The sequence below is a fragment of the Anser anser genome, assembly GCF_964211835.1.
Source record: "Anser anser genome assembly, chromosome: 5".
Taxonomy (NCBI): domain Eukaryota; kingdom Metazoa; phylum Chordata; class Aves; order Anseriformes; family Anatidae; genus Anser; species Anser anser.
This window is the reverse complement of record NC_139725.1, coordinates 55880930-56169287: the sequence shown is the minus strand read 5'-3', so window position 1 is coordinate 56169287 and position 288358 is coordinate 55880930. Positions and strand designations below refer to the sequence as shown.

The following is a 288358-nucleotide window of genomic DNA, read 5'->3' as shown; positions in this document are numbered from 1 at the left end:
AAAACCTGATGTAGGCTATAAATTTACTTAGAGGCTTGCCTTTAAAACTGAGCTTGTGACTTCTCGTGGGAAACAGAGGACGGGTAGGTATAAATCAACCTGCACTAAATGGAATGGCTAAGACTTCAGAAAGAAAAACCAGGTCCAGAGGACATGCACTTTGTTGTGGAGTTCAGCAGAGCTCAAACCAAGTGTTAAACCAAGCTCAAACTCTGCCATGAGTTTTGTGGCACTTTTTGCCAGGTGAGCTGGCACGAGTAAAGAGCAGAGCCAGCTCGCAACAAGGATGCAGGCTAAAAAATCCTGCTTGGGCCTTCCTATAGTTTACCACCTGTACCAAGAAAGAGGGAGATGTTCTCCTAGTACAGGCAAGAGGAAAGAGCAAGGTAAGTTGGTTTGGGGCAGCACAAGGAGCTGCAGGATGTGTCCTTCAAAGCCCTGGGGTACGGTGCATTGGTGATGCCCAGCATGGCCCCTTGGAGCAGCTCTGCTTGGCCATCCCACGGACTCACCCCCAGCCATGGCTGACCCCAAGTGCAGCCTGGTGGTCATCCAGCATAGCTGATGTGGCAGCAAATCCCAAACTGCTCTGCTGGGACAGAGAGCAAAAAAGTTAAGCTGCAACGGCAAACCAAACCCATGTTTAATCTTGATTAGTTTACATTGAACCATGGCTGCTGACAGGTTATTTCAGTTAAAAAAAAAGCAAGAGCTCATTATGTCCCTCGTTCTGCTGCCTACTCCCTATGGGTGGAGTTTCACTGAAATCAGCTGGAGCCCTTCCACATACAGCACACGGCAGGATTAGCAGTGATGTTTTGCAAATATCCCTCTTACTCAAATAACCTATTAACTAAAATGCTCCATTGAGCTGCAATCACAAGTAGGGTTGTTTCAGTTTGTAGTTTCTATGGTGAGTTGTGTGTTTCTGGAAGCAGGGCTAGGTATTTTTTTTCCTCCGCTTGGAAACATTGTGTTGAAGAAAGAGGAGGTTAAAGGATTTGAAACACGTTCTTCTGCAAAATGTGTCCCTTTTGAATGTTTGGTAATACAACTTCATTTGCATGATGCTACAAGCTGTGGGCTAAATCGCTTGGCTGGATGATTGTTTAGCAAGATGCAGAGATGCCACAAAATTAGATGCACGTTCAGTAAACAACCAAGCAATGCCCAAGTTCGCAGCTCCAGTGAAGCATCACAGATGGAGATGCTTGTGGCGTCACGCAGCGTGCCGGGCAGTGCTGGGGCAAATTCCACCATTACAGCACAGGATGCAGAGCTGGTTAGCCGTGCCAAAAAGTGTTTTTGTCTGTCCCTCCGCTCCGTAATCTGGGGAGGGCTCAGAGCAGCCCACGGCTCCTCAGCCCAGCTCCCTCTGGGCTGTTCGCATCCAGCAGAGGCAGCTGCATCCTGGAGAGGGGAGCTGGGTGTGTAGCAGCAATCGGGCAACTGCTGATAGGAATGTGGAATATTTGAACTATTCGTCTTGTCATGTAGAAAGCTCCGCATCAACACCAGAAATGCAACACAAAAGAAAATGTCAGAAAAGAGAAGAGGCAAGGACATAACAGCAACAGCTTTTGGTAACCACATTCACATTTCCACCCATTAATCTGAAGCTGTAATTCTTAATTCTTGCCAGTATGTTCTATGCAGACTGTTGCTGTCTCCAGGAGTTGCAAGTAAAAGCACGGGTGTTATACCCATGCTCTTATCTCGCGTATAATGACTCTTGTCCAATTTGCTAAGCAGCAGTGATCATTGTCACATTGTGTAGGCATTAGAAGCATTATTTGGTAGTCTTTTTAATTTTAAGTATTTCTGAAATGCTAGGCATATACATTGCTGCTTTAAGTTTGGGGTGGAAAGAGGGAAAATTGAGAAGAGTGTCACTGCTGTTAATCAGTACATCACCTCGATGCAGTGCCTCAGCAGCACCCCACCGGAGCTGCCCAGTTCTTTCAGAGCTGGCACAGCAGCTCGTGGCGTAGCACACATGCATGTCTTGCAGGTAAGTTTACATCTTGTGTGCAAGGCAGCCACATGCCTTCATTGCCAGCCATGGCCCATGGGGAATTCAGAAGCTGTCTACTCAACAAAGCCCCACTGACGAGAAAGTTCATGAATCCCACAGGATTCATATGTGGCTGTTGGATGTAAAAATGCAGAGCGGTTAACTGAGGGAAGGTAGTTGGTCTCAGAAGAGCAAAGATGGAGGGGGTGAAAATTTGGGGCTGAACATAAAAACCTCTGTGAGTGACTTCAGCTCGGATGGATATATTGGTTACATTGAAGTTTGTGGTGAAACCGGAACCAGAAAAGCAGTCTCGGGACACCTACAACCCAGCAAGCAACAAGCTTCCCCCCGGTTAATCTGTCTTCGTCTGAATCATTTATGGATGTCTGGGGACTGCTGATGAAGTTCAGAGGCATTAGGCTGGAGAAGAAAGCACGGAGAGGCGTTGTGTGTGCTGTCGGCCCCCGGCGGTGTGTCCATCTGCTCTCATGTGCTAACGAAGACCTGCTGCGCCGGGCCTTTCAGGGAGCCCCCATCTTTAAGGCCTTTTGCATTAATCTTTAATACGCTCTTTGTGTGCTTGTCATGTAAGAATGCAAAGACTGAAAATAATCTTCTCGGCCAATATGGTGAATATTAGCTGGCTTCTACTTCAGGCTGTGGGACAAATCCACCAGAAGAGACCAGGTTGGGCTGGTGTGCCATTTTGCGATTTTTTTCCAAACAGGAGAGGGAAACCTGTCAGCACCATGAGGGATCTCATCCCGTGTTTTTTAATCCTTCCTTTGTTTGATCTCTCAAGTAAGACACAGTTCATGAGGAAAGTTCACAGTGGAGGCCCAGCAAAGTTGCTGAGAAATGTGTGCCAGGTGAACAAGGCCACGATCACTCCATGGTTTCAAAAGTAGGCCCCGATAATGGTCCGAATGCCCCCATTCAGTGGGGGGCAATGCCCATCTTGAAGCAGGTCCACAGTCAAGGGAATTACCTCTATGCGTACCTGATCCCAGAGGAAAATGGAGCTGGAAGTTTGTGAGCATGGATGCACCAGGCCTGACCTAGCAGCACAGACACAGCTGGGGTTATTTTATGCCTTTGTGTTGAAAGATGAGTACCTGAATTAGCTGCTTTTATATAGCTTCATTAGCTGTTTTCATATAGTTTCATTAGCTGCCTTCATACATCAGAGATTCCTGCTCTTTCATGTATATTGTATCCAGAGCATCTTGCTCTGAGTTGGTAGTAATACATTACTCAGAGGGGAATGGTATCACCCTAGGAAAATAATAATAATAATAAGCCCACAAAGAGAAGATCTACCTTGATTACAGGATAATTCAGCACAGAGAGTAATATTTTTTCCTGGTAGGCCGTAGGAAGACTGGCACACACACATTTTCTGAGTTAGTGCTGACGTACGCAGTCCTGATAAAACTCAGCTTGTGAATTCTAGTCATGGTCTTAAACTTTATTAAAATGCACTGAAAAGAAAGGTGACATGGTAAAGCAAAATAAATAGTGGTGCCTTGTAAAACCTGAAATATCAACATGAGTATTTGAGTGCAGTGCTATTCCAAGTAAATTTGGAGCAGAAATCAGCTCTTACAGTTTCTTCTGAAATCTTTCTCTGGAGGAGAGCCGATGGTCACTCTAGGAATGTTTAATACTTGATGTTTGGCATCATATGCTCTGTGTCTTTACGTCTCATTCTTTTTCTGTGTGTTTAACTTGTGTAAACTACTCAGCGGTGCTACAGTACTCACAAACCTCCCCACTGCCGTGCATTGCCTGTAGCAGATGTTACAGAAACTCTGGTGTCTATGAACACCCCAGGTGGGATCGCATTATAGTGACAGCCGTATTCTGCTCTGGTGTAAAACACGAGTCTTATCCTGCTTCCTGCATCATGCGTCTACTGAAAACTTGCTAGGAACTTACATCCTGTTGTGTTCAATGCATAAAGAAGCACAGTGTGTGGAAATTATCTTGTAAGTAGGAGTAACTCCATGGGCAGAGAGGTTTTGCCAAAATGCATCAGCATCTGGTTCTCATTCTGGGAATCAGTCATTTATCCAGCTTTACGAGGCTGAGACACAAGAGGTCATATAACTTCACTTCAGGCACCAAGTTGGTGGACCAGGTTGAATTACACCTCAAGATGCTCTTCTCTTACTTGGACACTGGACTTTACAAAGTGATATGAAACACGGTTCCCAGAATTAATTAGGTATTGCTTGTTTCTTCTCCCATAACCTGTACACACCCGTATGTTAAGACTCTGTAAGATCACATCATGGTGTTTTCCCAAACCTTGTATGTTTTCTGATTAGATATGTGTGTTGGATTTAGCCAAATCCCCACTTAACTGGTGCACTCTGTGTATCTAGGTCATTTGCACACAACAGTTTTTATGTGGAATAACAAGCACAGCTCTTGGCAGAGTTCTGCATGGCAGAAACATTTTATATCTTCATAGAAATGCATGTGAACTTTTCTGGGAAAAAAAAATAAAGAAAAAGGACAAATAACGCAAGTAAGGTTTTCTTAGCAATGCAAGAATGTCTTCGATAGACAACTGCAGAGACTCTGGGCTGTTGCTTTTGCCTTGCTTTTGGGCAGCTCTTGGACCATTTCACCTGGATCCTCCGGCCTCAGCCTGGTCTCGGTTTGCAGTGGGGAAGGGAGCAAGAAAACACCTGGGTTTGTCTCTTGCCAGGGCCAGCTCACTGTGCCGGCAGCCCTGGAGCTTCTGCAGCTGGTGCTGTGTGGGTATTTTGGGTACAGGGCAACTAGAAGGCAGGCACTGCCCCAAGGGATATGTATGGAGTCGCTTGGAGGGAAAGACTTGGGTCAGTTACATCAGCAGTCATCACGACTGGAGATGATGCTAGGAGCTGGCCCTGCCTGGGACAGGGGCTGAGCATGGTAACAGCCATCACTTGCCGTGCTTGTTTCAATATGTTATGGAGCACATCTATAGAGCAGGGTTTTAAAACACTCTCATTTTGTTCTTTCTTCCCCTTGGTGTTCAAAGGCATCTCTCAGCTGCAGTAGACCCAAAGCCATGCCACCAAATTTATGGGATTTCTTATCAGTGGATCTGCAGACATGGTTTGAGACCATGCATCAATACCTTGTAGCATTTTAATGACTGCTTTTTTCTCATAATGTATATGAAAATTGTACAGATGATTTCAGCTGGACAGCAGCTTGTGCCAAGCCAGCAAATAATTCTCTAGTCTTGGAACAAGACTGAGCTCTGCCTGTACAAACTAGGCCAAAAAAAAAAAAAAAATGGAATGGGGGAAAAGACACTAGGCCCTTTGTCCTCCCTGGAATTTGTTCAAAACCTCAGGGATGAATAAGCCACTTTATTTAACCCAGCCCAGCTATAAATAGGCAGCAGCACCTTAGCCTCTGTGTGAACTGGGAACTCAGATGTGTCACCTCAGTTACAATCAGGCTTGAGAGGTACAGCCTGAATTTGAGATGTGCTCCTATGCTAAAGGGTCGCTGAATATAACCAGGGCACCAGATGTGGTCCAAAGAGAGACCCTGAGCTAAAATGGAGGTACTGGGGCTGGCAGGGGCCAGAGGGCCGGTTTGCTTTTGCTCTTCTTTTCTTCCTTGTGTTTGCCAATTGTGTCTTAAGCATCAAGTTTTCATCCCATGACCAGTTTATTTTGTGCTGCCCCCATGTTTTTGTCACAAGACCTGATCAGACTGAAGGGCTAACCCTGGAGGGCACACGAGGGCTGCCAGCTAGGCTGGGGGAAGGCTGGGTTGATGGGACACATCCCTCTGCTATTCCTTCCTGCTCGAATCGTCACCAGTGAACAGTTAGCAGGGGCAATAATTTATTCTCAGGCTTCCAGCAGTGTGGTACCTGGAGCTTTCCACAGCTCCCGGGTCTGGCTGTCTGTCCAGGCAACATCCCAGTCCCTGGGGTTTTCGTGGCTGCGTCACCCACTGAATAGCGATGCGGGGGAGTGCAGCTGTCAGGGGTACGGAGGACACCTGAGTATGTGACAATATCCAACCCACGTTTCATAAATTAAATGACTAATTCATAAAGAGAGTCTGTCACACTCCGGGATTCTTGCTGAAGCGGAACGCTGGCGTGATTGCAAACATCCATTTAACGGCTGGACTCACCGCAATCACGGGAGCTTTAAACAGATTTCCTACGGAGGGTGTGTGCACGAGCCGTCAGGCAGGACGAAAAGATCCTTGTCCTCTGTAGTGTAAAGTCTGGAGGCTGAGAGCGTGACCAGGATCGGAAGGTCTGTGTACCCACCTCCCCGGAGGCCCCCGCTCCCACATGGGCTACGCAGAGCGGAGGTCTGCTAAGGCTCGGCACGAAGATTTTGGGTGCTTCATGGCAGAAATGTTGGGGAAAATGGAGGAAAGTGCTTTATCAGCATTCTTAAGGGAAAATTGCAGCTTTTTCATGTTTCAAGTTTATTTTTTTCAATGAAAACTTTGAAAAGAAAAAAAAAAGAAACGTTAAAATCCTCATTTTAGAGAACTGCGTGAAATTAAACATTTAAACATTGGTTCACTGAAATAAAAGCCACAGTTTATTTTGAAAGATAAAATGAGGAAAGGTCTCCTGCTGTAATTTGTGGTGGAAGCAGTGCATGTGGGTAACAGCGTTTGTAACATGAACGTAAGGGATGTGCTGCCTGTTGTGGCAGACGCGGCTCCCTGTCACTGTCAGGGATCACCTCTCTCCAGAGAGGAATTCACACAAATACTAGATTAAAAACAAAAGCTGTCAAAAACACAGCTTAGGATGTGGTTTGATTTGGAAGTGAAACTTTTTAGTTTAACACCATAGAAGTCAGTTTCCAGCTCAGATGGTTTAAATACAGGCTAATTCCTCTGAAAAAGTTATTTGCTCCTTTAGACAGGAGCGTTAAGCAGGATACAGCTAAAAGAAAGAATTATTAAGCAGGCATCTGAATAAACTAAATTATCTGATAATATGTTAATGGGAAAACATTAAATGAACCTGAGAATGTCATTGATTGAAGTTTGAAATGTTAGGAGCAAGAGGACGGTGTTCCCATCAGCAGCCAGGGCTCGGCATGGATCTCTCAGCAACATAACATCAGCCCCGCTTGCAACTGTGTTCAGCCGCCAGGCAGCACCTGCTGCATGCTGCTGGGGCTGAACACCATGCAGGACGGCCCCAGAAGGAAGGGACGGCTCCTGCATGCCCCAGGTGTGGGCTCAGACACCCAGGAAGGTGCGAAGGAGGCAGGGTCAGTCTCCCTACCCCCCACCCCTGGGGAAATCTATGCCCGGACCGGAGATTTTCCATGCGTGGCACAAGTGTAACTCCAGTACGGAGTGACGCCAGGCATCAGGTTCGCAAGTGCCGCAGTGCCAAAGCTGGGCCCATCGCCTGCCCCTTGGGGTTCAGAGAATTTCCCTCCCCAGGCCAGTGCTGCCTGCAGGGCACCGCGGCTGGCAGGTCCCCAGCCTGGCTGCAGAGGGGCTGGCTGTGTCCCCAGGCAGCACCCTGTGCCGTGCTGGTGTACCCGTCCCAGCGAGCAGAGCTGCTTTTGCACTGAGCCTCTCGATAGTGGGAAGGGGCAGAGTCTCACCCCCACTTACCCGATCCCCAGCTTTTTGTTAAGTTGGCATTTCTGGGGAAAAAAAAAATAAAAAATTGTTTGTTCAGCGCAGGCTATCTCTGCCTCTCATCTTCGCTGCCACATGACCCCGCTCCCCTTGCGCGGGTATAGGTTTCTAGTAATGTGAGTTCCTGCTGGGCTCCACAAAAGCCTTTCCAGAAAATGCTAAAAATGCGCATCGCATTAGGGGGGCGAGGGAAGGCGGCCAGCTGGCTCGCGGCACACGGGGACCGGCTGCCACCCGGGGCGAGGGGCAGCCAGAAACACCCGAAAAGGAGAGGTGAGGTTCAAGCTGAGGGTCGAGGCAGGGCTCGACGGAAAGAAGTGGAAATGGCAAGTGGCGAGGGAGTGGATCTGAATTCAGCTGCGTGCCAGGGGCAAAGGCAGGCATGGGGCAGGCTGCCTTCCCTGCGCCAGCGGTGGGCCAGCAGCTGCCCCAGTGGATCTCTGTGCTTTTAAAGCAAGACGCTGCAGCTACACCACATCTTCCAATCGGTCCATTATAGGCATTTAATAGGCTAAACGGTGTAATACATCTACAGGACATACATTAGTCGAGTATTATGTACAGGTGGCATTTTACAAAATTAGAAAGAACTGAAATAGAGCAAAATCCAACAATGTCTTACTCCATAAAACTTCCTTTCTGCACTACATGAAATATTCTACAAGCTAGACTAGAAAAATATGACTGAATGTCTTTTTTTTTTCATTTTTAGTTTCTACAAAGCTTTTCATCCAGAAAAAAATACAAAACAACTATTGAGTTTATCAGAGAGACAACACTTGCACACAGACAAAGTAAGTGGACATTCATAGACCTGCAAGTTGAATAAATAGGGCTTGTTTGTATAAAACAAGTTTCTCTCTATCTTGCTCTCCTACTTTGGGGCCTCTGGTCCATGTTCAGAAAAATAAAAATGGGAGGAGGAGTTTGGCTTTGCGTGGTGGTTAAACTGGGGCCACACAGCTTTAGTGGAAAGCTGAAGTTTGAAGCATCCATTTGCTTCAGCTGAAATACTGAGGGGGAGCTGCGTGAAGAGGAAACAGGAAAGAGGGGAGTAATGAGGCTGGAAGGAGGAAATCTGGCATTTCTGCATGGGCTGCAGCGCTGTGTATTCCAACCCAAAAAAGTAGCGTCCTGAGGCGTATTTTCAGGGTGGATGTAGAATTTTGTTGTTTCTTTGGAAACTTATTTAGGGAAGTGCCATTGACCTCAGGTGGAAATGGGATAAGGGCCATCCAGAGCAGGAAGGGAGGGAGCGTCTGAAAGCAGATAGAGAGCGCATAAAATTGGGGGAAGTGTTCCAAACAACTGGTTTTCCTTTTATAAAGTGAAAAGCAAATCAAGCAACACGTCTAACGTCATTCCTCGCGGAGCTGGGCAGACGCAGGTTAAAGGAAATCACGCAGCCAAAAATACATCGTCATCCTTGCTGCTTCTCCCCAGAGCTTCGGAAAACTTCTCAGCAGCCGGTGCAGGGGCCGCGTTTAAAGAGCACCTCGCACCCGAGCTGCAGCCCCGTGTCACTTCTCAGTGCCTTACCCAGCTTGTTCTCGCTTCCTCGGCTTTGCAGGAAGGCTGCCACCAGCCGAGGGGGTGGCAGGGACAGCAGCCGGGTTTAGGAGGTCTGCTTGACACCCTCCATTGCTCTGTCAAGATCTGGTGCTCTGACCATTCATCCAACAGAATAGTTCTCTGACAGCGTGGGTAAGAATGTCTACACCAAAAAGGCAAAACAGGTTGTTATATAGATTGAGAGAGCAAAGTTTAACTTAAGTTTCACGTTATACTACACTACACTGCTTATAAAAAGGGTCCTAGATCCCAAACACCCCAAATAATGAGCTATAATTTTGTACATAAGTTAATGTTGCTTTGAAGTAAAATAGTCTCTTTCCTTCGTATTAAACATTCATTGCACAGAATTCTTTGTAAGTAAATATATTAAATTTGGTTGCTAAGAAGGTATAAACTTATCTTATCAATACATCTGGCCAGTAAATTTTATCCATCATCACACAATTAAAAGTTTCCTTTAGAGAAAATTATTACTGGATAGAAGAATGCACTTGAAAGTCAACTCGGGAGTTAACGCTGGAAGAAATCCTGTTATTTCTTTCCACCCACAGCGAGCGGCTTCTTCCGGATGCAACATTAATTGGAAGTACAGACCCCATCCAGCCCTGCCGAGATGGAGAAATCCGACTTCGTAGCTTACAGGGCACTTGTCACCAAAACAGTCGAACCCTTTTCAGAACATGCATTATCTCCACCGACACTGTCCAAGGGGAAATGTTTTGGGCCGAGATCTTTGCTTCTCCTGGGACGGTGCCTGGCTGGAGGGAGTCTCTGGAAGGTCCCCGTGGAGGAGCAGGCTCACCCCTGTGAAAATGGCCCCCGGATCCATCTCCAGGCAGGGAGAGAAGGAGAATCCAGCGGAGACCTGATGCATGCAGAGACAGCTTGTCCCACCACGAGCTGTGGCCTACCAGAGGTGGCTGTGCAACCGCAGCCAAGGGGGCTGTGCCACAGGTGAGGACCCCCAAGCCATACGCGCTCCCGTGGGCAGCACTGCCAGGGCAGGACAGAGGCCGGTGTGCATCCCACCACCTTAGCCCTTTTCCACCCCTTCCCACCACAGATGGCTCGGAGGGGACCTGGCATCATGTGGAAAGGCTCCGCGAATGTAGAGGAGGTTTGGGCTGTGCCACGGAGCTCCCCTCACCTGCCCCAACCGCTGCCTAGCTTGGGCTGAGGGAGGAAGAGCTGAGCCTCTGCACCTATTTTATACACAAAACATACCAAAAGAATAGTCACAACAACTTCTATTAACAAGGTGGGACAAATCCAGCCTTGGCAGAAGCAGGAGCCATTTCACTGGCTTCAGTAGCGAGCTGGACCTGGTCCCTGAAGTGCGCACAAACAGCACGAGCCACCCAACCAAATCTACAACAAACAGTCTCACTCCACGAACACCAGCGACTAGCTATTCCAGCTCGTCAATGTACAGCAAGAAAGCGTTTCTGAAGCTTCAGAGCCTTATCGAAAAGACGGTTAGTACAAGGCTGGTTCATCTCAATTTGCACAGGTTAGCCAAAGGGAGAGAACTGCTCTGATCCGCACCCGGGCGGCAGCCTGGAGATCCTGCGTAGCGATGGAGGCTAATCTTACACTTGCGTCTCTATACAAAAGTTACAAAATCAAATGGTGACATTATATTACATCTATTGTCCATAATATCACAGTGCTAGTTTTAAATGGCTAAAAACAAGAAAGGTTTTAGATTTAAGACATCCCTTCTGGAGAAATGTAACCCCTTGGTCCTGCTGTTGATACCTGAAAGCAGCCTTGCTTAAAAAAGGTAAATCCAATGAAATGTGCTAATTGAAATAAGGAGCATTTTTCCTTTGTAATCTCATGTCTGTGATGCATTTCCTAACATGTCCCTTTTTTTTTTTCCCTAAGGAAAAATTAAACAAATAATATGAATCCCAGCCTGAAAAGCAAAATGTTAAAAAGAACAGTTCTAAAGCCCATACACTTCTTACCAGGTACTAACTAAATAAAACCCTTGCAGATTTAAATACAGATTAGTTTGACATGTCTTCAGAGTGTGTTAGCTTGTCAACAACATTCACAATGAAGTTTCACTTCTGAGGCCACGGAGTTCCTACTCATCCTTTTCAGTTCTGCTTTCGAGAGTATCTGTACTGTCTTCCACTTCTTGAGCTGGATGCGCTAAAGTATCTGCAAAGAAATTGTTTGTCAGTATTTTTTCCCCCACGCTGTACATCACCCTTCATTTGACTCCCTGCTGCACGAGGCAGATGATCTGTCAGGGTGCTCAGCCTTGAAACTGGTAATTTACTGTACTTGCAGGCCAGCAGCTGAACCTGGAGTAGGGTACTCTGAGTGCATCACAGCCTGACTTCACAGGGACTTCAGACCTCAGGATGGGTATTAATGAGATGAGGTGATGACCCTTCTCATTAAAAGCAGGACAGCCGCCAGCGTGGGAGGGCTACCTGCTGTCTTAGTGAATCTGCTCAAATGTTCAGCTCTGAAGACATAACAAGTCCCAGTGTCACTGCACAAACACAACACAGAGGCCGTAACGCACAGGCTGGAGCTCAGGCCGTACGTTTGGCTCATACGTCTTCTTGAGTGATACAACCCTGTGGTTGCCACCACCTAGAAATGGCTGCTGGAACAGCAGAGGATTTGACACTTCAAGATGAGACCTTGTGTCATTGTCCCCTGGAAGGCAAGGGAAGGTGCACCTTGCACCCCACCCTCACTGCTGTCTCTGGGCTTTTGCATGGCAAATGTTGGTGCACTGAAATGGAAACCGTGTCACTCTCTAAGGAAGAGCACTGAGATGAAAAAAAAACAGAAACAGAGAACAAGCTACACTGACAAGCTCTTATCTCTAGCCATATTTACCCCACAGTGACACCATTAGTCATATCTACGTACTTGTGAGCTCCTGTTACATTAATGCACTCCTGGGACACCACGATGCTTTGAAAATGCAGAGCTATTAAATACTCTGCTTCTAGGCTAAGAGATGGGGAGGTAGATAGACACCATTGAACAGGGTTATTGTTTCCTAGAGTGAACTGCTGCTGTGCAGTGCGCTGCCTGATGGCCATACGAGTGGCCAGCGCTGAACCTGATGCGATTGTAAACTCTGTGTCCTCGAAAGCCACAAGGACATTTTCAGCCCACAGGACTCCCTTTCCATTGCAGGTGTTTCTGTACCCACTGCTACTTGGTACTCCGTTGACCTCAGTGCATGGCATAGCCTGAAACCGCTATTTTCCTAGGGGGAACAAGGATGAAAACTACTCATTCAGACCTTCCAGATCCATCTGCTGCTGCTGCTGCACGCAGACTCTTTGGTCACCATGAAGACCCTTGTCTTCTGCTGATTTCAGGTCATCGGGAGGCCAGCGCAGCTCCCCGCTCTCCACCTCCCCGGACTCAGTTGGCTCCACCACGATCGATGGCAGTCTTTTGGACAGCTTGGGGTATTTCTCACGTGCGTCTGGGAAGGCCTGGGGAGAGATTTGGGGACACGCCTGTCAAAGCCTTGCCCAGGGATCCATGTTCAGAGCAAGCGGGGTACATGCTCCATCTTAGCATCCTTTCTACACCTGACATGCACAAAAATGTCCATCAAAAACCCCCTTCGATCTGGTGCAGACTGACCTGTGTGATCCACTGTGCACAGAGAAAATAGAGACTTTGGCAACAAAATTCACTGTGTTGCCAGACCACCGTGTTTCACTTCTGGTGGGTTTGTAGGACACGAAGGTCGTTGCTGTAATGGTAAGCTAAGAGGCTGCTCCAGCCCTTCTGGCTGTCATCTTTTTGCTCTGATATGATTTATTCATATTTTCATGCAGTAACAGTTTATTAAGAAGCTGCCATGCTGCAGAGCTCTTTTATGTTACGTGAAACTATATTTTATGGTGCATTCAAGCAGGTAGCCCCAGAGATCATCTTTACACAGAGGATAGCGCCAGCTATTATTACATTTGTCACACTGAATCTGCAGGTCAAATATTATGTAGGGATTAGAGTTTGAAGCTGAACTAGGTACTTGTAGTGAATGATATTATAACACATAAAAGTGCTTTCTTGTTTTCAATATAGCTGGTTCATTACAGTCCCTCAGGGTACTTTGTTTTGTTTTGCTTTGTGGTTGGTTTTTGTTTGTTTTGTTTGTTTGGTTTTGTTTGATTTTGTTTTTGTTTTTCCTGGACGAAAACTCATTCCAGGTCCTCCAGGAAGGGGCAGACCAGGGGACTGAACATCAGGGGCTGAGAAAAGAACCATCCCAATTAAACTCCAGGTGCTTCCATGTGTTGGCTGTGTGCTGGTGGGAACCTGCCCACATACTTGCAATGTGTTCACCACTGTATCAGGTCTTCTGGTTAGACCGAGCACTGCTGTTATTTGAGCCAGTCTCAACACAGCTCCTGCTACAAGCACAGGCAGAAACATGCAGATATTCCCCAACCACCATAAAACTGGGCATGTCCCCCAGGACATTGCCAGGGACCTGGGGACTGTAGCGTCATAATGCACTAGAGGTGTTTGCTCTGTGACTTTTGCAATCTCCCTTCATCCCGTGAGCTGCTCCTTTCTAAGAGTTCAAGACTCAGCTGTCCCCCTTGGCACCAGTGCTGGCATGGGGATGCACGCCTGTGGGAAGGGACAGTTCCCTTCCTATGTGTCTGGAAAGCAGCAAGCACATTTCTGTCTATCCAGGATAGTATTGTGGGGATTGATTCATCCCTGCAAATGTACACGAAGATGAAAAATGTTTTATACTATTGTTAGTCTTGCAAATTGAGACACAGTTAAGGAGTCTTCTATAGGAGAACGTCCTTTAGTGCAGCTAGACCAAGGGAATCACTGGGGTTAAACCTTTTTAATGCTTCCCCGAGCTGCACTCACATGGGTGTAACTTGTCCTGATCAAGCAATGCTGCTCACGCTGCCTATCAGAAAAGTTCCCCCCAACTCCTCATTATACAGCCTCCTCCAGACCTGTTTATAATTTGAAAATAAATTGCCATGGCAGCTGTCTTGACTGGGAGGAATTCTTAAGAAGCTGCTAATATTTCCCAGCTATTTCCAAACATGCGCCACGGTGACAGCACCCTGGCCGGGGCAGGTCCAGAGACACCTCAGAGCAGCTGTGCACTCTTCTTCAGACCCATGGAGGAGCCTCCGCCTGTGATCCTCATGGCTCAGGTGACAGAAAATAGCCAGAAAATTGTGGTTAAATTGCCCTGTTGTCTCTCAGGGCTGCCCATACTGGGTACAGTGACCTGCTCAGTCTGCTTGGGTGGCAGAGGACTGTGAGAGTGCCACCTTGTCCCCAAGCTTGCCCATAATCCCTGGCAGGGGCGACCCAGTGCAAGAAAATTCCTCTTTTTTCCATCTTTCTGAAGACCTAAGAAATGAAACAAACCGGTCTAAAAATGTGCTGAAAGGTGATTGTTAAGGCTGTAACAAAATTTAGGAAAGGCACCTGTGCAGCTTCAGTTTGTCTGTTCTCATTTGTGCTGTTCTCCTGCGGCCTTTCCTCACACGAACCGCGTCATGTTTTTCCCCCGGTGCCCAGCATTTACCACGTCCCCCCAGGAATGAGTCAGGACCGGCAGGAAGCAGCGCGGTGTTTTTCTGCGGAAGCTGGAGTGTGCGACGAGTGGGCAGGAGACTGCAGGAAGAGAAGGACTGGTCTCCTGGCCAAAGGGCTTGGAAGTTGCTGGAAGAAAGCTAGCTTTCCTGCTGAGTCACTGGCTTTGCGTTACCTCTCGTTTCTTTTTGCTTTCTTGCGTCTGCTGGCCACCGCTAAAGTGGGGATTGGATCATCCTGCCCAGAGGTGGGGATAAGCCAGATGGAAAAAAACTCTGGAGTAGGTGAGCAGAGACACCTAGGAAAAAGACTTCATGGAGTTGTGGCTGGCACAGAGTCTGGACAGGGTACAGTGACACACTGATGAAAACCAGGGACTGGGCACTCAGTGAAAAAAGAAAATACTGAAAACATGCTCTGAGAGTGCGCAGTGTCTATCCTGTGAGGTTGGTGAAGCCAGGGAAGGTCTATGGTGAGCTCTAGCTGCACACGGCCTTTCATTATACGCCCCAGTGGTCTGAAAGGAATTTGCAAATTTTCAGTTCTGACTTCCCCGACTTCCAAATGTTTGACGCTAACCTATAGCAGTTTTCTCCTACAGCAGTTACTCAGGTGCAGCACCGACTCCGCTTGCAATAATACATCTCGTGTTGAGAAGCAACCTGAATCCACCTGGACACGTTGAGGAGGTCTGTCCCCCAGCAGCCACACGCCAAGCCACGAGCACAACCACAGGAACCGAGCTGGGCCGAGGGGGCTGCCACAGGGGTGCCTCGGGACACTGGGGTCCCTCCTGTGGGAAACAGCACCACAAGTGGGCAGCTGTGTGGGTGTGGGACTGCCTGGGGACAGAAAATGTCCTGCGCCCGGCCAGTGCAACTGGAGCCATAGCTATCTGGGTGAATTCTGCAGTCATTTCAGATCATCTCTTTGCTAAAAGAGGGATCTCCCTTCGAGCCTGGAGCTCATTGCACAGGTGGCTGTGTAAAAGCTGTGGGACAGTATTTGCGGGGTGTCTGCATCATATCTTCATATATACGTGCACAAAAGTTATTATTGCGTTACACTGCTTTTGAAAAGCAAATCAGGACATAGTTTTTCTAGCGGTACCTGGCTGGAAGGGCCTCCTTCTTCCTCAGGAGACTGGCTGAGCGTGAATTCCTCCATCACCGGTTCCCGTGTGTTCATCACCTCTGTCATGCTGCAAATATCAAAACAGAAATGGAAAACTCAGCTCTGTGCTTTGGCCCCACGGGTAGTTTAAAAACAGGCATGATGCAGACTATGCAGACTATGATGCAGACTGTCCTTTCTAAACAGCCCCCAAAATATTCCCTCGTCTCTTGGGCATGTGTTTGCTGCTGCACTGCTGTGGTCATCAGTGGAGTGACAGCTCCATTGTCCCGCTACCCCTTGTCTTAATCTGCTGCATCTTTTTCCCTAAAAAAGTGTAAATCACAGGTTCAAGCCAATGGCATCTAACGTGCTGCCATGCCGTGCAGGGAGCGTTGCTTGCATTTGGGGGCAAATCCAGGAGCAGCAGCAGTAGTGACGTCCCCCCTGAAATTGAATCTGTGGACAAAAAAAAAAAAGTTACTGTGCAAATATCAGCCTTGAATTAAATTCTCATTCTGGTTCTTCATAACGTCTTCAATATTTGCTCTTCCCAGATGTCTCTTCCATTTAGTCACGAGCCAGCACTTCTTTTTAAACTGTTAATTCCAGACACACCAGCTGTATCGGTGTCTAAGGGCCAGATTTTCAGTAGTCTTTATTTCCCTGAATGTTCAGAGAGGTGTTGAGTGGGATTTTCAAATGCATCAGGGAAGGTTTGGCACCTAAATCTCATTTAAATCAGGGACTTAAGAGCCTAAGCTGCTTATGTGCCCATTAACCATCCCCCTGTGCTGTTCGGCACCCGAGGCACTACAGCTCCGGCCCTTGCGCTCTCCTTGTCCCGCTGTCAGCATTTGGGCAGCCTGGAGCAGGGGGAGCTCTGGCATGGGCTGCTGGCACAGCCCAGCCCATGGTCGGGTAGCTGCATCTCTGTGGAGCAAGGATTTTCCCCACATTTGAGATTTAGAGATACAGCAATTACCCTTTCTATTGAAAAACTCAAGTAGGATGCCCACAAACTTGATTAGGCGTAGCAGCGAGCAGAGGCTGAAGCACTTGGCGCGACCTACAGACCGAAGGGGCCACGCTCCTTTCGGGTGGGAATACCTCGGCCCTGGGTGGGTTTGGCCCCACAAGTGCCACCATCAGGGACAGCAGGGGCTCGCTGCCAGGCTGCTGCAGCAGGCAGAACGTAGGCACCGGCAGCGAGCCCGCCCCGCAGCAAGCTCCCCTTTGGGCACGACTAAAGGCTGCCATTAATTCTGGTCCCGCTTCACACACAAAAGCCTCCTTTGTCAAGGCTGCTCCTACTGAGAAATGCAAACTAAAACATCTTAAGGATAGCTTGTTTCAGGCTTACATTACCAATTACCCCACAAAACTGAATTTTACAATATCTGCAATTACTACAAAACCCTTCACAATGACTTTAATTAGCCGTAGCACGGAGCAGCGTGATATCGCAGAGACTTTCACTCCCACTGCATCATATTTAAAAAGGAGCATGACAGACCCAGGAGACACTTGAGCTCGGCTCTGAGCTAGGACCCGACCCCATAGGCATCTGCCAGCTTAGAGAAAAGCCCTGAAAAGCCAGCCTCAGGCCCAGCCAGTGCCGATTTAAGCAGCGTGCTTCCTGGGACACACACAACAGGAGAGAAGAACTGGGCTACAAAACTCAGCAAGAGGCTGGACTGGTCCCTGATCTGGGCATCCCCCAACCTAAACCCTCCCAGATCCACTGCACAGTAGCAGAGGGACAAATTCTGCCTGCTGGGAGGAAGTTTTGTGCTCACTGTCACCTGCAGCCCCTGCAACAGGGAGCACCAGGACACCACAAACCACCCAAACCAGTAAAATGCAGACTTTTTTATGGACACCTGCTTTTATTCCTGCAGCTCCAGCGTGCTGTACCATTGGGCACCTGTGGATTACAGAGCCACAGGATGGGGATCTGGAAGTAGAAGACCCTTTCCCAAAGCCGTGCCCTTGGACCCTTCCCTGCCCCTTCCCTGCGCTGTCTCCTCCCTCTGATCACCCCCAGTGCTCCTGAGGCTCTTGCCTTCTTTTCCCATTCTGATCTCTGCCCTGGTACCAGAGGGACCCTTCTGTGTCCTTCCTGCTGCCCCTCCTGAGGCTATAGCTGAACTCTGCTCTCCCACCCCGACCCTCTGGTCATCACCCGCGGAGCTGGTCTGGGGGGGCTGACACACAGCCTGTTAGCCAGAGCCAGCCGTCAGCCTGGGGGAGCACTGGGACCACGGCTCTGACAGTGCCCAAGATGCAGGCCTCTCGTTTTGGCTCCTTTTCAGGGTTTGGTGCCCTATCCCCTCTCATCCTGGACAGAAGGGAAAGGGACTTGGATGAGAGAGCGTGTGTGTCTGCCTGGAAATAATCTCAGAGGCTTTGTGAGGGGCCGGGATTTATGAAGTCTTGGGCTTGGCCATCATGGAGAAGACACGTCCCACCGCTTGTGTCCTGGGGGTCAGTCCCTGCTAGCCAGGAGAAGATTGCTGCGGCTGCCCACAGCTTGCTGGTTTATTTTAGCAGGCTTTCAGTGCATACCGAGTGCGTAAATCACTTCTCTGTCCTTGTTCCATGGGACATCAGAGAGATACAGCCACACATGCACTTTCAAACGTGTCATACGAGCTCAAAGATGTTGTTAAGACCTCATGAAATTCTATTATTGAGCAATAACGGGCTCCGTGCTTCCCAAAGACCACATTACACCCCGCAGATTATTTCTAAATGACAAAGACAAATGGTTCTGGCTAGGAAAATGGTGACAGTCCTGCCAGTGTTCCAGCAGATGCCTCCGTGAATCAGCTCCCAAGCTGTTGAAGCCCAGGCCATTTGAAAAATCTGTGCAACTTAAGGGTTTGATTGAATAGGATGGCAGAAGCGATTGTACTTGATGCATTTCAGAAAAGAACAGGGGGGCATGCAATTGGCAGAAGAATTAGGCTTTAACGGGAACAGATTAATTGTTCTCGGTCTCCACTTAGAAACAGTAAAGGAAAGCAGAAGAAATCTATATGGGCTGGGAAAGCAGCGATGCCTTTAACAATCTTAACTAGGTGTTTAACACTAAAAATAACCAGAAATAAAACAGTTGTGAATGCCACTGCAAATCAGTTCATCTAAAACTTTGAAATCACTTGTAGGACATCATTGATTTTTTTTATAAAGCCACAGAATCTGAAAGGGGAGTTTAGTTGCTGCTTAGGGCTTTTTTTAACTGTGGTATGATTTATGTGCAGGAGAGATTTTACTTCTCAGCCAATTTTGATGGAAAAATATTGAGCCATTTTTACTGCAGCTTTTATGTGACAAGTTCTTACATACAACAGAAAAGTGGCTGATGCAAGCAAATTATTATAAGAACTGTATCTCTTTTAAACTGGGTTTTGCATTTATGTTATGTACGGTAGGTGCTGATATCACCAATGACATACAGTAGCCATAGTGATGCAAAACAAGGCAATAAATAGCATTTACAAACAAAGAATAAATTCTGTTCTGGTGGATGAGTCACCTACTCTGAACCTTAAAATTCTTCTAGCAGTGAATTAAGACATGCATTTACTTCCCCTAGGTTTAATTAAGCTTAAATATACCAATTAGGAAAAAAAGAGCAAAATCTATTCTTGCTTTTCTGTGAGAAAACTACATTCAGAGATGATTATTCTAAATGCAACCGCTACTGTTACAGGACCATGCTATTCTGATCTTTCTCCAGGAGCATGGAGCAAACGAACAGCCCACTTTCTGCTGTTTGTGATTGCACTAAGAAGGTCAGTTCCATACAGAGCAATATATAGGTTGACAAGTGCTAAACCACCAACTGTGAGAAACAATGCACGCACTTTTATTTCGGTTTCTGAACAGAGGGCAAAACTGACCTGTGAAATTCCTGGTCGCAAAACGGTACTTGAATGAAGACCAGTTTCAAGACTCAAAACCATGTAGCACTTACTTGGAGAAGGAAAACAGGTGGGTTGCATGATGCAAGCAAAGATTTCCTTAAGAGAAACTAAACCACCTCTTCTCCAAAGCGAGGATCAGAGAGTGGACAAGTGAGCTCCTCTCTGCTAAGATACCCTGAGCAGCCTATTCAAATAGTCCTTTGAATGGAGCATTTGCAGCCTAAATAGTACCATCTCAGGACCTCTGACAATTTGCATGCTGCTCAGACTTTTCAGGGATAGAAACGTGCTATATGCTTGTGCTGACAATAGGCAAGTGCCTTCTGGCAGCAGGACCACATGCTGCGTGTCACGGCACACCAGCAAGAAACCTATGGCCAACGGGTTCCAGCTTTGGCTGGCTGGTGGGCTCCGTGGCCGTGTGTTATGTGCCCCAGCCTGGAGGATGCTCATATGCACACCGAACTGAGCCTTGATCCTGTGCTCACCTCCCAGAGCAGGAAAGGCAACAAAGAGGACGTCTGGCCAGAGCACAAGACTCAGGGTGGGACAAATGACAAGTATGGGGCAATGACAGAAGAAAGCTCATTACCTTCAATCACATAAATGGGTGTCGTTTCCGGAAACTGCTGCAGATGTTCACTCCTGCTGATGAAATGTTCTGCAGACTCTGTCAAATCCTAAAAGTGTCTGAAAGAGACAATACGACAGAGTCAGAGCGTGCAACCACAATGGCAAAGCCAGCAGTGAGCAGGGGGAAAGAGTACTGCGGTGAGCTCGCTGCTTCAGAAAGAGGCAGCAGAAACTCCTGCTTCAGAGGTCTGTGTAATTTTCTGTAACTAATGGGAACTGATCTTGCTAAGGATGTAGCTTGTAGCATACCCAGTGAATAGCCCAGGCAATTAATGTTCCAAAACCACACAAAGCTGCAATACCTTGCAATCTGACTCTTTTTTGTGATGATAAACCTTATTCCTTAGTGTAAGCTACATAAAAACTGCTGAAACTGGGACACTCTGCTATTTTCCCATGCAGGAATTTTAATGATATTTTTGAAAGTCGGAAAGTAAAGATGTATCCCCTTGTTTGGCAGGATAAGTGTGCTTAGCGAGACGTGGTTCAAGACATATAAGAATGAGATTCTTGCTCTTGAAGTGGCTGGTCAACACACAAAGAAGACAAAATACACTGGAAGAAGGCTAACAGGATTACATTACTGCATGTTTCTCACAGATGTCACAGGAGAAATGATTTTTGCAAAGGTCTTCTCCAAACTGAAGGTACTATTTTGACCGGTATCAGGGCGGGGGAGCCTGGTGAGCAGAGGTGAGGATCCCAGCAGTTCAAAATGTGATTCACTAATTTCTTATGGCTTCCCTGGCGGAAAGTCTTAGCTGAAGATCTTGAGAAGGTACAGTGCTGAAATATAGTCAGTATCTGGGCCAAAGATGATTTTCTGAGAAATTTGTTTAGCCCTACAGCTTGCCAAATATATATTCATGCCAACCACAGCTATTTCCTTGGATGGGAAAAAGGTGTTTTCAGTGAAATGAATGGCACTAGTGTATATATTTTATATCCTCCAGTGGTTTGGATACCAGCCCAAGTGATTAAACAAATCTACCTGCTCTGGAGGCCTTCCTACCAAGATTTATAACTCTGGATTAGCTGCACACTGATTTTTTTCAAAAACAGAGGAAAATTGTCCATTGCATTCTGGAGTTTCTCCTCATGCCACAGGCTGCGCTTATTGCAAATTAGGGAAGCAGGAAATCGCATCTCCATCCCCAGAATCCAATTCAGGAGGGTTTAATTCTTGTCTGGCAATTTTCCTCCCCAGTGATCAAACCAGCTTCAGGGAGGCTAATGTTTGTCCCTTAAAAATTCATGACTACAGTCGGACTTGGTCTCTTGTATGGAAACCAGAGAGCATCTGATACCATGTTATCCAATACTCTGGGAAGAAGATTTTTATCCCACTACCCATTACAAAACAGCTGCTATTAAACCCATGAAAATTCAGCAAGTACTCATCTACCTTAAATCTCTCCTTTAGAAAAGATTAGATGTCATACGAACAGTTATTGCACTGAGTCATCTCTCAGCGAAAGACAAAATGGCATACGAGAGAACGAGCTGGGCACATCAAAGCCACCGGCTGGAAGCCACGCCAGGCCGGCTGCTATTTAGAGGTATCTGCGGATGCCTGGCTTTTGGTATTTGAGGATCCATGTGGGATTGAATGACCGAAAACAATGCCCATTGCTTTTCCACTCTCCGTAAAGAATTTCAGGGTTGAACTGACCCAGGACCAACCTCCCTTCCATGCGCTATGGGGCTTGCAATGTTTGAGAGGGGACGTCGGCCCCTGAGGCTCAGCTACTTGGAAGCTTTAATGGAAAGAAAGTCACTTGAGGACTCCCTTCTTCCACCCACACAGCCTTACTTCAAAACAGAGAAACTTCTGCCTAATCAATATTCTTGGAGAGTTCAGTGCTACCAGTGTATAAAGCCACCAGAATGCATTTATTCTCTGAAGAGTAAATACTCACTTTATCTACCTAATAGGTGTGATTATCGTCTTTGGCTGACACTAGAGGAAACATTATCTAATACCCTTCCTTCTACGATACTGCTTAATCTTTTAAAAACCAGGCACAGCTATTGAGGCCATGTGGTGAGCTGTTGGAAAACAACTCTGGAAAAGCCTTGCTCTGCTCCTCTTCTTGTCCCTTCCTACCTTCATACCCACACTTGCTGCTTTGCTGATCAGTCCAGCCCTGGCTACTTGGTGTACTCTGTCCCAACCACCCCTCTCCTGCCCCTCAAATTCACTTTAAAATCCTCGTCTCTCCTTGGCCCCATCTTGCAAACCAGCTTCTTCTCTGACCCCAGCTGTGCAGCCTTGGAGGGGACGAGGAGGGGACTTCTCTGAGGAAAGCCCCACGCTGGGGCTGGGCTGGGAACGAGGAGTGTTTGTGCGTGAGCCCAGCAGAAGTAATAACCTTTTTCACAAGGCCCTTGAGGCGTTGCTGAGCAGAGCTGTAGGACTGCCCGGCCATGCTATGCTGGGGACTGAAGAGCCCTGCTGCACTTCCCAGTAAAGAACAACTGAGTTAGGGACTGCTCCAATGAGCTTGTCACGTCCTGCCTCCTTAGTAGCCACAGCACCAAGGGAAGTGTGAGGAGACACAGCCTAGGGAATGACAGGAGAGCTGGTTCCACCTGTGTGACCAAGAAACACCTCCACAGCAGCCCCTTTACCCAGATGAAGGCCCCTCCTGCTTCCACCCCTCAGAACGGGATGGATTTCCACAAAATAACAAGCACTGAAAGGTGCTCTCCAGGCTTCTCTCTCACTTTGGAAAGCACCTAGGGCCCATTGCCTGTTTGGAGCTTCCACGCCACGAGGACACGGTCTGTCCCACAGTCTCATTACCCACAGGATGACAGCCAGGAGCAGAAGCAGGATTTTTCTCAGCTCTTCAGGGCAGCTGGGGTGTGTGGAAGGCCCAGCCCGGCTGTCGCTCCTGGGCCATGGGTGGTCTTGCAGTGGGGAGAGAGGAGACCACCCTGCACAGAAGTAGATGCCTTTCTGTGGGATAAATTCACCGTGAATCGCAAAGGAGACGTTTTTAAGGTGAACGTGCCTCGTCAGCAAAACAGAAGGAAGAACCAGACACCAGCTGCAATCCTAGTGGTGCGCAGCTAGGCCGCTTGATAACGGAGCCCTGCCTCTCCAAATGCTTCCTCGGGTGGGAGCAGCACCTCCAACATGGGGTCACTCGTGTTTGGAGGCGCACTCCACTCATGCCCCAGCTGCCCCATAGCTGGGGACAGCCGGGTGGCACAGGGACACGCCAGGGCAGGGCTGGTGCGAGATTAGCGGCCGCGGCGGGATGGCCTCCTCCCTCCTGCCCTCCCTGCTTCCCGAGTTAATCATTCCCCACGGAGCGTGAATGGAAATATTATGATAACAGCCTAACAATGTCGCATTGAAGGTTCACCTTGCAACAAATAAACGTAGATAGGCGGCAGAAATCGGCCCTGAACCACTGATCTGTATGCAAGCATATCACTTCTCCCCTTCTTATTTCAATGGGGACATCCCAGGGGCTTTGCCAGCCCCCTATTTAAATTGGGCTGGAGATACAGACCCCCACCCTGCCCCTCGGTGATGGAGGGCATGGCTCCTGGTACTTGGGGGGGCTGTGAGCACCAGGGCCTGGGAGCTTGCCCACGCCTCAAACAAATGGGGATCTCAGCCCTAGGCCTCCCCCCACACACGCACACCTCGCCCCCTTACAGGCTCTGGGTAAATGCAAACTTTTCTCCATTCAAGGAGTCTAGTCTTTGTGCTACAAAAAGAAAAGAAAAGAAAAAAAAATCCCCCCTATTGATTACAAGGAGAATTGCCACATGAGAATTATGTCAAACAAGAGAAGCTATGGCCTACTGCTTGATTCTTGCACACTGGAAAATTTTGACAAGTTACAATGAACCCTGCTCAGCAATTCTCAATAAACATGAGCATTTTCCACCCAGCAGAAGAAAGGGTGCTTTATTTGGGCCACTCTGCTGCAGCAGATCAGGCTGGCAGCTCAGCCAAAGTGGGTGTGTGGGTGATCTAGGACAGAGCTGCATTTGTGGACGATGGAGACACGAAGGGGCTGCTCTCACTGTGCCAGAAGGTGCACGCCCCTGCAAGGAAATGTCAGCATTTTCCAGGGCCAGGTGCTTCTGCAGATCCAACTCTTCTACGCCTTGGTCTTGTATCAGTATCCTACGAGGATGGAGTTATGGCTTAGTCCCTGCAATGCTTCAGGCCACATGGGTGGCCTGGACTATGCAGAGACAGGACCACGCGCAGTACATCTGCAGCGGGTGGGATGCTAGCTTCAGCATCTTGGCACAACCCAAACTATGCGCTTACCTCAGTGACACTCCACAGCCTCCAGTTTCCGCATGAGTGCCTACTGAGCTCAGCTCTTGGACCCCGCGGGTAGGAACTTGGACAGCATCTTTGTTTCCCCTGGTTGCACATTTGTAATGGATGTATTTTATGAAGTGTTGTGGGTTCCATGGGACTCGAGAAATGTAAATTACAGCATGGACCACTGAAGATAAATGTGCGTGTGTATGAACTCCTATTTAAACCTCCCACTTCTTTTTGGATGCAAATCTCTTTCCTAAGCAACTGAGAAAAGTGCGATATGTGTCAGAGTCTGGAGATTAGAGATCTGTTCTGTTCCCTCATTTCAGAAGCTCTTGTCTTTGGCCACCCACGCAGTACTTGAGTTCTGCTCTCCGCAGGCCAAAGCTGCCTTCCTCTCCTCGGCGGCGTGTGCTCTACAGAAGATGTCGATCTCTCTCAGGAAGCAGTGAGATGAAATGACTCTCGATGTGGAGGAGCAGGCATTTCAGCATGAGACACAGCACGTAGTTTGGGAGAGCGAAAAGGGGTAGGAGGCTGCTATTTCCAGACCGCGCTGCCTCCCTCCGCTAACTTCGCAGCAAGCTGCAGTTTTTGCTGTTCCTGCTCCAGAGAAGCTACTGGGGTAAATATCACCCTGGGGAATTTCTCAAACACTCGGCTGTGGACTACCAAATCTAGAAAACATGGGCTTGCAAAGGGCACCGTACTGGCAGATCACTCCAACTCAGCTTCCTCTTGTTGCGCAGCGAGGCTGAGGCTGCCTGTTGCTCTCCGTACACCCCCAGCTCCTGGCGCGCTGTGACTGCACACAAATCCCAACCTTCATGTTGTTGGAGCTGCTGAAGTTCCTACTGGCCCCGTTTACAAAGACGAGCTAGAAACTTGACTCATAAATGGCCAAAAAAAATAAAAAATAAAAAAAGAAGAAGGAAAAAGAACTAAAAGGTGCCCATTTTTAACTACCATATTTTTTCAAGTAATTGCATGATTCGAGGGTGAATTTACGGAAAGTTTTCAGCAAATGATGTTTGTAATGCTGCTAGCTACGGGTGCTTCCCTGGTGGGTTTTTCTTTTCCTTTTTCCTAGCTGCTCATTTGCTTCAGCTCTTTGATCTCAGCACTAAACTACCTGAGCTTCCCGGCGGAGGATGCCACCAGGGACAGGCAGAGCACAGGAGGGGAGCGGGGCTGCCAGCCAGGCTGCACGGGGCTGGGGACGAGGAGCAGCCAGCCAGGAAGCATGTGCGGAGCAGCGGAGGGAAGAAGAGGCAGAGCAGATGGGAAGAATGACTAAGCGAGCTCCTCTGAATGCTAGTAGACCTTGGTATCATGGAAATCTCCACAGAGTCCTCATGGAAGTGTATGCCAAGAGAAAGTTTGGATTTTTTTATATATATTTTTTTAACGTTGGATTCGGCAGCTGATTGATATGAGAGGACCTCATTAAGAAAACATCACCATCAAAATTAGAGCTAAGCCTCAACAAGCTACTAAGTGGTTTTAGAGGTATCTCTTCTGGTACTTGTGCAAATACTATCTCATCTGAGAACGTGCTTTTGGGATCCGAAAGTCTGTGCCAAACAGAGTGTTTCTGAGCTCTGCACAAGCAATGAACCTTGAATTGGCTTTAGCTCACGGAATTGGCTTCAGTCTCTCAAAACAACTTTATGAACCCTGCAGCTTAGGAATAAATATATCATTCCTTCTGATTCAGAGCAACCATTGCTAAAGGGTCTCAGAAAGAAGTATCATCACTTGTTTGTGTTTCTGGGATCTTCCCAGGAAGATGGTGATTCTTTGTCCCTGATACTTCATACCACAATTGTCCCTCACCTTACAGCACCTGTGAGAATTAGTGATTGCTGAAATCTGCCTGTGCTATTCCTAAGTATTTCTGGATGGTCCTGAATTCAGGCCATGGTCCCACTAGCAGAAGATGAGTGGGGAAAAAGGTATCTGAGGACATCGACACAGAGCAGGTGATTGTTGGATGGAAAACATCCTGGGAAATGGGTTGCGAAATGTCTGATGTCTTTCTGGCACTGTGGAAGAGTGCTCCGGCTAGTCTGTCATACTCTGGTTAGTCTATCACTTCTAGGTAACAGAATAGGATAAGAGGTTAGGTATATAAATGGTATTTACTTAAAAGATAAACTAGTTTTTTCCTTGTAACTTTAGGGAAATCAGAATATGGTGTTAATAGTGCTGTAATATGGTGCAACATTGAGCCATTCAGTACAGAACTGAATACAGCCAAAACACCAAAAGAGTTAGAGGTTAATTTAAAAAATAAATAAATAAACAAAACAAAATAAATTAAAAAACCCACCAGCACAACGAGAAAAAAGCAGACACTCCTAAGAGAACAAAGACAATGAAGAGACTTTTAATGTTCCTTATTGGTAATTAACAGCAAAACTGCAGGTGTCACAACACCACAGGCTAACACCAGAGGTGTTTTTCTCTAGGAATTAAAGCTCTCTAACCTTAATTGAATTTCCAAAGTATGGAAAGTTGCCCCAGCCTGAGATGGAAGATAGGAGAACAGTGTGTGTTATCGCAGTAGGGTTGGGCATGACAGAGGGCAAGGACAACGCATAGATAAAAATAAATGTATTATTTTAAAAATGCAGTATGGCTTTTTTGTTGTTGTTTTTTTTTGGAATGAGTCATTAACACTGAAAGAGTATGTGCATGGATAAGGCTACGTGTCTTTCTGCCAACCAATTAACATCCACCTGAAGCTAGAGGTCTCCTAAATATTTGCATACGGGTAGTTTATATGGGTGCATCTCAGAGAAGCAACTCAGCTGAAAAATCAGGTTGCGTGTTATAGAAGTTGCAAAGGAACTGGACTTGCACTATTCCATCATAGCCCTGTGAGGACATGGGCTCTACTGGGCAAAACGCTGTGGGATCGGCCAGCCCACCCTGACGGCAGCAGGGGCTTGTCCTGCCAGAGCCCAGTTTCCTCCAGCACTGGTGTCTGCTCTGCAGATGCCATTACTGATGGTGCTCTCTCCGAACAGCGAAGGACAGGTGATCGCAGCCCCTACGCACTTGCAATCAAAAAGGGACAAAGGCTGGAGCAAGGGGCTGAGAGAAGGTTTTAAGGACCTGTTTGTATTAACTGGTCTTTTTCATTCCACCTGAGTTGTTATTGGCTGGTAGTTTTCCTAGGGCTTGCAATAAAGTCTTCCTTTGAAGAAGGAACATGCAGGAAACTGATTCACTTACAGCTTTTTCCAGAGAACGCACACACACACGTCTCGGAGCAAAGGGAAGGGGCACCGCAGAGAGGCAGATGCTGGGCTCCTTCAAGTCCCAGCAGGGCTCCTCCTGCCTGCCATGAGGCAGGATCTGCCCTGGACCTAGGCTGCTCCGTCTGACCCCTCCAAAATAGACAGATATGTTTACAAAGGCTCAAACGCAGGGGCATAATTTCAGAAATGAGAGCGAAGTAGCAATTTCAGCCTGTGACACTGTGGGTTTGATACCTGATCTATGCAAAAGCCTGTTGCTTAACACAAAGAGATCATTGTGAGAAGGGAGGGAAAATAGCGACTATATTTGCACATTCATTTCTTCTGCTAAAGTAATGTACCAGAGAGGTTAGAGGAAATTCCACATGATTGACAAATTGTCAGGCCAGATCGGGAAAGCAGGGAAATCAGGTCAAGTCGCTCCCTGTTTGCTTGTTTTCTCTCTGCAATCATAATGTTGACTCTGAAAACATGTTCTTTAAATGGAATATTAATTATCAAAATCCTGAGCTGTGAGCTGGATTCTTTTCTGGGCACAAAATTTGTTGCTCATTAAATCTAAGAGATGGAAAACACTGGCTTGGGACTGGTGGTGTGTAGGCAGATTTCCCCGCTTCACCTTCATTTCCAGGCTTCCCTGGAATGTGCACGGAGCCAGGCTGCAGGAGCACAAACTTCGGGGTCCTTCAGTACGACACGAACCTACAGCCAGGAGGGCTTCCTTCACTGCACAGCTGACCATAGGACTGCGGTAAAGATCTCGGTCAGGAGAAGGCTAATGGAAACTAATTTCTCTGTTTATTGCTTCTCGTGGCTTGAGGGGTTAATGCTGTATCCAGCCTAGCCTCGCTCCCCTCCGTGACTGCAGCCGTGTTCAGACACCGACAAACACACCTCTGTCCCGGATGAAAAGGGAATTTTTGTGGTACGTTCATTTGGCAGTGGGAAAATATTCACATCCCTTGCTCGGAGTGAAACATAGTCCTCATTTACAGCGGAAAGTAGGCTCTTTCTTTCGCTACAAGTAACCGCATGTGTGGCGCTCACTACCTGTTGGGAAAGGCAGGGGTTTTGGGGTTCTTTCACCCTGCTCGGCAAGGCTGCGAGCAAAAGCATCATTGTCTTAAACTCACATTTTGTTACCCTCTTCCTCGCCTCAGAAAAAAAAAAAAAAAAGACAGACACACACCGAAATAAATGAACAGCTGAGGCGATCGCAGCCCAACAACTCCCTCAGTGCCACTCTCATTCATCAGGATTCCTTCACACAGCCTGCGCCTGCCAAGCAAGTTTTGCTTTAAAGGACAACCCATTCTTCGGCGAGTTCTCTCTAACATCCTTTACAAAACAAGCAAACATCTGGAGGGCTTGGAAATAAAGCCGAGCGGCAAGCAGAGGAGCAGCTCCTGCTCCTCCTGCCCCCGTCGCTCGCTCCGCACTCGCCCCCCCTGCACCGCACAAGCACCGGGCTGAGGCTGGGATCGGCTCCCCGGGGTGCCCCCGCCTGCTGAGGCTGGGATCGGCTCCCAGGGGGCTGCCCCAGCCCCTCTCAGCCCCGGGGCTTCTCGGGGTCCCCTCCCGCAGCCCTGCCCCGAGCATCCCGCTGCGGGCAGGGCACCGCCACCCGCCGCCCCCCTCCCTCTCCGCGGCCCGTCCCGGCTCACCGGCGAGGCGAGGCGAGGCGAGGGGAGGCCGGCAGCCTCCCGCCGGCCGTGCACGGAGCCGGCAGCTCCGTCAGGGTGTCCGCATCCTCCCGGGCCGGCCGCGGCACCTCCCCGCCCGCAGACCGGCCCCGCCGCTGCCGGCGAAGGGGAAACCACTCCCCCGGCAGCGCCGCGGGGCGGTGCGAGGCCCCGGCCCCCCCCCTCCTCGGCACCGGCACCGCGACGCCCCCCGACGGGGGTTCGCCCCCAGCACCTTCCGCGGAGCCGGCCCCACGCGTGGGGGGACGCCTCCCCGAGTGGGGACCCCAACCCCCGTGTGGGGACACACACCCCATGTGGGAACACGCACCCAGGTGTGGACACACACCCCCAAGTGTGGACACCCCCCCGCCGCACACACACTACTGAGGGGTGTGGGGCTGGCACAGGGCCCCCATCTCCCCAAGGAAAGGTTGACTTGATGAGGCGCAAAGTTTCTTTTCCGGGGTTTCCTTTTGCCGGGGGGGGGGATGTGTGCCCCCCCAGGACATGCTCTGCTCTCATCCAGAGGTGTGACAAGGGGCAGCTCCCCGCTGGGGGTGTCAGCCCAGACCCTCTGGAGAGAATCATCGAATCATTGAGGTTGGAGAAGACCTCCAAGATCCTCTGGTCCCACCGACCCCCTACCACCAGTATCACCCACTAAACCATGTCCCTAAGCACCAGCCCAAGAAAGAGGCTGTCAGGGGAGCGTGCACGGCCCTGCCTGTGTCTGTGGTGCCGTGGGGACAGGCCCAAAGCGCGGCAGCGAGGTGACAGTTGTGGCAGGAGGCTGGGGAGTAGCAGCAGGGGTGAGGACCCAGGAGATCTGTGAAACCACCGGGGCATGGTCCTCCCGCAGCTCAAGGACAGGTGCTGAGGGCGGCCAGGACCCGCCTCAGTCCCTCTGCACACCCAGCAAATGGAGCTGTGGAGACCTCGGGGTCCGCTCTTTGCTCGGCCCTGGGGGGGTCAGCAGCTCTGTTTCCAGCACGAGGAGAGGAGATCATGACGGAGCACTGAGCAGGGGATGGGTTCTGACCAGGGGAGGCCATCCCGGCGCTTGGCTCGTGCGAGGCCCTGCCAGCAGTGGACATTGAATTGTCGGGAAGCAAGGAGCTCGGCCTCCACTTCAGGGTGATCCATGCCTGGCCGATGGGGAGCAAAACGTCGGCTGCTGCTGGTTCAAGGAGGACACCCGCCTGCTGCTGTGGGCCGAGCTGAAAGGTAACTGAGTTAGGCTGGTAGGGCAGCGCTGGCACAGCTGCGCTCAGCTCTTCATGCACCGAGGATGGTGGATGGGAGGGACCTGTGGCCATGCCCTCAAATCCATTTGGGAATATCCCAATGGATATAGACATACGTACGATTTCTATACAGCGTATCAGTCAGGGTATTGCCCGGATCCAGGGCTATGGGCATTGGCCCTGGCACAAAAGGCACCCAAGAAGTGCTGGAGCCTGCTCTCCTCTGGAGCTGCTCCGGAACTGTGAGCTTTTACACCCCGCCGGCTTTTTACACACTCCTTTTACAGGCATGTGTAAAATAAAGATATCGGTTTAAACCTAAACGTGCAATATTTGGTTTCGGTGTATAGAGACACTGTGTGCTGAGAATGAACTCGGCAGTGGCACAGGGCTGGCTGTTTGCTTGCAGCAGTTTTGTTCCCAGGCTCATAATAATGAGTTATTCTTGTCTGAGGACGGAACAGCTCTAAGGTTACATTTATAGGGTGGATATTAAAACTGACCTCCCAGGAACATTGGGAATCGCAGAAAATCTTCAGGAAGGAGGTGTCGCTGTGACTACAACCCCAGAGAGATACTAGGCAACCTGTGTACCCCATCTGTGCACCCCAGGTACACTAGTGCAGTGCGGGTAGTGCCTGGGACGTGGCAGGATCCAGCCGTGGGGCTGTGCAAGCTCCCCCGCTGGATGAACCTGCTGCTGCTGCCCTCCATCCCTTATGGCACCAAATGGAAATCCTCGAGCGGGCTCCTGGAAGCCCATGCTGGTGGCTCCTGAAGCCCAGTGCATTTTCTGAAGTAGGCTGAAGGGGGAAGGCTCTCTAGCTGACAAACAGGGGAAGTGCCTGTCAGCCAGTGGTATTCCTGTGGAATTGAGCTGAACACCGCGTGGACTGAATTTAATTGCATGATTATGTCAGGAGACCCCCAGTCTTGGATAGGTGCCTTTATTAAATAAATATGGAAATAATTCTTGGCTTCAGGAGAAGGGTTTTGCATTCACAGAGCCAGAGCGAGCCTGGTGAGGGAAGGGCACTCATCCCACACACTATGTTGAGATGGAAAACCATGGTCCAGAGGCTCGGCAAGCCGTGTTGGTGCTGAGGTCCTGGGACATGTGCCACCTCCATCCTCCTGGAAGGAGACCACGTGTGGTCCCATGGTGCCAGCCCTGCTGCTTCAGAGACCCTCTGCCTTGGGTCTCTGCCAAAATCCGAAGTGTTATAATGGCCAAAGGCACACAGGTTAGACGGGCAATTTCCATGTTGTGGGTGTCCACAGCAGCACCCGCACATGCATGTGTTCATCCTTACTGCCCACAGAACTGTGGGACAAAGCAAGGTTTTTCCAGGGGTATCTGCCTCTTTTTGGTCTGACTTTATGGTGCTCCACTGCATGAGCCCCAAAGTAGGTCGTACAGATGTTATAAATGCTGCCCCAAGTCTTGGTAGACGTGGCCTCTCCTGCCATCTCTTTGTGTTTCTCATCTTGACCTGGAAGCAGCAGAGCTCAAGCTCATGTTGGACTTGGAGGCCAGAGTGTACAGTGGGGAAGCGGAGCCCAACCCAACTGTTTAAAAATGACTATATGCCTGTCTGCCTCCAGGTACAGCGGTGCTTCTCTAACCAGAATGGAGGAGCATCGTGGGGAGATGTGATGGGAAACTTGAGTCACAGTCTTGGAACAGAAATTACAGCTTTTAGCATCTGGGATCTGACTATAGGATTATTTTCTGTCTTTAATTGTTTACCTCCTATATCATCACAAGCTGCTTTTTCAGGCCAATTACTTTAATTGCCATGACAAAACAAGTCAAATCCAGGTTTGCGACAAAATTGGTCTTTCTTTCCCCAAATAAACCCTTGAATGATATTAATCTGCTGTTGGTCACCAAGCCCTACTACTTTAAGCTGCCTCCTCCCTTATTGCCAATACTAACAAATTAACACTAATAGTTACAAACATTAATTAGTAACAGCATTCAGATGCACACGAAGCCCAGACAAAACTCCCACCGTGGGCCATGTGCTGTGATGAACATGGCCTCGGATCCCCTGCATCTGCAGAGGGCTGAGCCGGGGCTGCATCAGGTGCTGGTCCAACACAGGACCACGGAGCTGCAGAGATGCTGAGCCGGTCTCCTTGCAGCCCATGAGGATGCCCCAGTGCAGATCTCCCATGCCTGGCATCCTGATGGTGTGAGAGCTCCTGTGGCTCAAGGAGTTTTCTGCACTGAAGTATCCGCCACAAAGTATTATGCAGCTATCATCTTGCTTCCACATGGTGTGCATGCCGCTTTTTTCTCATGCCTGAACTGGTCAGTGCACCAGCTGAGCTGTGGCATCTGCATCTGTCCACATGCACAATGATGTGTCTTATAAACCTCCTTGCTATGGATGAAAAAAAGATAAATTTCTTTTGCTTCTGTTGCACAGTAGTCAGAAATGGGGACAGCCATGCTGGCAGGTGAAGTGAAGGAATTGGATAAATACGCACAATGCACGGCCCTATTAACCTTGTGAATTTTCTGTTGTAAATTCGATCTTTCTTCTCCCATCCCACTCTTCTCTGTGGATTGCTGCTGTCCCTCCTGACGCACCTCTTGTTCTGAATCGTGAGATGTCATACCTTGTTGTTAGATGTGCAGGTCACCTTGTAAGCGCTCCGAGACAATTAATCATCCCAGCCCCAAGATTGACGGAAAGTTCTCAGTCCTTCAATTTTCCAGTTACATTTGGCTGAGTAATGTTTTGCAGAGACAGGGGAGAGAAGAATTTCTAATTCATTTGCAGATATTTGGTTATTTTAAAAGGCATTGTTGTGAAGGATCTTGCAATACATGAAGTCACATTGGCTAAATATCCTGAAGGAAAGCCCAGGCAGCACAGCTGCTCGGTCCAAGCAGCCATGGGCTGAGCTGGCTCAGCTCTCACGTAAACCAGGCACCAGCAAAAGGGATCAGTTCCTGCCTGGTACTGAAGCTGTTGCGTTGGAAAATCTGGTCATGCCATGGTGCTACTTGGAGCAGGGCATGTAAGGTGTATACCCCATACATGGCTGTGTGCTGCTGCAGGGGTCATTCGTGGCATCCCTTATACCTGCAGGCGCTACCACAATGGGGTCCGCCGTAAAACACAACAGGTTCACTTAAATTATTATTGCTTAATGTTGCCGTGATAACAGGATACTGTGCATTACAATACTGGCTTCATTTCCTTCTCCAAATTTGGTCCCTTCTGGTGTCTGAGCAAGGTTGTACCCGTCTGAATCACTGCATCGCCAGGTGTGGTGTACAGGCACAGGACTCCCCTCGAACACCCCGTCTCTCCTGGAGCCCGTGGCTGTCAGTATGGTTGCCATGGTGGTAGCGAGACAATTAAAATGGCTTTATAACCAGCTGAAGGTGCTGACTGTTTCCTGGATACCATACATCCCAATCAATCTCAGCCCTGACAGACCTTGGAGCAAAGCCAGGTCCAATGACAGCAATTGGTGGCGTTTAATACTTTTTTTCTTTTTTTTTCCCTTCTTCAGCCCTCTAAAGTTAGCTTTCCTGCATGGGTTTGAAGTTGCAGTTCAAGGTAAAAAACCCTCATCCTTTCCGGATTTGGTATTTTTCAGTACTCACCCTTCAATTCGGGCAACGCAGCACAAAAATTTATGAAGTTTTCCACTCGCTCCTGATCTTTTGACCATTCAGCGAGAAACTGAATGGCTTCATTGCATTGAGTGATGTGGGTGCTGCCCTTTAGCTCAGCACAGGGAGCGAGGGATTTCTTTGTTGGAGACTCCTCCTACCCGGCTGTGCTGCTCCCCCTGCCAGGCCATTCCCCGTGGGTGGTGGGGGCTGGAAGCAATATGTTGGAAGTCACACTGTATCCCAACAGCTTGGGATTCGGAGCTGTCAAGCAGTGGCTCATTGTTAGCACAACTTCTTCCAGAACGCCAGGAAAAGAAAAGACGTCTTAAGGCTTTTTATGACCTGCTGACACATGAGTCTGGTAGGAATCCGACTGTCTGTGAATCCGAGGGAATGGCTGAGGGCTTCAGAGGTCTGCTGCTGCTGCTGCTAGTTGCAGGGTTGTTGGTCCCTGTAGGGGCGATGTGAGCAGGAGGGCTTCTTCAGCTTGCAGCTGGTTCCTCCAGATGACTAACACGGGTCTACTTTGTATTTTAGGCGCTCTCCTGGGCTGGGTCATCACTTCAGTGTGCAAACAGATGTCTTGCATTTTCCGAGGGCTTCTTGTATCTTTGCCATGATTCGAGAACTGTTGAATTCCCTTTTTGGAGAGTTTCTGACTTATATGTGAGCCTTGAGGTGACTGTAGTCCCAGGTCAGCAGCTGGGCCAGCCACGTCCTTTAAGTCCAGCTGAGTTTGCAGTGAGGTTACAGCATCGCACAAAATGGAGCTCATGGTTGCTGTTATGCTTCCCCACATTTCTAGAGAACTTGGCTGAATGCAGGGCTCCTCTGTAGGGCACTGGACACTTCCCCAGTGCAGGTGGCACAGTGGGTTTCAATTTTAGAGCTCTTCTGCCTTTCGTGGTCATGCTGTACGTCACAACGGTCTCAACTTTTCTATTTCTTGAATCCTCACTTACAGACAGAATGCTTAAAACAACCCCAGATATCAGCATTACAATGAAATTAACCTGAACCTATTTGAAGCTTATGGCCCTGCTTGAGCCTCCTAGGGTCATGAAACTATTTTGGAAGCTGCTGGCCTATGTCTTTGCAAGTAGCGTACGCTCAATCACTGCACTTCACTTTAGATTATCAAACCTTACACAAGTCTCCCGATTTTCTGGCTTGCCCGTATATTTGCAGGCTCTTCACTCTCTCTTTGGGTTTAGCTGATCCATCTGCAGCCAGCCTCCACCTTGCTGGAGGGACAAAGCATGAAGGCAGATGCTCCTGCCAGCAGCTGCAACAGCAGATTTGGAGTGGGCTAAGCCTCCAGGTCACACAGTCATCAAAAGTCACAAGGTAAATCAAAAACCTTGTCTGCGGGCTTCTTCTCAATTAGAAACCAGCTACCTTCAAGAATTCCTCAGTGACCAAAGAAAAAGCAGCCTAAAAAAGCACCAATTTTCTAAAAATAAGCAATTTAGCAGTGTAGATGGAAAGTTATGGGTTTGCTTAAAGGCTCTACCTGAAGATACTTTTTCCACGACTCCCCCTTGACACCAGTAGGTCTTCCTGGCTGCTCATTTGGGATGATTTTGTTTCAAAATCTGTTTAGAAGCTTAGGTTCTGACGAAGGACAATAATTACCCAAGTAACAATGAACTCAACCAACCACCCGAGGAGTCAGAATGATTTATGGCTTTCAGAGGAGTTGATGCTAGCTTGCCTTTTGTCTTTCCACTTAATGCCCCTCTAATATTCTTCTCTGGACACAATGACTTTCTGAACTGTTTTTTTTTTTCCTCCCTTTTATATTATTTTATTTTTCTTAAATAGAATACGGAGCCCCTCCACCACTTAATTCTCTGCACACAAAGGAAGATTTAATATCCTCTAAATGACTATAAAGTACAAACCTACCAGATGGCAGACTTAGATGCTCAAGGGGGATACAGGCTGCTTTTCTTGGAGAAGCATTTGAATGTGGTTTTGAAAGAGAGAGTCAGTAGATATGTATTAATATTTTCCTTAGTGGGGTGCTGTGATACAACTCAGGAGAGGTGCAAGGAGGAAATACGGTTCATGACCCAGCAGAGGAAACAAATGGAGCTATGCGAAGAACTGTTTTACTAATTTACTGGGTATCTTTGAGAAACATGTTAACTATGACCTCGAGCACCTCTGCAGAAATTTTGAGGTGTTGCATTTGCATCCTAAGCATAACTTTTGAGACTCAAAGAAAGTAAAGATTTAAGAAAGTTGCTAACTTCCAAAGACTCCTCTACATGTAAACCAAGGATGTTGTTTACATATATTCAGTGCTCTTCAGCAAGAAACTGTTCTGCTTCATTTTCTTTCAGTTTTTCCTATGCCAGAAGCCAACTTCCTAACAAGATTAATTGATAAAAAGGAGGATTACTGTAAGAACAAATGTTTTGAATCGCAGTTATTTTCCAAGCCTTTGGTTGAATAATTCATCTGACACATAACTGAATAATTTTTCTTCGTAGATTATCTGAGAAGAGATCACAATATTTACATATGGACCTATTGTTCAGGCTTATTGGCTAAATAATTTATTGGAATAATCTGTGCTCTGTGTCTCATTTGTGGCCAGTTCCTTGGGAGATGTTGATATTCTGATGATGTGATATGTTTCTGTTCCCAAGTGGCTGAATGTAACTTTCTGGGATTATTTTGTGAAGTGGTTGTTATTATGAGTTTGAAATGTGTTTTCACGCTACATTCACACTTGTGAGTATTCCTACCAGAAAATGTGTTCCCTAGGATAACTGTAGAAAGCAAACACAAAAAAGGAAGGAATATAGTCAAAGCAAATCCATAAAAAGATTCAGATGAACACAAATGTGTTTGTAGGACACACTTATCTCCGTTGTGAAGCAACGCGATAAAGGAGAAGACCTCAGATTTATAAGGTAGAAATCTCTGTATGCCAACCAGCTCCATATGCCACATGAACAACTTGGAAGACCATCAGCTGCTAGACCTGTTACCAAACAAATATGACCCATAGCTGTTTGTGTGCTTTTGGGGATATAGGACACATAGCAACATGTCAAGCAAGGCAAAATGTCAAGTTACATATCAAATGAAGAGCAGTGAGAAAAGAAGAGAAGGGGGTGTGTCCATGGAATGGCAATGATCTCAGGATGAACAAAACAGAGTATTTTCTATGCCTCTGAACTAACACAACAGCCTGTAGTAGTGGTCACTACCTGACATTTTTAAAACAAGAGAATAATTTCCATCATGGTCTAGATATCAGCTTTCACCCTGAATTTGGAGATCAGATCCTCTTATCTTTGCAAGTGCTACTGGGAGACATGCTTGGAAACAAGGAAAGAACTTAACCTAACAACAGCCTATTCATCCTGGTGCTTCATCGGGCAAAAAGCAAGCATTTATCTGGAACATGAATTCTCTGCAGACCTTTACTTCAAGCCATGTTTGCCGTAAGTCAGTATGTATATTGAAATAGCCAGAGAGAGACTCTGCTCCCAGAAAGCCAACTGAACTCTGTGTTTCTCCCCACTATAAAAAAGTAGATTCAAGTGGAAAACCTGCCACAATATAGTCTTATAACTCAATGGTGAAAAACACCTCTTCCAGATTTAATCCCAGCTACTGATTGGGAAGACAGGTTGCAGTTTTCTCTCTCTCTCTCTAGTATTCACATCTTTCTCTGAATTTCAAAGCATGTCTTTGGACCAACTAGATCAAACACTGAATTTTTGAGTGCTTTGGCCATATCTTTACAGGTATATTTCTCTGTGTATACTTATATATCTATATATTGTCTGCGCTATATCAAACTTCTTTGTCCTCCCCCCTTGTAACACTATCATAATACTGTAAGGTGCTCCTCCTGCCATTCCTTGTGCACACACTGTTCAGTACTTTGGGAGTTGTCCTGAGGTCCAGTGGTCCCTTGCTCTGTTCCGTGCTCTACAGACTTACTGGCAGTACATCGTGGGGTGCCTATCAAACCACAGAAATACTGGTCTGGAGGGGTACGTGTATTAAATTGCCAAACTCCCGTGATTCACATCCTTTTCTGACATCCATTAATGTTCCTGGCACCATTTTCAAATTACTGTTGGGCAGCAGATGGAGGACATGCTGCTAAGTGCTATGATTATGAGATTCATTAATATGGATGGGATTAGGCACATGCATTTGTAGTTGGGCAAGCAGAAGAATTTGCATCTGGGGTTTCCTAAGGCATTTGATACTGAGGTAATACAGCTGCAGGAGATGATGCTACAGGATCGAATCTGGCAGAGCACATATTTAAAGAAGTTTTACTTGATAAAACTTTTTTTTCCAGACTCGGATAAGCAGCAATGACTGGTAAGACCCAGGTAATGGTGCAGAACTGGATGGCTGCTGCTAGTGGCAAAGCTTTTGGATGACAAAGCCCAACTGCAGATGTGAGCAGAGCCCAGGGCTACAAGAACACAGCCACAAGTGTGCCCAACCAAGTGAGCAACCACGCTGCCATTAACTCTGGCATTTTGCTGCTGATCAAGAGCTCACCAGCTGGGGTTGGGAGAAGAGTTAGAGAAAATGTTGTCATGGGGATTTGAAATGGGGAGGTTTCTCTTCTGTCACGTCACAAGCCTGGAAATGCGTAAGAGTTGGTGCTGGCTTTAAAGAGCTGTAAATGAGATAGGCACATAGGCCTAGTCTTTGCCAACACAAAAAAGGTATTTTCCACGGGTTAGCAGAGGCCAGCTGATCACTATGAAATACTCTCTGACATTAATGTGAAATGGAAACGTCTGTGATGCTTTGCTATTGCAAAAATCGGGACTGGTTGAAGGGATGGAGAAGGACTATTTGCTTCCAAAGAGGGTATGAGCGTTATGGTTCCTCTTCTTGTTCCGGGCATCTGGATTCAGTGTTTGCTGTTTGCCTGGCCAAGGAAGCTCTTTGTTGGTGGTTTCAGCAAGAAGGAAGAATTATTTGGCTTTGTGCAGAGTAGTTGCAGATGATCGCTGGCATGTACTTCAGGAAGATGGATAGGAGGGAGGTGGCACTTCATGAGAAGGGTAGGTGTTTCTCATCGTGATGTGCCTCATGTGATAAGTGCCTGCAGTTTTTTGCACATCCGTAAGAACAACAGAGACATCCTGAAGGAAATATTGGAGTGGGAACGTGGGTGGGAGCAGGAGGCAGAAATTTAATATTTTAGGCAGATGAGGAAAGTATCTCTGAGAAATGACCAGAATAGTCATGACCACAGCATAATGGATATTTGGTGTGCTGAGGACAGAGAGTGATTTTTGGCCTATGAATGCATTGTAACCAAGGAAATATCTTCCTCTCTGATGTATTGATGGTGTGTGGGCATGAGCTGTCATTTAGGGGTTGAGCTGGATCTACGTGACCTTTTCCAGTCAAATGCGCCAAACTGAATTTGAGTGGGGAAAGTGATACATGGCTTGTTGGGTAAAAAAACAGACCTCGGTGAGGAAACACACAAACACAACAGCTATGAAAGAGATGTCTGGTTGGAGTGAGGATGTGTAGGACCACTGGAAGGTCCAGAGAAGCTGTGGGTGCCCTGTCCCTGAGGGTGTTCAAGGCCAGGTTGGACGAGGCCCTAGGCAATGTGATCTGGTGGGAGGTGTCCCTGCCCATGGCAGGGGGTTGGAACTGGGTGATCTTTAAGATCCCTTCCAACCCGAGCTGTTCTATGTTTCTATGACTCTATGAAGGTGCCACAGCAGGGCTGGCAGTAACAAGAGCCCCAGGACAGTACATGCTCCAGGTTGCATGGGGCTCTCTGCTCAGCTCTTGTGCCAAACCCAGTGCCCCCCAGCTGTCTCCCTTTGCATTGCCCATACAATCCCCCTTTCCAGAGTCCCCATTCCTTCGCTTTAGGAGCCCCCCCGAAGTGCCATCTCCCCTGTGTCCGTGCAGCCCCTCTGCTGGGATGGATTCAACAGGCCCTGGCACAGATTCTCTCACGCATTTTTTCCCATTCAGGTATTTGTCAGTCTCCCTGCGTGTGATAACACTCCTCTTCACACAGGTTGTGTGTTACAAGTGCTAAGGGAAATGATAAAACCCCGGAGTACTTATTGTCCATTCCTAGTTTCCATGGCAACCTTGATTAAATGTTTCTTTTCCCACACTTCAGGCATGCCATTCACCTCCTCCCTTCCCACTCTCCAGCACCCTTCGGGAGGAGGCGATCTCACGGGGCACCTCCCCAGGCCGACCCCTACAGCAAATGCCCGGGCAGGAGAAGTTGGAGGGAATGAAGCAGCACTCAGTAGATGGGGGACATTACCTGGGTACGAACTCCAAATAGGTCTTGTCTGGAGAGGCTGTGGGCACACCAGAACTAGCTGGATGCTGGTACCTCTTCTCACGGCTGCAGGAGTGGGAGCAGGTTTGCCTTGCAAGGATGTGCTGTGCCCTATGGACTTCAATTTCCTTCACTCAGGGCCTGTAGATCTGCAAAAATAAGCTGCAAAGTCACTGGGTCCTCCAGCAATCTTCACAGTACCTCGAAATCCACGTGTGCTTTGGCTAGCCCCTGTAGCTTGGTCAGGAGCTCACTGCTGGTACCTCACCTTTTAACCAGCAGACCCCTCTGAGACCTGGGGCACTTCTAAGGTCAAAAGTAATACTGGGAAGGGATAATTTTGTCTTGCTACTCAAAGGCAACAGGGTGGTTCTGGAAAAATGGTCAATTCCACCACTGCTCTATCTAGCAGCCTTATCTATACAGCACATCTGTAATACCAGGAATGGTGTCTGCAAAAATATAGTCCAGTTATGCAGGGGCCCCAGTAAGGAGCAGTATCACTTAGACAGTGTTTGGAAACCTACCAGAAATGCAGCATTGCTACCAGAGTGAGATGAATAGCAGAAGTACTGGTTCACAAAAAGTAACATTTCTCTGTTTCTGCTTTTTTTTCTTCAGAATTTCAGCAAATTAGAGCTGAAGACCCATAAATTCAAGGCTTAACAGACTTCTTAACAGACTTTCCAAGTACACCTTTCTGACCCCACAGTTTGCAATAACATCCTGGGGATGTCAGAAATACATAGGAAGGACTAGGTCCAGAGCCTGGCCTCAGATTTGGTCTGCTGAACCTAACAATACTTCCATTAAATATTCAAGATTTGAAGAGTGTACCTGTTGGGCTGAAACTTTGCTAGAAAGTTTCTGGCCAGCCACAGTGTGAAATGAGCCTTCGTGATCCCTGGAGACCAAACAGCCTCACTGCAAAGCCACCCAGCACCCATCCACAGAGATTTCCTATGGGTCCATTGTGCCAGCAAATGAAAGGCCCCAGGTGCAGGCCACCATCCCTTGCTGTTTAATCATCTTGCTGCCTGGCCTGGCCCTGGCTGGTGGCAGCTAGTGCCCTGACATTCAGTGCCAGGGCACGGCCTGGAGGGCAGCGAGCCCCGAGGAACGGTCCCAAACTAGGCCTTGGCTCATCCTCCCGACACACTCCTCCACCCGTGCCATGCTTCTTCCACACTTCAGCGCATTCATACACGCCCTCATTTGCACTCTAAAAAATATCACCCTGATCAACTGCAATGCATTTGTAGCTCGTTTGAACAGGAAAAAAAATAAATAAATACTAAGAATATCACATTAGGACCACAGGAACTGCACATGGGGACCAGATGAGCCCCAGAATCAGATGTGTTGTAGATTGGAAGAAGCTAAGCTGTGCCAGTTGGCTTCAGGGCCAGACAAAGGTCCCTGGCCTGAATTTATTCATTATTTCAGACCTACACTGACTGGCCAGCAAATTTGGTATAAAAGTGAGCAGCATGAGGACACCAGATACTTTTAAAGCAAACTAATTAAGTTACTCCAGTGTAATGTCTCCTTAATGGAGGTTTTCTGGAAGCACCTGGAAGTACAAATGTGTCGTTTTGCCTACCTAATAGGTTCATAAGTGTGCTCAGGATGAAGCACGCTACACTAGAGGTTCTTCAAATTACCAGGGTGACCAAAATACTCGGAGCTGCCCAGCTCTTCTGTATATATTGATTGTGATTTCAGTGGTGCTGTTTATAGACTGCCCGTAGTTTGCCAAATTCTTCACAGACCCATTATGGGACGGTTTCTTCTTGGATTTGCCCCCTAGATGGTTGTTATACAGAATGGGAAATGGAGCTCATCCAAAGGTGGGGGGTATTAACTAACATTTCAGATTTTCCCTTCTCAGGTTTGTGAGTAGTTCTTTGTAAATAAACCTGGAATTCCTAGGTCTGTTGAAAGAAAGGTATAGGAAAGAAGGACTTGAGGAAGATGGCTAAAGAAGGGACTGGCTGCGCGTCTAGTTCTACGTCGTAGCCACGAGCATCTCATCCATCTCCCAGCCTTTCCCATTACATTTAAGTAGAGCTGTTATAATGAACCACTGAGAGGTGACAGAGGGGGTTAATGTACTACTCTGTTACTGCTGGAGATATCAATTCCAATTTGATGGAGGTCACATATGAAAATAAGTGTGGTTGTCTCCACTGATTCTTCATGGCACATCTGGTGGCTAATTTTCCTGAAATCTCTTGGTTTTGCATTAGTTAAGAATCTGCATGAGACTTTGAGAGAGGAGACTGTGTTCGTACCCTCTTGGTTTTATTTAATATTGTATTCCTTTTACCTAGAGTTTACTCCTCCGGTGTGATGCATTTTCCCCTTTTCAGTAAAGCAAAGTAATAGCTATCCAGAGACCTGTAAAGCATACAAATGGGGCTGAGGTAGAAAGGTCAGCCCTACAGATATGTTGGAACATACCAAAGAGCAAGGCGAACAGATTAAGCTGTATAAATATTTAAAGAGCTGTAATTAGGACTAACATGGCCTCACTCCCAAGGTTCATTATTATACATGCACATGGCAGAAAAGTAAGTAATCATGACCTTTTTCCACTTGCATTTTGCATACATTTTTGGGCATTTTTCACACCTTAAGATGTTTCTGGCTGGCACTGACGTCTAGGGAGCGGACAAGACAGTTGTCACAGCTTTCTGGGAGGCCAGGAGAAAGCCCAGAAAGGTTTCTGAAGCCAGTAAGGGGGAGATATTGGCTTTCACCCAGGCATCACTGAGCTTCTGGGGGCTGAAGCAAGGAGGCAGAGGTTTCCCAGCACGGTGGGGGCTCATATCCAAAGCCCAGTGGGACTTGAGGAGCCCTAAGCTGCTAAGGACACCGCAGTCCCATTGTCACACAGACAGAAACACCCTCCTCTTGGCTGGATGACTCCAGCTCATCCTTGGCCTCAAGACCATGTATTTGTTACTAGTAGACCAAGCTGTTACAACTTTCCTCAAGGCACGCAATCTCGCAAGCTAAAAAAGCCCTAGTTGGTACAAAGCACAATATCTTCTTTGCTTAGCAACACGTTTCCATGAACACCTCACGCCACGATGCTTGCTGCTGCCTCATCGCCCATCAGCTGTGCCTGATGGAAGGTCTCCAGCCTCGGACGGAGGTAACGTGTGGCACTGCCTCGCCCAGAGGGAGTACAAGGCTGCTCCCCCCTGCTACCACGGCCTGCAGCAGCAGCCACCTTCCTGTGACGCTGAAAGCAGTGGGACAGCCCAGGGGCACAGAGGCTGAGCCACCACGGCAGCTCTCGTGGGCTTTAGCTCCTTGAAGCACAATGGTGACTCCGCCCTGGTGCCACCACCTCCGGGCAGGGAGAGCACAGGGGACCAGTAGCTGAAGGGGAGTTGCTGGTTTGCAGAGCTCTGAGCTGTCTTCCTCGGAGAAGAGGGTGGGTGGAGGGTCAGAGGGGCTTTTTCTGAATTGCCCATGGACAGACCCTGGTGCTGGGTGGGGAACAGACTCATAAATGCTCTCTGCAGCATCACGCAGGGGATGGTCCCAGCTGGGGCCAGCAGGGCTGCTGGTGCGGGTCAGGGCTCAAGTCATTCACCCACACAACAGTTTTAGACCTCCTGCCTTCCTAAACACGGTGTTTCGAGTCTGTCCCTTCCCACCACGTCCATGGCTCAAGAGGAGAAGCCAGAACTACCAGCTCTCCAGCAAAACAAAAACAGGCTTACCTCTTTTAAAACCAAACCTGATTGTGCTGGACAACATCAGCTGGAGCAAAGGAAAACTTGTTATAGCTGTGGAGCAGTTTTGCAGACATTTCTGAAGGCTTGCTGGTCATTGCACCAAAATGAAAGTAAGAAAGAGAGGCAGGGCAAGGGAGGACTTGTCCCCAGGGAGCCTGGAAGTTTGCAAGCATACCTCTGCTGTGCAGGCCAGCAGCCCACACCCAGACGTACAGCTTTGCAAATGCCCAAGGAACAAGAAAATACACACACATGCACAGGAAAAATAAAAAAGGAAAGAAAAAATCGTGTTTGCTGCCCTACTCTTCCCTGCAGCAAAATTAATTGGGTCTTACTCCTGCCGTCTGTAAGCCGGCAGTACTCCCACAGCACTGACTTTAATAGGAGTGCAGATTGCAGGATCAGGCCCACGGTGTCTTGGAAAAGATGAATAATAATCACTATGTGGAGAAATACTGCAGTTTGCAACTCAAAGAACACTTTAAATCTGCTTAGCAATTTGTAACGCCCACAGAAGCACACTGTGTAAAGCTGCAGTTATGAGACAAATCACTTCTCCATTAAGTGTGGCTCCGGAATGTGCCTGGTGCCAGCCCGCACGCCGAGTGGGAGCGGTGGAGGGAAGGGGGAACAACACGCAGGGCAGTGCGAGAGGCAGAGAGGTTTGCCACGCACGGGTACAGTGGTGTAACCCAACAGCACCAGCTGCACCACCTGCAGACCCTACCCAAGCTGAACCGGGCTGGAAAAGCGTCGGGATACAGCAGGAGAGGAGCACCGGGAGTCCAGAGTGGGGAGTGAGGAGTATTTTTGGTAGTGAATCTATTGGAGTTACACCTTGCAGCTGTCGTGGGAGGGCTGATTCTGGGGAGTGCGTGCGTCTTGCAAGTGAGGAAAGTCGCAGCAAAGGGAGCCAAAATTAAAGACGTAGCACTGAGAAAAGCCAAGAGGAGACAAAGGGAGACTGACCCTGATGTTCATCCTCCAAAGCAGGTAGACAGGATACCATGGCAAAAAGTCCTGATCAGTGGGACTGAAGCCTGAACACATTTTCCCCAATGACCAGCTTGCATCTCAGAGGTCCTCTCAGATTTGGGGTGCAGCAGTAAGGGGAGATCTTCCTTTCTAACCTGTGGAAAGGGAGCAGAGCTGCTAATCCTGGGCCCAGCAAGCCCTGCAGCTGAGCACCCATCACGGCTTTAACCCACCCTCACCAGCTCTGCCACCCCTTCCCCAAGCTCCACCAGGCACAAGGAGCCTCCACCACCCTCCGGCTGTGATTCAGCAGGTACCAGGTGACGACCACAAGCACCAGCAGTGGTGCCAACTGCCTGCAGCACAGTCAGCGGTGGCAGGAGACCGTCTACCAACAAATTCCTCACCGAAGGAATTGGTCCACTTCACCTGGCTGTGAAGCACAGAGTGGGCAGCTGAGGCTGCTGTCCTACCAAGCACCTCAATCACACCGGAGATTAAAGTGTGGATGAAATACAGGGAGAGGGAGGATGGTGAGCTATCACGAAGCATCTGCCGGAACCGTGCAATGACATTTAAGCCTGACAAGGCCGGTGAGGAGAGGCAGGCAGGCTGGGGAATCAGACAAAAGGGCCAGGGTTTGAGTGTAAGCCTTTATCTCGCTCCTGGGGAAGGTGTTCGGAAACCTTGAATGAGAAGAAAGGGTAGGAAGATAAACAGAGCCGACAGCTGAATCCCTTCAAGATTTTGAAACGATGATCAAAGGAAAATGCAAAGGAGGAACATGCCCTCAGAAAGTCGGAGGGAAAAGATTCATAGCTCAGTGGTGGGGAGCAGGTCTTAGAGGAGGCATTTCACCCTGCCCAGGGAATCCAGCCTGTTGTGGCCCAGGAAAGCGCATGCTACTGCTGTGGGGAGAGCGTGGGCAAGACTGAGCAGAAATGCCACATTTCTGGGATTACAGGAGGTGCTACAGGCCCTGAAAGTTGGATCTGGGATGACATGGGAATAGGTCACCTGCAAAGGCTGAGCAATCTCCACCCTTAGAGATTTTCACAGCTCAGCTGGGAAAGGCCCTGGCTTAATTTTGGAGTTACTTATGCTCTGCATGGGGGGCTGGACCAGATGGCTTCCAGCAGTCCCTTCCAACCTAAATTGTTCCACAACTCTGATCTGAAGTGATCTCCAGGTAATATTTTAAAGTTTTAAAACGGTTGCCTGCTGTACTGGAAACCCAGAGGCTCTGCAATACTTGTGCCTGGGGAGCTGGAAGGGAGCTTAAAAGAAAACATAGGCCATCCACCAGCTCAGCAAAGTCTAAATGAGTCCTAAAGTGACAAGTGACTCTGACAACCAAAGTGGAACTTCTCCAGTTTTCTTTCAGACTGGGCTTGAATGCATGTCTGTGCTTTTGTTGTGAACATGAGGGATTTTATTAGCAACGTTTGCACTGGGTATTTGTGCATCTCCACTTGCAAAGGACTAAAAGAGCATCTCTACTTCCTGCAAGCAGTCAAATATTTCTGTTTCACATCCCATATCCTAAGACACATTTTGGTGCTGGGTTTGGGTGGTGCTGTGTTGATGGGAGCAGGAACATTTCGTACACTCAAGGTCTCTGTGCCCTCACCCTGCCAGCCTCAGGAGACACCGTGTAGCTGTAACATGTCTCGATTAGCCTGCTGGAAAAGTAAACCACAGTTCATGAACCCTGTAGCTCTGACTCAGGGCAGGAGACAGAGGCTTGAAAAAAACAGGGAAAAGAAAAAATCTATCCCAAGGCACAGGTCACTTTTCAGTGACTCCAATGGCAAAATATGCTTTCAAGATGTTCACGCCTGGCATGTCATGGCCAGGATGCCTTATCGTGCAGCTGTCACTCACCCAGGACCAAATACAGCAAACAGATCACATTTGATCATTATTTCCTCAGCAGCACTTCAAGACTTCACTACAGGATGCGCACCCTACAGAGCTGGGTATTATGCACACAAAGTACTCACCCCCTCCCTCACCATCATAGTGAAATTTCCAGTCCATTTTCTCCCTCGACCCACATTTTTGTAGCAGGTGCTTTTAAATGAAAGGAAGAAAATGAGAAGCAGCTGCTTGATGGCTGCTGAAGGGTCTGGGATAGTAGCAGCAGCCTGGGCTGAGGAGGATTAATAGGCAGTGTGCATGTGAGGAGGTCAGAGGTGGCGAATAAATGCAGTTTATCAGAGAGTTACCGAAATAAAGGAATGAATCACATTGCTCTCATCACCATAGATGAGGTATAAATAGAGTTAATCAGCACTGAATGAAAGCATATTAACTCAAGGAGAATTATTCATGCACTGCAGGTGTTTTCCCAATCCCTGTCCATGCAAGTAATGAGTGAGAGCAGTAATTGGTGTCCAGCCCATCTCTAGCCAGCAGCTATTGCCCCTTCTGGACTGAATTAATCTTCCAAATTGCTGTGCTGCTTTACAACACATATTTCAACATAATGATCTTTTACTTATTATTATTTTTGGTAGCTAGTGAGTTATCGAGATTGATAGCATCCTTTGCAAGAAAAAATAAAGCACCCTACGGGGAGCTGATAACTCATTGAACTTTTGAACTACCTCCAAGTCCCCTCTCTGGGACTTCAGCATTATGATGTATTATTTATCCAGCCCTGGCTGTGCCTCTCGCAGCGTGCTAGGAAGCTTCGGGAGAGTAATAACAACGCCGGCCCTGCATGCTTTCCCTGAACGCTCGCCGGAGAGAGCCTGCTACTAATTTCCCTTTCAATAAGAGCTGTATTTTTCCTTCGCAGCCACTTTTCCAAGCAGCCATGTCGATGCGGCAGGTTACCCGCGCGGCCTCGAGGGCCTCCCTGCCTCTGCCCAGCTGAGCCTCAGCCTCTGGGTGCCGCAGAGGCCTTCAGGTGCCACAGCGGCCTCCCAGGGCTGCTACCACTGACATCTCCCCGCAGTTTAGGCCACCACCACAGCTCCCTCAGCATGCTGCCCAGACGCCTGGGTGCATCTCCCCTGGGTGCAGGCCTCAAGGTGCTGAGCTCTGTGGCCCGGACTCAGCAAAGCACTTGATGGAAGCACACGGCACGTGCTCGCCCTCCTCGCTAGCTTAGAGCCCAGGGGGTCACCCAAAGCACCAAAATGAGGCAGATGTGCATTATTAACCCCCTGGGGGCCAAGCCCGGCACGGTGCGGGATGGGTGGAGGCCGGGATGGGTGCGAGGTGCCCGGGTCCCCCTGCGGAGCCCCGCAGGCGCCGGGGCGCGGCGGAGGCAGCGGCCTCGTTTCCTTTACTCCTGGCTCCCTCTCGTGGGCCTCCCCCAAAAGCACAGCTTCCTCGGCTGCTGCCCTGAGCCCCACGGCCCCCGGGATGCCCAGAGCCTCTCCTGGCTGTCCCGCAGGGGGTGGGTAGGGAGTGGAAGCGCTGTTGGTGCCCAGCCGCAAGCATCCTTGACGCTGCAAGGTCAGGCACGGCAGCTTGAGTTTCCAGGGTGTGCTCGGCTCCACGGCTGTGCTCCTGCCCCCAGCTGAGGGCAGCTGCTCCATTAGTGCTCTTGCTTTCACGCCCTGCCATCTGGTATGGGGACAGATGTGCTTTTTCCCAAGGAAAAAGGTCACCCGTGATTGTCAGTTCTCTGCCCTTCCCTGCACGCCCTCATCCAAAAGTCTGCAGCACCGGTGTCCCTGGCAGTGTCACTGTGTTTCCATTTCCCTTGTTGCCCGGAGAGGTTGTGGAGTCTCCTGCTCTGGAGATATTCACAACCCGCCTGGATGCCATCCTGTGCAATGTGCTCTAGGTGATCCGGTTTCGCAGGGGGGTTGGACTAGGTCATCTTCAGAGGTTCCTTCCAACCTCGGCCATGCTGTGACTCTGTGATTTCCTTCCTCTTCTGCTTCCCACTGCCCCATGCCGTTGGGCCCTTCTGCCTCTGCAGCATCCTCCACCTACCCCACGACCCGGCTGAAATCTTTACCCAAGCCTTCAGCTCACAGCTCCCACGGAGACCTGCTGCCTCCCCCCTTGTTCCCAGCCTGTCTGCCAGCTCTTCTGCCATTTCCTGACCCACGCCACCCCTGCCCTCATGTCCTCTCACCAGCGGTGGCCCTGTGTCTGCTTGGTGGCCCTCCTGCCCCTCTTCCTACTTGCTCTGTGCTCTTGTCAGCACTGCTGTCTGCCTCTGCTGCCTGACCTCTTCTTCCATCCCCGTCACCCCAAGTCACCTGAAAATGCGCTCATCCTCCTTCACTGCTTCCTTCTATTCTTTCCCCTCTTACGTTTTTATGTTTCGGCCCCAGCTGTGTCCCTTATTCCGGCTGTAACTCATTCTGAGATGCAAAGAGCGAGGAGGGATGCCTCAGAAACCTGCTCTGGGGACGCGGAACTGGCGCCAGGCTCAGGACATGCCTGCAGCTGCGGGGCTATGAGTTTGGGTCTGGTGCTTTGTGGCATGAACTGAGGTGGGTGACTGAGCCTTCCTGTGCCTTTCTTTCCCTCTGTCATCTATCCTCTGTACCGCAAACTGGAGCTGCCGAGTGCAGGGCTGCTGTTCTCGTGCAGCGAGGTGTCGGATTCAGAGACCCTAATTTGTGTGAGAGTGCAGAGCCTGATAACAACACAAATAATAGCAGCATCATACAGCTTGTACAATAAACCACTGGCAAAAGGATATCTTGCAAGGGAAGTGATGCTTGCTACATTTTACACATTAAACACCCATGAGCCTGCAGCTACCTCTAGGACAATTTATTTCAATTCCACCTCATTTTCCACTTGTGAGATACTCCATAAGACCTGGTGACAGTATGTGAAAAAGGCACTAGAAAGCATTTCAGTGTAGAACAGTCGCTGAACCATCCAAAATGCTTGATGTGCTTTATTCAGAAATATAATCCACCATTTAGTGAAAATGTATGGAGAGAGATATTACTGTGTTATTCGGTCTTGCCCTTCTCACTGGCAGGGTTTCTCTGGACACCCTCAGCAGCAAGGAGCGTACCCTGCTGCAACCTGGCCTTCCATGCCCCAGGTTCATTAATGTCACTTGCTCAGAAAATTTATCAAGGATCATGTGTGCTAGGAATGCCTGAAGTCTTTGAAAAGCAAGAGAAGGATATTTCTGAATGATATCGTTCAAACCGGTGGGTTCCCCCTGCAAGATGGAACTGTTGGATAACAAAATGACGTGCTGCTGGGAGAGGAAATCATTTTTGCTCTGGCTGGTTCAGTGCCTTCCAGCCTGGTCATCCAGACCTCAGCAATGCCGGCTGCACATGGCTGGCATGGGGTTAGAAACGCCTTTGTGTTGACCTCATTCATTAACCATTGAAAGGCGCTGGAGGAAGCCTGAGCCCTGTTCTGCTCCAGCACACCCGGCATTCAGCGAAAGGCAGGATTTCCTCCGGGGCTACCTCGGGTGGGGGGAAACAAAAGTCCTTGTGCAGAAAATGTCAGAGACAGACATCGGTTGCTCGGCAGGAGAGCTCGCAAAGTGGCCACCCCCGCTCAGCCCAACATGCTGGGAACATCTGGTCCCTCTGCTCCAGGTGCCCTCAGTTTCGCACTTCGATGCCCAGCCGTGCCAGAGACCACAGACCGACCCTGTGCAAGGCAGTGCTGAGCTTCCCCACCTAGCCCTGATCCAAATTCCTAAGCCTATGTAGTAGATGTGTGGAATAATTGCTGGAGATATGTCCGCCTCTTAAGAGAAGGTACAGTGTTGAGGAAACATCCAGGGTGAGATGTGGCAGATATGCAAGGAATCTGTTCCACGATAGTCCCCGTGGCAACAAAACCTGCAGCCTTAGATGTTGGCAGCACCAGGGGAGCTTGGTGTGCTGACTCTGAGAGAAGTAGCACGGAGGGTGGAGGGGAGTGGAAACATTATTTATAATCCCAATACACACCTCCATCCCAAAGGCTACCTGCCTCCAAGGTGCGACTACCCCTCACTGAACATGTGCTCTGAATTTCTCTAAGCCTATACATCTAAGGCAAGGTGAGAAGATTTTATACCAATCATAACAAAGGTATGTATGAGCAGAGTCACTCAAGCTCCACCTGAAAGTAAGAAAATAGTATAAAAATGTCTCAAGAGGGGAAGAATGTTAGGGAAGACATCATCACAGACCAGCTGGGAGGACATCGCTGACTTCGGGGATCAGTTGACGGACTGAACCTCTCTTCCCCCTCATTCAAACCCTTGGTTATATGGAGTGCTTCCCTGGGAAGCCTAACAGTCCCTGTGGAGTTCCTTCATAAGTTAACTCATTTGCGTTCGGCTGTATTAGTCACATTCTTGGCACCTGCACGTGCTTCGCAGACAGGGCATTTATCACCGGCAGTCCAAAAGAACCTGTACTCCTGTTGCTTCAATAACCTGCACCAGTCATTAACCTACCGGACTGAAGATGGGTCGCGCTCGTTGTGCATCTGTAATCATGGTCGTTCACTATGCTGAATGAGACCAGAGTGCCAAATGTGGCATCACTTAGAATTTAAACCCAGCGGCCCCAGGCCCTCTGATATCTGAGGATAAGCTGGGGTGCAAGAAGGTTTAGGTTCTGCCAAGCTTCTTTCCCCTTTGACACAACAGGATGTCAAAGGCTTTATGTGCCTTTAGTCTTGAGCACCCTGTGGGACCCGCCAAAATCTGAGTGGTCAAATCTAAAGTAAAATTTGATTAAAATTCAAGATAAGCTTTATGGGGAGTAAAAGCACAAAGCAACGTGAATAGTAACATGCTAACATGATTGTAGCTTGTGTTCCCATCACATCTCAGCCTTGTCTCTCTCTCTGCCACATCTCTGGAGGATTGCTCCCAGCAGCTTCATGCCACCAGGCAGCCTCAGTCCGGAGGAGGCAGAGATTAAGAGAAGCTTTCCTTTCATACCCCTGCTCAGGCTTTTGCATGGCTTTAAGCCCTGGGCCTGCAGGCACCAGGAGCTAAGCACTGAGCACCAGGGGTGCAGAGAAAGCAGCTGCACCACCTGTGCCAGCACACCTGGGGGCAGGGAGGTGAGTGAGCTGATCCTGAGCCGGGGGCAGCAGCGTGCTGGGCAGCTGGTGGGAGATTCCCCTGCTGGACCCTGTGATGTCCTCCCACAGCACAAGCCGGTACTTGCACACAAAGGTACATAAGCGTGAGGACTAGGGCACAGGGAAGGGCTGGGACTTGATTTCTGGATGGAGCCTGGGGTCTGCCTGCATGGCAGCTTCTGAGCAGAGAGGCAAGACAGCCTTGAGAGTATGGCGAGTTTGTGATGCAGCACAAAAGTTTCCTTTCCATCCTTTTTTTATTAATTTTATTAATTAAATATTAGTTTGTTGATATTTACTAATATTAATTAGCAAATTATTGCTAAATTGGTATTACTCTATTACAATCATTTTACAATAATTTACTCCTATATCTATGGTGGTAAGCTGGACTGCTGAATTTATAAACTGAGGAGCCCCTTGAAGAGCCCATGGCTGCAGGCTGGGTGCCCCACCAGTCCCCGCACTAGGGACACGTTGGTTTGCGTGAAGCTAGGAGCAGCCCCATGTCTTCATTTGCAAAGGTGCTGAGCATGGGAAAATGATTAACTCAGATTAACGGGCTGCTTGCTTGGGAGAGCGTTTGCAGTTAGTCAGGCTGCAGAACTACTGTGGCATCTTATTGCTCAGCTCGTTTGTCTTGCTCGTTTCTGTCAGAGAAGAAGACACGTCCTGGAAAGATGTAACGTAGCATGCAGAAAGCAGCCTTGTCTGCACAGATCCTTACTGTTGGGTTGTGCTTACAGTCCGGGGTTACGGTCACAGAGCCCATCCCGGTTACAGAGCCCATTGTGGTTTCCCACCGCAGGGAGCAGGATCTGCAGCAGCCACGGCGAACCGGCCTGTGCAGCATGGATGCTGAGCTGCCTGGCTTGCTCTGAGCACGTAGGTGAGGCAGTGTAAAGGCCACTGGATTTGGATTTAAGATAGGAAAAATAGCCCTCTAAATAGAGGGCTTGTCTGGAAATGATGGATAAATACTATCACGGGCTTTTGTCCCCTCTCCGGGATGCTGCCGGGGTGATTTATGAGCTGGTTTATGGGCACAGGCATGCAACAGTGATTGCCCTCTCCTCTCTGCAGCGCAAGGCAGGCTGCAGCTGGCAGCGTCCCAAGGGCTGGAGACTCTGCTGAGGTCCCTATGGTGGGACTGCGACGGGGTGCTCCTCCAGGACAGCACCTGGCCCCATGGGCACAGGAGTCACGTCCTGGCCTCTCATGGGCAGCCAGGGCTTGAAAAATGGTATTCGCAAGGCAGCTGCAATGTTCCAAACACCAGAGCTGCAGGGATGAGGTTTTATAAACCAAGTGCTGCTACTGGCTACAGCTTCACAATCAGAGGTCCTGGGGAAACAAGGGGTTTCGTCTGGAATTAACATTTGGGGTTTGCTTTATGGTTGCAAGTCAATATGCTGAAATGCTTTGCAAAAGAGTGTCAGAAAAAAAAAAAAAAGCTCTGCAAACCAGTCATGCATTTAAAAAGCCTCATCCTTCAGCGGACTAAAGCCAAGTAATAATCCACTCAGCTCTCACTTAATTTAGGCTCGTTTTTAAAACAAAATGTGGAAAACCATCAGAAAACTTGGATTGCATTGGACGATCCAAGACCTCTGACTGCACAGGTCGTGGCCTGCAGACTCTGCAGAGGCAGGGTTACGTGGCTGAACTTCTGGTCACCGCGTCAGTCCGTGCTCCGTTTAGGCCTAGGATGATCTGCTGTGACAAATGTAATTACAATCAGCACTACTACCCTGGTTATTTATTACTGTTATTTGAGTTGTTGTGATAATTTTCAGTCACATGAGAGCCTCTCTCTATTCCTCCCCTGACTTGTCCCTGTAAATGCATCCCCACCCTAAGGCAAGGAGCAGGTGGGCTCTTCTCTGGGGAACACACTGCGATGCTGCAAATGGAGGGAGGTGCCAGCATCCCGATGAAACATAAGAAGTTGCCCAGGACAGACGCGCTCCTCATGCAGGGAACAGAGCTGGCGAGTGTGGATCTCTGGCCATCAGCACTTAGTCTTCATTCAAAGGGGCTGCCAGTGACAGCGCCGCGAGGAACATTGGTCTGTCACTTTATAACTGGTTTCCATGGAAAATACTGCGTCGCGGGGGGGTATGGATTCCCGTCAGGAAAAAGAAAAAAAAAAAAACGAAGGATCGGAGGGAGAAGCTGGATCCTGGGGGTGCTGCAGGGGAAGGAGCGGGGTTGGGGTGCGGGGTGCCTCAGTGGAGGTGGGCTTCCGCTTGCTGGCTGCCGGCACTCAGACGTAGCTGCCCCGGCACAGTACGGTGGCAGGGCTGTTGTTACCAACGCCCACCCTCGCAAAGGCCCGTCAGGGGTCTGCCTCACCCCCAGTTACCCGCTTCCCTCAGCCCCCACCACCCCAAGCCAGACCCGGCACCCGCGGGTCCCCCCAGAGCCGGGCACAGCCCCAAGCGCGTGTCACTAGAGGGCACTCGGGTTATTTTTTCCGGCGAGGCTGCGGTGTTGGTATTCCTGACACGCGCCGTGCTCCTGGGGCGGATCGGCGATGCCCTCCTGTGGGGCTGGGAGGACTTTCGGGGGGCTGCCACGGAGCGGGGCGGCGGTGCCAAGGGGTGCTGCTGGCGGATCCGGGAGGGCGGCGGGCCCTGCGTGCCACCAGCCCTGCTCCCGCATGCCAGCCCTCCGGCTGGCCCCGGGGGAGCCCGGGGGAAGGAGAGGGGCCCCAAGCCCGGGCTTTCGGCAGGCCACGGCTGCAGTGAGCTGAGCTTCAAGCAGAACAAGAGCACTGGCACCGCCAGCACTCGGTGCTGGGGCTGCAGGGGGCTGTGGGGCCGTGACGAATTCCCTGGTGGCTCCCCCAGCCCCGGAGCAGCCGTGTGGGAGAAGCACCCGCGGCAGCCTCGGCCTCACCGCCAGCCCCCAGCCCTCGCCAGGAGCAAAGCGCGCCTCCCTCCTCCGGCTGTGCACGTTTCCCTCTCGCAAATGACGTCTCATTAGCTATAATGCCTTGTAAGCTGTAACTGGTATTCAAATCAAGGAGAAGGAGCGTATTTTCCCTTATTTATTGCCACTTTATTTGTAGTGGAGTAGCAGCTAGGGGCTCTGATTGGGACCCCCGTGTGCAAGACGTAATGAAAAGATGGTCCCTGCCCCAAAGAGCTTCCGGCTTAATTACCGAACAAGAGACAACAGATGGATGCCCCATACAGACAGGGAGGAGCACAAGGTAACAGGGAGACAATTATGATTAGCTTAATAAGCCGCGGTCACAGTACAACAGCTGCCTGCCATTGTCACTAATTGTCACTCCACTTGCTATGAAAGAATTTTTTCAGTTTAATCAAGAAATGTGCTCCGTCACCCGAGGGGGAGAAAGCCCAGGTATTTCCCTCTGCCTCACATCTCACTTCTCTGTGAAACCGTCCCCCTGAGCCCACGGATCCGGGACACATTGCTTCGACAGCAGCACCGGTGCAGGGCTCTCCCTGCCCCTGCTGCCCCCAGCCTGGCCCTGGGACGTGGCACCAGTTCCTGCCCCTCTGCTCCGGTTCCTGCGTGGCCTCGCGGTGAGTTGCTGGAGGAGCTGGAAACCATCGTGCCAGCAGGACGAGGAGCGAGCAGCAGGAGCACGTACGGCTGCTGGAGGTCTGGTGCCGTTCCACCACAGCCTGGCGGCTGAGCCCAGCTCTCTTTGTCTCTCAGTCTCTTTCTCCTCACTGTGGTTCAGCCACGCTGTAGGTATCCACTTCCAGCATCTTTCTTGTGCTCTGACACTGCGACTGTCCTAGCAAAAGACCAAATCGCTGGCCCTTTCATGGTTGAAGTAACCGTCAGGTTTTAAGTGGTGTTTAATTCAGTGCTGCTCCCAGCTGTAGCTTTCTGGAGTAGCCGTTTTCCATGTCTGCTTCTCCCGGGAGAGCTGCACTTTCTGCATGTCTACCCAGGCCGTGGTCTCGGATTAAGCCCAGGCTGCAGCAGGCACAAATGCCCTGTGCTCCCCATGTTGTGGCCATCGTCCCTTCCCCTCACTGTGAGGAGCCTGGGGTGACTCGGACCATCCCATCTCCCCTCTCCACATCACACACCCCACCTCAGCCTGGAAATAATGAGTCATGCCCTGGAGCAGAGGCTCTGGAGCACCCCAAGAGTTTGCAGCCATGTGCTTGCAGGGCCGTGCCAGCCCTGGGTAGCATCTCTGCTTCACACCGGGCTTGCTCCTAGTGAGGGGACAGGGCTGTGAGCTCTTTCCCTTGCTGGCCACAGGCTATGGCCTTGCAGGGAGCTCAGCCCATCCTCCCTCACCTCTGCACAGCCACGAAGCTGGAGGATCAGACTGTGCCTGCCCACACACCCACGAAATGCCGCAGGCAGCTGTTGGGTAGGTCTGGCTGTGTCCTGCCTAGAAAAGCTGTTTCGGGGCACTTTGGTTTGTTTGTAGCTTCTTAAGAGCAAGAATCAAGCCACTTCTGCCTCGCCCCTCAGATCACTCTGCATCTTTGGCTACTCTCATCCATGCAAGAGTGGACTAATTGTCCAGGCTGCTTGCCTAGATACATCACTTCTGTTAGAGCAGTAAGCTGCCAGGTTTATGAGCATTAATAGCTCCATATTTATTCCACTATCACAAAAAATATAATACAAACACTCAAAGATTTTATGGTAGCTGTTGCTGAATCATTGCAAAGTGGAATAACTTCTTCATTAAAAATTAGTCTGTCGTGTTTGCTTGCTTGGTTATCCAGGGTTGTATTTCTTTCCTTTTCCCAGCTGGTAAGTATCAACACGACAGGTACAAGCAAGACGCAGGATTAAGGGTGAGTGTAATTTTAAAATAAAACCTTCTGTGCTGAAAACTGACAACTGTATGGCAGTCAATCTGCTGCTGCTCCTTTCCTTCAGCTGAAGCGGGTATAAGTCACTAGAAAAGGAGGATGCCACAGGACATAGCAATGTGCTCAGTGCAGCCAAGGCCACTGAAGGAGGTCTCTTGGGGCCTCGTAGAACTTGATGGTTGGAAACGATTTCCCCATACACATTTTGCACCACGTGTCCTTGCAGTTGAAGTACCTACGAAGCGTGCCTAAGCAATGGTACTCTGCCAGGATGAAGGTTGGTGTTCCTCAGCCTTTCTGCAGCTCTGCTGAGGGGAATGGTTGCAGAAGCTCTGGAAATCTGTTGGTTTTCTACACCTTGGGAACGCAGAGCTCATTGCATTGCCAGCCAGCCCAGCAAAAAGGTGATAGGCATCGCGGGCAGCTAAAGGAGAGCCAGCGTAGATTTTGCAGAGTTCAGAAATGCTTGAACCAGTCCTGTCAGACAATATTCCCAAAAGACAAATACAGTCAAATATATCCCCCCCAAACCAACATAAACATGTATTAGAAAGAAAATACTGTTCTTTCTGAAGGATGCAGTAATCTGTTTGAGACAGGGCTTGATAAAGCAGCGCTTCAGTGCCTTATTTACAATGATGAGACAGACGATGTGAAATGATGAGAAGTCTTGCATAACTAATTCACTGCAATGCTTCAAAGCTGTTAGTGGGATGATAGTAAGAGAAAATAGAGTGGATATTTTGTGCCAAGATTTTTAAAAAGCACTTCATAAGGAGAAAAGTTAAAGATTAATTAACTATTGGCTGTGTTATGATAGTGGAATAAAGCAGCCACTTAGATAGACAACTGGCTTAAAACAGCTTATGAGGGGAGGCTAGGACATGAGCAAACCAGTAAGCATTTGATTTTAAGACTTTAATAATCTGTAATGTCTTGTATTTTTAAATTACTAGGTTGGAATATGAAATATTAGTTACCAAAATTTGCAGGTTAAGACAACAGTCAGGGATTTAATAAGTAGGAAGGGAACTGGTCTGTGTGCAAGGCAGTTCTGTTCTGAAAGGCAGTTGTGAAAATTACAAACTGGAATTTTTTGCATGGTTATGTTTCATGTACAAGCAAGTGACATCTCTGTAACCACCTGCTTTGCAAACTGAACTGGAGATCCATGAGCATCAGTGGGAATATCTGTAGAGTCGGGTGCTTCTCAAAGTGAATCAGGGCATCAGTCCCTGACCCCAAGCCAATAAAGGAGAGATGTGCTTTAATGTTGATGACTAATGTGGAACGATAAATCAGGGAGAAATGCCAAGCTGCAAATAGCACTGTCATGCAATGCACTGCCAAGTATTTGGGAGTCCTATTCAGAAAAGTTTTGAGCTCATCAGCATTGTATGTAGCTGCAATAAAACTGGGAGAAATAAAGACATCACTGGTGGTATTGAATGCAGAATCTGCGCCATATGGTCAGTGGTAAGTGCATTTTGCTGATATTACAGCATGAAACAAGAGCAGTAGTTCCATAAATACTGTTTTAGGACTGGGCTAAATCTCATGAGCTATGGTAGGCTTATATGCTGCTCTTCCATTTAAGGGATCTTTAAGATGCAGTAAACATATGTTTCATATAGGGTAGGCTGCTCAGGAATTTGACTGTTCTGGCTAGCGTGGTTTTGTCTGGGTACTGTTTGAGGCTGAGTGACAGGGGTTGTGAGACAGAGAAGAAACTCACAGGCCATGCGGAAACAGGCACAAGAAGATACATTAAAAACACAGCTATTGCAGTGGGGGAGGAGAGCAGAGTGTATATCTCTCTCTGTGCCCAGCCTGAACCACAACAGCTGTGCTTTTGGATCAGGGCACTGCCTGAGGGTCCTTCAGGGCTGTAGGCAGCAAAATCATCTCAGGCTGTCTTGATTCCTGGGCTCTGGAAGGGCTGACTATGTCCCTAGTACTGGGGTCTGCCTCTCCTGGGTGTTGCAGTTAGATCTCGCAGTCCTTGAAGGGCAGGTTCCAGTGTTCTCACACTCTCATTTTTTTGCTTTCTCCAAACTGGGCATGCAATTTAGGTCACTGCCAACCCTTCCATTATTGTTTCAAACCTCCAAGCCAATAAAAATAGCTCGTAAAGGCTTTCATTTTATCTCCACCACCCATTTTTCAGTAATTCAGCAGGAACAGCCTGTGCCCTGCTGCTTTGCTGGTCCTAAGTTTCCCAAGTGTCTTTCACATCTTCTTCAAAATTTCTCAGCAAAGCAGGTTGGCTGTCTGGAAAACAGCTGCTCACTCTTCACCTTTGCCCATCTCTCTGTTGAGGAGCTCATTAAAGTCTTCCTTCTGTCTTTCTGCAGATGAATTCCTCATAACTAAAAGCTCCTGTTTTGTTCCTTATTGGGCATCTGCTATCTTCCCTTCACTGCCACTTTTGAAAATGCTCACATACTGCTAGGACTTCTACTCTGCCCTGTCATCTGCAGCAATCCACAAAATAAATGCTTGTGCTTTGTCCTATCAGACTTTTGCCCTCCCTTTTGGCTTTATCATGTTCCTCTGTCAGAGTCTGAACTGGATTTTGAATGCAAACTATCCATCGTGCTGCATGTTGATCTTCCATTGCTTTTGTGCCACCCTCACCAAACATTCCCTGTCTTGTTTATATCTGGAGATGCTAACATCCTTCATAACTCTCCTACAACACTCAGTCAAAACCCCAAGCTCTTCTTAGCATTTCTGTGATGTCCCTATCTAGAGTTGGGTTCCTCAAAGCCTCTGTGGTATTTCTACAGCTGTCCTTCATCTGGTTCTTCATCATGGAGGTATTTCTGTTATCAGCATTCCTACAAGCCACTGTCAGAGCTCTCCGACGCCTGGTGTTCTGGTTGTTTCTTTTGTCAGCCTGAGTTCCTTAGCAACCTGTCTTCTGGTTATATGTCAGTCGTTCCCCCTGCACCAGCAATTACTGAACTCCATTTCTACCAAATTTGGCAAAAGCACAGAAATAGCAAAGACACTGTCTGCCTGCAAGTTCTGTGAAAATGGGTGATTTAGTAAAGGAGAGAGGTTCTGCTTTTGTACCTTCCCAGAGAGAGGGGCAGGACTGGCTCCAGCCCTCTCCTACCGCCTGGCAAGCAGCACGGCCTGCCCAGCTTGCCAGGATGAGAGCCCAAAACAGGTAGGTGGGAGACAGGAGGGGAGCTGGGAGTATTGTGACTAGCCAGGAGGAAGTGGTAAATGCTTTGGCACGTTGCAAGGCTGGAGGATACAGGCACGGGAAGGGTGGATACTCCAGCTGGAGTGCTGGAGGGGGGGCAGAGCTGGCTATGCTGCTGCGGAAATGCTATAGACGACAAGCAGAGGAACGAGCATTAGTGTGTGAATCCAGGCCACACATCCACTGGAAAATGTTTCCTGTGTTCTGCTGCTCCCGAATCCTTTCTATCTTGGATCAATATTGACTAACTGGTTGAGGTGATTAATAGCAACCTGGGCTCTGGAGTTGTGTACAGCCAGGCCACAGCTAGCTGGTCTGATTCCCTCATAGGTATTCATAGCACAAAGACTCTTTTACCATCTGATTGGTTTCTTCCTCTATTTTAGCACCGCAGTTCTCTTGCCCATTTCTTTCAACAACTTTGAGAAAGCTGTGATACGTCAGTACAGTTCATAGACTTCACAGACTGCTATTTTATCACTCACTTCAGCAGTGACTACTGACAAAGCAGATACCGTGCTCTCTTTTGTGTCCTGAAACAGCAAATTTATTTGCTGAGGGCTTCCAAACCAAGTGACTGCTAATAACCCAGGCTCACTATAACACATGCTCACACTGCATATTAGCTAACTTTCTTCTTCTGTAACACAGTGGGTTCGCTCATATTTAAAAGACAGACTTCCAGCTCCCTTACCTTTTGTATGGCTGGAATACTCCTCTAGTTGTGATGACTTGTTTTGGAGGCAACCTGACCTATATCAGATCAAAACAGTATATGTTCCAAGTATTTATTTCTTTTCTCATCATAAGCCACTTAATCACATTATAGCTAGTACCTTCCCAAGGTATATATGAGTTTCTTACAAATCACTTGTTTTATAAGAAAGAGATATTAAGCACATGCCCAGCCATAGTCTAAAGGACCACTAGATTGCTTCTTAGCTGGCACTGTCCTTCAGTATGACAGGGGAAGGAGTCTGCTAGCAAAACTCGGGGAAGTTTAGCTGTGTGCCCATGGGAACACAAAACCCTTTTGCATGGTCATGCAATAGCTAGAAAGGGCCATTTAAACACAATTACAGCTCATACTTTGTAATGAATGAGGCCCACAGCCCTGCCTCAAGGTAGTGAAAATGAAGTAAACATTCACTGAAGCCTAAGGAGTTATTCTCCAGGGGAAATCCAGTAGGCAGGAGGAGACGCAGGCAGAACAGGAAAAGGTGTTAACGTGCAAGACATCTGGGCTTAACCTGAGCCAACTGCATAAAAATGTCACATCCTGTCCCACGCAGACAGGACAGCTACTCACAGCAGCACCGACAAGCCAGAGGGACACGGCCAGTCTGACCAGGCCGTGCCTTGGCAGGTCAGGGCCTGCTGCAAAACGCCAGAGATACGTGAGGCTGCTGACGTGGTGCAGGTGTAAAAATCCTGGGATAGGTGTCCAGGGCTCAGCATGGCTCTGACTGGGGCTGCTGCCCTGCATCCCGGGTGTGTGCCCTCACACAACGCTGTCCTTGTGCTTTGAGGGGGCTCCAGCAGGATCCCGCAAAGGAAACTGCGTGTTGCCTCATGCAGCAATGGCTGCTCCTCTAACAGGCTCTCTCAAATCAGATGGTTTTGGAGTAACATAGATGGGTGTATATTACCAGTGAGAGACTGACAAGGTGGTTAGCTTAGCACACTCTTCATTATATTCAGAGGAGAGGGTGTTTCAGCCCTGCTGAGCAGTGGCTTATCTGGTTCTCTAACTCTGAAGCTTGGCTCCAGGGGTGACATCCTCTCGAGTCCCACAACAAAGCTGGTTTCTCCCAGAAAAGATGACAGATACGTAGCCAACAATGTGCCCTTGCTGCAAAAAAGGGCTGCATTAGGCAAAGTATCACCAGCAGGTCAAGAGAGGTGACCCTTCCCTCTGCTCAGCACTGGTCAGGCCGCACCTGGGGTGCTGTGCCCGGTTCTGGGCCTCCAGTACAAGAGACCTGGGCACACTCCAGAGAGTGCAACAGGAGGCCCCAAGATGCTGGAGGGCCTGGAGCACCTCTCCTGTGAGGGGAGGCTGAGGGAGAAGAGGAGCCTTGGGGGGGGGGGGGGGGGGCGGATCTTTTCTATGTGTATAAATACACATGGAAAGGGTGTAAAGAGGATGGAGCCAGGGTCCTTTTGGTGGTGTCCAGTGCCAGGAGAAGAGGCACTTGAACTCTGGAACACAAGAAGTTCTGTCTGAACATGGAGAGGCACTTCTTTACTGTGCAGGTGATGGAACACTAGAATGGGTTGTCCAGAGAGGTTGTGCAGTCTCCCTCCTTGGAGATCTTCAAAAGCTGCCTGGACGTGGTCTTGGGCAGCCTGCTGTGGGTGGCCCTGCTTGAGCAGGGGTGGGACCAGGTGGCCTCCAGAGGTCCCTGCCAACCTCAGCCATTCTGTGGTTCTGTGGAACCACAGAAGATCATGCATAATACCCAGACTCCCAGCACTGTCAAAAAGGTGACCTCGACTTTCTATTATGACAATGAGTGATTACATCTGGAAGCCGTCCCTGAGATTCTGCTTGAGCTGAAGCCTGCTGTGAGTACTTTGCATTTACTCTTAGAAACTACACCCAGCTGGATGGTTCAGGGAAAAAATGTATTTAAATTAGGCTTGTGGATTTGCATCTTAATCGTGTTATCATGATTAAGTAGTACCTCGGTGTTACCTGAGGCAAACATAAGCTACACACCTAAATGAAACCTGAAACAGTCAACCCCCTTCTGCTTTACATATATTATGTCAGTTCAGATTTTCATATCCGCAGGGCAATTCATAGATTGGCAAGTGGCATCTCAACGATTGAAAGAGACAGCCTTGCCCAGGACAGGCACCAATTAATTGCAGTAGCGATGGATGCTTCGAAATAATGTGTCCTGTTCCTGGACTGCCACAAAATTAAATTTAGGCCTTGTCCTACTCCCAGCAAAATCAATAGCAGGGTCAGCTGGACATCAGTGGATTTCAATGAAGTTATGACAATTTCTACCAGCTGAAGATCAGCCCTGGGGAGTTTAGTTATTGACATCGTGAGCCTCTGCAGTTTGCTGCTGACTCCAATGAAGCCATGACAATTTATTGTAGCTGTGGATCTGTCCCCCTCCTACTTAACGTCAGGAAGAGAAGAAGCCTCTGTTTAACCATTAATCCTCTTAGAAAGAGCAATCATGACTGCATGCTCTTCTGGGTTGTGCAGCCTGAGCACTCCGCCTGTGGCGATGGCCACTGAAGAGTCATCATTTCTGCACTTAGAAACGTCCCTGTTTCCCCATCACAGCTAACAGACTCGGAACAACAAGTAATAACCACAGCAGCTGCCTCCTCGGATGCTGTATGCCTGCCCATACATCTTGCATGGGGGAACAGCTCTCTGAACCCGTGACTGCTTGCAGAATCCCTCCCTCCTGCTCCTCCCACGGCCCCTGATGGCTGGAGGACCTCCAAGCCACGGATTTGGGTTCCTGGTACCATGTCGTAGTCATTACTTGCTCTTTTGTCACTGAAAACAGGGCTTTGGTAAAGTATGTGTGAAGCAGTAAAGCGTATGTGTGACATTGTCACACAGAGGATCAGATCAGACGCTGACTCAACCCCACGTTAGCAGGAATTGCACCCACACCCAAAATGGAGAGACTGCAACGCTGTGTTTAGTCATGTCTGCAAGTTAAAACCCCACAGACGCAGCTCCTTATGGCCTGTAGGTCGTTTCAACATTGTTCTGTACAGAGACAACTATACAGAGCATCTAAAAAGAAAAAAAGATAACGTGGGGACAGCAAGATGGCATTTTATTGTCGAGTGGTTGAGGGCTGATTACCACAGAGCCAGCTGGAGGCCAGTGCAGAACTAGAAGTTGTCCTTTCCTTCTCCTTCGCCAAAGTTAGCGAGCAAAGCTGGCTGCTACTCCTTCTGAGAGGGGGTGAATGCACTCCCACAAGCACCACCAGCCACCACACAACCCCCAACCCGAATTAGCTGATGCATGTCCAGCTCTTCAGGGTCTCTCCTAGCTTTTTGTCTCTCCTTCCCCTCCATTCCTGCTGGCAGCGTGACCCCTACAGACCCCTGCGAAGTCCCACCGGGTGCCACCAGCATGTACCCGAGGATGAGCAGCTCATCGCCAGTCGCTGTGAGGAGACAGCTGTGAGGAGGGCAGTCAGGCCAGGCCAGCACTCACATTCACCTGCAGCGCTGTGAAGCTTGGATCTCTTCTGAATCGCTGTCAATATTGCTGGAAATTGTGGAAACTGCTGGCATAATGTGTGAGATGGAGGGCTTCCGCACAGCTTTGTGAAGACCAGGTAAGCCAGAAGCCAAAGGTAGCAGTGTTGGTGTAAATCCAGCCGGAGTGCCTCTGGACCTGTAAGGGTGCTGCTAGGATCAGCCTACAGCTTGGGTGAACGCTTTGTTAGAGCAAATGAATAGGAGCAAAATGTCTTTTTCGCACATTGTCAGAAAAAAGTCATTTTGTTTTTGGAAGAGGCTCTATTGAACAGGAAAGTGAGAATTACCCAGAGATGCCTTTCAGGGTATTTGATACTGAAGATAGTACAGTTATTTTCTTCACTGCCCCAGGATACTGTGAATAAATTGAAGCCATTTTGGTCCCACCTCTGCCTTTCTGAACAGTGCCTGGAAATTCATAACAAAACACCAGCAGCCAAAGGTGGCTTGCCAGGTCACCATTACCGAAGAAGTAGAAGTGTTTTCCGCACAACATCTCCTGCTGCTTTTTGGACATTGTATAACTGTATTTTTTCCTGAATGCTGTTTATGCTCTGCCTCTTACAAGCAGATTGGAATATTTTCTGATTTCAACTTCTCATTACCAAAAAAATAAAAGATTATCTATGGATTCTCCATTGTGGAGAGGGAACCAGGGAAGAGAATGCAATAGAACTCACTTTTTATTATTATTATTATTATTATGATTATACATTTTCTGAAAATCAAAGAGCACTCTGTCATAGAAGAATGAAGTATGTATTAAAGTAACGTTACTTAAAATGCAAAAATATTTCATTCAAAGCAGACTAGTTCTTTTCCTTGTAGGTAGATTTAGTTGTGCTTATCTCCATGGGAACACTGCTATTAAAGTCAGTGACAGATTTTTAAAGGTACAGAAGAGAAGACAGACTGAAGAAGTTTTTTCTTTTTTTTTCTTCTCCAGTCATTCTTCTCAAGACATTAAGAAAAAATAAAATAATAAAATGCAGCATTAATTTAAAATGCAATATGAAAAACACTGCTACTCTCAGCAACCCAAGGGAACTAATCCTATAGATTATCTAAGAAAAAGGAACGTATTTCTTTTTTGCATATATCACCTAAAATTTCTCTTATTCTCCACAAGGAAAAATACTGCTTTGTGCTTGGCTGAACCATGGTGCCAGCGTATCTAGCAAAATAAATCATTAAATAAAAATCCACAAAACAAAATAGGATAATCTTGGTACAGCATCTACTCAGGCGCAAAAAATTGCCTCTAGCAACACGATGCTTTTCACACTTTGAACAAAGATTGATCTGACTGAGTCTGGCAGATGTGAGGTTGCAGTAACACAATACTATTAAATGACAAAATGGCAACTATACAGATAGCAAAACATGGTGCTGCTACTTGCAAGATGTCGTAATTGTTGACAAGTACTTGTTGTTGTTGTTTTTTATCATCCCTACTGCTTCCACCTCCTTTGAAGATCCCTGAAGTAGCATGAGTCTAACTGGTTTTTGTTTTGTTTTGCCAGTCTTTCAACATTATCACGTGCCTAAACAGACTAGATCACGGAGCCAATGCTTTTCTTGGGATATTGTGGACTTGAAATCAGAACTGAAATAAAATTGAGCTGTTGTGTTGCCTAAATGTGGTGATGAAATTCTGTTCCAGATGTCCGCAACAATGACCTCATCTAAAACCGCAATTCCCTGACACTTCAGTCATTTTCAGTCAAATTCTGAAAAAAGAAAAAAAGAAAGAAGAAAAAAAAAAAAGAACAAGTGGCCTCATAATGATTTTGATGGAAACAGCTGCCCACTTCAGTTAATGCTACTCTCAAGACGTGAATGGAATGAGAAGCCAGTTAATTTGATGTGATCCATTTCAGGCTCCTTGTATTAAACTGCCTGTAATCAGGAAACATACTGATCAATACCCATGATGGTTTCCTGAAATAGCAGCAGGGAGGCAAGTTCCCTTCTTTCAGGTGAACTTTAAATAGACATAAATTACTGAGAAAGAAAACAATATGAGTAAGAAAAAATATTGAGGAGGAAACAATATGTTTGGGAACCTGCTGCATCTAGACTGGAAGAAGTGACAGGTTTGTATGGTTTCTGAGCCTGTGACAGCTTCTTGCTCATTAAATCCATCAAAGCAAACCAGGCAGAAGTGACATATCCCTAAAAGAATCTACCAATACATCTAAGGATTTTTTTCTTCTTTTTTTTTTTTTTCTCTTTAAGAAAGCACCCACCAAGTGCAAAATCTTTTCATATCCTAGTATACCTCACCTTCACTTCAAAATATTGTGTTATACTATGACTGAATTCTAGGTACGTACAAGAGCAAAGCAGAAGCACTGCCAGCAAATGCACTTAATGGCAGAATGCACTTAGTAGAAGGTGGCCTGCCAAATGGCTTTGCTGCTATTTTTTTTCTTATTATTGTTATGAGAAAGCATTTTAGTGAAAATTGGAAACGAACAGACTCTCAGCTCTTCCCAGCACTTCTTCATGAACAACTTCCCTTTCTTTCCTCCCACTTCACTCATCATCATGTGCAAAAGACAAGAGCATCTGTGAAATCCCCTTGCTAAACTAGTCCATTAGCAGTGAGCTGAAGCAGACAGAGCTCCCTGGAAGATGAAGCAGAGTTCTAGCATCCGTCATCCTACCAAGAGACGTTGTCTTGAGAAATCTTGTGCTCACTTCTCACCATTGCTAACCCCACACAGTCTCCAGTGGCGACTTAGCTGTTGTATTTAATATTGACTATCTTACCGCAGTGCTCAGGCTTACATGATGAAATGTCATCAAATACAGCCCCCACTGATAGATTATTTTTGGCATCCACTCTGGATGACAGCTGTAGATTCACACTGCTTTTGGCAATACGGAATTTTTTAGAGTATTGCCAAATACAAACAGTGATGGAAAGGTGACAGTTTCCTAAAAAATAATTCCAGGAAGGAAACTCTATGATAACAAGAAGAAATAAACCAGTCATGTTGTTCTTAGCTAGATTTAACTCCTTATATTCTACTTTTTGAATTTTATAACTATGAGCTTTCTCTGATTTCAATTTAATTATATTTTGTATTCTGAATCCTTGGAAAACTCCCTTGCCTCACATTAGTGAGCTTCTCTCTCAGCGAGAAATTCCATCTAATTTCCTTAATGAGTAGAATATATTTACGTCTTCTAGCTAGGTTTTCTAGCTGTTCAGAGTCTCCCCTTTGCTTATTAATGTAAAAAAAATTGAAACAAAAAGCAAATAAAGTTTGCAACTTGGTATTTTTTACTCTTTATCTAGAATTCTGTCTCAATGTGAGAAAGTAGGTATTTGTGATGCCTTCACTTTTTTTTTTTTTTTTTAGCATGAAGGCCTTAATTTTTAATGAGCAATATTTGCAATTTCTGTCCATAGACTTCCCTATTTCTTTATTCTTCTCAATTCCAAACTGATCTGTGGGTGGATTTTCCTGAAGTCATAAAGCAGTGACACAGCTATTTCCTGTTGCCATCAAAATTCTGTAACAGAATTTCTCCCTCTAGTAGTTACTAAGTTACCTGGAGAACAGCCAAAAAGAAAAAAAGAAAAAAAAAAGAAAAGAAAAAAAAAAGGAGAGGAAAGAGACTTAAGTTGATTAGTTCTGAAGGAACTTTTCGGTAGCCATATGGACTTTTTGCCTTCAGTTCTGCAAATCTGCAATGATTTCAGAAAATATATGTGAGAACCCTTTTGCTTACATTTTGTCTCACAAAAAAAAAAAAAAGAGGATTTTTAAAATCAGAACAGTCCCAGAAAAGGGGGCTGTATTTTTCCACTGAAATATACCACAGGAAAAAGGAACCAGTAAGATGGATCATTTAATTCATTTTAGCCAGATCACATTTATTTTTAGTATATGGAGTTGGCACACATGAGTAACAGAAGTAGAATACCTTCAGCTACGTTTTCAAGCTTACATACATTTTTTAATAAAAATACCAAATGTCACTTTTCAGCTAGGTAGTTTTTTTTTTTTTTTAACTGGAAACCTTGCTGTGAAAATCCAGCTTTATTTACAATACACAAAACTTGTAACCCTTCACAAGATTTTTTGAAATCTTTCAGCTAATTCTGAAATAACTACAGAACGACTCATATACCTTTTCACATGCGGGTTCGATACACTAAACCTTCCCTGGTTGTTAAAGCAGGCTTCAATATCATCTGCCATCCATCTGCTGTCTTCCCAGCATAGGACCTGATTCTCCAGTGATCAGTGTAAGTCAGGAATAGCTCTTGAAATCCCTGAACCTTACTAATGTAGAACAGACCAAGGAGACTGGTAGGCAGAAAACGGCTCTGCCTTCATCGAGCTGCAGTTTCCTTTATACTCTCTTCCTTGCTGAAGGAGGTTGTGATAATCACCATCTGCAGGAACAGATAAGAAGGGGAAAGATAGATATTATAACTTTCTCTTCTATTATTGTAACAAACTACTGTATCTTTAGAACCCTGCTTCATTACCCTGATCAGCTGTCCAAAAATGAGTCTCCAAAGTGGTAATAAGTGGAAAATGTTAAACTCTCGTTTTAAATAAAGCAGTAACACCAGGGGAAAAAAATGGGATTGTTAAAATGCTAAGAATGCTGAAAATTAATGCATCTATGATATTAAACAGTTTGAGGTCAGGTGAAACAACTGTAACCAGGGAGAAACAGAGAGGGAGAACAATGAAAACTTGTGAAGGAATATGCTGTGAAATATTTTTTTTCAAGTAGATTTTTGCAGAAGGAAGTACAAAGATACAAAGTAATTTGGAAAAAAAAATAAAAGTTAATCCACTGTGGCTTTTCTTTGTTTTAAAATTATATGTTCTCAGTAAAAAAAACAACTGTGATTCACAGTATCCTCTTCTGAACGGCATTTTTTAGAATTAACAAGCCCCAACATGCCTATACCTTTTTGATCCAGGTAGTAGGTCCAAATGCACAGCATGCTGTTATTATGACCCGAATAGCTTTCAGATACAATAGGTATTTGGTGTCAAAGAAATATCAGACATGCCTGAGGGGCAACGGCTCCTAAAAACAGTATTTCTATAATCACTTGCTGGACCTCCGTCATGTTGGGAGCAATACCTTCTGCTCCATAATGCTCCATCTAGCTCTGTCTGGCTGTGCTCCTGACCTCTTGAAAAGGGCAGCTCCCTGTCTGCAGCATTGGCTGGGTCTGACCCTCAAGGTGATGGTCGAGATCATTCAGGTCTTTCAACAACTTCACACATCACTTTCTGACCATGAAGGACCCCAGCAACTGCAACTACTGCCACGCAAACCCCTGCCTAGCTCCAGCTCCTGGAGGCAGGTTTCCTAGCTCTGACAGACCCAGCGCTGAGCTGCCTCCCATCTCTATGCGATGATTTCAGGATGGAAATGAGGAGACATTTCTCCTCAGAAAGAGCAGTCAGGCATTGGAATGGGTTGGCCAGGGAGGTGGGGGAGTCACCGTCCCTGGGGGTGTTCAAGGAAAGGTTGGATGCGGTGCTTAGGGACATGGTTTAGTGGGTGGCATTGGTGGTAGGGTGGTTGTTGGACCAGATGATCTTGGAGGGCTTTTCCAACCTTAATGATTCTGTGATTTTCAGCACACTTCGCTCCATCTAATCACCTGGGGAGATGAGGAAGGAAAAGGCATCCTTCCCAGTACAGTTTTGCATCGGGACCTGACTGGCTGCATTCCTAGAGAGGTAAACTCCCATCACGCTATTCAGCATCTTGCCTTGAGGTGCTGCAATCTCCAGAGAGAACAGTTCTCAGAATAAATTGAAATGCAAAAAAAAATAATATATATATATATATTTAAAAAAAGGCACTGCAGAAAGCTTGAGAGCCTTGCACCCAGCTCCTCCAGGTGAGCGTGGAGAACAGCTGCTAAGGCACAGGTCTGCCTCAACCACCGGCAAGGCAGGGGGCTGCCAGAGGTGCCAGTTCCTGGTGACACCAGGGATGGACAAGAGGGAGTGACACCAGGGGGTGACAAGAGAGGTGACAACGGGGGGAGACAACGGGGGTGACACCAGGGATGGACACCAGGGGTGACCCCAGGGGTGGACCCCATGGGGTGACACCAGCCCAGGGGGAAAACTGCTGTCCCTCGGGGGAAGCCGTGGCCTGGCAGAGCCCAGGTCACCCCCCCAGAGCACCGCACCCCGCCAGCAGTGCGGGGACCCCCTCCACAAAGCCATACAACGGCAGGCCACGGGGCTACGAAAGTGCTGACGAGAACGCGCGGCCCCCCCCCCCCCCCCTTTATCCCCGTGGCGAATCTGCGGGGACGGTTCCACAGACCGAACAACCCCCTCCTCCCCCCCGCAGCTACGGCGCGGCGCAGGGACCAGTCCCCCCTCCCCCCTCCCCGCGCCGCTCTCGCGGCGTTCGGGGCGTGCCCGGGGAGGAGCCGAGCGCCGCCGAACGCAGCCGAGCGCCGCCGGAGGTTGCCGAGCGGAGCCGAGCGGGCGCGGCCCTTCCCGCCGCCGGGGCGAGGCCGGAGCGGGAGCGGCCGGGGCGCGGCCCATGGAGCGGCCGCGCCTGAGGCGGAGCCCGCGGAAGGAGCCGCTCGGCCCCGGCGCGGCCGGGAGGAGGCGGCGGGGCTGAGGGGGGGGGGAGCCCCGTGTGTTGGGGGGTGGTGCCGGTACCGGTACCGGTGGTGGTGGTGGTGGTGCCCGGGCTGCTCGGCACCATGTCGGCCAAGGTGCGGCTGAAGCGCCTGGAGCAGCTGGTGCTGGACGGGCCGCAGCGCAACGACAGCGTGCTGAGCGTGGAGACCCTGCTCGACCTCCTGGTCGGCGTCTACGCCGAGTGCAGCCGCGACTCGCCGCTCCGCAGGGACCGATACGTCTCCGACTTCCTCGAGTGGGGTGAGCCCGGCGCCGGGGGGCGGCTGGGGGAGGCGAGGGGAGGGCCCCCCGGGGGGGTGCTGGGCCTCCTCTGCCCCTCAGGGGGGTGCTGGGCCTCGCCCCTTACATCCCCCCCCCCCGCGTTCCCCGTGCCCTGCTGTAAGGGGCTCTGCCTCCCCCCAAACGCCAGGGCATTGCCTCCCGGCCCTCCAGGGCTGCTGGAGGTCCTCGGGGCTGTGTGTGTGCCCCTCCGAGGGCCGGCGGGTGCTCCTGGCCCAGCGCTCCGTAATTCGGGCATGCCCCCGCAGGCCGGCGGGGCTGCAGGCGGCCCTCGTGTGACACCTTTGTGTGGTGGCGTCGGGGCTCTGGGGTAGCAGGAACCCGCAGCAGAGCGGGGCGTGCTGACAAAAGGAGACGTGGGCACCCGGGGTGAGGCTGAGGATGAAAGTTGGCTGTCCTGCGTGGCGCGCGGACTGCGGAGAGCCTCCCCCGGTGCGTGCTTAAACGAATTTATGTTCAAACGGCCCGTGGTGGCCGACTGGTTTATTCAGCTGAGTAAGTTATGAATAATAATTCACGGTGAAGGTGACTTAACTTCTCCGTGGAGTGGGAACTGGCGTGAAGGAAGGAGAGAGCGTTGCTCACGAGGATGTTGTCCCGTTCGTCAGCTGTTCCGTGCGTGTACAGTTAATTGGGCTCTTAAAGATATCTGTTAATAAGAAAAAGAAAAAAAACCAACAAAAAACACAAAGGATTTCCTGAGGGAGGGGGAAGGGCGATTTACTTCAGGAGATGCAAATGTGTGTCTTGGTCCTGCCGGCCACAGCACTAAAAGGGAGGGAGGGAGGGACAGCTGGTTCTCCTTAATTTCTGTGGGGACCACCACTCTTTGTCATACACTAACAAACTAAGAGGATTCACTTCCTGGACTCTTCTATTGACGTCAGTAATGCGATTGCCAACTGAATAATTAACCACTCTATCACATCTGCCCTGCAAGGCTGCAGCCAGGGGAACATCGATTATTTGTTTTGTTGGGGGAGCTTTGCATGTCTCCTGCAAAGTGCAGGCTGGTTTTGAACTTGTTTTCAAGCTGGTGGCTTGGATAAGTGAGCATCTACGGGCTGTGGAGTGTGGTGGAGCAGGGTACGGTGCTACTTTTAGGGTAAAACTCAAGGGCAGGATTTGGGGCAGGCCAAAGAGTAATATGCTTTTCCTATAGCACTGTTGGTGGTGTGTCTTACAGCACGATTCCCATGTTGTCATTTTCCGTGTGATGGAGAGTCCAATTATCTAATTGTTTATAAAATTGCTTTTCCAAATCCTATTTATTGTGTTCATTGAATGTGAAAAGGTTACTGACTTGATGAAAAGTATATCTCGCAATAAAAACAGTGTGCAGCTCTCTCTGCAGTGTGGGATTACCCTAGTATAACAAAGTGCCTATTCAATAAATAATTGAAATGTATGTGAGCTACCATCTGGTGCTGCAGAGTGGGGATAAAAGTTTATAATCCAGTCTCTCCAAGGTAAGGGGATGGGCCTAAATCTGGACTGCTGTGTGTTCCGGTTCCATCAGTAAGGAATGCCCTGAAAAGCAATTAAAGTCCATCCCGTGTGTTCCTCCCTTTCCTTCAAGCTGTTAAAAGCAAGTCAATGCCAAGGAGGAGACACCTTTTATCTGTGTCCTGATGCCCTCACAGTATGGTTCCACTGACAAGGAACTTGTTTCTGCCTCCAGCTAATAAGGAAGCTATCATGCCAAACACGCTAATCTTCCTCATGTCATGATGTGCAGTCTTAATTACAGCCTGCTTCTCTGTTAGGAGACATTCCGGATTGATGTGCACAGGTTCTGCGCGCTGTTATGTGTCTGTGGCAGCATGAGAGTGGAGCTAAATATTTGGCAAATACTTTGAAGATTAGCGTGTTTCTTTATCGACTGGAGACAGGAGGAATTTCCTTTTGACAAAATGGAGACTTATCGCCGACAATGGAAATCAGCCGCGTAGGTATGAAGGGTAAACCAAACCGAGCCGTATAACAGGCAGTCCTGTGCTATTTTGGGTTTAAAACTGGGCACGAGGTATCAGACGCGCAGAATTCCCTCCAAATGGTTAAGTGGAATTGTTTGCACTCCTGACTGCCAAGAGGAAGCCGAGTTCAAGCACGGGTAGATGAGGCAGAGTTGTTTTTTTTTTTTTGTCCTGGCTGTGGGAATGCAGAGGAGATGTTACAGCGCGGAGCGTGGCTGCTGGGCGTGGGGATCACTCTTCTCCGACAGCAGCACACCGCTGCTCGGCTTCTGGAGCTGGTGGCTGGGAATGGGGAGTCAGGAATCAAGCCCCACGTTCATCCCGTGAGCCTTGTGCCGGCTTCTAGTCAACACCTGCAGCAGCTTTGCACCTCGTGCAGAGCCTGGGGAGCCCTGGGTGATCGATCTCATCGGTTCTGTCCTATAAACCTGGCTGCTGCTCCCTGCCACGGGCTTGTTTCTTCCAAATCTTCTTCCTATTTGCTAACCATAGAAGAGCGCAGGGCGTGGCCGATTGCCCAGGGGCAGCTTGTGGCTTCCATCTCTTCAGAAATGTAGGAAGAATCTGCCATTTTAACCTTGGCAGTTGTTGCTTTCCCATGGTGAGCGGAGCTTTGAATATCCTCGATTTTTTTTTTCCCTGTACCAGAAGTATAATGCACATATTTTTATGCCGCATGTCTTGGAAGAAGAGCTAGCTGAGCTACAAGTGAGGATTTTGAAAGTCGTTTTCTTCCAGTTCCTCGTATTTATAACTCCTGTTGAATAAGGCCTCGCCGCTGTATTGTTTATATAATAGATACTGAAATACCGCTCAGCGTTCTTGCTGGGAGCTGACTCCAAGTCTGTAACACAGCAGACCCGTGTCTTACATGTTCAGCAAGAATTTGCCAAATCTGTGCTTAGTGTCATTTAAGCTGTTGCTGCATATGCTGCTTCTGGAGTGAGAACTAATGAGGAATCCACACAGCCAGCCCTGTTTATTCTAGCTCTGCTTCCTCGTTCCCCTCTGAAAGTCCTTGGTGAAGCTGGCCTGCTGCTGCCCTCGTGCCTCTGGGGCCAAATTCCTTGACCATCTCTGCTGGCCCTCGTAGCTCAGTGGGACTGGCATCCCGTGAGGCGCTGGGCTGGGCAGGCTCCCGGTGCCCTGGGAAGCCCATAAAGCAGCCTGTGTGGCCCTACAAGCCTGTGGCCCTACTTCCTTGCTGAAGCTGCCCAGTGCCGCTGGTGAGGACTACCTGAGGCTGCCAGCAAGCACAGAGGAGGGTTTGTGTGGCCTTTGGACTCCCCTGGTGGATCACACTGCGCGCTGGAGCTCGGGAACTGCAGGTGGTGCGGTCCGTGTGCTGCGGAGAGCCCTCCTGAGGGACTCTTCGTGCAGCCAGCGCACCCCTCTCCCTGTTGTGCATGGCGAGGAGAGCCGCAGGGGTGGTGAGCTGGCACAGCTCAGGTCTCCTGCATCTCCTCGGGTCTCTCAGGACATCCATCCCCTGTCCTTTGGCTTTCAGGCACAGCGTGTTCTTCTGCACAGAGCCCGCGCTTCCCTCGTGCTGAGGGATCTCAGTCTTTCCTAATCCAACGCCAGCTGTATGGGAGCCCTGGGATGGCTGCTCCCAGGTCTCTCAGCACCGCGTTGGTGCTCATCTGACATCACCTTGTTTTTCAGGAGTTATCTCAGCGGGCTGTGGCTGCCGCTCGCTGCCCCTTGCTCCCAGCCAGCAGGGACTGGCACAACCGGCTGCTCCGTTCTTCAGCAGCTTCTGTCACGGTTTGGAGCCGGTAGGCAAGCGTGTTCGGCGGAGGGTCTGACAGGAACGGGCCTTATTTGTATTCAGAGAGCTCTTGGTGCTGCACGGCCTCTCGCTCCAGCCTTTGTTTCCCCTGGCTGTGTTCCGTGCCGCTGGCGCACCGCGCTGGGCAGGACGGCGCACATCCCCACGTGGCTCGCCCGGCCTTGTCTCACTCCTGGACTATGCACCGGCTAGCTTTCCCTGCGAGATCACCTCCAAGCCCGTGTCGGAATAGTCTGATGTGAAACGCAGTGTGTGTTTTCCCCAAAGCGGGCACACAGGGTACCCCCGTGGGCTGCTCCTGCTGCGAAGTCAGGAGCTGTTTGCACGCTGGCCTTCCGTAGCGCCGCTTCGTGCGAGGTCTGCTGCCCTCTGAGGCTGGTGTGCTGCTTTTGTCTTTTTTCTGTGTTGCTGCTGTTGGTTTGGTTTTGTTTTGCTTGTTGTTTGTTTGTTTTTCCCCAGAAGAACTGACTTGGAGGGGGCCTGAAGCTGTGGGGGAAACAAAGAGGACTGCAGGCGATTAGCACAAGGAGGCCAGCTGGGCACCTGCTGCCAAGCCCTTGAAGACAGCCTGGTGTAATAGGCAGGCGGTGGGTGCTGCTGTAACAGCTGTGTGCTCCTGCTCTGGGGGAAAAACGTGTGTGCAGAGCGCTCAGAGCAGCTTCTCTAGCCCAGCCTCAAGCTGCCGCTTCTGGGTGCGTGTCTCTTACGTTTGGGGCTGGGCCACAGGTGGAAAACTCACGGGAAGGATGACCAGAAAGGCGCTGCCGTGCTGCTAGTGCCGTGATTCACAGCTTCGGGTTGCTGCAGGGACTGGTGCGTCGAGTTCTGCACCTCGCTGCTGGTGGGGGCTAAACCAGGAGGCTGTGACTGGGCTTTCCTTCTACTCCCAGCCCTACTTTCTTCTCCTTCCAGCTCTCCTTAAGGAGGCATGTTAGCATTTAATGGGTGAAGTGAGAGTCTTGTGGAGTGGCCTTTATGTCAGTGGAGGTTAGAGCCTGTTCTTTCAGCTTGAAAGCGGTTGTATTCAGATGTGTGGATGTGAACCTGAGGAAAAGTCACACTTCCTCAGCCTACATTAGAGCAGCTTCGAAGCTTGCTGCGGGGTAGACGTAGTCCTCTGACTGCCACAGACACTGATGTACTAGAAAATGCTCTGGGTAAGGGTGAGGACACAACGTGTGGCTGATGTGGTGCTAGTATAGGAGGCAGAAACTGTCCTGAAGTGTTTTGAGATGACCTTATTAGAGCTGTCAGACTTTGAGCACTGCTTATGAGGATCTTCTCTATGGGCTGTTTGGTTTACACCAGGAAAAAGTATCACTTAATAACACAGCCTGCTTCTTGGTGTGAGGTTTGTTGGTTTAAATTCCTCTCTCGTCCTCTTTACCAATTCTCCCCATGCAGCAAAAGCAGAAAGAAGGAAGCCAGGAAGTGACCCCAGCCTCTCCTAACATGAGCGATGTCCTCCTCTGCCGGCAGGAGCTGCGCAGCGCCTGATAAGCCTCTTGGGCACAAGAAAGAGACAGCTTGCTTGGGTAGGAAGACAGCTGATGGCCGAGAAGTCTGAATTTCAGTCTCTGGCCCGAGTCCCTCTTCTTCCATCTGACCGATAAAGCCGTTGTGGTCCGTTGTGCTGGAGGTAGCAGCACGAGGGTGTGGGTGAGGGCCCGTTGGGGCAGAGTGAAGCTACAGGTGCCTTGCAGAGGTTCTGGAAAGGCCAGTGGTGGTGGTGGCCACGGTTTCTTTGTGCACACTGCAGTGTGGATGCAGCTGGAACCCTTTCCTGTTCCCTGAAGGCTTTCCTGTGGTCGGAGATGGGGCGCTGTAGCCTGGATCGCCTGGGTAAGGAAGCCTTTGACGGTCAGCTGGCAGGCACGCGCTGGCATGATTGCCGAGCCCAGATTTCCAGCGGTCTCTGCTGTCGAGTAAACGGTTTCTGTTCTTTTAGAAAATAGATGTTAGGATTAGTTTATGGTGGAGCAGCAAAAACTGCCACGTTAGCTTTGATAGCGTTGTAGTCAGGGCTAGTGATCTGAAGGCATGAGGTTCAAAGCTTGCTGCTATGTGCACGATGGACCCTCTACAGTGCATCTCTTCTGATTTGCAATTTTTAGATTGAGTAGAATATCTTTAGAATATCTTTCAGTGACTTTTTTTGTCCTATTTTGTTCTGTGAAACACTGGCATTGGATGCTGAAGTCATGTTTTGACAGCGTGAAAGTAGTGTTGTTTGGCGGATGAGATGCACGTTGGCATGAGCTGTTGAAATGACAGCCATCCTGGGCAAAGCTGCTCTTTTGTCCCATAGAAGGAAGTCAGCATTGCTTTTGTCCTGTGCGTAGATAAAGTTGCTAATAACGAGCAGCCGTCTACCGAGGGCTTGAGGAATTGTTGTTTGTTAAAGGCTGTGACCTATTTTCTAGTTAAATTTTGTTGAAAAGTCAGGACGAGGTAGGTAAGTCGTTGCTAAATTTGTCTTCATATAGAGGATGTGCAGCCAGTACTTTCTCACTCGTGGCACTTGATAACATACAGAATGCAGAAGTCAGGTTTCATAAGCATCCTTAAATTTAATATTTCTCAGTATTGTTTCATTTAGAAACATGAAAATCATTTGAAATTCCTTTTTGCAGGTAATATTAAGCTAAAATATTTTGCCAAGAAATATTTCATTTGCATCATTAAAACTTCTGTGGTTGGCACCAGTTTTGTGCTCTCAGTGCAGAGAAACTGCTTGGATGGTGGTTTAGTCAGCACATTCAGTGCAACGAGCCCTTATCATCTGAAGCTGAACTAACCTTTTTTCTTCCAAATAATTCACGTGGGAGAGTGAGTCAGTTTCTTTTACACCTACGAGAAACAAATGGCTTCAACTGTGAGTCAGAACTGAAGAGACTCGTTTCGTTGGCTTTTTTTAGCAAGTTGATTCTGCTTTATGGTTATATATTTTCATGTATTGGTTTTCAGAAGTGCTGATCTCTAGCCGAGATCAGTTGGGAATGTGAAACTACTGTAGGTCCTTCAAACTTAGGAAGCTTGCATTTTGCTCCTTGCTTACAACTTGAGGTGGTTCTTGGATGGGTGTTACCAAAAGGAAGAATTTTAAGACTTACCTAAGCAGTTGCGAATGTATCAGAGCCATTACTTGCGTATAGTGCCCGGGATTCAGAGTAACTTACCTGTGTCTGAAAAGATGAATAGGGTGATGAACCACGAGCAAATTTGTTTGGGAAAGTGGAAAGGACTTATTAAAGCTTTTTATTAGATTATTGCCTTGATAATGCTTCAAACGGAGGTGAGGTTTGTTTTCTAAGTCTTTTGCAAGGTACACTTGAGAATTCCAATCTAGTCTTGATGTAGCTGCCAAAGAGCTTGTATCACACTTACTAATACATCTGACTGAAGCTTTAGCATTAAAAAAAAAAGTAACTTGATTTAAAAAGCTTTTTGAGGTCTAAGAATTTCTAAGTGCATTTGGTCTGTGGTTCGACGTGATCTGTTCTTTTTAACTGTCTCCTAACACTAAAATCTTCCACTCAATTTTTTCACCAGCGTATGCAGATCGCCAGAGTGCAGGCTTTTATTTATAAAGACCTTTGTTCCCTACAATGAATATAGCTTCCTTCAGTAGGAAACTGCACGCTGTTTTCTTAAGCCCCGATTTTGCATAGAGCTCAGTAATCGTGTCTGTAGATATACTTAGGGTGCACTCAGCTTAATGCGTGCATCCCTCATTGCCAGCTGAGGCCTTAGGCACCCTCAAGTGCCTGAGATCTTAATTTCTGCCGTTCGTGTCATCAGGGTCTTAGCGCTGAAACCTGTGGTTACTTAACCATGGCCTAAAGCTGCAAATGTGATAGTGCCTCTGGATGCCCAGCCTGAGACCTCTCTGAACGTCTGAGCTTTGGGAAGCGGTGGGGGTGTCTTCGCTGAGTACTGGGTATTAAAAATGTGTGGAGTTCGTTAATCAGGTGTGCGTTAATGAAGGCTGAGTGCTGTCCTTACCTTGCTCTCGTGCAGTGCCACTACGGACCAAATATATTTAGCTGCCTTTCCCAAAACAGCCAGGAAGAGAAATGCTCAGAAGCAGGGTCAGTTCCAGATATATTCCAAATTCTTTTCACATTTATAACCGTTCTCCCACCTAAAAATAAGCAGCAATAATTGCTTTGTGAAGTCCAACTTGAAATGTATTTATGCCAGTTTAGAGAGAGATGCATATTCGGCATTTTTAGAAAAGTCTATAAAAAAAGATCTGTCTGGATATTTAATCCAACTTAAACATGGGTTATTTTGTTCCAGTTCCCATCACAAATTTCAATGAAAGATAAAGTAATAACTACGATGAAACCAGTATTAAACTCACTTAAGTTTATATGTGGAAGTCAGCCTCCTGGTAGTATTAGGACTTTGTATGTCAAGGGACGTGGATCCATGCTTTTTATAGAAGGTGTAACTTTACCTAAAGTAGAGCAGCCATGACAGGAGTATGTTTTTATTCTTTTGTTATTTTTTCTGAGTATATTATGATTTCCTGACTAGTAGCAGTCCCTTAGCCCAGGAACCAAGCCGTATGGCTACCCTGCATAGGTGAGACTTGTGGAAAAGCGTTGGGTCTCTAGAGGTTCTCTGAAGGTGCATAAGAAGAGTTTATGCTCTAAATTGGTTTAAAACATGGAGTACTGGAAAAAAGACAACAAATATTCTCCGCTACCAAAAAACCTTTTTGTTTTGTTGTAGTTGAAGGTGTTACAAACTTGAACCATTTTTAGAGCTGTGCCAAGTGTATGTGTGTGAGGGAAATGGAAGCACGGCAGAGGTTTCCAATGACTTGGTAATGCTTCCTGGGCATCTCAAACCTTTTTTCCTGCTCTTTTCTGATTTTTCCAGGAATCCCTCTGCCCTTGGTTTCCCCTTCCTTCCAGAGACCCCTTGGGGTGGATGGGGGTCTTCTCCGTTACCTGTACAGCTTTGAATTTGCCCTGCTGTTACACCATGACTTCTCCTATCATAATTTTGCACATTCTTTCCCCAAAGTTGGCTTCTTGGAGCTTTTCCGTGTGCCCCTGGTTCTCTTGCTGCCCGTGTGACTGGGATTATCAGTGCTGAGAGCCGGAGCGCTCTGAGTGTCCTTTATTTTCCTGTAATTAAGGCAGACTAGAAACAGCAGGAGGGTGACTTTAGGCACGGAGATCCTATTAGCTTTTTGAAATATGTTCCCAAGGGTTTGCTTTTTAGGATGCATGGGTAGGCTTTAAGTTGAGCTCTTCTTGTGGCAGGGTCAGTCGTTCTGCACCAGCCCCAAATTTAGTGCCTGATGGCGATACTCTCCTTGTCTGGCATTGCGCTAGGGGACGGGCACGTATGGTGCTTGGTTCTGCGGGCTTCTGGCTGCTCTGGGACTGGATCCAAAGAGAAGTAGCATAGGCCTTTTTTTTTGTGTATTCCTGAGACAGATGTATGTATCGAAGACTTTAAATAAAGGAATTGGGTTGCTGTTACCTAGTGTGCCATCTTTTGAACTGTGTCCATGAGTAAGATGGGAGTGTAATTTCTGTTTGGATTCTGTCTTTTTAGCTCACAGTTCTTTAAGGCAAGGGTGGGATCTCACCGTGCCCTATCAGTGGTTCCTTTTAGGATGACTTTGCTGCCCCGGAGCCCTCTCAAGTTACTCACCCAAAAAAGGAAGCTCTGTTGTTGTGATTCAGAACCTCACCCGATTTGACTTATTACAGGGGGCAGGGAGGAGAGCAAATTACATGTGCAAATGGCTAACAGTGATCTAAAGGTCCTAAAGAAATGACTGCTAGCTGGCAACCACTGGCTGTTGGGTTATAAAGCGGGGGCAAAGGCTAGAGTTCGTGGTAGGTGATCTTTCCATCTTTTTATGACTAATATGGTATTTTTCCTGAATTCACAACATATCATCTTTCGGAGGAGACTTCCTGGGAAGTTGCGGATAAGTTGGCCTCTTATGTCACAGGGAAGAAGTACAAAACCTTTCCTTCCAGACCAGCCTTAACTAGCAAAATGTCTCAGTGGTTTGCTGTGGAATTGCTGCACAGAGGAGTTCAGTTTGACTTCTCTTACGTAAGTGAAGATTTGCATTGCTAGTAAGTTCAGCCTTGGGTTTCTCGGACACTTAGTCCAAATTTAAGTTTGGAATGCTGACAATATCAAATTGTTTTCAAACTGTGGTTTCTGCTGCCTGGGTACTTCAGATAAAATAATACAAGGCAGTGTGCAGTGGAGATACCTGACCAGAGACTCTGTCAGGCCCACGGACTCGTTATCTCGCTCTTAGAAGCTTTTCCTGGTTATTAAGGCAACTGAGCTGTGGCTGTGGCTCTGTGCTTGTTCTTGAGAACCAGCAGGATTTACTGGGCTGGGCGTAGCGCTGTGCCAGCAAGGCTCGACCCAGTCATGTCTATACCCATGGCTGGAAATAAGCAGTCCGTGTGCATCCTGAAATTGACTGCGTGTGATGTGAATTCTTAAGGGGGAAAAAAAAAAAAAAAAGGCTCATGCCTGGAGTAGAAGTGTCCTGGTAGACTTGGACAGAATCAGAGCTGCAGGTACTGCAGTTATAAACTTCCTGTTCTTGCAGGTAGCATTAAACATGGCAAAGGTTTTGTTTAATGGTTCAGGCCCTTCTGGAGGGTGGGGATAGCAGAGATTACATTCTCTATACTTCGCCTTTTGCATACCAGCATTATTTTTCCTTTACCCTGTGAACCTCACAAAGTTCAGCACAAGCACAAAGTCTCACGCTGCGGAACTGTAAAAGCTGGGGAATGACCAGCCGGGGAGCAGCCTTGCAGAAAAGGTCTGGGGATCCTGGTAAACACCGAGCTGAGAAAGAGGCAGTGGTGCATCGCTGCAGAAACGGGGGCTGCCTGCGTGCTGGACTGTGCCAGCAGCTTGAGGGAAGTGGTTGTTCCCTTTGCAGCGCTTGTGAGGCCAGCTGGGGAGTGCTGCGTCCAGTTCTGGGCTTCCCAGCACAGAAAACACATGAGCAAACTGGAGTCTTGGAGAAAGCTGGGGCTCAAAACACATGATGTGCATGGAGAGGCTGCGAGACCTGGGCTGGGCGAGCCCAGAGAAGGGACAGCCAGCCACCATCTCCAGCTGCCAGGCAGGAGGGAGGATGAGGAGGCAGACCCCTGGGAGCACAGCGGGTGGACAGGGGCGTTCCCCCACCAGCTGCCTGGGCTCTGGACAGGGACCCAGAGAGCTGGCAGAGCCCCCATCATACAAGGTCCCCAACCCACAGCTGGACCAGGCTCTGAGCAACCCGGCTGAACTTTGACGTTACCTCGCTTCTGAGTAGGGGGCTGGACTCTGTGCTCTCCAGAGGGCCCTTCCAAGCTAAAATTATCCCGATTCTGTGTTACTGATTTATTTTTTCCCCCGCATTAGTAAATTTATTTAACATCGTGGCTGCTTGAACACAAAAGAGTTGTTCTTCAGGCCTTTCAGAATGAAAACAGAAATAAATGAAATCTTTTTTTGTTGTTGTTGGCAGATAAAGTAGTTCAAACAACTTGTATGAATGTACCATTCATTTTTTTTTTTGTAATTTAAAGTGTTTACCATGATGGGTTGGCATTTTACCATGTAGACTGAATATAAGTATTGACAAACTTTTAACTAAATTTTAGGCTTGTAAATGATGAGAAACTGAACTAATTTTTGTCTGTGGTGTTCTGCCATTTACTTAATAAAAGCAAGAGCTTCCTTGTTCCTGGAACAGAGTTACCAGAACAGGTTTTAAGAACTTGGAACCTATGTTTTATGTCGATTGCTTTTCTGCGAGTATGGTTTCCTTATGTCTAGCTGTTAGTCTTGATAGCAGCTGAAGTATTTTAAAGCCTTGTAGTGTGTAGCTATAAGAAGCCTGCAAGCCCTACGTGGGCATGAAGATTACAGGTTTAGCTGTTCTGCTGGCTGTGAGAGCTGTATCTAAGGGATCTATATGTCGTATTCCTATATCTGACCAAGCTAGCAACAGGGTGAAATCTTGCCTCAAAGCTGTAAAGATCTAATGGGAGATGTCCCCTTGTTTCAGTTTTCCTCTGTAAAATAAAAACCTGTAAAACTTGCATGAAGTTGGACTTAAAATATGGTTTTTAGTGCTTATACTCTCAGTGGTGGTGCATCAGCAAACCCAAACCCACAATAACAGTTTCAGTGTTAAAATCGTATCACTGTATTGAAAATAGCACAGTAAGTACTGTCGGTGGGAAGGATAACAATGTATAAATAGGCCAGAAAACAAGAATGGATTCCTTTATTAGTGATGTGTTGTTGGAGTATACTAAGTGGTGCTTCACTTTCCATACAGTGAATTTATATCCGTGTTTGTGAGTTAGTTGCTTACAGCTGAGCACGTATGGACAAAGGAAATCTCCCCCAGCTCACAGGAACATGATCGGATTTCTCAAAATACGCGTGATTCCTGAATGCCTGGGAGCCTGGTAGGCGTCCTGATCAGCGAATGTGTGCTGTCGTGTATGTCGGGGGGCATTCCCTGACAGCACTGCGTGATGCGACGTGATGCTCCATTACCCTTCTGGGGCAAGGGCTGCGTATGTATGTGAGCAATTTATGCTGTGCGTTAATCTTTCAGAAGAACCTTTTAAAAAAGTATTGTGTGGCTGTTTCAGATGCCGTGGTTCAGAGTTCTCAGCTGTGCTTGTGTTTGAAGCACAGAAGTGGTCCACGCTGTTCTAGTTTCAATGTACAGCTTCTGTGCTGGGATGTACCTGCACGCTGTGCAGATACCCTGGGGAAAAACGTGAGTGAAGTGATGATAATAACATTTCTTGTGCCGAGTCTTGCTGCATAAAACTGCTGAGAAATGTCATCTTCCTCCCCTCGTGCCCTTGATTTCCTCTTCTGTTTCATTGCTGGGAATTTGTATTTCTTGTTTACTCTTTGCATTTAGAGCAGCCGCCGTGCAGGGATGTCTATAAGACAGCCCCACATGCTCGCGTACAAACGGCTGCGATCGTGCTTGGCCTCGCTGATCGTAACGTAGCATCGCACGCGTTGGTGCTGATAGCTGTTACTTGGAGTGCGTGCATGGTAGCCACAGAGAAAATAATACAAAGACTTCACTGGCAAATGTGCCCCAGTAATTCATCTTCAGAGCTCTCTGTGGAGCTCTAAAATGGGTGACAGCTGGTGAGAGATAATGGATTATCTTTCTGCAAGATAGAAGCATGGGCAAGACCTACTTCTTACTTCAATCTCCTTGCCCTCATCTCTCCCTTCCCCCTCGTGTCCCATATAACACTTAAGAAGCCATCCACTACATTTTCTGAGGGGTTTAGGTGGGGAGCGTTGTTATTGCTTTTGTGTAAATGATTTGTTGGCAAGGAAATAAATTTAGCTGTGTGTAACAATTCATGGAAGAGGAAATCAACGCTGTCTACTTGCAATCTTTTAACACTTGTCCAGAAATAGATTGCCGAGGAGTCGGAGTATTTGAATGAAAAATTGCAGTGTTTGGATTAAAATAAGCAGGTACCTCAATTAGAAAGGGCTGGGGAAAGCACACTCAGTCTGTGGATCAATACACTGCGAACAGTGGTCAGTCCAACCATCTTTATCACTTTGGGAAGTACCAGGTAGTCTGGACTTTAAGGAAAATCTTAAATTGGGATGATGTACTAAAATATCTGTTAAATGAGACTTTGAAGGAGTGAGATGAGACCGGTGATACTCAAAAATAGATAATGACTGAAAGATTGTTACTAGGCTTCCGAGATTTTTTGGTGTGCTAAGATTTGTTCATGTAACAAGGCTGAGACTCCAAAATGACTTCTTATTTCTTTGAAAATGCTTTTCTTATAGGGCAGTCCTTCAGAAAAGACCGACTTCTTAGATTTTGATTTCATGCAGTACAGCTCTAAATGTTCCTGGCATCTCTTCCTCCCTCAAAGTACATCTGAACAGGCAGGGGTGAACTGCTGACAGCAACTGCACAAACTTCTCAGCTCTTAAGAAATAGTTCGCGGAACAGTTCAACACATAGCTGCTCCTGGTACTTGTTTTTAAAGATTTCGTAGAGCTAGATTTTTTTAAATGATGCTGATAGGAACTTGTTTTTAAAATTCAAGTCATATAGGAAAAAGATTTAAGCTTCAAGAAGCTATGATAAAAGTGAAAATTGCCAGGCTGCTAGGGTATAAGCTTTACCAGAAGAATAGTCCTCAAGACTTGAAGTCCTTTACAGAGGGTTTGAACAACAAAAATGTGAGCTTTAGAAATGCATTCTTCCGCTCAGTGTGCCATGGTATCTCTTTAGAGATCAATGTCATAGCCTTGTGGTATGTACCTGTCTGTAAGAACTAGCTTAGAGCTTTCATGTTATTTCAAAAGCCATGAAACTGTCAACAGGTTGAAAACAGTGTTGGTAATATTCATGTCCTTGCTGGATTCGCAGTGGCAACCTGAAGATGGAATGGTGTGTTGCCAGATAAGCAGTTCCATGCATCTCTTTCACGTAGGTTAAAAAAGGAGATGGTAACTGGTATAAATACCGAGAATCGCAGAGTTGGAAAAACTTAAAATCATACCTCTTCCAGATCTCTTTCCATTAGAAACTTCCAGATATGTTTACGGAACAAAAGGGTTATGTAGCCTGAGCTCCACAGTGCTAGCATCAAAAATGAGAGTCTGAGCTACAGTATCAGGGATGAAAAGTTTGAAAATCTTTAAAAGATTGTGGTTTGGGACTGAATGTTTTTTTGAAGTGAGTCAATACAAGTGGAAAAAATTACTTAAGAACTAAAACAATCACTGAATGGGCAAAGTAGCCAGGGTTTATTTAGATGACATTGGAGATATATTAGCAAAGGAAAATATTAAATTCCGTGTGGAAAACAGAGGAGAAAGGAATGGGGTATTGCTAAAATGTCATATAAAGAAGGAGAAAGCCAACCATTTGGTTTTTCTCTGCGTAAATAGTTGACTTCAGTGTCTATACTAGTTTGTTCTTCCTTCACAACATCTTAAAATATTTTGAAGATTGGCTGAAATTCCTTCTTGTTCTTCTGCTTGTTGTCTTGTCTTCTGCTTATGTTCTCCTCGGAGCCCGCATTCTTTGTCAGATTTCTGGAAGGAAGTTAATGCGTCTGTGCTGTTTCCTACTGTGGAAATATTTCTATGAGCACGGCTGCATGGGTAGAGTTTCCCAACTGCCTCTGTACTGACCTGCAGGTGCTCACCCTGCTTTTGCACTGGAGCACGCAAGGTTTGGGTTGTTATTTTCAGCTATTTGTAAATGAAGAGGTTGGAAGCCACCAAAATAAAGACTGCAGTGTAGATAAAGATTTGAGATTACCAGCCTCGCACAAGCTTGTTCTGGACATGCAGTACCTGATTTCGAATTTTCCAGATCAAACCCAAGTCCAGATGGGTTGTAAGTGGGGATGGAAAGGTAATTCCCTACTTAAATGTGTGGAAATAAATCTTAGGACAAAAGGATTTAGGATGCAGTGCTTGCTAAACAAAGATGCCGTGAGAATAATCTTTTAAATTCAAGTAAAGGGAAGGGTTGAAAACCGAAAAGTGGCATTTGAAAAGACAAGCTAGAAGCAGAATGTTCTTTCAGATGCTGTGTCTGTCATAAAAGCTTCTGGGGCTGATCCTTAATTGATAGGTCTGCCCTGAAAAGCTGAGGAGCAGGGCATAAAGGATGGCATAAGTGATATTTACAACTGTGAGTGTGATGATTGAAATTCTTTTCCTTTTTTAATGGATGTAACTTTGGTATCAGCTAAGGACAACAAACAGATTTTTGTTTCCTACTTGCTTCAAGCATACACAAAAAAGAGGGAGATCCTAGAAGCCAGCTACTGGGGCGTGCAGCGATGGGAGGTCCCTTTTGGTTGGAATGGCAGCAAGGAGCACGTAAGCTTCCAGGAGCCTAAGGGGAGTTTGGGAAAGCCTGGAAAGATGTCCATGAACCAGCGTGCTGCGTGGGCTGACAGTCTGCTCAGAAATTATTCAAAATCATGAAACTGATTTTAAGAATTTCTGAAAGATAACACAGCAAAGATGTTAAGAAAAGACGGGGGTAAAAACACTAAACAAATGCAAAAGCTTGTGTTTTTTGGCACATGCAATATAAAAGGAAATTTTATTCAGCGTATTGTATGTAAATTGTGAAAAAGAAAGTTGTGTAGGGGTAGGTGCCAGAAATGCACAACGTGGGGTAGAGAAGAAAGAAAATCTTCTCGGCTCTGCTAGAGAGAGCTAAACTTAGAAGGCCTGGAGACTCTGAAATGTCTCTTGAAAAAGGCATGGTGTTCTTCTGTTTTTAGATCCTTGTTCTGTATGCTTTGCACATGTATGATATGTTAAAGCTCTTCAGTTCTAGAACAGATTTGAAAAATTCACTTTAACTCCAGGATTTGACTTCTCTGTGGGTGACTATCTGGGTTAAAGGACACTGAGAAGTTTTGAGCTTGTGTAAAATGGTATGTGTCTAATGTTCCAGGTTCTTGTTCATCCAAAATGTTTTCTTTCAGAGCTCTTTAACAAGTATTCAGAAACAAACAAACAAAACCTCCAATTCTGCAGGTTTCTCAGTTTTCTGTTGTCAATTTTTGGCTTTTTTGAGCCATGAGCACTTAACGAAAAAACCCTGTTCTCTTAGTGGTCCACCTCCATTCCTGGAGATCAAGACCTAAAGCCAGATGTAGCATCTCCTTATATGTTTCCAGTAGTTATTTTTCCCCGCAATATCCAGATTTCTCAATTCCAGTTTTCACTGTAGCGTATGGAATGCCTGCGGATAGCTGTAGACAAACTTGAAAATGTGCTGAGTCAGATTTGGGCATTAAGGAAAAGTTGCTTAGTGAAATCAGAAGTGGTGCTCTTCCTAAGTAGCTTTTGTAAATAATATGAATTATTTACATAAGATAAATATTGTCGTCTTTGGGGGAGAGTAGGATTGGGGAGAGGACATAGGAGTGTTGTGTCAGAGGAATGCATTTGTAAGGCTTAAAGATGCAGAGGTTTTCATTGTGCCTTGCAAGTCTAGAAGAGTTTTGCTCATCCCTTTCTGCTGCTGTTACTGGTGCTCTTCACCATGTCCAGCCAGAGGTGTTGGAAGCGGCAGAGCGAGGCAGAGAGCCTGGGGTTTGTGTAGCTCTGCAACCAGCTAGACATTACAGTCTGATGAGTTTAAATACTCGCCATTTATGCTTCAGAGCAAGAATAGCTCTGGCTGTAGAGTTCCTGCCCCAGAGAGGGCATGTTGGGCTGTGGGGTTAGTGTAAAAAGGAGATGAAGAAGAAAAGCTACCTATACATAGTAAAAAAAAAAAAAAAAAAAAAAAAAAAAACAAACTCTCTGAACCTTTCATTATAATGCAAAGCAAGTCTTAGCACGAGACTTTTTAGTATTCTCTGCAGATTTAAAGGTAATCCCCCTCTTCTCTGCTTCAGAGAAACTTGAGGTACTCATCCCTGGCTCCAGCAATTGCTTGGCACGCGTCTTCGTCGCCTTTGCGTGCGGCAAAAGTTTGACTTCCATTGACCTCTTAATGAGATCTGGGGCTCTAAGGACATCCTGATCTAGGGTGAGTAATGTTGGAGAAAACGTCCTGTACGTTGCTGCCGTGTAGAAGGAAGTGATAGGAACAGAAAGCTGTGCCACACCTGTGCTTCACGGAGGTGTTGTCGTCCGCACTCTTTGTATTGGAAAGCACTTCAGGGTGGTTATGTGATAGCACTGCAGCCATGAGCCATCAAAAACAAAACCAGCCCAAACCAGGTGCAGCTCTGTAGCACTGTGAGCTGGATCTGATGCCTCATCCCCTTGGTCTTTTATTTCCCTGATGCTTGTGTTGGTCTGGATGAGAGCTGAAGCGTGGCAAAAAGGGTCACTGTGATGACCTTACAAGTCTTTCGAAGAGCGGCTGTGGGAGCTGGGCTTGTTCAGCCTGGAGAAGAGGAGGCTCAGGGGCGACCTCATCGCTCTCTACAGTTACCTGAAAGGAGGCTGTAGAGAGGTGGGGGTTGGTCTATTCTCCCACGTGCCTAGTGACAGGACGAGGGGGAATGGGCTAAAGTTGCGACAGGGGAGTTTTAGGTTGGATGTTAGGAAGTACTTCTTTACCGAAAGGGTTATTAAGCATTGGAACGGGCTGCCCAGGGAGGTGGTGGAGTCACCATCCCTGGAGGTCTTTAAAAGACGTTTAGATGTAGAGCTTAGGGATATGGTTTAGTGGAGTACTTAGTGTTAGGTCGGAGGTTGGACTCGATGATCTTGAGGTCTCTTCCAACCTAGAGAAATCTGTGAATCTGTGATCCCTCTGCTCCCTCAACCAGCCTAGCATTCAGCACCAAGGCTGCAGCCAGGGCTGCTGGACGGACGATTCATCTCATCTCAATCTGTGCCATTTAAGATGATGACCTCAGGGAAAAAAAAAAAACCTTTAACCCTTCCCTTTTCTTGCTTGTGCTGCTGTAGCAACCCAGACCCCTCAGCGGTGACGACTCAGTTCGCTCAACTACCTGGAAATGGTTGCGCTGAGTTTCTCGGGAGCTTAGCTTTCTGCTGGGTTAGTGAGCAGAATCGGATGGGTGAGGTGCGACCTGCCAAATTTGTTACAGCTAACACGAGGAGGAGCAGGCTTGTGCAACTGCCCTCTGGTTGCAGGGCTCTGTGATCGCCTCACTTGTTTCACTGAGCTACATCTGAAATTCACTCTAAATTTATAGGCATGGAAAAGTGGTACCTGGTAAGGTGGATTTCTCTCCTGTTACTGTAAGTGTGTGCGTGTGGGTGCTTTGTCAAGGAGAGCTTATTAATAGAAACATCAAACCTTTATAATAAGAGAGGTGGCATGTGGTAGATACAGAACCGAAGTATGAATTTTGCTGTTACGTAATGTCTATATGAAGTTTTCGGTTACTTGGAAGAGCATCTTGTGTATATCTGGAGAAAAAAGATAAGTATTTTACTTGTAAGTAATAAGTGGTAAAATGCTGCTTGTCTTGGTAGGGTTTCCCTTTAAGATGAAATAAAGCATGTAGTTGGAAAGCTCAAACTTTGCTTGTATGATGATGTAAGTGGTAGTTTCTTAACGTGAATGTGTAAGCTTATATCACAGTGTGGTCATCAGGTTGGAATTTTTATTTCTTAGGAGGGTGTGCGAGAGACTGGGTTCTGATGCAATTTAGTTAGAATCACTGTTGAAATTTGGGCGAGCTCAAATTTGAGATGTTCTTAATCTTTAGTTTGAAACCATCAGAAAAATAAGTGAAAATTTCCAAGGGTTTTTCTGAGTAGTCATAACCTACTAAGTATTCTACAAAACTTACTCTTAACTGGTATTTAGATCATTCATCATGCAGGAAAATCAGTGGATTTTAAAAATATTTGCAACTTTGTTATGGAATGAGAGAGATAGAATCACTGATATTTTACTGTTTGGAACTAGTTACTTGCATTGAAGCATGAAACATTTTTTTCCATTACTGATGTGCTTCAGTATGCAATCTCAATCTGCTGTGGCTTAAATCGCCTCTCCCAGCACCTGCAAAATCCGGCCTTGGACTTGGAGCACAGCACCGTTCAGGTACCCAAACAAATAAAGCTATATTAAGCCGAGGTTGTGTTCCGTAGTGTTTGTTGTCACCCGTTTCTTACAGCGTTTTGACGTGCATCTTGGAAGATCCCGTCCTTGTGCGCTGTAGGTTGGCTGGGAGCAGCCTTGTGTACCAGATCGGAGCTCTCAGCGGTCAGAGGCAGATGCCATCGCTTCCAAAAAAGGCCATTTTGTCCTCTGCAGCCTCTTCCTGCAGCCTGCCGCGGGCTGGTGCTCCAGCGCTGCAGCTGCGCGTGAGTCACAGGGGGCGAGCGGTGCGGTGGGAGGGGATGGATGGACAAGTTAGCTTTCGCCTGGAAACGTTTCCTGGTCCGACGTGCCATGTGAGCACTAGCGATGAGCCAGGCAATAAAAGCGGAGCGCTGGTGGGAAGGAGGGACTCCTCCGGCAGCAGAATGGATTTCCTGGATTAAAGCGGTCGTGCGACTCCCCCGTCAGTTGTCTCAAATGTCTGGGAGGTCAGAGAGTTAGTCTCTGGGAAAGTATCTAATTCAGAGAGCTTGTATATGACTCGGTGCGCATGTGTTTTCTGCGCTGGATCTGATCCTCCTGAGGAAAACAAAGTGAAGATGAAGCTTAAGAAGGTGTTGGTATTAACAGTTGTTTAAGAGCAGAACAGATACTTTATTGTGGAATAGTTATCTTTTCCTCGTATTTCTTTGTAATGTTTAAAAGGAAGGAAAACACCATGCTTGAAAACCTCATGAAATTCAAGTACGAAGCAAAATCTAGTCTTTCATTCTCAGAAAATTACAGCGTGCAGATGTTACTGGGCTCCTGCACAGCAGATCAGTCGGTGAAGTCTCTAAGGCTGAGGAGGCCGATAGACTGCCAGGGGATCCATCTGTCCGCTGGGAGAGCTGGGAACCTCAGGGAAAGGTTAGGGAGGCAGCAGGGCTTCCCTTCTCCCCAACTGCGGTAGTTTGGAAATAGGTATGAAAGACTGGAAACTGCAGCTGGAAACATGATTTCTCTAGGAGCTTTAAAATTCTCATAAGAGAGTTGGGATAGAACTTAATCTCTCACGCTACTGACTGGTTTTTTTGTTTGTTTTGTTTTGAAGTGCCCTGGTTATTACTCATAAAGGTGCAGGTTTCCTTGCTTGGAATGTGTCACCCTGTGTAGAAAGGTCTGTCTGTGTCCTGGTACATGTCACGCACTGTGCAGCTGCACCAAGCTTTTGTGGATGTTAAGTCTCTACTAGGTTTCCCCAACTAAGTGCTCTGCACAACCACATTTTTCTTCAGTCTTTACACTGGCAGGTAGAACTGTTAGTGTTAACCTTAGCACTAGAAAGACCCCTGCCTGATTTGTAGCATTAGCATATGCCATTACCTTTAGGTCTGATTTGCATGTGGCTTTTGTTTCACCTGACCATTATTCTGTAGGTAAGCAACTGTCTTTCTCTCTCTTTATATATATACATATACATGTATATATGTAGCAAACGGTCACTGGGTGTTTGCTCTTGCACGTGTAAGCCAGAGCGTGTTTCCCCTCTGGCCTGCGAGAGCTCAGGTGCTGCCTGGCTCTCCGCGGAGCACGGCTGTGCTGGCAGGAGTTGTGCTGGCAATGCCTTCTGTCACTTGGACCTCTCAGAAGGATCGGTGTGCTCCTCAGTGCTCGTCTGTACAAACCTCAAGTGTTATCCTTGGTGTCCTTTCAGTGTAAGCATGAAAGGCGGTGGATGGGCCAGTCGGGCAGCGAGCCAGCTCTTATGTGCTCTTGGTAACATTCAGCAGCGAGCCGGCAATGGGAGCGGGGTGCCGCCCGTGGAGTCCTCCTGTGTGGTGCTTGCTTTTGGGGCTTGCCACACAAAAACTGTGCTGAATGAATAGCAGTGACCACAGGTGAGGTTTCAAGGTAAATGCCTGGCTCTTCTGCCAGCAAATGTAGTGACACTAATAGGATCGGAACCAGTGCTGCTACTCCTTTTTTTCCCCTTCAGAACACTTCCTGATGCCATTATCCTTTAGCATGGAGGATAAAGCAAAAACCTTTACATCTTTCATGTAGATAGTTATCCCAAACTAGTATACGAACCCTAAATGCCAGGATTAGTTCTGTGACTGATGAAGCCACTCCTGGAGCATCCTGCAGAAGCTCTGGTACACACAGTTTTGGTTCATGCCCCAAAGTAATGACTGCTTTGTCCATTTAAGTCTTTGAGGATTTTGCATGTGATTATGTAATCCAGATCGGTCTAAATGCCACCAAGGTATCTGACTGAAAGTGTTCGAGCACTCTGTTTTATGTACGTTGGAAGCCTTTCATAAAACAAAGCAAACTCCATAATTACAGCTCTGTAACTTTGTGTACTCCATCTTCAGGAAAGAGTTTCTTTTGTATGCTAGTTTTGAGTTTCATAACACAATCTTAAATTCCTTAATAAACTCACCGCTTATTAATTCTCATGAAAAGTACTGGCAGTCGGCCTCAAGGAGATTCGGGCTTCCTTGGTGTTATATTAGCACACGCACTTATTACGAAGTACTGACCAGCCAGGCTCGCCAAGTCCTGGTGGCCTTGCGGGGGGACCGAGGGGGCTGTGGCAGCGTGCGAAGCAGCAGGAGGCTGTCCTGCGAGGGCTGCGAACGCCCTGCCGTGGGTAACCAGCTTTGCTTCGCAGGTGTTCAATCCAGTGGAGCTTGTGTTCGTTGATAACCCAAGTCTTGCACCACTGGATTTGTTTGTCTAATGAATGTTGAGTGAGTGATGAAGAATCAGATCACCGAGCAGGAGCCAGGCAGGATAAGCGATGTATGTGTGTGTATACAGCGCGCGTTAGAGACGTGGGAGGGAGGGCATGGCAGGGGTGAAACACCCAGCAGAAAATGGCAGAGAACACAAAATGTGCCGCCTTCGTAAGTAGAAGTTTGGCTTCCCGTCTCTTTGGGATCTGCTCCTTTATGAGGTTGAGTGGAACAAGCCCTTGCCCTTCCCGCTGTGCTGCCTTCCCTTTCCTGATGCGCCTTTCCTTCTTCCCTCCAACGTTTCACTGTCATCCTGCTGTACCTATAGCTCCCTCCATGACCGGGCACAGCAAGGTATGTCTGCTCTGTGGCTCAGTGTGTGCTCGTTGCCCAGCTGTACGCCTGTGGCAGCCTTTCCCATCGTGGGGTGACGCTGTGGGCGTCTTTCCTATCACCATCGGTTTTTATAGAACTTGGTGTCTTTGGACAAGTTAATATCCCCTTTACCAAACCTCATTAAGTGTCTTAACAGGGATCAAAAGTTGCTGAGGAGGAGGACTGGACTCCGATTGCCAAGCAGTGTGCTCACATACCTTATTTCCTTAGGAAACCAGGCTGACAAAAGGCACTCACAGGGCTGGCTGATAAGAGGAAACACTGCACAGGAAAAGGGAGGCAAGGATCTGCAACTGGAAGAAATTAAGGCTGGAGTCAACAAAGGATGGAGGAATTAGCAAAAATTTACACTTGTGAAATAGAGGGAAAATCGCACAATCAAGCGTCGAGAGGATGGTACTTCTTTAAAAGGCGAAAGTGTGGGTTGTGGCAGGTATTTATCAGCCCCGGTAAGCTGGTTGGGGCTACCTGGGTGTGGGTATCTCTCAAGACAGGTATACGAGCGCTAACTTGTTGAACCTGTCAGCCTGCTGTTTTAGCAGCAATATCACAGGAATGCTGCTGCTTTGAGGAGGGTGCACAAAGGGCAAACAAGTTGCTTGCTTTCTAGAACATAAGTTAGGAGGTGGTGGAGGGAAACGGTAAAACTCGCTTCTCTTTCGTGTTCTTCCTCCAAAGAAAACATCATCTTAAGTGAAATATTGGATCTGTCTGGTGGGAGTGGGGCTCCACAGACAATTATCTGCGACACCTTGTTGTTTCCTTGACATTAATATTTTGCAATTCACACGGTTTCCACCGTAACGTTTTGCGCAGGGAGTGAATAGATAAAGGGAGTGTGATGGCAGATGAATTTCTGTGTAACAGATGGTTTGGACATGCCTTCTAGGCAGGTCTACCTGAATGCTATCATCTCATTATATAATGGCTTAAAACCCAAATCACTCACAAGATCAGTTCTGACCTATGAAGCTCTGGTGCAGGGCAGTCGGGTATATGGATAGGCTGTCCAGAGAGGTTGTGGGATCTCCGTCCTTGGAAGTGTTTGAGACCTGACCAGAAAAAAAAACAACATACCCTGCTCTGAAGTAAACAGAGAGTGACATGAGCAAGGAGGTTGGTCTAGAGACCTCCCGAGGTCCCTTTCAACCTGAATTGTCCTATGTTTCTGTCTGTTAGTTTCTTACAGTTGTCACATTTATTTAAAGCTTGAAGTTGCCAATGATAACAAAACATCAGATGTTCCTGAACATTTGGCAGCTTCTACTCGGTGATTTTTGTGAGTCTGGATTTCTGGGATCTTGCACTGCCAAACAAAATATGCACGAGTCCTCAAACTGGAGCTGCTGGACTACTCCACCGCTGAAGCAGGAGTTATCGCAAACCCAGGGTAGTTTTTTGTCCACTCCAATGTAAAGGTGCAAGCCTCTCTGTTTCCAGAGAGTAAATTATTAACACAATCTACACAGTTCAGAATCTGAGCAGAAAGTACAAATCCAAAACATATGTCAACACTTTTCATTCTTAACCACGTTCTAGCTTGGAGAAAGTAGCCCTATTATTTTTGAGCAGGATGTTGACAGTACTACCATCCTTCCCCAGACCTCCATTTGGAAATGAAATCTTTGTGCTTCTGAGCTTGGTGGCGGTAGCAGAGCAGAGGGCACCTCACCTGTCACATCGGATCACCTCTCCTGTCCTTTCCTGCAGCTTCTGGTCCTTCAGAAACAGTTCCACCTGGAAACGTCTCCTATCAGGTGGCATAATACAAAGTGACTGCGGTATAGATGTACATAAGAGACCTAAATCACAAACCTATTTACCTATGACTGGGCTTCAAATTATATTTTCAAATTATTCAAATTGATGTTTTCTTTCTGTGCAAACAAAACATCTTAGTCCCATCTATCAGGCAAAGAGGAGAATGATTGGAATATAATTTGTTTGTGCGTGGAGAATTTATGCCTTTTGTACACATCTTGGTTTTCAATGAAGAAATAGATGTTGGCATTTCGCTTCCATTTGTGAATATTGATCAAAACATAGACCGTTAATGTTTGGTATTACGTTCTTGAAAGCAGACGTTTCTTGGCTCCTTAAAAATTAGTTTTTTTCTTCCTGTGTGGCCTTATGGAGAACACCCTTCTTCCAAGCAAGTGCAAATACAATAATGCAAAATCAGCTTGAGAGAAAAGACGGTGCTGCATACAGATACGCAGAACGCCTGTCCCAAATGTTGATTAGAGTCTCAGTCGTGAATAAACAAACTCATGCAATTACTCAGAGCTAGTGTTGCCCTGACAACAGTGTATATATAACAAAATTTAGTAGTGGCTGCCAGTAAAACCCCCCGTACAGTTAATGCTTCTGTTTGCCCAGATGAAATACTTTCATTAAGTTTTATATCAGTTCCAAATCATAAGTCCTGCTGTTAATATTGGGATCAGAACTAATCAGTAAAATGTAATTATTCCAGTACATGGGGAGATCTTTGCTTTGAGTTCACTATTTATAAAATAGTGATGTATAAAAAGAAAAGCTTGAGCCCTTAACCGGTGTTATATAGCAGTGGGTGCATCACTTGGCATCATTTTGGCAAAGACAGCATATGGGGCTCTTACACACTTTCTGGAGCAAGTTTCTGTTCCCTCAGTTTTGCCAGTTGTGTGCATGCTGCTAATCTGGGTATTGGATGGGTGAGGAACAACAGGAGGCCTGAGGGGAAGCAGGAAAGCAGATTGGAAGCATTTTGTGATTTCACTTACTAAGAGGTAAAAATTGTACAATCCGGTACTTGAAAGCAGCAGGCTACATGCTGGTACAAACAAGGTTCTTCTCCCAAATGTCAATGAAGTAAGTATCAGTTTGACAATTACTGGTTCATTGCCTCCTCTGGGCTCTGATTTGCTGCCTAAACTCCCTTTTGGCCTCTGTGATGATGAGATTCTGTGGAAATTAGGTTCTATTTTCAAATTTTGTTTCCTTTTCAGAAACCTTAGATGCCTTGACAAAGACCTGAATTTGTCCTTTTTGCGGGAAGTGCTATCCAGTTTATCATCTTACTGTACATTCAGTTGTTCATGTCTGGTGCTAAACTTTCCAAGACAGTTGCTGCTGAAGTGGCTGTGTTTCTTAACGCCAACATTTGCTAAATAGTAAAAGTCAACATTGATGAAGTGCACAAATACTCTGAAAAATAGGAACTTTGTTTTAGGAAGAAAACCTTCTTTTCATTTGCATATGTTAAATTAATTTTGTTATGCAGGACTTCCACTGACAAATGGAGATGATGCAGTAGGACTGAGCTGGGACTGGTGGTCTTTGAGTTGAGGTGGAGGTGCAGGGGGTGAGGTCTGCTTGTACTGCCGGCTTGAAGGATCCATCGCCTAGAAAGAAAGGAGTAGTGCTTTTCCTTTGCAGACACTATTTCTTCTTTTTGTGTGAATTTAAGTCCAGTTTATGCTTGATACGTCATTAATATTTATTTTAAAATAGAAAGCTAATTGAATTAACTTGCTTTAGTACAATTTAATGCATTTCTAAACTGAATCCCAATTTCTAGCAAGATGAAATTTGGAGTATTTCAAAGCAAGGGAAACTGTGGAAAATAACAGCATCACCAGTTGACAAAGTAATGAAAATGTAAGAAATAAATAAGATTTTTTTAATGTACAAGACAGTAAGCTGAAACTTGTGTAGGCTTGTCATTCTGCTATTCTGCTTTGAAAATTACTTGCAATTGATTTGCAGTGGCAAGGTTTTTTTAATAAGTACTTGCACCAATTATGTTGGTTTTCTGTTTAGTGACTAGAATTTTCACTAAAATTGGATATTTCAAAAAAAAAAAAAAAAAGTATTGGCTTAGTATCTTCCACAAATAAAACTACTTGATTTCATTCCTACTTCCCTTGAATTGTAATAAAAACCAGAAGGTGGTGTTCTGCTCAGTTCGTGTAATGACCTGCGTTCTGCAGTAGCAGTCCCTAACTTGTGTATGAAATGTTGACACTTATTTTGGATCTGTAACTGCATTTCTTCAGTCCCTCCTGATTTGATGGGTGGGGGGGAAGGAGGCAGAACCACCTTGCAAATAATTAATGTATAACATGATCGTTGGTAGTGGTGCTTCGTTGTACAGATGTCAGATTGGACCAGTTCGGTGGGTTTGGGATGATAGTCTCAGTTGTCCCGTGGGAGAGACTGGTGGGCATCTCTGCCCTAAGGAAGTGGAGGATCGAGTAGATTCCCCATTAAACTTCACACTTTGGAGAAACGTGAAGCTATCCAGTGAGAGGGGAATTGCTTTTGGATGAAACCTTTTCTATAGCAGTTCTGTCAAGAACAGTGAAGAAACGTGGCTGTTCCTTAGTCCAGGTATTTCTTCATTGTATTAGCTGCTGCAAGTTTCTGCTGACAAGTTTTCAGGCTTTCTTGCTTTGACTTCCTATAGAATCCGCAATTGAGTTCAGACTTCTGCATCTCCTGTGTGTTTGTAAGGTTTGGTTTGTTTGTTGTTTGTGTCTGAAATACACTGTCCCTCTTTTATAGGAGTTCTGTTTGGTTTTAAACTCATTGGTCTATAATCATAATGCACGGGGAGGTAACGTGGGAGTCTGGGTGGATTTACAAGTAGTAGTTCTGTGATATTTTACTCTGCTGCAAATGGAAAATGTGTGTTTTAAAAACTTCAGTTGTCTTGGTCTGGGAATGTTTGTGATGAGGTGGAAAAGAGCAATTTTTTGTGCTTAGTTAGATGTGTAAGCATTCCCTTTGTAGACACCGTACTTGCTTTTGTGCAATTTAGCTTGCACCACTGTTTTTTCTTACTCATTTGGTCTCACAATTCACTATTTATTCTGATTATTAATGATTATTGTAGCAAGTGTTGTATCTAAACAGTAATACGCTTTGCATAATACACTAGAAATAATTAAAATTTTATGAATTGGGGCTAGAGAGGAGAAGATGGATGGCATCTGCAAGTACAGCGGAATTTATTGGCTAAATGCTTTGAGAAATGTGTGGAGTCCAGCAGGACCGCTATTGCAAAGTAAATGTAGGTCAGTTAATTGCTGGACACCTTTCAGGCTGCAGCCCTTCAAGACTTGTTCTAGCTGAGATCTGGCAAATGCGATTTTTGTTTTTCTGTTTTTAAGAGGAAAAAATAGTTCAAAGTAACAGATCTTGTAGAACATGGATTCACTGGTATTGAGCAGAGACCTGTCTACTGAAAGTGAGCTGTTCAGACTTCAGTTGGTAGTAACTGAAGAAATAAAGCAATGAAAGCTGAACGCTGCTTAAGAGGAGAGTTACTCCAGTGGCTGAAGGATAACACAATTTTTTTCTTTGGGGTTCGCCCATAATGAATGAGCTCTATCCCAGTTTTATGGTCCTTTGCTGACTTATGAAACCCTAAAGAAAGGCGGGGTGGCAGATCAAAACCTCTTTCTGAAGGACTTTGCTCTTTATTTGATGGAAACAAGGCAGAATCCCAGACTGAGGTTGATATTGGCCATCCATATGTTAGGGTGATTTAGTAATGGAATCTATAGCTTTCTGCTCACAAAATAAGGGAACATCAGCTTATTTGTCTGTTTATCTCATGCACAGTCCTCCTTGACTGCAGCTCTAGAAATTTCAAGTCTGTGTGGCCATGTAATCACTGCTAGAGTACTTGGGTTGTGGCTCACAGCACAGTTCTTGGTGGTGGATAAATACGGCAGATAAGTTAACTGATAACAGAAGGTGGAACCTACTAATCTATACAGTCATAAAAATACAGCCAAAAGTTTCAGTATTCATAGGATTAAACTTTTTTAATTCTAAGTGCTAATTGCATACTGTAATGAATGTTTTTCTACTATTTGTACATTCTAGCAGTAGTTGAAAAAGTGCACTAGATAATGCTGCAAGTACTTCAGACTTCTGTTTTATGGATTAGTTTGATTTATTGGATTTCTGTTAATAGAGTTTTCCTTCTTTTCTTTTCCCTAAACAGCAAGACCATTTACGAAGTTGGTAAAGGAGATGCAACTTCATCGCGATGACTTTGAAATTATAAAAGTGATTGGAAGAGGTGCATTTGGTGAGGTAAGATAATTTTGCTCTCAGTCGTAGTAATATAACTTTCATTGCTTGTGCATCTGATTTCTTGGTGCAGTTGAATTTTTATTTGTCCTAAAGACAGAAGATTCACACAGATATATTAAAATACTTGCAAATGTAGGATGCTAGCAAGGTACTGCTAAAGGGGGGTCCCTTTGAAGCAGGGTTTCTAGTGTCCAGTTCTGCCATCTATGTGACTAGCTAATTTTGACTTCAGAGTAGCAAAACAAGTGTCTCTTCAATATGTGTATGAGCAGGGTGGTCCCACCTAGCAGCTGCACAGCTGAATTTGGGATCTCTTCTCCCACTTGCCATATGTACTCTTCTGTACTGCTATAATTTAACACAGAGCTGGGCTGCTTCGATGGTAGGAACGCGGAGGCTGCTCCACCCATCTGCCTGTCTCTGTAGCAATCTGGTAATGCAGAAAGACGCATTTGGCTGCCTCAGAGGCTGTTCCCTGTCATCTTTGAAGATCAAAGGCTGCTGGATCTGTTTTTTGGACAGCAAGTTGAATCATGCTGGGATGATAGGAACGCCTTGTGTTTTGAGGACTCGCCAGGCCCAGGACCCTGGACTGAAGCTTTACTTCTTAATATGCTTAATGAAAGTCTCGTCGGTCACACAAGTCTGAGAGGGCTTGCCACTAGCGAAAGCGTTCACGAGCGTGCCCCCTGTAGGAGGCCTAGGACACTCCTGGAGAACCTCAAAGGCAACCTCTCAGCATTTAAGTACACATAAGTAAAGCTGTAGCTGTCAGCAAAAGAGATGATTAAGTAGAGGATTTCTGGAAGCAAGGAATTTAGATTTCTTTCAGGAAGCTTCTTTTAAGTAATACCACACTAAAGTCAAATACAGTGACAGCCATTAAAGGCTCACTTGGGCCCATTAGCACTTGATTACAACTTTGCTGCCGGTGGCAAAGGCTAGGCTTCCTTATCTTCATCTGGTGTCAGGAACAGGAGGATGTGCTGTGCAGGGCTTTCGTTCCAAGCACGGTGTGCCCATGACATGTCAAACTTTCTTTCGCAGAGGGTTTGATTGTGGAAGGGGTATTGTAGTTTGATTGTGGGACAGTGGTATGGTAGGCAGACCAGAAGCTGACCTAGAAAAATGCCAGGCCCCTACTCAGCCTGGGTTCAGAAAGCAGTGACATTTCTGTGCGTTGTGAGATGAATGGATAGAACAGATCCACATAATTTTAAGCTACTTCAGGGACTGCTTTTGAAGAAAGTGGACACCTAAGGTAGGCAGAAACAAATGTTTCAGGAACATCTCCTAATCTGTACCAGCCTCTAACAATGTGATGAAATAGTTCGTGTGTAGTCACTGTGGACATAGCTACTCAAAGAACTTGAGAGTTTTAAGTAAAATGTCCAGATAAATCCTAAGGTCTTGACCTGTAAAACAACAGTCCACTTTCTAGTGGATGTTGAACTCCATAAGTTGCAACATTCGTTACAAAAAAAAAAAAAAGGAAGTGTTATCTTAGGGTAGTAGAAATACTGCATGACAATCAGTTGGTTGTTTCATTTAAGTGTTAGGTTTTATCTGGAATATGTTATTTGAACATGGCTTTTAGGCAAGAATAGTTCTGCAAAGAGTTCACAGGAAAAAACAGAAATGGGAAACAAAATTTGATAAGTCCAAGGCAGGGCTGAAAGCTACAAATTAAGTCTAGAAAAGAGGTCTGAGCAAAAAGTTTTATGGCCAAATAAAGGGCCTAGAAAATCAAGGCAGTAATAGGTAACTGTCTACATCGCTATTAGTGCTTTGATTCAAAGCAGTAGCATAGCATACTTGAAGGCAGTGCCCCCAGTTACTGCAGAATGTTTTTGCTGTGTGTAAGTTGGATTTCTTTTGGAGGAAGCTAAATTAGAACCTGTGTTCCAGGTGTGCACCAAATGTGCTTCTGGCCCCAGTGAGTATATAAGAATCAATCATTGTTTTCAACTCTTCTAGCAGCTTCAAAGCGTGTTTAGTCCAGGAGACCAGACTAGATACCCTCTGAAACAAAATTCCTGAACCGCGTACAGTATAGATTGTAAGGCTCAGCACAGGCTACTTTGATGTGTTGTTCTGGTCCTGCTGTGCCAAATTACTAGCTATAAGTGGCTGCGACCGCTGATATCTAAAGAATTTTAGATTAGTGTTTTGGCAGTTTGTCTTTCGGTGGGATTAGAAGTGGTTTCTGGATCTTTTCAGAACTAGACTTGTGAATGCTATAGCTATCAAAATGATTTCAGGACAAGGGAACCCTTTATAGTGGCTTGCATATGGAGCCAGTATTAGGAATGCCTTTGCCAGAATATTCCTCTTAATCCTAAAATCAATGAATCTGTAACAGTAAGCTCTTTTCATATTGCCCTGTAACTTGGACACAGAAATGGGACACATTTCCTGATGCTTATTGAAGGTTGAGAGGAGTTTTGATCTCTAGCAGGAGATGGACTGTGTCTCAGAGTGTTTCTGCAGACAGCCTTGGACTTAATTTTTAGACAAAATGCTCGTACAAATGTTGATAACTTACCTGATTTCCTTCAGCATCTCACAACAGTTTATTTTTAAATTATCTCTTCACTTATCTTTCTTTTTTGGGGTGTTTGCAGTGGCTTACGGCTTTTGGGTACAGAGGTCAATGCCTCATGTGATGATCTAAAGTTTTGAAGCCTTGTTAATGTTAATCTTAATGTTTTAAGGGAGGACAGTTTTTTATAGTACTTAAATCTGTTCTCTTCATAAAGATGCTCTTCTTCACTTAGGGATTTCCCCAGCTGGAAATCTCAGTACAGCAGCAGATGAAGCGTTTGTATGAACTTTTCAGAGATTTCTGTTTATACTTGTTAGGGGCTTTAGGGTGACCTTTCTTAGCTTTGGATCAAGAGTTTTAGGGTATATATAAATTTAGAAATTCTGGGTGGAAACTCAAGTTAATGCTGTTTGGGGTGCCTGAATCAACAACGTCTTTCATATTCTTTCATTTGGAAAAGCATGAAATGATCAAAGCAACTGGTAAATTCTACACCCCCCACCCTCCACCCCAGTGGAAATGAAATTTCACAGAAGGGAAATGATAAAAAATCTTAATTTCATCCTTCTGTCACAGCTATGAGTAGTTACAAAGTCAGAAGAGTTGGTTATCTGTCGATATTGCATTGTCATTTTCATCTTTTACTTAACAGGTTTGTGTTTGTGCCAGCTTGAAACTTTTTGATCAGTTTAAATTATGCAGGATCATTGATTTTAAGTTCACTGTACTTTAATCCCACTTGCCAGAGAATATTTCACGCTTTTTGCTTATGAATGAATCCTTTGACCCTTGTGTATACTACGGTGCTATAACTGTTAAATATAGGCATTATAAAATAGTAAATATGTGAAGGTTGAAATTCCATAAATAAGAAAATAAAATCTAGGTTCTTTAGGGGGCCTTGTGGCATCTGACTTGTGTAAAGCAACACTTCAAAACACTGAATGGGGGTGCTGTAAATAATTTTGCTATGGTATGTTCATACACATATAAGAACTGTTATAAATTAGTTGATGAGATTTTAGTGTTATTTATAAGGTTACTCTTTCAATCTTGATTAAAACAAAACCAACATCAAAAACTATACTTAGAACATATTTGTTGAAGTGCATAAAGAATTTAATCAGAATTAAACTAAGCATATTCCTCGTAGAAATAAGTAGTTTAAATTAAAAAGCTGAACAGCTAAACAAGCCAGACTTCAAAAAGATTGAAAACGACATTCCATTCTCCTGAATGTGTATAGCAGCTATATCCACAGTTTAGCTACTTTAGACTTCTTTGAGAACCCCAGGGGCTTTAGTCTTACCGAAGAACTTTTGCATAAATCAGTAGCTTTGAAGAAAGATGGCTTAAACAAAATGAAGACATTGTATTAGACAGGATCGGTGATTGATTTTGCCACACAACACATAAGACACATGCTCCTTGACCAGAAAGTGGATTGAGATGGCATGTGAGTGTGTCCTTATGAATACACCAGCATCTAATTTAAGGCAGATTGATATAATCCCCAGTGTGTAACTTTACTGTGAGTGCCTTTTTCTTTCCTTTTCCTTTTCAAACCAGCAGAACTCAGCCTGATTCTTTACACTTTTTCCAGCAATATGAGAAGAAGAAAACAACTGGTAATCCAAAACCACCTGAGTGAAAGTTCTTAGAGCAAAGGAGAACTGAGAAAGCAAGAGAAAAAATATTTCTTAAAGTTCTCATTATTATGCTAAGACAAAAATAGCCTAGCTCAGGACCTAGAGATTTCTTCTGTAGCCACCTGCCAAAACATGCAGTTCTCCTTTTCTCATAAACTTAGCCAGCTACTTTGCATGCATGGTAAACTGAATGTCTGAATATCCTTTACAGGAATATTTAAGGCTCTGAGTCCTGGAGTCATTGGCTTGAGAACATCATTACATTTTTTTCAGAAGTTTCATAGTTATGAAGAAAAGTTTCAAACGTTCTTTGAATGCATACTATTCTTATGAAGAGTATTATAATTTGAAATGTTAGCTATGAGAAGAATAAACTACTAATGGTTCTTGCCCATCCCCTACAGTGTACACACCTGGGTGTACACCCAGGTGGCTGGAATGTTGTCATGAGTGCCCACACATTGCTTTCACTCTGTTTTTTGGGATCATGTAGGCAGATGGCTCAAGTGCAGAGGGGCAACCTCCATAAGGAATAAAATAATAGTAGCAATAATAAAAAACACTCTGAATTAAAATTGTAACTAAAATGAATTTCTGTAATCTTAATTCTGGGTTCTATTAACAAAATGAATGTGGTGTCCTGTCTTGATGAGCAAGAATGAGTATGCTCTGTAGGGTGAAGTTTTTGTTACCCACTGAAAACACACCTTTCCTAGGAGAAAATCTAAATAATACAAGAACAGAATGGAAAACTCCCCCAGTTTTTAGACTTGTAAAAATGCATTATATCTGTGGCTTGAGATTTGCATGTGGCTGGCTATTCCTTCTGTCTAGAAACACTTCAGGCCATTATTTGAAAGGAAATCACATCCTGAGATACTGGGCTTCGTGGCATTGTGCCTACCTGAGAAACTCAGGGCAGCCTTAGATCTGCTTTCCGTGTGCTTGGCTTGTATAATGTGGCTGACACCTCCTGGAAATTTGGCAGTACGGGACTGAAACAATCGCTTTCCTTCCCTTGTTTATTAGTAAGGACTTGTTTCAGTGAGCAGCACTGCAGCGGAAGGGTGGAACCCTTTGGTCTCGCTTAGCACAAAAATAGCTAATATTCTTAAAGTGCCCTGCTTCAGTAGGATTTAGCTACTGATAGGTTAGAAATACCTTTCCTATAAATGTTGCTGCGTGTAGACTTGATCCATACAGTGTTCAGTAATAGTACTTGTTACCTCTACTCACTGTGCTTAGTCAGAGTCTTAGCTGGAAGCGAGACCTGTAAAAGTGTTGCCAAAAGAAAATAATTCATTGCTGAGAGAAGAGGATAGGAGCGATCCCGTGTACCACAGGTTTCTGATGAATTACGTGATTCCTAGTGGGAAATGCACTGGCTAAGAGCGCAGTTAGGCTCAGAAGTGAACAGGGAAGAACTGACCTTCCTGTTGACAATTATCCTTGGCAGCGAGACGCTGTGCTGTTAGGGCCTTGTCCATGTCGTAGTCACAGATTTAGGGTACTAAGTGTAATGTTTTTGTCTACATCTAGAAATTAGCGTGGGACATGGTGAGGCTGCAGCTGAGGCTGTCTCGTCTCTTCAGATGCTTTGGTAACTGACATTGGGAACCCACGAGGACTGTGCCTTCCTAAATTGTAGATTAACTGACCTCATAAGCATAGGACACAACGTATGACACTTCTCACCTAGCTGCTCAGACTCCAAGCATTTAACACACGATGTAGAAGAAATGTTTAATGAGCTTTTCCTCTTCCGTGCCGTGCTCTTCACAAGCTATTTTCTGAAGTGGAAATGGACAAAGAAGCTGCTTGGTTTTGAAAATGCTTCTGAAAAAGGCTGCTGCTCTTTGTGAGCCTCTCCAGCTGGGCGGCTGTGTGGTGGCAGCACCCGGCTGCTGTGACAGAAAGCTGGCTGCAGGGAGCTGGACGGACAGACCGGACAGACAGACCTGCCTTGGGCCGCTGTGCTTGTGTGCCTGCTGGCCGCTGAGGAGCGAGCCTGGGTGTTGCTCAGGGCCACCTTTTGCAGAATCTTTCTTGCTGGCACTTATTTCTTCTCTGTACAGCGTGAAGATCTATTCTTGGTGATAAAAACATTACTTAGTTTGGGAAATGTGAACTGTGGAATACGAACCCTGCAAAGATACTGCTGCTCATTTAAAATGTAAAATAGACATAAAAAACCTGATAAAGCGGTCCAGACCAGTTTTTCTCCGTGATAACTGTTAACTAATGAGCTATGTATCAAAGACTTCTCCTGTCCAAGAGTATTGGGAAGATAAAGCAGTTCCTGCAGTGTGTTTTCAGTAGGTATCATCCAAGGTATCAATTGCATGAGGCAGAAATAGGAGTGTAAAAGTGGCGTCTACGAGCTTTAACTGAGGGAAATGTCTATAATATTCAATTACGAGTCTGGTAATAAGACATTACAGGTAAATTGTTTACATCTGAAATGACATTTTGTCTCTTCTGGTTGAAAGGCTTGTCTAAAATCCCCACTCAAATTTCTAAAGACATTCCAAGTTCCTGCCAAAGGTTAATTCGTGCAATTTTACATCACTTTATCCATGTAATTTTATTGTCCATTAGCCTAAGCAGATCTCTCATCATCCTTGTTAGCGGTGTCCTTCCTTCCAATTTTATTGGTAGGTAGCAATCATAGCCACTTTTTGCCTTCCTTATTTTTTTTTTGAACAAGCAAAGCTTTTTCTATTCCTGTGTTAGTATGAGATGCTCTAAATATCCCTCCTTCATACCTGCTGCATGTGAAGTTTCTCTGGGTTGTGGCTGTGCGTGGAGTTTCCAATGATTTTGTATTTCTACAAGGCAGTAACGTTTACCTGTCGCTATACCTGTCATTACGAGCTTGCAGAAGGACTGTTAGCTGTATGTCTGGGTCTGTCTCCTTTTCAGGTGAGAGCTTTTTGTATTTGAATTTCACCTTGTCCTCAAGGGCTGAAATTTTAGGATTAAGTTTTACATCGAAGTTTAACACGCCATGAGCATAAGTAGTGTTAGGTAGCTTTTTTATGTTTGTCTTGAAATTAACGCCAGCATGGTTCCCAAGAAGATGAGCATCAAACAATCCATAGGCTCCCAGTCGAAAGTCTTTTTGTTAACTATCTTAATTGCTTTCTGGAAATTCAGCCTTGCATTTAAATGATTTCTGCAGTTTCTTACATCATGCTTGCTGTTTACATAAAATTTGTAATTTGATGCTGTTTGCTAATGTTGGTTATGTCACTCGGAGGTCAGAGTACAGGACTAGGAAGTCTCATGTTTGTTGAGGCTGATTTGGCTCGGATTCCCACCCTATAGGCTTCGTCGGGGCAGAAGAAAAGCTTTGGATAGCTTTGCACATTACAGTCGTAAATGTCAGTATCAAATGGCTTTGGAAGATCAGAATGCAGCAAAAGGCTTTTATGAAACAATTTGAGAAGCAAAATTCTAGCTCTTGCCAAAGTCTAAAAAGGTTATTTCAGCTATATTGGTTCAGTTTTGATTTTATTACAGTACAAGGGAAGCAGAGCTTTGAGGCAAAAAGTCCTGGAAGAAAAGGGATGGCAGAAATTAATACAAATCTGATGAGCTGTTGTGGCATGTGGTTATCGTGCTGGGCTCTTGCTTACACTTTAGCTCCGATTCTCATACTTTTTTTTCATAAATGTCTTAAGAATACTTAAAAGAAAAAAGGTTGTACTAGCTGTGGAAATAAAGGGTAAGAAACAAAATTAAATCCAATTTCTTTACAGTGTGTGCACGAAGTAAGCACTTGTTTGGCCAGTAAAGTTCTAAACCTATGCTTAAGGTAGCAGCAATGCGTTTGTTGTTAAAGGAGGCGTTTGTACAAATCTGTGTCCTTCGGAATACCTCTGAACATACCTCTGAAGATTTCTCTTATGATGTAGTGAATTGGTGTGTACTACAGAAGCACTCATATTTCAAATTTGACATCTTGCATGGTTCGCACAATTGCAGTGTAAGGGATTTTTGTTTGCTCATGCAGAGTAGTCATTGTGGTTATTTTAACTGCATTTTAGATATGCCAGAGAAAGAAGTTATTAAAAAGCAAGAAAAAAATATGTGCTGCAGCATCTCTGTAGCAACTGAAGTATTGTATCATGAATACAATCTTAGAAATACGAATACAGTCTTAGAAATATTGCTACCTGATGACCAAAGTAAAAGCTTTTCCTCAAGTTAACTTTGTGCTTTATGGAACAAAGGCTATAAGTTTGTTTTTGTGTGTGTGTGCAATATTATTTTCAGACAGCAGTGAGGTTTTGGTGTCCTAGTGGTAGTGTTTTTTATCTTAAAAGGTAAATAAATCCTAATGATTTGAATGAACTGCAGAGTCAGGTCTAGTCAGGCCAAAAATCTGTTGCTTCTCTGAGGTATCTTCTTTACCTTTCAGGTTCCTTTTCCTTGTAAAAACACCTGCTACTTTTTCATTTTCTTGGGGATTTACCCATTTTGCTGCATAGTTCAACAATTTTTTTCTGCTGGCACAAGAAGCTTCTTGTCCCACTGCTCCCTTACAACTACAGCATCAGCGTGTTTACTGATGCCATCATCTGATAACCCCTTCGAGTGAAAATGTGAGAGTCAACTCTCCTTTTATTAATTCCACTTCTTCTTCCACAGAAAACAATTCTCCTCCTCCTGAAATTTTAGTCAGGCTGTTTTAAGCAGTCCTTTCAGTTGAAAATGATGGCACTGATAGAGATGGCAAATGGGGAATTGCTGAGTAGATCATACAGATTTGACTCCCTTTTTTCTTTTTCCAGGCTTGTTCTCACTTACTGCTTTGTTTTAATGTTTGCACAGCTTCTCAGTGCCCTCTGCGATGCCAGGCTCGCGTCACACCTTACCACTTCAGCCCAGATCAGTCTCTAAGCTTCCGCTGCCCCGCAGTGCTTGCAGACAGCGATGGCCTTAGATAAAACGCAATAGATGTGTATCTGTCTTCTGCTTGCTGCTTTGTACATAGATGCCTGAGCGATTCGAGCGTTGTGGTTTAATGAAACTTGAATATTGCTTCTTCAGGGCTTGCAAAGCTCAACTTGTAAATCGCTTCTGCCCCAGAGCTTTTGTTCTTTGTAGCAGCTGGTCGCGTTCTGCTCTGCTCTTCTCCTCCGGTGCAGACGGGGGTATTTCCCAAATGGAGACTGGGGTATTTCCCAAACTATCGTGTTCTGTATGAAACAGAATTTAATGTCTATAGAGACTATGTCAGCATCTTGCAGTTTCTCAGAGCTTTTAATGTGTAGTTTAACTTACACCGTATCTTTAGCTGTGTCAGGCAAATGATTCAGTTCATTGTAGTTGGAGAGACTGTCACAATAGGTTTGAACTAGAAGGCTGTGACAAGGCTGGGAATAAAGCTAAACATCTTAGGCCATTACCAGCATTGCAGGTCAGCACCGAACCCCTTTATATGTGCCCAAGGAGTCTCATGTTCAGGCAAGACTCTCATTTGTACTCCCCCATCCCCTGCTGTAGGAGCGGTGTCTGCGGGAGGTGTTTGCAGACCAGGAGAGGTTGAGGTGCTGTGTGGCTGGGGATAGTTTACATGCCGTACAGAAGGATTCCTCTTAGCACTGTATTTAGGGCTAAATTCCCATGTCTTCCCTGTCATAGATACCTGCTGGTCCTTCCATAACAGATTTCCATTGCGTGACTGTGCAGCTGTGTACTAGATGGAGCTCATCTGTCAGCGTGAGCTGGTGAGAGGAGCCTCACGCACCGAGGGGTGGGAGGCTCAGGTATCCACCTGCAGAGCCGAGCGTCTAAATGGGGGTATCTCATCCCTCTGTTACTGGAAGGGCAGTCTCCCACTGTCCTTCATCTGGAGTTATTTTAGGGTAAGTGGCAGGGAGGAACTCTTCCCTCCTCAGGTTTTGTGTCGATCTGCTCGGTGCACTATTCCAACCTTGTTTTATAGTTAGCATCTTGTTGGAGTCTCTGCATCTCCTGAATCCCTTACAGATAATGGTTATAAAGCAACAGAAGAGGAGAGCACGACATGACTCTTGTTACTTCTCCCACTGCTACTCAGAGCTCTGATGGAAGCAATGAAAGCCGACTGCTTTTATGCTTCTGAAATAGACAAAACAAGTAGCAGCAGAAATACTCAAGCAGTCCCTGTACAGCCTTGTGGAAACGTTGCTGTCCTAGTTGTCAGTCTTGCTTTTCTTTGCCAAATGTAAGAATTTTATTGAAATAATAGCTTTACTGCAAGAATTAGTTTTGTTCTTGCTCTAAATACAGTCTCTGCATTCCTAAGCCTTGAAGTTTTTGTATTCTTCAGTTTTTCTTCCACTGTTCAGCCATATGAACAACTGTTTGTAGTAGGCTGGTCTAAGAAGTGACTAATACACAGGATGCATAGCAAAATGCTTCAAGCAAAATGATGATTAAGTAAATGAATGCTGTTTCTTTGCTTCTTTTAAAATATCTTCATATAGTACACAAAAGCATGTTAATTTATAAATATCTTTCAAGTTTCTGAAAACAGCAATGTGAAAACAAATGAGTCAAATGTAGTGTATTTCTATTGACAGCGGCCTTTCTTGTTTTCTAATGTTGCCCTTTTAAATGTTTCCTGGTTGGCTGAAGGCACAGTGTTAGGAGCATTCCCTGTTCGTGGTCAACAATGCAAAACAATTTATGATGCATCTTCCTAGAAAAAGCTTCATACCCCTCCTGTATCATCCCCAATGTACTTGCTTGTGAACGGTTGACCACACAGGGTGTGTTGTGCATCAAGTCCGTAGTATTAATGGGAGAGGAACGTGGAGGGAGCACAGAATCAAGCTGTAATTTGTTGGTGTGAATTGATTGCTGATGGCTCTTTAGTAATTTACTTCATTAACACTGTGTGAACGTTAAGCTGTTTAAATACTGTATTTCTCTGACAGTGCTTTTGTGTGAAAATTAAGCTGTTTAAATATTGTATTTCTCTGACCATGCTTTTGTTAAATGAGGATATCTTATTATTGCAGGTTGCAGTTGTTAAAATGAAGTGTACGGAGCGCATTTATGCCATGAAAATTCTCAATAAATGGGAAATGCTTAAAAGGGCAGAGGTAAGTAATACGATTCTCTAAAGCAGAGAATTTTAAAAATGTCATCAGGAAAATTACACTGAAGCTCTTCCAGATTAGGAAGAATTATTTTGTGAGCCTAGGAGCTTCATACTTTTTTTTTTCTTAAGCTGTTTTAATGCAATCAAGTCTGACGGTCCCTTCCAGGCATCTGTTGTTCTCAGCATTACCGTGTATTCGTTTACCAGACAGTCTGCCCTAGTTCTTACCCTGAATTTATTGGCCAGATTTTTGTTTACAGTAAAGGCAAGTTAAAGACTACATGAAAGCTGAGATCGGTGCTACTGTGACATTCACAGCTGTATACAAATACATTATGAAAGGATCTTTTTTTTTCCTCTTGTATTCAGAAAGCATATATTAAGGAGCTTTGCATCCTGCAGTTTGTAACAGGATTTATGTAACTGGTAAAACTGTAACTAAATACTTTGAAACCACAGATTCAAATTGTAAAACAAATGTGTTAAGAGGGTAAGTCTGTTTAAAAAGGGTGTTTTTGATGAAAGGAGATGTAAGTTGTCACAACAAATTATGTAAATGCGAATGTGTACTTCACAGATTAGGCAAGGACCTACTGGGAATGCGCCATAACTGGCGTATTCCTAGAATACCTACTCTTGCAGTGTAGTAGGCAAATGTAACGTTATATAAATCAGCAGTTAAATGAGCAATAGATCTGAGGGGAAAATACGTATATTGCATCACTCCTTGTAGCAGTTTTATTGAGAGACAAAGGCTAGCTGCTTGCTGAGGACTAAGCCTGCTGACACTTCCCTATCCTGTTCTTCGGTCCCCTTCCTGACACCTCCTCCCCCTCCCCAGCCTTCCCTTCCTCGTCTCTCCCTTCCTTTCGGTGAGTCAGTTCCACCTCTTTTCCTGTGAATTAATCTCTTGGCTCTTGTTAAGCCCTGTTCGCCACTGCATTTGGCTGATTTAGTCACAGTCCGTCCATCAGCCCGTCCTCTCCTCGCAAGCAGCGCAGCCGCTGCTGTTGGGCTGTTCTTTGAGCTGTCAGGAGTATTCACGCTCCTGGCTGTGCTGCATCAGTGGTTCTGTATTAAGTCTTTGCCTGCACCGGGGAAATCCGGTGCCATTTCAACGTAGATTTTAGTTGGGCTAATTCATTGCTCAGTCTAGAATCAGTTTAAATCCTAAGGTGCTTTTAGGGGGTTCCCAAACTCTGATGGAGATGCAACTAATGCTGGCTTACTTCTGTCATTTTTAAAGTGTCATTTTTTAATTAAAAGGTTTAGTTAAATAGCTGAAACTTTATGTAGAGATGTTCTGAGGAGAGAGCTCTTTCTTTACAAATTGTTCTCTTCAAATTATGTGACTAACTCCTCTTACCTTGTCAGGCAGGCTAGGAGCTGGAAGAGTGTTATCTACCAAGAAAGAGCTGTAATGAGCAATAGTTTTCCCAATGCACAGTTAGGATAAGTAACAGTCCAGCTAAGTCCTTTTCCTGCTGATTTCCCCATCTACAAAGAACAGCAAAGGCAGCTGTCTGCTTTGCTGTGCCCCTTTGACATTTCCTGTTCAGTTTGTTGGCTTTTTTTGGCTTTCCTGGGTAAGCAAGAGCTTATAACCTGCATATCAAGTTCATAAAATGTTTGGGAAACTAAAATTTCACAGATGTGGTAGAACTTGTTAGTTTTTAAAATGAAACCTGCAAGTATACAATGGCACCTTAAGCGGGCAGTTCCACTCAAAAGCAGGCTTGAGGTGTTTTATTATCCGCTGTGTGAGTGGTCTAAGAAACGCAATGTTATGCTGGTTTATGTAATATGAAGCATTGTATGACATTAAACATAGCAAAAAGTTATCTAAATACTGGGGATTTGTGTACTGGCTGCAAGAAAAAGCATATGGTTGGAAGCTACTGAAGTACAGGAAAGATTAGCGAATATCAACTGACATCCGTAAATGGGCTGCAAGCAAAAAATAGCATGCCATTTATGTTGATGAGGTGGGCCATTTGTATTCATTGTTCTGACAACAAAATGCATAGTCATTAGTCTGTTACCGCTCACAGTTCCAAATAAATCCTGACTAGCTAATTAGGTAGCCTGTCATGCTTTCTCGAGGCATGTCTCAAGGCATTTTAAGCCAGTGTAAGCTGAAAAGGATAGTTTTATACTTTGAATTCAGGATGCAGAGTGCTCAGAAGCATTACTGGTTTTGAAGTGTTCATAACATTCCCTCACTATTTGAGGTTGCGCAGTGAACTGGATCAAGGAACTGATGTCTTTGAAAATAAATAAACTAGCTTTCTGTGTTGGCAGCCTCCCCAAAGAGCGGTGCCAGAACAACTGAGAACTGCTGTGCTGTGGTGCTGAGGGCAGGGGATTGGATTACTTTGAGCTGCTGTTGCTGCCAAACTTTTTTTTTTAATGATACTTTGACCTTGCATTCGTAAACCTTAAAATCACTCTTAGTTAACATTTAATTATAATACACATCTCTTTGCACCAATAATTACTAACTTCACAACATGACCCCAGCATGACCTCCTTCAGTAGAAACGTAAATTGACTTTTGCTTCCTTAAGGGGAAAAAATGGTTAAAATAACTTTTTAAGATGCAATTGATATATGGTGAGGCTTCGGCTTCCCAAGAACGTTCCTTACATAGTGCGTTTTCTATGACATCTAGACAATTGGCAATGACAAAAAATGAATTCTCATCTAAAACCCGAACACCTGAATCTGCAACTACTGGTTGTCATAATAATGGCTTTCTGAATCGACAGTACTGAAAGAATCCCAAGGTCTGCTTCTTGATAATACTGACCTGATCCAATAAAAACATTATTTTTATTAAGGAAGACTCTCTTGAAGGTTATGAAAGGTGGTTTTATGTAAAGATGCTGAGAAAACACATTACGCTTGCTTCCCTGAACTGTTGCAGTATGCTATTCGAAGTAGAGGAAATATTCTTGGAATTGGAAATGTGTTATACTAGACAAAGATAAGGCAGTAAACTTTGCTTATTTCCTGTAGTGTTTGCAGTGTCTATAGCTGGAACTGCAATCTAAGAAAATTAAGATTTTGATATATTTTCATATATAACATTGTGATATATTTTCACAAAGGTCTTTTTCAGAAGAATCAGATTTGCAGTGACAAGTTATCATATTTTCTAGCTTTTAAAAATATCTTATGGAACAAAGATTTAGTGTTGGCTTCGATTGGTTTGTGGGTTTTCTTTTTGGTGTTTTTCTTTTTTTTAAGGTCGCAGTCAGAATTAGAATGACTGAATGCATAACTACAAGCCTGCAGAGTTTCCTTGGCTTGTCACTTGTGCAGACTAAATTCAAATGAATTGAGACCTCTGTTCAGTAATTTTAGATAATCTCATAAAGCATCCATATATATTCATCCTGTGAAAACTACTTGTTGATGTTGACAGTGGCTTTTTCTCCTTTCTTCCTTTAGACAGCCTGTTTCCGAGAAGAGAGAAACGTCTTGGTGAATGGAGATTGTCAGTGGATCACTACATTGCACTATGCCTTTCAAGATGAGAACTATTTGGTAGGTTTGATTCATCAGCAAATAAAAGCTTTATGTTATGAAAGAACTTTATTTTTGGTACAGTTAAGGGTATTGCAATAAATCAGTCTACCTCATGCCTTCCAGCAGTATTTTGGCGTTTTCTTCTTGAAGAAAGACTTCAAAGGACTGACTGTAACTGTAACAGAGTGAGAAAGTCATGTACTGTGGTCTACAGGAGTTTAGCTAAGCAGCCTTTTAATTAACCTACCCTTGCATAAAATGTATCATGTTTAAGTTTATATTTTTGGATAACTTTTTAAACTTTTTTTAATAATTTTTTGCAATTAACTAATTTAAGAGAGATGTTAACTCTGTGAAAGTAAGAAGGATCTTTGTTTTATTGTTTATTTTTACTTTCAAAATCATGGTTTTGTTTAAAAATGGCAAAAGTAATTTAACATTTTTTTTTAAAAGCTGTGATATCTTAAAAGCCTCAGGAAACAAAAAGTAGCCAATTTCATAAAAGTATTTAAATGTTTTTGAAATCAGTAGATTGGTCATCTCTCTCTATAGTTTGAGAGATTATGGCAACCCTTTGTAAAGAAAGTAATTGCTCTTATTACATGTAGTGATGGTTACTGCATAATTGTTGGTCACTAGAACTGTAACATAGAAGCTATATTTCGCTTTGTCACAGAAATCAGGAAAGTGCTGGTCAATGAAGCTCCTACACACTGGAATATAGTGAAACATCCAGCTTCCCTGTGGTACCTGAGGCTGCGTTAGAGAATCTGCTATTTCTGTAGCAAAGAACATAGTTGTAATGCGAAGGTTTTCAGCATCTTAATGCTTTCTAGATGGCACAACTATCAAGTCATGACTATAAATAAGAAAAAAGCTTACCAATGAAAACCTGCCAGGGGGTTCAGGAATGAAGTGTAAGAAAGAGTTAAATACCCAACAGTTTTCAGAGGTGCTGAAACAAAAAAAATTATTTTGATTATCGTCTTACACGTAATTTCACAATGTCAAGCACATTTTAAGCACACTGGGTCTCTGTACCCTCATTTACAGTCTATTTCCATTTAATAAATACTTTGATAGATGCGGATTTTTCAACCTCTCAAAATTTAGTTCTCTGACACTTTCCCAGAAAGATTGCTCATAATTTCAAATTCCTTCAGAACCAAACAGCCTTCAGACTTTGATAACAATAACCTACAGCACCCTATGTGCTATTTCCACTTACCATCTGAGAATGGAGCTACCTAAGAAAAAAATGTTACCTGTAGTAATAGTTAGTAATAGAAATGACAGTACAGAGAGGGATAGAGTGTTGCTAATGCCATTTCATGAAAATCTGTTCCAAGTAAGCTATAGCAGTATAATATGTTTCTTTTCCCCACGTTCTCAAAGGCATGGAGAACAAAGATGTGGAAGTTTCACTTGACAGCAGAATTTAGACAGCTAGCATCTAATTAAAGATCCAGAACTTAGAAAGCAACAGCTCTGTGTGGCAGCCAAAGTCAGCAGCTTGCCAGCTTGCCTGAGGTCTGGTACCGCATGTGCTGAGCTGCTGCCTTCCAATTCGGTCTGTTACTCAGCATCCACCTCATGTAAATGTCTGGTACTAACAGATGAAGTGTATGTGCATCTCAGTCGCTCTATTGTAAATGATGCATGAAGAAAAAGTGAAGTTGACAAAACACATCAGGAAGTGGCTTTCATCCAGAAACCTGGGCTGTGGTCCAGGTTCTCTTCCATACCGTCTTAGTGGTTTATTTGTCCAGGGACTAAAAGATCTCTGTTCAGTCCTCTGCTCGGCTTGAACAAGTTTATAGCCACATTTTTCCACATCTCAGGAGAGTGCTGTCATGTTACAGAACCTGGACAGGTTGGGCTTGCTTTTTGACTTTGCTGCTTATCCTTGATCTTGTAAAATGGAACGCAAAGCTAAGAAGAAAATGAGAACAGACAACAGAGCTTGGTTTCCCAACCTGGAGTGGACATCAGTCCTCTGAAAGGGAAATCTCTAGCTTCTTTGTATCTGCTCCCAGTGATGTTTGTGCATTATAGCTCATGATTCTTAAATGCAAAACCACATAAGGTTAACCCTGACACAGAGAGAGAATGTTGGTGTCTTCCCCACACCTAGGACTTTGCCATCCTCTTCTGGCTGCATGAAGAGAGACTTTACAGTGAGAGAGAAGATGTTGAGATAGCAAAGCAGTAGCTGCTCTTGGAGAATCTAGAGATACTTGGGGCTGTATTCTGTCTGATGTTCGTAGAGCATTTAATGATGCAGAACATAAATATAAGCATGAAACAAATTCAACAAAAAGTACATGTTCTGGAGTTTCATTTTCTGGTTCTGCTCCTCTAGTTTTACATGTTTGAGGCAAATGTATCACATTGTAGTGTGTTCTGAACAGTCAAGTCTTAAATGACAGTGTGTTGAAATGCTAGCATGGCTTTTTCTGGTTCGTAGAAAGATTTTTGCAGAGACAGTTTGAGACAAGATGGATTAAGTAAGCCTTTGGTGATTCTACTGAAATAGATAGGGGGTAGGTAAGACGTAGTCCATGCATATTTTAAACACGCATGAGACCTGAAGTTCATAATCTATCCCAGACTGAAATCTGTGAGTTTTCCTGCGATTTACCAGAAATTCTATCAAGAGGGAAATTTTTATTTCCCAATCTCGTTCCTGAGTGTTCATAAGGGTATTTAGATGCCTTTTTTTTCCCCCGCTGATTTCTAACTACTCTTCCTGTTTGATACAACTTCTTTCCAGGAAGAAAAATATGTCTAAATGTAAGTGTCATAATACCCTTCATTTTAACCCAATGTGAAGAGCGAAGTGCCACTGGGCAAGAAGGGGAAGATGTGGAGGATGAATAAAACTTGATATTTGTTATAGAATAGGTTCACTGTGTTCCCCTGATCCAGGCTCCTCGTTTCACGGGTCGGCTGAGTTCTCACTGCATTACGAATGCTGTGGGAGCTGAGAAGCAGGCAATGATGCCTCTTTGACAGGCATTCTATTTCAGATCCCACAGAAGGCTCTATAAGCTCTCTTAGCCTTGAATTTAAGAGAAAATAGTGTAATACAATATCCCTCTTAAAACATTTCTGGTTCCTCTCTGTAGCCTTTCCTTCCCAAACATAATTGTTGTGTGCATGCAGTGTTCCAACAAACGTTCAAAATTCCTTGTGGTGTTGTGCAATACAGGCTGGTTGGTTTCAACATAAATCATGAAATTTGCCTGTCAAATTAAGCTGTAATGATATGCAGAACAATATCAAAGCAGAGGCCTTTTGGAGTCACTCTTGTAAGGCACAGCATCGTAAGGAAATGGATAGTGGTGCACTTACTGTTACTTCGGATTCTTATCTTCTTTATTGTGCTTCTCTGGTGGAAGAAGAATCAGTAGCAGCAACACTAGATTCTAAGCTGTTTTACTTTGATGAGAAAAATCAGATGACTGCTTTGGAAAGTTATTTCCAGAATAAGTAAAGTTACTCCTAAAATCATATATCAAGGAGTGGGAAGCATGGAACAAAAAGGCTCAGGACTGCTGGTACTAAATGTAGTCAATATATGCTGAGTGATGGTCTGGATTTAGGTGCGTTTTGCTAGGAAATAACTGAGCCTAATCCCTGTTTTGTGGTATGAAAACCAAATAGCAAGTCCAAGCCCGTTTCTTTCACTTGTTAACTGTATCTGTGTTGGTTCTTTCAATAGACAGAATAATGGTTGGTTGGCCTTGGAGGCTATTTCCTTTTTCATTGAAATACAGTCACAAGAACCCAAATGTTTGATTCTTAAATTTCCTGCTGCTGTAGTGCCTCTGGCTTGTCATGAGCCTCCCTGCCACAGTGTCATGAAGTTCCTGCCAGCTCTGTTACGCATCCGTGGTGTGGCATGTGCCAAGATGAATGTTAGAGGATGGTGGTGTGATAAATCCTACTTTTGGAACCTCAAGTAGTATTGAAATGGTACCAAAGCTAAAAGTAGTAATGAGATGTTTATTTTAGACTGAGCTGCATCGATCTAATGAGCGCTAATACTTTCCAGAGAAGTTTTCAGTGAAATTTTAATCAAAATAATGTGTGGAGGAAGAGTGCGTATTGTTTATTGCTTCTATAAAGAGTTTGCCTCAGCAGATGCTTATATTATAAAATATTATATCTTAAGATAAATATCCTATGTTCAGTTGCATGCTGCTTCTCACATTCTAACACCTGATAATAAATGTGCAAGTCAGGCAAAAAGCCACTTGCATAAATTAAACTTCAAAATATTAATCCTTATTGTTTCCCATTCAAAAATCGTTCTATTTTCTAAGTGGTATTATTATTTTCTGTTCATGTTAAGTGTAATACTAATATTCTTTCACTTTTTTTAACTATCGTTTTTAATTATTTTTTCTTACTATCCCCTCTGGAAATTTTTCAGTTTGTGTTGATGACCTACGTTAATTTCTGGTGATACTGGATTTTTTTGGTAACATTGTAGTTAATACAGAGATAAACTCACCCTGATTTACTTGATTGTAGTTGCTTTCTCTCTCTATAAATTTATGATAAGGGTAGAATGCTGATGTATCATTATTACTGTAATTATTAAAGGAATATGGTATGTTTTTACACTGAACAAACGTAACACGGAGGATTACTAATTTTAACTTCATTTCATATGGATAGAAAAAAATAGTGAAAAGGTTTGTTTTCCTAGCAGTTAACTGATAAACTTTATTTTTTTCCCTTAACAGCTGTGTCTCAGTACATAACTGCTTTCTTTCTCCCTTTCCAGTATCTAGTGATGGACTACTATGTTGGTGGTGACTTGCTGACGCTTCTCAGTAAGTTTGAAGACAAACTTCCTGAAGATATGGCAAGGTTCTACATTGGTGAAATGGTGCTTGCTATACATTCCATACACGAGCTGCATTATGTGCACAGGTAAAGTGCCATCTCGCTTGAGAAAAAAACACATTTACATCTATATGAAATTAATCTTAAAGCTATTACTACAAATACAAATGGGCACCGTAGCCACAGGCAAGCTGCTGTGGGCACATGCTGACTACAAACTATATTATAACTGCTATAAGACTTTAAATACCAAATTCTGATGGACTGGTATTAAAAGCAGTGGTATTTATCTGACTAACCTTTTACTAAAACTTTTAGTTTGAATCAGACTTCTTGACTTACTCTCAGTTCTCTTCATGAAATCTACCTATCATAAGGCCATGGTAACAGTGAATCTGTTTACCTCAGCTTATCCTCAAATTGATGAATTTTGTGATGAGGGGGCATGTGCCTGTCTAATTGTTTCTACAACACAGGATGCATATTCCAGATCAGTACCTACAATCGTGGTAACTTAGGTTGTGTTCTGAAGCAGTTAAAAATATAACATTCCTTATTCTGAGTAAGAGAAAATGGGTCAGGCAGGTAAAGCACACTTCTTTTTTGGGTCATCTCTCGGGCTGACTGTCTCAGAAGAGCTATTAGTAGTGCAGGGGAGATGTTTGATAAATATTGTGTCATTTCAAGAATCTTGAACAAGTGAGAATTTCTATCCTTGGTTTTGTTTTCAGATTTAGACACTGTGTGTGATATATCAATTAGAAAGCAAAATTTTAATAATACTGGAAATCTTTGTGGTTGTATCTTTATACACTGACCTTACAGCTTAATTTCAGTAACAAAGAAGTTAGAAAATATTAAGCGTGAGAGTAGTGGTGTTTTTTGTCTGTGTGAAGTCTGCTTATAGGCCATACAAGCAGGTTCCTGAAGTCCCGTCTCAGGAGAAGTGGGCTTCATACTATTTACTTAGCAGGTAGATCTTGACCACCAAGTCCCTTTACCTCTTTATGCCTTAATTTGTAACTCCATAAATTGTAACTCCATAAAATACAGACAGTAATACTCCTGTGGGTAAATGTGGACAATATGTGAGGATGTTAAAATGGTACGGATTTGGAGAAGTTCACCAGAGGCACTATTGCACCCATTTCCGAGGAGTGGAACCTGACCAACTGCAACTTTGCATGGGTTGAATGAATGTCTCTTGTGGCAATAGGAATGAACGGTTCCAAGGCCAAAGCATAGGATGAATGGGAGATGTATGAATGCCCAAGAAGTTACTGCTTGGCAACTGCAGTGGATTAGGAAGAAGCATGATTGCTCTGGGGAGGATTTCAAGGACCCTTTAAAGGCTTATATGACCTGTTAGCTGTAGATAGGAAACAGTGGGGCTCAGAGATGAGGCATTAAGCCTTTCTCAACAGAAACAGTGTTCCCTTAGGCAAGCGAGATCTGAATGCAAAGCAGAAAAGCAGAGATGTGGTGGATGAGATTGGCTCATGCTTCGAAAGGCACTGTGAATGGTGTTATTTAAACAACAACAACAACAAAAAACCCTTGCATAGTTGTGTATGTTTTAATAGTCCTCTGCTCCTACTGAGCTCAACTCTAATTTGTGGGACTATAAGGGAAATCTGTACAGGCCTTAGAACTGAAATGCATGAAATAAATTTAACAATACAAAATTACTAATAAGTTTATTGGGAAACTGTAGTTGAAGTGGTCTAGATTTCTGGGTTAACAAATACTTTTCTGTCCTGTAACAAGTAAATATGCATTTAATTTATGTTGATAGGCATACATTAGCACTGATATTTTGTCTTAATACTGCTATTAGTAGCAGTATTGGTGAAGTTTCGATAATAAATTTCAAAGCATTAGCCCTTGGTTAAAAAGTAGCAATTCAATTTTGTGTTGGAAAAATGTATCAGGATTTTTAAACATATGAGGACCCTTTGTTAAACCCATTTTGATTTTTTTCATGTCTGCCCAAGTGTGAAATAGTAGAATTCAGCAGCTGAAAAAGCAGACATACATTGTCAGTATCCACCTCTATGCAGCAGGGTGTTTTAGAGCATGTTTTTTATCTTGTTCCTACTAATTCAAGTCTCTTCCCTTCAAATTAAGCTTAAGCTAGCGTACAATTCTAAAGTTTTTGGGCGGGTGTGCTGACATTTGGAACTTCCCATTTGAAAAGAAATTCCGCATTCAGTGATGCAACAGGATTGGTGGGTTTAACGTAAAGCACATGTTCTATTTATTAATAATACACATTATTATTGGAATATATATGGTATCTAAAACAAAAAACACAGATTTATTGGTTTGGTTATCTTTTTTTTGGCTAGCTCAGTTAATATTTCAAAATGGCATGGTGAAATGCTGGCATGTTGTGAGCTGATCCAGGGTGGTGTTGGCTAAGGAAAGGGAAGGACACTGGTGCAAGTTAGATTGCAAGGCTTGAATATTCTCATTCTTAGCCTGCAGAATTGGTGTGTAGCTGGGTTAGTTCTACTTTCTCCACTTGCTCATCTCTCTTCCTTTCTCAACATATTGACTTGGTGCTCTGAAAATAATGCTGGATATTTTGAGGCTATCAATTAAAATTATGTGGTGGGCATCAAGACTGTCATATTAAATTTGGATGTCTGTCCATCTTTTAGTTTTGAGCACAAAGAAGTGAGAGAAAACGTAGTTGGTGGACTAAATTTAGTTTACATGCTCTAAATCTTTTTCGGCTGCCTTCTTGGTATCAAAAATAATATTAAGTAATGAGCTGCAATGAAATGGAAATCTTAGTTCCATGTCATGTAGTAGCTTTAGCATGCTGAATGCCATCTATAACTCGCTGTGTACATGTATGAATAGGAATGAAGTGGTTGATCCAGGAGACTTTCTCCCATTACTGTATCCTGTTGAAATGGCATTGCCCTGATCCTAGAGCTAGGGGAATTCAGCGCTTTGTAGAGTAACTGCTGTATGTACACAGGATGCAAGTGTCTTTAGGTACCCATAGAAGCAAATGTGTTATGCGGTAGTATATAGAAAGATGGTCTTGAACAGCAATTGAAAAATACTGGACAAAATTTAGAGAAACAATGAAAAATCTTTCTGGATAAGAAGCTGTAAGTTAGTTATAAATCTTAGCCAAAAAAAAATCAAATTAAAAAATTGCCTTTTATCTTTCTTGCCCCTCCAAAAGCATATTAGGATGCATATAATCTTGAAAGGAGGTTGATAAGGTAAACTACCTATCTGTTAGTTGTATCATTCTGTGTAACTGTTCTGTTTGATTATGGGAGCAGAGCTCAGCTTTGATGAGCTGAAAATTTGATGTAATCTGAAGCTTCAATATTGCAGGCAAAGTTTTAAGTTCATCAGGAAGAAAGGGTCAAAATAATGAGTTTGCATCAGTGGGTATCCAATGTAAAACTGTAATTTTGATGCAATTTGTACAAGTGCAGCTCGTACTTTGTATTTAAATTTTTCACTTCTTTCTGTTATGACAGGGACATAAAGCCTGATAATGTTCTTTTGGACATGAATGGCCACATACGACTGGCAGACTTTGGGTCCTGTCTGAAAATGAGTGAAGATGGCACGGTATGTATGAAGCAAAATTAAATTGCATTGTTGGTAGTGGTACCATTTATGTGAGTTTCTGATCTTAAATTTATTACATGTTATCAGTGTGCACCAAGGAGGTGATAGATTGTAAACTTTATGACATGCTAAAAATTGAGGGAAATGTGCAACACGTTTATATAAAACATTTTTTCACTCTTCTTGTTTTACAGGCTGCATTTAAAGTTATTCTTTGCTATGTTTTTCTGTCTTTCACCTTTTCTCCTACTACTCATTGAGTTCTCATGAGATTTTTATGAACTGTCCAAAGAGCCTGTGCTAAAAAAGGATAAAAGTCTGATGGTATTTATGCACTAGAATCATGGGTGACCAGGAACCTAACAGTCATGACAGATTTAAAGTAAAAGTAATCCAAAATGAGGACATACTTTCTAAGCAGTTTATTTCACGTGCCTTTTACAAAAGAAACAGCAATACTGTGGTAATTTGCCATCTTGTGTACCAGATAGGATACACCCCTAAGAGTTAAATTGCTCGTGAGGTTTTCTGCTCTCCCTAGTTTGAGGTGCTTCTAGGAGTGTCAATTCTGCCAAAATACGGCATGCGATATTCGCCGGATGTGGCACAGACTCCAGGTTTTGGTGACATTCTGCAGTCATAGAATGCCTGTTAAGGATTTACCTTATTAAAAAACAGAATAAATTGGATGGAGCCATTGTAACTCCGTTAACCCTTAGAATGTATTCCTAGAGATTACTTTTCTGCCACTGCCCTGATGGTCAAGGCTTACCTACTACTTGGACACAACAAAGCTAATTACCTTAATTCCTGTATTTTATCCACAATTAGGCTATATAAGTGTTAAACCACTGTTGTGAACATAGTAAAAATAGGGCACTACTTGCCCTGGAACCTTGTTTTGCTATCTTCAAATGAAACTGTAAAACTCAAGCATAGAGCGTGAACTTCCTGCTTTTTAATTTTTCATTTCAACTTCTGTCAACCAATTGCAATTTTTAAGTACAAAAATACACACACACACATAAATATATATATATATATATATATAAAGGGAAAACGTTTTCCTGTCTGTCTGAATTCTGAAAAAAGCTATGACTATTTTGAGTTTTTACTGTTTGCAGAATAAAATGTACTGATGTCATGCAGAAGTGGACTGAATTATAGTCTGTTACTTTCTGAATATCATCTTTATTTTGTTGCTGTCATTTTTTTAATAAATCTCTTCCCTTCCCAGAATAATGTACTGATGTATCTGTTTGCAAAAGTACTAGTGTATGAGTAAATGTTGCTGAGAGAACCTGAAAACTAACCAGAACGATGTTTGCCTTATTTTTAAGGTGCAGTCCTCAGTAGCAGTGGGTACACCTGACTACATCTCCCCTGAGATACTGCAAGCAATGGAGGATGGAATGGGAAAATATGGACCTGAATGTGACTGGTGGTCACTGGGTGTCTGCATGTATGAAATGCTTTATGGTGAAACACCCTTTTATGCAGAGTCCTTAGTGGAAACCTACGGGAAGATTATGAATCATGAAGTAAGAAATAAATACATTTATATTGATTTTTAACATTTACGGAGAGACTGCTGTCACTGCAAAATACTGATGTGGGTGGTAGTCTATTGCTTTTTTCATGATGGTTTAGAACAATATCTAACTATGTAGATCTGTTAGTTCAGTTTTTAGGAAAATTGGCATCTCTGAACTGCAGAAATCGAATTCTTTGTTAATTTGATTTTTTTCCTAAGTGGTGATGTTCTTGAAAAATCTTAAACCATGTTCATGAAACAAAAATTAAAAACAACTCTTATTTTAGGCCGATTGAAAGTTTCTTCTGGACTGTGCAGGAGAAATGAAGTAATACATTATATACGCAGCTGTGCACGTTTTGTCACACTGCTAATCAGTACAAAAAATGGAAACAGACAAGTCAACCAGTGTGGACATGAGCTGCATGAAGAACATGAGGCCAGGGGAGAGTTGCTCAGAATAGAAGTGGCAGAAAAACATGAGCTTTTGAGCTGCATGAAGAACGTGAGGTCAGGGGATTTTGTCCAAAGTCAAAGTAGTAGAAAAGTTTTGAAACTTCTGTGTGCCTTGTGAACATTAGAGAGTAAGAATTAACCAGTTAATGGTGTCCTTTTGAGAGGTGTGGTAGGAGTATGTGATTTATGGACGTCCTCATCTTATCTAGCCAGAAGCTGTTGTACAGGGAGCGCTGTTGCATTTTCTTCTTCCCAGGTTGAATGTACTGGTGTTTACAACGCTGTGCTCTCATAGTGAAGCAGTGATGGATAAGACATGAAATCCTTCTTAGAGCTGACACCCTTGCAGTAGTCAACATTAATCTCTCTTTTGCTTTAATTTCTTCAATGAACTAATTGGTGGCAAACTTTTCTGTATTATGTTAGAAATATGTAACCAGCTTGTGGGTAACTGCTGGCTACCTAGCTGTTAACCTGCTTTCAAGGATGTTTAAAGCTGTTGTCCTGCAGATTTAATATTGCAGTATTATTTGGACACAAAATCAATGTGATGTTATGTTTTTCAATGGGCATTTTAAATTTTAATTTGAGTTATGCTATTTTGGACCCTAACGGTCTCATTCTGCCCTTGAAAAGATGTATTGTAAAATGTTAAATATTCTATAGTCCTTTATTGAAAAAAACAACAAACAAGAACCTTCAATATTTTAGCTTACTACTACTTCCGCTATATAGTCAAGAAGTTTTCCCAATTTTATTTAGAGTAACATTATGTGTTAGTGGTAAGTACATTTTTAGATTTTCTGTTTATGCTAATATAAATCTTAGTGAAATTATATTTTAATAGGAAAATTATAGTAATATTAGTAATTATTTTGATAGGGAAAATGTATATATTAGAAAAATACATCCTTAATTATAACAGTGTTTTGTGGGGGATTGACTAATATTGTGGGCCATTAAGAGCTGAAATAAATAAAATCTCAAGGAGTAGATCTTCAGCAGATCAGTGGATGTATGTCTAAGAATACCAGTGAGTGTATGCCCTTATTGCATGATCTTTAATGTACTGTAGTGTGTCAAAACTTCTGTCTGGCTTCCAAAAAAGCCTGATTTTCATAGGAGTTACTGTACTCACAGCTAGTTTCAAACAGGTCTGTATGAAAGGAATCAAGAAGTGATTACTTGGCCTCAAAATCCATTTTAACACAACAAGTCTATTAATGAACGTATAGTACTGTGCTGCTGCTCACTGGGGCTGGAACAATGTCTGCCTATTCGTTTCCAGTTTTATTGGAGTGATTTAGCACTTCCTTTTTGAAATCACTGTTGAAAACTGTGGAACGGATTCTCTTTAAAATTTCTCAATTTGTTTTTTTGTAGGAAAGATTTCAGTTTCCATCCCATGTTACAGATGTATCTGAAGAAGCAAAAGATCTTATTCAGCGACTTATCTGCAGCAGAGAACGTAGACTGGGACAGAATGGAATAGAGGATTTTAAGTCTCATGCATTTTTTGAAGGACTTAATTGGGACAACATCCGAAACCTAGAAGCACCTTATATTCCAGAAGTTAGCAGTCCATCTGACACCTCAAACTTTGATGTAGATGATGATGTTTTAAGAAATCCAGTGAGTCTTTTATTTTAACATTGCTACTGCAAGTATGCAACTTTGCTGCACTGTAAGGTAGTAGTGAGAACTTAATTTCCAAATTGATGCGTGCTTTTTGTTTGTAATTTTTTAAGTAAAAGGAGCAAATAGTCTGTTAATAAGCTGTGCAAATGAAATAAGATATCTTATTATTTTGTTCTAAATTCTAAAAAGCCATGAAACAGGTTCCTGAGTCTAGCAAATTTAGTTGTACTTTCTTATGGATATGCACTGTGGTACAATCTTACAGGAACGGGTAGTATTCTTATTGCAGTTGTAGTGACATGAATGGTCAAATGAAAATCCACAAGCAGGACTGCTCTGAGAAATTTCAGAAGAACGAAATCCCACTAAACTGTTGTTATTTATATCAGAATTGACCCAGTTTGTCAAGTGTTACCGTTTAGAAAAGAAGCTCACAATTTCTGAAAACCCAGAATGACAAAGGGATGAAATTTTTTTAATTTTTTTTTTTTTCACGTTTGGAATGACTTATTCAATGCTAAAACAAGAAAAATAGCACGGTCAGCCAAAATTAAAACGTTTAGGTAGGAAAAAAAATCTTGTCTTTTTACCTTTATAAGAATTTTAGATTTATTTATTTATTTACAAGTATTTTGTTTTATTTGTTATCAAATATGAATGTCTGTCTTAAAATACGCATATATTCTTCGTGCAGCTTGTCATAGCAGCTGTCCAAGTGAGAGAACTCAAATTGCTGCTACTTAAGTCACTTAAGAACCAGGAGGCTGTTTGGGTGTGGGGGCATTGATGTTCTGCTCCTCCATTTCTGTTGTGTTAGTAGTTTACAAACTCCTATCAGGAAGAGTAGGGAGCTTTCGTGTTAATTTGTTCATCAGCTTGCGTTCCAAAAAATGAAGAGCTTTTTTGGCTTGGGTTTTGATTACCTGTCTAGCAGTAACAAGAACACTAAAGAAAACAGCATGCGTTTTCAAGCCAGGTCACTTTTAATTAGGAACTTGGAAGTTTCGGGTTTTCTTTTAATGGTTGTATTGTGCTTTGAACTTGTTGAAACGCTGCCCTTTCAAGTGCCAGTTCACAAAAAGGAGGCTCCTAAATTCAGGTCATTATATTAAGTGACCTAATCTGAAATAAAGTTCATACAAGGACAATGGAAGGCTATGCAATGAAGCATAATCGCCAGTTGGGAATTGGTGTGCTCTAAGAAAAGGCTTTCCATCAGCTGTTTCTTCTAAACTATGTGACTAAATCAAATACCTTTAGTTCTGTATGGGTTCTTTTTTGGTTTTTCATGCCTGTTGTTTTTATGCAGGAAGTGGTGCCACCAAGTTCTCATACAGGCTTCTCTGGATTGCATTTACCATTTGTTGGGTTTACGTACACAACCGATAGGTAAGCAAAGGATATGTTGTTCATTAAACTTGTTTCCCAAATACAGCTGATTCTAGGAAGATGTCATTTTTATAAACAAGTAGAAAGATTGATGTCTATGTGTCAGTGGATAAATCTTTATCCCATTTTTTTCAAGTGTCTGAACATGTTTTGATCATGCTTGCCAAGATTAAGTGCTTTAGTATTTAATTTCCTTTATTTGAAACAAATGAAATTTAAGGGACTAGATTTGTCATGTTAGGTGGCAAACTTGCTCTTAAAACTTGCTCTTCCTGCCTTGAGAGGCTAAAAGCAAGTTCTTGTCCATGTTGCGTGTCCGCCAGAAACAATTCAGGATTAGTTTATTGCTCCTAAACCTTGTTGACAGGCAAAGTTAACATAATTTAGTGTTACTCCAGTGCAGGTTCCTGATTTTCAGATGGTTCTGAGCACAGACTAAGATAGCTCACTCTTGCCAATCTTTGAAATGGAAGTAAGCCTCCATCTGTCTTCAGAGATCCCTCAAATATATACTTGTGCCTCTGATTGTGAGGTTATTCTGTCCTTTTTGTTATTCCCATGTTTCTATTTGCTGAGATTTATCTCCACGATACTGTTGCAGAAAGGACCCAGTGCACTCATCTTTTTCAGGGTAAAATCACATGGCTTAACTAAATCTATCCAACTTCTGGTTTTCTTTCTCAGTTGTTTCAGTGCAGGTACACATTCTATTCTGCTTCCTTTGCTGTCAGGCAGTAAAGTTTGGCAGAGGAAGTTAATATTTTTAATCATTCAAGTAGTTTGTAAAGTGAACATAAATCAGCATCTTTAAGGTCATGAATGCAAATATCTTAATTCTACACCAGCATACACAGTAGCTAGGGAGTAATCACAGTATCTACCCTGACTGTTATCTCAACAGTAACAACTACTGTGCTAATTGTTCTTGTAAATTTAAGGTGCGTATTTGGTGGAATCCCAGCGTTTTGCTGCTGTAGACTACTGTGAGTATTTATTAGAATATTCTAACTTACGTATTTGTTTTCAGCTCTTTATCTGACAGAGGCACTTTAAAGAGTGCAATGCAATCTGACACTGTATCCAAAGATGTGGATGTACAGCGTGACTTAAAGAACACTTCACAAATAGAAGGTTATGAAAAGAAAATAAGGAAATTAGAGCAAGAAAAGCAGGATTTGAACCGAAAACTGCAAGGTTAGTGGCTTACGTTTCTTTGGGTTCTTAGTTCTTCTCATTAGGAAGAATTGGATTGTATTTTATTGAACAACTTTTTTCCTTCCTTTTCTGATTTTAAGAATCTACGCAGACAATGCAGAGCCTCCAAGGTCCAGTGTGTGTTACAGTAAATACGAACCATGATAAGGAAATAAAAAAATTAAATGAAGAAATTGAACGGTTGAAGAACAAATTAACAGGTAAGACTCTAGCATGATTAGTGGTAATTATAGCAATGCAGCTTAATGTTAACAGTAGTAGCAAAATATATCCTTTGGTTTTGCAATAATTACAATTAATGTTATTGAGGTATTTAAAAAAAAAAATTTAAGAGCCTTGTTCAAAACTAAGAGGCATTTCCATTTTTCCAGGCAGGCACTTAACTTTTTCTTCCACTTCCTTGTCCTGATAGCATATACTAGTGTGGGGAGTCTAGAGTACAATGTTAATTTCCGTAAAAATGTTGGGAGATCCTGTTCCCTGTCTTTTTTTTTGGGGGGGGGAGGGGGGGTACACTTTTGGAGCAGTTTTACTGGAGGCATATGTAAGAGAGAACAGGGAAAAATGATTAGCTGCCCTTTAGTAACATAGGGGGATAGGTTGGGGTGGGGGGTTGTATGATAATTCACATTTAAATATTTCTGAGCTCCTGCTCCCTTTGTGTTTCTGTCTGGTGATGTACTAATTAGGAAGTGTTGCAGAAAAACAAATACTGGCATCTGTCCTGAGAGAAGGCTGACTCATCCATATCACTGAAAATCTGTTGCTTGACAATGCTATTAGTTTATGCATACAAACCTCCTGTTAGTGTCTGATTTTTTTTGAGAGGGAATCAGTCATAAACTAAATGGTAGTTTTGAATCCTGATGACTTGGCTGAGAGGTTTATAGGGGCCTGTAGTATGTAGTGAGTAAGTTCAGATGCCAAGTTGCTGATGCCCAAAACCTCCAACTGTTGTCTTCCATTCAGGAGGACTTGGGTTTTTTTGTTTATCAGTCTTTTTTTTTTTCCTTGCTTCAAATTCCTAATACAATCTTAATTCATTATCTTGTTTTGTGTGTCAGTTCATTGTCTGTCACAACTGATTCTTTTTCTTACAGTTTGGCAATATATACTCCCCTTTGTAAGTACATCTGCTGTGAAATCCGTGTTGCTCTGAGTGCTTCCCCCGCCCCCCCCCCAAAAAAAAAAACCAACAACAAAGCACCATCAGAAATCTATTCTTATGTATTCTGTAATAGGTTTGTCAAAATGGTTAGATTAAGGTGCTGCTTCTGCAGATGGGTTAGGTTTTTCCAGTTCTTCAGCCTGTTGTGTGCTGTTAAATACTGAAAACTAGCAGTGCAGTCTGGTTTAAAAAGAAATAGCATTGGTTCATGCAGAGTGGGAGGGAGGTTAGCACAGCTTTGTACTAAAATCAGAAAATGAATACTACTTTAATCATTACAGCAGTGCTTGGGATCTCTGAAGATGTAGGTCTAATTTCCTGTTCTGCCACAGACATCAATGAAACTTAAGTGATACAGTTATTCCCTGTGCAACTTCTTATTTATTTGTTTAAAAGAAGTAGTAATTAAAACCAAATGGAGAATGGCAGTTCAATTTCTTACCAGTTCTAAGACTGAGCAGAAATATAAAAAGGTGGTTAGTCTTCTGTGCTTAAAGGTGATAATTTCAAATCAAATTTGTTTAATTATTTTGAGACTAAAGGGAGAACTGCCAGGAGAATATACTGGTAGGAATGTGGACAGTTAGGTCTCAAATCTGCCTCATGCAGGATGGTATTGCCTTCCCAGATTGTTAGCTCTTATCTACTCTCGGAAATAAATAGTCTTTTCCTGTCTTGCTGGATGCACTAATAACTGTAGTCTTACTTGTCATACAATGAAAACTATTTAGGAGACAAATTACTAGGACTGGAATTCCAACAACTGAAAAAAAAAAAGCCTTAGCAGAGGGCTTTTTCACCTCAAGAGATAACTGTCTTTGGGTGGTGTGGTTTTGTTTGTTTTTTTTTTTTTTTGTTGATTTTTATTTTAATATGCTGAGAAAATTACGTGGAGCTGACAATGCACTGACATTACCTTAAGCTGTCTAAAAATGGAATGGAGAAGTTAATTTTCCAAGCAAAGTTATGCCATTTATTTAAGTAATGTTTCTTACTTGGTATAAATTTAGGACCAGTTGTCTTTATTTATTACTCTGCAGATATAAGTAAACTGGAAGGGCAGCTTGCAGATGCAGTGGCTTTTCGACAAGAACATGAAGACTCTATACATAAGTTGAAAGGACTGGAAAAACAGTGCAGAGTACTGCGGCAAGAAAAGGAGGACCTTCATAAGGTGAAGGATGAATATGTTTGGAAATGGTCATGTAAAATAGTTGTAGAACAACTTTGATTACGGTTTCAACATTTGTAATGTTGCTTTTTAAAAATATATTGAGATGTTAGTGAGCCTGTTAATCTCGTTAGCAATACAGTTGTTTTCCCAGGTGGCACGCTTTTTGAAAGTTGATTGACATCTTATTAATTTTAATTAAGGATATTCTCTTAGATGGGAATAACACCTTTTAATACTGACTTGTTCACTATGTTTATATCTTTGAAGACACTGCAGGTTACGTACCCAGGTAGTCACACAAAAGCTAACAGACTGTAATCACAAAGCTCAATGGGATTTGGTTTGCCCAAGAAACACTTCTGTTAAGTTTGAAGCTGCTCGGGGATGGGAGGGAATTTTCTAAAGAATGGCTTTAGTTTAACTATTTTTTTCTCGAGATACTTCAGTATACTCAGGAGTTAAATTCACAGATCTATGGCTTGTTGTCAGTTTTGTAGATGCTGAAATATATGAACGAGTAAATAGAGCTAAGTCACTGTGCCAGCTTGAGCCCACTGACTCTTTATAATACCAAAAGGTTAATTATTGCTTGAGGATGACTTCAGTGTCATTGCTAAGTATACTTACTGTTGTGTAAATTACACCTTTATTTGCTTCCTAAAATCTAACAGTATGCTATGTTAGGTCACCAAAATATTTTACAGTAAAGTAAATAGGAGCTTTGCATATACTACCTACTGCTTTCAGTAAAGCCAAAAAAAAAAAAAGCTACCTGTATTCAAATACCTGGTTTTTAAAAGATAGAGCAGCCATATTGCTCATGTGGCATTTAGGCAGACCAAAAATAATCCATGGGCCAAAACCTATGGGGTTTTTGTCCACTAGAATTTAACAGTCTCTCTTCTGTTTGTTACCACTGGTGAGGGTTGTTTTCCAGAGCATATGAGTAGCAGAGAAGGCAAATCTGTTCCTCCTGGGTTGTCCACATGCCTTTTTGGAAGTCAATGAACGCTTCTGCAAGACTCCTACTAATGGCAATTTTTTTTTATGTCTCTTGGCCTGTATACCTTTCTTCTGTTGTCTAGTTTCATGCTTTTTTTTATTTTCACTGGCAAATAATTTTATGTAAAGCATTTAATTTGTATTTTAATCTCGTTAACTTATGTTAACTATTTGCTGTAAAAAGAAAAAGCTTTTATACTTTAATTGAAAGTATTAGAGCTTCGCAGTTTGTTCTGAGGAATCTTCTTCAGTTTCCTTAAGAACTTCACAAGAGTTTCTGCAGCATCTCAATGCTGGTAACTGTTCGACAGTTCCCCTGAACGTGTTGTCTCCTAAAACATTCCTTTAAGAAATACTACTATTGTGCAGGTACATGGTGGTAACCTGAAATTACATTTCTTAAGAGTTGAGAGGGGTTTGTGAAGAGAGATTTGTATCACAGACTTGTGGAATAGCAAAGGTCCTCTTGGAACTGCCATCCTAGAAGCAGAATAATTGCTATCCTGGTATGCTATTGCAGCTGTCTAGCCAGAAGAAATTTGTGTAAATTAACTATTAAAAATCATATTTAGAAGTTATCTGAGAGGCTTGAATTTTCAAGTTGTGCTTAATGTAGGTTCACATCCTTTCTTCTTGGAAAGAATATATAGAGTGCAATTTTTTTATATATGTATTTATTTATTTAAACCAGCAACTTGTAGAAACCTCAGAGAGATTAAAGACACAATCCAAAGAATTGAGGGATGCCCACCAACAAAGAAAGCTAGCTGTTCAGGAATTCTCCGAGCTCAGCGAGAGGATGGGAGACTTGCGGTCGCAAAAGCAGAAGCTGTCCCGGCAACTTCGCGACAAAGAGGAGGAGGTGGAAGTGAGCATGCAGAAAATTGATGCTATGCGACAGGACATCCGTAAATTGGAGAAAATCAGAAAAGAGGTAGCTTGATTAAAATAGCTAAGAACAACATGTTTCACCTGCTGCTTGTCCGGTATCTCATCTGTGATTGGATTGAGAAATCGGAATCATAAACAGTAATTTACTTTGTCTATAAGAAATTGCTCTGGTAACTCTTCCATATCACTTCACTAAAGTTCACAAAATACATCTTGAATTTGTTGCTGGATGTTTGGCTAATACATCGGGAAATGAACTGAATCTTCTATTTTGTTTGCACTCAGGGTGATTTTAATCTGGAGGAGACTATTCTTGCTACATGCCCAGCTTCTTACTACTTTACTTGTGTTTTGCTCCTTGCAGGCTACAAGTCATAGCTTGAAACCTAGAAAGCTTAATGCCTTGATGGACTTTACTTTGGAGTATTCTGACTTCCTTTTTATTTTTTCAGATGACTTTTTCTCTTTAGCTGAAAGGAAGAAAGGTGATACAGCCTACATAGGTGTTTTTTCTTACTCTTTTAGTCAGTGTAGAGAGTATCTGGTTAATATCTTGTAAGCAAGTAAATTTCTGATTACTATTCCAGGCAATTTATGGTTTTAAATAATCTGAAGTGGATAACTAGAAGAATGCATAAGAAACAACTATCATGGTTAACATAACAGTTTGATCACTTAAAAACTGTCAAATTTTACATGTTCTATGAATGAACTTTTGAAAAGGAACTTGAGCTTTATAAACACTACTAGAAATTTACTAGCAAATTGAAGGGCAGACTATGAAAATGTAGTAAGAGGTGAAGTTTCTCAGACCTATCTGTGAATAAGAAGTGGTACTTAACCAGAAAAGGCATAGGGCTGCAGCACCATATTGGATGCTGCATTCTGCCCTTCTGTCTAGAGCCTATTCAAGTGTTGTTGCTTATTCAGTTAAATGAAATGTTTCCATGAAGGACTTGATAATGTCTCTATCCCCCCTTTCCTAACGTATGTATCAATCTTCTATTCAGAATATAACCTATAAGTTCATTTTCTTGGTCTACAATTCTACATATGGTGCTTTTAAAAACAACTTTCTTAGTTGAGTTTGAATGCAGAAAAACAGACTTTATTCTGCCTTGGCTGCATAGTTGCCACTAAATTGTCTTTCTGATACAATAAGCTTTTTGAAGTGGATAAATGGATGATCAAGCTTATTTTGTTCTGTAATTGCAAGGTACAAGTGTTCAATGTCCATATTTGAAGTATTTCACAATAATTTGGCTCAAAGGTCAAGATTTTTAAATCTGCTGCCTTAGCAGATACTGAAGCGTGGAGCTGATCTGTAAATGTGGGAGGTTTTCTTCTTTCACAACTGCAGTGACTTCCTAGTGCTGTTTCCTTCTCTTAACATTGATGGAAGCTGTGCAGTTATCCCTACATATATCCGGTATGGTTTATATCAATACAAAAAGCCATTTGGAAGTAGTTCCACTCTGAGACAGATGGATGCCTGGATCACTGAAAACAAAACATGACATTCTGAAATCATTGTTATAGCGGTGTAATGTAAGATACAAATAAGAAAAAATTTGATGTTTTCAAGGCCCCTGAAAGTTCATTCCTATGAGGAGGTTAAATGAATGATACAGATAGCAGTATGTTGTGTTGAAATGACTTAAAATGACTTTGATTTTATAGCTAGAAGCCCAACTTGAAGAAGTTGCAGCAGAAGCATCAAAAGAACGCAAACTTCGTGAACACAGTGAGGCCTTCTCCAAACAACTGGAAAATGAACTGGAAGCTCTGAAGGTTACTTAGGGGCTTGGGAGGGATGGGACATTTTTACTCGTGACATAGGAGCTGCAATATTTTTGCTCCAACTGTTGATACCTGTGGGACACTTAAAAGAAACTACAGCATTACTAGAAACCTGACCTACCTAACCTAATCAGATTTATTTGCTTTTTTTCCTTGGAATACTTTAATATTGTTTAATATCTTGCTAATGTCTTCAAAATGTCCAGTTCTTATAAATTCTAAGCAGCTATTAAATCAACACGGTCCAAATTTGTTATCTCTGCAACAGTATTTAATCTCTTAGGGTCATGAAAGCAGAGCAGTTACTTAGAGGGCTAAATGCTTGAAGAACCTTTTAGACCACTCAGACTCCAAGCAAAATTTTTCCCAAGTGCTACCAATTGGATAGTTCTATTTAAAATAATGATCCTAAAATATAAAGATCGTAGTATTTTCCTGATGGTTTCTCTCCTCCTTCTCTTCAGCTGAAGCAGGGAGGCCGGGCAGCAGGTGCCACACTAGAACATCAGCAGGAGCTTTCCAAAATGAAGTCTGAGTTGGAAAAGAAAATCTTATTTTATGAAGAGGAGTTGGTCCGGCGAGAGGCATCACACGTTTTGGAAGTAAAAAATGTGAAAAAGGAAGTACATGATTCAGAGAGCCATCAGCTTGCACTGCAGAAAGAGATCATGATATTAAAGGATAAATTAGAGAAAACAAAGCGAGAGAGGTATGTTTTGGGATGGGATTGGTTAATTGAGGATTTTTTTTGTGTGTACTGTGTCGCATGGGTAACTGTACAGGATGATATTTCACCTTAATTCTGTTTATTCCTCTGAAAATCCCTGTCTACGGGTTCAGCAGTGTTACAATATATGTTTCTATTTCTTGTTGTCCTTAGGCACAGTGAAATGGAGGAAGCAGTAGGAACAATGAAAGAGAAATACGAGCGTGAAAGATCTATGCTTTTGGAAGATAACAAAAAACTAACAACAGAAAATGAGAGGGTAATTATTTCAGGAAACACTTTAGCAAAATATAATTCTTGCTTTGCTACTTTCTGATGTTGAAAGTGTACTTATTGATCACAACAGGATCAGTGAATCTTCAGGCAATATCTGAGTAAAACAAATGTGGTTCTGGCCATATAAATGTCAGAGATCTGGCTAAATAGTAGCTTTGTTCTTTGCAGAATTGATTCACACAACTCAGAGGGCACCAGGAAGTGGGCACTTCCAATTTCTGTGAGGGCTTCACGAAGAGGGAGGCATTTACAGTAACTGTCTGCCATTCTGATGGCTTACAGTTAAGCCTTATTCCTCACAACAGCCTCTATGCCTTTTCTTTTTCCCTCTCCTTTGTTTTGGATTGTTTTGTGTGAGCTGGCAATATGTTCTTCTGTGCTCTGGAGCTAGTCTCCAGTTCTACAAAAAAAAAGAATTATTTCCTGTTCTTGGTCTGTGTTACAACTTCCACATAGCCCAGCACAGTGTTATTTGTTCAGATTCTGCATGTGTGTAGACATACACATATGAAAAAACTGTGAAACTGACATAAGCCACAGGTGAAATTAATGTTTTGTTTCAGCTTTGCTCCTTTGTGGACAAATTAACGGCACAGAACAGGCAGCTAGAAGATGAGCTCCAAGACCTAGCAGCGAAGAAGGAGTCTGTTGCTCACTGGGAAGCTCAGATTGCAGAAATTATTCAATGGTATGTACTGTTTAGAGATCCAGATGGCCACTTCCAACTTTTGAAGTATTGATTGGGCTTTTTTATGTTTTGCCAGGCACTTTCTGTGTGTCTGGGATCAACAAAAGCATGGTGCTTCTGAGTGATGATGATGCTGTTTCTCTTTTTGCTTTGCAATATAGCTGAGTATATTTAAAGCATTTAGTCTTAACTTCTAAATGAAATTGTCAGATACTGTTAAGTGCAAAGGAGATGGTTTTGGTATGAACTTGCTTCAGGCTCTTAAGTGATTATTAAATTGCAAAGTTTGGAATATTTCGATAGGCCTAATCAGGAATGTGATTATGATTTTTATGATTTAAAAGGTCCATGTTAACATATAGAACCTCACTAGCTGTACAAAACAAGCATTTGCATTTAATTCACAGGTCAGTTTTTCCCTCTTATTTTCTGAGTTAGCAAGCTGTATGCAAGTGTTTTCAGCATGCAAGACGTGGTCGTCTGTATGTGTTTTCTGCTAGATGAAGTTGAATATTGTAGGCTGGGCTTTGGAGAACAGTGATTTTTAATGAGATGAGTTATTACTTGCTGGCTAATACTTGTGTGGAAAGGCATTTCAGCTACTGAGTAGAGAGGAGCAAGGTGCAGAGATTGATAGGGTACATGTGCTTGCCCTTCCAGCTGTTAAAGGAGGTCTTGATGGTAGCCACTATAAAAACTGAGCAAGTGATATACAGATCGTTTTCCAAAGAATAACAGTGAATCTCTCTAGAACTCTTGCTGATGACAGGAGGAAAGCTTCAGTTTCCCTGGCAACTGCCACAATCAAGAGAATTGGATAAGAGAGAAAAACTAAAGCAGGCCATCTAAGCTGTATTCAGTTTTCTCTGCTGGGAAAGTTTTTCCTGCTCTGTCCATATCTGCTATGTTCCTAAATCCTGTGCAAATGCTAATTATTTGTTGGCATGGTATTTGTTGCTGTGAACCATGAAACTGTTCGCTAACAATTTTTTGTAATTGCACAATAGGGTAAGTGATGAGAAAGATGCTCGTGGCTATCTCCAAGCATTAGCTTCCAAGATGACAGAAGAACTAGAATCTTTGAGAAGTTCCAGTTTAGGATCACGAACACTGGTAAGAAAATAGCAAGCATTTGGGCTTTTCTGGGTATATCTAAGCAGCTATATTTTCAGTGTCAGCTACGTTCTCATCAATATCTGTTCATAATCAGAATTTGTTTCTAATAAATCCTCTCTGCTATGAGTTATTAGTTTTATCTATTGCATGTGAAAGCCATTTGGGTCATATAATCAGAATGTGATATTTACAGCAGTGTTTCCTACTAGCATCTGCTATCACAAACTGCTTTACACAGTACAGAGAAGAAACAATAGATTAAACCCTTAGAGGGGAGTGTAGAAATGTACTTCACCACATTAGATGCAAGTAAATATTTTTAATCACCATTACAGTGAGATTAAAAAATACCTTATTTTGTACAATTATTTTTGTACAAGTTTTAACTGGTTAGTATTGTTACAAACTAGTGACATGAGACATTGTAGCTTTATGTGCATGTAGAACACTGAGACCTTCTGCCATAGTTTTTTCCCACATAGTAGCAACATGGTTTCCCAAAATTCTGTAAAAGAAGAGAGGCGAAGCCCTCACAAAGTATGGCTTCAAAGACAAAACTGTTTTGCCTTGGCAGGCATTAAATACCTGCAGAGCCACTTGCAGCTAGGCTCAGAAGCCCACATTCCTAAGCAGTGTCAGTCAGCACAGTCAAACTGCCATGCAAAAAGTCAATTTGCTGCTGGTTTATATAGATAAAAGTTATTCATCACTTCCAAACATATGAATAAAAGAAAATAAGAGAAGATTGGCTTCTTATGAACTTTCTGTACATCTTAGAGAGACGATCATTATGTTGATAGGTTTAATAGGAAGAAAGATTGGATCAAATGCAGTTGGCCCAGAATAAAGAATGTTTTCTGTTCTTTGTATTACAACTGGTTTTGTAACTTCAGCAGAACCTGATCTAAGGTAATTATTTCTTAACATAAAAAGTGGCTCTCATTTTCATGAGTGTTGCTTGCAATTTCATGTGTGACTAGAGAGAATATCCATTAGAAAACACTGAAAATGTAGTCCACATTGAAAAATGCTTGGGAAAGCTTGGAAAATTAGCTTGTGGTGGAGAGGAATTGCGTAGTGTATGCAGAAGCATAGTGCATGCTGCTTAACGAGTGTGTGAACTGTTTAGGTAAATGTTCTAGATTCTTAAGACCCAGGTTACTTCATTTTCTTTACTTTTTTGCCACTCTTGTTATGTTTTAGGTTAGTGTGTTTGACATTAACTATTTACATTCATCTCAAATTTGAAAGTCCAGTATGTCACCATGCAGATTTTATACTCTTTTTAGCATAACTAAAATTAGCCATTTTCAGTGAGTTCTCTGTTTGACAGTCACACTTGCTGATCCTCCGTTTGGATTTCAAGCATATTGTTTTGGTGGCTTAACTGTTTAAAAAAAAAAAACTGTTTATTAATTTTTGTGAAATAAAATCTGACGATTGAGTTATATGTATCAGGAATGATGTTCATAATTAATATTCAATAACTTATTGCAACAGGATCCACTTTGGAAAGTGCGACGCAGTCAGAAGTTGGATATGTCAGCTAGGCTGGAATTACAGTCTGCCCTAGATGCTGAAATTCGTGCCAAACAACTAGTTCAAGAAGAGCTACGAAAAGTGAAAGATGCAAACATATCTTTTGAAAGGTAATCAGGGCTTTGGTTCTGTTTGAGTTTTAATACGCTGCTCTAGACTGCTGGTTAGAATAGTAACAACTTTTTTCCAATAACCCCCTTGTGCCTGGGATTTGGACTTTTCCGGAAAGACCCTACTCTATAGACTACACATTTCTTACATAGTCAAGTGAGAACTCTAACAATTTATTTACATAAAGATTACACTGCTCTGAATATCTTGGGAATAAAATATGGATCTTCAGCACCTGAGGTAAAAATTATGGCTAAGAGATATTTTTTTGTAGACTAACTGGAGAGTAGAGATATCCTTGGGAAGAAAAGACCAAACTAGTATTAGAATAATTTTGTTTGGCAAATATCTGCAGTGTTAACAGGAATCTTAAGTGCAGTTTGCACTATCTAGCCACATACTGAGGTGCCTTACTAGTGAGATGAAGAGGGGAGAAATAAAATTAGAATAAAAGAAAAATATTTAGCCCTTCACGCACCTCCAAAAAAGGTGTTTCCTAAAACTCTGAGACTGACATTTCTGCGTTTGAAATGTTTGAGATTGTATTTTGATCACGTTATGTTGCTTTAGTAAATTAAAGGAATCGGAAGCAAAGAACAGGGAACTGTTGGAAGAGATGGAAGGTTTAAGGAAAAAAATAGAAGAAAAATACAGAACAGATTCAGGTAATTGAAGTTACTGTATTTCAACAGAATTCTGACACAGCCTGTGGTGTTGCATTTTAGCTAAGTCTGTTATGTTTTGGGTTTTAGGTCTTAAACTTCCAGACTTCCAAGATTCCATTTTTGAATATTTCAACACATCTCCTCTTGCACGTGATCTGACTTTCAGAGTGAGTTATTACACAAATTAACTACAAAAATGTGATAGCCGAGTTAAATTTTTATTACCGAAAAGTAACTCTTGGGCTCTATGTGGCAAATTTGTATCTGGCCTGTTAGCCAAATTAGTGGGACGTAGAGTTGGATGTCCAGTAGATGCTGGATTGATTGGCATTTTGAAGAGAAGCTAGCACCTTTGGGAAATACTCCCAAAAGCTCACATTGATTATCTCTTATTCTACTTTCTTTCTTTGTTAAACTCAAACCTTTAGCTGAGAAATACACATTCAGGTTGTTTTGGAAGGGCTGGCACACCCTATTACAAATAAGGGATTAAGCGCTTTACTGTTGGAAAATACTAGTTAATATAAAGAAAAGTATTCACTCAGTTCAAAGGGCATTTAAACAGATATGTAAAATTGTTGGCTCCAGATCTTAATGGAGTGGTTAGAGTAGAAGGGACTGGAAAGAGAAATCAGAGGACCCACAGATGTTGGTATTGTAAGTGTATTGTGACACACCCTCTGATCCTTGGAAAACTAATCATACAAATTGCAGCTCCAACTGGGTGTTTCACTTAGAAAAGTTTGTGCATTCCCTGAGGAAGCAGCTGTTAGATGCAGCATTGAATCACATTTCCTTACTTCATGAACTCTTGATCCTTGAGGATTTTCTGGGATTTTTTTTTCTTCAAAACACATGGACAGCTCAGGGTAAAACCAAGAGCTGGAACTGGAAAGAATAATCTTTTATGTTTATGGAGCTGAGTCAAAGGAGCTGAGGTTAAAACCTCATCAGTCTGGTTAGATACTCTATCTGAAATGTGTGCTTTCTGTGTCTCTTTTCAAATTGTTATTGGTGCCAAAAAGAAAGCCTATGGACATGCTGTGGTATTTGCATATGCATACTTCGTGTATGCACTGTTCCCAGTTACAAAACATCCACGCTGTTTTTTTTGCTGAAGCAGCAAGATGAGCTATGCGGATGAGGTGGAAGGAGAGAGAGAAACATGATATATACTACTGTCTGGATAATAGCTTTTATCTACAAACCTTAATAGTTTAAAACATTGTTTTAAAAAGCACCAAATACTCTTCAAATAGTAACATGTAGAATATCAAGCCCATAACTAATCAAGATTCCATTCTACAGATCCAGCAATAAATACATAGTCTGTGGGAACACAGGTGGCGTTTTCTGATGAATTGCATTAAAATTCATGATACTGTATTTAGCGATATCCACTAACAGTTTTTTCACATGTACATGTAAAGATAATGTCATGTGATCTGGGTTCATTTAGTTTGAATGAATATCATTGGGCCATATAAAACATTTTCTTTAGCTAGCCTACTAATATTCCATCTGAAGTTTTTCTGTGGGTGATAAGTGATCGTTTTTATCCCTCATATCTGTTACAACAAAGGATTCTGTTTCTTCTTCGTCTACATCTTCTCTGCTAGCCTTTTGGGAAGAAGTAAGTTCTTGCTGGTAGTTTTGTCTCCTTATTTTGTTGTGACCTGTCATAGTAAAAATGGCCTTCTAAAACTAGACATTTTGCTTCATTAGTTTCTCTATAACTTAATCCACTAAATAGAGCTAGTTTAGTTCTCTTTTAATACTTTTCTACAGGCTTATTATTTTAGAATCTGTTTATATGACTAAAGCTAAATCACGCCTTGCATTTTTAAATTGTTCATATTACATAATGGTATAATTTGATCTTCATGGCCCAGCCCTACCAATCAATTCATAACAAAAAACAAACAACAAATATCTGAATCCATTTAGTGAGCTAACCGAATTCGAGCCATCTTCCTGTCGAAACTGGCTGGGAAGTGAGTGATTCATTACTCATTGCCTTTAGTGCTAATTACATCATTTATGTGAAGTCTAATCTGATGTTTGTTAATCATGATTTTCACGATGTCCTCAGAGTACAGTAATACAGTACCCTGCTTCCACACCCAGCTTCTTCAGCTGTGGAATTGTAGCATGCTTCCCCCTTGTGCTGGCAATTAGTAGTTGCTAATGTAAGTGTGAAATTAAAGCTTGTAATGGATGCTAGTCTTAAATTCTAGTGAAATGTAAGACAATATGATTAAGACAACGTGGTTATTTTTAATGATACAGGTGATAATAAAATTAGTGGCCATTTTCAAAAAAAAAATATTAAATTTAAAAAGATTGTATGGTGTTACTTGAAGAATTTTTCCTGTGGTGAAATTGGTAGCTGCTGTCTGCCAGAAAAATCCTAGGGTGGTACCAAGCTACCAAGAGAAATGAGCTATTTTATGGATTATTGCCAAGCTTCTCAGACATCATTCCATACCCTCATGCAAGAAGATAGACATAGTCTTTCTGAGAAAAGAAGGCTGTTAAAGGATTTATGCTGCCTACTACTGGGTTTTGCATTTCAGTGCTTCCAGCTTTACAGCTTTTCCATCAGGTGGCAGGGTTTGTTTTAAGGAAAGGTTTTTTTCAGAGTGGAAAGTTGTTAGATGTGTGCATATAGATATATTTTCTCGATTTATTTTTTACAGTGAGCTGTTCATAGTAGCTACCCTGAAATTCTAATCTGTTGGCATGAGAACACTTCATCTAATCTGTGGTATCTAATTTATCATGTTTGATGTCACTTTTGCAGACGAGTTCTATTAGTGAGCAGGAAACACAGGGTCCCAAATCAGAAGTTTCACCATCTACTTCAGTTGTAACTGCAGAGCAACAACAAGAAGTAAGGGAACCATTATTTTACCCTGAAGAGTAATTCGGTAGAAAGTCTCTGTCTTGTTCATTATAAATATATATTGCAGCATTCATTTTGAAGAGGCAGAATTGAATGTTGTTTATGTGTAACTTGTCAGTGTTAATTGCATCTGCTTTAAGGACGGTTGCAAATGAAACCTTTTTGTTGGCTCTGTGTATGTTGATGTACCTCATTTTCATATGTTTTCTGTAATGCTGCTTGTTTGTTAGTGTGCAGGCTTTCCTGTGAGTGCTTTAAAACACAATCTGTTTGTGCTAAATCAGAATGGCAATGTTTATGACAATTAAATTTCCAATAATTTTTGAAAAAAAAAAATCAGAAAATGATAAGCTTTGCCACCCCAAGATTAAAACAAATTCTTGAAGCCTCGTTTTGCTCAATTACAGTTTTTTGTGATTCAGGAACCAATTCCGCTTCAGAGGATGCCTGCAGCTCCTTCCCCCACCATTCAATCCATTTCTCTAGCTGTACCAAAGGTAGGGGGACTGTACTAACCTTACTCTGAAGAACTAAGGAAAAATTACCATTTGTAAATTAGCCATCTGTGTTTGTCCTGTTTGGGTTTGTCATATGTTGTTTCTTTGTTAGGTCTCTGGTTTTACTCAAGTGTTACCAAATGCAAGTTGAAGGGGTTTGATTTGTCAAAAGGGATGACAGAAAAAATACTTGGTTGTAGGATTTGGTTTTAGTGTCTTCTGCAATTTGAAATAATAAATACTGCTGTTGTCTTGCAGCACCTTTTACGAGCTACAATTATTTAAAAGCCCCAGTTTCATAATATGCGCTCTGATACATTGGAGGGTGGAGGGTGAATGGAGATGCTTGCATTGTATAAGTACAGAAGTTGAACGGTTGTTTTTCTTGTTTGTCCTGAATGTATCTTTCAGCCTAAAGCTCACCAGCTCAATATCAAGTCATTCACAAGCCCTACTCAGTGTAGTCATTGCACCTCTCTCATGGTGGGATTAGTTCGTCAAGGTTATGCCTGTGACGGTGAGTCAGTTAAACTTTCTGCTTTTTCTGCAAGTTGTCCACCCAGACCCACAAAATTGTCCCAAAACACTAATGTATTTTAAGGCAATCATTTCCTTGGAGAGGGAGTGAAAGAGAAGGGGTGGCTATCACTGAATGTTTCTCATTTTCTTTTTCTCCTTTTTCTCTTTTTTTCTTTCTTTCTTCTATCATTCCTTTTTTCTTTTTCTCCTTTTCTTTCTTTCTTCTATCATCGTCAAAGAATTAGCTTAAGCTCTCATGGTTCCCTTTCTATCAATCCTGCTACCATTAGTGATGTAGTGTGAGTTGAGCAGGTAGGTGGGAGTGTTTTCTGTCTGTATAGTGAAGCAAAAAGATAACAGGAATGCTGTGGTAAGGTATGCATCCTGATCATAAACCCTGTGTGCTGGGAAGAGTATTTGCTAGGCTTTTTGGTCTATAGCCAGCCTTACTGTCCATTAGGTTTATTTAAAGTGCTTTCTCTGATGCATGTGTCACTATTGAATTCCATGTTTTAGTATATGGAGGTATTGTTATTTGAAAATGCTTCTCTGAATCATGATGAGACACATGAAGTCAGTGAGAATTCCACATATCTGTTCAAAATACTGTGAATAGTTTTATTGTATTTCTTTCCCCAGCTTTGTTCTTGCTATGACACCCCCTCCACTGACACTTGCAGCATCATATTCAGATTGTATCGTCTGCCCTAAGGTGCTTCTTTCCTGGCAGGTCTTCGGGCAGTTCTTCCCCAGAAGCACCTACTGCTCTGCTAGCACTTGCCCTGGGGCTGCCTTTTCTCTCCTGCTGACAGTTCTGAATTCTTGTTTTGCACCTTTTCCTTCTTTTTTCCCCCCCTTAGTGTATCTATCAGTTTCACTCTTCTATTCTCGTGTGTTTTGATTAAGCAGTGCATCATTAGTTTCTCGTTTGCCTCCTCTGCTCCAGGTCTTGATAGGTACAGAAAAAACTAGAATCACCTTGACATAAGAATAGAGATGACTCCAACAGAACAAAACTTTTGCCATGTTCCATTCCCAATCACTTGCTTTTCCCAATTCCTCCTCTTTTCTATTGCTGGAGAGTGCAGTAAAATACAGCTGTACTTTAAGAGCCTTTCCCTGTTCTTCAACTACTGTGCCTTGGCTTGCACAGTCCCAATAATTATGATGCCTCCTGAGAGAGCCGAATTTATTATCTGGTCATGGGCAGCACCTACAGTGCTTTGTGTGCCTGACATTATGGTAACCCTCGGAAGGCAGTGCTCTCCCTGGGAGCAGGCTGCATCTCAAAGAACAAGCCAAGCAGCCTGCCCTGCCCTGGGCTACCTGCGCTCCTGGCTATTCCCAGTGGCATCATGAGCTGGTTTGTAGGCCAGTCTGGTTCCTGCAGAAGCACGTTGTTTCCGGCTGCCATATTTTTCTGGAGTCTTTTGACCCTTGGTAATTACAGGACTAGAAGTGCACAGGGTATTTGACGTACTCACTTCTGAGAATGTGGTTAGGAGGAAGCACAGAGAGGATAACAGCGCCGTGCTGCTGTCCTCCTGCCTTCCGTGCCTACAGGGAGAAGCACAGTCGTTGGGGCAAAACAGATGAAATATCTGTAGAAAGACCTGGCCCGTAAACTGTGGGTCAGGTGCCTTGCTCTAACATGTTAACTCATCCGACAGTTCCGAAAGTCTGCCTTAAGTGTCATATGTGCTGGGCTTTTTTTATGTAGTCCTTCCAGGTGAGGTACTGTATAGACAGGAGTCCGTTGTCCCTTGCTGGTGTAGCACAAAGTGGTGTCAATGGCAAGAAAGGATGCAAGATTAGTATAGTGTACATTTGCTCCTCATTTGAACTCTGATATGTATATATGCCCCTTTCATCATACAGTATTTCAGTTGTTGTCCCTTGGTTTTTTCTTTGTTATGCATTCAAGGCTGTTGCCTGTTTAATTCTTTAATGATTTCTATTGTTTGTCAGTTTAGTTTTACTTTATTTTTGTATGAGTAGACTCTCTTGCATACTTATATCCAGTTAAACACCTACTATGTTTATCTTGTCTCTTACCACTGTTCAATCATTTTTATTCCTCCTTTATTAATATATATTCTCTTCTGCAACTGGGTCGATTGCTTCTTAGCACCACTGATGCTAACCAACTCCTTTTCCTTCTGGAAAATGCTTTTATAAGTGACATTGGGGTGCGAAGTCACTTTCTGCCCAAGGAAGTATCAGGTTTAAAAGGGAAAATAAAAGCACCTTGGAGTGTCTCCTACAATATCTAGGTGTGTTCACTCCTTTAGCATAGTGGGTTCCTGCTATGTTTGACTGGCAATTTCAGTGTAATTAATTAATTTGCTGCTTGTAAGGGTAGACTATGTTAATCTCCTGTTATGATTCACTCATACATGCATTTCACTGTGGATTTTCTCTTTTGTACTTAGTGTGTTCATTTGCATGCCATGTTTCCTGCAAGGATAGCGCGCCTCAGGTCTGCCCTATACCCCCTGAGCAAGCCAAAAGGCCTCTTGGAGTAGATGTGCAAAGAGGAATAGGAACTGCCTATAAAGGTTATGTCAAGGTAATAGCTTTTTTGGTCTTGGGGAAGAGAACAAAACCACACTTCACTTACGCAGCCTGGAACCTCTGAAGTATATTTAAACATATCTCCTAAACTGGGCTAAAGCCTTAAGGCTTTATGTGCCATCTTTGTAACTTATTTAACATTAGTTGCATTAGATGTGGAAAAAACCAGTTGATTTTACTACAGGAGCTAAAGGTTAGTAGCTAACCTGTTCCTAAGTCCCGGGGGGTGTAGGGAGGAGGAATTTTAAGGAAAAATTTCTGTCATAGTTGATGTAAACATAACATAAAAGCTAAACTGCCCTACAATTTTGGCATTTGTGTAATACACAGGCCACATTGTTTATCCTAAAGCTACATAATATATTTATTAAACTGTAACAGGGGATGTTTGAGCTTAAGGGGAAAAAAACGATTGCTTGATTATTTGATGTTTTTCACTCCATTTTGAAGGGCAAGTAAAATGTGTTCAGCTTCCATTGATCAAAATATTGGCTTTTTGAAATGTCCCTGTTTTCTGTGTCTACTGCATGTGCTTAACTTTAATAAACAAGTAGCTATTTATTATTTATTTATACACAGGTTCCAAAGCCTACAGGAGTTAAGAAGGGGTGGCAGAGGGCTTATGCAGTTGTCTGTGACTGTAAACTCTTCTTATATGATGTGCCTGAAGGAAAATCCACCCAGCCTGGAGTTGTTGCAAGTCAAGTCCTGGATCTCAGGTTTGTATTTTTCTCATAGGGTAGAAACCCTCTTTATTTTTTCTCTTACAAGAATATTTATCTTTGGTATGCAATAAACTTTTGGATCATGGAGCTCTGGTCTGAGAAAACTCTCTGTTCTGGGTATAGATGCCAGCTAAATTTAGGCTGAAAGAATTGGCTCAGCAACAGTAAGTCACTTAAGTGCTTTATAAGAAGTCACTTGTACAGGCACTAATACTTACAGTATTAGCATGCTTCCTCCTAGAATTCCATATTTCCAAATGGAAAACAAATAGGCTTTGGTGGATTGGTTCTTCCCCTGCACTCAGACCTAAACAGTGAGTCACAGATCGTCCCATAGTCAGTAATTTCATGAACATTAGAAAAGCTGAAGCAGCCTGCAGAAAGCATCAATTAATTTATAATGCAAGTGGCTTTGACCCCGCCTTCTCACAGGAGTCATTTTTTCATGGTGAGCCATTTGTAACACTGAACACTGCCTACAAAAGATCTGAGGCATTCATTCATCAGAGTAACAAAGTTTTTAAATTTTAATTTATGGAAATATTAAGTATATTACCTTGTATTACAACACACTGTCTCTGATTATAAAGTTTACATTCATAAGCACATTGATTTTTATTTTTTTTTTCCAGACAGCAGTACCATGGGGTTGCACCAGTACTGCTGTTCTGTTCTCATGTTTATTCTCTGAGAACTGTCAGCATCAGTTCTCTGACATGCTGGCGGCAGGAGCAGAAGTGTGGATCTATTGAAAATAACAGCGTTCACATCAGTACATTGCTTGAAGCGACTCAGCCAGATATTATACCAACTGTCCTGTGCTTTATCTGTTTATTGTAGCTGCCTCTTTGAGGCTGTCTTCTGAAGGTTCTTAGATATTTTAACAGATGCTAACTACCATGACTAGGAATTCTAGCATGGGCAAGTTTCAGCCATTAGTGTCATCTTTACAATAAAATTGGCAATTATGGTGATCAACTTGGTCTTGGCACTTTAAAAAGGCTTGTGTAGACAGGCTCTCTGGGGTGGAGCACTCTGAAATGCAGAAGTTGTTCTGTTGTCTGTTTATTTTACTGTAATAGAGAATAAAATCTAGCTGTTTTGAAAATCCTTATTTGAATCCCACAAACTATAATTATGTTGCCAAGAGCTTTTTATGTGATTTTTCTTTTTTTCCAAAGGCCCCTCTCTTGCTACACATTGAGGTATGAATTATTCATTTCTAATGTGTCTGCTGGGCTGGAAAAGCAATATTCTTGCTGCTAATTGTAGAGTAGGTGTGGTTTGTAAACCAAAACTACCCAAGGCCAGCCCACTTCACTTCAGGTGGACTGAGTTACACGTACTGAATGTTGTAGAATCCTAACTAAAGCTTGCAAGTTGTTTAGGTTGAGGACAGTTATAGCATAACAAAGCAGTGCTCCCAGTTGTGACCTCTGTGCAGTGTTAAGAAATTGCATCCCATTGAAACAGTTGTGATGCCAGTTAGATTTTGCTGAATATTGTTAGTGGGTGCATATATGTGATTCTCTTGTTCTCTTTCTTACTAGAGATGAAGATTTTTGCGTCAGCTCTGTCCTCGCGTCAGATGTAATACATGCAACTCGTAAAGACATCCCTTGTATATTCAGGGTATGGCTATCAATTTTTACTATTAAAGACAATACAAATTAAACACCAGTATTCTCTTTTTATAGTGAAGTATGAAGTATTCTCTTTTTATAGTGAACACATTTAATGTTTATTAAGTTATGCAAATTCTGATTTCCCTGATTGCAGAAGTATAAGGATGTATAGGAATGTGTACAAAACAACATGATACTCCTATTATAACTGAATTGCAAAGAACAAAGTTCTGCTTTTAGTACTTCCTTGTGTATAAAGTTTGACATCGTTTCTTTTTACTTAATTATAATTCGGTTGCTTTAGTATATTCATGTATCATATTCCGTTGGTATTACTGGATCCTGTTTTTTTCTTATTAGATTTGAGGGACTCTAGCTTTGGGAATTGATGTTGTAACAAAGTAGGCTGAAGCTGGGTAGTGCTTGCTGATTTTATTTTACAATGTATTATATTAAAAAAAAAAATCCAAAACTTTTTTCTTTAATTTCATTTTTAAGTATAGTAGGGAAGTACTAAAATAAGAGGAAAGAATTCACTTAGATAAACTAATTGTTGACGTACGTTCACTCTGAATGCTATATTTATTTTTAAACAACAGGAACTTTTTTCTAATTTGTATGTGAATTATACTCAGTCTGGAATCTTAAAATATAGGGAAAAGTATGTTAATAGCCAATATCTATAATCCCTTGCATTTGAGTACAGAAACTCTCACTGTTTTCAGCATCTCTAAACCTCAGTCATTTGGAATCCAATCAGAGGAACATGCAAGCCAGTTACTTGGTCCTGTAGAGTTTTATTTAGGAAATGTCTTGGCTACTTGAATGCTACAGTGGTTTTGCTTTTTTTTGGCCTTTTTTTTTTTTTCACAAATACTTTCTGCAGTGGATTTTTCATCCTTTAGTTTACAACCACTTGTACCTTCCTTTTCCTAGTTTCTAAATGTTCTGTTTTTATTCATGTCTGCCTGCTGTCTTTTCAAATTGCAGAACAGTGCAATCATTTTAAGAAAAAGGTTTCCATACAGCTTAGCTTGCCTGACTTGCTGCTCTATTTTCTGCTTGTACTTTTTCTTAAATATCATTCCAGCTAAAAAGCTTTTGTCAAGTAGTCCCTGTATAAGAATACTTGTGTGGATGGACATGATGAAATGTCTCTGGAGTTTGATCAGATTATCTCCTACTAGAGAGATTTGAGGAATTAACTAAAAGCCTGCTGGATATGCAGGATATGTATCAATTTAGATATCCTGTTGACAGAGACCGGAGAAGATGCTGACAATGTCCACCTCTTTTCTCAGTTTTATTGCCTTCAAAAGAGGGAATTCCTACAACTGAAAACCATTGATACCTACTGCAAGAGAGACACGTTTTCTTAATTTCATTTAATTCACCCTAAACATTATGTCTCTTAGACTTGCATCAGACAAAATGTCATAGAATATTATTTCATGTGAGACACGGTGATATTGGTGGCTCACCAGAAACACAGACTTTTGTTTTCTGTTGGTGGACAACCCAAAAAAAAATAACAGATTGCTGCCAAGCAATAACATATTGCCACCTCTAACCCCCCACGAAATCAAGAAGAGAAAGAACACATCTCAAACTCCAACCATCTGTCCTTGGTAACTGGTTTTAAAGCTAGATGCTAGGCCATCCCAGCATCCAGACATTGCAGTAGAAGTGCCTTCCATCATCAAGAATTTTATAACTTAAATAATAGTGTCTCTAGTGGAGTTCTTTTATAAGTTAGTGGCTTGAGTTGAGAAGACTTGAGTTACAGAGCAGCTACTGGATTTTTGTATCATGAATAATGCTAGGGGTAACTTCTATTTTTTACATTTGACTGCATGAAAGATGCCACCTTGAAAAAATTGAGGAGTGTTACATGGCGGTATTTCAAAGAGAAATCCTAGCTAAGTCTGGTGTGGGTTGTTTTTTCTTCAAATTTAGAAATATTGTCCACTATGTCTACGTCCATCTTTAAAATAGCCTGAACTGTACTTAAACAAATGTGTACAGTTTGCATGTTCATCAAGCTGTTGAGCAAATGCAAACTAGTCATTTCTTTACCTACTGCTCTTCACTTTTACCTTACTTTTGGAGTTCTGTCTTTGACATCCAATTATCCCAAGCGTGCTTTCGGATGATTTTCTTTACAGTGAATGTTCTTGCTTAATCTACTCTTCCAGGAGGTGTATGTTACCTAGCTCTACCACATCATCCGTGTTTTTTTGAATTTTCTCATCAAGGCATGTAGGCCAGAGGTGTTTTATTCCGTGTATGCATAACCTTCTGTTTGGCTCTTTTTAATCTTTTGCTGCTTTTTTTCTGTTTAACCATTGTTATTCTACAAGTCTGTTGTGAGGACTGGTACTGGCTGATGCCCTCTTTGTGACTGAAAGCATAGTTCCATGCTCTCACAGTTCATATGATGTCTTCATAACAGACACAAAACTAATATTAAGAATTAGTAAGTGCGTACTTTCTTCAACAGAAAGTTCCTGGATAGTTCTCATATTCAGGATAAATTCTGCTTAGAGATCTATAGGATTGTTTCCCTGAAAATTAGGTGAAGCCATGGTGATTTTTGTTTAACTTGGTACTTCTGAAATACTGAGAATGAAGTACTTGTGCAGTACTTCGTTCTGAGAAAAAGTATGTTTTCCTTCACAGCCTTTAAGGACGGTAAATACTTGAATACTTGTCTCTGGACAAGTATTTTGAAAATTAAATGGCAAAATCAAAATCTAGAACTGATCATAACAATGTCATTGGGTTTAAATGCCTCTGACTCAGAAAGCATGTGTTTCATGTTTGATAAGTTATTAAAAGATGATGGGGAAAGGGTATGGGACAAATGGTATGCATCTAAAAGTCCATTTCAGAGAAGGAAGGAGCCTTTTGCTTGCATCCGTTGGTCGATGTGGTAAAGGAATGTAGAATTCCTTGCCTGTATTTTAGGGTTCAGAATGATTAAGCAAGACTGAGTGTTTTTAAACAAAACCACTGAAGCTTGTGTATTTTTTCAAAGTGCTGTGGCCATGTTAGGTATGTGCTGGGCTGCATATTGCTTAGGTACATTATGGCATTGTTATAAGTGTACTTTACTTGCATGGTTCTGGGAAGCAAATAATACTGACCAAGCAGTTACCATATAGGTCAGAGTAATAGTGACAAAGTTTATGTATCAATTTATGTATGAAGTATATAATAATGACAAAAAGGACTCATTACTGTTATTAATTTTTCTTTGTCTGTTTAAAGGTGACAGCTTCTCTCTTAGGTTTGCCATCAAAGTCTTGTTCTCTACTGATCCTGACAGAAAATGAGAATGAGAAAAGAAAGTGGGTTGGAATCCTAGAAGGGTTGCAGTCTATCCTGCACAAAAACAGACTGAAAAACCAGGTCGTGCATATTCCACAAGAAGCCTATGACAGTACACTGCCTCTTATTAAAGCAAGTTTAGCTGCTGCTATTGTAGGTATGTTTGTCTTAACTTTTATAAGTGTGTGAGAGTAGCTGAAGCTTTTAGGTGGGCTTCTGTAATTAGAGCACTGATACCTTGAATTCCTCAGCTGAATACTTTCATAGGGAGGTATGGGGAAAAGTGCTAATCTTGCACTGATTATTCAAATTTTTCCATCCACTTGGGGGTAAATAGTGATTGCTGAACAGATTGTTTTAGCAGTATATATCTTGTACAGCATACTTCTGACAGACTACATAAACTAAAGCAAAATTGATTTGCTGTTGAAAATCTTTGTCCATAAATGTTTCCAGCTGTTCAAACAAAGCAGTCTACTTTAAAGATATGATTAAATATAGCTGAATTAATAGCCTTTTTCCCCCTTTTCCTCATTTAGATCGAGATAGAATAGCAATTGGTTCAGAAGAAGGACTGTATGTGATAGAGGTGACCCGTGACGGTAAGTTAGGCCATAATGCATGCAGTAATTATATACAGAATAATGAGCTCCATAACTTTTAGTGCTGTTTTAATATAGGTTACACAACAGCCCTTCAAGTACGGTAAGTATTAAGCACTGAGTTAATTGATGAGAATCAAAAGTGAATGTGAGATATAAACACTAATTTGGTCATTATCATTATATTCAGTTGACTGGCTGAAGTTAAAGAGACAGGTTAGTGGTAATATTCTGACACATTCTCACCTTAACTGTGTTTCCACAGCAGGTAGTGAAATGCTTCAATACTCAGAGCACACAGCAGCAGTTGATGGACAGTGAATTATCAGTCACTTACTAAATAGAATTTGAATCGAGTGAGAGAAGTTTGGTTTGGAAACTTGTCCTAATGTGCACTATCAGACAGCTTAAACTGACATGACGTAGAAGCTAAGCAGTTAGTGCAAGCAACCCAAGAGAGTTTAAGACTTTGGCCATTACAAGATGTTATCCGTGCCCATGGAAGGGGGGTTGGAAGTAGACGATCTTTAAGGTCCCTTCCAACCCAAACCATTCTATGATTCATTAAAGCCACTGTGTATCATCTCTTTCTTCCAGCTAGAAATTTGACAACTGCTCACACTATGTTTCTGACCAGTGATGGTCAAAGTAAATTCCTTGCATGTCTTTCCATGATCCATTTTGTTCCCTCACCACATGCTTCTTGCTGAACCTGCTCTTTTCCTTTCTGTTCTTAATAGACTGCCCTCTACTTTGGGAAAAAAACAGTATCACTTTTTGCCTGTTTTATCTGAAGGCTTGCCATGTCCATTCCAGAAATTCACACAGATGTGTTCCAGTTGCCACAGTGGAGTGAATGCTGCTTAGTCACTGGTCAGCACAGGCTTACCCCTCCAACACTGAATTACCAAGAATCACGGATAGGGAGTAAGGGAAGCGTTTTTCCCTTTAGCCTGATATACTGAGCACAAACACAGATAACTGGGAGACATGCCTTGGTATGGTGCGGAAAGCGAAGAGGACTACTAACAAATGAGCATGGGGATGGTTAGGTGTTAATCCACATAAAATGTGATTTTAAATTTGGAAAAGTAAAGAATGTCTGGTTAATTTTGCAGTGCATTTTCTTAACAAAACAAGACACTCAGTGACTTCTTACTGCAGTATAAAACGAACAAACTATTTGAGTCAAACTGAATATATAGAAGTTATATTTCTAACAAGCAATGCAGATTTAAATCAATCTACTGCTATGCTATCTATCTTCTTCTAAGTTACCATTGGAAATATTTGTTATTTCTTTCTCTTTGCCTTCAAAAGCAGCCAAACATACCTTGTGATATCCATACTTCCTTGTGATTGCTGACACATTCTAAATTCAGACAGTACTCTAAATCCTTGCTTTTAGTGATATAAGAACTTAAACAGCCTTGGCTAACTGGTAGGATTGTCTCTAACAAAACGCCGAATGCTTTCTTCACCTATATTTATAGCCTCTGATCTTAGGTTCTTCTGTTATCTTTAACCTTCTGGGAGTTAATGATGGTGAGGTTGGTGATACAGATTTGTAAAATGAAAACTTTGCAGCTCTGGAAAAATGACTGTGAAACTTCTGAAATATCCCTTTGACTGTTTTTAATCATTGTCTTTCAAATCCCCAAAAACATAGTTCTTTACATTTTGACTTGATGGAAGAATGTGATTTTCCTTTTTCGATGCAATTTAGTTTGGCTTGCGGTCATGTGAAAACTTGCATTTCAATGTGAAATACAGCAGTGAATATGGGTTTCTAAAGTCTTACTTGACTTTCAAAATAAAATGAACTAAAAAAAAAGCCAGAGATGTGGTTTTGAGGCAAAAAGGCAAACTGTTATTGCTTCCTCTTGCTTAGAATAAGCCATTGCCCAATTCTAGGAGAAACTGCTTTGCACATGGAGACAACAGATATTTGAAATTCTTTTTAGCAGTAATAAATGCCATTCCTTTGAGTAAATTTCCAGTGGTCACCATTCTGTAAGTACTTAGATATAAACATAACTTAAGATGCAAGTAATTCCAGAGATTCCAGTCTAGCTTCTTGCACAAAAGAAAAGTATACATTTAATTTGAAAGGTCATTTCATAAAGAAACAATTATCCGCATCACCATGCCATATGTAAATATGAATTGCCGATTTTGTTTTTAAGTTAAAAGCTGTTTTCCATGAGTTTTCTGTGGCCAGTTCCTGCCTGTAATGGCATTTTTATAAATAGTAGTATCTTCGTCCGGTTATAGCGATTGAAATTTTCAGTGTTAATTAACTGCCAGCTGCTTATATCGAAGGTCTTTGGTCAGGATATCACTTAGCTTTTGACAAATAATCTAAACTGTAAGTTGGAGTTTGAACTAGGGAAAAAGAACTTTCTCCATGGCAAAGTTCCAGCAGTGGGTTATTTCATAGAGCATTTCTTCAGACATATCTGTTTGTGCAAGTGTGGGGGGAAGCCACACAGCATGAGGGTTTGTAATCTAAACAGCCGAAGCCTTGCTGTAAATTTACAGAATTCAGTAATTCAGCTAGGCTACTCGACTAATACTGGGAAAAAAATGGAAATAGTTTCCAATTAATATTTATTTTTTATTACCGCTCACAAAGATTTTGAATTCATTCAGCTAACAGAAGAATAAAAGTGATACTTTGATATAATTGACTTAGGCATGTTATGTAGTATGCTTCGTAGTTTGGATTTTTTTCTGTTCTGTTTGTACCCCATGAAATGCTCACTGCTTTCTTGAATATGACGATAGACCTGTGATCCCAAAAGCAGAACAAGTTGTACCCAACCCCCTTAGATGCTACTAACCCAATCTTAAAGTGTGCAAACAATGAAAACTCCCCAGCCCCAAAAGGTAACCTAACCAGTCTCGATGGTGAGAAAGCTTTTCCTAGTGCCTGTCCTAAACCTTTCTTGCTACAGTTTATTGCTTGTCCTTTCTGCAGCACACGCATTTTTTGCCTTTCCCTATAGGTATTTAACACCGATAACTGTATGGCTTTTGTATTTGGATGAGGCATTTGCCAACACTACAGCATTCTGTATCCCAAGTTCTCACCATTCAATACTTTATATTTCTTCTGTTTGTGTTCTGCTAATTTAGTTTTACTCCCTAATTTACTCAAGACACTGATGTTTTTCCTGAATGTGGAACCAGTTCCAGAAGATGTACTGCCTTGCAATGAGTAGACAGTATAGATATATACTTTTTCTGAAATTTTCCTATATTTTAAGCAGCCTTTTCCTGCAAAGTGTTACTGAGACTGTATATCAATAAAGAGAGTTACAGGAACACTTTGGTTCAATGTTTGTTCTGAGAATTAACAACAGAGCATCAAATGTGTATAATAAGTGCTCTTTCTTATCTGTTGTGTGTCTCTGTTTAGATTTGTTTTCAGGCAGCAGTGCGTAATGGTGCGGTATTTCCAGGCCTGATAGTTTTATTGTTTCTCGTTTCCTTTGCAGTGATAGTCCGAGCTGCTGACTGTAAGAAGGTGTACCAGATCGAGCTTGCTCCCAAAGAGAAAATCATCATCCTCATCTGTGGTCGGAACCATCACGTTCACCTCTACCCCTGGGCCTCTCTGGACGGATCAGAAGGAAACTTCGACATCAAGCTTGCGGAAACTAAAGGCTGCCAATTGATTACAACTGGAGCACTAAAGAAGAGTTCTGCAACTTGTTTGTTTGTGGCTATCAAGCGACAGGTTTTTTGCTATGAAATTCACAGAACTAAACCTTTCCACAAAAAATTCAGTGAAATTCAGGCTCCAGGAACTGTACAGTGGATGGCAGTGTTCAAGGACAAGCTCTGTGTTGGCTACCAGTCTGGGTTCTCTCTGTTGACCATCCAGGGAGATGGACAATCTATAAACCTGGTAAATCCTAATGACCCCTCGCTTATGTTCCTCTCACAGCAGTCTTTTGATGCCCTTTGTGCTGTGGAGCTCAGTAATGAGGAATACCTGCTTTGCTTCAGCCATATGGGAGTATACGTCGATTCGCAAGGTCGAAGGTCACGCATGCAGGAACTAATGTGGCCTGCAACTCCTGTTGCCTGTAGTATGTATATGTTTTTCTGTTGCCATATCCCTGTTGCTGCTTTACTTGTCTAAAAATAATCAGCATGTATTCTATTTTGCTTTGGTTTGTCTTTAAATACCTACAGTTTAAGTTTTGAGTTAACGGGACACGTATCCTGATGGTAGCTTTGGACTTGGCAGTCTCTTGGGCTGAGATCCTGGAAGCTGCAAGAAAACGAGCTCTGTCTTGGTACAGGACACAGAAGAACTAATAATGGCATGCAAAATAACTTTTACAGAGAATAGTCCTGGATGCAGGGCAGTGTAAGACTGCTGCTTCTGTGAAATTCTGTAAAGGTTTTTGCTCTAGAAAGCATAAATGTTTAGTCGTCTTTAGGACGTCTTCTGCGTCCTGTATTCAAAGTATAATAGAAAGTTGATAGATCAAATGTGACTGCGACTCTAAATGTTTGTAAGGATAACAAAACAGGAGGTGAAGATACTGCTTGTGGCAGCTGGTTGCAATCTTCTCTTTATTTTTTTGTTGTATTTTGAGGGGGAGAATTTCCAAAAATAATATAGGCAAGTGAAGGGTAATTTTTCACCTGCTCTGTTCTTTTCAGGAGCATTGGTTTATCAGCATTGGTTTATAATCAGTTTATCAGGACAGAAGCACATGTGGAACATTTCTCAGTAGTCAGAGGCAGTTCGTTATAAAACCCAGCTTTCTGTTTGGAGCTCAAATAATAATTAAAGTGGTATGGGATGATTGAAGGCAAGAAATATCTTTTTGTTTAAATAGTACACAGAGCAATTAGGTGTTCATTGGTTTGATTAGGTCAGGTCCAAATAGCAGTTTGTTTAATTTTAATTGTCTTGAACTGAAATTGTTTGCTTGCTTTACTCTGACCTAGTTCTGTACAGAAGTCTGAAGCGAAGGCCCAAGGAAACAATGCAGTTGCAGATTTACTTTAAAACACCATTAGCCAAAGCTAATGTTTCCTTTTCCTTTATCAGCTTTACAGTTTTTTGTATTTCAGCAGACTAGCTGTGCTAGTTAATTGTTTTGTCTGTTATTATTAGAAGCTGGTCTTACTGTAAACTATTTTATAGCATTCTTGTATGCACAGTCCCAAGTGGCATTGGCCTAGGGTGTTGGTTTTTTTTGAATAGAAATAGCAACGTTGTCCACTGCCAAAGGAAACTGGATTATTTCCCTTTTCATCAGCCTTGTCCTCCTTCCTCAGTTCTGGTGTCTGTCACTAGTGATGGTGATTCTTTAATCACAGAATTGCTCGGGTTGGAAGCGGCCTTATAGATCATCTAACTCCAACCCCCTGCCATGGGTAGGGGTGCCACGCACTAGATCAGGTTGGCCAAGGCCCCATCCAGCCTGGCCTTGAACACCTCCAGGGATGGGGCACCCACAGCTTCTCTGGGCAGCCTGTGCCAGTGCCTCACCGCCCTTACAGTGGACAACAGGAAGAAATTCTTCAATCTAAATCTCCACTCTTAGTTTAAGACCATTCCCCCTTGTCCTACCATTATCTACCTGAGTAAAGGGTCCTCCTTGGTCTTTTTTTATAAGCCCCCTTTAAGTACCAAAAGGTTACAGCGAGGTCTCCCCGAAGCCCTCTCTTCTCCAGGCTGAACATCCCCAGCTGAACATCAGCCTTGCTTCATAGGAGAGGGGCTCCAGCCCTCTGGTCGTCTTTGTAGCCCTCCTCTGGACTCGCTCTAACAGCTCCACATCTTTCTTGTGCTGAAAGCACAATAATAAATACAAATAATAATAATAAATTTTATTTATTTTAAACTGTCCCATCAGCTCATCAGAGTGGCGGCAGTTCTTTCCTTGCTGCAGCTTCTGCTGTAACAAAAGGACCGTGTTGTAGAGAGCTTTCAGGATGTGCTGGAGAACGTGGCTGTAGGGCATTCGGTCACGTGTTAGGGGAGGCTGAGGTCTGTGTTAGCCCAGTCGGCTCCGTTCTTTTGGGCAGCCAGCTAAATGTGCTGGGTTTAGGCGCGCGGGGCTTGTTAGCTGGAGGGCGGTGCAGCACAAATGCTCAGCGCCAGCTCAGGTCTCGAAGCTGCAGCCCAGTGCGGTCAGGAGGTGCCAGGTCTCGCTGGGAACCAGCTGAGGACTGGTCAAGCCTACCGGCGGCGGGCTGCCCGCTGGCCTTGGATGCGAGCTGGCCAGGCAGGTGTTTCCATCGGATGCTCTGTGGTCTACCTTTTTTTTGGACATCCAAGCCACCCGTTGCCCCATATAGCGAGCAGCTGACCCTAAGTCCCTTCTGGGATACATATATGTGATAGCTGTTCAAAGACTTCTGTGAATGAGTTTTAAAAGCAGCACTAAAACATCATTTCAGTTCTTGTAAGGAGATTCTCAGATGCGCTGTGTCCTATTTGGGTTATTTTCCCTTTGTTTATTGAAGCAGCTCTTGGTATATCTTTTCTCTACTAAGTCCCATAAATTCCTAGTAACTGTTCTTTATATCAGGACACGGTCATTACATGAGCAAAAGCATTTGATATGAAGCTGTAGGGATCTCTGCTTTTGTTTGACCTAAAGTAAACTTGTCTGCGGATGCCTTTCATGCTTAAAAAAAAAAAGACATGGAGTGTGAGCTTTAAGCATTGTGACATTTTTATGTTAACCTGATGAAAGCAACTCATACATGAATATCTAAAGCTAGATAATTGTTAGCAAAAGAGGAAGGAAGTTCAGAATAGAACTGCATCATGACTTCATGACCCACCTCACAGATGGTGACCCTCTTTTCCCCTGCGCACAGCAGATGTATGGTTAGTTTGTTGCTTCCGAAATGAAGTAATCTGCCTCTATAGAAAAGCTGGCCTCTATCCTACCACGTAACAAATATATATGCATCTGAAAACTTCAGATGGCATTCTGCAATTTCATGAAATCATAATTTGAAGATTAAAAATACTGCAAGGGTCAAACTTAAATCTTCCTGTGATGCTGGCGGTTGTTGTTAGCAAAGCTGTTATTGCAAAAATAACTGTTCGAAAGTGGGCCTGAGAAAAAGAATGATGTTTTTAAAATGTATCTCACAAATAGTGGAAACTTTTGACTGTTAAAATTTGTGTAAATACGTGTCAGGTATGGACTTCTGAAACCACATTAGGGTTTTCTGTTTGTTTTTAATCTATGCAGGTTGCAATTCCTCATATGTAACAGTGTATAGCGAGTACGGTGTTGATGTATTTGATGTTAACACTATGGAATGGGTTCAGACTATTGGACTGCGAAGGGTAAGTACTTTCCTGTGAATACAGAACTTTAAACGAGATGTTTCTTTGCAGTGTATGCTAGGCTGGAGATAACTTTCTGCCTCCTTCCTCGAAACAGATCAGGCCGTTAAACATGGACGGCACTCTGAACCTCCTGAACTGCGAGCCACCGAGACTTATATATTTCAAGAACAAGTTTGCAGGTGAGTACTGAGCAAGGGGAGAAGTGGGAAAATCCATCCGTCTGGATAATTTTAAGCAACGTCACCTTTGCATGAGATGAAACTGGGATACTTCTGGATCAACATGACTCTAAGTATATAAAATTGCTTTGTGATATTACAGCTGGAGCTGTTCTCAGTGTACCAGAAACGTCTGACAATAGCAAAAAGCAAATGCTTCGAACCAGGAGCAAAAGAAGATTTGTATTTAAGGTTCCCGAGGAAGAGCGATTACAACAGAGGCGGTAAGAATTTAGTCTTCGTGTATAACAGGTTGTATGTGATGACATGCAAAGATTGGGAGTGCTAACAGGTTGTATGTGATGACATGCAAAGATTGGGAGTGCTAATAGTAAAAATCACTCTGCTCTTTTAGGGAAATGCTTAGAGACCCTGAGCTAAGGTCAAAGATGATTTCTAACCCAACGAATTTCAACCACGTGGCGCATATGGGACCAGGAGATGGAATGCAGGTTCTCATGGATCTCCCACTGGTAATGCACGTTTGAAGGGGTGGGAGATGTATGTGCATTTGTAATTGCTTGGGAAAAAAAAAAACACAAAAATGAGCTGTATAGGGTTCAAGTATTAATCTGTGTACCAAATTCTTCTAATCATTTTGAGAAGGGTAAACCTTCCTTATGTATCCTTTAGATGTTTCTAATTCCTGTGCAGAGAGATGCTATTAGCTAACTTAAGAATGAGACACCGAAAGAAACAGATATCGCTGCCAGGAACTTATTAGTCGTTTTATAAATAATCAGTCTCTCCTCCTTCCTTTTTCTTGTTTGTCATCTTAAAATAACAGAGTGAATTTCCTCCCCTCTCATCCTCTCGGCATTCTGGTCTGGTATCACCTCCAACAGGCTTTGAGCACATCTTTCACGAGCCCTGTCCCTGCTGATATCCTTCTCCGGAGTCACCATTCCTCACTGCAAGGCTTCCCTCTGCTTTCTTCCTCTTCCTGTCCCTCCCCCGCTTCCTTAGTGAGGGTAGGAGTAGCTGCACACTGTTAGAAACTGGATGGTGTGCTTGTGGCACTTGGACAATTCTAGAAGAAAAACAAGGAGGGGGGTGAATGCTTTGGAAGACAACCAAAACACGTGTAAGCCGTGGCATTTTATAGCATTAGTTTTTGGTTTGCATTTAACAAATAGAGCACTTTGTGAGCTATTTGAGAGCTAAATCCACAAGAGGAAGGTGCAAAGGTATGCTTTTATGCTGTGTACCTTTCATTTTATAGTTGCTAGTCAGGCTTTTTCTTGTCCTCCTCGGCTAGCTCTGTTGAGGATAATGCATTCATCTTTCAGCAGGAGGAGGAAGGAAAGCAGAGCTATTGGCACGGTCACTGCCCCTTCGTGCGAGGGTTTGCTGGCTGACAGGTTCCGGTGGCTCCTGTCTCCAGCAGGTGGGAGGAGTGTCCAGTGGCTGCTGCGGGGCTTAGTTCTTTCTCTGTCTTTCTCAGGGTTTGTGTCTGTTTCTGAAAATATGTGGATGTAGTCAAGTAAGTTCAGAGTTTTTTCTGCCAATACTGGGTTGTAATAGCATCAAACGCACAGTAGAGTTTTTATGAGTAACAGCCCCTAGTTGGATAGCTTTGGTTGTTGGCTAACAAGGTGTTTCATTTCGTCTGTAGAGTGTCTTACCCGCTGCACAGGACGAAAAACCATGTCCATCTACAGCCAACCTCTCACGGCAGCAGCAGCAGCAGAGAAGCAAAACCTATATTTCTTGGCCCTCATCAAGTAAGGCTGGGAGCAATCTTGTCAGCTCTAGGCTGTAATTGGTGGCTTCAACAGGAGATGTAAAACTGCCATTTTTGCTCCTTTCTCTGCAGGTGGCAGTGATGTGGGAGGAGCCATGCCTTCCCGAAGCATGTCCGATCCTGACCAGGAGTTTGACAAAGAGGTAACGTAGCTTTTATTAAATGGAGACTGACAATATCCTGTTGCTGTAGATTTTCTTCTCCCAATAAATTAAATAGCTCAGAAAATACTTCAGGAAGACTGTGTTCTTTATGGAGATATATTCCCTCTGCAAATGTTTTCTCCAGCATGTAATAGCTGATTTTATGCTAGATAAGCCAGCACTAAAGCAAAGCTGTGAAAAAATCTTTTTATGGTGATATTTTAAGATGTATTGTGTCCTGTATTAAGCTTTGTAGACAAGGCAATTTTGACTAATTGATAAAATGTCCTCGAAGCTCCTAGAAATGTTCTCTGGGCTATTAGCATAGAATGGGAAAGTAATACCACTCGTTAAATGGTTTTCTGTGCTCCCTTAAGGAAGACTTTTTGTCTTGTAACTTGAAAAGGAATAATATTTTAAAATATTATGTAATCTGTTTTTAGCAAGTGTGAAAGCGTGTGCTGGTTGGTAGTCAGCAGCCTGAAGATGTTCTGGCTGCACAGAGCTGGTGTCCCTAAATCTGTATGATGTTTTTCCCCTTGGTTTATCGTGGGTGTAGCTCCTTGTAAGCTTTGTTTAAGTACTGTCTGTGCAAGATAAGTGTTAGGAAGTAACACTGGCAAACTCCTGGATCAAGATCTTCCTTTTTTTTTAGTGTTCTTTGGTGCCCAACTACAGCCCTCTGTAATGTTCTGGAAGTGTGGCTACCTAGCCTTTTCCTGACACCAGACCTTTACAGAATGCCTTCATACATCCCAAGTCAAAGTGTTTGCCCAGACTTCTGAGCCACGCTCTGACTTCCTTTGTCAGAGCATTAAAAGAACGCTTTTCACCATTAAAGCAAGCATGTTAAAATGGGAATCTCTAAATATGGGCATTTTTAAAACTCTCTTGATTTTCAAAGGTGCTTATGACAGACCCTGTCAGTTGATTTTGTTGTTCTGTGGCATCCTTCCCAAAGTCTGTTACATTTTGCATTCTAATCGCTGTTTGTAGGCACCAGCAGTGGTAGATGGAAAGGTTTTTTACATTTTCTTTTTTAGTAAACCTTAAAATTTCTTGGGACATGTTAAATTTCAAAAATAGTAGTCTATAACTTGGAGGATCTAATACCAACTTCTAGTTTATACTGCTTTTCCCAATGGTTTGTGACTTGGTCATAGCATGAGCTGGTTCGTGTTAAGATAATCTCGTTATAAATGGTCTTACTATTGCTTGAGGCGTGCAAAACCTTGTAAGCAGCGTTCTTGTAGGATGTTGCCTTTCAGTATATTTGCTGTATATATGTTTCCTTTTTAAAAAATAACTTGCTGTAGTGGTACCGTTTTTTCCTGTGCGTAAGCTGTGAATTTGTTCACTGCTCAGTGTTGTAACTCCTCAAAATAGTGGGAAACTTGCCAGCCATGTTGTTGAAGTGAGACCAGCCTGTGAAGGCAAATATCCAACATCCAATCTAATGCTGGGAAAATAACAGTGGATAGAGTGCCTTTGTTAGATATTGACGTAGGGCAGCTCCAGTAAGTATATTCTGTTTCTGGATCTCCAGCCTGATATTTGGCAACCTTCACTCTTTTGTCAGGCACTGCACATGCTTGCCTTTGTTGCTGGTACTGTTTTGTAAACAGTTTGTGTGCTTGCTTCCTTCCTTCTCACCAAGCTGAAGATGATTTGACTGTAATTGTTTACACGTCTATATGGGCAGACAAATGTACTCCTTTGCTATAAAAATTGCTTGAAAAAATCAGGCTGGTAAACGCAAACTAACAATGCACAGATGGATGCGTTCTATCAGGAAAGTTTTCACAGAATCACAGAACTGTAGGGGTTGGAAGGGACCTCAAGAGACCATCGGGTCCAACCCCCCTGCCAAAGCAGGTTCCTTAGAGCAGGATGCCCAGGTAGGCGTCCAGAAGGGCCTTGAGTATCTCCAGAGAAGGAGACTCCACAACCTGCCTGGGCAGCCCGTCCCAGTGCTCCATCACCCTCACCGTGAAGAAGTTCTTTTGCATGTTTTGCAGTGGCTGAAGTAGAGGAGCCTGGATTTTAACAATTTCCACATACTTTGCCATAATTCGTGTTAGGTCAGAAGGTCACCTTCAAGACTGCACTAAGACCCGTTGAAGATAATGAAAGTATTTGCATTAGTGTTTAGCTATGAAATGAATATAATGTGTGCTGCTTTGTAGGCCTTGCTCTCCCTAATTTTTCGAGTGCTTTGAAAGCTTTTGAGTGTAAGGAATTGATTTTAAAGAAGTGTAATTTTTTAATGTTTCTCATTAACAGCCTGATTCAGACTCCACCAAACACTCTACTCCATCCAACAGCTCAAATCCAAGTGGTCCCCCAAGTCCCAACTCTCCTCATAGGAATCAGCTGACGTTAGACGGACTGGACCAGTCAACTTGTGATGCATAACACTACAGCTCTCACCGTTCTGGCTTCGACCATCTACTACTCCATGGAGCATTCAAGAGCAGGGCAAAGCTGTCTCAGATGCTAGTGCCAAGACTGACACTGAATCTCTAGTGTTGTACAAGAATAATTATATATCCAGATTGTAGATACAAACTATTGAAATGAAGAAAATTCTTTACTAAATAGCGATCAAGCTTTTTATGCAGAATTGTTCACTGTTACGGTTGATTCCTTTCTGCACAGCTGTGACACAGTTGTATTGCATAGGAGCATTTAAGGCCACCAGTAAATAGTCTTATTCTTATGCTGAAAAAGAAATAGATACTGATAATGTTGCTACAATATCAGGAATATTATTTTTCTATAGAATGATGTAATGTCTCATTAGCAGGAAATCCTTTTAGACACAGTTTGGACCTCTGAATAGGAAATGCGAGCAGGTCTAGTTACATCCTCAGAAAAAATACACTTTTCCCTTTTTCCCATAACAGCTGGTTTCGTAAATCTTAAGGAGAATGCTAGGAAGCTGTAGGTTGTTCCCAACATCGGTAAGAATCACCAGGAAGTCCAATAAAAGCTGGTTATAGTTTTGTGGCCTTTTAATTCATTTAGCCATTACATATTCAGCTGCATAACAGTCTTTCTACCTTTCTACCGACTTTTTAGTCTTGTACATAGGACTACTACCAGTTATCTTTTACCCACACCCTGCTTTTTAGTCCTCATCAGGCAGCCATTAGTCAGGGCTTTTAAAATATTGGTAATTACTGCTGTGAAGAAAATTTTACTCCTAGTTCCTGCCTATCTCCTCCTGAGAAGTTGTTTCTCTTGTTTTTTTGGTGTAAGGACGCACTACATTGTTTAGCTAGCAAGCCTTCTTGCGGACACACTGCCCTTGAAGTCTGCTTGACCTAAGGGACTCTATCACACTAAAACGTCAGTCTGTTTATTGGTTACCAAAGTGGAATGTGAAGGATGTGTAACTGGGGGTGCTGCTTTTCTCATTAATTGTATCCTCACCTGCATGAAGACCCCATGATTATTAATCAAGTATTGATCATGTAGAAAAATGCACAACACACTCCTGTATATTTTGCTATGGCCCACGTGCAGTGGTGATGTTTTGCGTGTATATTTAATCTCATGCTTCCATGTATTATACATTTAGTAATCAAAGGTTTGTGACCATGTTTCATTAAAAGCTTGTAATTAATTCAGTGGCTGGCATATCCAGTTTGTCATTGTCACACTAGTGTGCCTTCTGTGCCAATTTTATGACAGTTGGATGTCACTTATTTAAAATTTGGTTTAAATGGGCTAATGATATACCAATGGCTAATGTTCTTTTCTGAAACACTGTATAGGACGTGCACTTATCTTTAGTTTAAACTGAGTGTTCTAGTCAACATTTAATCCTGTTACGTTAAGTGTTCGACAGTACTTGCTCTTTTTCTCAGATTATTGATAAAGGGGCTCAGTTAGAGCTGGACACTACTGCTTTGGGGGTTTTCTGGTTTTTACTTTTTTAATGTAAGTCTAAGTCTTTGTAATTATTGAATTGTGAGAACATTTTTGAACAATTTACCTGTCAATAAAGCAGAAGAGGGAGGTTTTAAAGTTCATAGTCGTCTGTCTTGACATCTGAAAACAGTCCCCCACTGGCACTTGCTGTCGTCTTGTGGTAAGTTTGCTTCATCTACGTGGAAGTTTTATGAAAGTTTATGAACTGAAAAATACTTTGAAGCTCCATTCCTGAATGGATTCTTCCTCTCCTACAAGAAAAGTGTGTTTCTGCATGCAAACACATGTTCAGGAGCAATGGCAGGCCTTTTGGAGGATTGCAGTGTTGAAATCGTGCCCCCAGTTTGTGCTGGAGTTGCCATTTCATCAAGGCAGTGGCCCTGTTGATTCATTTTCAATGATTCAGGTCATTATTTCCTTATGGCCAAAGCACAGTGAGGAGGCTGCAGGATCCCAGAGCAGCACTTCGGAACATTTCAAGGACTGATGTACAGACGGTGCCCCACACACAACACAGAGGGTTTGGGAAGCTCCCCTCGTGCTCTATAATTGAGCACTGTGGAGTTCACTGCAGCTAGATCAGAGCCAACATCTCCCCTAGTGTGACCTGGGTGAGTGTCCCCTTCCCCTTACAGGCTGCCCAGGTGCCTCCTGGACGGACTCTTGGTGTCACCCATCTTACTTCAGGTGCACAGAGAAGGCCTAGCCGAATATTTTGGACATCGCTGCTCCTTGTTGGCCAGACCTGGGCAAGGCCAGCGGGCCGGTTGGCTGGGGAAGCGGTGCCGGCACTTTGCTCCGGGGAGGTGGGGGGAGAGCTGGCAGCAGGCTCGAGGTCTGTGTGCCAGAAGCCTTCCCACAAGCATTCATGCTAATCAGCCTTTGACTTTTAAAAAACGTTTCTACTGCTCTTGAGCTGATTTTTCTCCGCACAGTGAGGACTTCAGATGACAACAAAGTCTTTAATTATGGGAGTATTAAATCATAGCACTCAGCAGTGCCAGGGCTTGGTTATAATTTAAGCAGGAGAACGTTTCTAGAAAAATAAATGAATTGCTCAGTATGAATACATTATTTTTTTTTTTTTCCCCTCAAATCTGTCTGAGCAGATTCCTCTCTGAGGCCCCCACCACAGCCCTTTTCACATCTCCCGTTCCCTCAGGGCTCCTGGTTCTGGTTACCTTAAGAGTCCTCCTGAGCCCTCAGGAGAACTTTTAGTAACGTGGAAATTCAAGACTCGATCTGAAACGTTCCTCTGACGGTGCACTTTCTTCTCCCTGGAGGCTGCCAGTCTTGGTATCACAAGTAAGGAATTCAGTTATGCAAGGAATGAGGATAATTTGGTCTCTGCCTGTTCCTCTGCCAATTCCAGTTTCCCGGCGGCATTACATCAGGTCCTGCTGGAGGCGGTGACGGACCTGCCCCTCACCAGGACACTTTGGTCACTTCCAGCACAGGCCCTTGACGCACGAGGCTGTGTCTTTTGGCACACCTTCTGGTGTCACTTGCAACCCGGAGCTCAACAAACCTGCCAACACCTCTACAGCACAGCTGTGCTGAGAGCAAACAGCTTCCTAAATGGGTGCAATCTGCTGGGGTGTGTGTTTGTAAACACTTGGTGTTTGCGTGCTGCGTGCCTCGCACAGCTAAGTCACAGGGAGGGGACTTCAGCAGGGAAGCGAACATCTCACTGCTTTCCTCAGAGCCAGGTCGGGCAGCCCTGGCAGGAATCAGGCGCACAGAAATCTTTGAGAGCTGGCAGCGGCAGCCTACAGCGCTGGGAAGCAGGGAAGCCTTGGAGGGAAGGGAATAGCGTGAGAACTGAACTGCACCCTGAGGAGAGCCAAGCAAGTAAGTTAGGGGAAGGTGTCACGGTGTGACCCCACGCCCTGTGCTGGTGCTGAGTTTAGCCTGTTTTCAGGAGCAAAGAAAGAAAGAGCTGGTGTTCTTGAGTCAGAAAGTAGCGCTCACCTGCCCCGGTATGGCCTTGTGTAGAGGTGGTCTCCTGGTCCACTTTCTCCTGTCTGCTCATGTACCCATAAACGTGGCTCCCCTCTCCCTTTCCCCTCGCCTCCCTGTGCAGCACCCTCGTGCTCTTTGCCTCGCAGCCAAAAGCTCGGGCTCGGTGCCGGCTGCCGTGCAGGAGGCAGCACGCGGCTCCCAGCAAGGAGCAGCCCTTTTCCGAAGGCCGGAGAGCTCCTGCCCCACGGCCTTGTGCTCAAAGCCGGCAGCGCGGCGCCGCCTCGGTGTGCCAACCTGCTGCAGGTGTTCGTGGGGCCCTGGGGTGACGGCAGGAGCAGCCGCCGCTGCGTGACGGCCGCGGGACGATGGCGATGTGCTGGTTGTGAGGGATGCTCGGCCTGCCCGTGCCGGCGGGGTGAGCTGAGGACAGCGTGGAGCACCGCGGGACGTGCTCCACAAACGGCAGCTGCAGTGCTGCAGCCAGCCAGGGGAGGAACACGAACTCAGAAATCAGCCCTTCCCCGGCCTTGCAGTAAATATTTTCCCTGCTCCCCAATAAGATGCAGCACTTTTTTTTGTCACCTGACAGCACGGGGGAGGCAGCTTTATTGGTCGGTTTACCACAGCCGAAGCCCCCAGGTTTTTGCGGCACCGCCTGCTTCCCAGTCCCTTACGCAGCCCCTGCTCTGTGTTCCTGGGAGGAAGAGCAGGAAGAGCCCTGAATGCTGATGAGAGATGTCCATCGCGCTGCCGGCCACGGTAGCTTTGCCTGCTCCTTCCCTCCAGGGGTGCCAAATCACACCCCTTTAGCTGCTGCTACCCCCTACTAAATAAAATAAAATAATAAAATTAAAACAGTGCATTGGGTCTGGACTGTTTGCGTGCTCTATGACATCTTGAGAACCAGCGCCTGAACCCAGAGCTGCACAGCTTTTGGGGGCCCCTGCAGCAAACCAGAAGTGGGCACAGCCAGACGAGTTGGTGTCCGTCAGCACTGTGCGAGCTGCTTTTTCTTCTAAAACCCCGGGGACCAACGACTCGTGAGCTCCCACCACTACCACTAATGCGTTCTGCATTAACACGTCGCAGCGGGGACCCCGGCCTCTCAGGACTGAGCACAACAAAGCCGTCAGGTACTCAGCTGTGCGGCGCACAGCCTCGGCAGCAGAAACCACGGACCTAAGGCGCTGGCTGCCGAAGATGCCTGCGAATTAAATTCCGTGTGTATGCAGGGTCCCAGGAGGGACTCCCACATACCGAAGCCTCTGCGTTCCCCCGCCGGGGCTGCGTGCGTGTGCCGGTGCGGAGGACGACGAGTCGTGACAACACCTGGCTTTGCAGCCCCGCTGGCCCCCGGCGTGGCAGCGCGAGCGGCGCTTCGTGCTCTGCAGAGCTCCCCCTCCCCGCAGCGATTCCGCGCGAGCACGCGGACGTCTCTCCTGAAGGAAAAGTACAGGATGTGCTCGGCTCGCGCACTGACAAAAATTGATCTCTGCTTTAATTAAAGCCTCTGTTGTAAGTGACCTCGAGCTGCTAATGCGTTTTAAGAATGAAGCCTGGCAAGTAGCAAATCCATGCGCCCAAAAACAGAGGGCCAAAGGGGCGCAGGTCTGTGCTGAGGGCAGAGCCCTGCACAATTTCTGTTCTGCGGCATCTCTGAGACCCTGCCACCTCGCTGCGAACGCCTGCCCAGGGCTCCTGTCGGGATTCCCGCAGGCACCGGCAGGACACGGAGTTAAAATGCCCCCGCCACCATCTTGTGCAGCGCTCCCTATGGCTGCTGGGTTGTCGCTTCCTTCCCCGGCACATGGCCACTGGGGCGCCTGCTGCTCACCTTCAGCTCACGTCCCGGGAGATGCAGCCACCAAGAGCCCTTGAGATGCTGGAGTGAGGGGCCCCAAAACAGCAAGGCCAGGGGGGCTGCCTTGGGACGGTCCCTAGTCCCTGCAGAACAGGGCAGGGGCAAGGGGCTGCCTGGTGCAGCGCTGCACTGACCTCAGCTGGGGAAAAACCCAGCTAGAAGAGCTTCAGTCACTTGCAATGAACTGATGTGAAAGGGGAAAAGAGCACAAAAACACTCCGAAGCACAGCAAACGCCCCCCCCCCCAGCAGCGAGAACAGCCGCGGTGCACGGGGCCGGCAGATGCTGCGGGCGCTCTCCAGGCACCATGGTAACATCGCAGCCACAAACCAGCACCGGGGCTGGCTGTGGTGTGCCGTGTCCCCACTGCCCCCCCTCTGCAGGGCAAGGATTTGAGTCAGGGGTGGTATCTGAGGGACCTGCGTGTGCCCAGCCTGCCGGTGGCAGCCACCGCAGGCAGCAGGCGATGGCTTCATCAGAGCCAGCTGCAGCGTGTTTCATCGCCTGTCACCCCATGTCAGGGCTCCAGTACCTCTCATGATGCCTTCCCAGGCCTTTGAGAAGGGATTATGTCTTCCAGAGACTTGAAGAAAATATAATAAACTTAAAATAGCTACTTCCTTATGGAATATGCCAACAAGCCCTACTGAAAACCCAGCAGAGTGCAAATTTGCATAAATCTGCATCTATTTCCATAATTTCAGGCTCACTCAGTAGACCCGCTCTGGAAGGAACAGGTGCCTGACGCTGTGGACACCTGAGGGTACGCGGCACACCACAAACACCACCAAGGCTCCCCCCGTGCCACCGCTGCCCTGACCCATGCTAGCGAAGGGCCCCGTCCCCTCGTCCCTCCTGCAGCAGGCCATGTGCCCCGGGCCACATCCAGCGTGGGGCTGGCCCAGGCACAGGGCACTCAGCACCCTGCAGAGTCAGACCCCACCTCGCCAGGTGCCACACAAGACCCAGAGCCCAACGCTGACCAGCATCATGGCACCAACAAAACATGTGTCATGTGAACAGAGGTGACACCAGGAGGCCGTGCCTGCGTGGCCGAGCACTCACGGTGAAGGTTTGCTGCCATTTCCTTCACCACACGGATGTTTTTATTCAGGTGGGCTCCGCTGCTTGTGGTTTAGATCCCACCAGGAGCCGTGTGAGGGGCGGAGGGGTGGCGGTGTCCCCCAGGAGGCTGCGGCTGACCTCCTGGCTGCCTGGGCACCGGGCCTCGCCGTCAGGTCTCGGTCTCGCTTGGGTCGTACAGGGGGTTGAGGTAGAACATCGGCGGGGCTTTGGGAGCCAGCTCCTGCGGCGCCTCCTCCACGGAGCCGGCGTCCAGCGGTTCCTGCAGCAGCAGGGGAAGGAAAATCAAAGGGGAAGCAACACCCCCAGCAAAACCCACCCAGCGCAGAGCCCTGAGCACCCCCACGTCCCCAAGCACCCCGTGTCCCCGGGCAGGGGCCACTCACCACGTCGAACATGGGGTTGTCGAAGCCTTTGTCACTCGCTGGCTCGGGGGAGGCCGGGTCCTCCTCTTGGTCCCGGAGGCGGGGGAGGCGCAGGGGACACGGCCTGGGGACAGACATGGTGTCACCCTCTGCACCCCAGCCCTACAGCACCCTCCCTGCGCACCCCCAGCCAAAACGCTGCCGATACAAGAGGTGGGTGGGAAATAGGGGCCAAAGGTTTGGGTGATCGTTGAAATGGGACATTCGTGCCCCTTCCTCGAGGAAAGCTGCATGTCGATGAGCAGAAAGCAGTGGGCCTGCCGCTCTGGGACCTGTACCCTGCCAGCCCGCAGAGAACCACGTGGTGCTCATCGCCTCAGAGCCATCGCTCGCCTTTCCCAGGCTAAAATGAATTGCCACAGAGCTGCCACCTGTTCCCACTGCAATCTCAACAAGCACTAATTACTTTTTATCATTACTTTTACCATGTTATCATTTCATCACCTTAATCACTACCATTGCTTTCATTAGCTTCCTCATTACTCTTATCCTAAGGGTCCCGGTCCCGAGCAGTGTCCCCGTGCCAGGTACGAGGCTCCACACGTGTCACCGCAGCCCCCGAGCACCCCCAGCGTGCTCACATACACAATGCGAGAGTGCTGGGGTCTTTTTGGTGGGAACAAGGTGAATTTGTTGGTTTGCTGGTGGCCAGGACAGCTCCGCTGCATGCAGCCAGACGTGTGCAGCCTGTCCAGCAAGTAACGCCCTCACGGGGACTCGGTGGCTGCTGGAAGAAGACATCCAGGGCCAGGCTGATCATTAACCCACAAGCGTAGCAAACCCAACCAAAAACACCACGTCTCTGTGGCCCTGCCTCCAAATTCACCACAGCCCAGCAGGGCAGCCTGGGGGAGAGCAACCCTGGGGTCACCCCACCCTGGGGGGAGCTCCCCTGGGTCACTGGGGGAGCACCCCCGGGTCACCCCCTCCCCAAAACCCCACCGGTGGGTGTTCCCCGCCCCGGAGCCGCTCAGGGACGTGCCGCAGGAGCAGGGCGGCTGGGGACACGGGCTCAGCCCATCTCTGGTAGCTGCACACCCTTCCCTCCCGCTGCTGACAGAGCGGGTTTCAAAGGCCTGTCCAGCGTCCAAGGAAGTGTCAGTGGAATATAAATCATCAAGTAGCAATTACGGGGCTGGGAGTTTTATTTAGAAATTAAACGGAGGCTCTGGTTTATGGCTGGGAAGCGTTATGCCAGCACGTGCCACGCGGCAGGGGAAGCGTCCCCGGCCACCTGCTCCGCTGTCAGCCCATGACACAGCCAGCAGCAGCCCTGGCTCCGCGTCCCCTGGCAGGTACCAGCGCACCGGGCACACAGAGACGCTCTCGATGCCCTCAGCATTATAACATGTTTGGGGTCAATCCCTGCTGCCTGCAGTCAGGGCGGTGGGGCGAGCCATACCAATAAACCTGCAAATCACCCCTTGCCTCTTCTAATCCACGGGGATGAAATGGGGGTGCCTCTCTCCCTGGGGCAGCAGGGATTTGGATGCTGCTGGCCAAGGCTCTGCAGGCAGCCAGAGCCTGCTGTGGGCACTGCCCCGTGCCCACCCCGATGCCGAGTGTCGTGGGGAAGGGGATGGAGATCCAGGTGGTGCCCAGCACGCTGCGCAGCGTGCAGGATGAGGGCACTGGGGGAGAGCTGTGGCTGCTTCCTGACGCTGCTGTCCCCTCTCAGGGCTGTTTCAGAGCTGTTTTGCACGGCTTTGATGGGGCTCTATTTAGAAGCTGGCAGCTGCAGCTCTCCATCCCCTGGCAGGCTGCAGGCAGAAGGCTACAAGGACTGGGAGATCTCCCCAGGCAGCAAGGGCAGCTGTGCCCAGCAGATCCCTCCTGGCTGCGGAGGAGGCTGGGGCCATGAAGCTGCCCTTCGGCCACCTCAGACCTTCCCAGCGGCCCTGGCTGGAAGCCAGCAGAGCAGGACACAGGTTGCAGGTTACCATTAGCTGTACGCTGCTGCAGAAGCCCTGTCCCTACCTCAGCTTTCCCTTTCGGTAGAGAAAGAGGACCCCTCCCAGCACCAGGAGACCGGAGAGCAGCCCCAGGACCGTCCCCGCTGCAATCCTCCTCGCTGCGCGGCTTCCTGCCTGCCCGCTGAGGGTGCTGCCGGTGGCCACCTCCATTCTGCTGCTTGAAATGCCGAGTGCTTCACCTGGGAGGGAGCAGGAAGAAACGGGTGCGGGCTGGAGAGGGCAAGATACCTGCACACCGCCCCGTTGTGCACATGGAAGAGGGGATCGGCAATTGGGCCTGGCACAATAGGGTCACCCATTTTAGCCCCATTCCCCGAGGACGGGGTGGGATAAACATCTGGGTGGACTCAGCCAGGATGGGTCTGTGTGGGTCTGGACCCACAGGGCTGGGTGTGTGGTGCCCCAGCTGTGATCGACACACTTTCCTGCCTCTTGCAGGGCTGCATTCACTCACAGCATTCTGGCCAGAAAGCAGCTCTGCAGAGAGGGACCTGGGTCCTGCGGGCACCAGGCTGCCCACGGCCAGGTAGGTGCCCTCGGGGCAAGGATGGGCACAGGTTGAAGCACAGGAAACAGGAAAAAAATAAGTTTCATTTCATGGTGCTCCACTCGCACCGCTATGATTAAAACAGTGAAACTTTGGGATAAGCAAGGCTCCCTAATGAAATGGTGAGAAAAGCAGTGTGTGTTTTAGGCCCTGGTGGGGGTGAGGCAGTTTGTGAGTGCCTCGGGGAAGTGTCTTAGAGGATGGCAGAGTTACCGTGCTGTGCTATGTCGCCCACGAGGTCTGCGGCCAGCTGCTGTGCCGCGGTGCCAGCCTGCTCTCCAGCCCCGCCGTCGACCAGCACGATTTGGATGACAGGCGTGGAGCCCCGCGGGAGGAGTCCCAGGAAGGTCTGAGCTCTGTGCACCTTGGAGATGGCCATCTGAACGCCTTCGTACTTGGGCTTTCCAAAACACAAAAGTCACATAAAGCCCGTGAGAGCGGTGGGCAGAAACAAATCCCATCCGCAGACAGCCCTGATGGACGTACCGGTGAGGACCACCACCAAATCTGCACGTGAGCCCCAGCACAGAGCTGCCATCCCTGCTGCTGCCTTCCCAGAGGGAAAACCCCTCCAGCCAGCCTGCAGCTGAGGACGCAGCTCAGTGTAGCACCCCATGGGATGGGACCTCAGCCGCACCAGCCCCCAGGGCAAGTTGGCACGCCTGAGAGGCCGAATCTGGGAGGAGAAGCCTCCCAAACGGTGGGGACCGAGACACCCCGCACCCCTGGGACGTACCAGGCTGAGCCAGGCTCGCACCACTCTGTCCTGGTACTTCTGCAGGTCAAAATCGGGTGTGAAATCCAGGGTGACAACAGCTCCTGCGGTCCAAAAGCAGACAGACAAGCAGTCACAGCCCAAAAAGAGCAGAGTGCTGCAGCAGAGGCACGACTCCGATCGCCCCAGATGGCACCCAGGGACCCCAACACCTCCAGACAGCTGGGTCACACCGGGCCTGGGGAGTGGAGCAGCGTCTGAGCAGCGCTGCCCGGAGAAACCTTGCCTCCTTCGCTGGCCTTTTCAGCAGCTGCTTCGAGTGAAAGGCTTTTGTTTGGTGTTGTATTTCCAGCGGGAAGCTCTCCCCTGAAAGCTTTCTCCCGCATACACCCGCGGGAAGCTCTGCATTTAGCGGGGTCTCAAGGCTGCGGTGCAGCAATGCTGCCGTGCCGTTGGAGGAGAGGCACAAAGGAGCGGGTACTCGTGTGCCCTCTGTCGCTGCCCTGCATTCATCGATTCAGATATTTTCCTCGGAAACAATGCAAGCAAACATTTGGTGAAATATGAAATTCCCCTAATGGCTTTAAAAGGCTGTGCTTTTAGGAGTATATCAGAGAAACATATGGTGCCTTTTTAATGAATTCGGTGTGACGTACCAAATATCCAGGTACAGGCACGTATGAAAAATTGCCCTAAACAGACTGCCAGGTAGATTAACAAATATGTGCCCACAGCCAAGGGAACGCTCTCACTCTGCAAGTTTTTATCTTAAATGATGCAAAACGAACTTGCTGTTGGAAAGGTGCAAAAAAGGCACATTTCCCTTGCTTGTTTTGCACTGCACAAGTTTTCCTGCCGCGCTGTGACCCCCGCCAGGACACTCCGGGCCCCCACTCACCACAGACCCCGCAGCAGTGGCCGAGGGGCCGCAGGGGGCTCTGGCAGGGCAGTGCCGGGCACCCCGCTGCCCCGAGCAGGGACGCGCAGATGCGGTGTCCGTCCTAGAGGAGAGCAGGGCAGCGTCAGTCCCTCATCCCCCCGCTCCTTTCGATAGGGAGGAATCGCCCCTCGCTCCCAGAGCGCTTCCCCAAATTTCCCCGGGGGGACTCACCTGGGTGTTCCCACAGGCGCAGCCGGAGCTGTGGGGACAGCGGGTGCCTGTCACCTGCAGGGTGCCATTGCCGTGGAACTGCCGCGGGGCCGAGGGGCCCCCCAGGTACTCGGCCCAAGCCTCGGCGCTGCTCAGCTCCTGCCCGGGAGGAGAGCAAGAGGACGATGAGCACCTCCATCACCGCCTCCAGCAGGCAGCCTGCAGCAGCCACACAGCAGGAAAACCCTGCAAATCGCCCGCTCCGGCTTTTCCACGGGGCCAACAGAAAAGTCTTTTCCAATTTATTTGGTTTTTTTTAAAAGACCACAAATAAATCATGGGAATGTTCTTATTCTGCCTCTTTCTGCTGGGCCAGGGACTCAGTTTATGTGGTTTTAATTAGAGGGGGAAGGGACTGGGTATGAGGTGTTTGCCTTCAAGCTGGGGAACATGTCAGTGGGCTCGGCTCAGCACATGCAGAGCTGGACTTCCCAGCCTCGTCCTGCACAGCCACCTACACCCTGCACCCGCTGCCTTCCCCGGGAGGCCCTTCCTGACACATCAAGAGGATTTCTTGGTCCTTGGGGTGAAAATACCCTGCAGGCAGCAAGGAGTGGGCTGGATAGAAAGGGACAGAGTTGTCTTTCATTACAAGGTTGGATTTTGAGAAATATGAGATATACACAAAAATACAAAGCGTTTTCTCTTTCCAGCTCATCACTCAGCAGTTGCCTCCACTCCACAGCACTGCAGCCATCAGGGGGGTTTGGTGGTGCAGGATTGTGCCCCTCAGTGCTGGGGGGGATCCCAGGCATCAGCAGGACCGGCACCACTCCAGCACCCAGGACCATCCACCTCAGCATCCCCTGGACCCCACAGGTGAGCTCCATCGGGGTGCTGGAACTGCCAGCGTGCTTGTTTCCTGACGCCTGGCCCCGAAATGGCTGATCCCAGGCAGCACAGCAGCAGAAATAATAAATCACTTGTGAGATGTCTACCGCATCTCCCGCTTCTGGAGGCAGCGCCTGTGTGCTGCCGCAGAGGCTGTGATCTTCAGCTCTTCCGACCGCGAGGGACGGGGATTGGCATCTGCCTGGCCCGAAGCGCAGCAGGCTGCGAGCGTTCCTATAATTATCCCCCCGATCAATTAGAGAGCGGTACGGAGCCAAAGCCGGGAGACAACTGTCAGCCCGCGGGGCACATCCAGGCTGCGGGTGGGAGGCAGGCGTCCCGGGGGGGCCCTGGGCACAGCGGTGGCAGACACGTGCCTGGGACAGGGGCAGTCCCTTGGTGGCACAGAGGGTGCTGGTGGGGAGAAAAAATTCTCCAAATCTCTGGATCGTCGTCTGCCTGATGCTGCACCTCCCTGGGGATGCAGTGAGGAGGTGCTGAGGAAGTTTTCCCCCCCGGCTCCTCGTTACCTGTCCCATGAGCGAGATGCTCCGGAGACGGATCGCTTGTCGCGATGAGTCGAGGTTCACACGGAAGGAGGTTTCGGGCTGGAAGATAACATCGTCGTACTGGCACGGGACTCGCTCCTCATCCACGGAGAAGATGTGCCCGGCTGGCTCCTGGTCCCCAGCGGGGGACACATCCTGCCACAGCGCGGGGTCGAACCAGGAGCGCTGCTCGGCATCAGCAAACCTCAGCACCGTGCCTGGGACAAGTGAGAGGAGAGGTGGAGAGGGAGCTGGACCTGACCCACAGCCTCTGGGTGGGTAAAAGTGGTGGCCGCTTGGCCACAGGGCTGGGGCGAGGAGCCTGCTGGCATCGCCTCCCCCTGCAGGGCTTCCTGCCAAGGGCGGGCGGCAGCAGCAAAGCCCAGCTTCTGGCTGCAGACCCCCGGACCCAGACCCCAGGGGATTTTTTTCCCCATTCTTTAAAGCTGAACCTTAAGGTTAAGGGGGGAAAACAGCCCAGTGCTGCAGGCCCCTCCAGCAGCCCCACGCGTGCTGTTGTAGCCGACACTGTCCTGCGGCTGGACTACACCACCACGTGCCACCAGACGTGTTATTTGGCTCCAGGACAGCAAAAGTACATCTCCGGGGCAAGCAGCGTTGGGGCAAACAAGTGGCACTGCCCAAACCAAACCGCTGCCTCGCTCGCTGTGGTCTGAGAGCTGCGGGAGGCAGCGGGATGTGCCGAGACACCCGCGCACACGGACGCCCGCGGGGCCGAAGGGCAGTGCTCCCAAACGGCTGCAGCTCTGTGCTGGGAGGCCCGGGTGTGCAATTTGTAACCAGTTTTCTTTAGAAACACCGTGGCAAAGCAAAACGAGGGCTTTGATGTGGCTGCATGCTTAATAGGCAGGGTGAAACGCAAACAACATTTACCTCGCCGCTCCGACTTCAAAGAGCCCCCTGGTATAATTACTGTTTTAGAAGACAGGTGATGGGGCGGGAGAAACGAGACGCGACGTGGGGGAAGCCATCAAAGAGCGGGCAGGGATTCAGAGGGGCTGAGTCACCCCGCGACGAGGGGGGAGAGCAGAGGCCTTGGTAGCGCTGCCGCTGCTGAATTCGTGCGGCTGAGCGCGTGGCGCTTGGGCGGCCAGCCCCGCACGAGGTACCTGAGCCGCATCCCGCGTCCCAGCTGCCGTCGAAAGCCACGAATCCGGCGCCAGGTGCCAGGAGGAGCTCTCCGTTCAGGGGGAGGAACTGGAGGAAGGGATTAAGAGCGTTACTGCGGCCCCGCTGCCAGCCACCCAGGCTTGTCATCAAATAACGCCGCTAATTATCAGGATGCCGATTGCGCTCCCCATCTCCGAGGCACTCTGCAGTCATTAGGAGCTACCCTCACTGTGCCCTGCCTGATGGGAAGGCATCGTCGCCTCGTTTTACGGACGGGGATGCTGTGATGGGGTTTCACTTGGTCTTGTAGCAGCACAGAAAAGCACGAAGCATTCAGGGAAACAAGAAAAGCAGAAAAGCCAGGTAAGCTCTTTCCACGGCTCCCTCCTCCTCTGGCATACACAAACGCTCCCAGCGGCTCCAAAATGGCTCCATAAATTCCTGGGCCATGCAAAACCCAATTCCTGTCTGCAAGCGCCCAGAGGTGGCAGAGCAGTGGGCTCCCAATGGCTGCCGGCTGGGCAGCGGGTTTATTAAAGGTTAAAAAAAAAACAAAACCACAGTGGGTTTATTAAAGGATGAGAATTTATAAGGATGCCCTACACTGGCCCACAGACTAGGACATGCCTCTGTGCAGGCATTGGCCGGTGGGTGAGCATCTCACCGTGCTGGCTCCTGCCACACCGACTGTGTTTGCCCCTCAGCGGCAGATCAGCAGAAATCAATCAGGGAGCCCAAGCAGGTGTCAGATGGAGTGGGTTTGTGCGGGGGGCGAGCCGTGGAAAGCAGGCAGCAGCACTCAGCACCGCTTGCCGCAGCCAGACCGCCTCCTCGCACCCCCTCGGGCAAACAGCCCGGCCAAGCCGGTGGCACCACGCTTGCCTGGTTTGAGAGGGGTCTGCGGGACAAACCCTGCCCAGCCTGGAGAGCACAGCACTGCCCCATTTCAGCGGGGAGCCGCAGCCTCCAGCCGGCGCTGCCCGCCCCGGTGCGGCCTGCAGCAAGCGGCCGACTCACTCACAGCGCGCCGCTTATTCAGCCCAGCTCGCCTCATTTTCCACGTGCAGCTTGCCAAAGGAAAAGCTGGGTTTTCCCCCAGTATTTCCACGCGCCAAGGGGTGAGTCATGCGCGAGGCTCCTCCAGCTCAGTCCATCGGGGGCACAGCCGCGCTTCCACCGGCCGCTGGGAGCCCTCGGGTCCGCGCTGGGCCCGTGCAGCTCGGAGAGAGGCACGCTCGATGAGCTGGTGAGGTTTCGTCTACTTAATTGGCCTTTAAATATGCATGAGGGTTGGAGAAAGCGAGACCTGGGACTGGCGGCAGCGGGTGGCTGCGACAGCTCTCTGTCCCGGGGGGAGGCCTCGCCTGCGGGTGCTCGGTCCCACCGGCGGCCCCGCTGCACAGACGGAGCGAGGAGGCCGATGCCTGGGCTCTGGGCTCCTCCTGCCCCGAGGCACGGCGCCTCCCCACCGCCCAGAAGGAGACATTTGCCCACGGGTGCTGCTTCACGAGACCGCAGGACGTGCAGTGCCTAACTGGGAACCGCACCATCATGTCCTCCAAACCTCTTTGCTCCTGAGTAAAGCCAATTTTTCCAACACGGAGAGAGGCTGAAAGGTCTGCCAGGATGAGAATGGCAACGTGCCCTCTGCCTGCAGATGCAGAAGCCACATCTAGTGACATTTTGAGGCTCGGGACTTGGCCTGCTTTGAGCTGGCCAAGCTCTATGCTACCAGCCTCCTTTACCAAGCGAAGCACTGTGGCTCGTTTTCGACAAGCCTGCAGGCTGCAGCCCTGTGTGCCTGCGCCGAGCAGGGAGGGAGGTGTCTGACCCCCGGTGGCTTGTCACCAGCTGGCCCCTGGTCGCTTTCCCAGGCTGCAGAAGGTGCTGGTGGTGAGTTTTGTTGCTAGGTTGAGACCACCAGGTTGGGAAGTCCCATCTCTGCCCCCTGCCTGATGGACATCTCTCTCCCCAGTGAGGTTACCTAGCCCTTTGGCTGCGGCTGTGGATCAGAGCACCCCAAACACCCCGAGGCCATGCAGCGAGCTTTTCTGTCCAGGGGTTTGTTTGTTCAGAGCTTCACAAATTAATGAGGGGGAGAAAAAAGCTGCAAAGGCAGCACTCAGACAAGTGTGTCCATACATTTGTAATCTGCATTACTCACACTGCTCCCGGGAGCAATGCAAGAGCATTTTGTACATGCGTTACGCCCGGAGCAAAGGAAGGCAGCCAGGTAAGGACCTTGGCTGGTTGCAGATCCACACACAGATACACAAATCCAGTGACCCAGCAGGTTCAACGTCACAGCCCCCTTGCACATGAGGTGAGCAGCGTCTGGACAGGGTCTGGAGCAGCTGCAGGGTCAGCAGCATGCTCTGCTCACGTATGGCACCACTCGTGCCCACGGGAGAGGTGGAAGAATGTGCCCCTTAGCCTCACGCCCAGCCTGCCCCACACCTGCAGAGCCTGTGGGCTGGCTGGGGTTGGTCTGCAACCGCCGGCCCCAGGGCTCTCCGGAGAAGATGCAGCTCCTCCAGCAAGCACAGAATGCAAGAAGAGCCCTGCACTTTTGCTTCCCAGCAGGAGTTTCCGAGGCTGGCCCCCACACCAGCAGCTGCATCTACAGCTTGCTGCCCACCACTGCAGAGGTGCTGCACACCCACCACTGCCAGCCTCGTGGGGAAGCAGCAGTGGGGCCTCTGCTGTCGGCAGCAGAGCTGGGCAGACCCTCCCGAGGTGCACACGCTGGTGTCCGGGTTTGTAAACGATTTGCACTTTGTCTTTTCCTAGCAGAGCAAAGAGTTAAGCAGCTCGGCTCACTGCAGAGGACGAGTGGAGACGCTGGTTGGGCAGTGGCTTTCTGCATTTGGGAGTTTGTATAGGAATTACATATAGGCTGGGCCCCTCTCCAAGTACATTTTGAACTGAGCAATGACATGTACCAAAGGACCAGAGCCAAAAAGCTGGCAGTTTCATCTGTTTTCCTCGGCTCCTGCCAACCCGTACTCCAGGGCCATTAATACCATGAGCTTGGAGTCCCACTAGTGACTTCCCACCCCTGACACTGGTAAATGACTTATCTCCTTGGTCTTCATTATCAAATGTAACACAACTGAAACGCAGCCATAATTTTTCTAATCAAAGTCAGAAAAAAAGACCCAAAAAGACGACAGAAAAGACCCCACCTCGCTCTCAGCCATGACACGTGCCACGCCAGCACTGTGCCGCGGCACGAGGTGCAGTCCTGCTGCCCCAACATGTCGGTGAGAACAACACCAACTGCAGAGGTACAAAAGGAAGGAGAGGGGAAGGCAGGGCCGGAGCCACCTCCTGCATTTCTTTCCTGCAGAATGACCTGCAACTATCCTAGCCCAAAGGCAAAGGCCTGAGAGGGCAGCTTTTGAGATGGGTTGCACCCAGCCTCTGGCACATCCCGGCACTGCTCTGGCAAAGGTTTGAGGTGAGTGAGAGGAGCAGTGCCACATCCATCAGCACAGGGAAAATGGGATGCATCTGCCAGGGGGAAAGGCAGGAGGCGGGCAGGAGAACAGGCAGCCTCTGGTCCCTTCCTGCTGCTGCCTGTGGATGGGAAATACGGGGGTTTTCCCCCTGCCCTCGGGGGCTCTGAGTGCCGCCAGGTGTGCGGGCTCTTGGGTGGGATCCAGCAGCAAGGCACGGGGCCAGATTCATCCACAGGTAAATCCCTGCGACGGCTCTGGAGTGCTGCCAGGGCTCTGCTTGCCGTGGGGTTGCTTTGGTTTGTTAGGGGCTTCCTTTGCGCTCTCTCCTGCCCGGATGAAGCTCACACCTGCATCCTCCAGCTCGCTTCCAAGCCCAGTGCTGCTGGCTCCATCCTGACCCCGCTCCTTCCCCTGCCCCTGCACCTGGAGCATCCCAGCACCACTGGGCGAACGGCTGGAAACTGCAGAGACCTCGCTGCTGAGGGAGCAGGGGTGGGAAGGTGCCACGGCCACGGTTAGCCTGACATCCCTCCGTGAGACATGCCCCCCGGGAGGAGCTGGGCTTCAGCATCCTAAGGAAAAAGGGTGAGATGTGCACTTTTTTTCCCCATGAGAACGCTGCTCAACGAAGATGCACTCCAGCCCTCATCGGCTCCCTCGAGTACCTCGCCCTTCTGCTTTCACCCAGGGCAGCAGCAGGGGCACGGGTGGCGGAGCAGCGTGCCGGCGGGACGTCACCACTCCGGCATCGTCCCCTGCACGTTATCGAGGCGCTTGGCTGCTCTCCCCTGCCTACACCCCTGCTGCCCCCCTGCAAGGCAGGGTGATTTGGCAACTGTGCTCTCATTAACGCAGGATCAGGTTCCCCTGCTGTGCCCGCCGAGCTGGCCTCGGCACCTCGGGGTCCCAAAACGTAGCGTGAGGGTGATGGAGTGGCGAGGCTGTGCTCAGGGGGCAGCTGAGCCCCTCTCGGCTGACCCGCAGCTCCACCTGACTCGAAACACTCTGCTGGGATGCACTTTATCTGCAGCACCGTGATAAAATGCAAACCAACAGCTTTTCCTGGCCCTGGGGGGAAGGAGGTCCTGCCAAAATCCTCCTGAGGTCAGCAGGCTGCCAGCTTTCCCCCAGGGGACCAAAGCCCTCCCAAAGTCCTGCTGCACCAAGCAGCTCCTGGGCCATGTGTGGGTGCTGCCTGGGGGCTCAGAGCCTCCCTGGGCAGAAATTGGGTGTCCAGGTGCCTGGGCAGAGGGACGAGGGGACGTCGGGAGCATCCTCACTGTTTTGCCCAAGAAGTGAGAGCAGGGACACAGCTCCCGCGCCGAGCAGCCGGTACGTGAAACGTTCGCACCTGCGGGAGTGCAAATCAGGCTAAGGCACTTGAGCTATGGATGCAGACTGCAAACAGAGGCTTAGAGCTATTTACAAATCTACTCGGGATTAGTTCAGCTCATTTTTCTGAACTCCTCTCTGTGCCCAAGGTCAGAGAGAGACGGAAGGTGGCTGGAGGTGCTCGCCGTGGGACGTAGGCACAGAGCCAGAGCTGCCCCAGCACCTGCCCCAGCCCACGAGCCCCCGGGGTGCTGGCGCGCTGCTCTGCTCACCGCGGGCTTTGCAGCTCCCTCCTGCTGCAAACGAGTCTGCAAGGATCAAATAAAGGCAGGGAGGTGTCAGCATGGACGGCTGCAAAAAGCTGCTTCGCTGCACCCCTTCCTCAGGCAGGTGCGGTGCCGGAGAACAGCCCGCAGGATCTGGGATGGTAATTATGTGTCGTCACACACACGCACACACGCGCACACACTCCCGTAAAATTTTTACCTTCATCTCGGGAAAAGAGAAACTATTCCCTTGCCTGGGTCTCGTTAACCTGCGTCGCCGCGATTTCGGAAGCAGGGGGAGGGGAGCGGCGGTGCGTGGGCCGAGCACAAACCATTGCAATTCATTAGAGCCAGCGCCCCTGGAGAGCAATTGGCATTTCGAGATCAATCTCTGCCAGGAACCAAGCAGGAGCATCCTGCAGCAAAGCCGAGTACATTCTGCTCTCACAATTAGGCAGCTAAAAATAAAACGCCGAGAGATGAGGACCCGCTTGGACCCCAGCTCCTGACCCTCCCTGGGGCTTAGGGCCCCGCAGCGGGTGGGCAGGGACAAGGTTTGGGCAGCTGGACCTCAGTGAGGGTGGGATGGGCGCTGGGCACAGCTCGGTCCAGCGGGCAGCGGGGTCCCTAGGGGACAATCCCACCCCGTCACCTCCCGGACACCTTGGGGTGGGGACGGGGAGAAAATCGGGTGTGATGAGCGGCCTCCAGCTCGGTGCAGGTGGCAGCGCCACCAGCCATTAGGCGTTGTGCAAACTGGGCAGGGGGCTCCGGGGGCTGAAGGCACCCGAGATGCCCAGGACATCGGTGTTTTCCCCCCAAGCAGGGAGCAGCAGAGAGCAGAAGGTGATGCTTGTGCTGTGCCCTGACCCCGAGACCACACGAGGCTGCGCTGCCCACGTGGCTAAACCTGACTCCTGCCCCCCCAGAAATAGCAAGTGGCATCATCCCTGACCCCGCGGGCCGTCCCTGGCCCCGGCTGGGGCACGCACTGCTCGAGGGCCCGTGCGGGCTGGGGGACGCCGTGCCCGGCTTTCCCGCGGGGAACGGCTGCATTGCAGAGCCTGCAGCCCTTCAGGGCCACGAACAGGGCGAGCACCCAGGGGTGCAGCTGGACCCGGGTCACGGCACCCAGCACAAGACACAGGAGCAGCCCCGCAGCCGCGAGCAGGGTACGGGGATGCTGGGTCTGGGTCCCCTGCCCCTTGCCAGGTCCTGGGTTTTCGCTGCCTTGCTGGCACATCAGGCACTGCCGCGCCGAGCACCTCCGTCCTTTTTTTGCAGATTTACCCTCAGGCACCTCTGGAAGCCTGCTAAATACTTATCTGCATCTTTAGGCAGCTAAAGACCATAGAAAATCCAGCCTAATAGTGATGGTTACGCTTCAAAGTCACTTACGCTTAAGCTGGATTTGGATTTAGCGTGTAGCTGAATTAGAGACCCGCTCTAACCTTCAGAGCAGACAAGTGACAAATCGGACAATGAAGGTTCTTCCCTTGAAGCAGGGGAGGTGGGTTTTGTGGTTTTGTGCCCCTGCAGCTCCGACCTGATCCCGACAGCTCCGGGGGGCTGCGGGGTGCTGGGCAGGGGCCGGGGGCTGCGGCTCGCCCCGGAGAAGAGGAGCAGCGAGCGGGCGCTGAGTGCGCAGCGGCATGCAGGAGGGGAAAACAAGAGGGAGGGGAAAACAGAAACGAGAGGAGGGTCTTGTAACAACGGGATCGGGTCTGATCTTGCCGCTATCCATGGGCACACACACACAGGGGCAGGGGACGAGCAGTGGGAGCGCAGCAAACAGCCTGTTCGGGGGTGAGCACGGGCATTTTGGTGTTTCTCACACAGGGGGCATGGGGGGGAACAAGAGTCCTCGCACCACCTCTCCACCAGTCCTGCACCAGCCCCAGCATCTCCTCCCCTGCGCAGTCAGCACCGTCCTCATGAAAGTCAATGAGAGCCGAGCCCCTTCCCTGGCCACGAATTCCCTCCTGTGATGCTATAGCAAGCATCGCGCGCCTGTTTTTTTATTTTATTTATTTTTTTCTCTGGCCAAAGGCTGTATAGCATCTCCATGGCGACTCCAAAGCTTAATGTATTCCTGCTGATTTGAGTGATTAATTCTGCGGCGCGGCGAGGCCAGCATCCGAACAGGTGCAGCCCTGCCTCACTGCAGAAAGCCTCAGAACCAATTTGCCTCCGAACGACCCCGTTGCCAAATTTCATGCCGTCCCCAGCTCAGGTGCTGGATTTCGTTCTTTTAAAATCCCTCGTCTTGGCAATCCCCTTATCACCTGGTGACCACAGAGCACGGCAGCGCACGGCAGGGAGAGGGAGATGGTGGAGGTGAAATTAAGAAATTGATTAGCCAGGTTTGGGAACTCAATGGGACAGCGCACTGCAAACGGTGATGATCTGAGGAGGAGGGAGCTGCGTGCTGGGAAGTCAGCTGCAAAGGGCTCGAAACCCCCACCAGAGCCTGACCTGGTGCTGGGGAGGATTTTGGGGCCACTCGGGCACCCTGACTCTACCACCCGTGGTGGAAACCTACAGCTGAGCGCCCAGAAGAGGTCGGCGGGGCTCTGCTGCCGCAGGTGGGGTCGTTGGTGTGACACTGGCCTCTCGCCTTTGTTCCCAGCGCATGGCCAGCCCTGGGTCTTTTTAATTTCGGCTCTTTAGCTTGTTTTTGAAAGGCTAATGCTGTAATGAATAATGCTGCTTTGCAATTATGCACTTCGCAGTCCTCTGATGAAAGTACTTTAGAAATATTATACATTCATCTGTAAGTAAAATAAAATCTACTGGAGTGATATTTTGCTCTTTTCTTCTCTGGGTAAATTCCACCTCATTTATTACATTATATTTGTACGTATTTCCCAAGTACATTCTTTCCTTCCAACATTCATATTTAAAATGCCACGTAAATAAAGTAACTCCTCCAAATATTTGTAGAGGGATTAAATGCGGCGCATGGCGTTATTAAAGCATCAAAATTATTAGCGGGGTAGACAGCCCGCACAAATCATACGACGTAAATTTCAAGGGCCCGTTCAGACTTAATGGCTGATAAAAGAGCCAAACCCCACCTCTGACTTTTTTGCTGAGCCTAAAGCCCAGAGAGAAAACTCTGCCGCGGCCACATCCCGTTTGGTGGGATGCCCCAGCTCAGCTCGCTGTCGGTGTCAGGATGGGCTTCTCCTCCCCATCCCCTCCTCGACAGTGTTTTTGCAGCTCGAGCCCCCAGCCAGGACCTCCCGTTGCCCCCCCCAGCCCCCAGCCCGCGCTCGCCCCTCGGGGGCATCACAGCTCCGTGCTGTGCCTGTCTCACCGCCTCTGGGATAAGAGCGCCCGAGAAAAATACGGAAAGCAATGGCATTTGAAAGGAAATTTCTTGAGCAACATTTTGGGATTTCCCCGAATGGTTTGTTTTCATTTCAAAGTGTTTTCCTGTCAGCTTCACTTAGCCTCAGCCCAGGGCTAGTATCTGTTCTGCACCAGCCGCGCCGTGAGCTGGTGCTTCCCGAGCAGGCTGCTGCAAAGAGCTCAGTGGACAGGGGTTTTTTTTTCCTTCCTTTTGGGAAGAAAATTTAATTTCTTCCAATGGGCTTTTGGGATGTTTCACCCCCTACTCCCCCAAGTGAAAATAAATAAATAAATAAAACATGGCAATGGGCTTTTTGCTCCAGGCTGCTTTCCGCACGGAGCAGCACAGGGTTTCTCCGCGGGTTGCACCAGACCGGTGCCGCCCACCCGCCCACCCGTGGCACATTGCTCACCATGTCTGTCACTGCGTGGGGAGACCTGACGAAGACCGAGAGCACCTGGAAGGAAAGCGAGAATAAAAAAAAGAAAGTCTCAGGGCGCTTTCCATGGGCAGGTAAAGGGCTTGCCAAATGCCCAATGTCATTTTGAAAAAAAAAAAAAAAAAAAAGAAAATACTCAGCACTGATACCTTGTTCTTCTCAAAACGAATCACGTCGCTGGCACACGGTACCCGCTCTTTATCCCAGTTGGACGCGGTTTCAAAATTGGTGTTGGGAATCCACTGCTTGTACGCAGCCATGGCAGCAGCTGGGAGGAACAGGGAAGCAAATGTAACCCAGGACTCTGGGGAGATGTCCCAGCGTGGGCCAGGCCCTCAGAGGGCATCGCAGCCTCTGGTTCTCCTCAGGTGGCCGCAGGGACGGGGTTTGCAGCCCAGACCTCCGCACCCTTGAAAGCCAGCCCTGCGTGCCGCACCAGCTCACCACCGCCAGCCTGGGGCCCGGGGCTGTGACTTCGCTTTCCTCTCCCCGCCCTGCCCACGCCGCTGCGGTGGCACCATTCGTGCTCACCCCAGCAGCGGTGGGGTGATCTACCAGGCTCTGAGGGACACGAAGGAAGGACGTTACCCTAGCACTGGCCATCACAAGGGTCGTCGGTTCCAGCTCCTTGCTCCGAAAAGGACCGCCCCAAAATCAGCCCCTGTGTCTGAGAGCGGTGTCCAAACACTTCTTGAGCTCCACCAGGCTCGGTGCCGTGACCACTGCCCTGGGGAGCCTGTCCCAGTGCCCAACACCATGGGATGCTCTATGGGATTCTTCGACCTTTCCAAGCTGGATCTGGGGATTTTCTGCCCAGGATCAGCCTCTGTGTGACTGCAGTTCCACAGCCCCCATCCTCCTGCCCCTGCCTCCTCTGCAAAAGGGATTTTTTGGCTGAGTGATATTTTTTTACCCAGCCAGGAAGAAATACAAATAAGAGACAGATACTTTACACACGAGACAAGGCAGTAAAGGCCTGCAGGCAGTGGGTAAGAATGATATATACAACCCGGTACCTAACCATTAAATTCCTTGTTTTCTGGTGCCGTTAGGGCCCCAACCCATGAGGCATTAGTAAAATACAGAGCCCCTGCCCTTGGTGGTTCCAGGAGGTAGGAGGTGAGCACGCGGAGCCAGCAGCGCCAGGAGGAGAGGGCAAGAGGAGAAAGGGGATTTGGTATGGCGTGTAGCACAAAATATTGGCCGGCATCACATGTTCGGGGCTCAATAGTGGGGATTTGCTTGCGTCCTAGTGCCTGAGGTCCCACCAGGCTGGGTGTACCCCAGCAGCTGTCCCCATGGGCTGCCAGGACCCCGATGGTGCCGTGGTGGTACCCCCTCATGACACCCCCAGTGATGGCCCCGCTCACTGAGCAGCAGCCGTGGCGGAGGCTGGTTTCCACCCTAATCCCCTCTGTTTGTACAAGAGCTCCGGGAGCATCTGCCTGCGAGCCTGACATTTCCCAGGCTTGGCTGGGAAATTCACATTCACCTGGAGATGATTCTCAACAGCCTGAATTAAATGGCTTCGGGAAAGTGATTTATGAGACAGAAAGGAGGGGGGAAAAAAGGTAAAATAAAAAACCTTTGCTCTTAATAGGGTTCATCTTTTCCTTAGGAAAGGAGAAAAAATAACAACACTACAGAGTACATTCAAAGTAGGTGGTGGAGAGGAGTGGGCAGAGGAGGGGCAGGAGCATGACTTGGGGGCTGGAGGTGGGGTGGAGAGGGACAGAGGGGTCATGGGGACCCCAGCTCGGATGGGAGGGGGTCTGGATGGCTGTGGCTGGTGGGGAAGGTGTGCTGCAGAGCGCCTGGGACCTGCTAGTCCCAATGACCGGGAGGAGAGCTGGCTGGTTGTGCTAAGTAGGCTCTGCAGAGGCTTTATCAATGTGTAATGATCGCCTTCGGAGCATAATTGCAGACTTGCACTGGCTGGCTCTGCCAGGGGCTCTGCTGAGACCATTTATTGTACATAACCATGGCCGGATGAAGAGGAAAAAATATGGTTTTAACCTGAATGAAAGTCATAATGCACTAGCAGGCTCTGGAGCGTGGCCACGAGCAGCTGGGGCAGGAGGGGAGCAGAGGGGCTGGAGACACAACTTTCAGCTGCCTCAGGACGGGTGGGAAATGTCCCAAGAAACAGCAAGAAAACTTTCCATTCCTAGCAGTCAAAGGAAGAATAGGGCAGATCTGAGGTCCTCACTGGCTTGGAGTCAAAAAGGGCTTAAGAAAGGAAAAAGCTCCCAAATAGCCATTGCAAGCTGCTCTGTCCATGCTAGGGACCCGTGTCCTTCCCACCCCAAAAAGCCGGGTTAAAGCCGTGGCAGGAAGGCTCTGCCAGCCCCACTGTACACACACCTCATGTTCCCACAGCTGCGAGGTGTTTTGTGGAGCGAGCCCACGCTGTGTGCCTGCCCGGCACGCTGCCCGCCGCGGGGCTGGGGCTCAGGGGCCGCAGAGGTTAACCTGCTCCTGCACAACCCTCTTTTCCCCATACAGCTGTGCTGACGCATTCCTGCACCCTCCGCAGCCCGGGAAATATCAGCGTGCTATTTAATCAGCCTTGTCTCCAGGGAAGCGCAGTCCTTGAACATCAAAGTGACATGCATATTCAACAGAAAATGGATCCTGCAGTGCAGAGCTGCTGGCTTCGAGCGAGAGCAGGAAAACCTGAGCTGCAGAGGTGCGGCGAGTGCCACACACAAATTGCAGCCTGGCCTCCCAGGCTCGTTCTCCTTCCTTCTCTTTGTCCATCTGGAAATGCATTTTGCTGTTCGCATTACGAACACACCGCAAGTGACACTGCAGCTCTGCTCCGAAACAGGATTGCTAAAGGACACTTGAAATGGGGAAATCATCCCTCGGCCAGCCCTTCTCTGCACGCAGCCAGGCCCTGGGCGTACTCACCAAGGAGCTGCAGCACACTGAGCAGGAAAACCAGGCCATCCATGTCACTGCAGGTTTCTGGTGCTTGCATCCACAGCCCTGCCCGGCCGGACCTTGGACTGTCCCAGGCACGTGATGGGCTCAGCCCGCGGGAGGCTGCAGGGAGCGCAGCGGTGCGGGAGGCAGACTTCCCCCAGCACTGACCACAGCCTCGGCCAGCCCTGGGAGCCAGTTTGCTCTCAGCTCCTCTCCCAGGCTCCTCATTTTCTTGGCATCCCCGGGGAGCCTGGAAGAGCCACTGGGGAGCGAGGCGAGGAGCTCAGAGCAGTGGTGGTGGCTTCTGGAGCGGGGGCGAGAGCAAACTCACCCCATGCGCTTCCAGTTCCCCCCCTCCCGCAGAACCCCGTCATTACCATAATGGTCTCCGTGTATTTTCAATTAGCTCCCTTGGAAGAGAGCAGCTTCCAGCAACAACTTGTAATTGTACTTTGGCCACCAGCTGACTCACTCATTACCTGGCGCGCGCCGCGCAGCCCCACGCTGCTTTGTTGAGGCTGCTGGGGGTCGAAGGTGGCAGCGGCGCCAGCACAGGAGGAGGATGAGGACAAAGGTCCCCACCATACGCAGTGCCCCCACTGACCCTGAGCAACTGTCATTTTAAGGAGCCACAAAGCCTGTGGATGGGTTTCTCCTCCAGCCTTGCTGCCAGCCATCCCCGCTGATGGGGGTAATTTGGTGAAGCCACTCACCACTCCCTGGAAATATCCTCTCTTCCCCCAAACCCGTAACCCTGTGAGCGGAGGATTGAGAAGAGCGGCAGGCTTCCCACTCCCCAGGTGCCCCAGCTGATGCACTGTGCCCGGGGAGGACGGCACTGCTGTCCCCACGTCCCCGTCCCCACCGGTGCCACAAGCACGGCCCGCTGACTCGCCGAGCGAAGCAGCTATGGAGCAGCAGCTCCCAGCCTGGGCATCAGCCCAAACGCAGTCAGCACTTTCCGCGTAGGGAGCTGGATGCCAAGAGATGTCCTCGAGGTGAAAGGCTCCCACACTCATTACCGCTCACAAATCACTCCCTGGGGATCTCTGGGTGATTGCTGGCTGCGCTGAAATCTGTACTCTAACAGGCAAAAAAAAAAATTTAATCAGCGATGCTCAGCAGGAACAGCTTGAAGGAAGGTCCACAGTGCGCAGAGGGCAGGGCGCACGCTTGTCCATGGCCTCAGCATCCCACAGCATGTCTGAGGCAGGTGGGAGAGGAGAAACCACTCAGTCCCCATGCAGCGAGAGGTGCCGCAAGACATCAAGGCAGGGTGGGGTGAGCCTCCTCTCGCACACAGTCTGGGTTCACACACCCCTGTTTTTGCTTTTTTGTGCCCTGTTTTCACCCAGCAATCAGGCAGAGGTCTAACATACCCAATCTGTCCTGCGCTCATCAATGGGAAATCTTGCCCACGAAGGGACAGGCCCCGTTCCTGCTGCTCTGATAGGATGGGGCAGGGCAGTTACAGGAATCCAAGTGAATCCCCTGGTATCGGGACAGCTGCAATGTGGCTGGGAGCAGGGGGACAGAACAGCCTAGGACAGGACAGGACGGGACAACCCAGCTTTTGCTCTGTGTTTCTCCTGGGACTGGAGCGTGCCCCCCTCTGCCCCAGCTCGTGCTTCTGCTGTAGCACCACAACGCAGCTGCTCCCAAGGAGCAGGCAGTGCAACAGGAGGCTGAACGAGGGCGAGGCTGGGGTCAGGCAGAGGCACAGAGAGAGAAACAAAGATGAAAGGAAGCAGAAATCGATCTCCAGAAATGAAAGCTGCTGCCCCAGCCCAGAGATTAGCACATTTACTCCTTGCTGCCTGCCAGTGCAAGCGCTAACTGCCTGTGATCATCGGTGCTCTCATGAGACCCCACCTGGAGCACTGTGCTCGGCTCAGGGGCCCCAGCGTAAGAAAGACATCGACCTGTTAGAGCAGGTCCAGAGGAGGCCACGAGGATGATCGGGGGCTGGAACACCTCTTCTAAAGAGAGGCTGAGAGGGCTGGGATTGTTTAGCCTGGAGAAAAGAAGGCTCCAGGGAGACCTTATAGCTGCCTTCCAGTACCTAAAGGAGGCCTACAGGAAAGCTGGGGAGGGACTCTTTGTCAGGGAGCGGAGTGACAGGACAAAGGGGAACGGCTTTAAATTTAAAGAGGGTTGGTTTAGATTAGATATAAGGAAGAAATTCCTCACTCAGTGGGTGGTGAGGCACTGGAAGAGATTGCCCAGAGAAGCTGTGGATGCCCCATCCCTGGGGGCGTTCAAGGCCAGGCTGGATGGGGCTTTGAGCAACCTGGTCTGGTGGGAGGTGTCCCTGCCCATGGCAGGGGGTTAGAACTGGGTGGTCTTTAAGGTCCTTTCCAACCCAAACCACTCTGTGATTCTGTGACGCTGCAGGGAGGCCAAGCACATCAGCACTGCAGAATGGCAAGCCACACACAGCAGAGGCTTGACTTACCCAGCACTGAATTATAAACTGGTATCAGAGCCAGAGGTACTATTCACTTTAGTCATTCAACCCAGTGCCTCTCTGAATTCCCCTGCTGGACAACCACATCTCTTCTTGCAGTCTACAAGTCGCAGCCTGTAGCAGAAATAAGAAACACAGGGAGCTTCTCCTCCCACAGCAGTCCTCAGCAGGCACTTCTGGCCTGGGAAGGGAGCCCAATGATTGCTGAGGTGGCACGAAACACCGATGGTTGTGACCATTGATCCCTGAGGTGGGTGATGTGGCCCCGACTCCCTGCAGCCCTCCAAATGGCCAAGCTGCAATAACAACATCCCCAGAAAACCATTTAGGACAGAGGAAAATTACTCTGTGATAAAAATAATAGCGGGGGCAAATGGCACAGGATGGCACACCATGTGAGATTCTCATTTATCTGAGAAAACATTAATGTCACAGGTGTGACAGCACAATCTGCATCGCCACAGCCCATCCCTGGTGGCAGAGGAGCTGTGCAGCAGCCAGCCAGGGAGCTGAGGCTGGACATTTGGCCAGCCCTGGAGCCCAGGCGCTGTGGAGCTCAGCTGGCTGGTGTGTGCCTCCAGCAGCCCCATGGCCGCCTTCCCTGTGAGGTGCGGGCAGGAGGAGCCAGCCAGAAACAACGTGCTCTCTGATGGTGTCGAATGAAGAGGAACCATCCAGCGCTTCGTGTGTAATCACAGAACATCCCAAGCTGGAAGGGACCCACAAGGGTCATCGAGTCCAACTCCTGGCTGTGCACAGGACCACTGATTTTTATCAGCCCACATGCCTGAGCGTGGTGTCCAAACGCTGCTTGAGCTCTGGCAGGCTTGGTGCTGTGACCACTGCCCTGGGGAGCCTGTCCCAGTGCCTGACCACCCACTGGGTGCAGAACCTTTCCCTAACCCCCCGCCTGACCCTCCCCTGCCCCAGCTCCATGCCGTTCCCTCGGGTCCTGTCGCTGTCCCCAGAGAGCAGAGCTCAGCGCCTGCCCCTCCGCTCCCCTCGTGAGGGAGCTGCAGGCCGCCATGAGGCCTCCCCTCAGCCTGCTCTGCTTGGGGCTGAACAAACCAAGGGGCCTCAGCTGCTCCTCGTACATCCTCCCCTCCAGACCCCTCACTATCTTTGTAGCCCTCCTTTGGACACTCTCTAATAGTTTTATGTCCTTCTTATATTGTGGTGCCCCAGACTGCCCACTGTACTGGAGGTGAGGCCTCACCAGCTCAGAGCAGGCCGATCCCTCCCCTCGCCCGGCCAGCAGTGCCGTGCCTGATGCACCCCAGGGTACAGTTGGCCCTTCTGGCTGCCAGGGCACGCTGCTGGCTCACGTTCAACTTGCTGTCGACCAGAACCCCCAGACCTCTTTTCATGGGGCTGCTCTCCAGCCTCTTGTACCCCTGTCTGTACAGATATCCAGGGGTGCCCCTTTCCAAGTGCAGAATCTGGCACTTGTTTTTGTTAAACGTCATACTCCTGGTGATTACCCAGCCCTCTAATTTGTCAGGCTTTCTCTGCAAGGCCTCTTTACCCTTGACAGAGTCAACAGCTTCTCCCAATTTAGTGTCATCCACAAACTTATGGATGGCACTGGGTAGACAGCTTGTACATGATGCACAGAGACAAGAAGCCTGAGGTGAGCAAAGGAGGAGGCTGGCACCTTCCCCAGGGACGTGGTGGAGCATTGTGCTCCACTGGGGGAGTTAGAGGGGCACAGACTCTTCCAAATGTCACTGCGGGGAGAGCAACACCGGAATGTGGGTGATGATGGATCAGCTATTTCACGAGGAGGAAGGACAGGTGGGATGCCAATGGCCATCTGAACTCAGAAGTTGCACATGCTTATCTTGGAGCCTCAAGCAGGAGATCAAATGCTCTCTGCACATGGGCAAGGAGCAGCTACAGAGCTACATCATGCGTGGATTTGGGATCTGAGCAACCTGGCTTGTTTTTCAAGTCCTGAGCCAATGCTCTGCCAGACACTTTAACCAGCCCACTTCATCCCCCTGCACTCAGAAAAGATTTCTTTTTAAACCCTGATGTTACAAGCCTCTACCTTCTGCCCTGGGACACGAGCTAAGGGGGCAATAGCTGGGGACCAGCTCAGGCCTTGCCTGCTGGCAGTGACAGGGGCACGCTGAGAAGCACCTCACCAACCGCCCTCAGACAGATGCTGTTTTTACCAGCCAGGGCTGATTGAAACAATCTCCTCTGCAGGAACTGCTGTTTTGGCACAAAGCAGCAGTCGAGTGTCCATAGCAATGTCTGCAAACAACTCCTGCCTCTAATCAGCTCAGCCATGCTGTCAAAACACAGGTTTCCACCAGCTGTAGCTGGTACCACAAGTTGTGGCCAAACACCTCTTAATCCAATTTGCAGTCCCTGTGGCGAAAGCCATTCCCATGGAGTCTCATCCACATTTGTCAGCCTGGCCCATGGGCACTCAGCTCTCCCACTGTCTCCCAGTTTGAGCCATTTTCCATTTTCATGAGCCCATGGGACACACAAGAGCAGGAAGCATGTTCCAGCATCAGCTACTGACAGACCCAGCCCTGGTGGCCACGCCAATGGACCAAAGAGCTTGGGTGGACTTGCCCTCTCTAGGTGCCACCGTGACCTTACAGTTTGCCTGATCAAGGGTATTTCTACATCGTGATTTCTCCCAGGGTGCTTTCCATGCCCAGCTTCTGGAAAATTAACAGCCACAGCAAAACTGTTTTGCCAGTTTGCTTGGTTGAGTCACCCCAAGGCTCCAGTTTTGGTAGTTCTGGCAAACTTCCTTCTGGCAAACTTCCCAAAGAAGCAGGTGATCACAAAGGGTGGCAAGAGAGGACATGGGCCGTTGCCTGTTTAGGCAAAGAGCAGAAGTTTGGCACCACACAGGGACAAACCAGGCGCTATGCGACAGTGACAGCCTTCAGGCCTCAACCCAGCTGCGCAGGAAGCAACCACACAGCTGACTCATGGAACAACAGCTTTGGGGAAGGAAGGGGGTGATCACCTCTTTCACCACTTCTTTTGACCACTGGCTATTTCAGCCTTCCTCAAACAATTCCAGGACTTTGACACAGCAAAGCAGACAATCCTGGTGAGCTGGGGAGTTTTCAAAACCTTCCGCAGGGCCAGGAAGTCAGAGGCTTTGAAAACATTTATCTTTACCAAACAGTAAGCAAACCCAAGGCTTGAAATGCTAGAAAACTTATTAAATTACATTAAAAAATAATAATTCCCCTGCGGTTCTTGCAAGTGATGACCCCAGCACCCTGTCCACGTCCAGGAGATGTACACGACTGCACAGCACCCTCTGTAGACAACACCAGGAGCTCTTCACTCCGCTGTCACCAGCTGCTTCATGCTTCAAGAGCTGGCACACTGCTGCTGTCACCCGAGGCAATGCATCACCTTCCTGGGGAAAGCACGCTACAGAGCTGGAAGTTGCCTTCCGTGACCTGTTGTGCAACAGAAAGCATCTATAAAACCTTATTCTTGCCAGGAACAGGGTAGCATACCACTTCGATTATAATTCATGGCTGGAGGAAGGAGGAGGAGGGAGACGAGGAGAGGATCGGTGTTTGCTTTTGTGTTTAAAGCAATTCGCTGCTTCTCCACCTATCCTGCTGCACTGTAACAACATCAGGGTCAAGTCTGAACAGCACCAAACAAAAAATTTGGAAAAAGAATGAGCTCTGGGGTAGCAAAGATTGCTCCTCCTTATGAAGGCTCTGCTTGAAGGTAACGCACTAAGTTAAAAGACGAGGAGTCTCACCCTCTTTTTGTGCTCCACAGCAAGATAAGAGCTTTTACTCAGTGTGGCCTCGAGTGCTGGCCATGGGAGCAGGAGTGGCAAATGCGATGTGCAGGGCAGGGCACGCCAGAGCATCCAGAGTCACTTACAAGTGACTTCTTTCAGCAGCAGAAGGGAATATACACTTCAGTCCCGCTGTGCACGGCCAGAATTGCATTTCTTAGCCGCCCTTCCCTCTCACCCTGTCCACCTTCCTGTGTTCGCCTTTTGCTTGTTGTCCCTATTTAAAAAAAAAAAAAAAATCTCAAAAAGAGCACCCTGGTGCTCCAGGCTTTCCATCACATTTAAACTACCTGCCACCAATGGGGGTAGCTGCTGGGTGCGAAGACAGACCAGCGTAACACACAGTAGAGATGACGCGCTTCATACACCGCCCCTGGGAATCTGCTTCCACCACCATGCTGAATGTGAAACGTGGTGGAAATATTATTGCTTCAGCCACTTCAAACCACCATTGTACTTTTGCAGACCGCACTGTTACCCATGATTTCATATAAACCCACCCCCACCCCCCTTCGTTAAATACATTTGATGAAAAAAAGAAAAAAAACACTAATGACACGGGAGAAGAATAAAAATCTATGTTTTAGGACATTCAAGCCACACCATCTCTCCCTTCACTCATCTATTTGGGAAAGCAAAAGGCACAAGGGCATGAAAAGCCATTTCAATTATTTCTACTCCATTTGCTTGAGGACTCTTGACATTGATGTTAGAATGAACACCATCGCCTGACTTACTCTAACCAAGTTATCGCATGGAAAGTAGGACTCTGATAACATTTATGGCAAATTTCCTGCAAAGAGGAAGGGAAATGTCATAAGGCTGATCAGGTGTGCAAAGCACTGAACAGCCACGGTATCAGTGGGTACACAGAGGAGAAATGATGTGTCTTTAGACCCTGTCTGCAAGGCAACACCAATCATTCAAATTCAACACACCAGTTTTTTTAAAAAATATGATTTCCTACTTAGATTTATTTTTCCTTTAATAACACAGTTTAGCATTTCAGAGTTTGGCATTCTATACTCTTACACACTGTCCTTGTTTATTAGCATTTAAACACAAAAAGACATAGCAAGACCTCCAAACACAAATAAATACAAAAACACAATATACAGTAAACTGAAATACAACATAGAATAATGCTATTGGGAAATTAAGACATGTTGCTAATTCTCTTTTTTTTATTATTATTATCTTAACAACATGGTTATTGCTGAGCAATAAATTATACATTTTAAAGTTGTTTTTCCCCCTAAAAGAAAAGGACGAGAACCACTGGTTACCAGATCACTTGCACTGTATCCTTACAGCTATTGATAATTAAGACAGGCAGAATATACACAATCAAATGAGGTTGGCCTTCTTTGGTCTTTGTTTTTGATCATAAAACTGAACACAAGTGTACCGTTCACTGAAGAGTATGAGATTAAAGAAATGGTTACACAAGTTTTAAACACGTTAATTTGTACATTGTTCTTGATCACTGATGTCTTTTCCATAGATATTTCTTACAGAATTTCTTGGAAACAAATGTCAGCTTTAGTTTTCCCGATTATTATGTTGTTCCATGCATCTTAAAGGTTATCCTACTTGTTTAAGAGAAATGGACCTATGTCTAGTCCACCGTCTCCTAATAGGGTATTTTTCACAGCTCTCTAGTCACAACTAAATCATTGGAGTTTTATAGCTTGTAGAAAAAATCCTGAACTTTGCTTTTTTTTTTCTATAAAACTGAAAAAATATATTAACTGAACAACAGCTATAAGAAAAACAAAATAGGTGGATCACATGATGCATCAGCAACAATGGAAGCTTGTACCTTCCCATTCCACAAGTACAGATTATACAACTCTCTGCCAGTGACGCAGGTCATAGTTGGAAGATGTGTCCTTTCAAAGGTGAGCTATTTTCAAATCCAAAGCTCAGAACACTACGCAAGAAAATGACCCTTACGGATGGATAATGCTGGTTTATCTCAGTAACCCTTAGACAGAGTCAAATTTTATCACTACGCATCGCACTGCCAGCAATGGAGCGTGTGAACACCGGCATCGCTAAGAAGTTAAAAAGTCCTTGCAGAACTGGCAACCAAATTAAAAGCTTAGTTCCAAAGGACCAGAAACACAAACACCACACAGAGACGACAAACCCTTCCCTGAATGGGTAGGTAAGTAAGCCACAGAGTTGGGATCCAGATCTGAATTTCACATCAAGTATGGGATGTTTGGATCCAGGATTTTGGTTCAGGTGCTCCTCTGTGAAATTTAGAACTTATTTGAACCCTAAGGAACTAATCCTAACTTGGAGGGAAAAAAGATAAAATAAAACAAAACACAGCCTAGTATCTACACTAAGATCATGAAATGGAAGACAGAAGCTGCAGTCTTGCCTATAAATTAGAAGAGAAATAGGAATAGTCAGATCCCTTATGTCTCATGTATCTCTAACTCTTCCAAATCTTAAGAGGATGTCCCTGAATTGGTATTCCAAAGTTTTCCACAACCTTCATTATCTGGTGCTTCTCAGCAAAGGCCTAGATTAAGAGGCAGGAAAGATCAACTAAGCCCTCCGTAATTTGGTTTAAAGAAAAACAAGAAACCACAAGAAAGAAATGGTCAGTCACACTACAGGCTGGCAGAACAAAGATGAATCCACTTTCAAATGGTATTGTTCTCCCTCCTCAGCTGAGCGTCAACTGAGGCTTTGCTGGGCGATTCTGAACAACCAGAGCAGGACACACGTTTGCTGCTGTTACTCACACGTTGTGCTGGCCTTCCCCTCTGCAAAGCAGTCAGGTCACTAGCAATGTCTGGGCTGCCAAACACACACAACCCCAAATCATGACAGCTTGTATGTTTAATTCTAGCCCTTACTGTCTTGATGTGGGCCTTTAAGGTACATCGACTTGTTTTTCTGTTCCTTTGAGGGGCAAATGCATTAATAATTAAACCCACTGATTTGAAGATGACACCAAGGAACTGGAACCTCTCATTTAGCACTGGCTCCAGGAGATCCCTTTTGTCACATCTCATCCTCAATTTCCTTTTTCCAGAAGAGGAACAGTACTTGCTAAAAGAGGAAAACGTTTGCAGATGCAGAATACTTACTACCCCTGTACAGAGCACTAGAAGCTACTCTCAGACAGACTGAATTCCAGAACTGAGCAGTTTTATTGCAGTAGCTAAGATTCCTAGGTCAACCAGAACATAGAGGCATTGACCGAACAGGATAGGAATTTGAAGAAGAGATCCAGCTTTTTTATTATCTTTTGTTCCCAAATTAAAAAGAAAAATTGAGTTTGCAATTAACAAGTTGCCCATCTCTCTGCTAGTTTAAAAAACAGGAATCTCCTAATTAGCTGAGTATGAGGAAGGACGTGTCCTAGATGACATTCCAAGGTCTCCAGAAAGGCTAAGCAAATCGCTCATTTTCCCAGTCAACAAATGGTTTGTTTGCTATGCGCAAGCCTTCAAACCTGAAAGATGGGAATCCAAAGTTTACCCTTAGCCCAGACCCTCCCTTAGCAGCAGCAAGTTATATTTGCACCACTTGATCAAGTATAAACTGGGGGAAAAGGGTTTTGTTTCATCACTTCTACATAAAGAAAAGACTTTGCATATATATGTGCATGCATGTCTGTACGCATATGTATGTACCTACGCATGTATTTTAAAGAGCAAGAACTAAGAGATTAGGTATACAACCCAAGAATTTTTCCCCCTCACCTATTTGTATATTTGCATAGTTAAATCATAACAAGGCATCAATACTGCAGTAACGTTTTTCATTCTTTTGCGGTGCAGGCAACTTTTCTTGTCACTCCCTACACGCTTCTGTCTTGGACCAAACAGCACCAGTGTTTTAAAAACAGAACAAAAAGAAAAAATAAAATTAAAAAAAATATCACTCACAACAGAAACCTTGCATTGTTGGTGAACTGCCTATTACGTGTGATGGAATACAAATAGGTGGTACCTGTTAAACTCAACAAGCCAAAATCGTGGCAAGCCGAGAAACACGAGCGATACAATCACAACCTAACACTCATGGGTTCAACACTTAAATTACACCTAACACAAATCTCTATTATCTTTGCATTTGAGAAATTCACCAGGCACAGAAACAGGCACATATCTTCAACTTTCCTTTTCCAAGTAGGAGAACCCACTGGAAAAGGACATAAACCGTTTTTCATATTTATAAGAAAGCTAGCATGTTACCCACATTTTTCGTCAAAATTACGCCACCTTTCCCATTTTCCTATTGCACATTCTCTTTGTGAAGAACATTTACAGTACAAGGCTGAAATCCACATTGCATATTGTAAGTCAGCAGTTGAAGGTGTACCATGTAGACAGTAACTGAAACAAGACCCCTTTAGTCAGATCAGAGAAGTAATGCAGACACGGTCAATCATAATAATCGCGGATTGGTCTTTGAACCGAAATAGTTTCATCCTGTTTAGAATTCGAGACTTTCTAAATAACAGATGCGTGCCCCCGTGCTGAACAGTGCACAGGAAGGGCAACATCCAGATTCTCACTGGCATCTCCCTAGAGAAAGCTGGAAATGAAAGAGGCTTGCACATCACCTGGAGCGTCATCATTAAGAAAGAACACTAGCAAGAGACTTCGGTTGTGCACTGCTAAGAACTACTAAGCAGAGGGAAAAAAAGGTTCCACTGCAGAAACACTGTTCATAGTAATGGAAATACTCTGGGACCCCTTTATGCAATAATGGCACACCACACGAGTTGCCACACAACTTGCCAGGGGTTCAAGAGTAGTCTGGGGGCAGACTGTTGCCTTATGAACCATTTTGAATAGACCTTCCCTAAAAACCTTTGGATATCTGGGTCAGAAACACATAGGAAAAAGGATAAAGGGCATTTCAATGATAGGAAAAAAAAAAAAAGATAAATAATTTAAAGTGTTGAGTAAAGCACCAGGTATCTTTCCTTCCAATTTAGAGAATATACAGCGGCCCTGTTTTCACAAAATGCTACATACTCCTTGCTGGAAAGCAGAGGAAACTGATTTCTATGTACACAGTAAGAACTCTGCAGAGATGGCCTGTGAGTTCTGCGGACAGAGGGGTGTTACGGTCAAGGCTTCGGGTATTCCACAGCAGGCGGTGTTTACATTTGTGTAGCAAGATCCCGGATTTCACAGTACGCAGGGTTGGCAAACTGGAAATTCTCTGGCAGCTTCATGTAGTTTTAAAAAGTAAGTGCAGTAGGCCTCCGTTTTATTAACTGTGATAAAAAGCATATATGCAAAAATATTTTTATATTGATAGCACATTACTGCATTATAAAAGCTGCCCAAGTGAAGCTGAAGACTCTGGCAGCTGGTGCTTTTGGCACTTGGGAGATGTGGAAAGCAGCATAGAGATCTGTGAAATAACAACAGTGACTGATGTTTCTGCTACAGTGATCGGCATTAATAGAGTTAGCAGTGTTCATATTTGAACTTCTCTACGAAGTTTCTGAGTCAATATCCCACTAAGAGGAGATATTCAGATCTCTTAAAGCTACTAGTGTAGGCTGTGTGCAGACTCAGGAAGACTTCCCTATTAGTTTACACTTTTCACATGTTTCAAAGTCCTCTTTCAATCATAAAGGCTGGAAACTCTTTTTTTTTTCCTCCTCTTTTAGAGCCTGGATTTAGAAGCGCAATTCTGTCACAGGAGCTGGAAACTTTAGTCACAAATCTGCAGAATATGATGGGCCCTGCTTACACCAGAAATCTCCTCCAAGTCCCAGATTGCAACAGGATATAAACTGTTTTGAGATGGCCAAACGTTTTCATTTAAGTTTGCAAGACATGCATTAGCAATGGGAGGAGAGTCCTTTGGACATTTCCACTTGGGAATCCTGTTTTCAGTAAAATTCTGTGATGCACAAACACAAAAGCTCAGCTGCCTACATTCACAATTATTAAAATGACACGAGTTGAGCGAACCTCCGCCCGAAAGCGTAAGTGATGGGTTTGCTTGTGCAGCCTGCATAAAACTGCAAGTGCCATGTAATTATATCTACAGATATAGATGCAGGTATATCTATAGATATTTATCTCTTGTGCAGAACGTCCTCCTTCTGTGCTAGAAATTCAATGCTAGCACGTGCCTCCATATTTTAGCTTGCACCTGTTGACAGCTGTGTACCATAACGGGAATACAGTACCGGGACAATGGAAGGCAAGAAAAGGAAGACAAATTGCCACTGACGGTCGTGACTGTCAGCAGCAGGCAGTATTCTAGCAGGTGCCTGGAAAACCCATGAAGACCACTTAGCATGCATTGTATATTCATAAATACTTCTTGCAGGCACTGTGTGTGAAGGCACAGCCAAAAAAGACAAGAGCAAAGACAAGCTGAAATACAAAGGCATGAATTCAACTGCACCTTAGACAAAAATTGTGACTATGCCTCAAAAAGCAGAAAGCTGATACGACCTGACGTTAAAGACTAAGATGCACCATCTTCTTTCAACAAGCCCATGAAGGCTTAACACAGCGGTGCAAGCCCGCTCTGCTGAAGCGGTTCTTGGATTTTAAAAAGCACCACAGTCAGGCTATGTCACTAGACTTGCTTGTCACAGGCTATTAAATAGAAGCAGATGAACACAGCAGGTTGCAATCAGCATGTTTCAGTGCTAGCAAATGCTTTCCACTAAAGTTCAGGCTGTTAGAGTAAAGAAGCCTGGGCATTCCCTGTTAGGATGCTCGTCTACCATGAAAAGCTGCCATGAGCATATATATTCACAGCCCCACAGAGTTCTCGGATGAGTCTGTTTAAAGTGATGCCACCTTACGACCACAGGCATTAGAGGAAAAAATGTCACCTTCCTTCACGCTGGCCATGGAGACTGTCTAGTCCGAGCTCCATAGGAGCACTGGGCATAACGTTTTGGCACCTGAGTACGGTGGATTCTGCAATGGCCAAGTCATAGAAGCTCCAGAAGCCAGAGAAATCGGTTTTGGCTTCCATTTTGCACATCACAAGGTGCCTACGGGCTCTGAAGACAAGGCTAAACATTATGCCTGAAGTCCAATTAAACTACCATTTCAGATATCAGAATTAATCTGAATAAAAAGCTATGGTTTATAAGCAGCACAGCACACCTAAGGCACATGTATGCATGCAAGCCACCATCACTGTATTAAGACATGGCTGATTTGTCCTTAAGAAGCAATGGCTGCTAGTACGGAACAAACATACAGGCTTTTTTCAGCACTAATCCTCCTCCCCAATACTGAATATACTATATACTGCTGACAGCATAATGTGCAACATATATAGCTTGATTGGAAAGCATGGGGCAGAACTTTAAAAAATGTACAGGATTCCGTTTAGAACTCCAAAGTTCAACAAATGCCCTATTTTAGGGTGAAAACAATTATAAATCTGATAATGATGCACAGCATCCATGAGTGATTTTTCCTTAATTTTGAAATAGTGTCATTAACTACGACATATATTGTAGGTTTACATTTCTAAAGAGAAATAACAGAATTGAATAGTTTTTTTTCCTATCACAAGTGATAACCAGTGTTTGATTTCTTCTATTTTTCTTCCAAGAAATATCAGTCTATCAACAGTTTTAAAATAAAATGTTTTCTGTAACAATAGAACTTTAAATAAAAATATGATTTTGATTCAGATACTTTTGAGAAGACATGGATACTTTTCCAAGATCTTCTGACAAAGTAATTATTAAAACAGAGACCAGATGAGGCCTTAAAAAGACAATATACTATATTTCAGACAAGATTGCACCTCAGTTTTTCAAATAATATAATTGCAACATTACTTCATTTCTTCTTTTAACATGCTGACAATTTCCAGCTAGCCCACATGTGAATGTTTTTTTTTTTGTATTCTAGCTTAAAGAAATAAAAGTCAGTAATTTATTCAGCACATACTGTATATGTCTTTTCACCTCCAATTGACTAGATCATTAATAAGTTAAAAACAAAAACAAAAACCCTCTCTGACCATAATCATTATCCTCATGAGGGATAAATGATTCTTCAGAGTTTAAGTGTCGCTAGTTCTATTAAAAAATACACCATGGTATGATTTCTTAATGTGTTGCTACTTTCGCAATTGGACCCTATGCAGTTATGCCTTCAAACTCTTCCGTCTGTTCCACAAGGTGGTTCTGTGAGCTTTAGGACCTCTGATTGAAGACAAACTGATACAAAACCCCCAAACGGAGTTGTCTTCTGTTTAATCTGCCTCCCCCATCGTATGTCAGGGGTCTGGTAGATCCGATGTATCCACTATGACTTTAATAAAAATAGTATCATCTTTAATATACGTTCCATTCTCTAGAACAGTTTGAGCCACAAAGACTGGGCAGCCAGACGCAATGTTCATTTCTCCAGTTGGCTTCTTGAAACTGCTGCTGTTGGGATCTGGCTTGAAAGCATCTCCTAAGTGGCGTCGGGACGGTCCCTGATCCATTAGCATTAGAGTCACTTTCTGCTTAAATGGCCAAGGAAGCAATGCATCATATTCTCCACGCATTATGACGAAAAACAGTGACAAGTGCGTCCCCTTTCCCATGCCATCTCCATTAAGGTAAACTCTGGCACACATCTTGTAGCCAAAGTATCCAGTATAAAAGGGTTGGCTGTACAAGGACAGAGTCTTCCCCATGACTGCCTCTTGCTTCCGACGTTTATAATCTCGAATTTTCCAAATTAGTACTCCGTTGTAACTGGCAGTTTCTAGAACTTGGAATCGGAGGTCCATGTCAGCCAGCCGAATATCATGAACACTCAGCATCTGATCGTGCCTGTTCAGCTGTGTCTCTAGCAGGCCTGTTAGAAAATGGAGAGGACTGGGGTAAGAGTTTTTTCTCAAGATTGTAAAAAATCTATCACCAATACTGCTATCGTATATGCAAACGTTTTCTTCCCCAAGAACCAAACCACATTTGGTCACTTTTGAAACAATTTCCACAGCCAACAGTTTGACAGCCAGAAACCAGGTTAATTGGGATTTTTACATCCATCGGTATTAATGATGCATGCAGTGAAAGTCCAATCATCTAACAAATTTTGTCAGGTCAGTGAGCAATGTAACTACAGAGGCTTCCATTTTTTGGAGAAAAGACCAGGTAGCATTATCTGTAGGTTATTATTGGCAGTGAACGCCTTGGAAGGAGTCACGGATCCTACATAATCCCTCTGAAATTCAGAAGCACCACTGATTACTCAAAATGTTCTTCTCACACACTACTCAACTGAGAAGTGTAGTGCCTTTACCTTGTCTCAAGTTCATCATAATAGAACAGAAAATTCAAGCTTAGCTCTGCATTATATAGTCAGTCACTTCAGAGGAAGGGCTATTTTTAATGTCTCCTTTCCCCTGCATGAGAAGTAACATTACTCATTCTCTCTGCATACTGGCAAAATTGACCGACACGAAATACTGAGAAGCAGATGCATTTGTAAGGTAGGTTTTGTTTCATACACATCTGTTTAAATGTCAAGTTGCTTGCCCTTATCATTTAAAACCTTATGAATGTTCTATGCTATCTTCATAAACTCCAGGTTTTCACTTCATTCAACAAGTATGGCAATAACCTTGTTACTCAAGCACATCCCGCAGTATTCTTTGGGATACAAACAGACCTCTGTAATAGACAGCAGAACAGGTGATTTCAAGTGGGTAACAGTAATGTTGATCTATTCATGGGTAAGAACAGTAATAAGACGACTTGTCAATACAGATACAGCATTCAAAGAAGCTGCTGAAAGCTATTAGCTTTCAAAGATCAGCTGAAGAAGCATTTATAATGAACTGAAATTATAATCAAGGCAAGGGTCAAGAAAAAATAAAAAACAAGAATCAAGCCTAAAAAACGTCATGGAAGCAATGCCACATCATTAACAAACCAACTAGTTTCCTATTCATGAATCAGAAGGATCAGCATTTTTGATGCTCTATAAGGAAATGGCAATGGGAGTGGCATTCAAACTGTACCATTTCTCCTTTGACAACGCGCTGAGTGCTTCAGTCCCTTCTGCTTACACTTACTTGTATTTCGAGCTCCTTGCCCTGCAGTTTTGTCAACACTTTCCAGCTCAGTCACTCTGTTCTGAAGGGATTCTACACTGCTCTTCATGCTGTCAGCCTCCTCCCAGTTCTGTCGGAAGGGACGGATTTCCTTGTCCAGTTCTTTCAGTTTCTCTGCTTGACTGTCTATCACTCGCTTCATGAAACAGTAAGTTGGAGTTAAAAGAAAAAACTCAACACAACAAAAAGACGTAATTTATTCAAGATAAACAAGGATTATATATCCATAGTAAGATGCATTTCCGATATAAAAGTGTTTCACTTAGGTCAAATACTGAAGTAAAACAGAAAGTCCTGAAAATTCAGAGGAATAGCCCAAGTATTTGCAAAACACCTCAAAAGCCTTTCGTGCTGCGTAGATACTAATATTAGAGCACTATTAGAATTGTCAACACAATCACTTAAAAACAAAATTGTTAGAGTGCTCTTGTCTAAAGATTTCTTTTTTAAAAGCCTTTTGATGCAAGTACAATATTCTGAATGCCTCCATATCGGTCTTACGGGCTGGAATTTGTTGGGTTTCATTTTAGAGTACTTAAGCAACATAGTATGGGCACAACAACAACTTACCATGGTGTGAATCAAGTGGCTGTTAGCGTGCATGCTTTTATCATTGGGTAAAACTAATGTAACTTACCCCTCATCAGCACTCCTGCACTCCACACGGAGCAGGACTATGAATATGTGCAGATACAGTGGCATCAGCAAGCTACAAGCTTCTATAAACCAGCTATCAATGCCTAAGTTATTTTGTGCCCATATCATTAGGAGCAAAAGCCCTAAAGCGCATAAGCAGAACTAGCACTTCTGACCCCTTAAGCACCTTTGAAATTCCCACCCTCACTTCCTAAATTGAATAAACCACATGTCCTGAAGGTGCTTGCTAGTCAAATCTTTTTAAGAAAACAAAGGAAAAAAACATAGTTGATTTTGGAAAGCCATTAAAAGCCACAGTCAAGAAAAAACATATACAGAAAGACTGTTTTTCCCAGAAAGAGGAATATTGCAAGCACCTCAGTAAATATAAAGGACAACATACTCCCCAGTCTACCTCGTATCTGGTGTACGAAATACATAGTACTTTGTTGTCATAGCTAATTTAAACTAGCAGGAATTTTAGCCAGAACCCCATATTCAGATGTAAAGTTCAAATGATAATAGAAACATTTGAGACAAGAAACTACTTTTGCTACCACCTACAGTTAAAAGTCCAAGTCTAACTTTAGAATTTATTATCATATAATGCCAACACATGTAAAAATGACTTTTCACTTATTTAAAAACAACAAAAAAACAACAAAAAACAGTAGTGGCATTTGAGAACAAACCAAGAAAAAGTTATTTTGCATTTGCCTTCTGGTTAGCCATGTGGATTCAATGTTCCCCACTGATGGGGAAAAACCTTCTGCCTCATGCAACCTTCATTTCCCTTTTTAGGCATTTGCTTTTTTTTTTTTTTTTAAATCATGTGGTTTCGGTTATACTGGAAGTCTGTAATGCTTAATTGAAGGTTGTCAATTTGACAAGCCAGTTAGCAAAATCATGTTCTAGGAGTGTTTTATTTTGTTATGTCCCAAAACCACAAAGTAATCCAACATATTTCAAGATTAATTACTTATTTCTATGTTGGTGTTTTTAAAACAAGCTTATATAAACTTATATATATTGCAAGATTAGGACTTTGTGAAGGAAATCTGTGTCTTAATCTTAAACCAATGGGCTATGGTTCCATTAAATAGAACAAGCAACTTTTCTGGACACGCTAATCATCAGCTACCGACACAGTCGCATCCTCTCTTTTAGACTGACAGTAATCAGAAAATAAAACAGGGAACAGCTGTTTGCTATACATACAAAAAGAAACACACCAAGGAATGGCCTGAATGAACACTGTGACAGCAGAGCTACAGGACTTGGCCATTAAGTTTACTACAAACTACGGCGTGCCTAAGTCTAACATTTTTCCAGTACTCACACAAAACAAACTCTCCAATGCAAGGACAATTAACATGCTTTTGGCTTTGTACAGTGTCTCACACAGAGATGCTCTCATTTCCTGTTGGGACCTCTTGGCACTAACACAGCATCACTCAAAATAAATAAATTTTTACATGAATTGGGAGAGCGTCAAAGATGCAGAAGAGTTATAAGCTATTTTCCTTTTAGAAGAAAGCTTTCTCGAAGTTGTTACCAGGGACCAACTTCCCTCCATCAACCTGTCTGCAATGTTCTGCTTTTGTACGTGTACCACCAATTTGGGGTTTTAGCTTCTTTTTAAGAAATGTGTAGCCTTTAATCTCCTGCACCTCCTCATGTGATTTCAAGATACAAAATCATCTGAAATAAACTTGTATCCCATTTTTAAAAAAGCAGTGGGATCTCTATGTTTTTCACCCTACAGGGAGTCAAGTCTCCCTCATGCTGGGAGATACTGATGTACTAAATCTGAACTTAATGCAGCAGTTGAGAATCTTACTCTCTCTAATTATGCCATTAGAAAGCACACAGATGTCTCATACTGTACTCATAAATTTTCAAGTAGATATCAATTTTCTGCATGAACTTTTTATTCCAGCAACTGACCTCTCCAGATCATTAATCTACAGAGCTATATACCTGAAAAACTACTCTTCTAGACATTGATTTTCATTTAAAGTTTTGGTTTGTGTAAGTTATTTTCTGAATTTTAGCACTATTATTATTAAAAGAATTCAGCAAATTTCATGAGGAGCTGACAAAACTGTATTTGCAGTTTGCTCTCTTTAAGATGTTCCTAGTGGACCCTTCCATTGCAACTGATAGAGCAAAACTGAACAACAAAAGAACGCACCAGAAAAGGAACCAAAGGTACTACTTTACTGGGAAACAAATTACATATCCTTCCTCCTTTGAAGGGATGTATTATCTACCAAAAAAATTATGATCATAAGATCGTTGTCTTTTGTCTTACATATTTCATGTCCACACTCAGTTTAAGACTTCGCTTACTAGTACGGTTCTGTATGCTCATAAAGAAACTGGATACTGGATGTGAATGCTCCTTTCCACTAGATACAAGTTGAAAAAATATCATATATCCTCTTGGTAAAGCTAGTGGAACTGCGCTAGAAAAAGCAGCAATTCTTTCCCTAGACACTAGTATATAGAAAATTAATGTGAATCAAAACATCCTAAGGCCATGTACGAACCCATTTTAAGAATCCATTTATTGGTTCATTTCAGTGCCCATAAACTTTTGATGCTTTTCCAGTAGTTGTGCTAAAATGCTTCACAGTGCAGATGATGCCAGTTTTGCTCAACAAAACAGTTCTTGCCGTGCCACAGAAGATTAAATGACAATACTGAATTTCTACTGGCAGTTACTAGCATGCATAGGATGTGGGGGACTACTCATGTAACAATTCTCCAGACCTAAATTTGTTAGCTCTATTCTGGAGCTATCTGTGGCTCTGCTACAGTCATGGCTGCTCAATGCAATTCAGAATATTGTTCACACCAGGTAACCAATTCCTTCATCTCCTAGTAGGCAATAGAAGGAGGCCAATCAAGTTGTTCAGGGAAGAGGAAATTGAGGTGAATTTCCAGGATGGCTTTAACAACCTGACTGAACCAGGAAGTTCCAATAAGTGGAAGGAATCAGGCAGAAAACGCTGTAAAATACAGCTTGGCTTAAAATAACTAAACTAAAATAACTGGCAAAAAACAAGTAAAGAGGAGGAGGCAGGAAAAAAAAAAGCAAAAAACCCACACCCTCTCCAGTACCTATTACCCATCAAAAACACCTGTTGCAATCTGCGAACTATATTTGTTTTGTTTTTCTAAACATAAACCATTTGAAAATTGATTTTTGTTAACACTCTTATGGCTTGGGGAAATCAAAGACATTGCAATCAGTCATCAAGACAATCAAGAAAAACTGTGCTATGTTTTCTACATTTCCCTCCTCATCACTGGTTATTGAGACAGCATGTGTAAAAACCCAGGCTTACAAATTAACTTACCTCCAGGCAGATTCAATCAGAAATATCAATACACACATGGATTAGCTTCTCAATGTCAGAACGATACTGTAAGCATGCAGCCACATCCCAAACTATCATCAGACCAAGTAACAACAACTAAGGCAGGCTAGACTGGTTACCATGTGGGCAGAACATGGCAAGAGTAAGTGCTATAAGGAGAAAAGTTGCTGTTGCTGGACTTACACTATAATTTGGAGACTTAGATCTGTCCTGAGTACGAACTTCTCTAGTTCAATATAGGAAGAGAACAGTAAGTGAAAACAGTAAGTGAAAAAGCTACTTTTATTTATGTTCCTTTTAAATGGATGATAAAGCAGATATTTGATATTCTGGCAGCAGATGTGCTAAAATAATGTGTAAACAATATGTTCACAATAGCTTGCTAACCCACCTCCTGAAGTTCCCCTACTAGTGGGTAACATCACGCATGCTAACACAAACTCCCGGCATCCACATTCCAAGTTAGGTCTGAACACAGAGCAAAGTATTTCAACTTGGGCTAAGCACCATGCTACTGTACCCAGAGGACTTCTACTCTGACAATGTTTTGTGGCCAGGTGATTCAGACCACAGAATAAGAAACTCAGACCTACTGGCAAAGGAATATATAAACGTATTTTTCTCAGAAGGGTCAAAGGACAAGAGAAAGAGGGATTTATTTATTTTAAGTATTCAAATACATCGTACTATCTTTGGATTAATTCTACCCCAGACTGATCTCACTCATGATTAATACTTTTTAAAATACCAGCAAGTAGAAAAGAAATATACATTAAGTTTATGGCAGTTTTAAGGTGCTAAGCTTTTCCTCTAGTTTGACAGTAGTTCCTCAAGCAAATATTTTTCACAGAGTAAAAAATAATTATGATTGTTCTTCAGATATTTTTAACTTTGTTTTTAATCATTTTCCTTTTAAAATGGGGCTTTGTTTTAACATAGGCTCATCAACTGTGGTGTTCTAGTGAAGTGTCTTCCTCCAACAAACACAACAAACCAGCTGCTGACCAGAAGAAAAAAAATTTAGAATACCTTTAAAATAAGGTAAACTCTCCCCCCATTTTAATTAGAACACCTCACTTCACAAGTGTAAAGGTACAGTACAGAAGCTACTACCATTTCTGCTTTAATGGGGATATTCTAAGTTTCTTACCTGTAAATGAAGTATTTTAGATTCATTATTCCGCAGCATTTCCTTCTGTCTTTCAATTTCTATTTCAAAGCTACAAATCTGATTATGTAAAGTTTGTATACTCTTGTTCTTTTCCAAACTTTCATTCTGGAGCAAGGCCACCTGGAAAAAATTCTACAATTACTCCTGCCAGAGTTTATTAAGAATACCTGTAACTTCATTATTTTTAAACTGTCTCGCATACATGAAAGGGAGAAAGATTTTACTAGGATCTCCTCTACGTCTTGCCAAAAAGTAAATATAAAAAACAAAACAAAACCAACATAACAACCTTCTAGTAGCTACTTTTCCACTTCCACAGAGTGGTACTGGTACAACTTTGGCTAATAAAAGTACAGATGGGATACACAAACAGCAATAGAACTTGTGTCTAAGCATAATCTTTCCTTTAGTTTGTAATTTCAGGGCTTGGTTTCCCAGTTTCCACTAACCAGGTAGTGGAACCATGACTACCTTGTTAGTGCAACAACCATTGACTTGGTAGTGGCTTGGAGCTGGAAGAAACAACCTGAGCCCTCACAGACAGGGATACCAAAGAGAAGTTGGACAGATGAAAATCTAGTTAGGAAGGGGAAACATCAATCTTATTCCACTTATTCCAATCTATTCTGATATATAGCAAATTTAAGTAAAAATGGCATCTGAATGGGATTGGCTTGGCTTCACAGAATGCGATGGTGATGAAGACTCCTTTGATGAACAAATATAGAAGGGATCCATATATCTGAAGGAAAATCCAATGGTGTCTACTAGCAAAAAAAAGAATAAAGAGCTACAGAGACAGACTGATGATTATATTCTCTCTCTGTATTGACATTTTATGAATTCATTCATTAGTGCCTCATTCTGATTTTAAAACATGAGCCTTGTTACAAGAATCATATAATGTATCTCCTTGGAGATGAAAGTAATACAGTAAATATTCTCTGTTACTGCAGGTACACACTATTTTGTGTTCTGTTCATTAATGTGGTTTGGAGAAGGGTGGTGATAGGGTGCCTTTTTTTTCCCCCTAATCTCATTTTCCCTAGGTATGATTATTCAACAACAAAAACATAGAAAACAAACCACCAACCCAAAATAACATTTGGACATGGACATTTAGGTGGATGGTTGGACTAGATGATCTTAGAGGTCTTTTCCAACCTTAATGATTCTATACCCCAACTAATTCCACAATTAGATTTTTAATGTGGATGAGAAGCAGCACTGTTTTCGACCTGCCAAAATCTTTTGATAAACATTCCACATTAAGACCAATTACTTAGATGCTTCATGTTCCCCCCAAAACCTAACCCCCGCCTCAACAAATACAGTTTGGGGTCACACCATTTTTACCTCTGATGTGGATACCACTGTAAAATTCCACTACCTTAGCTGCCCTCTAACCAGACACAGCTGAATTACTTAAGCATCACTGTGTTCCCAGACTCAAGAAGCTACCCTGTTTAAAAAGGTAAATAATTCTCATCTCTGTGCAAGCCTAAACTGCGCAAAAAAGGACTGCCAGAGTCCAAAGGCATTCAGCATGTTCATTGAACGCAGACCCAAAAATATATAGAGATCATACTTCGTATTGTAGGTTGGTATCTACCTTTCCATATAGCATAGCATGTGTATATGGAAACACAATAGCTCCACCTTTTATATATGGAACACTAGCACAAGAGGGTTGCTCACCAGCAATGAGACAAAGCTAATTTCACCAGTGCAGAGAAACAATCCTGAGGCTACAGGAATGCATTGCCTAGGTGTCAGAAGATTTTCAAGAACAAGTGCAAATTTAAACTAGCTCCCCTGCCTCCCACTTATTTCAGATCTGCTGGGGTAGCCATTTTTACATCCTCCTTTTCCTTAATGAATCAGAGTTCTTCAGTTAATTGTGATCTTTACATTCCCTCTCACTTTTTCCTGCTCAGGCCTCCCAGTCGTAAGGCAGTAACACTGTCACTAGCATTACATTTCCATTTTTGTACAAGCCATAATACGTGGGTTTATCTTGTACCAAGATTTTCCACGCAGTTTTACAGATCGTAAGAGAAACAGAATTATGTCCTGCAGTCTTTAATCATAAAGAGCTGTCGATGCTAACTCAGTAACTGTACTTAGGTGCCAATTTGTGAATAAGAAATCTTTTAACACTAAATACAGTTTCATAATTACATTTGGCATAAGTCTTTGGAACTTAGGTTAATTAAATGAAAAACAGGGTAAAGGAAACAAGGCATCCATTTACAAACTGCATCAACCACCAGCTTCCTTTACTTTTTGGTCATATTTGAAAAACTGCTAGGATAAAGCGTGTTCTTATTTGGCAGTTTTTCAAATAAAGCTATTCTTACAGCTATTGATTAGTTAAAAAAAAAAGAATGGAAGTAACCCTCATACCACAAAGAATGGGATTAGAACAGACAGGTCCCATATTTAAGTCACACATTCAAAATAAACTGTTTCTACCAGATTTCTTTAAGTACGGGACAAAGCCACAAAATCGTGTTCAAATCATTACTTCCAGCACCATAAAACCTATAGGAGTTCAGTCTGCAAGTCTGTCCCGTAACAGAGCAAATAGAACACTGAATTTTAATTCATCCCACAAAGCTGTGATTCAAGATTTTAAGTCTGACCTCCTCTTATCTACTTTGTGCTAAAAAGACCATTCAAATACCTAAGTCGTAACTCAGCACAACCTTTGCAGCTATGAAGGCTTTCAGCTTGCATACTCCACATCTCTGTTAAAGAACACAGTGACTGGGAGAAGGCAACATTTCCTACCCCCTACCATAAATTTCAGTATCCCTAATGAGATCTTTACCCTCCAGAAACCAGTGACAAGACTTCCACTGACTTCAGTGGGACCAGGATTTCTGTGATATTCATCAGCCAAGTTAACTTTGCACTGTCTGTCTTCAGTGCAGAGCATTTTTTTTCTCAGAGGACAAGGAAGTTACAAATTTTATTACCCTTCTCTAGAATAAAGTCACTAACATATGATATGTGGTTAGCTATTCTGGTAACTTGGCAATGTCTTGGGATTTCCAGTGATTCAACTCTTTATTATGAATAGGAAGAAGTCTACAAAGCAGGAAGTGAAAAAGAAAAAGGACAAATAAAAAAAAGGACAAACAATGATAAGCAGTTATGTCCTAAATGGAAGTTAAAAGAACTACCAACACATTAAAAAAAACATAGTAAAGTGTATATTGTCTTAGCTCTAAAAGAGACAGACACAGAACTGCTGAGCATTTTGTAAATGATGAAGCACCTCTCAGGACACTGACAAAAGGCAGGAAGTGATCTATTCTGGAAGTCACAGGGAACGCTTTTTCTTCCCCAGTGATGCAAAATAAATTGCATAGTTTTGATCAGACTAATGAAAAACAAAACTAAGGATATGAATTGGTATCTGTTAAAACCAAAAATGCACAGTTCCTACATTAACAAAAAGATTCAAGTGCAAAAGCAAACTTAAGTATTGTTATTGACCAACAAACTAAAATTTACACACTTAGTAAAAATTGTATGTGAAAAAAAATAAACACTGAGCTAGACCTCTCCCAGGCTCAATAGTTTTCCTTATAGGGCTTCAAGTTCAAAAAATTGCAATCCATGGACTAACGTGCTAGGGACAAAACTGTATTTTGCTGCTCCTGTTAACTTCTGCTTTATAACTGCATTTCCTGTGGCTGCAGGACCTTGCTGGAAACCCACGCATGACAGAGCACTGTGCTAGACCAGCAGAGGAAAGCGCTTTCTAGACAGAGCTTGCTAAACCATTGCTAGCAGTCTGCTGGGAGATGACAGAAGTCACAAGCCACACATATCCAAGTGCCACTGAGCTTACGCTGGGATCACTACTCTCATTTAACTCACTCTAGAAAAATCTGAAGGGGCTCCTGATTCTTCTGCCTGCGTTTCTAGAACAGTTCTGATAGTTCTGGGGTCCCCACTACCACCAAAAAAAGCAACAGTGTTATTTTAATGGTTACGTAGAACCGTAAGAAAAGTAACCTTTTCCAAAAGATGCAAAAAACCAGCAACTTGTTCTGAAATTTTGCATTTCAAAAAAAAAAAAAAAAATCAAAAGCTTAACCATCTGCTCTCCAAATAAAAATTAAATCATTTAAACTATTCACAAGATCATGGCTGTTCGTGTGATTTCCAAAATCTCCCAAATCCCAAACGTTCTAAAATACTAGGAAACTCAAGGATGCACTGCAACAAGAACTTCACCCTGGTCCAACACTAAAGAAGAAGTCATCATGCCCAAGAGTAACAGGATGTTTAATTTAATTAACCCTTGCAGGTCATTAAGTTTGGAGAGCAAGAACAAAAATAAATGAAACGCAGTTTATTACACGCTATTTCTAATACTGTTACCCCTTGAAAAATACTGAGGTAGCAAAAATACCGCTCATAGTACTGCCATAGCTTTCAGAACCCTCTTTTTTGTAAGAAGGCAGCTCAGAGAGGATATTTAATATTGGATATTATATTAAATATTAATGTAGTTTATCTAAGTGAACGGAGTGTTTTAACTAAAGCTACCAATGAGGAAAATTGTACATGGAGTTGCGAAGCCAAGTTTCTTATAACATTCTATTATAATAAAGGTACAGTTACACTATGTGGCTTGAATGCTTTTGGAGCCTACTAGTGCTTTAGCTGTACTGTTGAACAGCTGTTAAACAGAAAAAAGTGCTTCTTCCAGTACTTTTAGATGATTTAAAGAAATCAATGAAAATTAGAAGTGAGTAGAAGATATACCTTATTTTCTAGAGCATTGCTCCACTCTTTCAATAAGTTAACATGCTGCACTGCTGAGCTGGCTTCGTGTGCTTTAATTTGTTGGTTTGTTCCCTGTGACAACAAAGAATTTATACATTTTAGCCAATTCCACTTCTTTTAAACCTACAAAGAAAGAGTATATCAAGACATCGAACCAACACTATGTATTTTGGTTCACGGATGCGTGTTGCAGAACTGTAGAGAGAAGGGAAATCTACTTGAGAATTTACAAAAGTCAGGAAAACATTTAATATAGCAAGTGTTTTATACAACTGCCATATATCTCCATCCAATAAACTCTATACGTCAGAGACAATAAAGGCGAGCAAGATTTACAAAATGAATTGTATTTCAGAGTCTTCTGTGTAGCTTTACACTAAATAAAGCATAATAAAACTCTCGAGGCATACAAAACCTAAAACGTCCAATTCCCCGAAGTGTAATTTAAACTTGTGTTGTATTTCATAAGCAGCTTCAAAAGCACTAAATTTACCCTCAGTTGAGTATTAAAGACAGATATTTAAGACAAATTCATCACTGGAAACTGCCAGCTTTATAAACTACTTTGAGAGATATTCCAATGACTAGTTTGTCATCCTAAGATGTTATCGTGATAGCTCTATGATATTCAAATATGCTGCCTCTGCACAACCTGTAAATGCTGTTACAAATAATCACTATAGAAAAAGTTTACAGAACACACATAGATCATATACAGAGTACATAAGATGCGGACCATATTACTTTGTTTGTATTGTGTTGCATTACACCTACTTCAGTAAGTGTTTTGCAATGCAGAGTGTATTCGCATCGATGGCAGATAAGCTCCAAAGAAACTGAAGAGGTTTCAATGATCCTCAAAGTATGTACTCTATATAAAGTATTAAAAATATATATGTGGATATATGTACATATATGCACACATATACATACATAAAATGAATGGCAATACATACGACATAACAGTGGGCAGGATTATAGCATTGATCAATTCTACAGCTAAGAGCATTACTGTTAACACTTAAAATGATGAATGCTCATTATTTAAAAAACTGGAAATACCTGCTGGAAGTAGTTTATTGAGAAGTGTTGCTACTTACAGTTCTTGTCTCTTTAAGCTATCATGGACTAACAAACGAACGACACTATCTGATAAACTCAATTTTTTCCTGTCAGCAGTTTCTGAAATTTCCGGAATAATCCTTTCATTATATAAGCATACAAAATCACTACGATATATGCTATAGGGAGCAGAACATTACAAGTGATTGGAATACTACTTCTGAATCCAGTGTTGGATTTTATTTTTATCAACATCACAGGGAGCGCTAAGATTAAAATCTAGAACATTTTTTAAAATAGATTTCAGCTATACTTTGATTATACACCTATGTGCACACAGACATATGAATGCACATAATACATGTTTTAAATGAGCTCATCTATGTTTAAACTTAATAAAAATGCTAAGACAAACAAATGAAAGAAAATATAAACATACCTAGGTTAAGAAAATACTTTCATAGAAACAAGTGAAGTTACTGGTTTACTTTCTGAAGAACAGAAGTGACATTACTCTTATTCTAACTTACTAAGTTCTTCAAATATGTCAACCTCCCTGTTTCAACAAAGATGTACCTAACAACTGAACTCTCAAAGCATTACAGGAATGTACGGGTTTTTTATATCATTTACTTTTAAAATGGAAAAAAACAATCATGTGATGCTTAGTCATTTGGTGCAACTGGATGACTTTTTCTTAACCAAGACTAGAGAAGTCCAGAACTTTCACGTCAAAGAGTTAAGTTCTACTTGCAGACTTTCATCAATTGGGAAGTATAATTGTTATATACTGACCTGAAATGTGCAGCCATAACGCTTAAAACTACAGGTACTTGGGGCATTAATACATTCTGACAAATGTGCATTCAACTGCAATAGGAAAAAAATGTGAGTTTTGGCAAAAGACGTTTGCATGATAATGCTCAAAACATAAAGGGCACAGGTTATCAGATTTGTAGTGTGCCATTTGCAGAACATACAATACACGTGTGTATATTTTCTCCAGTCTGAACTAAAGTGCAAATACTTTATATACACATGTAAACCACACGCACATGCCAATACAGTATACAGTGTGATACATTTAGTATACAGTGAAACTTCTACTAAAGACTATTTCAATAAGCAACCCAATTAAAAAAGCAAACAAGAACAGTCTACAATTATTCATATTATTTCATTTGACTTTAATGAATGACTAATCTTTGCTCACCAAGTGATTTTTACTGGTGTTCTGGTTAAGTCTTAAGATCAGTTTCACTGTAGCAAAGTACATCTTTTCTAACTCTAATTGCACGAGGAACCAATTTTTCAAAACATAACATGCAATTCTCAGTGCCAAAATTAATGGTTATATTACACAAAAAAAGACTAAACAAGTACTGCATGAAACAGACAGTTTTATAATAGGTACAGTTAAGTAACTTTTTAAAATGCAGTACACGGGACTAAAACTGATTAGTAAAATGCCTGCATTTTTCACAGATTGAGATTTATTCCAGTATTTTGGATTATTATGAACACAGACCACTTTTCATTTCAAAATAAATCAATTCACAGAAGCATATGCATACATACAGACAACAGCCATTGCAGCACAGAGGGCAGCAGCTGGATGCAAACTGCCTAAAAGTTGGAGCAAAGAGCCATTTTTGCAAAGGATAGAGCAACAAACACCCTCTCTTCAAAAAGAGGATCTGCAATTTGTATTTCCCACAAAGCAGACAGGAGCTAGAGTCTAGCTCCTCAGCTGGTACCACTCTTTTGGCTTTCAAGATGTCATGTGAAATTCCCACACAATAAGTCCCATATGACTCAGCTCATCCACCTCCAAGGAAAGAAGGGGTGAACCAATTCTGCTTTGAACCTGTAGCTCTGGAACAGACAGGACAGGCTTTACAGTCTGATACCGAGATGCAGTCAGTCACTCATCTCTGATATACACCTATTACGTTTCACTATGTGTAGAAATTCATACTGTAGTTTCAAAAGAAACACACGGTTCAGAAAAAAGACTAAATAAGAACGAGACATGTGGTATAACAGGCTTACTAGAATGCCACATTTTCAATTTCTCCAAACTAGAAGTCTGCCAAAGAGTTATGAATTAAACATGAAAAGCTGCCATTTATTCTACAGTTAGATAGTCACTTTTTGTACACTACAGAATTTTCTCAAACTGTTAGGCAGGCATTTTTCCATTTTCGGCATTAGAATTGTTGTCCCTAACCATGCAGCTAAGTTATATATACACACATATATATATACACTGACGGCATCAGAAAAAAATTAAGCAACATGTAACAACGGATGATGCAGGGCAAGATTCAAGTTCTAATTCTACCAGTGGTTTCAGAACTAATTTCTGGCTATATGTGCAATGAAGTGATAAAGCCTGGGTTATGTCATGCAAATTAGTGGGACAATTCTCTTTAGCAGTAAGATATACCTCTTCACAAAATAACTGCTCAAGATTTAGCTATGCATGAGTGCTCTAGAACCAGGGTCTAAACTCAGAAGTGTTTAATTCAGAAACTTGCTGACAGAATTGGCCCGGGATATATACTTTCTCTTTTCTTAGCAGTTTAATTTCTGTTAATCTAACATACATGTTAGATTTATTTATCCTAAGGTAAAATGCTGCTCATGTTTGGGAGGCACCTTGGGTACTGTGATATATGATTAATAATTTACAAGTGTAACTGAAAAAAAAATCCAACCGAGGAGGTATAAGTAGAAAGAGATAAACTGACATCCTCAGATCAGAAACTTGACTTTCTTTAAATGAGGTTTACAGAGTGCTGAAGACTTAAATAAGCTCTTCCCCATCCTCAAAGTTCTATCTGAGGAAAAAAATTAACGTACATCTACTGACAGAAGCTACTTATGCCTGCTTATTTATAAGAACACAGATCTGTTCGAAGAAGACCCTTCATGTGTTTGGGTTTTTATTTTGTTTGCTTCCTTTAATCTGGTCTATATTATCACTGTAAGTCTCTATGCATTAAGAGAAATTTTTATGCATTGTTGCATCTGGCTGTAGGCGTGTTGTATTCATGTTACCTTGTACGTCATGCTAATTCTCCAAGCATTTGTTATTTTTTCCCCAAATTTGATAACCTTACTTTACATTTTTCCATAGAATGATTCTGCTTTCTAGCAATTCACTTATATTTTTCTAGCCTTTATTAACTCTTGTCAATGTGCACTAAAGTTTCATTCACTCATTCTATTTTAGTACAGACAAACTATCACTACCCTGAGATGCTGCTCTGTTGTGCTCAACAAATGCTTTAGACTAGGGTAGGGTGGAGGGGGGATGCTGTTAAAAAAAAAAGCAGGAGAGACATGCGCTAGTCTTGAGTAAGCCAAGTGTAATATAGACACAAAACTAAGAAATTATTTTTTAAGTAGTTTTTCAATAAATCATTAAAGATACTTGAGTGTTATCACACTTAACTGTGTGGTAGAAAAAGCTTTTCTTTAGATCTCACATTTTAATAAAGGAAATGGCTTCTGGCAAAATTCTTGCGAGATCTTACTAAAAAGATATTTGATTTTCCAGCACAACACTGGGCAAGACTTCTTACCTCGCTCCTCATGAGTGTCTTAACACTACATTTATGAGGACATGAAACCATGACACATGGGCAGTCTGTATCTTCATGTTTCTACAGAGGAAAAAGCAAACAAACCACAAATCAGCTTGTACTCTGAAGTTAATGAGCACTTACCTGCAAAGAAAAGCATCCTACAATAATTAAATATGCACTTTTTTTCCCAACATTAATCCTAATTGTGCAGAGTTACTGAACTGCTATTGCCGAAACATCCTTTTATGCTTTTGATAGATTCTGAACCAAAAATAAACATTTTCTTGTTTTTTTCATTAGAGTAAATCTACTTGCTTACTATTTTGTTTTTACTCAGGAGCAATGAAACAATAATAAAAATCAAGTTTTCTCCCCCAAGAATTACTCACAAAAATCAAGCACCTTTACAAGTGAATAGAACCACTGCAGATGTCTTTTTTTTTTTTTTTTAAGAATATACAGTGCATGGAAAAGCTCTCCAACAACATGCATTGCACCATCTCAGATAAGCTTTCCTTCCTATATAAGGATATTTCCCTTCCAATGTTTTCTAACTTTTATTCCCAAACATCTGATACTGAGTCTCATTGCTATACATCCAAAGTTCAAAGAGATGAAATTTATCACACTGCTAGGCAGGCATTTTGATCTGAACCTAGCTGATGACAGATACCTTAGTATAGCTGTCAAACCAAAACACCATAGAAAGGGAAGAAAATCAGGCCCAGTCTAAATGAATTTGCATTTCTTCTCAGTTTTTCTCAGCAAAATGAAAAATCTGGAAAAAAAGTTTTCATTTTGTGTCAAGGAAAGGTCCCATTCAACTTGAAACACACTGTTTCATTTCTGGTACTTAAGAAAAGCAAAGGAAACAAAGGTTTAGATTTATAAGCCCACTAGAAAAGTAAGATGATGTAGCATGCCACTTTTGCCCAGTACAGACGTCTATCTTTGAAACAAAACCAAGACAATGGAGACGCAAGCTCTGAGATGTGAAAGGTCTTGGTTCAGAGCTCAGTCATAAATCTGTGAGCATCGGAGAACGTATACGTCCTCGGTTTTAAAAGCAGATCGGGCATGCCGTTCTGCGTGAATCAAGTCCATCCTGCGACCCCTCTGACTTGCACTACCTCAACTTGGTGTAGCACACATAGTCAGAGACAGAAAGCAAGAAAGCCTCAGTTGCTTCTTAGCCAGACAGCCAGGACAGCCTCCTGAAACGTGGAAGGAGCTAGGTTCAGGCCTACCCCAGCAGGACATGGCTACCCAAACAGGCTCGGTGCTAGCACAGTCTGAAAACACCTTTCCCCAGAATAACTTCTGTCACAGCGACTGCAGTATTCTTCTGATAAAGAACAGCTTTAGGACCTTATCTTCTGACAGACTTAAGAACTGGACCTGGACCCCACTCATCCTGAGCACACCATGTCGCTGTGTTGAAGAGACATCACACACTACCATGCAGCTCTGGGAGCCTACTATGCTACAGACTTGTCCAATTGTTCGGCAAATACAAAATTTAATATATATATATATATATACACTCAAACACACACACTCCCTTCTACCATCCTTTCCCTAATTTTAGCTCTCTTTAACCTACCTAAGCTTTCTGACAAAGGTTATGAAATAAATGCTGAAAGTTCCCTCACAGCTGATAACAAAAAGGCCCCGTGCAACTCACTGACAGCCCTCTCTCCAGCTCCTCTCCCAAGGCCCACCCAGTGAAACCAGTGACCTCAGGATACACCAGACTAATCTCATTCCCGTGGCAGAACCTCTTCCCACCAACCAGCTACGTTCACATGCTGCCAAGCACACAAAACCTAAAACCAAGGCAGCACATCACTTGGGTAGCACCACAATGGGGAGCATCGAGCACAGGTGAGGGAAGGCAGGATATTAACACGGCTCTCTAGAGAAGCTGAGGCCACATTCGGGACATATGTAGCCCCAAGAGCAGCAACAAGGGAGCAAGGTCTCATGCCTACCCCAGTGGCTGGCCCAGCCAGCTCAGCTCTATTTCCAACTACTGACTGAAGTTCAGATTGCCTTGGCAGGGGCAGGGAGGTAGCAAAGAGCCTAGGCACCAAGTAATGCTGTCCTTCCAGATCTATATCATAATACTACCCAACTATAAATTTTATAGGACAAACATTCAACTAACTTTGTGGATCATCCATCAAAAACATACAGTAACTCAGAAGGATTTCAGGTTACTAGTTTGTTTTAAATTACAGTACGGAGGAGGTAGATTTGTGACAAGAAAAAAAACTAATTTCTTTCATTTGAACCATATGCAAAAAGTTAACTCACCTAGCAACAGTAAAGGCAAGACAAACGCAATCTAAAAAAAGTGAACTAACTTTGTTAACTAGAGAGTCTGCCTTCAACAACGGGGATTTCCTACCCCCCAAGATCATGGGATTCTATGAAGACACGAACCATATGTACTCCGGTAAAATTATTTTTGTTTCCATTTGCATACCTTTTTTCTCAGTACGCTCCCTCTTTCTCCATTTTCAGTTCAAGTCACTGAGACCTGCTTCAGTCATTATTACATTAAAAAAAATTAGGCTACAGAAGCTAGAGATGAACTCAGCCTCTGGATGACAAAACTCTAATAAGTCAAAAGGAGCCTTTCGTTCAAATGTTCGGTCTCATTAAGCTTCTAATTCTCCTCATTACCAAAGTACAATGAGGTAACACAATCAGGTCATAAAAAAACAACAGCAGCAGCATTTCTATAATCACTGAATTTTTGAAAATCTAGGCAAGGATCTGGAGAAGATTTTGGAGGAGAAGAACAATTACTTGATTTACAACTATTCTTTTCTGTACTTCAGTGTAATATGTCATTCTTGTTTCCAACATTAATACATTAAAGGTGAATCATTGAGTTAAAAACCGGTAGAAAAACTAGTCTCAGCTTCTGAATATCTTGAAAGCTACCACTTGTTCAAAGATTTCATAAGTGTTAAATCCACCAATATCTGGTGAAAGAGATTTCTGAAACCAAAAGAGTTTTATGTTCCTCAAAAGGTAAGGATGATTTCAGACTCAAAAATTTAACAGTGATAACTGCATTGCCCCAATAAAAATCAGTTGTCCACAAGGAACCCATGAGTATGTTGGTTAGATATGGAAAACCAGTTGCATAACAAGACACATCTAATACTCACTGATTTTGTCCATTAAGACTGAACACATTTTTTAGTGTCATTCTTTGTCTATTATCAATTCCCAACCTAAAGAAAATTCTGGGAGAATACCAGCCATAATGTAACTAAACACACTTTCACATTTGCATGTGCAAGAATAAAAAAGGTACATACAATATTCTTTGCCTTTTTTTTTTTTTTTTTTTTTTTTACATCTCAACCACCTAATGCTAGGTAATTGCACAATTACTAATTGTACCGAACCTTGCAAATATATACTGAAATATGTTAAAGACAGATACTTCCAAACTTGGCAAACTTCTGTCTATGCTTTTTTGTAACAACATATCTGAGCAAAGAATGCGTCTCATCACTGTGAGGATTCACTTAACAATATACAAGAACATAGGTATCTATAGATACGACCACTCTTAGTATACTAAGACGGCTGAAATCTGAGACTGTCAAATTATAGAAACTATCAAATTATAGAAATTATGTAAATAAAATGAGCTATCATAATTACAGCTAGAGAGATTCAGCATAAAATATGGGAAATAACGCACACACTCAGCTTACAATTCTATGTGTAAAAAAAAGTATGGCGCTCTCATTCTCTGCTCTGTACTTAGTAATTCACAACAGGCTGCTTATCAGGCAAGCTACTTATATGCCAGAACAGCAGGAATTTGGCCTAGGCCTGTCCTGTACCATTAGTGGTCACACTAAGACATTCTGTTACCACATTGCTGCCTTCCTTCCTCTCCTAACAGTTCACACTGTACCCAAGAAGGGTTAGACAAAAAAGATGTTATTTCTCCAGTCAATAGCTAATGCATATGTATTTCCAGTATAACATTTAACTGTTGTGATAGGAGTTTGATTTATTATATCAATTTAAGCAAAAGAGAAAAGGAAGGCAGAAGTTACTGTAGTATCATTATCAGGCAGTGAATCTAATTTACTTATTTATTTTTTAAAGTGCAGTATCTGAACATCAGAACTAACACAGAATACATTTCCCAGTCACTGTAGTAGCTGGTGCCTTCACAGCAAAAAAAAAAAAAAAAAAAAAGGTGTTCTGAAAGACAGCCTATTTTCTGTTTTGAGTTACTAAGTCTGAGAGGACAATACTGCATTGGCATTTAAACATAACATGAAGAGTTATTCCTCCATATTAACATATGGAATCTTGAAACAAGAAAATACCGCACCTGCAACATAATCATTGGGACTTGGCTTTTACAGTATTTACAAGTTGTCTCCCGGTATTTACAGGTCTTCTCTACATGGTCTGGCAAATCTTTTCTTAGTATTTTTTCTTTGCAATCAGCACGAGGACATGCAAGTTCTTCAAATTGACAATCAGTTTTCAAATGCATCTGGAAGATGAAAAAAAGTCAAGCCGACTAAGTTTTGTGCATTTCTTCTCTCCTTTGAAGAGATCCCATGTTAAACAACTTCAGAACCAAAGTAACCTTAGGATCAAAGTAAGCAAAGTTACCTTGTGCACTTTAAATACCCACACAGCTCACTGCAGACTGCTCTATAACCATTCCTTCTGACTTAAATTACTAGATTACTGTTATGCCTTTGTGAGACAAAGCTGCAAGTTCTATATGAGTCTGGTGAAGCCAAAGGTTACACAACTCCATGCATAAACCACCACTTATGTCAGAGGATTAGCATTGGTAATAAAAATAAAAGAAACACACCAAAAAAATTCACATTTTTAAGGTATACATTAGGATTTTTCCCGATTTTTTTTTTTTAGTTCTCTCTCTAGTTCCTGTTTTGCACTTTTACATTTCAGAGCTTTAGTGTCACACAACCACATTATTTTTTACCACAATCCCTCATAGCATATCAAAAAGATGAATTCCAAAACAATCTAACTCTGTTCCAACTTTATAAATAAGCAAATTAATCACCAGTGTGAGCAAGACACTGGCCAGGGTTTTCATTTGCAAGATTTCTTCTCATTCTTTAACTCAAAAGAAGGCTTATGACTATGTTTGATTACTTACCAGTAATTGACCCAGAGACAGTTGTTCTTTGCAGCCCTTGTTTTCATTTCTGCAGTATATCTGAAGGGCAAGAAGTTCTCTCCTGCAACAATTATCCTTAAACACCTGAAGGGAAAAAATGAAATAAGATCAAAGGCCATTTCGTCTTAGAAACTTAAAACCCTTCAAGAATATGCAAGTTCAAAGAAAGAAGTCGCGCAATTCAGCTACAGCAATGTCATTTAATTTTAACCTTATGTGGCAAAAATAAAACGCTACCATTCAATTCTTCATGTGCACATCACAGATTTCTCCCCTGTGAAGCAGCCCAGTGACAGAAGATATTTGGACAGATGCTCTACTACTATTCCACCTTTACTATAAATACAATAAAGGGGAAAGGTAAAAGAAAAGATTATGATTTTTGCTATTTGTTTGTCTATAGTAGGTGTAAACTAGAACTCTTCATGTTATTTGGGAAGCTAGTATATTAGATACAATACCATAAGACCAAAAAAAAGAGGTGAAACAGTGGTTTAAAGAGAGGATTTCAAGAAAGGCAGTCACACAACAACCAGCCTGGTTTGTCTGAACACCTATTTACACCTCTTAGAATTTCTGTAAGTATGTATTATCAGAGGTCTTAGTTCAGAGGAGGTTTACTATTTCACTGATAAGAAGGCTTTAACCATCTCTCCATTTTGATGTTTGTAAGCCTTTCCGGCATTTTTGTCTATAATAGAACTGCAAGAAGTTAGAAGTAGAGAGCTAAGGGGGTTAGACTTTGTACCTTTCACACATGATATCCCATTTAAAAAAAAAAAAATCTGTTTCAGAGACAATGTAATGACGCTACCAAGAAGCCCTATTGCTAGGGGCAGACACTGGGAAAGAGGACTTGATGCCGTTATGGCTGTCCTTTGCTGTTCTTAAGTGCAAACTGAATGGATAGAAACTTCTAGTTAGTTGAAACTGCATCCATGGCCATTTAGAAATACCAAAGACCAAGTCCAACCATGACTACTTCACTGAAAATGGGGTTTTGTGAAACGTATCCCTACAGCTTACGCAGTAACTACGGAACTGTTCTGCATGCCAGCATTTAATAACAACAACAGCACTGTTCACAGTGTCTATGAACCCATCCCCAGTATCAGTAAAGACAAAACTACTGCAACCAATCTGACACAGGTCACTGATTTTTATTTACTTTTCAGATGCACATGTGAAGTTTAATGAATCAACAAATCTCATTTAAATAACCAATTTTCAGCACTGCAGGTCATCCCCCCCCCTTAAGTAATACACAGTGCTACTAGGCACAGCTTTGCCAACTGAAGTTAAGATAAGAAGATGATTCTTGAAGTTTTGCCAAGACTGTCTAAAAGCTCTTTAATGATTTTGGACACCAACATTCTGTGGGAAGAGACAGGTTTCCAGTTTCATGAAAATCACCATCTGACTTGCACACTTTGTCTAACATATTTAATATATGCTGCCCTTCGTGTCCTCCTCCTATTTTAAAGATATTTGAACTTTCATCATAAATGTACATATTTATGTGTATTGGGAGCTAGAAAGGCAGAGCTGAAATGATGAATAAAGTAGACATCGTGATTACTGGTTTGAGCTCCTCAAAAGCCCATCCATGTCAAAACTGAATTAAGCACTGTTCAGAGAACTACTCTGTGTTAAGACAAGAAGAGACTGATGTACCCACTAGCATATTCTTGAAAATCGTTACTATTAGAAGCATTTATTCAGGCAGTAAAGACTACTGACACAAAGAATTTACTAAACACTTCAGAAAAGTCTAATGTAAAAAACGCATAAAGTCAAAAAGAATTTTCTCTACCCTCAACCCTTCAGAGGCAACACAAAGTTTTCTTGTGAAATACAATAGAGAGATTATCAGTGAAGTAACTTATCCAAATAAAGTCTCCGATTCTATTACACTTACTGTAACTCCACACAGTTTTGTTTCCAGTGTGGTTCACAGAATACCACCATGTAAAACAGAATTAGTCAACAAGCAGACATGATCTAGAGCCAAATCAGGAGTAAGGTTTGCTTAGACCTGTCACAGCCTCTGCATACCTACAGTAGATGCAATATTTGTTACCATCATCCCAGCTGATGAGAGAACTGCAGTATGTTGCTGCAGCTTCCAGCTATGAAACAACACCTGGATAGAGCATTAGGAATGAAGCCAGCACAGTTTTCTGCCATGTAGTTAACAGCAAAAATAAGCTGTCTTCCTAGATAAAATACATAGCTCAGATTCTAGAACAAAACTATGTTCTGTAAATAGCTTATTAGGCTTATGAAGTAATTGCCACAAAGCACTTAACACATCTTATGTACGCTATGCAATCTGATACTTTGAAGAAGAAATAATTTTAACAATACCTTGTCTTTCACTATGCTTTCTTGACAGGCTGTACATTTTGGACTCGAAGAACTGCAGAGAAAAGAAAAAAGCTGTATTTTAACTCAACTGAATTTTACAGTATAAGAACTTCAGACTAGTTAACTACTTAGTTAAGGTTGTTCAATGCTTTTTTTTAACTGTTAAAAGTGAATACAGTTTATTATAATGAGATAACATGATGTTACTTCAAAAATTTGGACAGTCTGGCATTTCCAAGGCAATAAGACCACCATGATGCCTCTGGACACCTGCACAGTGGTTTTCTTCAAGTCATCAAAATTCATCCCCTATTTTACAAGCCTGCAACTGATCCACAATTCTTGTTCCTTCTCTATCACTGCAAACAGGCAAAATATTGCATCTTTCAATTACCCAGATGTTTTTCAAACAACACACAATTAAACTTTACTCTCTCTGACAGAATTTTAAATATTTTTTTACCGTAAAAGGATACGTGTCCATCTCTCTCAAATCTGTTCTGGTTTTAGTAGCTGTTACAGTTCCCTGCTCCCTTTATCTAGTACAAATCCCTTTCTTTCTTTGCAGCTACTTCTCCCCCAGGTAAAATGGGGATAACCATACTGATCTCCCTCATAAAGCACTGAGATCTGTGGATGAAAAGCACTGTTTAACAGCTAGGTACGTTTTTCTGTAAAGCATCTCACCGACAGACTGTGCAAATTGCTGCTGTTTGCAGCATTGCAGATCAATGTAGAAGACTGAATTGATTTGATTATTTTATACAATCAGTATAGTTCAGTATAGTTATTTCAAATCACCTCACTGGCTTCTACTCATTGAAGTGACCATTCTATATGTCTTAATGTATTTCAGAGCATCTTCACTGTCTCGTAGCTTAAATATCTGTGATATTTTTCTTAGGCAGAAACAAAAAGAAAGGAAGGGAGGGAAACTAATCTACTTGAGGGCATAGTGTTTAATACAATGTCATCCTTTCCTCGCTTTTACTGAATTCACTCAAGCATCCTACTTGCTCTTTTAAGCTACAGCTGCATATTGAGCAGACTTTTTTTTTGTTATCTACACTGACTCCCAGTTCTTTGTCCTCAAATAACCCTGGAAAAGAACCTGCTAGCATGTAATCAGTGTGCACAGCAGCATACCAACACTGAACGAAAAAAATTGGTGCCAGATACAGGAACAATTTAAACTTATTTTGCTTCCTGTTTTATGGCACACTTTTTATTTCTTAAAAAAACTATAAATTTAATTTTAAAGGATTTGTTTGCAACAGGCACTTAAATATGGTGAAGTAACTACAATGACAGAGTAGCGTGGTAGATGGCCCTACCCATGTGTTCTTTTCAATAACAAACTGGTTAAAAAACAGGAAGGTAAAATTACACACATTCTAGCTGCACTGTAATAAGCACATGTGCATGTCTCGCAGCAGGGAAGGAAAACTGCCCAGATTCCAGCAGTGCCAGAATCCTTACTGCTTAGATTGTTAAGGGTCTGCTCTGTCCATCTGTACACATCCAAGCATGCCAGGTGTTTGCTTTTCTGCAGTCACTGCTATTAACCATGTAAGAGCCTTCCAAAACATACATTCAGAAAGAAATAACTGCATTTCTTAAAACAAGCTACACCTTAACTGAAACTGTGTATTGAAAGAAAAGCTTTTTTCCCACCACCCTCCTCAATTTGGCATGCTGCAGCATAAAACCTACAGGAGCTGATCAGTGCGCTGCAGGCACCAGTATTTCCCCTGTACAGATCTTATTCTTTAACACATGACAGGGTAACGTAGTGTCCTATAACCTCTTTTGCCATATTGCATGTATTCTTAATTTGCACCTTCCCAAGCTTACAATATCTCCAAGTGAAATATAGCCTACTGCCTAGAATTAAAATGGTTACAAGAAGTAAATGGGAGATCACCAAAAGCTTCCAAAGACAAATCCTCTCTAGATTAGTAGTCCTATGTGTAATGTCCAGCGAGCTCATTTTGTTCTGTACCTCTGCTTTCGCAGGAGTAAATGGAAGTAGTGACTGCTTAGTTACACCAGGAGATTAAAGCTTGGACAATGGTCTTCAAATATCAGACCAAGTGTCAAAATCACACTGCTGAATACAATCCCTGGCAATGTACCAAAGTTGAGAGGCAAAGAAATATACTTCCGTTGATGCATAGATATTTCTTAAAAGCTAGATACTCCTTCTTCAATAGCCACACTTTTATTCTTACCTACACTGGGAAAGATTGCATCTCTCAACGTTTATTTTATGTCTGCAACATACACTCACATATTCTACACTCTGGACCAAACATCTCAGCAACAGAGCAGCCAGCATCCACAAAACAAAAAGCCCCAGGCCACAGATGTAGAATGCTTGTGGAGCTTCATTTCCCCATAAGACATGACATTTACCCAAGGGTCCCACCACTCAATTGCAAAGACAGGTCCACAGGTAGGTCAGGTACTATCACCAATGAGCCTCTGCAAGGCTCACTTCCTCACACAGCCACAGCTCCAGATTATTAAATGGGTTCTAGACCGAAATAGCTACCCAGTCTGCACTCCAGGCAATGCAATTTTTACTTAATTTAACACTGCATGGAATTAAAACACATTACCAATAGTTTCAACAATATTTATGGAAAGTTTAATTCATCTTCACCCAGCGGAGAACACAAATTACTGTGCCAGCATATAGATAAGAAATAAGCAAGCAAGCGACAAGATGAAGTCTACTTCCAGCCCCGGGCATTAGCTTAATGTATGCATAGAACTATGGTGGTGTTCATCCTGTTTTCAGCAGTTCACAAGTTTTAAATATGTTTCAGTACAAGAAGAGTTACCTTAGCAAGACATTCATGCAGGTCTCACAGAATCTGTGTCCACATTCAGTCTGTTTAGGATTGCATAAGATGAGGTGACATTTTTCACATTTATACTTATCCTCCACAGCATTTACAAATTTCTCTTTGTAGCCGCCTTGCTCTGGAACATAAATTGATGCTGAAGGACTGCGATCGGGATTGGCCCTTTGTTGTACCATTTCTACAGATAAAGGAGGTTCTGTCTTCTTACTGGCATCCATGCTCTAAGATAATTTCTGTGAAGAAATAAGAAAACCTCTGAGAAATGAAGGCTTTTTCCATCTAAATAAAACAAAACATATCCAGCATCTGACAGACTATGTAAAAACAGAAAGCGCTAAGAAAGGTGTCTCCACACATCACGCACACAATACACATATAAAGTAAATATATCCGCACAGGTGTATTTTGCTTAACAACTCTGTAAAGTATTCTACATTTTAAAGGCTCTAGAAGGTGAAGAATTAAGCCCTATTCCTGAAAGGATAGCCTTAGTTATCTGTGGGCATTGCTCTGGGAACAAGGAGGAAGAGTTCTTTTTATTCTTCTATCCCTGTCACTGAAAAACGTCAGTAATATTGAAGTCATACCATTAGAGGAAGCAGCAGGGTGTGCGGACGACAAGGCGTGCTGGTACAGTGCCATGCTCAACTTTGCTTACATGCTACTGCAAAAAGCACACGACCACTACTGTCCTATACGGGGTATCTGGAACCTACACAGCTCCATTGCCAGCTCCTCCTGTCTACCTCATGCAACAGCAATGTGTAAGACGCACCGTTCTAAGCCTGTTTTAGAACAAAACATCAGGTTTTTACTCATTAAACAGCTTTCCAACCTCTTCATCATACATTCCCACATGAAGAGAGCAGGTGACACAACTCTAATTGGCAGATGAGATACGTCGACATAACATGGCCACTTGATTAATTCACTAGGATGAAGCACAACTGACAGGCAGCTGAGAAAATAATTAATGCAGTTGAAGACTGAATTACAATAGCTATTATCCTGGACTGTGATACCTCTAGGTCAGCACGCAATGAATTAGCAGAGCAACAGAGGAAGAACACTGCATATTAAATCTGAAAACCTGCTTTGAATAACTTCCTTGCTTATAGAATCTTAGAACAGAAACACAGGATCGTTTCAGCTGGAAAAGACCTTTAAGACCACCAAGCCCAGCCATCACCTAACACTACTAAGTCTACCATTAAACCACGTCCTTAAGGAGCCACATCCACGTCTCTTACATACACCTCCAGGCATGGTGACTCCACCAGTTCCCTGGGCAGCCCGTCACAATGCCTAACCACCCCTTCTGTGAAGGGATTCTTCCTGATACCCAACTTAAACCTCCCCAGCACAACCTGAGGCCACTTCCTCGCATCCTGTCATTTGTCACCTTATCCTGCAGTCAAAAAATCTACGGGTTCTTAAATACAAAAACAAAACAAAAACCCGCCACCTCAGCACATGAAGGATCAAGCATATTTGGAGGATAAAACCCCTATTTACATAAGAGAAATATGTCACTATTTACAAGAGAAAGGCCTTCTTCAGCTCTCTCTCCACGTTAACCGACATTTAAGGCATAAGCCTATTCCACTGCTCCAGTTGCTCCCTAACCACTAAAGCTATAATTCAGCTTTAAGAAGCAGAAAGAAGAAATGAGGCCCAGTTCATTTCTCAGTTATGAAAGAACATCCACAAACACTACAAAGGGAGTCAAGTACCTGACCTCCCAAATACACAAACTTACACTTCCATCACGTACACACTTTGTAATCTCTTAGTTTCCCTTGCCAAGCTCAAAACAAGTACTTGTAATTAAATGTATTTTCTTGTAGATCATTTCTGTATCTGTACTTTAGGTATAGAATTCTCCACAGAGACTAAACAGACAAGGAAATTTCATTCATCTCTGATACCAACTGTTTTTCTTAAAAGACAAAATCACCGATACCACTTTGTATCTTTACCAACACCAGCTAAACACGAGTAAAGGTGTTCAGTGAAGAATCCACACTTGAGTGCCCTCCCATCCCAGGGGAAAGCCTCTCCGTATCTCCATCAAATACAGAGAAAGCCTGAGGAAAGCCATCCTCATAACTTGAGTACATAGATTCAATGATTGCGTTGTACTCAAAGCAACAATAAAAAACACATTTTCTACAGTAATCAGAAATATAAAGTCTGGTCCATAATTTGAGTTAATGTCTTCCTGCTCCTTATCTAGTCTTCAAAGACTGTTCTGCCAAGGCATTAAACTCTGCAGTCTGAAGCAGAGAAAGATCAGTGCTGAACTGAAAGCAATTTGCACTTCTCTTTAATGAAGAAATTCAGATTAATTTAGATGAGGGAAGCAAGCAAAGCCTGAACTAAAGTTTCAGCAGCAAGCATAAAAGCGGACTACGACCGCACTGAAGAGGCAATTCAAGAGGTTGCAACCAGTACACAAGAGACAAGACGTGATGCTGAGAACAAGAGTCTTGGAGGCAAGAAGGTTAAGAGAACTGTCATGAGTGAGAAAGGAAAGCGCCTAATGAAAGTAGTTTAGCATTAGAGACTGCCCAACTCCACTGGCATTACTGAACATCCATGGCTGGGCAGAGGTGACCCCATCATGAGCTTAGGACTTGGCTCTTTGTTGAAGGGTGCAAGGCAAAAGGAGATTAGAAAAAGAGGAAAAGTGTTATTCCATAAGCAGCTGAACTGGTAAAACTTAACTACCTATGGATTTGTTTCTTGTGCATGACTGCAGGAAAAGCTAAAATTCAGTTTCCTGTTGGTTTAAAACATGCAGATACTAATTTCTCTTTTCCCTCTGCAACTCCATATTCTTTTGTCATATTTGAGACTTCTACTATTCGGTCAACTTTTGAAGTCAACAACCAGCTTCAAGCACACTGATGGATGAGAACAACAAATACAGGGAACGTGATTTTCCTTAGAGTGCCAGAATAAAACAAGACACGGCCTGATTCTGACCCACAAAACAAACAAAAAGAGGCACTAAAAGAGGTGCTGCAGGGAGAATTGGCAAGTCAAGACAGCACAAAGTTCCTGAACTTATGCACCATACAAAACAACTATACTGAATGTTTGCTTCCTCATCCTGTTTCTTCGAAACAAAAAGAAGCTAAATATCAGATATTTAAAGTCTTTCAAAAGCATTATTTCTTCATGGAAACTGAGTAATTGGTCACAAGGAGGCAGGGGTGAAAAGAAGAATACTCCAGATTCAGCTGAGAAAGAGTACTGAATGCCAAATGAACAGCAGGTGAGAGTTTCACAGAGATATGAAACTGCTCAGTGGCTGAACTGTCAGCTGGAAAAAGAGATTTCATACCAAAATAAGCTGCACAGTGCTCCACATGACTCCCCTTTTGGAATTGGTATATTGAATATCATGTCACAGAAAACAACCAGAAAGCACACCGATAAATAAAGTTTACTATGCAATATGCTTAACGGTGAGATTTGTGCACTTCAGCTTTTTTATTTTTGTTTCATGAAGAAGTATGTCAGACAAGAAAAGCTAAACAAGTGCAGCACTACAGCAGCAAGCTTGGTGAGGAATTCTCTTCCACAGCGCTCTGAACAGCCAGCATTTTCTTAGGCAGCAAAACCAGGAAGCCATTCATAAAGTGCTGCAATAAAAATACAACAGAGAACTGAGCTTAAAAGAACACTAAAACCTCTTTATTACAACCCAAAAGCTGCATTTAACAAGGAGGTGGGGAGACTTGATGTTCATCGCAAACTGCACACACAAATTAAACTACTGTATGCACAGAGCTACATCCTCAGGCATGAGTTACGTGCTATTACACACGTATATGAGATCAATGGTGAACACAAGTGCAAATACTACAATTCAGCTGCCATCCCTTTGCAAACAGCTTTCTATTACGGTTTACATACCACTACAGGGTGACATCTGCAACGTCGTCTTTTCCTTTCCAGGACTCTTAACAGTGGGACTCAGATTATACCCCCATAATCAGGTTTGAAACTGCCAACAAGAGGCACTTTTGAAGTCACACCTCAGTAAGATACTACGTGCTTACAGTAGTAAAGATAACCACTTCTAGAAAGCAGGGAGGTGAGCCTGGCTAGAACATTCAAGATATGCCAGTTCTGGTGGGAGCTGCCGACTCCTAAAGGCATGGCAAGCTGCCATCAAGTCAAAGACTTCAGTCCTTGTTCAGCAAGCTAAATCTGAACTCCTGATTCACCACTAGCTGCTTCCTTAAGCTCCAGCTTTCTTATCCCTGGGAAGAGTCATCACAATAACAAGAATCAATTTTAGACGTCTTAAAACTCAGTCTGTTGGACAAACTGTTAAATCTTGGACAATCATTATTCAGGACAGATCAACACAGAAAAAGAGGCACAATCTCCAAGGTTGGTTCTGTCCACTATTGATTACAATTCTTTCAGCCGTTTCTCATGCAGTCAGCATACGCTTACAGTCACGCTTCTTCAGAGTAACAAAAGTGGAGATTCTCTGGTCATCGTGTCTGTGGCACGCTTGCTCCCCCAAAGTCGGTCACGTCTCGCTGAGCTCTATTTTGTCATTCCTCTTAATGCAAGTGAGGTCCAGCCTCAGATACTAGAGTGTCAAGTAGTATTTCAGGCTGCACATACTGCAACAAAGGTCAGTACAATTTCTTCTTTCTCAACTCACACTAATATTAGAAACTGGAAGCAAAAGTAAGTTTACCGACTTAAGATGTTCCAAGAATTAGACAGCATGGAAGTTACCAAAACAGCATTTTTCTCTTTCCTTGTTTAAGCAAGAACGCTGCTCTCGTTGCAGAGAGGGCAGACATCCTAGAAATCTGCGCTAAAGTTTTTGAATTATGCCACATAGTTGGCTTTTGTTGTTCGGTTTATTTGCTCCTTAGGAATAAAACTCATTTGCAACTTAGAAATACAATAAAGCTTCTAAAAAATTTTAAAATAAATTTACATCTGAATTAAAAAAAGACAAAAACAATCCGTAACTCTTACTGAACCCCCAAAAAGCTCATTTAGAATTGGAACGCAGTATTTACTACTTAGCAAGCTCTGCGTGAAGACAGTTTCAATACATTGGCAATATAAAGCAAATAAGCTTTTACCAAAACTTTAAAATCAAAAAAGGTCAAGCAGTTATTTCAATAAAATGTTTATGTTATGAAGATAACAAAAGATACAATCTACTTTTGTTTTACTTAGGACAGAAAAGCTTTTCCATCAAATTGCAAGCTACACTAACAACAGAAGTTACCCAAAGAGAACGGTGCTGCACACACAATACCTAAATTAAGCTCTGAAAGAAGAAACCTGAAGTTGGATGGGAGCTAAAGATCACAACAGAACAGTGAACAATTAAGATGATCCGACCTTTCTTCTTCAAAGAGCAGCATTTATATTTTTATTTAAGAAGTGTAAGAAAACACAAACTTTAGTGTCCTATCCTAACTAGGCCATTTTTGGTAATATGGAGTGTTTTCTTCTTAAACCTAGTTTTTACTGAAATAGGGCTCCTTGTTTTCTATCCATCCTTCCATTCATGTATCAGCCTCTCGAAAAAAATACAACACAACCAACTGGGAACCAACTGTACAGACAGGTCTCATGAAAATGGGCAGCTCTGTGGGGAACAGAAAGAGAAACTTAATGTAGCATCCCAGTGAGTAAAAGGCTAGGAAAGTGCAACCTCAAACACCACCGCCTCTGTGTGGTCTATCAGCTGGCCAGTCTGCATAAGCTACATCTAAACCACCAGCTCCCCCTTGTCTAGGCAAACTGGGTGGTCTTCATCCTCTCTATTACTGTAATGGGAAGGTAGGGTGTTTGAAGGCCTTTTTTTTTAATTATTGAGGAAGCGGGAGAATTGGGTCAAGAAGGGGATATAGTGCACAGATTTGTAGGAAACCAGACACCAGACTTCTTCAGTTTCAGTCTTCACAGAATTTTCTTTTGTAATTTACAGGATACCCTCAGAGAACCAAATAATTGTTTACTTGCAGTGGTATTTCTAGTTCTTCAGTCTTCCTAGCCTACGTGTTTCTATCACAAAGTTATTGCTTCAAGTTATCGCACAGAATTACTTTAAACGATGAAAAAATTAACTTTGTCTTTCAGCATTTTATAGCTTCTAATAAATTCCTAGTACATACCTATTGAAAAGAACATACACCTCTCTTTTACTATCTTTTAGACAGTCTTCCGACTCAATTTTGCTTGCACTTCTGAATTCAATTATAATATACAACATACTGCCATAACACGATGACTGGTTAAAACAATAATGCAAGCTGAAAGGAGTATATCAGTGACAACATATTATCAATTTATCCAATGCAACAAATGTCAAAAAAAATTAAAGCTGAGCAGGAAGACTGCCATGGGTATTTTGACTCCAGAGCTCCTGAGCATGAGGTATCTCACTGCAGAGGCCTGGTCTCACAGCATCCAGGCACCACCTTGGCCTGATGTTCAGGCCAAAGCCCCACAGTTGTTGAGTCTGAGCAGGGGCACAGAAGAAGAACTGAGAAATAAAATGTAAGTAGTTTAACTCTCACCACAGAAGTATCTAGGTAGTGACCAAAGCAGCACTGGAGCGGCAGGTTTGAAAGCACAGGATCATCCATTGATTTTGCCTCGTACCAAGTTCAAAAGTCACTTCCCTCTTCTTGTTTGCACAGGGAAATTAATGATTTTTCCCCTCCATGCGCTTGTTCTGTTTGATGCACTGTTTACTGTCTCTGTACAACACGTACAGGATCAACCACCAGTGCTTCAGTGTTTCTAGTGTATGCTTTGTGGGGAAGTTCTGAGGGGCACCAAGGGGGGACAGGGGAGGGTTGCAGTCACCAACTTCAGGTATAACTTTACACGGTGAAAAGCATGAGACCATCCCTCACGTTTTTTCGTGCAACACATTCAAATACTAATTCCTATACAAAAATAAAAGCAGCACTGGCATGTAAAAACTTTTTCATGTAGTAAAAAGAACTGGGTATTTTAACTGCTATAACCTTCATCTTACACTTGTGTAAGCATCCACCTTCCTTGCATAAACTAATACAAACCAACTTTGAACATGACCTTGATATAACATACAAAATAGAAAAAAAAATCAACAGGGAGTTGGGAGAAAAGAATCACTACTTGGATATAAGCACATAAGATACAAGCATCTGAATGCACACGGGAAAGACTGAGTACTCTCTGCATGAGAAGCTTTGGCCATTCACTAGCTCTTCAGTCAGTTATTAGGTACAGTACCCTGGAATCATTCAGCTTGGAAGAGACCTCTGGAGGTTATCTAGCCCAACCTCCTGTTCAGAACAAGGCTAACTTCAAAGACTGGGCTGCTCAAGGCCTTGCCCAGCTGAGTTTTCAAAACCTTGAAGACTGACAATACCACAGCCTCCCCGAGTAACCTGCTCCAGTGCTCAAAACTCCCGCTGTGAAGAAGTTATTTTATAGCTATTACAATACGATCTGGTACAGAGAAAAGGCCTATCCTTATACATGAACTGCTATGCTCTCAAGCAACTAAAGCAGGTTTCACCATGTTTAAGGGCTCTACGCACTAAAAATTACTGAACCAATAGCAAAACTGGATTTGGGTTGAATGGTATAGACTATTCCTTCTTTCCCTAGGTGAACTGGGAAACCGTAAGTATAAAAAAAGATCTGGTATCTTGAAGTACTTTCAAAAGAATAACCACGTATGTCGCTTGAACCACAGATATTACAACACTGGGTCCTTCCTGTGTTCCAGTTTGCAAGATTACTGAATAGCAGAAAATGAGTGGTAAGTTAGTTTCATATTTTATTCTTTTAACTTTTTAACACTTTCTTTGTCTCCATGTCTTTCAACTACATATTCACGTGAAGTGACTTACAGCATTAAACAAGACAGCACCTCAATACAACAAGCTCAATTTAGCAAGCCTGCTAGACTGTACTTTCATGGAAACAGTTCTAATATGCTTGTTACACTGAGCAGTAATTATATCACTATTAAGAGTTCAGAATAGGAATATTTGTAAGTAATAATGTAGTATTCATTCTTTTTGGAATCCAAGAGCCCAGAGACTGACAATTTTAATAACTACTCAGTGTTGAGTAGGATAATTAACAGCCAGTCTAATATAAACTGCAGCAAGGGGTGGGAGTAACAACTCAAAGAGAGTTTTGATTTTAGGTTATTGAAAAAAAAGGCAGCAGAAAAGTAATTCAGTGTAATTTAGTACTGCTTAAAAAGTCAGCTTTTCTATGTATAACTTAATTTTTTGAAAGTTAACATCATTTCTTTCCAATCATGACATATGAGATAGCAAAACAACCAAGATTCAGTTTGAGGCAGTAGTAAAAAGTGCTTGTATTTCAGCTTGCACTTGCTATCTACAGCTCTTAATAATTACTTCATAATCTCAGTGGGCTACCAAAACACAGTATAAAATCATCTGAAGTACAAGAAATCAAAAGCCTCTTTCAGAAATCAAAGATCTCTCAAGCTTTGAAAGCCTGGTTCACAGGACAACAGATGAGAGACATTCTGTCCAACCTCACCACGCACAGGTCAGAAAAAGAAAACTTACCAGGCTACTGCATGTCATCTATGAAATTAACTCCCAGCTGGGATCCACAGCCCTATATGAGGTTTTTAGTAGAAGCATGTAAAGAACAGGAAAGATCAAGAGACAACCAGATAACCACAGGACAAAGTGCAATTCTTCCTCTGCTGCTTTGGGGAAGTCCGCAATTGAGATATGCCAGTCACACGTCAAGGAAGTGGATCAACACCCTGTATTTTCATAACTTCTGGCTCTGTTTCCAAAGGAAAGACACTCACCTATCGCAAAAGATTAAGATTGAATACTCTGGGAATGCCATAAGAATCTGTTTCAAGTTAAAGGTAGTTTCATTTTACAGAACTGTTTTATCTATGCTCTGAAGAGAGCGCTAGCAAAACCTGTTTATATTTGCATCCTGAATACTCCGTCTTTATGGAAATCTATTTTCATCAGACCAGATTTCCTCCACTTCAGAGCAAGTCTAACATTTCTTTTACCTTTATTGTGCAGCATAGAAGTCATTCCTCCAAATGTTACAAGTAGTAATGAAAAATCACATGTATCCAGATGAGAAGATGTATGCTGCTTCCCAGTTATGCCTATTATGATGAGGAAACAGATTTGAACGACCTGTGACAAATCCTAACGAAGATCAACAAGGATTAAAGTGGATGTCCTGTCCAAATCACTTTGGCCAAAGTCCTAGAAAAAGATGTCTCATTACCAAGCGACCTAAAAAGTCACTTTTCCTACTGAGATATGACTCAAGAAAAAAAAAAAGCCTGCTGCGTGATTTAATCAGAAACATCTTTATTTTAAACTACATCAGCTCAAGACACCAACATCTTTTAATCTGACATCACCAAATAAGAATCAAAAAGTCTTGCTGTCTTTTAGTCTTTTTTTTTTTAAATAAGCACACAGCAAAAAAACCACTATCAATGGATGCTATTCTTTTCCACTGTTAATCATACAGACCCTCAGTTTCAAGCCTCATGAATACTCTTCAAATCACAGTCTATCTACTCTGCTGACTGGCAAGTACATGAAGAATACTTTCTGCATTGACAGTTCCTGGCAGAATACATCTGTGCTGACTCTAAATGAAACCATCCTTGAAATCTACGCAGCAGTACTACCTATCTTAAAATCCCTTACCTCATCTTCTGCTGTTGTTTCCAGAAGCAAAGATGTCAGAGACCAGCAAGTAAATAAATAGAAACGCTGCATGTCTTATAGTAAATAACTATAAGAATGCCGCTTTTTCTCAAGAATCACAAAAATATTAGTTAATCTAATTTTAAAATGCAATTGATGTTTAACAAAATAACATTCCCAGGAAATTCTGAACACAGCAGAGTACATGGGAAGCTGGGAAATGAAATAAATGCAACTTCTAGTATGGCTCTGCACTTTCTGAATTCAATGCTGAAATTAAGTACTGCCGAACTAGAAAACAGGCATCTAAGAACACCGAGATGACAGCATCTCATGTACACAAGAAATACTTTCCAGTCTAACTGAATTAAGTTTTCTAAACCTACATCCAAAGCTCAAAAATCTATTCACCTATAGACCCACATAAAACATTTCCCACTCTTCCAATCCAACTGACTACTGCATGCCTATGCTACAAAATACATGTAAAAATTACTTTCTCATTGGAAAAGCCCTAAATATTAATCAAATTCCAGAACCTAACAACAAATGACATCAGAATACGTAACACTGAATAGCCTGGAAGACATTCATTTAAGCACAGATTGCTCTCTTATTGATCTTAGGCGCATTTTTTCCCCATTCTAGGTAACAACCTGTAGTGGGTTTATGTGACAAGGTTTTGGTAGCAGGGGGCCAAAGGGGTGGCTTCTGTGAGAAGGATCTAGAAGCTGCCCCATGTTTGATAAGGGCCTCACGGCTGACCAGAGCTGAGCCAGTAAGTGATGTTGTTTTGCGCCTCTGTGAGAGCATATTTAAGACAGGGAAAAAAAAACGCTGCACCACACTGCAGCTGGGAGAGTGAGAGGAGTGAGGAACAGCCTTGCAGGCACCAAGGTCAATGAAGAAGGAGGGGGAGAGGTGCTCCAGGCACCGGAGCAGAAGTCCCCTGCGGCCTGTGGTGAGGACCATGGTGAAGCAGGCTGTCCCCCTGCAGCCCATGGAGTACCAAGGTGGAGCAGGGTTCCACACTGCAGCCCGTGGAGGAGACCACGGTGGAGCAGGTGGACCTGCTCCGACGGAGACTGCGGCCTGTGGAAGACCCCTGCCGGAGCAGATTCTGGGCCAGACCTGTAGCCCGTGGAGAGGAGCCCACGCAGGAGCAGGTGACCTGGCAGGAGCTGCTGCCCGTGGGCGATCCAGGTTGGAGCAGTTTGCTCCTGAGGGATGGACCCCATGGTACGGACCCATATCTGGAGTAGTTCTTGAAGAGCTGCTGCCTGTGGGCAGCCCACGCCGGATCAGTTCAGCAAGGACTGCATCCCGTGGGAGGGACCCCACAGCACAGGGGACAAGAGTGACCGAGAAGGAGCAGCAGAGAAGTGCTACAGACTGACCATAATCCCCATGCCCCTGTTCCCCGACACCGCTCAGGGGGAGGAGGTGGAAGAGGGTGGATGGGGGGGAAGGTGCTTTTGGTTTCTTTCCTTTGTTTCTCACTTCTCTAGCTTGTTAGTAATAAGCAATAAATCTTACTATCTCCCTATGCTGAGTCTGTTTTGCCCGTCACGATAATTACTGTGCCATCTCCCTGTCCTTATCTCAACCCTTGAGCCCTTTCATCATATCTTCTCCCCGTTCCTCTTTGAGGAGGGGGAGTGAGAGAGCGGTTGTGGTGGAGCTCAGCCGCCCACCTGAGTAAAATCACCACACAACCTCAGCTTTGTCTAACATCAGTGATTCTTATTCAGGAAGAAAGGGGAGGGAGAGGGGGAGGGGGACGTAAGGGCAACTCCCTCTTCAACTGTATTTTATTATTCATCAAAAAGTGGGGGAAAACAAAAACATTGTCCACTCATTCAATGACACGACCACAGGTTTATCAGTGTTTATATTGCCTACTTCAGTGTTGGCACTATATTCTTCATGACCACCATCTTGAATTTTAGGAAGAAAGGTTTTTTGTTGTGAATATTATTGTAGTAGAGAAAAATCCAATCAAAATACATTTCAAAATGGAATCTGAACAGAACATTTATGCTAGTATTTCTAGTTATATTGAAGCATACTCCAGCTTCTACATCTCTAGTAAAAATGTATTACTGAAGTTCAGTTTTCAAGAGCAAAAAAACACTTGGAGAAAGTCCTAAGTCAGGCCCGTCAGAATCTGAAGTCATAACTTTCTAAACAGAATTTCACATTCATTGCTTTCTAAAGAGCTTATCTTTTTAAACATGCTCACGTAAGAAGCTGAGTTTTTTTTGTAAATGAAGACTCAGACTCACAAAACATGTTTTCCCATCAATGCAAGAAAGAACTAACTTGTTGCTTTCTCTTGCAGTAAACTTAGGCTTTGGGAATGTGCTATTTGAAGGCCAAGTCTATACCGGAGAAAGATATGAGTTCCGTCTGGTGTTATGACAGTATTTGTTCTACCAGCTGCAAAGTCCTATTAAAAGATTCTTCTGCCTGGAACCTGATGCAATTTCCTACTTTCAACATTCAGATTGTGATTACTTTCGCAAACTATTTTATTATTTTGTGCTGTCTACCTTAACTCTTGTATTTGCTGCCTGCAGGTGTATATCAAGTTATCCTGGAGGTTTCAGATCAGTAGATGTTGTTGACATCTTGAGAATAAGCCATCTTTACAGTATCAGTTTAGACAGGGTAATATACCAAGGACAAAAAAAACAGGTCCTTTTGAACATTTGTCTCTGGCGCTGGATTTTGAGAATTAATAGAAGTTGATGAGGATTTTGTCCTCTATGATACACTTAAAGTGAAGATTGTAAGACTACTTTACTAATTTTTTTCCCCACTAGATTTCACATCACTACCCCAAAGTAAGTGCTATCCACTGTTAGCCAAAAAAAGTTTATAACAAAAGAAATAAGCAAACTTGCAAGCATACTTCTGGTAGAATTGTACAGTATTGCTTCTTTGTAAGAGAGGCATTAAAAACTTGCAACTTCCACTTTATCCACAAGGTCTTAGAAAGATTTTTGTTAACATGAGGCTGCCAGTTTTAGCCGGAAATTCTTTTTCCAGAAGGCTCCAGCCAGAGGGCTCCTCTGGTTAATATTAATAAAATCATGTTCATCTCCACCAAACTAATACTGAAAAGAGTAATTGTTTAATATATTAATGGCAGTCTAATATTTAACTATGATTTTTTATTTGTGAAAAAGCAAATCTGAAGGCCTCCAGGTGCTGCAGTAGAAACTAGAAGAATAGCACTCAGATTCCTTGTAGAATTTATGCTGATAAAGACTATCTGCTTGCATTGTAAGGATCCATGCAGGCACAGTCGAAATATTCAAAATGCAAAGAATAGCTTCCAACTGGCACAAATGCTAAGTTTAGAAGTATGCAAAGGATATTCACTGTTATACCAAGCAGCTTAAATCCTAAGATTAGAGTTTAAAGGATGCTGCATCAGCAGTGAGTATTCAGAGGACAGACAGCTGTAATTTCCCACTTTTTTGCAAATAACTTGAACCCAGGGATGATGCTTTATTATAGCAGTAGTTTGGATTTTTTTTTCCCCCACCAATTCTACTGAATGGCTACATGATTTTAAGACTTCACACTTTGTTTTTCCTTCCTCTACCACAAAATAAGCTTACCTTTTATAGCCTCCCTGGCCTGAAGTGTTCTACGTCAGCAGAAAGTATTATTTTCAGACTCTTCTTCAACTAAAATTTAAGAGTCACTAGTCTAAATCCTCCCTGAAGACTTAAAAGTCTCATCTCCAATACTGTCCAATAAAATTGCAGCCCAGTGTTTTATATGAAGCAATTTCAGAATCTGGAAACACTAACACCAGATATATCATAGACAAATAGCCATTAAGTCAGGGCACAAGCATCTCTATACATAAGCAGAACTACCGCCATATCATTATAAAGCCTTCTGTGAAGAACCCTTTCTTCTAATGGCTTTACATTCTTCCGGCAGCTCTTACACTGTTACCTTTAGAAGATCTCAAAAAAGGCATGAAATTTAATCCCATTAAAAACATATAAAAATGTGCCTCCTACACTACAGAAAAGTCCCAAAATAGTTGAAAATTCTAAAACATGCATCCATGGAGCCAGGCTCAATACAGCTCCTGGGATCTTTTCCCATCATTAAATAACCTCTACAACACACTAGGTAGAAGCTCATAGCCTCCATTACAGATAGGCATCCCACCATAATTTAGTTCAAGCCTACAGAACAGGAGCATTTGCTTTCAGTAGACATAACTGGAAATTTTCTGGCAAAATACAACACTTGGAGAAAAAAACAAAAACATCTCCAAAGCATCTGTTAAGCATGCTTTGCATTTCCCCTATCCCTCTGCTAACCTTAGAAGCAATTACTTTGAGGCCAAGTGCAGAAAATTCCTAACATTAGTTCATATCAGTAAATTTTGTAGACAAAAAAAAGTTTGTGGTTTATATCTTCTAATTTTCAAGACAGTTATTCAGGAAAAAAGAGTGACAAAACTAGGTATTCACAAGTACACACTATATATACATAATTTATAAAGCTCTAGTATTTTTTTCTCCTGAGTATTGACTGCACCGGGGTTTTACTAAATCATAGCTATCACCAGCACAGCTGTCAGCAAATAACATAAGTGAAGGTTATCCTACTTTGGAACACGGACACATTTTGTTACGAGTCCAAACAGCTACTGTGCCTCACTGAATTAATGGATTTTGTAAGTGCATTTACAGAGGACAAAGGGCTAATAACAGCTTTAATTAGGGCAAATACACAGTATCCAAGTTCAGCTGAAATGAAGCTAATCCCAACTTTCTCTCTACCCATATAAAAACTTTAAATATTTAATGTCATCACATAATTTTTACATCTGTAGATGGATCAAAAATGTGGTCAAAACTGAATATAAAAAGCAAATGAGAGCTCGCCTCTACTAACACAAACTTTTTGTAGTGAAATACTACCCTTTACACAGCCCCCTTTTCTCTTATCTGCTGTTTTGACCAGTAGCTTCGTTCAACTACCACAAAGTTTTACCTTGAAGTACAACATTAAAATCTGCAACACAGACTTTAAGAAACGTATTTTTCTGATGTCCGTGTTCCATAATAGCACCAGTGTAATGGAAACTAAGCGTTGGACATGGAAATCCAGACCAAAGTCATCAAAATGAACACTACTCGCTCTCACAACAGGTTGTATTGCATTTTTGATGTCCACAAGGAGGAAATGTGTACAACTAGATGCTGAAACAAAAACAAGGCAAAAAAGGAGATTTCCAGTGAAGTCTGAAATGGCACATAAGCCGAAAACTACTCAAGAGCCCTAACAATCTACATCGATCCAGTGAAAAGACTGCTCAGATGGAATGCTCTCCCAAGAATATCCTTCTCCTTTGAAGTTTATCCAATGCTATCCAATTTTTATGCTTGGCAAACAAGGTTTGTCTTAGCAGCCAAAAAAAAGTTTTATTAAAAACAACATCAAGAAAGGATTTGACACGAATGTGAATATAGTGTCAAGCTACCCTCAGTCAAGTCACAAGCATTACAAGATTAAAGGTGAGCCTCCAAAGAGACAAAAAATGTATTTTCTTGGAATCTGCTCTTTAGCAGAGGTCCTTTGCAAGAGAAGGTTACAAAACCCATCTTCATTTAAATGCCACAGCAGTATCACTGCTGCTATCAGAATGGCTTAATGGTTGAAATCCTTGATAGTTCTTGCCCTCTTCCCAGCCCAGCCTTTGCTCTTAACTCGCTGCCTCTGCTAACCTCTTCACTAGCTATCCTGAATACACAGGTAAACTGCACATCCCTCTGGAAATCACATACTCCTCATGTAAGTTCCCCCATGAAAGACAACTGAAGATACTACAACGTTAAAAGGGAACTTGTTAGTTTTAAAAGCTCTTTATTTCCAAAGCTCCTGGAACAGCTTTCTTGATGAAATTTCTATCCTCCTTTTCTTGACACACTAACATCCCCTCCCTTCTCCCAGATTTGGAGCAGGCTCTTTGCTTACATTTCCTTTGTTTTATTTGAATCTCATTTGATCTGCAGCTTCAGGTGAGAGCAGGAAAATGAGATTTTTCCCTCAGTGCTCTGAAAGGGTTCTCCTTACTCTTGCCAACAAGAACAGCTTTGCTAGTCTGCCACGTTTCTTTCTTTAGGGTAAAGAAAGAAAAGTTATGTCACCTTCATTCAAAAATGCTGTATAGGTTTTTCAGCATCTATAAAGTCAGTCTAATGAAGTTGAGTATCAAACTAATTTAATAACAAATTTTAAAAAGAACATAGATAAAGAACAGTATAGTTAACATACAAATGCACGATTTTTAAACTGTTCTTTTCCCCTCCACTATCACTCACAGCAGATTTTTCAACAAAACATGCTAAAAGGACATGCACAAAGTTATGGTTAATTTTTCTTGCCCTCACACACGTACAAGCTTATCCACCCTGATAGGTTAGTTTTCATCATAGACTTAAAAAACACACACACACACTTCAAAGTCGTGCAGTTTTCTTTAAACACTGAATTCCATTTGGAAACATTATTCTGGAAAAGCAGCTAAGCGTTTTACAAAGCATTTCTTCAAAAAATCATTCACGCCATGACAATATTCAAACCTGTATTAGAAGAAAGCAACCTGTTTGGGGTCAAACTTGTTTGATCTTAACATTTTTACAGGCACAGACGAAGAGGAAGAGTCTGAAAGCATTATTAATGAAGTGTCCATCAACCTCTATGTCCGTTCCTAAAAGTTGGCAGTCGAGTTCAGACAACAAATGCCCCAGTGCTTATGCAACCGATACACTAATCTGAAGTCCCCGGAGCTCTCATGCTACGAGGACAACACTTTGTGACCGTGTTGTAGAAACCTCACTTAACCATTTATACTGCACACAAATCAAACCACACTTGTGCAATACTTTCAATTTCCCAATTCTTGGCAGTGAAGTCCTGCAGCCACCTACCACAAAGCCTAACAGTGTCAGCGAGCTCTGAGAAGCCTGACCAGCTATTCCGTGGTGCCAGCGCAACGATGTTCCCAGATGACACTAAGCAGGGTGGCACCGAGGGCCCAGCTCGGCAGCGTGTTCCCAGCTGTCATCCTGCAAAGATGGATCAACCTCAGCAGTTACACAGAACGGGTTACAGAAACGTAGACAGTCACAGAATCGTATCTGCCACTCAGCGTGCTGGGCTCTCATTCTCATAATCACGTCTCATGTAAGTAACTCTGCACCACGAGACCAAGGGAACATTTATTTTTTTAGGAGAGGTGCTACAGACTTTCAGAGCTATTAAATGAGTCCTTTTGGGGGCTTTCTTTCTTATCTTTGTCACATGCTCCAATTCACCTTTGGTCCTCAGGAGGTAGAGAAAGGCAAGGCTACCGCTTCTAACGGAGCAGCAGCCATGCTGCACTTTTGGACCAAAATCCTATTAATTAAGGCTAATGAGCGGTTTCAGACTCTGGAAGAGGAAATGCATTGACCGACAAAAGCCCAGTCTGACCCATTCTAGAAACAAAGCTGGAAAAATAGCCCAGTTCTAAAATCCATACCAACAAACTCTTACTCACGTGAAGATTCACAATCTTACACTTCCCTACCAAAATAGTACATACACTCCAAATCAGTCGATAATGCTTACAGATGTCACAGATTTCAGTACTAAATTTTTTATATAGTAACTCAGCAAAAAATGTAAGTTCTAAAGCTCTTTTAAAGCTCCCATCCAGAATTTAGACACCAATTACGATTGCCCTGGTCACTGTCCATTTACATTCTCAGCTATAAAGCTTAATTTAGCGCAGCGATTTTTGAGCTTCCAGCCCCTCCTGCCTCTCCCTGCACATAATTCCTTCCAATTCAGAGAATTTAGGAGCCTCCACATTTTCTTTCTTACTAAATGAGTGCACTTCACAGCTAAATAGCAGTAGTATGACAACGCTATAACCTTAAAACTCTTACATTTTAAAAAAAAATCATCCAGAGACAAGAATAAGACAGAAAGGCCTGATTTTTAGTTCTTAAGATTAACATAAAGAGGACGAACAGTCCCAAAACGCTGTTCTTGAAAATAACTTTTTCATTGTTACATTGGAATATCAGAGTTAAACACGACCAAAAAAATCTTTTAATTCACCTTAATTAAAGGAACTGTTCGCCAACTTGGGTACACTAGATAATCCAAGGAATTTATTACAGCGAATTTCAATGAGTTGCAAGCAATAAGGTGATCAAAACTTTGACTCTCCAGCGGAACACAGTCATTGTTGCATGCTACAACATGCAGAAGTTACTTCCATTAACCTTCAAATGTTAGGCAACAAAAAGTACCTTACCTTGCTCTCCACTGTCTGAGCACAGAGGATTAGAAACAAAGCATTAGGCAGAAACTGCAAGCAGTTCATATCACAGAACAAACAAACCACTGCATCAATAAACTTAATGGCTCTCTGCCATGACATGCACACACGAGGGGCACAATGAAGACTTGTCCACATCCTCCTTCGCAAGCAGCCCGACCTCCGAATCTGGAACCCGAAGGCATCCAGGCATTACCTCCCGCTCCCAAACACGGATCTCAGTAACACAACACTGCAAGAGGAGTCACCACAGCTTGATTTTCCCTCCTAGTAATTCCCTCCTTGCCAATGACTGCACTGCAGTCTTTCTGATGGCTACGCAAAACGCAGGCAGGAGAGGACTGAAAGAGCCCAGGAAAGAAATAGTCACAGTAAAGTTTGTTCAAATCATCTCCTGCCACATCAGATGTGGGCTTAAGGGAATAAACTGCAGAGTTTGGTGGAATCTCTAGGATTTTCTCTACTGTCCCTCTCATGTTCCTGCATCTCTTCATCTCCTTTTTCCTCTCCTTTTCATTGAATAATTTTTGAGGCGTACTTTGTGGCAAACTTACAGGGAATCAGGGGAAAAAAAGGTAAATGATAAAAAATATTTTTGATAAATATTCTAGTGACTTCACTATTTATATTAAAACTATCTTTTATGTTCATAGCCACTAATATTTTAAGGTGTTAAAAATAAAGCAAAAAGTCTCTTAATGTTTTGAAGGTGATAGCATTTTCTTGGGGGAGGAGGGAAGAGGGTTCTTGTTTAGTTTGTGGTTTTTTGGGTTTGGGTTTTTTTTTTTGCTTATGCTGTTTAAATAGGGCAGTCTAGTTAATTAACTATTTTAACACTTGGATGCTTTCCCCATACAATTAAAATTGCCATGATTACACAGCAGCAGCATTTGCAAGACAAATGCCCAGCAGCAGCATTTGTAATTATTTCCCAAGTATTCTGCAACAGCAGCTAAAGTATACGTTAGAAAAAAAAAAAACTAAAGAAGCTTTCACAGACTGCCTGAGGTTGGAAGGCACCTCTGGAGCTGATCTCGTCCAATCCACCCACCCAAGCAGGGTCACTACTGCAGGCTGCCCAGAACAGTGTCCCACTGGGTTTTGAGCATCCCCTACAAGAGACTCTCCAACCCCACCTTGGGCAACCTGCTGCAGCATTTGAGCACCCTCAAAAAGGTTTTCTTGTGTTTAGATGTAATTTCTTAGGGTTTATTTATTTGTGCCCCCTGCCTCTTCAGACACTAGGTCTAATTTATACTTGTTTTAACAGAGAAGTTTAGTCTAGCTTGTTTTCCCCTTTCCCCCCCTCTCTTCTTCACTCTTCACAGCTGCATTTAAGAGCAGAGGGAGCAGCATGAGAGCCCCAGTACCAATCAGCCAGTTAGCTCATTTGCAACAATAGGCTCATCACACTGCTTTTCACCCCTCCTTCCCTCTGCATCCTGCAGAGCAAGGCTCAAGGCCAGATCTTTTAGTCCACAGCAGCCCAGCTGCCTACCATCAGCAAGCTATTATTCCTCAAGATCCATCCACCTCCTCCTTGGGTGAGCATCCTGCCCAGACTTATCTGTTTTGGCACCACTGGAACATCAGGTGGGGCTGAACAAATGCTGACAGTGGCACCGAAAGCTCAGCAACCTCCAGTAACTCTTCAGCACTCCCTATCTCACCTCCCTACCTTCTTCTGCAACCCCAGGAGAAGGGGCAGGAGCCAGCATTCAGACTACGTTATTTGGGGATAAGCAGAAAGGAAACAGGAAAGAATTAGGAGGTGCATGCATCCTCTTGGCTTCTGGCTCACAGCAGTGAAAAGACTGCTTGTTTTTAGTGGCAAGCTTCAACAGGGTTTACATTGACCTTTTAAAGAAGGTGGTAATGGGCAACACAGGTACAGACTCTCAGATAAAACCGAAATATCTGCCTCCCACTCCCCCACCCACAGATGGGAGAAAGATTACTTTCTCACAGCTGGGTACAAGTGCTTCACTTACTTTTCACAGGGGTTCCTGAGATCCCATGCACTGATACAGCAGCTTTATTTTTTGTTGTCGTTGTTTTTTTGTCTTGTGGGGTTGTGTGCGTTTGTTTTTCTCATTTTCCAATATGGCTTAGTTAGTTCTTATAATGGACAACGTGTACTCAAGTTTAGGCTCCCATACAAAGTTTTAGTTATTTTAAGCTTGCTTCTACTAATAAAGATTTTATTCAGTGCCAAAGGTCATCTTCAGTTTAGAATCTCTTCCCTGGCTTGTACGCCAAACATTAAGTGCCACATAAAAAATTATAACAGATTTTGAAAGGGGAAAGGACTGTTGGCTTTGGAACAGGAAAAAAATAATCAGAACTATTAAGAGACTTTCTGCATGACTTGGAGCACTTCTGCACATTTCCATTCCCATTCATCAAGGAACAGATATAATGCCTCCTTTCTCTCCTCTTACCTGGACACCTACCAAGATCCCACCTCTTCACATACTTGTATATGTATTACCTTGTATAATAGGACTTCAGTCTTAAGCTGGGAACTGCCAAAAGTCAAAAAATAACTAGAAATAAGGAACACAAAAACATAATTATATCTTGGTAAAGCTGGGGGGGGCGGACCAGCAATATCCCCTTTCCCCTAAAAAGGGAACATAAATGGTAAAGTAAGATTTGTAAGTAGTTTTCAGTTTCTGCATTTAGTCTAAAACTAGCACCTTAACACTTTTTAACCTGTTTTGCTTTGGGTCACTGGGAATGACTTCAAGACAGAGACATGCAGCCTAGCTGCTTTCTGGCTGGGATTCACACACTATCAGGGATGCACACAGCATTTCCTAAGAAATAACATCTAGCGTTAAGTTAGATGCTAGGGCCAAGGGAAAAATTCTTACAGAAAGATAACAAGCCTGCGTCACAAATTGTTCAAAATCCCCTGTATTTGGGGGGAAGGGTAAGAGAAAAAAAGGTCAAGACAGTATCCAACCATTCCGGCAGGGCATTTCCTGCTGGATTTTCTCCTCTCACAACTAAGGTATAATGCAGTTTCCCAAATTAGGCAGAGCTGACTAAGGAAGTTGGCTACCATCTGACTTCTTATAACATTTCTAAACTATTTGTTAAAAAAAAAAATCTTTCCCTCTGGTGTTCAATGAAATAGAGATAATAATTTGCTTACCTTGCTTGCAAATGAAATAAAACTGATAAAACAGCCCAAAATTTATTAACAAACCTCCACATACTATCGGGCAACATAACTCCATCAGGCAGAGAGTGCAGAAGAACTTGCCAAATAATCCACTGATTGTGTGGAAAACACAAAAGACACTACCAGAGGGCTGGCTTACAGAAACAAGAAAGAAACTTGCTTGAGTTTTGAGCTATCACCCTGATTCATACCTAAAGCAACTCGGAGCACTGAAGCCGATTTGTAAAATTAATACCATGAACTTAAAGATGTGAAAACACAAAGGAGAATAAGGTACTTTACAGTTTCATGCAATGACAGAAATACTACCACTACCCCTCCCGCCAAAAAAAGGAAAAAAAAGAAAACCACCTCACACTACTGTCACGAGGTTTCTAAATGTACGCATTACAAAAACAATGTATGCAGCAGAGAAAATTTCGCAACCTACCTGTTTACATGAGAAAAATTCGCAACACAAACCGCAGTGATACACAAGATTGCAGTCTGTACTTCCAATGGATTAATACAGTCTCCCACTGCTGAGAGCTGGTCTTGATTCAGTTAAAGCCCAAAGCACTCAGGCTTTCCTGCTGGGAAACAAACGAGTAAAGTCGGTTTCAAGTGTCTCCTATTAATATACAGAAACAATTCTCTCAAGCTTGAAGGCACAAACAAGAAATAGTAGGTTAGAGCTCCATGAAACCACACAAACTACAGCAAATCAGAAAGCTACACTGAGATTTATTAGTTGACTAGGAAATTCATTGCAAAAGTGTATTTACTTCATGGAGGAAGTCACCACTGCCACCACCGAGTGAGTCAAGCTAATCTGCAAGAATGTTTTACATAATGGGAAAATTTTTATTGGCCAGAGGTTCACAGTGTTCTTAAATTTCCAGAAACTGCAGATGTAAAGATACTTCTGTTAACCTGAACCAAAACCAAGAAAAGAAACTATCTGAGATGCATGCTCCATTTCTCAACACGGGTCTAATTTTACTAGCTACTGTACTTGAACCTATTCAGCGTAGGAAAAATTTACACTCAGATAAAAAAGGGAGGAAATACGAAGATTGAAAACACAGGTAGTTTTAATACTGCCACCAAACAGTATTAAAACATATTGGCTAGACCATCGTGGCCATTTCTAAACTGCGATACTGAGAACTGAACATAGCTTAAGTTACCAGTTTATTCATGTAAAAAAATTACCGCTAGTGAAACAATCGGAATGGATTTACAAGAAAGGATTTACGAGAAAGCACGATATCATCTTAATCCTTCCATTTTCACTTTACAGTGACATAAAAGCTAATAGGAGAGCCAAGAATCCCTACAGACAGTCAGTAGCAAACTGAAAGGTGTTCTTTTCTTTTACCAATGAAAACATGCTGCAACACAACTACAACATAAGAGCCAGTTCACTCAAAACAGAGTAACTGGAATGAAGGGAGCTTTCCTCAGTCTTCCAAAGGCTGAGAACAGCTTGAAGACTATATTTGATGTCAGGAAACTCAAAGATAAAATCAGAGTAAATTCAATACATTCACTGCTTAAATTTATTCCCTCTTATTCTGCTAAAAATACAATAAATTTGAAAATTCAGATTGTATAGATTATTGCTTATAGTTTAGTTACTGCTTTTACTTTTTTTTTAATAATACTAAAGACTACATCTTTTTTAAAAAAATACAACTTTTGCAAAGTTGCAAATTAAGTAAATATTTTGAATTAATATAATGGATCTTAAATTCCAAAGTATTAGGATTTGAATTCTAAAATATTTCAAACTGCAAAACTGATCATAAGTTAAATCTGTGAAAAGTCTCAAAAGCACAAAGACCACAGTTGTTTCAGTAGTGAAGAGGTACAACTCTGTTACTGTGGCAGTGTAATACAACTTTACCAACAAGCCACAAAGCATTCAGGAAAGAAGGAATAAAAACACCACACACTTAGAAGCCCAAATTCAGAGTTCAGCATCTTTTGCCATCTCCTGCAAGAGAACTCCACAATGCAATATATGAAAAACCTGTTCCTAAGGCCCTTTTGTAATCTATTTAACTCTTGCAATGAAATTCTTTATAAAGAGTTCTGTCCTACCAAAGCATCCTTTCCACCCCACTACACGTTAAGAGCTCACAACTCTCCTTTCTTCTCACAGATGATTTACTTTACTGACATTTCTGCCAGTAAAAGCCACACTTGAGTAAAAGCCACAATTGAGAGTAGCCCTGAGGAGAAGGACCTGGGGGTGTTGGTTAACAAGAAGCTCGACATGAGCTGGCAACATGCGCCTGAAGCCCAGAAGTCCAGCCGTGTCCTGGGCTGCATCAAAAGAAGGCCACCAGGGTGAGGCAGGTGATTGTCCCCTCTGCTCTTGTGAGACCCCACCTGGAGCTCTGCAATCAGCTCTGGTGCCCCAGCAGAAGGACATGGGCCTATTCGAACGAGTCCAGAGGAGGGCCATAAGGATGATCAAGGGGCTGGAGCACCTCTACTATGAGGACAGGCTGAGGGAGCTGGGGTTGCTCAGCCTGGAGAAGAGAAGGCTCCAGAAAGGCCTTATAGTGGCCTTCCAGTGCCTAAAGGGGGCCTACAGGAAAGGTGGGGAGGGACTCTTTGTCAAGGAGTGAAGTGCTAAGACAAGGGGGTATGGTTTTCAACTTAAAAAGGATAGATTTAGATTAGATATAAGGAAGAAATTCTTTACTCAGAGGGTGGTGAGGCCCTGGAACAGGCTGCCCAGCGAAGCTGTGGATGCCCCATCCCTGGAACTGTTTAAGGCCAGGTTGGATGGATCAACAAAAAAAGTGACTGAAAAAGGCCGTCTGAGTCCAGTAACTACATGCTCCTTTCCTAGTTTCAATGTAAAAAAAGGGTCTGCCTCCACTGCAGGATAGAACTGACCTGTAATCATGCAAAATTGTTGCATATATAAATATGCACACACATAATAAAGTAAGCAAAACAGAAAATAGAAAGCATATTCCTGTCTGTTATCTAGTGATGAATGCACTCGTTTTGAAGGCCCAAATTCTACCCCCAGAACATACAGGCTGAGACCAGCGATACAGCTGCACTGACCAGGTGAAATACAACATCTTTACCACGCAGTGGCCAAAGCAAGCTGTTGGAATGGCCCTGAGGACCCAAAGGTGCCCACCAGTTCACGTAGAAAGCTCCTCACCTGCACCTATATTGCCAGCTTTCCTGTCAGGCTCAACAGCATCACGCTTCCGCTGGCTTCATCATCTTTATCCACATACCGACTCTGTCCTCCCTCTCCACAAACTGGCAGACTGCACTCCCTGTATGCCTTATCAAAAAACCACAACCAGAACAATATTGGTTTTGTGGTCTGCCTAAGGTTTTCCACCTAAGGCGATCGCTGCACTTCATACTGTAAGTGTGAGCGTAGCTGTTCCTAGGGCGTTACACATCTGGAAGTCATGCTGGAGCGAGCTTAACCTGCTCTTTTGCTAGACAGCCCTACGAAAGTCAGAAGCCTCTGAGCTACTGCCATAAATGAGGGCCGTGCCATGAAAGCATCTTTCCTTTATTCTGACAGGGATACAATGCTACAGAGGGTTCAGTAAGTCTTGTCAAGCAACCTATTTCCATGTGTTTCAGGGACAGGCCTCAGTACAGCAGTCCAGATCTGCACAGTGAGAGCGCACAGTACTAGCAGACTAAACAAGGGGCAAAGGATGCACTAAAAAAAATTGAGATCCTTGCTGCAGCAGCAAGCATGGATTCCAGCCCATGATGTAATCCTCTACTGAAAGGAAGAACAGAGAGGATGAAGGCAAACAACACCACCACACAACTTAGACTTCTTTCTTCCCATAATAGAGACTTCTGTCCTTCTAAAGCACTCAAATCATGGACAGAATAACAGGATAACAGAAAAGCCACCTGTATCACTACTTAAAAACAGCAGAGAGTTCTCTACTGACAGACTGACTGCTCAGACCTTATACCTCCAGTCCAGCTATTCCCCGTCAGAGTAAGGACTGGAGACAACTCTGAAGCCTCCTGTGTCTGTGCAACCACCAGAAGCAGTTATGTCTTGGCAAATTCCAGGCAACGGTATTACTGATTTAAGATGTGTAACATTCCAAGATCTGTTTTCCCCTATGCACTTTTGCCAAGCTCAGTATTGACAGGAAGTTAGTTTTAATCGACTGACATAATCCTGAGAAGTCATTAGCCTGGCTTCAATTCTCATCCTGCCTGTTTGTCCAAAGTTGGTTAATTTGGGCTGTCTTCTTAACTCGTTCTGCCGCAATCATGGCAAAGCTGTAACACTGTCACGATGAGGACTGACCGTTCTGAGTATTAGCAGAAAGAATGACCCAGTCACCACTTAGTCTCATCCTGGTTATTGAAAACAGATGAATATTCTACCTTAGCCTAGAACAGGAGCCACACTAATTTACAATCATTATATGTTAACCTCTCTATTTAAGCACCAAACATCTCAATACACAGGGAGGTTTAATTGGAGGCTGTATAGAGTCTCTCAGACATGCAAACATTGAAGGCTTCTTAAAAACATTTTTATTTACAGGAGGAATAGTAGAGATCAGAAGAACAAAGAGACAACACCAGTTAAAGAAGAGTCATCATAAGGGCTCAGGGAGCTCTACCAAGACGATCAGGCCATACAGACATGTGAATTATTAAACACTCTCTAAATGCTTTTGCTCCTATTGTTCTTATCGTATGTAATATTTAGCAATAGGCTCTGATGTCTGAGCCCTAGTGACTAATTACAGCCATTAGGATAGTGCTACATCTTTATATGGCCTTTCCATCTTTCCCTTTGCATTTGCTATACTTGTGGTAGTTAAAAAAAAAAAGACTTAAAAAACAGCTCCTTCATTTTACAGTTCACTTCACAGCTTCATATAACAAAACTCATGTTCACTGATCATTTAAACATTGCCCACGGTATAAAGTGAGTTCTAGCACGCTGCAGCTCTGAGTCTACTCTACAAATGGGGGAAAGATGCAATTTCATTTCAGTGCTGGTAATGGCATCAGGACTGACATGTTGCATTTAGTCTTAACTTCAGATTCAGGCATCTCATTTAAGATGAGGCTGTAGGACAAGTACTTGGAAGCTCAATGACATCTTGAATTGGATTCAGTATTGAAATTCGGGAGATCAAGAGAAATTGAGGCTGCACCCTTGCTGCAAGAAAAACGTAAGCTATATAAAAACGTAAGGAGCAGTGAGCTACCCAAAGCCAACAACCAAGACTGCTCATTCTGAATTGGAATTCTGTTCTCCAGAATACTTGCAGGTATTCCCAATTTGGTATCCATCTTTGAATGTAATAGATTCTCTGTTATTCAATCCTTTACATCACTGTTGAAAATTATAACCATCCCAAAAATAGATACTTAGGCAACATATCCCAGGATGATCACAGCTACCAGCATTTTTCCTCTCTTCTCCACTCCATTCCATGCTACTCCTGCAGCTATCCTTTTTAAAACGGCATGGTTCTCCCCAGTCCCCCTAAATCCCTAATCGTGACACAGAAAGAACTGCAATAGAAATACTATGGAGAAGTTTCTAATAACCCTTAGGATCATTCTGCTATCTTGCAGATGTTTACAAACAAAATATTTTTTTTACTTTCTCTGGTAAATAAAATTATATTACGCAGTTTCACACCACTCTTGTTACAGAAGTCACAAAATCAAATATGGAAAACATCTGGAATTGCATTTAACCTCCATGAATTACCATAAATATGCTGAAGAGTTAACAGATAATTGGGTTATGCATTATAATATTTCATTCTTACATAGAAAAAGGCAGCATTAATCACTTCATTTCTCTTGGCATCAACTGTTGTTACTTTTTCCTTCATATTGACTATTGGAACAATACCCTCTTAACTGTTCAAGACCGCATGAAAGAGTAACGAGAATATATTTTTATCTCCCTCATTAGTTTGATATTGTTCTTTGCCTCAAACACTCCAATTTTTTTCCCTACATGCCTGTGCCATTCTGTCTTGCTTATCTTTAACGCTGTCACCTAATTTCATAGTTTCTTCTTGGATTTCAGATCATTAGCAGTGTACTGATTTAGCCAAAGCAGTCTGTTGCTATGTGTCAGTGCAAAAGAAGTACAAATCAGTAATTCACACTTACCTGCTCTTTAAGGAACAACTTCACTGAATTCCTTACTCTTAGTCATGCTTCCTAAGTCATCTCCTACGGCATCTTACCTACAAGTTTTCTGAATTCTAGCTATTCTATCATACAGCTGGATGACATGATAATCTTTTAACCGCCCTTACAAGGGTTGTTATTATGAGCAAGCTGCACGTTACTATTAGCAAAGTGGTAAGATAATTACGGCAAAGTTCTCATTCTCAACAGCTTGTCCATTTTCCCAGTTACCTCATAACTTGTACCTTTCCCTGTTTGAGTTTTCCCGCAAATGGATCATTAATACCAGCAAAGAGAACCATCCCTCTGTCTTATTACTCCAACTTGCCAGATTTTGGGGGAATTAACAGCACCTTGCAGTCACACCTTCTAACCCCAGGTAAGGTCAGAAAGTAAACCAAGAATCTGCAAGCTGCTCACTTCTCTTGAAAACAGAAAATTACATATGAAATCCACTGGCTGCTCCTCACCAGCTTTCAAAGGCTGTTAAACTCTGGCCAAGTCTGTTACGTTAGGCTTCCTGCTGCTGAGTACAAAATTATTTAAGATTTCCAACCCCAAGAAGTAGAGTTTTGCTAAGCCATTTCTGCTAGCCAGCCTTCGTGAATGCTTTTCAATAAAAAACCTTCCCAAAAGAAAAAAAAAATCTCAGTTTCTTAAAAAAGATTTCATCTACATTTCTTGCCAAGTGTTATTTCATACTATAAAACTCTTTTGCTGACTAGTCACAATCATCTCCATTTGTTAAATCATACTAAAAATACTTCTACCTGTAATGAGAAAAGGGCTGTGGCTTCATGAACCCAACCTAGAATCACAGAGTAGTCTGGGTTGGAAGAGACCTTAAAGATCAGCTAGTTCTAGCCCCCGACCAATTTCTATTTCTCTTGTCCAACACCAATTCTAAAAACTAGTTATTTTTCTACTTGCAGCCTTTGTGGCACTGAAGAATTCAAAGACTTCAGCAACCCAGCCTTACCATCTTTGAAGGAGTCCTAACAGCATGGATACACTTGATAATGCACATTTTCAATTAATACGTATGAAGAGTCATGTGACCAATCATGAGTTTTTAGCGCAATTTTAGATGCCCTAAAGCATCCAAGATGTGCAGGACTGGCAGATACAGGCTTGGACATATGGAGCACAGTTTTGGAGCAGTAACTTGAGGATGTCTGGGATAACCTACAGCATTTAAGATGGTACCATGTTCCTACACGTAAGCACCATCTCTGTTCCTGTAGGTTTTTCTAAAACTTGCTAGTCAGCCATGGTTCAGGCAAATGAATGCTATCGCTACACATTTAATTAGCAGTATTTGTTTCAACTTATAAAAGGAACACAGGTGGACAGGGAGCAGCAAGAAGACAGGAACTCAAATTCACCAGGGTGTTAATGCTGCAATGGTCAGCCTAATTCACTTGGGGATTTTAAAATCAAGTATTTCTTGACACTGAATTTCTTTAATGCTGTAGCATCCCAATCCACATGATAGCAGTGTATGAAGGTAACACAGAGTCATCATTTAAACAGATGAGGGATACAACAAAAGAGGCAGCTGCTAGAATTGAAATCATCCATGCGAAAAGCATATGCTTTACTTCTTCCATACCTCCTTCCCATGGAGACAGCCTGTCTTTTCAGTATCTTACCTATTCATTTCAAACTAAGAAAAAACATCTTTGCAAGTATCACTGCCTTTGGAAAGTATTTTATTAAAAAGAAGTCCTTTAAAAAAAAATGTAAAAACAGTTCTAGGCAGAAACCTGCTTCTATTAGGTATCTAAATATTTCAATACCAGCAGCACCATCTAATGGAGAGCTCACCAATTTTTCCGCCTTCTTTAACATGACAAACATTTTATTTTGGAGATGATAACAACTGATATTTTAACACAAAGCCTATCTAATACTCTACAAAAACTGATTAGCTACAAGAGAAGCCAAATCATTTCTCCATAAACAGTCAGACAGTCCATTTTCACAGATATGACGTAAGTACAACGGGAGTTTGTTTAACCAGGAGATAAGATTTTAGTTCAAGTATTTAAATATGTATTCGTGGAAAAAAGCAATGCCAGTTTACAAATACCTTAATGTTTAAGCTTTCCCTCCAAAAGTCAAATAGAGATGCCAGTGCCTCTGAAGTCTAAGGAATATGGACAACCCTGGATCTTAACCATAGCAACCCAAGTGACTACCTGCACCTGCTCAAAATGAAGTTAAGCACTCCAAGACATCCTTAAGGTTGCTCTTCTGGCACAAAACATGCTACAGGAGATGGGCAGCAAATCAAGAAAAAGCATCAATAAAGCATGTAGCACAATAAATAGCAGGAACTGCCAATAGTCATCTCATTAACAACATTTTCTCATGAAAACATGACAGGAAAGTATATCGTTACATATGTAATTGACCTTCACGAACTTTCCTCCTCACGTCATTTTGTCTTCCTTGTTCTTTGGATGGTTTGTTAAATCACAGCATTTCAAGGAAAGGTTCAACTACTTTGAACTTTGCCAGTTAACTCAGCACACTGACACTCTTGTTCTGGAATAACTGCCTTTTTATGTACAGCTCAAAGGACTTTCGAAGACTGTCTGCCCCAACTCACCTCAGAACAGTCGACTGGTACATTGAGAGTTTGTATTAGAAGACAAACAACTCTTAGTAAACAAGTCTGCAAAGCTACACTACACATCATACTTCAGCTACATGTGCTACAGGTTTTACATTCACAAAGAGGACAATTCTGAACTCCCTTCCTCACTTAATTTAGGAAAATGTCCTCAGCAAAGATACACAGAATGTAGTAGGCGGATATTTGTTTGCTTATCCTAACAATTTAAAAAAAAAAGAACACACAAAACAAACTGCCAAGAGAGTAAATCCCCCAAAACTCCCTCAAAAAGTTACTGGCTGGAGTACTGAAAGTTACATATCTAAATAATCCTTTCCAAAATGAAAGTGAAGCTTTCAGGAATTTGCAAGAAGGAAAGAGGAAGAAGGGGAATTTACGGGCCAAGGTATTGAAAAATCGCTGACAAAGTACAGCACACAAACAGCAATAAACTTGCTCTATGTTCCTGAATACTGCCAAGAGCATTCTTCTGCACATGCTCCAAGGAAGTGTGAAAATATCTCACTATAACATAGATTAAAACAAAAAAACCCTGCCAAACAGTAAGGACAACACAACAGCAATGTCTGCTACTCTAACTACAACAGGAGATCCATTGCCATTTCCATTACTCACCAACACCACCAGTGAGAAGTAAGGCATACTTACTAATATGAAAAATATACCAAAGGCATATTTACTAATCTGAAATGTTGCACGCTCAGGTTCTGCAGATAGAAGAACGGTTCAGCTCCTAACAGAAGACAGAGAAGATACTGACACTCAAAATCAGCATTAGGTATTATGAACTGCAAAGTAAGTTAGGTCAAATCCTTTTTTTTTTTTTTTTCCCAAAAAAAGTTGAGTTCTGGAAGGCAACGGGAATACTACTGCATGAGACCGTCTCAAAACTGCTAGATACACACATACGCATATCAACAGCACTCACTTAAGTATGCAACCTCCTTCCACTTAAACTAATGACAACATTCTGAGAATATGTAGCTTTACAACCACATGCACTTTACATCTGGCACCTGTTGAACGTAGAACTGGTACCCTTGTCACATGCAGCTACAACAGTCGGAACTAAAACATTCCCAGGTTAAAAGCACAATGCTCCTCTCTCAAGGAAAACAGAAAAGGGGAGAGTGAAAAGGATGGAAAGAGAGCATTTGTAGATCTAAGGACATATATACTTCAGACAATAGGAGGGTACATTGTAGATCCATCTTTAGTGGCATGGAAGAGCTTGTTAATTCACCTTGGGTTGGGGGAAATGAAAGAAACAGGTAGCTACAGAGAGGTCAAAGAAAAGCTGATTTACAGATAAAGATTATTAGCCAGAAGCATGAAAATAAGTACAAACCTGGAAGCAAGTATTTCAAGAGAAAAGTGATGCAAATGGAAAGAAAAGTAAATGGGAAAATGAAGTCAGTCATTTTGGTCAAGTAAAAGGATGAGACCACCTTGGAATAAAAGTCATCCCTTCACAACTTAAAATTACAGGAGATATGGAACAACTGAAAGCAGTTCAAAATAAGCCACTTCTAAGAATCAGAAGAACCAACTTAAAGTAAGAGCGTTTACACTGTTTGGCCAAACAACTTAAGATGGAACAGAAACACAGTGGTAAGAGTATTTCATTGGTAGCTGAAGAGCATAAAATGCAGAAAGACGAGTGACTTAGGATGGTTTAAAGGAGTTTAAAACAAGCGGAAGATGAATGGAAATTTTAAGGCAGTACTTCCTAAGCAAAAAAAAAAAAAATCAAGATAGATACAATTCCCTAAAGCTGCAAGTCAATAAATAAATGGTCAGAAGACATCACTCAAGGAAACTTACTCTTGGAAGGTTCTTCTCTGTAGAAAGACAGAGATAGGCGATAGGTATAAACTGATAGAGTACAAAACGCATCCATAATAGAAACCCCTAACAATTGTTCTAATATCTCTCACAAGTACATGGATGAGCTTACAAAATGAATTTTATTCACATTGCCAAAATTTGGTTCATGAGCTGGGCTTTGCCGTTAAAAAGTTATTTTAGGCACTTCTATTGTGCGAGTAAGCTGGTTCCATAGAATAAGGAAAGACTATGACTATTCTAGAGCGTCCAAGGCAGAAAGCTGGGAACACATTGAGCACCAGAACAGGTACCACTTTGAGAAATTATGTCATGGACACTCAGGTTCATGGAGCCCTGCATGTTTGCTGTACGCAACAGTGCAAGAGCCGTGAAGCAAATACTGTTTCCTGTCCCATAATGCTGACGGTGCAGAAAGGCACAGCACTGTGGAGAAGACAAAACAGGATGCCTCTACACAACTGTTGCAATTCATGTCATTTATCAATGGATAAAGCTTATACTGCCCTGCTGTGCCTCAGCACCTCATCATCTTTGATGTCCTCAGAGGGCAGGAAAGCACCACTATTTCCATTTTACAGAGCAGGAAAAGCCGAGACCATGGGGCCAGCAGACAGACATAAGCCACAAGCTGTATGACAAGTATTCTCAGAAGTCCCAGCCAGCTCTCACCTAACCCTAGAGGCACCTAAGTACCAGTTCTCTCGCCCCCCACAGCACCTTGAAGGCATCTTCTGTGCTGCAAGAACAGTCTGTCTTGACAAGGTTGGTAACCTCAGCAAGCACCTCAGTATCAGGTTCAAACGCACCAGAAGACAAGAAACAAGACATCAGTGGAGAGAAGCATCAGCAGACTGCATGCCTTTCCTCATCTCAGTAATCGTCCTAACCACCCTTCTAAGCCATCGCGCTTCCTCTTGCTCCGTTTCACAGGCACAGCGAGTTTTGATTATTCCTGGCATAGCAGAAGAGTTTCAAGAGAAGGAAGTGACACTATGCTTAACTGGCCTGTGAGCCGATTATGAGAATGCTCCCCAGGGAAGTAGAAAAGTTGGATTGGAATCCCCCTTCTGCCCCGGGGACGTGAGCATGATGTCACACCGCTCAGCACCACAACATCAAAGGCCCTCGGCGCTTTGGCCTTCCAATGACTTCATTACATGCATCTACAGGAACAAAACAACAGCCTGCAGGTCTCCCAGATCTTACAATGGTATCTTCAACAGGCCAGCTTCTTGTTCTCAAGAGATGTCAGAGCTCGTGGGAACAGAGTGGCAGCCAGGAAGGCAGTGCTTCTTCTAAAAGCAGCATCTGTAACGTGCTTTTCAAGACCAACCAAATCAAAATAATTCATTTTGCTAGACACCCAAGAACACTGAAGACTCATGGCATTCCAAGCTTGTCTCGAATGGGCGTATCTTACTTGATTTACCAAAAGATGTTTTTTGTTTTAATGCAGAAATCAAGTCAGACAAGTTCAATATTACTCCAAATGTTAAACTTCTGCAATCACGAGCTTCCATGCAGCCATCATTAGAGCATGTAAAAGAGAAGTTTCATGACTTCTTTCACTGGAGCACTTTCTATACATACTGTATGTGAAAGGGTATACTCACTTCAGAGCACTTACACTATATTAGAGAATTATCTGTGATTTTATCATGGAAAATAACCTAGAGAATGTTTCCTCTACACATCAGCTAAACCTATTTCGTAAGCGAGCATTTTATGACAGCATATAAAGTAATACCGGAACTATAAAATGCTCCAACCTAAAGAATTTCTGCTATGGCCAACGCAGTTCCAATGCTTGCAGTTTGCAATAGTCAATCATGATGTCAGAGTACACAACGACCCAGTTTGAAGTACAAGGAGGGAGCCAGGAATGGAGGCCATCCCACACGTCCTACATGGAACTTCTGCACCATGAGCACCGTGAGCCTTCCCTTCCCGTGCTGCCCTTTACCAGATAGACTGCAGGATTCTACTAAAAATCACACTTACATGTGCAGAGTAAATCAGCATGGAAGAACAACAGCATGGAAATCAAAGGCTTAACATTTTGGGGGTGTGGAAAGGATTAGTGACCTACAGTTGTCGTATATAATTTTAGAGACACTCGCCCTGTTAACCTAGTTACAAAGCCAACAGTCAGAAGCAATTGAAGTCGTAGGGGCAACAATGTTTTGCTGTCAGTGCCAAAGTAGAAAAAAATCCAGGAAGAAAAAAATTCTCAGATCCCACTACGTAAGATGTATATATCACAATTTCCAAAATCAAATCTTTTGCCTCATTTTCTTCTTATGCTCTCGGATCTTTCTACCGACGCTTTCCTTGCTCATTTTCTAGGGGTGGAGGGAGTAGTCTTTATTTTCTCTTCTCTCCCATTAGCACAGATCAAGAGAGCACCTCTTCCTAATCTGCAGACACCTAATCATCTTCCCTTGCAAGCTGCCACCCCTTTCCTCTGAATTCTCTAGTCCTTTTTCTTTCTGTCTGAAACAAACAAAAGAAAAAAACTTAAAGACATAATTAAATGTTTTGTTATTTGTCAAAACAAACATATACTGACTTCAATCTATCTGCTTATGATGGCAGGGGCTTCCAGCAGGCAGACCAGCTCTATTTTCTTTGCCAGCCCTTTGCTGCTGTGGTTTCTATGTCACTACTTCACCACTGCAGGTTTAAAAGTGTAAGATAAAACCCTGCAAAGCTACAGCTCTCTTTCTTGTGCTACAATCACACCTTTATATTGTTGCACAAACCCACGCAACCCTCCCTCCCTTGGCTTCTCTACCCCATACCACATCTTGAAATCTCCAATTTCACTCTCTGCCACCACTTTTGGTGTTCCTGAGCCACAGGCCAAAAATGCCAGGAGGTTTTAAATACAAGCATCATATGCAGAAAGTACCCACCCACAAGAATCAAAAAAAAAAAAAAATAAAAAAATAAAAAGCCTTGGCAATTCTTTAAAGGAACGGTGCACAAGAACACAGACATCTGAAACCAACGTGTAATGAGCAGTCTTCAGACATCATAGGATTCAGCACCTCCAATTAAGAAACACTATTATGCTAAAGAACATGAAATCCAGTTATTGCATCATCTTGGATATCTGAGATCAAAACGTGTTATTCTTGCAATATCTATTCATACAGAGCCAATTTAGGATACTGGATTAGATTTAAGTCATGCCTATTTTTAAATTGCCTTACTTTTCATCTGCAGAACTGTGACTGTCTACTTACCAATGTATTTACATACTGGTGGTTTAACAACAAAAGTTAAATATTAGGACCGCTGACTTTTCTTGCTTTCAGTATTGCCATAGCCACTAATACAGCATTGGAAAACACGTTCCCCTTCCATCACTTAAACTTCTCATTATGAACAAGAGCAATGCAAAGATATGAAATGCAGCAGGCTGTTGAAATCATTTAGAAACAAACCGCATTAGCATGGACTGGTAAGACCTCATTAAGAATTTTCTGTTACTGATGTTAACTACTGCCATCTTACAGTTTTCTCAGATACCAACAGTAAATATGCTTACGTGACGCTCAAATTCTCTGAATCCATAATAGAACTGCATCTCAAAACTGGGATCATCACAGCTAACTGCAGGAGGACTTCAGGCAAGCCTAAGGACTCAGTCATTTAGTATCCTCTTTCCATTACAATTAATTTGCTTCGATACTGAATGCACTGTACCCTTCTGCATCTTCGATCCAGCTGCTAGTGGAAGCGTTGAATCAAGTCAAATTTCAGTAAAACACCTACCATTTTCACGTTGTACCAAAGCAACTTCTATAACCTCATAGCGCTGTCTGCTTGTGATGCCCCAACTCATGATACATCAATGTTTCCGCTATCAAGCCCTATTACAAGGGGTTTCCCAGTCCAGCCATAAAAAACCGATTCAGTCCAAATATTCAAATATTTCTTGTCTTAAAATAAAAATCCTCTCCCTAAGCTAAATAAACAACATGTACATCCACGTTACTCATACACTTCAGCATGTAGAGATTGCCTTTTATAGGCACTTCCAGCCAAATAGCTCATTTTAAAGGACAACATACATGATGTTATCATCCTTTTAGTCCTAACTCTAGTGCTCAGTGTATCCTTTAAATCCAGGCTTCTACGCGAGTCAGTAGCTATTTTAAACACTGACTTTTACTATTTCGTATTAAACTATTTCATTCGTCTGAGCTACATACGGTTAACACGCCCTGACATCACACGCTAAGCTCCCTTTCGGTCTATGAATGCGAGTTCAGAGTAGTACACAACAACCCTACATGAATCCTGCGGGACAGACGTACAGCGAGGAACACACAGCTCCATCAGAGAGATAAAAACACTGGGATCATGATACACAAGACTCTGTCGGATCTCAACGAGGTAGAGAAGGCAGGCACCCAAGCAGCCTGCAAATTTCACATTGTATCACTGGAACTTCCCACATTTTACTACTACAGAAACAGAAAACGACAGAAAGACGTTCCAGTGCGCGGTGAAGATCCACCTAGAGGTGCACGTACAGCCTTTCATGTCACACACAAGCTCAGACTGGCAGCGGGCGAGATTACGCCGCTCAGCATTAATACGGTTTCACTCGTTCCTCCGCATGTAATTCGGATCTCAGACACTTCGGATACAAATAAATCAAGACGTAAATGCCTTACCTTCCTATTTCACAAGCCGCTGCAGTTCTCAGATTATGAGTCAGTCATAGGTTCATCTGCAGAGGAATGACTCAGTATAAACTTTTAAACACTCGTTGTTTTTTTTTTTTTTCCTAACCCGCACCGCGGTCATTAATTTAAACGGGCGAAAACGCGATGCTGCGAAAACAGCGCACGAAAATGAATGGCGTTAAAAATAAATAAATAAATAAATAAGAAAAAAAAACACAACACACAAAGCCCCTCTCCCGGCTCCAGCCAGCCGGCCGGGCTGCAGACAGGAATTAAATAAAAAAAAATAAGATAAAATAAAGCCAAGTCCAAGCCCGGGGGCAGCTCGGTGGCACGGCCACGGGTTTCCCCCCCCCTCCCCCGGGGACAGCCGGAGCTCGCCCGGCGAGCCAAAGCGGGCCGGGGCGAGCCAAAGGGAGCCAAAGGGAGCCGAGCCGAGCCAGGCAGCCCGGGGAAGGCGCTGAGGTGCCCGGGGGCCCCCCGGAGCAGCCCTGCTCGGCGGCTGCGGGCAGGCAGCGCCTCTTTAAAGGCCGCCGGCCCGCCCCCAGCGCCGCACACGGAGGGAGCCAGGAGCGCAGCGAGGCTCCCGCATTCAAACGCCGCAAGGCAGCGGGGAGAGGAGGGAGCGGGGGTGGGAAGGGAAAGGGGGGGGGGGGGCCGCGGGGGGGCGAAAATAAGTAAGAAAACGGGGCACCTGCAAAATACCGAGCGCCTCCGGGCAGGCAGAGTCCGCGCTGGTCCGTCCCCGGCCGCTGCCGCCGCCGAGGTCCCGGCACCGGGCGCCGCCTGCCAGCAGATGCCCCGTATCAGCGCCGTGCCCCCCCCTCCGCCCCGCGTGTCCCCCCCCACAACGGCTCCGGGGAGCCCCGAGCAGCCCGGCCGGAGCCCGGAGCAGCGGCAGCGGCGGCAGCAGCGGAGCTCCAACCGCCCCGGGGCGCGCCGAGCCCCGCGGCCGCCCCTACCTGCGAGCGGGCACGGCGGCGGCTGGAGCCCGGCGAAAGGCGCCCGCCAAGCCCGGCGGAAAGTCCCGGCCGCCCTGCGCCGTCTCCCCCCCGCCCCGCACTTCCTCTCCCGCCCGCTCAGGCTGGAAATCCCCGGCGAAGCCCGCTGCGCGCCCGGCTCCTCCCCGCACACACAGGGGCGGGCCCGGCTCAACGCGCAGGCGGCAGCCGGGGGCTGGGCTTTGCCCTGCCCGCCTGCACCTGATGCCGCTGTGCCCCCCCCCCCCCCACTCCGTCCGTTGTTGTCCACCCCCCCTAGCAGCACCACACCGCACCACAGCACCCCGGGCTGAGGGGTTGGGGGGTCCCGGGGGCTCGCCCTGAAGGGTTTGGGGCTGAGGGAGGCGGGGGACCGTGAGGGGACGCGGAGGAGAGGAGCCGGCGCAAAGGGTCGCTGTGGAAGGCGGTCGGCTTTATTTAAAAAACGCCACTGGGGGGGGGGGGGGGAAGGGGAGGGGAAAAGAAACGAAAAAAATAAAAAAAAACACCACACACACACACACAAGAGAGGGGGGAGGGGAGGGGGAGAAGAGTCTGGAAAAGCTGAGGAAGGAGCCGGGGGCAGGGCGGCTCGACCACCCCCCTCAGGGGGGCTCTCCTCAGAGGGGCTGAGGGGAGGAGGAGATGCTGCCGTCCCCTGCGGGCGGCCGGCCTCGACAGGCGGCCGCACCGCGCTGGTGTCGCGCCATGTCGCGACGTGGGCAGGTGCCTGCTGTGAGGAGGGGGAGCGGGCAGGGGGGCGGCCGCCGTGAGGAGCCGTGCGGGGCTGGGGGGGCTCAGGGACGGAGCCGGGGCGCGGAGAACCGCGCGGTGCGGGGCTGGTTTCGCCGGGGTGAGGCCAGCGTCCCTTTCGGACGTTGTTTATCGGGGGAGGATCGGCCGGCTGCGGGATCCGGAGCGGGCAGGCTCCGCCACCGGCAGCATCCCCCTGCCCGCGTCCCCCGGAGCCGTCTCCGCCGACCCGCTGCCATCCGCATCCCCCCGCAGCGGTGCAACGCCCACGCCAACCTGCCCGGCGAACCACACGCCTCCAGCTCCGGCTGTGTCCTCACCAGACCCTAAACAACGAAGCTCGGCTAATTCCCTCCTTGCGCGCCGCTTCCCTCCTCGTCCCACTTGTCCGCCTTCTCTCCCCCCTCCTCGCTCCCTCCCTCCTCTTGCTGCTGTCCCCAGTAAGGGGCTGGCGTTGCTGTCGAGACAGCTGCGCCTGCCGAACCGCTGCCGTGAACCTGCGAGCAGAAAGGCAAGCCGAGACCGAGGTCTTAAATGTTCCCGTCACTTGCTCGAGACTGCCTAGCTCTGGGAAGGCTGCTAGGACCGAGCCTGGATTTCTCCAGCAGCGGGGCTGCGAATAAGTTTCTATCAGAGACAAACCTGCAATTTCCTTCCTTGCCACTCTTTTTGCTGTTGTATGTGTGTCCTCTTGTTTTGCCCTAGAAAAAGAAAGGAAAAAACATAACAGGATTCCAGTGCCGGTAGCTCCAGCAGCTGTACTAACGTGTTCTTCCTAAAAAAGAGACTGAAAACAAAGTCTTACACCATCTAAGAGATGTCAAACAGAGGCCTTCCATATTTAAAAATGTCAGTAGTGAAGGGAGAAAGCATTGATCTGATGAAATATCTCCCATTCCAAGTGCTTGGTTGCTATTTTTCTTCTTCCTTATCACGATTACAATATTCCAAAGATTTCGAACGCGACTATTACAGTGATGTATGTCCCCTGTGCCTGGCCTATAAGGGGTCTGGGATTTCATGGCATACACGACATTTTCAGTCAAAGCAGCGCCTGTCAACGCTGCTGCGGCACGCTGCACGTCCCTGCCACGCAGCGCTGCTGGCAGCAGTGCTCGGAATACGGTCCCGGAGGGGCAGCTGCTTGGAGCGACAGAAATGGTGGTAAAGTGACCCTGCATTTTAGTAAAACGGTTCCAAGAAGTAAAATGAGAGGGCATTGATTCGGGAAATTGTATGTGAGAAGAATTAAAAAAAAAATTCCATACAAATAGCGGTGGTCATCCGTTAGAAACTTGAATAGGGACAGTGATCTGTAAAAACTATGGGGAAAATGCGGACGAGTCGATATCGTGTGATTAAGGGAAACCATAATTTCTCAGGTACAGGCTGGAAAATATCACTGGGAAGAGGCAGGGCTTAAATATTCTGGAGGGTGATGGGAGCTAGACTTGTCAAGCAAGCAGGGGGTCCGTGGACGAGGATGCTGTCTTAGGCCTCGTATTAATAAGCGACAAGGGCCTTGTAGAAGGCCGTAGCATTGAAACTGAGCAATCACGGACTAATTCAGCTCCTGTTACACTGCAAGAGGGACAAATTGTCCACAGCTCGGGGGTGACAGAACATGGAGAAACAAAGGATGCTCATGACGGGACTGAGGAGCCCAAAGCTGAGTTTTACCCACAGATACCAAAAGAAACTGGCAAATGAAATTACAATTTCAAAAACAATTTGTTCAAGGTTAGAAGTAGTGAATGGAGGAAGGCAGTGATGCTGGTGGCGTTACGCCTGCCCGCCTGGCCTTCTTACGGGGGTGTACCTCTGAGAAAATGACTGTGAGTTGCCAGCATGCAGAGCTGTGGAAAAGGCTTATGTGAGCCTATGATGCACCAGCTGGGGTATTTTTAGAAGAGATAGGGAAGTATTAACATGGCTTTACACAGCACTGCTGAGGACCCTCCCCTCATTTGGAAAATTATGTACAGTTCTGGTGACTTACGATCAGAAATGGTTGACTCAGGTTGCAGCAGGTGCAGAGGAGGAGCAGCGGGGTGACGGGGAATGGGGCTTCTGTGTTCTCGGACCGGAGCTACAAGCATGCAAGCTTGGCTTCCTTAGCTAGCCAAATGAAGGCTGCAAAAAGGCGTGGTGATTCACTGTAAATACATTCAAAGAGTAAATATCAAGGAAGGAGAATTATTTAAATTAATGAAAGAATTATGCAAGCACAAGGATGTATGGTTACGAATTGCTCGTGAGCTTGGACTCGGACTGGAAAGCTTTCTGACCGTGCCAGGAGTGAACAAACTAAGCACAAGCACCTAAAAGGTTTTAAATCGGGGCATGGTACTGTGATATGTCCGAGGGGAATTTAAAGGGGACCGAGCTGCTGACCTTTTCCATTGTACCTCTACGCTTCCCAAACTTCAGGGCTGCTTCTGGTCCTCTACCCCAGCTGCATTTGGCTTCTCAGGGTTTTCTCAACTGCCTCTGAAGCACTGGAAATTAGTCAGAAACAGGATGTAGAAAGGACACTGGTGACATGAAATCGTCAGGTGGTTTGTGGTGCATCTTGCTCATAGGCGTATAGCTGAGCTGATTGACAGATCTGGGTCACGAAGAAATCTTCTCCCTCAGGTGAGGCTGGCAGGGGACTGCTTCCCCTTTGCCCCCGCCCCTGCTGATTTCTCAGAACCTTCTGGGAAATTTACTTGGCAGATATCCTCTTGCAGGGATTCTGGCGTCACCTCCTGCCACAGTCCTCTGTGATACTGTGCGTGTGAGGTCTGGTCTTTTGCTGCAGCTCTGAAGTTTATTATCCAATACTCAGAAGTGTTTTGTGACCCTGGATGAATGGGGTTTGCAGAAAAGGTGTTCTGTGAGACGTCCTAAACAAAACCTCCATTGTGTTGTTGCTCACCATTGTAGGGAGAGATCATTTCCAGTCCTATCTTTCTGAAAGCAGCATCAACAGATTATTTGTAATGCTGGAGGTGAACCTGGGAGAAGGATAGAGAGAGGACAGCAAACCATTGTTTCTCGTGTGAAGCGGTTTCCTGCAATTAACGGTCATTCAGCTGAACTATTGTAACTGGTGATGATACAGTACATCCTTATTAGCCCCGCTGTTTCAGGTGCATTTTGGCACTGCTTCTGTACATAATGCTACCTCTAACGTTGTGAGGCGTGTGCATTGTGCCTGCCCTCTCCACAGTTTCTGCAGCGTGTTTTCAGAAGGCGGTTATGTCGCGTTCCTAATCGATACCTATTGTGCATTTGAGCAGGACTTAGCACAAAACAGCTTCTGCATCTGGCACTGGGGAAGCTTCTTGACTTGCAGCTTCCTCATCTTACGCTATGGACTGGAGGTGCTAATTAACAGAACAATAAAATCATTAAATTTATATTCCTTTGTATTGCTGAAGAGAACCTGTATCATGGGAATACACATTCATTTATTGCATCCTATATATGAGATAAAGATTCCCCTGAGTTTATTTCAACTGCTGCTAAGCAGGAAAGTCTAATGCGATAGCCCTCTTGCTTAAGGAAAAAAAGATTTCCCCTGCCCAAGCAGTGATTTGTACTTTAAATTCCTAGAAAGTGATGGCTTTTTAAATGACAAGCATTTGAGGTGAAACATTCCCTAAGTCTTCCAGAAGTTTAGGAGTATGCTATGTGACATTTTTCCTTTCTTTCAAAGTAATTGTAATTCTCACGTCAGCTTATACACATCCTTCACGATTGACAAGAAATATTAGTATGACATATCACAACTGTGTCTCAGTAATCTTAGGGCTTTCTTATTCTCTTGCTGAGACCATCAAAAAAATAAACACTGAAATCCTCAGGCTCCCCCACCACCAAGACTGCCATTGTGCCTGTGTCAAATTCGCTTTGGAGTCAAATGAAAATTTTGAGTGGATGTCCAAAGAGGCCTGTAGAGTGGGCCACATAACCTCTAAGTTGTACCTGGAAGAAAAGACAAGTTACTACAGCAGGGAATTACTAGAGCAGAGCAATTCTTCAGCTACACGTCTGCGCCACAGTACATCTCCAGATCCAGAGCTGTGGTGGGAAGAGTGCAGACTCAGCAAGGCCTGCTCTCCACCATATGGAGATTTCCCTGTGACAGCTGAATCCGAATATAACCAGTAAAAGCATCTTAAAGGCTGCTTTGTGCCTTTTGAGCAGCGTGAAGCAGCTTTATCGGGATCAAGGATTTGGTCCAAAAGTTTTCCCCAGACATAAGATGTCTGTTATGATACTAGCTTGTAACTAACAAGTGCAAGGATTCTATTAAATACCTGGCACAGTAAAAGGCTGAGATGAATATAACAGCTGTATTGACTTATCCAGAAGCCCTCATTTTCTGGGTGATACACCCATCTCCGAAAATATCTTTGGGATCTTTTCTCCATCAAGAATCTCAGAATGTAATCACAAGAAAGAAAAAAAGCCTCTCCCAATATTGGCAGAAAGACCAGATGAGTATTCTTTCAATGCTGAGAATTGCTCATTATTGTAGAAATTGTTACTGGCTCTTCACGGTAATCAATAATAGCTGTTTCTTCAGGGTGACACAACTATTTTTACTTTCACCTTTTCTACATGTAGTCATGGGAACACAAACCAACCTGCGAGAATTAGACTTAGGAACAATTTGAGCATTTGAGGTGACGGGGAGGTGGTCATTGAGTCTCGTCGCTTCCCTGGCTTCCAGCTTAGCTGTGTTCCTCATCTCCAGCACCATGAGGGCATCACAACAGGTTGGGTTCCAGTCACGCCAGCTAAGAGGCATGTTTTTTCCCCTATTATTGATACTGCTCTAGCAAGTTCTAAAGGGGGATTTCAGAATGTTCTTGAAGATTGTTTGAGTCCCTGGGTGCTCTTCTGTCATAAGCAAACTGTCTGCAAAAGGTGCGTTTCCAAACCCTGAAAACCCAACTTCATCAACAGCCTGATCTAGGCGGACCAGCTGGCCTTGGTACCAAAGAGGTTACTGCAAGATGGAACCTCAGCGTTTGCTGCACGGTAATGCCAGAAGATTCCTGGACAGAATCCAGCCAGTAGCAATAATCATGTAAAGAATAGTTGTTCTAGAAGCCTAGAGGAAAATAAAACTTCCCTTGTCAACGTTGTTCCGTTGGGAGCTATAGCTTTTCATCGTGGAGCCCTGATTCCCTATGTTAAATCACGTGAAGCTTACCCTATGTGTATGACAGATACTATCGTCTTATTGAAGGATGTTCTGTCCCGGATCCAGGTCTTACAGATACAGTTTTGGGACTTGCTTCATGACATTAACAATTCCCTGCCAGCCTTTGTCTAATATGTATCGAGCAATCTAGTGGATCCACAAGTGTTGGATCCAAGACTTATATCACTCCAATACGAAGGTATCACGTCCTTCTGTCTCTCTGGCTTTTAGCATACAGCTTGTAGTTTCCTGACGGTCTGCCTCTTGCTACTCAACATTTTTTTTCCCCGCTATTCTTGGCAGTTTTCTCACCTTGTATAATAAATAGCAATTCAGATTTACAGTTTCGCAGCTACCATTCATTCTGCCTCACGATAATATGTGGAAAATATGGTAGCTCTAGGGGAAAAAATTATCCAGCTGTTTGTCAGAAGATACTTCTTACCTGGGATTCTGCTTATCCGCCCGAGTCTTCAGAATTAGGAGAGGAAAGAAGATCATCCTACTTGCTGACTGATATTTAGGATAATTTCACTTTCACCTGTATTTTTTATCACAGGGTTTTGGGAGGTCTCTGCTCTCTGAATTTGAAGAGAATGACAAAAAGCCTCCGAGTGGTATCAAGATGAGAGTGGCTGTCTTGTGATGCAAACAACTAACTATCTTAGCAACCACAACACACTGCACAGGTGAGATCCAAGACCATCTACTTAAAATGTATCTTCAGGGATGCATGATGATATTCAAATACTTTCCGTGTTGAGCTTCAGTATTCTCTGATTCTCTGTATCAAATACGTTCAGTTTTCAAGTAAAAAAATAAATCTAAATGCTCTCAAGACAAATTCAGCCTAGCCCCTAAGAATCAAGCTTCTCTTCTTCTCACCTCTCACCAGCTATGATGAATGCTCTGCAAGCCACATTACACCCTAATCAACATTTGCATAATCTTTACTATCTCTATGATTACAGTATGAGGGGGTTATATATAAGCTAGACAGTAATTAAACAGAGCTAGAAAGAATCCAGCTCCAGTGATTAGCATAAAGAAGCAATGACTCAAGAGCAGATAGACTGGGGAGAAAAGCTGAGAAGGAAAAATGTGAGCTGGCTATCAGGATAAGGCTTCTGGTGAGCCTGAGAACTGGAGAGCTGTGGGACGGCTCGTACCAGCACAGGGACAAGGAAGGAGGAGGCCTCGTGGCCTGAGGAAGGCCAGTGCCAGATAGTTGCAGTGAGTTGTGGTGTTGGGGGTACAGGTAACCCCTCCTTTAGCCCGAGTTGCTTTGTCATGCTGGATTATTCAGGCCTCTGGTGCAGACCCGCACCAAGGCCTGAGCAGCAGGAAGAAGCCAGACAGAGCTGTTGAACATTAGGGTACCAAACAGCCTCAACTGCTCAGCTGTAGAGGCTCCTGTTTTGAAACTGGAGGGATAACAAATGAGTTCTGTTGGCACCAATGCACACAAGAGCCATGTCCACTGGAGAAGAAGCCCTTCCTGTTGTGCCCGATATTGAAAGACCTGTTGTGGAAATGGTGAAATATTAGCTCAGACCCTGCAAAGGTATGAACTAGGAGTATTAGAAAAATTCCTTTGGAACCTTGAGATGACTGGAAAGAAATGTGCCTGACAAAACTGTCCTGAAGTTGTAAAGAAACCCATCTTTTTCTACAAGAAATGAATGACCTACTGCTGTTGGTGGTTGTCATCTCCCATAGCTGTGGGATGGCATATCAATCACAGGCATCCACCCTGCAGAAAAGTGGACAAAGAAAGGTAGTAGCTTAGTAGTAGCTTCCCTCGTGACAATAAAAAAGAGCTCCTTTGAAACTCAGGAGAGATGCTGAGGCTACAACTCTGTAAAGAACCCTTGGAACAGCGGGAGATGTATGGAGACGTCATCAGGTCAGCTTACTTAGGACCAACACAGGAACAGGACAAGCGGATTTCACCATTCACTAGGTCACCCCATAACACTCCCCAGATTCTTCACTCTTTTCAGTCTTCCTAGATTATATCCCAAAGAGATAAGAGCCCACGTCTGAGCCTGCACTGTTTTCCTGGGTTCAATTTCCAGAGGGTCTGCTCTAGGATGCTTCCCCTAGGGCACTGAGAAGGGTGCTTCCACGTCCTGAACTAGCTGCATAACTTCAGTTTGCTGCTTAGCAATGAAGCGTTCCCCTCGTGCAGACAGATATGAGTTAAAAATGCACAAAATCTAATGTCATTTTTGTGCAGAACTGAAAGTTGAAAAAAAAAAAAAAAGCTAAATTCTTCTTTGGCCTCGGTCTTACCTATGCTGGTTGGTCCTTGTGCAATCTCTGCAGAATTAAACCACAGTAAGCCAGAGCAGATGGGAGACCCTAGCCTCTCCTGTTCTTTTAGAGATAATACACAGTCATAAAACCGAAAAATAGTATCCCTGCCACCTCCAATTTCCACAAGGTATTGGGAAACTTTGTGATCTGAGATGCAAAGTGGAAAGCTGTGGCATTTTCACCGACTTTCCTGGAGCTGCTCCCAACCCATACTGTGGTAACAGATTGCCGACTCAGCTGAGATCAGACTTTTTTTCCTCTAGCCAGGCCTCCCATTTCAGTGGTTATGGAGAGAAGGTGGCAATCTGTGTCTTTTCCTGGAAAAGTTATTTCCTCCAGGTAATGGTATTGCTGCAGAAGTATAGCCTTGCATCTTTTATATACTTCAGGAAATTCTTTATTTGTAAGAAGGGCATATCTAAAACTCAGACACCTTTGAGGAGCTACAAATGGCCAATTCTCCCAATTTTTATCATAAGTTTTGTGATATTTGAGGCTTTTTCCTCAAAGTACCAGCTTCTGGAGTGATGTGATTACACAAGAAGCTCTCATTTTTCTTTCACTTAAACAAAAAGGCAGTAATTTTCTTGCTCTCATGGCTGCAGAGGGAAGGCTTAAAAATATAACCTGAGCACACTGCGAAGGCTCAGAAAACAGAAGGCAAAGCAAAATGAGTTGAACATATATTCTCTTCTAAACTTTATAATTAGAAGCCCATGTCATTTTTTTATTATTATTTTAAGATGTGACTCATGATTTTTAAATTATTTGATTTGGCAATACTGTATAGATTGACTATGCTCTTGGATAAAATTCTTTGTCACGCTAAAGGCTGAACTGAGCCAAGAGTAAATTCACTATAAACAATTACATATATTGTCTATTCTTGGCTTTTTTAAAACATCATCTACTCTTTACAAAAACTCTATAACACAATGAAGACTAATGGAAAAGTATAGCTTTCATCCCAGCCAAGCCCCAGTATATGAAAAATACAAAAATTGAAAGGCCCGACAGAAAAAGAAGCTAATAAAACTTGAAATAGTTGAGATTTATTTCTTTACAGTGTAACTTCTCCTATACCCACAGGACCACATTCTGTTCTGGGTTACACTAGGGTAAATCCAGAGTAAATCCAGGAAAATAATCTGACTTTATTGGCCACAACTAATATATTTTGCAGTGAATTGATATCAGTTCTGCTGGGTGTATTTGTCATTCCATTTCTAGTTGCAGCATTTATATCAAAATCTAGTAAGAACAGTGTGACTGGGGAATTGAGGAAGTACTAACATTAAGCCTGAGTGCGCAACTTCTGTTTGACTGATATCCCTTCTGTCCTGCTTCTGATTATTAATTCTGAAGCCTTTAATGATGTGATCACATACTTCCCCCAGGATCATCTACCTCTCTGAGTAACAGATCGCTCTGCTTGGGGTAGGTCTGCAGCAAGAGAGATTCTTGACTTCCAGATCTCTGTTTCCTCTTAACCTTAAGAGGTACTTGGAGCTACACAAACCGTGTCCAGCCGAAAGTAGGTGAGAATGGGGTGTTTGCATACCCAGCTGGTAAGGAGTCCAAGATTGCAAAGAGAGTTTACCATGTTCTGCTTGAAATACCTTGAATGAGAAAGAAAAGCACATGGCCTGAAAAGAAAAAAAATGATCCAGGAGGCAACCTTGTAGTTTTCTGATCTATAATCAGAGGGTGTTACCCACTGCTCTTGGCAAGGTCTTTGCAGGGACAGAGGTACTCGATAATCAAAGTTAAAAGACTGATAATGAAATTTATTTCTGAAGCCCCACATAATTTCCCCAAAATAACAGAGCAAAATGAAACCCTTTCCAGGCTGATATGAAGATGAACTTAATGTTTGTGAAGCCCTCCAAACCAGCAGTGATGAGCACTGGAGAAAATTTTAGGGCTTGAGCTACCGTATCGCCAATATAAAGCGAGGGGAGTAAAAGTCTTAGATGTTAACTCTCACACCCTCCAACTCCAAGAGCACTCATCCCTCAAACTGCCCTTTAAAATCCTGGTTACTTACTAAAAATCACCTGGATGTGATTCAAAGGGCAGAAAAGAAGGATGTGCCAGAGGAAAAAAAAAAATATACGGCATCCTTAGCTAGGAGGAAATAGATGGTCTTTAAAACAAGTCTGTATAACATGCAATAAAATGTGTAGGGGACAACTCATTAAATGCTGCAGATAAAACAAAATGACTAAGGGATCCTCTGCCTCTCTCTTGTACCAAAGAAATTTGAGTCCTTTGGAAAAAAATAGTATCCCATTAAGAGCTGCCTCATAATGCAGTCTTTATTCTGTCATTTTTCTGAGTCATCTGAATTTCTGAATCACCTGAACTTCAACCTCATTGTCACTTGCACGTATAGATTTCTATTTTGGGGAGTGGGGAAGGAGTTTTAATACTTTTTTCTTTTTTTGATGTGGCATCTGGAATCATTCATATCCTCATGCTCAGGAAGAGGTGACTCTTTAGATCCACTCCACGCACTTCTGCTGCTTGACCTAATGGAATATCTGCTCACAGTACTACAATGCCCTGTAGTCTGGATGCGAGAGCACCTACCCTGCCACAGCTTCACAGCTATTCATTGACAACGGAACAGGGAGGCTCAGCAGCCAGGCTGCCTGTCCGTGCTCTGATGGGGGGATGTCACACACCTTGATGGGCATTCCCCTAATACAGACCTTTCTGCATCCCTGCCCCATTCTTTTCTTTACATCCCTGGCTTGCTCTTGCGCTATTCACTTTTCCCACTGTTTTCACTTCACTCTCCATTGCTCAGGGATCTCATCCTCATCCCAGCTTCTCTGATGACCTACTTGTAACCTCCATCTCTGGATTTTCCATCCAAGTACAGTTCTCAATGACTTTTCACCAAGGACAGCTGCCTTTCAATGAGGTTAATTCCTGTTTCTCCTCCCTATTGCTAATTTCCCTTTCCTTTTTCTCCCTCTCACCTCTAGGCCTATGCCCCATACCAGGGTACCATTGTGAAATCTTTGCAAAAAATAAAAAAATAAAAATAAAAAAGGAGGTTGTTTGTTGAAGACTGCCATGGTACAATCTGAACTCTGACTTGGTGCTTGAACACTACAAGTACACCCTAACACAAGTATTGAAATGACACAAAAATACTTTGAGAAGTAAGGGTTAATATGGTTGCCTGTAATTCAGGTTCACAATTTCTGTAGCCCATTGCACAGTACACTTCACAGAACTTACACAACTTTAAAGTTATAGGAAGAAACCTGAAAGGCTGGATCCAAGAATTAAGAATGTTAACATGTGCTCCTCTCTGCCTAAGAAATCAAAGGAAGGGAGCTCGTTAGGTTGACACCATCACTCCTGGAGGTTCCTAGACTTGTTTTTACAACCCAAATGAAATAGGAGGAGTTGTCTGGTGAGGATATTTATTGGAAGTGAAGATATACAATGGAATGATTTGGTAAACCCTGGGGCTCAGTCCATCCTGTACCCTTAAAGAATCAGGCAAAAATCACCACTTTTCTTGTGGCATGGTTGAAGGCCTTTCCTCACTGAAGAAGATCAAGGATAACAGGTTTGGAAATCTAAAATTCACCTAAATCCTCAACCAAGAAAAAAAGAAGAAAAAAAAAAAAAAAAAAGGATGATTTTACTATGAAGCTTTAGGAGCTTTGCAAGTAAAAGGGTCAGAGAAAATATGGCATATCATGAAGCCTTCACTGATAGCAATAACACACTTAATACATCAGTGTCAAATGTTTATGTCCTTGGTGTATTCCAGTAATAACTTATGTAAGACTGTTTTTTTCTCTAAGCTTATGTGTCTCTTTTCCCACAGTTCACAGAAATGCTGCAGTCTAGAATAAAGTTTGGAGGGGACAAAGACAAAACAAGACTGACTAGATAAATTATTAGGGATAGACTGGGATGCTGGGACTCAGAGGTAGGTGCTGCAATCTCTGGAACAGAATTTTTCCTCACGCTTTCTCCTCCATCCTTTTCCCTTCCCTCAAGGATCTCTAATTATTTCATGCAGCAGAGAAAAGCTTCAAAAGGTTTGCGGGGTCCTCTCTTCCAGCATAGTTGCAGCTACGCCTGGATGCTCCGCTGATGGGCAGTAGGTGAATGGCTCTCTTTGTCAAGTGCTCTAACCCCTGTCTCGTCTCATCTCCAGCAGCTGACACAGAAACAGCAGAAACAACAACAGAAAGACTGATGCAACAGAGCCAAGTTTCAGACATCTGGCTCCAGTTTGAATTTCAGACGGAGAAAGGCACTGCCTGGTGGCATGCAGTGAGATGTCTATGCCATGGGAAGGGGCAGATCAGAGGGGCAGATCAGGGGCTTTAGGCAGATGGTCTCTTGAAAGTGTATCTGTGGCAGCGTAAGGAACTAGCTCTTTGCCCTTCTGCTACTTCTCCTGGTCTGAAAACCACTTCTTTCCCCTAGCAGAGCTGGCAGAGTTGCTCATGATGTAGCTCATCTGCTTCAGTGCAAAACCCACCTGGTCTGGCTTTGCTCTGGGGTGGATGAACCACATTGCGGTGACAACAGTGATCTTAGGGAGAGACCTGGCAAACAGTTGAAAAGACGATCAAGTCCTAAATTGCTGCAGCCTCTTCTGAAGTGATAGTGTGCATCTAAGGATGTCTCCTCTTTCCAGGGCCTCCTTTGGACTGCTTTAGGTAAGTGTCACTTCAGCGTACTGGTGTTTGTGGATCCCCTCCCGACGCTCCCTTACCATCTGCATGTGCCGGGGCACCAAGGGAGCTAACACAGACCCGTGGGTTCTGTGGCTGGTGTGTATCTCTGTGTTCTTAGGACCACAGCTGTAGGACAGTCCTCCCTTCACAGGGAATAAATGTACTAACAATTTGAAGCCACTAGTAAAAGACAGGAAGGAGTCGTTTACAAAAAAGGTAAAAAATATACTTTTCCAATAACTTGTAGGATAGGGATTTTTTCTCATATCAATCTTACCACAAAGTTAGTCAGGCTTAGCCAAGAGCCAGTTGTTCCTAAAGGGAATATCCTTTAGCTAAAATATTGTTGTCTGTGTTACACGATGGTCCAAAGAATCATTTTAAATTTGCCTTCAGCAAACAAAATCCAATAGCGGCAGAAAGGTGTGGAGAAGCCAGCTGGTGCCTGCCCAGTCCTCACGATCTGCAGACACGCGCCAAGCCAGCAGACTGCCTTTTGAACCTGGAATGTTTTTACTATCGACTGACTTTGTTTTTGTCCTGTCTCCTGCCTCCCTCCCTCGTTATCACTATGGTGACTACCATATCACAGCCTGTCTCGCAGCCGTTGAAACCGTCTCTCTCTCTCCCTCATTCATCTTTTCTTCCTTAGCATCCTTTTTCCCTTCAACCCAACCCTGCCCTTTAAATGAAAGGATCGGCTCTGGACCGGGGCTGAAGTCATCTCAGCTGTCCAGCCTGTCCCTGCTGCGTGCTTGTCTCATCGCTCATCAATCATCTCCTGAACTACTTCAGTTTGCCAGGCAACATTTTAAGGCAAACCAAAATAAGCAGTGGTTCACCTTGAAGCACACACTTCCAACTGTGGCAGCCAAAGAGCTGACTGACAAGCAGCTGTACAACAAAAGGGAGGCGAACAAATGTCCTAAGGTAAACTTTCCCTTCTCTTACTACAGACTCCTCTATAAATACAGGTAATAACTGCTCATCCATCTTCCCCTTATTGATTTAATCTGATGTCAAACCCACCTTTTCACACGTTCTGGAAGAGATCCTGTTTTCCTCCACGTGTCACCTCGCATCACCTAGCACAGCGGCTGAGAGGAGCAGAGTTCAGGAATGATAACGAGCTGTGCTCTTTCTGATGCAAGACACAGCCCCAGAGGCTCGAAGGTGCTAACTCAACTCCAACTTGTTAAATGAAGTCCGAGGCTTCAGACAGCATCTCAGGCTTGTGTGTTTGCCTTAATGTATCGAAAGAGAGAGAAAATATTAAAAGCATCTGAGACGCAAAGGATCAAGTTAGGCTGTTATTTTTAACATTGCTTATTCCATTTCCAATTACCTTTTATCCCAATTTCCTATAGAAATGAGGCTTATGAGATCAACCGGGCAATGCATGCCTCTCCCCACCATCTTCTTTCCCCCATCAGCCAATCTCAAGAGAATTTAATAGAGAAAGTAGAGCTCTTCCGAGATAATTAAATTCTCACAGGATTTATAAAAGCCAGTGGCCAGGAAGCAGAGTGTGGTTTGAACCTTCCCAAGTTGACCTCTGGTGCTTTTTCTCCCGTCACCCAGTTTTTAGAATATCACTTAGCTTTAAAATACTGTGTGTGAGGAATGCTGTCAGGGAGAAGAAAGGGGAATTGGAGCGCTTGGGGAAGCGGAGTGCTTTGGTGGGCACACACAGAGTGCGTTAGCTCATGCTACATGCAATAGCCACCCAGTGCCACCGTGGTAAAGGCCGAGCACAGGAGCCCTCCCGGCTGTGTGCAGACAGCATGCCCAAGGAAGGTGGTAAAGGGACGAGAGCAGGTTAATGCAATGCCAAGAACACAGGGAAAAACAAAGGAAACTTCTCGTGTAGCTCTGTGGCTGCAGCCATGCCGCTGTGAATGATAAGCTTCTGAGTGGCACGGCTCACGGTCCAGGCAAGGACTGCCCAAACCCTGCTCTAAAGGTCTGAAGTCTGACTTCCATGAGCCAGAAAAGGAGATTGGACATTAGGGGACATGTCATCCTGGAAATGTCTAAATATAGCTTTACATTAGATGAACACGGGGTGCTGACAATGACTGCCACGAACGTGCGACCTTAGTATAAGGATGAAGAATTAATCAATTAAAAATGCATGATAGGAGCTAGCGGGCAATGCGGGAGTGCAGAAAGGACTGAGTGAAAGCCAGCAAGGAGCAGCTGTAGCCCAATTCTTCTGCCTTCAGCGGCTGTGCTGTGTGGTCGCTAGTACCAGAGTCACATTGGCTGTCCCACCCCTGTGCAAAGAGCCGAGGTGAGCCCCGAGCTGTCAGGAGCTGCATGAACGAGCTGTAGTCCCCATAGTGAAATGGCAGCCAGCAGAAAAAAGAGGTTCCCTAGTGGACTGTGGTCAGCTGGTAAATGGCCAGCGGTGGAGGAGCATGGCCAGTTCTGGAGAGTCTGCTGTGGCTAACGGGGAGATGCGAGGCCTTGAGAGAGCACCCGCCATGGGGGCGTGGGGCGAGGAGTCTCCCCCTTCCCCTGGTGCTCCCCTTGCACAGTTCCCGTTCCCCACTGCCACAAGCACAGCTCGTGAGGCCCCCAAAGAGAAGAACGCTCGTGGTAAGGGAAGGGATGGGTTAAAGAGGAGGAGGGAATGACAAGACAATCTCAAGAGAAGCCTGGAGCAGCAGAAAAACAGGGAAGCCGTGAAGTTCAGGGATGATGGAAAGAAGGAAGAAAGCCAGCCAGCTGAAGGCAGCAGAAAAGCGCTGGAGAGGCCAGGGAGGCAGGACGGCCAAAGAACATGGAAGAGCACAGTATCATTTATGCTTTATGCAGAGATAACAGAAGACCTGAGTATAATTCACTTAAAAGTCAATACTGCCCTTTACGTGATAGGAACATAGATCTGCAGAGAAACAGGCTTCATTATTTTTCCTGCTTACAGAATGACCTAATATCGGGGAAAGCCACTCTTTGGCTGGCTGTTATAAGGTACTGGAGGTGACAACAACTGTCCGCTTTGGCGAAAAGGGAAAAGGTTATTTTAAATGGGCCAGAGCAGACATTGTTTTCTTTTGTTCCTCCAGAGGAAAAAAGACAAGAGCACACAAATGGAGAGAGAGAGAGAGAGGGAAGAGCTGCGGAGACAGAAAACACAGCATCTGTTTTGGTGCCGACTCTTCCTCTCCATCTCATTGTGAAAGAAAGGGCACAGCACGCAGTCTTATCATTTCCTTTGAGATGATTTGTTCCAGTTTTCAGCTGTTCAGGGCACAGCTCAGCCTGTCTGAGCACCCTCACAGCACTGTAACAAAAATACAGTCATGGGTCTGGCTGATCCAGACTTTGAAACAGGGGCACGAGGAGACAGAGGAGAGAGCAAGAAATAAGCAGAGGGAAAAAGAAAATAACACGTATAAGTCCACCCTGGACGAAATTAAGATTTCAGCCAATTCCTTTACCTCAATTTCCCTGCCTAAATCATTTTTCCAGAAGCAGGTGGAAGAAACCCATCAATAACTCAGTGGATGCTGGGGTTTGAGAAGAGCCTGGGCAGGCCAGCCCAAATAGCAAGAACCTCCTCCGCAGTCTGTCCTCCTCACCTTGTGCCTGCTGCAGACCCCAGATGGGCAGAAAACCCACTCTCCCATCATTTTGTCCTGTATTAATGACCTTTCAGTTTGCCACACTCAAATTTAGTGAACCCCTCAGCTGTGAACCCTGTGACAATAGGTCTTCTGCTCCAATCTATTCCATTTATTTTAAATTTTTTATTACTTTCATCTTTTAAAAAATAGTACATGATGCACTGAGTTGAACCTTGTATTACCCCAGATAATTTAAAGGTGTTGCTTTCTGCATCTCTACCCTGCTTTATTAAACCAAAATCTGATTTAAGTTAACACAGCAGACCGCAAAGGAACTCCTGCACATCCTCCCATCCCCTACAAAGGGAAGGGGCTTCAAGAAGAAGGTTGCTGCATCCCCTGCCCAGCACTGCAGTGCTACCCCAGCCTTTCCCACCTCCACATTCAGAAAAGGGCACTTCTGTGTTTCCTGCAGCACCCCACTGCAGCGCAGCTCTCTCCGTGCCCTGCAGCACAGTGGGCTGGCTGCTCACAGAGAGAAACCAGCCCCACCACTGAGGGGTGGAGGTTGGCAGGGCCCTCTGGAGGCCACCTGGTCCAACCCCTGGTCAAGCAGGGCCACCCAGAGCAGGCAGCACAGCCCCTGGAAAGGGTCTGAGGAGCCTCAGAGCCCCTCATAAACCAGATCAGAGCCTTGGCCCAAACCAAGGGAGCACAGGAGAGGCACTGCAGAGCGAGGTTGTCCCCTGGGAATGCTCACAGGCTCTGCCAAGTTCACATCCCCTCACCTGGAATCAAGGAGAACACAGCTGCCAGGACATGGCTGTTGGGTTGGATGCTCTTGCAGGTGGGTTGGATCCTGCTGTCGCTTCCAGGGCACACATCACACGGGTGTCCCTGAGGGAAGAGCACAGGCACAGTCTCAGCATCACATTTTCAACTCTAAGGCTGGAGCACCTCCACGTACACGGAAACATCAGGTGTCCAGCAAATTCTCAGTTTGAAAGCCAAGGTGGTCTTTTGGCTAGGTTTTAGCTCAGGAGGGATTTCCAGGATCGTGTTTTCCGACTTACCCAGTGCAGATCTGCCGCTCGCTGTTTGTGTGCTTCCTCTGCAAAGTGGGTAGCAGCACCTGAGGAACCACCTGCTGCCTGTGGGGGATACATAATTCTGTGTCATTTTCTTATTCAGTTGTTATGTGACAGGCTGAGGATCCCAGTTGTTAATTCTCCTCTCCCTGTTTCTTACCGTGGCCAGTCCCACCTGAGTCATGCCAGCAGAAACATATTGTAAAAGTACAAATGTGAGAAAAAATGAGTTGTT

At 44.3% G+C, this 288358-nt stretch overlaps 4 protein-coding genes across 21 annotated transcripts; 1 reads left to right on the top strand and 3 right to left on the bottom strand.

Annotated features, from left to right (window-relative positions):
• Window positions 1–8145: 8145 nt before the first annotated feature.
• LBHD2 (LBH domain containing 2) lies at window positions 8146–29883 on the bottom strand. Its single transcript, XM_083839854.1, has 5 exons — window positions 29724–29883; window positions 20453–20550; window positions 15926–16016; window positions 12522–12720; window positions 8146–11410 (listed from the first exon to the last, which is right to left on the bottom strand). Exons 3-5 carry the CDS (start codon window positions 16013–16015, stop codon window positions 11334–11336), a joined length of 366 nt encoding a protein of 121 aa, XP_083695980.1. The 5' UTR covers window position 16016; window positions 20453–20550; window positions 29724–29883; the 3' UTR covers window positions 8146–11333.
• Window positions 29884–71554: 41671 nt separating this feature from the next.
• On the top strand, window positions 71555–167454 carry CDC42BPB (CDC42 binding protein kinase beta). Of its 3 annotated transcripts, none has more exons than XM_083840206.1 (37): window positions 71555–71914; window positions 100437–100528; window positions 111736–111819; window positions 115272–115367; window positions 120145–120293; window positions 123716–123809; window positions 125150–125350; window positions 127183–127431; window positions 128747–128826; window positions 129854–130020; window positions 130122–130241; window positions 132250–132383; window positions 134077–134319; window positions 135957–136067; window positions 136541–136785; window positions 136957–137062; window positions 137643–137767; window positions 138775–138880; window positions 140384–140532; window positions 141104–141198; window positions 141286–141365; window positions 144002–144091; window positions 144526–144600; window positions 145012–145117; window positions 147552–147688; window positions 148273–148412; window positions 149969–150050; window positions 153314–153530; window positions 153913–153975; window positions 157476–158072; window positions 161217–161314; window positions 161412–161496; window positions 161639–161759; window positions 161891–162008; window positions 163151–163259; window positions 163352–163422; window positions 165706–167454. In XM_083840206.1, exons 1-37 carry the CDS (start codon window positions 71737–71739, stop codon window positions 165835–165837), a joined length of 5145 nt encoding a protein of 1714 aa, XP_083696332.1. In that variant the 5' UTR covers window positions 71555–71736; the 3' UTR covers window positions 165838–167454. The 3 variants fall into 3 exon arrangements, with proteins under 3 accessions (XP_083696332.1, XP_083696331.1, XP_083696333.1); XM_083840205.1 differs by having other exon boundaries at window positions 144511–144600; XM_083840207.1 differs by lacking the exon at window positions 144526–144600.
• A 4773-nt stretch (window positions 167455–172227) lies between these two features.
• AMN (amnion associated transmembrane protein) lies at window positions 172228–191866 on the bottom strand. 2 transcript variants are annotated; one of them, XM_083840209.1, is made up of 13 exons: window positions 191743–191866; window positions 191351–191485; window positions 188587–188705; window positions 188411–188455; window positions 179584–179671; window positions 178436–178671; window positions 177036–177173; window positions 176823–176925; window positions 175946–176028; window positions 175423–175609; window positions 174667–174841; window positions 172651–172753; window positions 172228–172526 (listed from the first exon to the last, which is right to left on the bottom strand). In XM_083840209.1, exons 2-13 carry the CDS (start codon window positions 191418–191420, stop codon window positions 172416–172418), a joined length of 1458 nt encoding a protein of 485 aa, XP_083696335.1. In that variant the 5' UTR covers window positions 191421–191485; window positions 191743–191866; the 3' UTR covers window positions 172228–172415. The 2 variants fall into 2 exon arrangements, with proteins under 2 accessions (XP_083696335.1, XP_083696334.1); XM_083840208.1 differs by having other exon boundaries at window positions 191351–191627; window positions 191743–191815.
• Window positions 191867–198616: 6750 nt separating this feature from the next.
• TRAF3 (TNF receptor associated factor 3) lies at window positions 198617–270881 on the bottom strand. 15 transcript variants are annotated; one of them, XM_083840186.1, is made up of 15 exons: window positions 270456–270723; window positions 270188–270279; window positions 269482–269537; window positions 254558–254699; window positions 253429–253483; window positions 232803–233059; window positions 229957–230008; window positions 227569–227673; window positions 226756–226923; window positions 222378–222458; window positions 219583–219657; window positions 217705–217797; window positions 212899–213039; window positions 207688–207862; window positions 198617–206465 (listed from the first exon to the last, which is right to left on the bottom strand). In XM_083840186.1, the coding sequence occupies exons 6-15, from the start codon at window positions 233042–233044 to the stop codon at window positions 205894–205896; spliced, it is 1704 nt and encodes a 567-aa protein (XP_083696312.1). In that variant the 5' UTR covers window positions 233045–233059; window positions 253429–253483; window positions 254558–254699; window positions 269482–269537; window positions 270188–270279; window positions 270456–270723; the 3' UTR covers window positions 198617–205893. The 15 variants fall into 15 exon arrangements, with proteins under 15 accessions (XP_083696312.1, XP_083696311.1, XP_083696314.1 ...); XM_083840185.1 differs by lacking the exon at window positions 253429–253483 and adding an exon at window positions 233414–236476; XM_083840188.1 differs by lacking the exon at window positions 253429–253483 and adding an exon at window positions 263626–263678 and having other exon boundaries at window positions 270456–270722.
• Window positions 270882–288358: the final 17477 nt, after the last annotated feature.

Coding starts and splice junctions, on each gene's coding strand:
- LBHD2 (XM_083839854.1), bottom strand. CDS start 16,015: ATGACAGAGGTGATGAACACACGGGAACCGGTGATGGAGGAATTCACG. Junction 12,721..15,925: donor AAGGAGGCCCTTCCAGCCAG/GTACCGCTAGAA, acceptor ATCTCTCCCCAG/GCCTTCCCAGACGCACGTGA. Junction 11,411..12,521: donor GCAGCAGATGGATCTGGAAG/GTCTGAATGAGT, acceptor ATTTCTTTGCAG/ATACTTTAGCGCATCCAGCT.
- CDC42BPB (XM_083840205.1), top strand. CDS start 71,737: ATGTCGGCCAAGGTGCGGCTGAAGCGCCTGGAGCAGCTGGTGCTGGAC. Junction 138,881..140,383: donor GTTTAGGATCACGAACACTG/GTAAGAAAATAG, acceptor TTATTGCAACAG/GATCCACTTTGGAAAGTGCG. Junction 150,051..153,313: donor ACATCCCTTGTATATTCAGG/GTATGGCTATCA, acceptor GTCTGTTTAAAG/GTGACAGCTTCTCTCTTAGG.
- AMN (XM_083840208.1), bottom strand. Junction 175,610..175,945: donor TGCGAGCCTGGCTCAGCCTG/GTACGTCCCAGG, acceptor TGTTTTGGAAAG/CCCAAGTACGAAGGCGTTCA. Junction 172,754..174,666: donor TACCGAAAGGGAAAGCTGAG/GTAGGGACAGGG, acceptor GTCTGTCCCCAG/GCCGTGTCCCCTGCGCCTCC.
- TRAF3 (XM_083840184.1), bottom strand. CDS start 233,044: ATGGATGCCAGTAAGAAGACAGAACCTCCTTTATCTGTAGAAATGGTA. Junction 217,798..219,582: donor GTTATGGCTGCACATTTCAG/GTCAGTATATAA, acceptor TTGTTGTCACAG/GGAACAAACCAACAAATTAA. Junction 207,863..212,898: donor CTAAAATACTTCATTTACAG/GTAAGAAACTTA, acceptor TGTTTCATGAAG/CGAGTGATAGACAGTCAAGC.